General features: G+C 54.3%; 102 protein-coding genes and 1 non-coding gene across 103 annotated transcripts; 55 read left to right on the forward strand and 48 right to left on the reverse strand.

The window, feature by feature from the left end:
* Positions 1 to 48: 48 nt before the first annotated feature.
* On the reverse strand, positions 49 to 1,552 carry DL89DRAFT_266646 (uncharacterized protein; the record flags this gene model as incomplete). Its single annotated transcript, XM_040887159.1, is given in 8 exon segments — positions 49 to 138; positions 189 to 267; positions 310 to 412; positions 451 to 694; positions 720 to 743; positions 763 to 861; positions 885 to 1,357; positions 1,396 to 1,552. Coding segments are annotated over 8 exon segments (1,269 nt in total), but the record flags the coding sequence as incomplete, so codon positions are not given.
* Positions 1,553 to 2,284: 732 nt separating this feature from the next.
* On the forward strand, positions 2,285 to 2,887 carry DL89DRAFT_292111 (uncharacterized protein; the record flags this gene model as incomplete). Its single annotated transcript, XM_040890259.1, has 1 exon — positions 2,285 to 2,887. The coding sequence occupies one exon, from the start codon at positions 2,285 to 2,287 to the stop codon at positions 2,885 to 2,887; it is 603 nt and encodes a 200-aa protein (XP_040744007.1).
* A 569-nt stretch (positions 2,888 to 3,456) lies between these two features.
* On the reverse strand, positions 3,457 to 3,606 carry DL89DRAFT_216494 (GATA-domain-containing protein; the record flags this gene model as incomplete). Its single annotated transcript, XM_040884315.1, has 1 exon — positions 3,457 to 3,606. A coding segment is annotated over one exon (150 nt), but the record flags the coding sequence as incomplete, so codon positions are not given.
* A 427-nt stretch (positions 3,607 to 4,033) lies between these two features.
* DL89DRAFT_321929 (glucocorticoid receptor-like (DNA-binding domain)) lies at positions 4,034 to 5,510 on the reverse strand (the record flags this gene model as incomplete). Its single annotated transcript, XM_040891310.1, has 2 exons — positions 4,149 to 5,510; positions 4,034 to 4,070 (listed from the first exon to the last, which is right to left on the reverse strand). Exons 1-2 carry the CDS (start codon positions 5,225 to 5,227, stop codon positions 4,034 to 4,036), a joined length of 1,116 nt encoding a protein of 371 aa, XP_040744009.1. The 5' UTR covers positions 5,228 to 5,510.
* Positions 5,511 to 8,697: 3,187 nt separating this feature from the next.
* DL89DRAFT_266650 (glucocorticoid receptor-like (DNA-binding domain)) lies at positions 8,698 to 10,117 on the forward strand. Its single transcript, XM_040887160.1, has one exon. It carries the CDS (start codon positions 8,981 to 8,983, stop codon positions 10,085 to 10,087), a length of 1,107 nt encoding a protein of 368 aa, XP_040744010.1. The 5' UTR covers positions 8,698 to 8,980; the 3' UTR covers positions 10,088 to 10,117.
* Positions 10,118 to 10,404: 287 nt separating this feature from the next.
* DL89DRAFT_234217 (NADH dehydrogenase) lies at positions 10,405 to 11,951 on the reverse strand (the record flags this gene model as incomplete). Its single annotated transcript, XM_040884942.1, has 1 exon — positions 10,405 to 11,951. The coding sequence occupies exon 1, from the start codon at positions 11,920 to 11,922 to the stop codon at positions 10,405 to 10,407; it is 1,518 nt and encodes a 505-aa protein (XP_040744011.1). The 5' UTR covers positions 11,923 to 11,951.
* Positions 11,952 to 12,499: 548 nt separating this feature from the next.
* DL89DRAFT_266652 (uncharacterized protein) lies at positions 12,500 to 13,279 on the reverse strand. Its single transcript, XM_040887161.1, has one exon. The coding sequence runs from the start codon at positions 13,022 to 13,024 to the stop codon at positions 12,701 to 12,703; it is 324 nt and encodes a 107-aa protein (XP_040744012.1). The 5' UTR covers positions 13,025 to 13,279; the 3' UTR covers positions 12,500 to 12,700.
* Positions 13,280 to 13,730: 451 nt separating this feature from the next.
* DL89DRAFT_321934 (uncharacterized protein) lies at positions 13,731 to 14,541 on the forward strand (the record flags this gene model as incomplete). Its single annotated transcript, XM_040891311.1, has 1 exon — positions 13,731 to 14,541. The coding sequence occupies exon 1, from the start codon at positions 13,813 to 13,815 to the stop codon at positions 14,539 to 14,541; it is 729 nt and encodes a 242-aa protein (XP_040744013.1). The 5' UTR covers positions 13,731 to 13,812.
* Positions 14,542 to 14,614: 73 nt separating this feature from the next.
* Positions 14,615 to 15,080, forward strand: DL89DRAFT_134304 (uncharacterized protein). The gene has a single exon (XM_040883343.1). It carries the CDS (start codon positions 14,668 to 14,670, stop codon positions 14,935 to 14,937), a length of 270 nt encoding a protein of 89 aa, XP_040744014.1. The 5' UTR covers positions 14,615 to 14,667; the 3' UTR covers positions 14,938 to 15,080.
* Positions 15,081 to 15,280: 200 nt separating this feature from the next.
* Positions 15,281 to 16,167, forward strand: DL89DRAFT_266653 (uncharacterized protein). Its single transcript, XM_040887162.1, has one exon. The coding sequence runs from the start codon at positions 15,333 to 15,335 to the stop codon at positions 16,155 to 16,157; it is 825 nt and encodes a 274-aa protein (XP_040744015.1). The 5' UTR covers positions 15,281 to 15,332; the 3' UTR covers positions 16,158 to 16,167.
* A 437-nt stretch (positions 16,168 to 16,604) lies between these two features.
* On the forward strand, positions 16,605 to 17,354 carry DL89DRAFT_266654 (uncharacterized protein; the record flags this gene model as incomplete). Its single annotated transcript, XM_040887163.1, has 1 exon — positions 16,605 to 17,354. A coding segment is annotated over exon 1 (429 nt), but the record flags the coding sequence as incomplete, so codon positions are not given.
* A 7,579-nt stretch (positions 17,355 to 24,933) lies between these two features.
* Positions 24,934 to 25,995, forward strand: DL89DRAFT_222448 (uncharacterized protein; the record flags this gene model as incomplete). Its single annotated transcript, XM_040884584.1, has 1 exon — positions 24,934 to 25,995. The coding sequence occupies one exon, from the start codon at positions 24,934 to 24,936 to the stop codon at positions 25,993 to 25,995; it is 1,062 nt and encodes a 353-aa protein (XP_040744017.1).
* A 5-nt stretch (positions 25,996 to 26,000) lies between these two features.
* DL89DRAFT_266655 (FAD/NAD(P)-binding domain-containing protein) lies at positions 26,001 to 27,550 on the reverse strand. Its single transcript, XM_040887164.1, has one exon. The coding sequence runs from the start codon at positions 27,479 to 27,481 to the stop codon at positions 26,069 to 26,071; it is 1,413 nt and encodes a 470-aa protein (XP_040744018.1). The 5' UTR covers positions 27,482 to 27,550; the 3' UTR covers positions 26,001 to 26,068.
* A 3,120-nt stretch (positions 27,551 to 30,670) lies between these two features.
* DL89DRAFT_266666 (uncharacterized protein) lies at positions 30,671 to 31,557 on the reverse strand. The gene has a single exon (XM_040887165.1). The coding sequence runs from the start codon at positions 31,503 to 31,505 to the stop codon at positions 30,681 to 30,683; it is 825 nt and encodes a 274-aa protein (XP_040744019.1). The 5' UTR covers positions 31,506 to 31,557; the 3' UTR covers positions 30,671 to 30,680.
* A 199-nt stretch (positions 31,558 to 31,756) lies between these two features.
* On the reverse strand, positions 31,757 to 32,223 carry DL89DRAFT_134330 (uncharacterized protein). The gene has a single exon (XM_040883344.1). It carries the CDS (start codon positions 32,168 to 32,170, stop codon positions 31,901 to 31,903), a length of 270 nt encoding a protein of 89 aa, XP_040744020.1. The 5' UTR covers positions 32,171 to 32,223; the 3' UTR covers positions 31,757 to 31,900.
* Positions 32,224 to 32,296: 73 nt separating this feature from the next.
* DL89DRAFT_292124 (uncharacterized protein) lies at positions 32,297 to 33,025 on the reverse strand (the record flags this gene model as incomplete). Its single annotated transcript, XM_040890260.1, has 1 exon — positions 32,297 to 33,025. The coding sequence occupies one exon, from the start codon at positions 33,023 to 33,025 to the stop codon at positions 32,297 to 32,299; it is 729 nt and encodes a 242-aa protein (XP_040744021.1).
* Positions 33,026 to 33,458: 433 nt separating this feature from the next.
* DL89DRAFT_266667 (CoA-transferase family III) lies at positions 33,459 to 34,932 on the reverse strand. The gene has a single exon (XM_040887166.1). It carries the CDS (start codon positions 34,842 to 34,844, stop codon positions 33,516 to 33,518), a length of 1,329 nt encoding a protein of 442 aa, XP_040744022.1. The 5' UTR covers positions 34,845 to 34,932; the 3' UTR covers positions 33,459 to 33,515.
* A 740-nt stretch (positions 34,933 to 35,672) lies between these two features.
* On the forward strand, positions 35,673 to 37,138 carry DL89DRAFT_134340 (uncharacterized protein). Its single transcript, XM_040883345.1, has one exon. The coding sequence runs from the start codon at positions 35,771 to 35,773 to the stop codon at positions 36,671 to 36,673; it is 903 nt and encodes a 300-aa protein (XP_040744023.1). The 5' UTR covers positions 35,673 to 35,770; the 3' UTR covers positions 36,674 to 37,138.
* Position 37,139: 1 nt separating this feature from the next.
* DL89DRAFT_134344 (uncharacterized protein) lies at positions 37,140 to 38,911 on the forward strand. The gene has a single exon (XM_040883346.1). The coding sequence runs from the start codon at positions 37,378 to 37,380 to the stop codon at positions 38,800 to 38,802; it is 1,425 nt and encodes a 474-aa protein (XP_040744024.1). The 5' UTR covers positions 37,140 to 37,377; the 3' UTR covers positions 38,803 to 38,911.
* DL89DRAFT_266668 (Phosphoribosylaminoimidazole carboxylase) lies at positions 38,821 to 40,664 on the reverse strand. Its single transcript, XM_040887167.1, has one exon. It carries the CDS (start codon positions 40,625 to 40,627, stop codon positions 38,876 to 38,878), a length of 1,752 nt encoding a protein of 583 aa, XP_040744025.1. The 5' UTR covers positions 40,628 to 40,664; the 3' UTR covers positions 38,821 to 38,875.
* Positions 40,665 to 40,929: 265 nt separating this feature from the next.
* On the forward strand, positions 40,930 to 43,053 carry DL89DRAFT_256664 (uncharacterized protein; the record flags this gene model as incomplete). Its single annotated transcript, XM_040885464.1, has 1 exon — positions 40,930 to 43,053. One exon carries the CDS (start codon positions 40,930 to 40,932, stop codon positions 43,051 to 43,053), a length of 2,124 nt encoding a protein of 707 aa, XP_040744026.1.
* A 293-nt stretch (positions 43,054 to 43,346) lies between these two features.
* On the forward strand, positions 43,347 to 43,419 carry DL89DRAFT_t62. Its single transcript has one exon. It is a non-coding gene; the product is annotated as a tRNA-Met (tRNA).
* Positions 43,420 to 43,675: 256 nt separating this feature from the next.
* DL89DRAFT_266669 (uncharacterized protein) lies at positions 43,676 to 44,475 on the reverse strand (the record flags this gene model as incomplete). The annotated part of the gene is made up of 1 exon (XM_040887168.1): positions 43,676 to 44,475. A coding segment is annotated over exon 1 (278 nt), but the record flags the coding sequence as incomplete, so codon positions are not given.
* An 874-nt stretch (positions 44,476 to 45,349) lies between these two features.
* DL89DRAFT_266670 (uncharacterized protein) lies at positions 45,350 to 45,794 on the reverse strand (the record flags this gene model as incomplete). The annotated part of the gene is made up of 1 exon (XM_040887169.1): positions 45,350 to 45,794. A coding segment is annotated over exon 1 (253 nt), but the record flags the coding sequence as incomplete, so codon positions are not given.
* Positions 45,795 to 48,126: 2,332 nt separating this feature from the next.
* Positions 48,127 to 50,864, reverse strand: DL89DRAFT_134364 (calcium ATPase). Its single transcript, XM_040883347.1, has 2 exons — positions 50,721 to 50,864; positions 48,127 to 50,610 (listed from the first exon to the last, which is right to left on the reverse strand). Exon 2 carries the CDS (start codon positions 50,592 to 50,594, stop codon positions 48,225 to 48,227), a length of 2,370 nt encoding a protein of 789 aa, XP_040744029.1. The 5' UTR covers positions 50,595 to 50,610; positions 50,721 to 50,864; the 3' UTR covers positions 48,127 to 48,224.
* Positions 50,865 to 51,929: 1,065 nt separating this feature from the next.
* Positions 51,930 to 52,947, forward strand: DL89DRAFT_321945 (S-adenosyl-L-methionine-dependent methyltransferase; the record flags this gene model as incomplete). Its single annotated transcript, XM_040891312.1, has 1 exon — positions 51,930 to 52,947. Exon 1 carries the CDS (start codon positions 52,087 to 52,089, stop codon positions 52,945 to 52,947), a length of 861 nt encoding a protein of 286 aa, XP_040744030.1. The 5' UTR covers positions 51,930 to 52,086.
* A 15-nt stretch (positions 52,948 to 52,962) lies between these two features.
* On the reverse strand, positions 52,963 to 54,314 carry DL89DRAFT_266671 (HlyIII-domain-containing protein; the record flags this gene model as incomplete). The annotated part of the gene is made up of 2 exons (XM_040887170.1): positions 52,963 to 53,921; positions 53,944 to 54,314. Coding segments are annotated over 2 exons (1,272 nt in total), but the record flags the coding sequence as incomplete, so codon positions are not given.
* Positions 54,315 to 55,311: 997 nt separating this feature from the next.
* DL89DRAFT_266672 (HlyIII-domain-containing protein) lies at positions 55,312 to 56,401 on the reverse strand. The gene is made up of 4 exons (XM_040887171.1): positions 55,951 to 56,401; positions 55,758 to 55,913; positions 55,448 to 55,732; positions 55,312 to 55,409 (listed from the first exon to the last, which is right to left on the reverse strand). The coding sequence occupies exons 1-4, from the start codon at positions 56,323 to 56,325 to the stop codon at positions 55,380 to 55,382; spliced, it is 846 nt and encodes a 281-aa protein (XP_040744032.1). The 5' UTR covers positions 56,326 to 56,401; the 3' UTR covers positions 55,312 to 55,379.
* A 1,101-nt stretch (positions 56,402 to 57,502) lies between these two features.
* Positions 57,503 to 58,502, forward strand: DL89DRAFT_266673 (S-adenosyl-L-methionine-dependent methyltransferase). The gene has a single exon (XM_040887172.1). It carries the CDS (start codon positions 57,528 to 57,530, stop codon positions 58,410 to 58,412), a length of 885 nt encoding a protein of 294 aa, XP_040744033.1. The 5' UTR covers positions 57,503 to 57,527; the 3' UTR covers positions 58,413 to 58,502.
* A 49-nt stretch (positions 58,503 to 58,551) lies between these two features.
* On the forward strand, positions 58,552 to 59,731 carry DL89DRAFT_134433 (S-adenosyl-L-methionine-dependent methyltransferase). Its single transcript, XM_040883348.1, has 2 exons — positions 58,552 to 58,669; positions 58,808 to 59,731. Exon 2 carries the CDS (start codon positions 58,829 to 58,831, stop codon positions 59,645 to 59,647), a length of 819 nt encoding a protein of 272 aa, XP_040744034.1. The 5' UTR covers positions 58,552 to 58,669; positions 58,808 to 58,828; the 3' UTR covers positions 59,648 to 59,731.
* Positions 59,732 to 60,036: 305 nt separating this feature from the next.
* Positions 60,037 to 62,606, forward strand: DL89DRAFT_245417 (putative O-methyltransferase; the record flags this gene model as incomplete). The annotated part of the gene is made up of 2 exons (XM_040885089.1): positions 60,037 to 60,963; positions 62,454 to 62,606. Exons 1-2 carry the CDS (start codon positions 60,529 to 60,531, stop codon positions 62,604 to 62,606), a joined length of 588 nt encoding a protein of 195 aa, XP_040744035.1. The 5' UTR covers positions 60,037 to 60,528.
* Positions 62,607 to 62,682: 76 nt separating this feature from the next.
* DL89DRAFT_266675 (uncharacterized protein) lies at positions 62,683 to 63,243 on the forward strand. Its single transcript, XM_040887173.1, has one exon. The coding sequence runs from the start codon at positions 62,713 to 62,715 to the stop codon at positions 62,941 to 62,943; it is 231 nt and encodes a 76-aa protein (XP_040744036.1). The 5' UTR covers positions 62,683 to 62,712; the 3' UTR covers positions 62,944 to 63,243.
* Positions 63,218 to 64,106, forward strand: DL89DRAFT_134578 (PRAI-domain-containing protein). The gene has a single exon (XM_040883349.1). It carries the CDS (start codon positions 63,244 to 63,246, stop codon positions 63,991 to 63,993), a length of 750 nt encoding a protein of 249 aa, XP_040744037.1. The 5' UTR covers positions 63,218 to 63,243; the 3' UTR covers positions 63,994 to 64,106.
* Positions 63,994 to 65,365, reverse strand: DL89DRAFT_266676 (HlyIII-domain-containing protein). The gene is made up of 2 exons (XM_040887174.1): positions 65,085 to 65,365; positions 63,994 to 65,059 (listed from the first exon to the last, which is right to left on the reverse strand). The coding sequence occupies exons 1-2, from the start codon at positions 65,131 to 65,133 to the stop codon at positions 64,077 to 64,079; spliced, it is 1,032 nt and encodes a 343-aa protein (XP_040744038.1). The 5' UTR covers positions 65,134 to 65,365; the 3' UTR covers positions 63,994 to 64,076.
* A 725-nt stretch (positions 65,366 to 66,090) lies between these two features.
* Positions 66,091 to 66,552, forward strand: DL89DRAFT_274604 (30S ribosomal protein S8; the record flags this gene model as incomplete). The annotated part of the gene is made up of 1 exon (XM_040889206.1): positions 66,091 to 66,552. One exon carries the CDS (start codon positions 66,091 to 66,093, stop codon positions 66,550 to 66,552), a length of 462 nt encoding a protein of 153 aa, XP_040744039.1.
* Positions 66,553 to 66,800: 248 nt separating this feature from the next.
* On the forward strand, positions 66,801 to 67,937 carry DL89DRAFT_266677 (putative hemolysin-III channel protein Izh2). The gene is made up of 2 exons (XM_040887175.1): positions 66,801 to 67,211; positions 67,249 to 67,937. The coding sequence occupies exons 1-2, from the start codon at positions 66,842 to 66,844 to the stop codon at positions 67,794 to 67,796; spliced, it is 918 nt and encodes a 305-aa protein (XP_040744040.1). The 5' UTR covers positions 66,801 to 66,841; the 3' UTR covers positions 67,797 to 67,937.
* On the forward strand, positions 67,918 to 72,328 carry DL89DRAFT_266678 (uncharacterized protein). The gene is made up of 21 exons (XM_040887176.1): positions 67,918 to 68,188; positions 68,228 to 68,458; positions 68,480 to 68,482; positions 68,525 to 68,548; positions 68,576 to 68,584; positions 68,612 to 68,734; positions 68,756 to 68,825; positions 68,847 to 68,947; positions 68,984 to 69,025; positions 69,056 to 69,089; positions 69,123 to 69,207; positions 69,238 to 69,266; positions 69,303 to 69,354; positions 69,382 to 69,413; positions 69,444 to 69,496; positions 69,518 to 69,598; positions 69,623 to 69,660; positions 69,697 to 69,940; positions 69,965 to 69,979; positions 70,016 to 72,028; positions 72,069 to 72,328. The coding sequence occupies exons 1-21, from the start codon at positions 67,961 to 67,963 to the stop codon at positions 72,306 to 72,308; spliced, it is 3,747 nt and encodes a 1,248-aa protein (XP_040744041.1). The 5' UTR covers positions 67,918 to 67,960; the 3' UTR covers positions 72,309 to 72,328.
* A 189-nt stretch (positions 72,329 to 72,517) lies between these two features.
* DL89DRAFT_266679 (general substrate transporter) lies at positions 72,518 to 74,047 on the reverse strand. The gene has a single exon (XM_040887177.1). The coding sequence runs from the start codon at positions 73,965 to 73,967 to the stop codon at positions 72,531 to 72,533; it is 1,437 nt and encodes a 478-aa protein (XP_040744042.1). The 5' UTR covers positions 73,968 to 74,047; the 3' UTR covers positions 72,518 to 72,530.
* Positions 74,048 to 74,761: 714 nt separating this feature from the next.
* On the reverse strand, positions 74,762 to 76,144 carry DL89DRAFT_203410 (general substrate transporter; the record flags this gene model as incomplete). The annotated part of the gene is made up of 1 exon (XM_040884027.1): positions 74,762 to 76,144. A coding segment is annotated over one exon (1,383 nt), but the record flags the coding sequence as incomplete, so codon positions are not given.
* A 1,847-nt stretch (positions 76,145 to 77,991) lies between these two features.
* DL89DRAFT_134621 (uncharacterized protein) lies at positions 77,992 to 79,003 on the forward strand. Its single transcript, XM_040883352.1, has one exon. It carries the CDS (start codon positions 78,389 to 78,391, stop codon positions 78,908 to 78,910), a length of 522 nt encoding a protein of 173 aa, XP_040744044.1. The 5' UTR covers positions 77,992 to 78,388; the 3' UTR covers positions 78,911 to 79,003.
* DL89DRAFT_266680 (proteasome subunit beta type-6) lies at positions 78,755 to 79,855 on the reverse strand. The gene has a single exon (XM_040887178.1). The coding sequence runs from the start codon at positions 79,733 to 79,735 to the stop codon at positions 79,097 to 79,099; it is 639 nt and encodes a 212-aa protein (XP_040744045.1). The 5' UTR covers positions 79,736 to 79,855; the 3' UTR covers positions 78,755 to 79,096.
* A 128-nt stretch (positions 79,856 to 79,983) lies between these two features.
* DL89DRAFT_134613 (uncharacterized protein) lies at positions 79,984 to 82,314 on the forward strand. The gene has a single exon (XM_040883350.1). The coding sequence runs from the start codon at positions 80,103 to 80,105 to the stop codon at positions 82,176 to 82,178; it is 2,076 nt and encodes a 691-aa protein (XP_040744046.1). The 5' UTR covers positions 79,984 to 80,102; the 3' UTR covers positions 82,179 to 82,314.
* DL89DRAFT_134614 (uncharacterized protein) lies at positions 82,315 to 83,387 on the forward strand. Its single transcript, XM_040883351.1, has one exon. It carries the CDS (start codon positions 82,450 to 82,452, stop codon positions 83,260 to 83,262), a length of 813 nt encoding a protein of 270 aa, XP_040744047.1. The 5' UTR covers positions 82,315 to 82,449; the 3' UTR covers positions 83,263 to 83,387.
* DL89DRAFT_292143 (S-adenosyl-L-methionine-dependent methyltransferase) lies at positions 83,323 to 83,974 on the reverse strand (the record flags this gene model as incomplete). Its single annotated transcript, XM_040890261.1, has 2 exons — positions 83,323 to 83,533; positions 83,571 to 83,974. The coding sequence occupies 2 exons, from the start codon at positions 83,972 to 83,974 to the stop codon at positions 83,323 to 83,325; spliced, it is 615 nt and encodes a 204-aa protein (XP_040744048.1).
* Positions 83,975 to 84,785: 811 nt separating this feature from the next.
* Positions 84,786 to 86,022, reverse strand: DL89DRAFT_321958 (uncharacterized protein; the record flags this gene model as incomplete). The annotated part of the gene is made up of 4 exons (XM_040891313.1): positions 84,786 to 85,370; positions 85,479 to 85,585; positions 85,701 to 85,748; positions 85,774 to 86,022. The coding sequence occupies 4 exons, from the start codon at positions 86,020 to 86,022 to the stop codon at positions 85,157 to 85,159; spliced, it is 618 nt and encodes a 205-aa protein (XP_040744049.1). The 3' UTR covers positions 84,786 to 85,156.
* A 369-nt stretch (positions 86,023 to 86,391) lies between these two features.
* On the reverse strand, positions 86,392 to 89,092 carry DL89DRAFT_266682 (uncharacterized protein). Its single transcript, XM_040887179.1, has 6 exons — positions 88,169 to 89,092; positions 87,426 to 88,107; positions 87,177 to 87,403; positions 86,753 to 87,092; positions 86,525 to 86,730; positions 86,392 to 86,480 (listed from the first exon to the last, which is right to left on the reverse strand). Exons 1-6 carry the CDS (start codon positions 88,637 to 88,639, stop codon positions 86,427 to 86,429), a joined length of 1,980 nt encoding a protein of 659 aa, XP_040744050.1. The 5' UTR covers positions 88,640 to 89,092; the 3' UTR covers positions 86,392 to 86,426.
* A 199-nt stretch (positions 89,093 to 89,291) lies between these two features.
* On the forward strand, positions 89,292 to 90,421 carry DL89DRAFT_266684 (glyco protein endopeptidase). Its single transcript, XM_040887180.1, has one exon. It carries the CDS (start codon positions 89,321 to 89,323, stop codon positions 90,377 to 90,379), a length of 1,059 nt encoding a protein of 352 aa, XP_040744051.1. The 5' UTR covers positions 89,292 to 89,320; the 3' UTR covers positions 90,380 to 90,421.
* Positions 90,422 to 90,629: 208 nt separating this feature from the next.
* On the reverse strand, positions 90,630 to 94,347 carry DL89DRAFT_292147 (uncharacterized protein; the record flags this gene model as incomplete). Its single annotated transcript, XM_040890262.1, has 11 exons — positions 90,630 to 90,801; positions 90,845 to 90,955; positions 91,048 to 91,338; positions 91,370 to 91,824; positions 91,866 to 92,027; positions 92,065 to 92,125; positions 92,160 to 92,435; positions 92,479 to 92,576; positions 92,758 to 92,868; positions 92,907 to 93,674; positions 93,736 to 94,347. The coding sequence occupies 11 exons, from the start codon at positions 94,345 to 94,347 to the stop codon at positions 90,630 to 90,632; spliced, it is 3,117 nt and encodes a 1,038-aa protein (XP_040744052.1).
* Positions 94,348 to 94,638: 291 nt separating this feature from the next.
* On the forward strand, positions 94,639 to 99,375 carry DL89DRAFT_292148 (uncharacterized protein; the record flags this gene model as incomplete). The annotated part of the gene is made up of 10 exons (XM_040890263.1): positions 94,639 to 94,645; positions 95,096 to 95,540; positions 95,618 to 96,751; positions 96,804 to 97,214; positions 97,319 to 97,774; positions 97,804 to 97,830; positions 97,901 to 98,615; positions 98,644 to 98,970; positions 99,002 to 99,090; positions 99,162 to 99,375. The coding sequence occupies 10 exons, from the start codon at positions 94,639 to 94,641 to the stop codon at positions 99,373 to 99,375; spliced, it is 3,825 nt and encodes a 1,274-aa protein (XP_040744053.1).
* A 5,906-nt stretch (positions 99,376 to 105,281) lies between these two features.
* DL89DRAFT_321962 (uncharacterized protein) lies at positions 105,282 to 107,674 on the reverse strand (the record flags this gene model as incomplete). Its single annotated transcript, XM_040891314.1, has 1 exon — positions 105,282 to 107,674. One exon carries the CDS (start codon positions 107,672 to 107,674, stop codon positions 105,335 to 105,337), a length of 2,340 nt encoding a protein of 779 aa, XP_040744054.1. The 3' UTR covers positions 105,282 to 105,334.
* Positions 107,675 to 107,925: 251 nt separating this feature from the next.
* On the forward strand, positions 107,926 to 110,036 carry DL89DRAFT_266688 (amidase signature enzyme). The gene has a single exon (XM_040887181.1). The coding sequence runs from the start codon at positions 108,102 to 108,104 to the stop codon at positions 109,716 to 109,718; it is 1,617 nt and encodes a 538-aa protein (XP_040744055.1). The 5' UTR covers positions 107,926 to 108,101; the 3' UTR covers positions 109,719 to 110,036.
* A 916-nt stretch (positions 110,037 to 110,952) lies between these two features.
* On the forward strand, positions 110,953 to 112,115 carry DL89DRAFT_321964 (uncharacterized protein). Its single transcript, XM_040891315.1, has one exon. The coding sequence runs from the start codon at positions 110,958 to 110,960 to the stop codon at positions 112,092 to 112,094; it is 1,137 nt and encodes a 378-aa protein (XP_040744056.1). The 5' UTR covers positions 110,953 to 110,957; the 3' UTR covers positions 112,095 to 112,115.
* Positions 112,116 to 113,129: 1,014 nt separating this feature from the next.
* DL89DRAFT_321965 (uncharacterized protein) lies at positions 113,130 to 113,668 on the forward strand (the record flags this gene model as incomplete). Its single annotated transcript, XM_040891316.1, has 1 exon — positions 113,130 to 113,668. Exon 1 carries the CDS (start codon positions 113,222 to 113,224, stop codon positions 113,666 to 113,668), a length of 447 nt encoding a protein of 148 aa, XP_040744057.1. The 5' UTR covers positions 113,130 to 113,221.
* Positions 113,669 to 114,024: 356 nt separating this feature from the next.
* Positions 114,025 to 115,486, forward strand: DL89DRAFT_321966 (uncharacterized protein; the record flags this gene model as incomplete). The annotated part of the gene is made up of 5 exons (XM_040891317.1): positions 114,025 to 114,103; positions 114,169 to 114,279; positions 114,323 to 114,529; positions 115,271 to 115,382; positions 115,440 to 115,486. The coding sequence occupies exons 1-5, from the start codon at positions 114,071 to 114,073 to the stop codon at positions 115,484 to 115,486; spliced, it is 510 nt and encodes a 169-aa protein (XP_040744058.1). The 5' UTR covers positions 114,025 to 114,070.
* A 1,106-nt stretch (positions 115,487 to 116,592) lies between these two features.
* On the forward strand, positions 116,593 to 116,859 carry DL89DRAFT_292154 (uncharacterized protein; the record flags this gene model as incomplete). Its single annotated transcript, XM_040890264.1, has 2 exons — positions 116,593 to 116,657; positions 116,691 to 116,859. 2 exons carry the CDS (start codon positions 116,593 to 116,595, stop codon positions 116,857 to 116,859), a joined length of 234 nt encoding a protein of 77 aa, XP_040744059.1.
* A 215-nt stretch (positions 116,860 to 117,074) lies between these two features.
* Positions 117,075 to 117,986, reverse strand: DL89DRAFT_266690 (uncharacterized protein). Its single transcript, XM_040887182.1, has one exon. The coding sequence runs from the start codon at positions 117,772 to 117,774 to the stop codon at positions 117,172 to 117,174; it is 603 nt and encodes a 200-aa protein (XP_040744060.1). The 5' UTR covers positions 117,775 to 117,986; the 3' UTR covers positions 117,075 to 117,171.
* A 762-nt stretch (positions 117,987 to 118,748) lies between these two features.
* Positions 118,749 to 124,953, reverse strand: DL89DRAFT_266691 (uncharacterized protein). The gene is made up of 19 exons (XM_040887183.1): positions 124,813 to 124,953; positions 124,487 to 124,757; positions 124,216 to 124,458; positions 124,038 to 124,166; positions 123,950 to 124,015; positions 123,333 to 123,921; positions 123,174 to 123,286; positions 122,962 to 123,132; positions 122,540 to 122,890; positions 121,904 to 122,478; positions 121,563 to 121,869; positions 121,085 to 121,525; positions 120,847 to 121,011; positions 120,805 to 120,825; positions 120,315 to 120,783; positions 120,232 to 120,290; positions 120,083 to 120,207; positions 119,582 to 120,061; positions 118,749 to 119,553 (listed from the first exon to the last, which is right to left on the reverse strand). The coding sequence occupies exons 1-19, from the start codon at positions 124,899 to 124,901 to the stop codon at positions 119,022 to 119,024; spliced, it is 5,196 nt and encodes a 1,731-aa protein (XP_040744061.1). The 5' UTR covers positions 124,902 to 124,953; the 3' UTR covers positions 118,749 to 119,021.
* A 268-nt stretch (positions 124,954 to 125,221) lies between these two features.
* On the forward strand, positions 125,222 to 126,338 carry DL89DRAFT_266692 (ribosomal protein L18e). The gene is made up of 2 exons (XM_040887184.1): positions 125,222 to 125,681; positions 125,712 to 126,338. Exons 1-2 carry the CDS (start codon positions 125,655 to 125,657, stop codon positions 126,267 to 126,269), a joined length of 585 nt encoding a protein of 194 aa, XP_040744062.1. The 5' UTR covers positions 125,222 to 125,654; the 3' UTR covers positions 126,270 to 126,338.
* A 190-nt stretch (positions 126,339 to 126,528) lies between these two features.
* Positions 126,529 to 128,208, reverse strand: DL89DRAFT_134724 (uncharacterized protein). The gene has a single exon (XM_040883354.1). The coding sequence runs from the start codon at positions 127,905 to 127,907 to the stop codon at positions 126,759 to 126,761; it is 1,149 nt and encodes a 382-aa protein (XP_040744063.1). The 5' UTR covers positions 127,908 to 128,208; the 3' UTR covers positions 126,529 to 126,758.
* A 272-nt stretch (positions 128,209 to 128,480) lies between these two features.
* DL89DRAFT_266693 (WD40 repeat-like protein) lies at positions 128,481 to 129,581 on the reverse strand. Its single transcript, XM_040887185.1, has 3 exons — positions 129,329 to 129,581; positions 128,921 to 129,300; positions 128,481 to 128,802 (listed from the first exon to the last, which is right to left on the reverse strand). The coding sequence occupies exons 1-3, from the start codon at positions 129,549 to 129,551 to the stop codon at positions 128,539 to 128,541; spliced, it is 867 nt and encodes a 288-aa protein (XP_040744064.1). The 5' UTR covers positions 129,552 to 129,581; the 3' UTR covers positions 128,481 to 128,538.
* Positions 129,582 to 130,064: 483 nt separating this feature from the next.
* On the reverse strand, positions 130,065 to 131,007 carry DL89DRAFT_266694 (uncharacterized protein). The gene is made up of 4 exons (XM_040887186.1): positions 130,813 to 131,007; positions 130,599 to 130,763; positions 130,285 to 130,519; positions 130,065 to 130,262 (listed from the first exon to the last, which is right to left on the reverse strand). Exons 1-4 carry the CDS (start codon positions 130,922 to 130,924, stop codon positions 130,079 to 130,081), a joined length of 696 nt encoding a protein of 231 aa, XP_040744065.1. The 5' UTR covers positions 130,925 to 131,007; the 3' UTR covers positions 130,065 to 130,078.
* A 1,059-nt stretch (positions 131,008 to 132,066) lies between these two features.
* Positions 132,067 to 134,035, forward strand: DL89DRAFT_256701 (uncharacterized protein; the record flags this gene model as incomplete). The annotated part of the gene is made up of 3 exons (XM_040885465.1): positions 132,067 to 132,190; positions 132,329 to 132,591; positions 132,620 to 134,035. The coding sequence occupies 3 exons, from the start codon at positions 132,067 to 132,069 to the stop codon at positions 134,033 to 134,035; spliced, it is 1,803 nt and encodes a 600-aa protein (XP_040744066.1).
* Positions 134,036 to 135,597: 1,562 nt separating this feature from the next.
* Positions 135,598 to 138,224, forward strand: DL89DRAFT_292161 (uncharacterized protein; the record flags this gene model as incomplete). The annotated part of the gene is made up of 4 exons (XM_040890265.1): positions 135,598 to 135,992; positions 137,457 to 137,548; positions 137,675 to 137,828; positions 138,002 to 138,224. The coding sequence occupies 4 exons, from the start codon at positions 135,598 to 135,600 to the stop codon at positions 138,222 to 138,224; spliced, it is 864 nt and encodes a 287-aa protein (XP_040744067.1).
* A 1,814-nt stretch (positions 138,225 to 140,038) lies between these two features.
* Positions 140,039 to 142,514, forward strand: DL89DRAFT_266697 (uncharacterized protein). Its single transcript, XM_040887187.1, has 7 exons — positions 140,039 to 140,300; positions 140,341 to 140,922; positions 140,945 to 141,379; positions 141,408 to 141,844; positions 141,867 to 142,183; positions 142,215 to 142,269; positions 142,304 to 142,514. Exons 1-7 carry the CDS (start codon positions 140,104 to 140,106, stop codon positions 142,504 to 142,506), a joined length of 2,226 nt encoding a protein of 741 aa, XP_040744068.1. The 5' UTR covers positions 140,039 to 140,103; the 3' UTR covers positions 142,507 to 142,514.
* Positions 142,515 to 144,060: 1,546 nt separating this feature from the next.
* On the forward strand, positions 144,061 to 151,699 carry DL89DRAFT_266698 (uncharacterized protein). The gene is given in 8 exon segments (XM_040887188.1): positions 144,061 to 144,570; positions 144,955 to 145,607; positions 145,627 to 145,716; positions 145,814 to 145,887; positions 147,196 to 147,486; positions 148,099 to 148,369; positions 149,443 to 149,562; positions 150,522 to 151,699. 8 exon segments carry the CDS (start codon positions 144,540 to 144,542, stop codon positions 151,614 to 151,616), a joined length of 2,625 nt encoding a protein of 874 aa, XP_040744069.1. The 5' UTR covers positions 144,061 to 144,539; the 3' UTR covers positions 151,617 to 151,699.
* On the reverse strand, positions 151,688 to 153,512 carry DL89DRAFT_266705 (trypsin-like serine protease). Its single transcript, XM_040887189.1, is given in 6 exon segments — positions 151,688 to 151,804; positions 152,386 to 152,414; positions 152,558 to 152,807; positions 152,830 to 152,917; positions 152,937 to 153,065; positions 153,118 to 153,512. The coding sequence occupies 6 exon segments, from the start codon at positions 153,343 to 153,345 to the stop codon at positions 151,719 to 151,721; spliced, it is 810 nt and encodes a 269-aa protein (XP_040744070.1). The 5' UTR covers positions 153,346 to 153,512; the 3' UTR covers positions 151,688 to 151,718.
* A 774-nt stretch (positions 153,513 to 154,286) lies between these two features.
* Positions 154,287 to 156,986, reverse strand: DL89DRAFT_266707 (galactose oxidase). The gene is made up of 5 exons (XM_040887190.1): positions 155,892 to 156,986; positions 155,703 to 155,845; positions 155,448 to 155,668; positions 154,906 to 155,383; positions 154,287 to 154,841 (listed from the first exon to the last, which is right to left on the reverse strand). The coding sequence occupies exons 1-5, from the start codon at positions 156,573 to 156,575 to the stop codon at positions 154,565 to 154,567; spliced, it is 1,803 nt and encodes a 600-aa protein (XP_040744071.1). The 5' UTR covers positions 156,576 to 156,986; the 3' UTR covers positions 154,287 to 154,564.
* Positions 156,987 to 157,054: 68 nt separating this feature from the next.
* On the reverse strand, positions 157,055 to 157,928 carry DL89DRAFT_277977 (UbiE/COQ5 methyltransferase; the record flags this gene model as incomplete). The annotated part of the gene is made up of 3 exons (XM_040889482.1): positions 157,055 to 157,530; positions 157,558 to 157,838; positions 157,870 to 157,928. The coding sequence occupies 3 exons, from the start codon at positions 157,926 to 157,928 to the stop codon at positions 157,055 to 157,057; spliced, it is 816 nt and encodes a 271-aa protein (XP_040744072.1).
* Positions 157,929 to 158,155: 227 nt separating this feature from the next.
* Positions 158,156 to 159,805, reverse strand: DL89DRAFT_274613 (phosphoribosyl pyrophosphokinase; the record flags this gene model as incomplete). The annotated part of the gene is made up of 4 exons (XM_040889207.1): positions 158,156 to 158,338; positions 158,388 to 158,542; positions 158,676 to 158,847; positions 159,155 to 159,805. 4 exons carry the CDS (start codon positions 159,803 to 159,805, stop codon positions 158,156 to 158,158), a joined length of 1,161 nt encoding a protein of 386 aa, XP_040744073.1.
* Positions 159,806 to 160,320: 515 nt separating this feature from the next.
* Positions 160,321 to 161,044, reverse strand: DL89DRAFT_134906 (uncharacterized protein). The gene has a single exon (XM_040883355.1). It carries the CDS (start codon positions 160,852 to 160,854, stop codon positions 160,414 to 160,416), a length of 441 nt encoding a protein of 146 aa, XP_040744074.1. The 5' UTR covers positions 160,855 to 161,044; the 3' UTR covers positions 160,321 to 160,413.
* Positions 161,045 to 161,549: 505 nt separating this feature from the next.
* DL89DRAFT_222537 (uncharacterized protein) lies at positions 161,550 to 162,147 on the forward strand (the record flags this gene model as incomplete). The annotated part of the gene is made up of 2 exons (XM_040884589.1): positions 161,550 to 161,591; positions 161,683 to 162,147. 2 exons carry the CDS (start codon positions 161,550 to 161,552, stop codon positions 162,145 to 162,147), a joined length of 507 nt encoding a protein of 168 aa, XP_040744075.1.
* Positions 162,148 to 162,851: 704 nt separating this feature from the next.
* DL89DRAFT_206813 (Pkinase-domain-containing protein) lies at positions 162,852 to 163,962 on the forward strand (the record flags this gene model as incomplete). Its single annotated transcript, XM_040884102.1, has 2 exons — positions 162,852 to 163,063; positions 163,089 to 163,962. Coding segments are annotated over 2 exons (1,086 nt in total), but the record flags the coding sequence as incomplete, so codon positions are not given.
* Positions 163,963 to 166,288: 2,326 nt separating this feature from the next.
* Positions 166,289 to 167,012, forward strand: DL89DRAFT_266711 (uncharacterized protein). Its single transcript, XM_040887191.1, has one exon. The coding sequence runs from the start codon at positions 166,346 to 166,348 to the stop codon at positions 166,799 to 166,801; it is 456 nt and encodes a 151-aa protein (XP_040744077.1). The 5' UTR covers positions 166,289 to 166,345; the 3' UTR covers positions 166,802 to 167,012.
* Positions 167,013 to 167,448: 436 nt separating this feature from the next.
* Positions 167,449 to 167,955, forward strand: DL89DRAFT_266712 (uncharacterized protein). The gene has a single exon (XM_040887192.1). The coding sequence runs from the start codon at positions 167,458 to 167,460 to the stop codon at positions 167,908 to 167,910; it is 453 nt and encodes a 150-aa protein (XP_040744078.1). The 5' UTR covers positions 167,449 to 167,457; the 3' UTR covers positions 167,911 to 167,955.
* A 285-nt stretch (positions 167,956 to 168,240) lies between these two features.
* DL89DRAFT_266713 (uncharacterized protein) lies at positions 168,241 to 168,786 on the forward strand. Its single transcript, XM_040887193.1, has one exon. It carries the CDS (start codon positions 168,254 to 168,256, stop codon positions 168,698 to 168,700), a length of 447 nt encoding a protein of 148 aa, XP_040744079.1. The 5' UTR covers positions 168,241 to 168,253; the 3' UTR covers positions 168,701 to 168,786.
* Positions 168,787 to 169,037: 251 nt separating this feature from the next.
* Positions 169,038 to 169,608, forward strand: DL89DRAFT_266714 (uncharacterized protein). Its single transcript, XM_040887194.1, has one exon. It carries the CDS (start codon positions 169,049 to 169,051, stop codon positions 169,493 to 169,495), a length of 447 nt encoding a protein of 148 aa, XP_040744080.1. The 5' UTR covers positions 169,038 to 169,048; the 3' UTR covers positions 169,496 to 169,608.
* Positions 169,609 to 170,183: 575 nt separating this feature from the next.
* DL89DRAFT_266715 (uncharacterized protein) lies at positions 170,184 to 170,884 on the forward strand. The gene has a single exon (XM_040887195.1). It carries the CDS (start codon positions 170,259 to 170,261, stop codon positions 170,844 to 170,846), a length of 588 nt encoding a protein of 195 aa, XP_040744081.1. The 5' UTR covers positions 170,184 to 170,258; the 3' UTR covers positions 170,847 to 170,884.
* A 1,070-nt stretch (positions 170,885 to 171,954) lies between these two features.
* On the forward strand, positions 171,955 to 172,430 carry DL89DRAFT_266716 (uncharacterized protein). The gene has a single exon (XM_040887196.1). It carries the CDS (start codon positions 172,011 to 172,013, stop codon positions 172,350 to 172,352), a length of 342 nt encoding a protein of 113 aa, XP_040744082.1. The 5' UTR covers positions 171,955 to 172,010; the 3' UTR covers positions 172,353 to 172,430.
* A 1-nt stretch (position 172,431) lies between these two features.
* On the reverse strand, positions 172,432 to 174,062 carry DL89DRAFT_266717 (uncharacterized protein). Its single transcript, XM_040887197.1, has one exon. The coding sequence runs from the start codon at positions 174,025 to 174,027 to the stop codon at positions 172,591 to 172,593; it is 1,437 nt and encodes a 478-aa protein (XP_040744083.1). The 5' UTR covers positions 174,028 to 174,062; the 3' UTR covers positions 172,432 to 172,590.
* A 1,684-nt stretch (positions 174,063 to 175,746) lies between these two features.
* DL89DRAFT_266718 (uncharacterized protein) lies at positions 175,747 to 176,268 on the forward strand. Its single transcript, XM_040887198.1, has one exon. The coding sequence runs from the start codon at positions 175,777 to 175,779 to the stop codon at positions 176,197 to 176,199; it is 423 nt and encodes a 140-aa protein (XP_040744084.1). The 5' UTR covers positions 175,747 to 175,776; the 3' UTR covers positions 176,200 to 176,268.
* Positions 176,269 to 176,300: 32 nt separating this feature from the next.
* DL89DRAFT_266719 (uncharacterized protein) lies at positions 176,301 to 176,862 on the forward strand (the record flags this gene model as incomplete). The annotated part of the gene is made up of 1 exon (XM_040887199.1): positions 176,301 to 176,862. The coding sequence occupies exon 1, from the start codon at positions 176,506 to 176,508 to the stop codon at positions 176,860 to 176,862; it is 357 nt and encodes a 118-aa protein (XP_040744085.1). The 5' UTR covers positions 176,301 to 176,505.
* A 299-nt stretch (positions 176,863 to 177,161) lies between these two features.
* On the forward strand, positions 177,162 to 177,677 carry DL89DRAFT_292172 (uncharacterized protein; the record flags this gene model as incomplete). Its single annotated transcript, XM_040890266.1, has 1 exon — positions 177,162 to 177,677. One exon carries the CDS (start codon positions 177,162 to 177,164, stop codon positions 177,675 to 177,677), a length of 516 nt encoding a protein of 171 aa, XP_040744086.1.
* A 40-nt stretch (positions 177,678 to 177,717) lies between these two features.
* DL89DRAFT_135342 (uncharacterized protein) lies at positions 177,718 to 180,540 on the reverse strand. The gene is made up of 2 exons (XM_040883356.1): positions 179,740 to 180,540; positions 177,718 to 179,360 (listed from the first exon to the last, which is right to left on the reverse strand). Exons 1-2 carry the CDS (start codon positions 180,208 to 180,210, stop codon positions 177,759 to 177,761), a joined length of 2,073 nt encoding a protein of 690 aa, XP_040744087.1. The 5' UTR covers positions 180,211 to 180,540; the 3' UTR covers positions 177,718 to 177,758.
* Positions 180,541 to 181,036: 496 nt separating this feature from the next.
* Positions 181,037 to 181,886, forward strand: DL89DRAFT_266720 (uncharacterized protein). Its single transcript, XM_040887200.1, has one exon. The coding sequence runs from the start codon at positions 181,167 to 181,169 to the stop codon at positions 181,557 to 181,559; it is 393 nt and encodes a 130-aa protein (XP_040744088.1). The 5' UTR covers positions 181,037 to 181,166; the 3' UTR covers positions 181,560 to 181,886.
* Positions 181,661 to 183,040, reverse strand: DL89DRAFT_256722 (uncharacterized protein; the record flags this gene model as incomplete). The annotated part of the gene is made up of 1 exon (XM_040885466.1): positions 181,661 to 183,040. The coding sequence occupies one exon, from the start codon at positions 183,038 to 183,040 to the stop codon at positions 181,661 to 181,663; it is 1,380 nt and encodes a 459-aa protein (XP_040744089.1).
* A 1,871-nt stretch (positions 183,041 to 184,911) lies between these two features.
* DL89DRAFT_256723 (uncharacterized protein) lies at positions 184,912 to 185,514 on the reverse strand (the record flags this gene model as incomplete). Its single annotated transcript, XM_040885467.1, has 1 exon — positions 184,912 to 185,514. The coding sequence occupies one exon, from the start codon at positions 185,512 to 185,514 to the stop codon at positions 184,912 to 184,914; it is 603 nt and encodes a 200-aa protein (XP_040744090.1).
* Positions 185,515 to 185,895: 381 nt separating this feature from the next.
* Positions 185,896 to 186,426, reverse strand: DL89DRAFT_292175 (uncharacterized protein; the record flags this gene model as incomplete). Its single annotated transcript, XM_040890267.1, has 1 exon — positions 185,896 to 186,426. The coding sequence occupies one exon, from the start codon at positions 186,424 to 186,426 to the stop codon at positions 185,896 to 185,898; it is 531 nt and encodes a 176-aa protein (XP_040744091.1).
* Positions 186,427 to 186,758: 332 nt separating this feature from the next.
* On the reverse strand, positions 186,759 to 187,400 carry DL89DRAFT_256725 (uncharacterized protein; the record flags this gene model as incomplete). Its single annotated transcript, XM_040885468.1, has 1 exon — positions 186,759 to 187,400. One exon carries the CDS (start codon positions 187,398 to 187,400, stop codon positions 186,759 to 186,761), a length of 642 nt encoding a protein of 213 aa, XP_040744092.1.
* Positions 187,401 to 188,335: 935 nt separating this feature from the next.
* On the forward strand, positions 188,336 to 189,003 carry DL89DRAFT_135374 (uncharacterized protein). Its single transcript, XM_040883357.1, has one exon. It carries the CDS (start codon positions 188,376 to 188,378, stop codon positions 188,946 to 188,948), a length of 573 nt encoding a protein of 190 aa, XP_040744093.1. The 5' UTR covers positions 188,336 to 188,375; the 3' UTR covers positions 188,949 to 189,003.
* A 35-nt stretch (positions 189,004 to 189,038) lies between these two features.
* Positions 189,039 to 190,881, forward strand: DL89DRAFT_277980 (uncharacterized protein; the record flags this gene model as incomplete). Its single annotated transcript, XM_040889484.1, is given in 5 exon segments — positions 189,039 to 189,887; positions 189,919 to 190,214; positions 190,234 to 190,257; positions 190,283 to 190,406; positions 190,432 to 190,881. 5 exon segments carry the CDS (start codon positions 189,513 to 189,515, stop codon positions 190,879 to 190,881), a joined length of 1,269 nt encoding a protein of 422 aa, XP_040744094.1. The 5' UTR covers positions 189,039 to 189,512.
* A 996-nt stretch (positions 190,882 to 191,877) lies between these two features.
* On the forward strand, positions 191,878 to 193,095 carry DL89DRAFT_135399 (uncharacterized protein). The gene has a single exon (XM_040883359.1). The coding sequence runs from the start codon at positions 191,980 to 191,982 to the stop codon at positions 192,967 to 192,969; it is 990 nt and encodes a 329-aa protein (XP_040744095.1). The 5' UTR covers positions 191,878 to 191,979; the 3' UTR covers positions 192,970 to 193,095.
* DL89DRAFT_135379 (uncharacterized protein) lies at positions 193,063 to 193,864 on the forward strand. The gene has a single exon (XM_040883358.1). It carries the CDS (start codon positions 193,221 to 193,223, stop codon positions 193,704 to 193,706), a length of 486 nt encoding a protein of 161 aa, XP_040744096.1. The 5' UTR covers positions 193,063 to 193,220; the 3' UTR covers positions 193,707 to 193,864.
* A 3,469-nt stretch (positions 193,865 to 197,333) lies between these two features.
* DL89DRAFT_292180 (uncharacterized protein) lies at positions 197,334 to 204,661 on the reverse strand (the record flags this gene model as incomplete). The annotated part of the gene is made up of 8 exons (XM_040890268.1): positions 197,334 to 201,531; positions 201,557 to 201,945; positions 201,986 to 202,723; positions 202,755 to 202,811; positions 202,849 to 202,882; positions 203,589 to 203,662; positions 203,803 to 204,052; positions 204,192 to 204,661. 8 exons carry the CDS (start codon positions 204,659 to 204,661, stop codon positions 197,334 to 197,336), a joined length of 6,210 nt encoding a protein of 2,069 aa, XP_040744097.1.
* A 347-nt stretch (positions 204,662 to 205,008) lies between these two features.
* DL89DRAFT_266725 (S-adenosyl-L-methionine-dependent methyltransferase) lies at positions 205,009 to 206,130 on the reverse strand. The gene is made up of 3 exons (XM_040887201.1): positions 205,744 to 206,130; positions 205,370 to 205,721; positions 205,009 to 205,347 (listed from the first exon to the last, which is right to left on the reverse strand). The coding sequence occupies exons 1-3, from the start codon at positions 206,121 to 206,123 to the stop codon at positions 205,033 to 205,035; spliced, it is 1,047 nt and encodes a 348-aa protein (XP_040744098.1). The 5' UTR covers positions 206,124 to 206,130; the 3' UTR covers positions 205,009 to 205,032.
* A 247-nt stretch (positions 206,131 to 206,377) lies between these two features.
* Positions 206,378 to 207,740, reverse strand: DL89DRAFT_277981 (mitochondrial malate dehydrogenase; the record flags this gene model as incomplete). Its single annotated transcript, XM_040889485.1, has 3 exons — positions 206,378 to 206,958; positions 207,147 to 207,595; positions 207,720 to 207,740. 3 exons carry the CDS (start codon positions 207,738 to 207,740, stop codon positions 206,439 to 206,441), a joined length of 990 nt encoding a protein of 329 aa, XP_040744099.1. The 3' UTR covers positions 206,378 to 206,438.
* Positions 207,741 to 208,040: 300 nt separating this feature from the next.
* On the reverse strand, positions 208,041 to 209,038 carry DL89DRAFT_135497 (uncharacterized protein). Its single transcript, XM_040883361.1, has one exon. The coding sequence runs from the start codon at positions 208,735 to 208,737 to the stop codon at positions 208,222 to 208,224; it is 516 nt and encodes a 171-aa protein (XP_040744100.1). The 5' UTR covers positions 208,738 to 209,038; the 3' UTR covers positions 208,041 to 208,221.
* Positions 209,039 to 210,122, reverse strand: DL89DRAFT_135506 (uncharacterized protein). The gene is made up of 2 exons (XM_040883363.1): positions 210,001 to 210,122; positions 209,039 to 209,890 (listed from the first exon to the last, which is right to left on the reverse strand). The coding sequence occupies exons 1-2, from the start codon at positions 210,056 to 210,058 to the stop codon at positions 209,340 to 209,342; spliced, it is 609 nt and encodes a 202-aa protein (XP_040744101.1). The 5' UTR covers positions 210,059 to 210,122; the 3' UTR covers positions 209,039 to 209,339.
* A 212-nt stretch (positions 210,123 to 210,334) lies between these two features.
* On the reverse strand, positions 210,335 to 212,236 carry DL89DRAFT_292183 (uncharacterized protein; the record flags this gene model as incomplete). Its single annotated transcript, XM_040890269.1, has 3 exons — positions 210,335 to 211,297; positions 211,345 to 211,896; positions 211,940 to 212,236. The coding sequence occupies 3 exons, from the start codon at positions 212,234 to 212,236 to the stop codon at positions 210,335 to 210,337; spliced, it is 1,812 nt and encodes a 603-aa protein (XP_040744102.1).
* Positions 212,237 to 213,203: 967 nt separating this feature from the next.
* DL89DRAFT_266727 (uncharacterized protein) lies at positions 213,204 to 214,588 on the forward strand. The gene is made up of 5 exons (XM_040887202.1): positions 213,204 to 213,470; positions 213,765 to 213,823; positions 213,919 to 213,996; positions 214,107 to 214,231; positions 214,328 to 214,588. Exons 1-5 carry the CDS (start codon positions 213,363 to 213,365, stop codon positions 214,417 to 214,419), a joined length of 462 nt encoding a protein of 153 aa, XP_040744103.1. The 5' UTR covers positions 213,204 to 213,362; the 3' UTR covers positions 214,420 to 214,588.
* A 379-nt stretch (positions 214,589 to 214,967) lies between these two features.
* Positions 214,968 to 216,806, reverse strand: DL89DRAFT_266728 (cyclopropane-fatty-acyl-phospholipid synthase; the record flags this gene model as incomplete). Its single annotated transcript, XM_040887203.1, has 2 exons — positions 214,968 to 215,734; positions 216,174 to 216,806. Coding segments are annotated over 2 exons (1,400 nt in total), but the record flags the coding sequence as incomplete, so codon positions are not given.
* A 4,317-nt stretch (positions 216,807 to 221,123) lies between these two features.
* On the forward strand, positions 221,124 to 223,426 carry DL89DRAFT_266732 (cyclopropane-fatty-acyl-phospholipid synthase). Its single transcript, XM_040887204.1, has 4 exons — positions 221,124 to 222,159; positions 222,599 to 222,787; positions 222,825 to 223,174; positions 223,196 to 223,426. The coding sequence occupies exons 1-4, from the start codon at positions 221,410 to 221,412 to the stop codon at positions 223,404 to 223,406; spliced, it is 1,500 nt and encodes a 499-aa protein (XP_040744105.1). The 5' UTR covers positions 221,124 to 221,409; the 3' UTR covers positions 223,407 to 223,426.
* Positions 223,427 to 224,592: 1,166 nt separating this feature from the next.
* On the forward strand, positions 224,593 to 229,634 carry DL89DRAFT_266736 (ARM repeat-containing protein; the record flags this gene model as incomplete). Its single annotated transcript, XM_040887205.1, is given in 12 exon segments — positions 224,593 to 224,976; positions 225,008 to 225,316; positions 225,375 to 225,456; positions 225,476 to 225,549; positions 225,608 to 225,913; positions 225,936 to 226,319; positions 226,348 to 226,634; positions 226,764 to 227,959; positions 227,979 to 228,583; positions 228,685 to 229,051; positions 229,161 to 229,290; positions 229,329 to 229,634. Coding segments are annotated over 12 exon segments (4,387 nt in total), but the record flags the coding sequence as incomplete, so codon positions are not given.
* A 1,428-nt stretch (positions 229,635 to 231,062) lies between these two features.
* Positions 231,063 to 231,866, forward strand: DL89DRAFT_256740 (uncharacterized protein; the record flags this gene model as incomplete). The annotated part of the gene is made up of 1 exon (XM_040885469.1): positions 231,063 to 231,866. One exon carries the CDS (start codon positions 231,063 to 231,065, stop codon positions 231,864 to 231,866), a length of 804 nt encoding a protein of 267 aa, XP_040744107.1.
* Between the last annotated feature and the right edge of the window lie 2,346 nt (positions 231,867 to 234,212).

The following is a 234,212-nucleotide window of genomic DNA, read 5'->3' on the forward strand; positions in this document are numbered from 1 at the left end:
CCCAGCCAAAGTCTTTTTCTCTTTCAAGCTCTCCAGAATCGGGATAACAAGCGTTATGCCCTCAAACGAGTACACGGCGGTGCCCACAAGCAGTGGGAACCGCACCGGATTGTAATGCATGATGGGCGCCGAACCATTCTGCGCGATTGACACACGTCGAAGCCAAGCAAGTAGCCCAGGCTGATAACGATCAGGATGTTGGCAACCATGGCAACCGGCGCAAAGTACCTGATCTGCCGGATCATCGCCAACGGTACAAACAACCAGCTGAATTAGCACCCAGAAATTGTGCCCAGTGTCGCCTGGCACCCTGTCAGCGTGTTAAACACGTTGCGCCAGTTTTGCGCGACGAAAATGGTGTACGCGCAGCACCCGCCAATTTGCGCCAGCACAATCGATGCGGTTACCGCTACTGCATTGTGCGCCCATACAGCTTCAGTCCGATTTCACTGTAGCTGCCGCCAACCTTCAGATACACCTCGGCCAGCAGGAGAATGCAGTGCCAGGCGTACGCTGCGACGCATATCATCAGCACACACGACGTCAGCAATCCGCCATTGTAGAATGCACGGGGAAGAACCAGAACGCCGGTACCGACAAACGCCTTCATGAGCAAAAAGAACGCCTTCTTGTTTGACGCCGATGACTGCAGGCTGCTGGCTGTCCGTCGCAGCGGTGTGCGCTCATCCCCTGCCTTCGTCCGCTGCTGCTGCCACAACCCGGCTGTCGAGGTACTCTTCGTCCTCGTCACTGAGGTAGTACCGCCGGCAAATGGCCATACAGAGCAATAAAGTCGATGAAACTCTCGGTCAACAGCCCCGGCGGCGCGAGTCCTTGGCGGCCAGCGCGCTCCTGCATGAACTGGCGCGGAACCCACCAGGCACGTTGATCTGATCACGGGTGTATCCCAGATTCCACTCCGAGTCGGAGTCCCATCCCGAAAACGACCGACGTCTGCTGACCGAGTCTCTGCGAGCATCCTCCGCCAGGGGCGCCTCACTATTGCTTTGCTGTTGTTGCTGCTGCTTCTGCCAGCGGTAAATTTGGTGCGTAATGTCGCCCGACGGCAGCGTAGGGTCAACCACCTCGCGGTTTGTGTCGTCAATGTCGTCGTTGTCGTCGTCATAGTACTCGTTGGTGTCACCTGCGTACCCGCTGTAGTCGTTGATACTGGTGTAACCAATCGACCCGGCGCGCATGTTCGACGACACCGAATCACGCTGCTTGCTGCTGGCAGGACGCGTGACCAGGTGCCGCTTCAGGCGCCGCGCAATTTCCGCCTTCTCCAGCTTCTTCCGGTGAATGTTGACGAGACGAGTCGCTGTCGTCGGCGTCGGCGACATTGCGCAGAACGCGGCTCATGGGCGACGTTGTAGTGTGGGACCGCGGCTGGACGATAGCAGAAGCTCAGTGGCCGCGAGAGACTCCCAGATATGCTGGCAGGCCGGCGGTCAGTGGGCACAGGTATTGAGGTGGCGGGTTTGTTTGCATTACATTGCAGGTGGGGATTGTTGGTGGGCTTTGCATTCAGGGGCAGCTTGACGTGCCGTCGCTGGTGCTCACCATGATAAGCAGGTATATTGTTCAAAGGAGTGCAGGCAATGAATAGAGATAAAAGAAGCGGAGGGACGAGGAAGGAAAAGGAGAATGGGGTGGCTCCATTGAGAGATGAACGCCTTGTTTTTATCCTCGGCAGAGGATATTTTCTCACAGCAATGTTTTTGCTCGATCAGGTGGTGCTCGCGCTGCTATCTGCCCGGCACTGCACGGCGCAGCCTTGACCCTGGGCGCGGGAAACCGCTCCCGATTAGATCCTGGCTAATCGGCGTGCTCTCACACTGGCATATCAAAAGCTGTCGTGGGAATGGTCTGAAAACTGCTCCTGGCCGGCAGCGCAGGCGGCTGGCGCACCCAAGCCTGCTGCTGCGGCTCGCGAAAAACAGCATGCCCTCATTTGGCAGCCCAAAGGGGGAAGAGGGCGTCACATGCTCAAACAGCAGGAGGTGTTTCGGCAGGCAGAGTGAGCGGCAAAGGGGTGAGCGGCAGCAAATCCTGGGTTGCGGGCTTATCTTCTTATCAACAGCCAGAGCCCAGGCGCGTGCACAGCGATTTGCCGTGCCGTCTATTTACTCTGGCTGCCCAATCGAGGACAGCCGGAGAATAAGCCCCCTGGTTAAAAGGACGCCGTCATTTCCCCCTTTCATTTTCCTCCTTCCCCGCAGCACACAGCGACTAGAGCATTCTTTAACCAACTCCTTCCTAACTCTATTATATACACACACACATGGCGGACTACGACGAAAGCTCATACTGGGACCAGTACGACTCGGCCGATTATGTTGAGAATATGATGGTCGTACAAGACCCCTACACGAAACCCAGCAGATACCGAGACACTCTACCCAACAGCGCCTATAGTGCATCCGAAAGCTCCGGCAACAGCAGCTACTGGTCAAAGTACACCGAGTCCCGGAATACCGGTGCTCAGGACACGCCACAGGAACCCACCGGCCAGGAGATGCGACGAGTGCTGGTGCTGCCGGACCGACTGGCCGCCATGTCGCTAGCTGACAAAGACGAGTCCACTGACCCCCAACCCACAGCACTGGAAGATTCCTTGAAGTCCACAGAACCCACACTGCTTGCAAAGGCAGCATCAGTATCAGCACCAGCACCAGCACCAGCATCGGCAGCGGCAACAATAGTGGAGGTACTATCATCGCCGCTGCGTGTCCCGCAGCTGAGCGATGGCGAAGATAGCGAGGAGATTGAGCCGATAGACTCGCCGTCAGGCCCGTGCTTCCAGGGCGTTAATCCTCTGGCACTTGCCGCTCGCCTTGGCTTCCTCAAGTCGCAGCTGGACCAAGCGGAGGAGCTCTTGGCATAAAGATAAATATCATTTGTGAATTGTGAATACGGAAAAAATTATTTTCAATGAAATGGGGGAAGAAAAAAACAAGTGAAAAATGAGGCAGTAAAATTTTTTTACAAGGTGTTGTTGTTGATGCTGGCCAGGCGCTCGCACTCGCGCTCAACGTCGGCTCTGCCAAACGAGGTTGGGAACCGTTTTGTTAGAGCAATCTCGGCCGTGGCCACGGTCGCCAGCGAGTCCAGCAGGCTAAATGTGGGCTCACAGAACCTTTTGGTTGGCTCCAGCGGTGGGCTGAGCTCGGCTGCCTTCATCAGGTACTCCATTCCCAACGAAGCCTGGATGCCGCCGCAGTTCATTCCCTCGTCACTGCGAATCACCACCACCGCCATCTGGGGCGACGATGGCACTGACGAATAATTTGACGATACGTCCTCCTCGGACATGGCACTGGCTGTCCGGTAGGATGGCACCAGTGCTGGCACAGGCGGCATCTGGCGCCCGTGCATCATCAGGATGGCCTTGGCGGCCTTCTCGGTTTGCTTGCGCTGCTCCTTGGCCTGCTTCTTGTTGCCCACGCCCGGAGTCCGTCGCCGTCTCTTGATGACCGTGCGCTTCATTGAGATGGGCCGCACGACGTTGTGAAGTTTGAAATACAGTCCGCAGGCGTTGCAGATTACGTTGCCCTCAGTGTCTCGCCTCCACAGCGGTGTTGTGTCGACACCACAGTTGAAGCACACAATATGGTCTTTGGCAGGTTCAGACATGACTAATACTGGAGCTGGAAGAGAGGTTGGAATATTGGAGTATCGAGGAGCTTGAAAAAGATAATAATACAAAAAACAAGGCGTGGAGATAATAAAAAAAAGCTGTGTGAAGGAGGAAGATAAAAGATGAATCGAACGACCTTAAATAATCTCGCAAAAACTGACGACGACGACATCGACGCCAGGCCGCAGTGCCAACCTTGGCATCATTGTGTTGTGGCCGAATGGGGGATTTTTGAGAACGACAAAGATTATTTTTATAAAAAAGAAACGCGTGACATGGGCTCGCAGTGAATGTTGCAGCCAGCCAGCAATTTCCAGTTCGTCAAAGACCCTTGTTTTTCTCACTCGCCGCCGCTCATTCTGGCACCACCACACCACCACCACCACCACCCACTCACCCATCAGGAGCGGCAGCAGCGGCTGCACTGCCACTCGCCAATCACTCTTTCGGAAATCAACCGCTCGCACCTAGTTTATTATTCAAAGCGTGTTCAAAAAGGGCGGTGGACCTTGCCAGAAGCTGCCGGAGGCGTTCGCACTCTCTTTGCAGCTCGTCCTTGTAGCTCTCTGCTTGCTGCTTTGACTCCAGAGACGCAACACTGGCCAGGCTGTCCAGCATCACCGAGTCGCCGTCGTCGTCCTGCGTCTGGCTGGTGGCACTGCTGGTGCTGGTGGCACTGCTGGTGCTGGTGGCACTAATGCTGCTCTTGCTGCTACTGGAAGAATCCGAAGCCAGCTCGACCGCCATCGCCAGGCTCTCGAGCCCACACAGCGTCGGTGACTCACACACTGTCGCATCGCTGTCGATGCTGGGCGACCGCTCGATGCGGCTGTGCTGCGGCGTTGTGCGGTTGCGGCGCTTGATGACCGCCCGCTTCATCGTCACAGGCCGGATCTTGTTGTGCAGCTTGTAGTACAGCCCGCACGCATTGCAGATAACGTTGCCGTCGGGGTCGCGGCGCCAGAGCGGCGTGTAGTCGACCCCGCAGTTGTAGCACGTCGGCGTCAGGCCCTGCTGCATCTGCTGCTTGGGCGACACCCGCTTGCGCTTGACCGCGTGTCCGTCCTGGCTCAGCTGCTTCTGGTTGTAGGCTGGACAGCCAGCGCACGACGAGCTGCCGCCTGTGCCGTCGCATTGGCCGTTGCCAGGGCACGTGCCGGCGGACTCGGTCTCAGTCGACGACGACTGCGATGGCGAGCAGCAGCCGCCAGAACACGACGAGCCGTCGCGATTGGCAGGCGGTGACGAGCGCTTCTTGATGGTCTTCTTGAGCGGATGCATGGTGTTGTACGCCTTCAGGTAGAGCCCGCACCGGTTGCACAGGTGTGCGCCTGTCGCCGGATCCCGCCGCCAGAGCGGCGTTGTCGTGGTCTTGCAGTTCATGCACGAGATGGGGCCGGCTGGCTGGCGGGCCACCCGCGGAGTGCTGGTGGGCTTGATGGTGCGGACAGCCGGCAGTGGTGCCGTGTTGGCCAGGGGTGCTGTTGCCGCCACAGGTACTGCTGCTGCCACACCGCCAGTCTGCTGCCGCTCGAGCTGCTGCTCAGGCTGTGTCGGGATAAGAAGCGAGGAAATGGAGAATGACATGGTTATTATTGTTTTTTTGCTACTATGTACAGGCGAAGAGTGTGGAAATTGATGCGGTGGAGGAATGGAAAAGCGCAGGTGAGGAGAAATCTGATGATGCGCTACGAGATTCTTCCACCCCAGCTATTTATGCCTCGCACTTGGCATCATCTTTTCCTTCACAGTGGGTTTATCTGACGAAAAGATAAAGAGCGCGGCGACTCAATCGGATAAGCCAGCCCCCGTCCCCCAAATCGCACCATCCTGCTCGGCTTTTCCAGGGCTTGGCTGATGATGATAATCTCGCTCGGAAATGCCGAGCACTCGTCGCACGCAGTAAAATAGATGACTTATTTTTCGCAATCTGATGAGAGCATGTTCCAGAATGATTTTCCGCTGCTCATTCTCGTCCTGTGCCTCAGACTGCACTAGAAAAAGTACCGCTTTTGGCCAATTCTGGCGGCCAATTCGAATACCCGATGCAGCAGCGCCTTAAACCAGCACCGGCTGCTCCTGTTTCACGCTGATTCCGGATTAGCTGCAGACTTTGGACGATGGAGAGTGCGCCCAATGCCGACTTGGGTTGGCGGCGACTGTAAACTCGCAATACTTGCATTTATATGCTTTTGCCAGCTTTACACAGTGGATATCAAATTGCAGCAGTTGATTAGGGTGATTTTGTGGACCAGCATAGACAAGAGTTTAGTATAAGGAACATACATTTTACTTGGTACCGTAGAGGGGATAAGCACATAGCGAGATGAAGAACCGTGCTGGGGTTATGATTAGGATTCAGCTGGACCACATTATGAGCAGTTTTACCTTCACTGTACCAGTATTCCAATCGCTCAGTTTGGGTGTTCAGAGAATTTCTTTAGCATTCTGCCGCAAAACTATAGAGGTTACTGAGGGTATGCCAATAATGGTAGAGTAGATTTGGCGCTATTTCCTGCAATCCACATGGCAGGACAATACTCTTGCCTGCATGTACTTTATCTATTTGGCAGTTCTGTGTTGACATTCGGGCAATCCCATTCCCTTCGCCACCATGTGCAGATTCAAATCCCCATCTATATAAACATTGTGAGCTGGAGCGGCCCCACCCTCTCTTTTCCTCCTCAGTATTTTCTAGTCACATTCATTCTATATTGGTCATAAACTACTGGACTCTCCTAAGGTCAACATATACTTGCCGGACTCAGCGCGGATACACTGAAAGTGCTGCTATATAAATAACCACTGCCTCCTTACGTTTGCCTGTTCCTCATTCACGCCTCTATACTGCATTTAACCATTCCATTAGTCAGTTTTCTGAATATATGCCACGCATTTTGAAGAAATTAAGCTAACTTTGGCGTTCCAGGAGGTGGTAAGATTGAAGTATGAGCTTTTCTGTCATATCATTCTCAAGATTTTGGACAAGGAGGTCAAAACCTATCCCTCTTCCCTAAAGGAATCACTCAACCGCCCTGCTAATCGAGAAAATGCTCTAAATGTTTTCAAGAAGATTGGAAAACAGCTATGTGCCTTTCTCCATGGTACGGAGATGGTCGTGGTAGAGGAGGAGGTGCAAGAGATTACCAAGATGTCCAAGAATATAATTGACTGATAAAGTGAATATCAAGAAAACCTTTGAGAGCAAGAGGGTAGTGGAGATGATAGAGATGGTAAGTATGGCCATCCTGGGAATAGAGCTGACCGGACTAGCTAGTAGTGGCATACCTTTTTCATTTGAGCATTTTCTAGCACTCAACTCTGGTCCTAGCTGCAAGCCGCAAGCCAAAGCTCATGGGTAGGCACAGAATATCTTTGGTGAAGCTACAGTATGAGCCCCAGACTTTGTTTTACTGGCATAGCTGCCTTATAAGGACGTACAAACACGCCGTTCAGTTAAACTAAGAATATTCCTAGTGATGTTATTTAGCTAGTCAGACAAATGTGAATACAAACACTATCGAGAATATTCGCAGTATCCAGAAAGGAGCCAACATGTTTACATTTGCAGACTATTTTGTAGCCCCTTGAATAAACATTATGCCACCATCGGTGTTGTCCTGGGTGCTTTGAGACTTGGTGAGCAGTAATAAATTTACATAGCACTACAAAACGTACATATCGCTCATGCATGCTTCTTTCAAACATTACTCGCCACAAAATTATCAACACAGCATATGCTTATTTCAGGAAATCCAACAATGCCGTACGAGGACGACCAGCTAACCAGGAAACTCAGGAGGATGGAGCATTTGATGTACGAGATAAGCTATGGCAACTACGAATTGCGGGAATGGGGCCAGAAATATTATGATAGCAAGTTGGCACAAAGCAAGCACCTCAACCACCACGGAACCAATGCCTATTTGGAGACAAATCTAAACAAGACCGGTGAACTGCAGCAGGAGGTCAGCCACGCTAATAGGATGCTCTTGGAAAAGAAGCACATGGTTGATGGCATGATCTGCGAGTTGGACAGGCTGGTCGCATCGGACCCGCATAATATTCGAGGCACGCATGAGGACGTATGGTCGAAGGATGCGAGAGATAGGGCGACTAAGTCTATTGAACTGTGATGTGTACCTCTACGCCAGGTGTAGCGTCGTGTATGTCTGGGTATGGTGGGCGGAACACCGGTGATTCCGACGTTTTATCCTTCAAGTGGGCTTTCCCTACGCTATTCGCTGGAGCATAGGTAAACCACAATGATATGAAGCGAATTCCTTCTACTTATATGCCAAGCAGTGGATGATGTAACTTTCGCCTAGCGCACAACAATAGAACACAGAATGGCTGTGATCTGTGGAAACAGATGTGGTTTCGGATCGCTAGAAAACGGCAAGGTTGTTCATTGACTCTTGGGCAAGTCTTTAAAGAGAGCATGGTTGAACGCTTTTGGATGACATAAAACTCACTATATCTGTTATGCCTAGGCCGGCATATCGCAAGCACACTGTAGCCAGCGGGCTCCAATGCGTCTCATCTCGATATCCTTTGTCCTCTGCTTCATTATTAAATCAGCTCTGCAGGAAGCGAACTGCTTGTCCATAGGACTTTCCTTCATCATGGACTTTCCGGGCCCTGGTGGTTAACAGTTGTCACACAGCATGTGCAAAGCCACTTCCAGCAATAGTACGAACAGATAAAAAAACAGAGGAGAAACGTATGTACTGTGCTCTTCAAGAACGTTCTCCATTCCCTGTGGGTAGAACCAGCAAGCTCAAGTCGGCATTGGGCGCACTCTCCATCGTCCAAAGTCTGCAGCTAATCCGGAATCAGCGTGAACAGGAGCAACCGGTGCTGGTTTAAGGCGCTGCTGCATCGGGTATTCGAATTGGCCGCCAGAATTGGCCAAAAGCGGTACTTTTTCTAGTGCAGTCTGAGGCACAGGACGAGAATGAGCAGCGGAAAATCATTCTGGAACATGCTCTCATCAGATTGCGAAAAATAAGTCATCTATTTTACTGCGTGCGACGAGTGCTCGGCATTTCCGAGCGAGATTATCATCATCAGCCAAGCCCTGGAAAAGCCGAGCAGGATGGTGCGATTTGGGGGACGGGGGCTGGCTTATCCGATTGAGTCGCCGCGCTCTTTATCTTTTCGTCAGATAAACCCACTGTGAAGGAAAAGATGATGCCAAGTGCGAGGCATAAATAGCTGGGGTGGAAGAATCTCGTAGCGCATCATCAGATTTCTCCTCACCTGCGCTTTTCCATTCCTCCACCGCATCAATTTCCACACTCTTCGCCTGTACATAGTAGCAAAAAAACAATAATAACCATGTCATTCTCCATTTCCTCGCTTCTTATCCCGACACAGCCTGAGCAGCAGCTCGAGCGGCAGCAGACTGGCGGTGTGGCAGCAGCAGTACCTGTGGCGGCAACAGCACCCCTGGCCAACACGGCACCACTGCCGGCTGTCCGCACCATCAAGCCCACCAGCACTCCGCGGGTGGCCCGCCAGCCAGCCGGCCCCATCTCGTGCATGAACTGCAAGACCACGACAACGCCGCTCTGGCGGCGGGATCCGGCGACAGGCGCACACCTGTGCAACCGGTGCGGGCTCTACCTGAAGGCGTACAACACCATGCATCCGCTCAAGAAGACCATCAAGAAGCGCTCGTCACCGCCTGCCAATCGCGACGGCTCGTCGTGTTCTGGCGGCTGCTGCTCGCCATCGCAGTCGTCGTCGACTGAGACCGAGTCCGCCGGCACGTGCCCTGGCAACGGCCAATGCGACGGCACAGGCGGCAGCTCGTCGTGCGCTGGCTGTCCAGCCTACAACCAGAAGCAGCTGAGCCAGGACGGACACGCGGTCAAGCGCAAGCGGGTGTCGCCCAAGCAGCAGATGCAGCAGGGCCTGACGCCGACGTGCTACAACTGCGGGGTCGACTACACGCCGCTCTGGCGCCGCGACCCCGACGGCAACGTTATCTGCAATGCGTGCGGGCTGTACTACAAGCTGCACAACAAGATCCGGCCTGTGACGATGAAGCGGGCGGTCATCAAGCGCCGCAACCGCACAACGCCGCAGCACAGCCGCATCGAGCGGTCGCCCAGCATCGACAGCGATGCGACAGTGTGTGAGTCACCGACGCTGTGTGGGCTCGAGAGCCTGGCGATGGCGGTCGAGCTGGCTTCGGATTCTTCCAGTAGCAGCAAGAGCAGCATTAGTGCCACCAGCACCAGCAGTGCCACCAGCACCAGCAGTGCCACCAGCCAGACGCAGGACGACGACGGCGACTCGGTGATGCTGGACAGCCTGGCCAGTGTTGCGTCTCTGGAGTCAAAGCAGCAAGCAGAGAGCTACAAGGACGAGCTGCAAAGAGAGTGCGAACGCCTCCGGCAGCTTCTGGCAAGGTCCACCGCCCTTTTGAACACGCTTTGAATAATAAACTAGGTGCGAGCGGTTGATTTCCGAAAGAGTGATTGGCGAGTGGCAGTGCAGCCGCTGCTGCCGCTCCTGATGGGTGAGTGGGTGGTGGTGGTGGTGGTGTGGTGGTGCCAGAATGAGCGGCGGCGAGTGAGAAAAACAAGGGTCTTTGATGAACCGGTGGATATGTAGGCTCTCAGCAAGTATCACGCCAACCAGAAATTTCTTTTTCATGCTTGGGCTATACATCAGCCGCGTGGTGTACACATATCAGGGTCATATATACTTTTCTTATCTAGACTAATTGAAGACAATGTTCAACAACACGAGATTCACTCGCGGCTAAGATCTCTTCCGTACATCCACCTGCTGGCCCAGTCAATGGCAACACGTGTCCTGTTCCTAAGCGACAGCAGCTCACTGAGGTAGGCCGACTTCCAGAACCAGAAGGTGGCCACTCCACCAGCAGTAATGTTGCGGTTGAAGAAGGGGAGGTCAGCAATAGCCTTCTCGCTTCCGATGTAAGCCAGCGATCCCTGCGACGAATACTTGAACGGACGAGTCTTTGCGTTCATCTGCAAAAACAGATCGGTGATGAGGTCATCATTCGACAGATGGTTGAACTTACGCGCCAACCACTTGCCCTGCTGCGAGGCGACCTGGGCCAGCGGAGCATATGACGAAACAGCACAGTCGCCGAGCGCCCAAATGTCCTTAGCACCCTTGACTCGCAAGTACTCGTCAACCAAGAGACCACGTCCGTTGGTCTGGACCTCTGGGAACTTCTGGCGAATCTTGTTGGTGATAGGCTGCGCCTTGATTCCCGTAGCCCACACCAGCAGTCCGTAAGGGATTTCCGACCTCGTGCCGTCCGGGTTCTGTACAATGAACGTCTTTTCCTTAACCTCCTTGACCATGGTACGTGTCAGGATCGAGATGTTGTTCTCCTTGAACGTGTCTTGGGTGAACGTAATCAGCTTCTTGTCAAACGCCGGCAGCACATTGGGCATAGCCTCAACAAGTGTAATCCGCACGCGATCCACCAGCTCTGGGTACCACTTGGAAAGATCGTCCTCCATAAAGTCGTGCAGCTCTCCAGCGTACTCAATGCCCGTTGGCCCGCCACCCACGACGACCATGTGCAGCAAACGGTCGCGCTCGGCTTCGGTAACATCATCGAACGACGCCTTCTCGACAGTGTCCATAAGACGACGACGGATCTGGCGCGCATCGGCCATCTCCTTCAGGAAACAGGCATGCTCCTCGACACCTGGAGTGCCGAATGTGTTGACAGTGCCACCAACACCTACGACCAGGTAGTCGTAGTTGAGCTTGAACGGCTCTTCGTCCACCTTGCCCTTGCCAGTCAGGATCGCGTCCGAGTTGGTATGGCGCTCGAGCACCAGCTGCTTGGCATCAACATCGATATCAACGCACGCAGCCTCCAGGAACTTGACCTCGCGCTCCTTGTGCCTCGTCAGCAGACGCACGGGCTCCATGATCGAGCGGTTCTCAATAGTGCCGACAGTGCAGCTGGGCAGCAGCGGTGTGAACAAAAAGTAGTTGCGCGGAGATACAACAACGACATTAAAGTTGGTTGTATCGAGGTTTTTGAGCAGAGTTGTGCTGCCCCACCCTGTACCCAAGAGAACCAGAGTCTTCTTTGACGGGTCAAACGGCATTTGGTCGCTCGGGTTGCGGGTCGTGTACATGCTCCAGCCCATAAATCCTGCCGTGCCGAGTCCGACGGCGTATACTGCGCGCTTGATCTGGCGCAGCCGGGATGTGCGCGGCTTGGCCTGCTTGTTCAGCGTAGACATGGCTTGGCGCTGAGCAAAGGTTGTCGCCATGCGACTAAGACGAACACTTGTCCTCGCAAACATGATTATCTAAAAAAAAAAAAAAAGGGCAAGAGGGAGTTCTGCGGATCTAAAATAAGAACCAAAGAAATGAAGCAATGTGGAGACAAGAAACAAAGGTCCAGAGTGCCTGGACCTTGACGCCGCGTCTATTCTTTATACTCTGAAGAAAAAACAGTCAAAGCGAGCCGCGGAAGGGCGCAGACAGCATGGAGCGTGGCACCCAGCCTGGACTTTATCTGTGACTCGCCTGCAATGGTGGAAAAATATTTTTTGGGGGTAGAGTGGGCGCACTGACGGGCTCCGGACACTCTGACTGGCTAGCCTAATCTCCGAAAGCAACCATGCCCTGCCTCGCTCCCCCTGCCCGCCACTCCCTCTTTGGCCGGACAACGGAACTGCATCGTTGCTCGCAGCCTCCGAGGGAGAATATGCACGTCGTCTGGGCTCTGCAGAGCCGGGTGGTTTTCATCCTTTTGCCGTCGGAATCTTTTGTAGCCCTTTTCCCTGATCCCTGGGCATTTTTTAGCGTAGAGTTTGGTTTTATTAAGCGACACCAGCCATAAATTTCCCGCGCCATAGATAAAAATTCCCCACTGCCTTTCACATGAGCTAATCCCACTATTCCGTGAAACTCCGGCCACACTGCCTGGAGCTGGCGGTTGAGCGGTACGAGCTCACAAAGGAAATCTTTTGGTTCGGCCAAATTGTAGCCAATCGTCGGGGGCACCGGTTGGGAAAGAGGATTTGCAGTGGCAAAGAGGAAAAATCAGCAGCATTTGAGCTTTGTGACGTGATTGTTGTCGTCCACATAGACCGTCAGCCGGTAGTGCTGCCGGTGGTTGTATTCGTCCTGTTCGTCCGGGTGCAGGATTCGGTATGGCGATGGCAGGTTGCGCTCGTATGCCTTTCGCGTTTGCGGTATGTCGTCCTCGCGCTCGTCTACCACCCAATTTTCGTGCAGATACCGGTTCATTAGCCGAGGCGACCAGTAGAACCGCCGGCATTCGTCGCCACGGATTTGTCCAGCAACACCAGCAATATCGCAAAGAGCAAGAATGGCAGTGAGAGATAAGAGAAGCGAATTAGTCATTGCAACGATTTTTTGTAGGTTGATGAGAAAAGTATACGGACAGTTCAACAAGAGTCCTCACAATTCAACCTCACCGAGCCTGGATTTATACATGGCCGTTGTTGTTAATAATAGACATCTTGCACACTATAGCATGCTATTTTTCGAGGCATATCTCTCAATATCGCAATGCAGGAAGGCAGTAATGCATTGGTTCGTGTACCTAGAGCATCTTGCGATGGTGCAACTGCGCCGAAAGCGATCGAGCCGAGCCGACCCTGATTGATGTTTGCATATGAAGTCAATGAGTGCTAGGGTAGAGGACATTAGTAGCCTAGAGGCAGCAACCCAAAGCAAAACGTAGTTGCATTGCAAGGTCTTCACTGGAGATATCTGTGCGCTTGCAGCTTGCTGAGCTGCCTGGCTGCAGGAGTAGTAGAAAAGTGGGGTTATGGAACTTCAATGATGGCCATTCAGCTGGCTGCCTCATTAAATCGCTCGACATTGTCGACCACCAGACAAACAGCCTGGCCACTGCAGCTGCTGCGAGGGGTAGTTGCACCAGCTGTTGTTGCGAACTTGACTGCTGCTTCTACCGCCGCTGCTGCTGCTTCTGCTGCTGCAAGCGATCTTGGACGAAGCATATCAAAGTCGTCGCCAGGCACGTCGATGGTATAAAACACAGGTGAGATCCAGCAGTTCCAGCAGTTCTCCTCAAGCTACCTACCAGCATACAGCTCTTTCTCTTGCCGCTAATCAATCCCAATCCTTCGCCACCCTCCGTCTAAGCGTAATCTTACTCCTCAATCATGCGTACTGCCGCCTCGTTCCTTGCCATTGCCTCTGCTACCGCCTTTGCCCAGGAGATCGGTGCCACCGACGGCCCCAGCATCGTCTCGGGCTCCAACGCCATCTCAGCTCCAAACGTCAACAACGGCTGGCAGGCCGAGGGCTCCTTCTTCTCGGGTGCCGATGGCGGCCACGGCAGTCTGTTCAACAACATCGTCGGCAGCTCGTTCTCAACCGTGAACAGCAACAGCCTGTCCAAAGGTAACATCATCAACAACCCATCGTTCACCTCGGTTTCCGGCAACGACGGGTGGACCGCCAACGGCGATTCCAACCAGCTCGGCCCCGTCGGGAACTTCTTCGGCCATGGATTTGTCCGCCGCAGCGGCGACGTCGTCTTTGCCAGCAACCACCACCAGCTGAACCGTGCTCCAGGCTTTGTCCACCCTGCCTTTGTCCACCCAGCCATCGTTGGTGCGGTGTACAGGCGCAGCAACGACGTCGTGTTCGCCAACAACCATCACCAGGCTACCGTTGCTCCAGGAGTTGCCGCTCTGGGAGTTGCCGCTCCGGGACTTGCTGTTCCTCAGTTTGTCCAGCCGGTTTTTGGGACTGCTGCCCCGCAGTTCATCCAGCCTGTGGTCCAGCCAGCTTTTCAGCCTGTGGTCCAGCCGGCTTTCCAGGCTGCCCCAGTCGTTGCTGCCGAGCAGAACGGCCAGAAGGCAACCGTCATCCAGAACCAGGCGTAGCTCCTATTCTCATCACTAATATCTGGCCGTGCTGAGCACGAGCCCATTGCACTTGATGCTCTTCCAATATATCCTGCATTCATATCACCAATCACGCAATGCAAGCCAATGCTGCCTACGTCATAAATGTCGACACACGCTATTGTCATCATCCTGACCAACAATTCACGAGCTGAGCAATGGCGCAACAGCAGTAGTCAGACCCCCGCCTCTCCTCGATTACGTGCAGTTGGCTCGGCTTCATTTCAGAAACCGCACCGCATTGACAAAGAGACGGTCCTAGCCCAAAGAACAAATGCTGCGCACGCTAGCGACGGGGAGCGGTGTGGTTTGTTTGCGGCGTGGTTGTTCGCGGTGTGGCGATATCTGGCAGATAATGGCCACGACAAAGCCTAGCAATTGTCACAGAAACAAGCGGACCAGCCCTCGCCAAGTAGACATCAATTGGCAGAGACACAGCAACAGCCTTGTTGGTTGACCAACAGTAATGCAGACCATTTGCGTGACCGGCGAAACAAGGGAGCTGTAGGAGAATGGCTCCTACCGGCAATTGTGCTAACGCAAACTTTGAATCCCTACATCACAACCAGCTCTAAAGGACAGTCTAAAGGACAGTCTAAAGGACAGTCTAAAGGACAGTCTAAAGGACAGGCCCGCCTAGTCCCGGATCTCTGGTATAAAACCAGACCAGTCGCAGCCGGAGCCAGCCACCGCTACAAGCTACTGATCTCTACCAGCTCTTACTCCTCACGACTAATCCCTCGTCAACCACAGACTACAAATCTCCAACCATGCGTACCGCCACCACCTTCATTGCCATCGCCTCTGCCTCGGCGATCGGCCAGGAGATTGGCTCCACCGACGGCCCCAGCATTGTCTCAGCCCCCAACGCCATCTCAGCTCCGAATGTCAACAACGGCTGGCAGGCTGACGGCTCGTTCTTCTCTGGCGGATCCGGCCAGGGCGGCAATGCTTTCACCAACATTTTCGGATCGTCTTTCTCGACCGTGAATAGCAATGATGTATCCAAGGGCAACATCGTCAACAACCCATCGCAGTCCCATGTCAAGGGTAACGACGGCTGGACTGCAAACGGCGATTCGAACCTGCTTGGACCCGTCCAGAACACATTCAGCGCTGCTGGGTTTGTCCGTCGCAACAGCGATGTCGTGTTTGCTGACAATGCCCATCAGGTGAATGTTGCACCGCAATTCGCCCACCCTGAGTTCGTCTCTGGCGGCTTTGCGCCAATCGGCGTTTCTGGCTTCGTGACTCCTGGCTTCGTTAACAACGGTGTTGTCAGCAGCGTCTTCAAGCGCAACGGTGATATCGTGTTTGCTAATGACCACCACCAGGCCAGTACTGTTGTTGGCACTGCCTTTGGCATTGCTGCTCCGCAGTTTGTCCAGCCCGTGTTTGCTCCAGCCTTTGTCCAGCCCGTGTTCACTCCTCAGTTTGTCCACCCAGTTGTCGCCGAGTCCATTGCTGCCCCAGTTACAGCTTCTGCTGTTGTCCCGGAGGTTGTTGCTCCCGTCACTGCAGCTCCTGTTGCCAGTGTTCCTGTTGCTGCTGAGCAGAACGGACAGAAGGCCACTGTCATCCAGAACCAGGCCTGAGTCAAATACGAATACTGTTATCATATAGTTGAGCTACATTAGCTGATAATTAGATATAGCTTGTATCCCAACCCAAATACATCACATTCCATGTATTGCGCACTCAACGCTATGCAATCGTCTATATATTGGTATATGTGGCACACTGAAATGGGAAATACATGTCATTGTTGTCGCATTGTTGACGTCTACGACTGTCTAGTTGTTCCGAGCATGCACTTGGTACCAACGTTATTATTGTTCGAGTAGGACTGGTTCCACAATGTTGGCTCTTCCATCTATTCTGCCAGTGGTGGTTTATTGTGCGTTTTGTAAATGACATTTTTGTCCACAGTTTTCTTCGAATATTTGTTTTTAATTTCGCAGAAATGCTGGCACCACAAGCCACGGAGCAGAGTATAAAGGCAGCCTGTCTCTCCAAAGCATCATGGATCCAGCAATTATCCTTCAACCGAGAATCTGCTGCTCTATCATATGAAGCTGTTTGTACTAGCACTTGCCACCCCTGTTTTCTGCCAGCAACACGGGGTTTCAATTGGAGCGCGCGTCACCGATGAATCGCTTGGAATTTCATCTCCAGACATTAACAGCGGATTTGGGAGTATTGGGTCAGTACTCGCTTCCGGCGGCGTGCCTGAAGGGTTCGTTCAAGGTTTATCTGGCGAATTCCAGCTCCAAGACGGCCTGGCTCCATTCCCCGGGGCCCTGGGTGGCGATACTGGATTCGGCAAGAGAGCCGGCCTAGTTGTACCTGGGCATGTTGAGATCGGGCCTGGTGGCCAGCGGATCCCCCAGTTCACCAACATGTTCTTTGCAAGTCACGAGCATGTCGCCCATCTTGGGGTCCAGCCTCCGTCGCTTGGCCTAGCTCCACCCCACCTGGCACGTCGAGCCAGAGTGTTCCGTTGAGGATACCGGGTAGCTGAGAATAGGTCCTCCTTCACACCTTGGTCGGAGTTGAAAGCATATCTGGTGATGGTACTGTTAAGGTAGCCATGGGGGAGGGTCCTATACTGTGAAGTCACTGGCTTTTAACTTGTGATTTCCCAAAGAATAATACCCCTCCTTGTGCTGAAGCCGTAAATTGATCAGCAGCTGAGTACCAGAGAATAGACGACCCTTTCGGACACACCAGAAACACTTGCCCTGAATGCAGTGAGTCAGGGCTTTTTCTTTCATAACATTCATTTCGCGTGTGTTTTTCTAGTTTTCATTATTCGCATTTTAATTTCTCCACTATATGAAACCCTCCAAAATGAGTGGCTCACGGCGACACGTCAATTTAGTAGCCGAAGAGGACACCGCTGGTACGTGGCAAAGCGGCAAGGTGGCTATCGACCCAGCGCTTCTCAAGCCGCTTGAGCAACTCGAGTCCAGCAAGGCCACGGAGCGCACACACGGGATACAGCAGATAGCCGAGATACTCGCCGAGGAGTCGCAGCGAGAACAGAGCACAATCATGGACACGCTCAGTGAAGAGGTCTGTGAGCATATTGTATCGTGGACCGCGCGTATCCTAATCAAGGAGTCGCAGGTGTTCATCAATAGGCACGGCCAAGACGGCCTTGACTTGTCGCTGGCGGGCCAGCGCATGGCCAGCAGGATCCAGTCGCAGTACTCAGGCCATGTGCGGCATATCTGGATTGCCATGATTCCGCATGTATCGGGCAGGCTGGCGAAATTCATGGCGAAGCATATCACGCAGGCATTTGCGGACGATCCGTCACTGGTGCCGGTGCTGGGACTGGACTATGGCAAGGTGTTAAGGGCGTGGGTGGCGCATCCGCCGCATCTGCGTGGCTGCGGGGATAAATTGGTCCTGGCAGTGGTTGGTCTGTGTATTCGGTTCCTGAGAAGGTTTGATAGTGTGGCAGAGTCGCAGGACTCGGCAGCCTCGGCAGCAGCAGTGGTGCCCGGGGATGTCGAGTATGCGGCAACTCTGTCAGCAGTGGTGAGCAGCGCGAACCCGGCGCGAATGGCCAAGCTTCGGGAACCGGTGATGGGGTTTTGTGCCGAGTTCCTGTGCTATTATGAGCGCGAGAACCCGTGCCATATGCATATCATCGATACAGTCAACGCGGTGCTAATTGCCCTGCCGGACGATCAAGCGATTGGGGATTCCGAGCTCTCCATGAAGCTACTGTCGCCATGTCTGCATCTGTGGTCGACGCGGTCCACACATACAAAACACTCGGTGCTGCGGTGCATCCGGATCCTAACCAGGCTCATATACTGCAACCTGGCGGACAGCGACGACGGCTGGGCGCTGCTAGAGATGGCATTGAAGACATTGACGACGGGGTCGTGGGACAAGTTCCGGTTCATGTCGCTTCCTCGCGCGCTTCTTTCGTTGTGGCCGATGGTACATTGTAAATCGCGACCGGGGCGCTCGGTGATGGAGTACTTGCACACGACACTGGATCCATTCCAGTACGGGTTCTTCGACACAGTGGGATTTTTGGCAGTCAAATTGCTGGACCGTGCCGACCGGTCGCAGGACAGCCAGGGGTCGCTTAGGCGGCGGAAGCGCATGCGCACCGGCCATACGTCGCTGTCGCGGCTCCTAGCCACCCTTGGGTCGGCCGAGGACAGCGGCATTGCGAATGCTCGCGGAGCCGCACAGGTGGTGTGGTTTATCATCTATATGTATCCGGAAAGCATGACGAAAAGGCGTTACCAGGAGTGCTACGGCGCACTGGTTGGGGTTCTTGCTGGCGATAAGAAGCAGCCGAGCGAGCTGGTCGAGTGGGTTCTGGGGGCGATCCGTGCCCTGGACTCATTGGACACACAGCCAAAGCCGCAGTGCAATAGCCTGATGGTCTGGAGGCATGCATTGGCTGGCATTGAGGCGGAGCTGTGCGGAGTTGCAGGACTGGTTCTCGATATGTTGTGTCGGGGCGCAGTGGCTGACGGGCTGCAGAGCTGGGAGCAGGCGGCCAGCGCTTTGCATGTATGCGGGCAGATTCGAGACCCAGATTACGTGCAGCTTGCAGTTATACTTGCGCCGCGGCTTGCTGTGCTGCAGGAGCTAGCGGCCAGTGACGAGGCGATCGGCGGTGCTGTCAGCAGAGCCATCATGGGTCTTTGCGACAGGGCAGTGCAGTTGCATTGGCCTGGTAATTTGTTCGTCAAGGTGGTGGGGCGGGCTCTGGGGCTAGGGGGACTTTGCTGTCGGCGGTCAGTGGAGTATGCATCGGATATGGCAGTTCCTGCGGCGGCATGGGGGTTCGAGCTGCAGTTCGACCAGGCCCTTGATGTTTTGGATGCGGTTACAGCCGATCAAGCAGCGACATCGCGGCTTGTTGATCGCATATTAGCTAGTGGCGACCAAAACACATGCGAGAAATATCTTGGTGGCAGAAGGACCTGCCAAACGCCGCTGTCTGCTGAGCAGTGGTGGCTGGTAGCGCGCAATTTGCTCGAAGCCATGACCAAGGCAGTTGCGGACGAGACGGTTCAGGCGATCCCCTGCATAGCCCATGTCGTGTGGCAGGCGGTGGAGTTCATAGCAGCGGCACTCAATCCTGGCAACATCGACGCAACACCCTCGGAATCCCGGGCTAAGCGGCTTGCAGATGAATATGCGCAGCTGCTAAAGTCACTTGCAGGCTCGGAAATGCATCTTGATCTGGTGTGCCAGGCACTCAGTCTCACGCACGGCTGGACGCAAGGTGTGCATAAGCACCAGCCAATGCTAGCTGGAGTGCTTCAGTCACTGTTTTCATCTGCGAACTCACAGACGCTATGTAATATCTCTGTCGGTGGCCAGTTGGGGGCAGTGGCAGGTGCACAGAGTACGGAAAATAGCTATGGCGAGTCATCGGAAACCTTGACCATTGACCCGACTCAGCGGTCGCTCAGTCGGCGCGGGAAAAGCCAGACAGGGCATTTGTGCGAGACGCGCATGCGATGCTTCTCCTGTGATTTGCATCCGGAGCCGTGGCGCTGGCTGGCGTCGGTTGTCAGCGTGGTGCACATGTCTGGAGAATGCATTGGGCTGGCAACAGCGCTTGAGGAAGCAATCACAGGCCTGGACGACACATCGTTCCTTGTAGCGTGCGAATTTATATCCGACTGCGTTATACGCGCCGGTGCAGCCTCGGGGCCAGCCGGACAGAAACTGGTGGACCGGGCACTCGGGCTCCTCGACAGCGACGCATTGGAAATGCCCACAATGCACGCGGTGCTTGTTACAGTCGCCCGTGTGGTGCGGTGTTTTGCCCAGGAGCATAAGGCGGTGGACAACGACTTGGCGCGGTTCATTGCGTGGTTGGCGGTGGAGGCCAAGAATGGGCGAGTCGACGTGTGTGTGGAAACGGCGTTTATTCGGCTGATTGCCGGGCCGTGGAGCCGCAACGAGCATGGCTTGGGCAGAGCACTGTCAGCCTTGGAGGGTTCCGGCGTCGATGTGCTGACGGACTGCGTGCAGATGTCGCCCGGGTTTGGTGCGCGCTTGGCGGCTGAGGCTGAGCTCGCTGGGCACCGGCTGCGGCTCAAATTCATCACAAAGGATGGTGCCGTGGTGTATGAAATGGCAGGCACCTCGGGTAGCATCAGCAACCTAGTGACACGCGACCTGGGCCTGGCGATGCTGGTGGCAAAGTCGCAGTGTGTTGTTCCTGGAGCACTGGTGATTTTGCTTAAGCAGCTCACAGCGGACATGCATGTGGTGTCGAGTCTCTGCCATCGGCTATTGGCGTATATTGCGGAGACTGTCAGCGGTACTGATGTGGTGACGATGTGTTCCCGGTATGTCCCTGAGCTACTGCGGATAGACAGAGACGTGTTTGGCACTTTGCCAGCGGGGCTCACTAGCGGCGACCCGGAGTTTGGCGACCGGGTGGTGGCAGAGTTGGCAGTGGATCGTATGGTGGAGGGTGATATTGCGAGGGCCGGGGAGTTGGTCAGTGATCTGGCTCCAGGGCTCCGCAACTACTGTCTCGAGCGTCTGTTTGCACATGCCTTGGTGATATCGGCGGCGGATGTGGACCGGTATGCGAAGATCCGCGAGGAACTGCTGGTTCCGAAGTTCACGTCTCTTGTTCTCGAGGATCTTTTAACCGATCGGTCATCCGACCTGGTGTTCCAGTTGCTGCGGTTGGTCTCGATCAAACAGCTTGACATTGGCCAGCTTACGTCTGCTGGCCGGATTTGCGCTGGGCTTGCAGAGACCCAATATGCCAAAGTCAACATGCCGCAGTGGAGTGTCTACTATGGCCGTGCGCCGGTTATTGGTGCGATTGAGCATATTGCGCGGGCTCATGGCGCGGGCTCGGTCCACGAGTACCTGACTGGCGCCCGCGTGTGCGAGTTAATCACACGGCTTCACTTGCAGCTCGCGCAGACACGAGTGGGGTACGATCGGCAGCGACTCCTGGCAGCGGTCCTTTTGCTCATTGACATGGTATCGAGTGAGGTAGCAGGCAGCGATGTGGTGCAGATTTCGGCGGCGCGTCTACTTGTCAATGCGTGGAGTGGAGCTGAGCATGTGCAGATTGCATGTGCATGCCTGCTGCTCGATCGCTGTCCGCGCGACAGGTTCAGCCAGTGTGCGGTGGATCTACTGGCAGGCATGGCTGATTCGCTGCTGCGGCAAACCAAGCACAGTTTGTGTTTTGCGGAGGTATTCGCGGCTGTCATCGACGCGGTGGCCAGGGCTTACCCGAGCGAATCCGGGGGTCCATGGCTAATGCTCGGGTCAGCTCTGGACCAGATCGCTGAAATGGTCAGCCACCGGCCAGGGTTTGTTGTCACTGTTGCGGCAGTCAGGGAGTCTGATGATCGCATGGGCCTGGCCGACATAGCCGAGTGCGCGACGCGGTACCTAAGGCTCGAATGTTATGCTGGTGCGTGTGCGGAGATCCTGGTTGAATGCACTGAGCGGCTGCTGCAGCTGACAGTACCGGAGGATTCGCCGGGGGCTACCTCGCTAGGTAAGCTTGATCTGGCGGTATCTGCCGTTGTGAAGCTCACAGAGGTGAAGCAGGCAGTCGACAGGCACATTGCTGGGTTTGTCGGCGACCAGATCGCGAGGGAGCGAGTGCTGGCGCCGCTAATGCAGAGTGGGCTGCTGCTGGAGGTGTTTGAGCAGCAAGCAGGCAGTCAGGCTCAAGGTAGCTGCGATGATGTCGGCGATGACTTGCCATGGCTGGTGTGCCGGACATTCCGGCAGGCGACAGACCTTGAGGTTGTATGCCAGGCCATCAATGCAGCGGTGCATATGGACGACCCAACCGACAAGCTCGGAGACAGCGACCAGCAGATCTTCTCGAGCCTGCACCTGATGCGGTCGATACCACGGCAGCCGCAGGCATTGCGGTTCGCGACTCAGTTCGACGATGCACATCTGCTGTCGCTGTGTCCGGAAAGAGCCACGCCCAGCCAGGCGCTATGCCAGCTCACATGCTCGTTGGCGTCGCGGCCCGAGTGCACTGGTGAAGAGTACCCATTGGGACTGCTCTCGGTTGACCCGAGTGTGGCTGGCCCGCTGCTGCCGCGGGTGCTGAACCGGGTGCTGCGGGCAGGCCAGGCAATGCGCAGCGAGGTGGCTGGGTTCCTTCTGGACCTGGCGCACAACTGGCGTGAGGAGTCGCCGCAGCTGGCGCGGGAGATCGTGGCGCGGATGCTGCAGGTGCGGCGGTTGGACGCCAAATACACGGATATCCGCGAGTTTCTGCAACTGGTGCCCTTGCCTCTGTTTGAGCTGGCTGCACTGGCGTCCCGACTGGATATGCCTGAGACAGCAGTGTTTCTTTTGGAATGCGACTTGACGTGCTCGGATGAAGCGAGACCGCGGCTCGATGAGCTGACAAGCGATGCGCGTGCGCTTCTGATGACATCGTATCAGCGGCTAGGCAATCAGGCGGCGGCGCGGCTGCTGACCAGCGTGGCAACCACCAGCGATGTGATGCGGCGGTGCTGGAATCAGGCCGATTGGCGCACTTTGCTGATGTACCAGGAGGCCGCCGGTAGCGACAACAATGGGCTGGAGATCGGTAGCACATTGGTGCAGCTGGGCATGCTGACTGCGGTAGCGCCGGAGAGCCATGGCGACGCGGCGTTTGCATCGGCGTGGCGGCTAGCCAAATGGGAGGTTCCTGGAGCGCCTGTTTGTCCGGCGGGCACCAGTTCGGTGTTGCTGGGCGGCCAGCTGAGCACCGAGCAGACGCTGTTTAATATCTTGAGTCTGCGGGCCCACGGACAGACAGCGGCAGCGGAGCGGGCGGCCCGCCAGCTGCTGGTGCGGGAGGATAGCACCGGTGAGCGGCGGGTGGGCAAGGCTATCGGCTTACTGATGCCGCTGATCACCAACAAAGCCCTCGAGAACCGTGATCTCCTGGTGACCGCCAGGATCGTCCGGTCAGTGCTGGACCGTGTGGGCACCGATCGGCCTGGCAGGGATCAGGAAACGCTGTATCTGCTGAACCTGGCGCTGCACGAGATCTCGGTCTGCGATGCCATGGCCCAAACCCAGGCGCTCGATGTACCGGCAGTGTTTGCTCAATACAAGGCGGCTGCGCTGCAGGCTTGCAATGTGTCGCGCCGGGCCCACAACTGGCAGACGGCCATGAACCACGTGTTCCGCTTGAAATCTCTGGCGCCAACAGAGGACCTTGAGCTGCGCTTGTGGGAGGCTGAAGTTCTGTGGGAGGCTGGCAGCCGCACGTTGGCCATCGAAATGCTGACGCAGCACCGCCGAGAGATCACAGCCGGGGACCGCATGCTGTTGGCGCGCGTCACGCTGACTATCGGCGAGTGGATGGACTGCCAGCGCATCGAGCGGCCGGCGGTGCTGTGGGAGGAGCACTTCAAAACGGCCGCTGCGCTCCTGCACTCGGCACAGCCCACAGCGTGGACCAGCAAGGCTCTGCATGTCCTGGCAACCTTTGCCGAGCGCCAGTGCGAGGAGCTGCTGGGCTCTATGGACGACGAGGCGGCCATCACCGTGCGCATGCAGAAGCACAGCGAGCTGCGCGCGTGTGAGCTGGCCATCCGTGAGTCTCATGGCTCGGAGCAGGCGCGGCTCCGGGGCATTCTCCGCCGGCTCGAGGCCCAGGTGGCCGAAGATGAAGCCGAGGTCCTGGACATGCGGTCGCAGATCTCGGGCTTTCTGCGGATTGCTGTGTGGGCCTTTGCGCGCTGCCTTGAGAGCTCCGGGTCGTTCGACAGCAGCGTCTACCCACTGGTCTCACTCCTAATGACCCATGCGTCTGCGCCCGAAATGGCCGAGACTCTGGCCCAGCAGACCGTGGACCGGATTGCCAGCGCCAAGTTCCTGCCGCTGGCCCACCAGCTGTGTGCCCGGCTGAGCACTGACGAGACCCCGTTCCATCTGGTGCTGAGGCGTCTGGTGTACCGCATGGCCGTCGAATACCCGTATCACATCATCGGCCATCTGTTTGCCCTGCGCAACGCCAACCGCACATCGAGCGCTGCCTCGAGCAAGCGCAGGGAGCGCACAGAGACCGATGACATGGAGGAGAAACGGTGCAAGGCTGCCCAGGGCATTCTGCTGCAACTAAAGTCCACTGATGCCGAGCTGCGCAGCATCGTCGATGCCATCGACCAGATGTGCGAGGTCTATATTGAGCTAGCTGTCAGCGCTGTTCCCGAAAAGTACCGGAGCTCGAAGCTGGTCAACAAGATTATCGGGTTTGGCAGCAAGATGCGCATTTCGCGGCTTCTGCATGATCTGCCGCAAAACATCCCCGTGTTCACTGCCCGGCCCACGATCGGCGTGCCCGGCGACTACACCTGCGTGCCATTCATCTCATCCATGTCTGAGGGGTACTCGCTGGCCGGTGGCATCAATCTGCCCAAGATTTTGCGGCTTTTGGGCTCCGATGGGCAGCGGTACAAGCAGCTGGTCAAGGGCAAAGATGATATGCGCCAGGATGCAGTTATTGAGCAGCTGTTCCAGGTCATCAACAGCTTCATGGCGCCTGCAGACCGGCTTCATATTCGCACCTACATGGTAGTGCCGCTGACCAAGCGCTGTGGTGTGCTGCAGTGGGTCGACAGCACCATGCCCTTTGGCGAGTGGTTCCGCGAGAACGAGTCTAAATACCGCCCTGACGCGCCCACCACCATGCAAATGCGCGCCGCCGTGCATAATGTCCACAAACAAAAGGACGTGACGCCAAAGCAGAAGCTCGACATCTTTTCCCGCGTGTGCGCCCAGGCCCCGCCCATCTTCCGCTTTTTCTTCTACAGCATGTTCTACGATGCCCAGACGTGGTTCGAGCGCCGTGACGTGTATATCCGGTCGGCAGCAGTTTCCTCAATGGCCGGCTGGGCGTTGGGCATCGGCGATAGGCATCTGCAGAACATCCTTGTGGACACCCGCACTGCTGAGCTGGTGCATATCGACCTGGGAATTGCCTTTGATCTGGGCAGATTGCTACCGGTGCCCGAATTGGTGCCATTCCGTCTGACCCGCGAAATGCAAGACGGCATGGGTATGTTTGGCCTGGAGGCCACATTCAAGGAGAGCTGCCGTGTCGCCCTAGACAAGATGCGCGAGAACGCCCGGGTGGTCATCACTATTCTGAATGTGCTCAAGGTGGATCCACTCTACATGTGGTCGTTGATCCCGCTGCGCCGCGACAAGATCGAACGGACCGCCAGCATCAACAGCACGAGGATGTCGTCGCAGCCCAATGCCGCCCTGCCGATGAATGCTGAAGACAATAAGGAGGCAAGCCGGTCCATCCTGCATGTGGGCAAGCGACTCAATGCCAATATTAGCGTTGAGGGGCAGGTTAATGAGCTTATCCAGCAGGCTACTGATCCGAACTCTTTATCCAGGATGTTTGAGGGCTGGAGTGCTTGGTACTAAGACTGTGCTAGCTCAAATGGAAATACATATTCATGACAGCATGGGTACAAAAAACTAGAGGAGATATTCAATTTTAATCTACGCTCACGGTTCTGCCAAACAGCGCCCGCCGAACCCAATCCGTAGCCACCGACATGCTGCTGCGAACCGAGAACAGCTCCCACAGGCAGTACCCCTTCCACATCACTGAGGTCAATGGCCCACCAACCGTAATGTGCTGGTTGAAGAACGGCAGCTCAGCAATCGCCTTCTCCCCACCAATATACGCCAGCGAGCCATTAGACACGTACTTGAACGGCTGTGCTCTTTCCTCCATCTGACAAAACGTGTCAGTGACCGACCTGTCCCTTGCCATCATGTTCAGCGACCTTGACAGCCACTTGCCTTGCTGCGAGGCGACCTGGGCCAGCGGTGCATTCTCCGTCACCGTGCAGTCGCCCAATGCCCAGATATCCTGGGCGCCCTTGACTCTCAGATACTGATCAATTACCAGTCCGCGGTGGTTGGTCTGCGCATCTGGTAGCTTTTCGCGCAATGTGTGCGCAAACTGCCTAGCGCGGATTCCCGCTGCCCACACCAGCGTCCCATACGGCAGCTCCTCGCTGGTGCCATCAGGGTTCTGCACGACCACCACCTTGTCCTTGACCTCCTTGACCATGGTGCTGGTGCGCAAATCGATGTTGTTCTTCTCAAAGATCGCTTTCGTGTACTCGCTCAGTCTCTTGTCGAACGACGACAAAACATTGGGCAAGGCCTCGATTAGCGTGATCCGGAACTTGCTGGCCAATTCGGGCACCCACCGTTTCATATCCTCAACCATGAAGTCATGCAGTTCGCCAGCATACTCTACGCCCGTGGGCCCGCCGCCCACCACAACCATGTGAAGGAGCCTGCTGCGCTCTGACTCGGTTATATTGTCGAACGAGGCATTCTCAATGGCATCTTTGAGCCGCCGCTTGATCTTGCTGGCGTCGGTCATCTCCTTCAAAAAGCACGCATACTCTTCGACACCCGGTGTACCAAACGTGTTGTATGTGCCGCCAACCCCTACCACCAGGTAGTCGTAGGAAATCTTAGTCTTTAGGTTGTCGGAGCCGGATGAAACCGCCTGTGAGGTGCGCTCGAGCACCAACTGCTTTTTGGCGACATTGACGTCTGTGCACTCGGCCTCGTAGAACTTCACATTGCGCTTGCCGACGATGTGTCTGATGGGCTCCATGATCGAGCGGTTCTCGGTAGTCCCGACTGTGCAGCTGGGGAGCAGGGGCGTGAACAGAAAGTAGTTGCGCGGCGATACCACCACAACGTTGAATTTCTTCGCGTCGATGTTCTTCAGGATCGTGGCCGATCCCCAGCCTGTGCCCAACAGAACCAGTGTTTTCTTCTGCGGCTCTGTGCGTGGGACGATGGTGGACATTGGACGGGCCCGGAAATAAATGGCGCGCTGCGTAGGGGCCAAGAGTGTAGAACGAAATCTGGGAAGCATATTGGGTGATTTTGTGTGTGCTTGTATTGACGATATTCAGGAATATAAAAACTATGTAGTAATGAGTACTGAGCTTTAATAGGCAAAATGTGAGGGTGAGTTGGCCCTGCCCTTTTATATACCAGGTTTGTCCTCTCACAGTCGGTATGGAGAATATCAACAATTGCATGGTAGCATTTTGGCGTGGTGACGGGTAAGACGGATTATTCCGGGGCGGGGCGGGCTAACGTGTGGGTTACATTGGCTGCGCCAAACAGAGGGAATTTTCGTAAGCATGAAATTCAGGCCAATGGCAGCGGAATGTTTCTCCATCAGCCTCCGCAGTTGTGGAATCGATAAAATTCCGAGTCTGACCGATGTCCCCCCTAAGCCATCCATTTGCTGCAGCCTTGCATGCGCTTATGCGGTTTGCCCTGAGTTGAAGTCGCACGCACAGAGTGGTAGTGGTCCAATTGACTTTGTTATTGCGCTGCTTTTCTTTGGATGACGATATATTATCCGTTTGGCACATACGGATATATGGATGTCGCTATGGATAATATCGGGTTGAATAATTTGCGCCATGGCGCTGGTATATGCCGTCAATTGGACCCATGGCCACCGAGTCCCACGCCAAAACAATTATTTTTTTCGTTTTCTTTTTTGTTAAACATATCTGCTTTTCTGGTGGACTCGGTGGATTGCAGCCTGTGACAGCAAGAGTTGTTTTATTCCTGTATGTGAGATAATGCGCCGCACACAAGACAGCTGCATAAACCCCTTCCGGCGCATTTGAAAATATGCGAGATATCATTTGTGACTGTTTTTCTTTTTTATTTCCTCACTCACGAAAATTCCCCGGATTCCTGAGCATGTGTCAACTGGAAGACGTACTGACAACAGCAGAATGCAAATAAAGGCAGCAACACCTGAAAAGAATATTTGGACCATTGCATTTGGAGAAGAGTATTGTGAGGCACCTTATTGTACTCATGTGCATACTAGAATTGCTCTGCTCGCGATGCGAGCTCAGCTGCTAGTCAGCATGGGTTGACACGTCTATAAGGGCATCACGGCGAACCGGTCATTTGAACGTGTCGGATGGTTGTTGATGCAATGGCGGTCATGGAAATCTCCCATCTTGATGGCCTGCTCAGCGTAGGCGCTTCAGCGCTGGCTCGCTGCTGCTGGCAGCAGAATCGCCTGCTGCTGTACGCCTCTTGCGCGGGTTCTTTGTTGCAGGGGTGGTGCCAGAAGCATCGGCAGCAATGGCCGTAGAACGACAGAACAGTTCAGGAATACTGCCTGAATCACAGAGTGACTGGAAAATGATTCTGAAGTTTAGAACTGCTGCGAGATCGCGGTTCGAGAGCCAAGACGAATAGGCTCGCCTGTATTGTGTCATGTCCCACATACATGACTCGCTTGTACAGCAGAGAAGGCCATGCCACTTCACAGTTGGGTTCTTCGATCTCTGGTAGGGCCGCGGGTTGGGAACATGCCGGAATGTCTGCTGCAGTAGCCTCTGTTGCACCTGATGGCATCTTCGCTGCTTCGCGTGCAGCCTTCTTGGCCAATTTTTTGCCCTTTTCTGCTGCTTTCCTTGCCTCTGTTGCTGTTCTCTTTGCTGTGTTGATCTCTGTAACCTGCTCGCGTGTTTTCGAAATAAACACCTGCTTGAGTATTTGCTTGTCTAAGCGCACATGGCCTGGGATCCATGATGTCCGCAGAGGCAAGCATTGGGGGGGAGACTTGCCAAGCTGCTCATTCTCGATAAGCTGGCATAGACGAATGTATGCACGCAGATGCTTAAGTGGATTTACCTTGGCATCATAGTATCGGCTGTCTTTGGCGAATCTGTACTTGGCATCATAGGCATTAAGGACTGGTGCCAGCTTTTTGTAGATTGCAAGCATCGGTGGGGTGAGCACACTGAGATCAGGGTGTCTAGAGGCAACTGCCTGGCGGAGCTTCTGTGCAGGTGTATAAATACACACTTGACATGCATTATTGAACTCAGCCTTGGACACATTGCCTATTGTACTGTGCAGTGTGTTTTTGCGGCTGCGAATATCAATCAGTTTGGCCAGAATACGCTGTAGGCAAGTGCCATAGAACAACACAATGTTGTTCTTGTATGCTGTCATCAGCTCGGTATCCACGTATGTTGCTACCTGATTCATGTTGTGTACGCCATGTAGCTCGATATCACCATTATGTATTAGATAATCATAAATATGGTATCTAATTACATCACCGAAATCTGCGCTCGACAGTTTTGACTTGTCCTTCCGGTTGACGAAGTCCTCGGCAGATATGGTCATCTTTGCCTTCAGGTTGTGATAAATAAATAAATAAATGGAACGAAAAAAACCCTTTTTCACAAATGTTGCTGGATCAAAAGCATCATCGTCAGCTAGTTGATGGAGTAATATCCATCGTGCAAGCATGTATGTATGCTCTTTGATGATATTGACGCTGTGTACAAACTGCTCTAGGCGGGGCAACATAGAATCACAGAAACCAGTACTACCAAGTGATATCTTTATGACAGTAGTGCTGCAGGTAATATTCATTTGAGAAATTCAATAGGCAAAACAAGAAGAGAAACGATGCTGTTCAGTTTTGCTGTATTGCAGATGCATAGCATTAAGAACTTTATATTAAAAATGATCTGGCTTGCATGGTTCTTGGGGCCTTTAGCACTGATACAGTCTCTTGAATCAGTCTATACAGACTGGATCCATTGTGGCCCAAATACTACTGCTTACGCATGTTCATAAGACAAATTAATTTATGAGATTAATCCACAAATATTGCATGACCACTAGAAGAGCTATATGGCCTTATTCAATAGGTGCTCATGAATGAATATCCTAAGGGTGTTGCGCAGCCGGTGATGACCACCATGATGACACCATGGAAGTTATCAGGCCGACCGACAATGAGAGCAGCTCTTGCGCTGAACCAATGGAGATATCTAGTGAAGACCTGTGACCACTACAATAACAGCTTGTCACGTTGGTTTCAAGATCAAAAAAGAGTTTAAAGAGCAATTTATCCAAACTCGCTTGGAGGTTTAAAAGTTTTATTTTTTTAATCAATTATGAAGGTTCTAGCAGACGGTCGGACACTTTTTGGGTTATAAAATCTTATATGTAGGTAGGTAAAGATTAGCGGAATGTAGCTCAACTATATGATAGCAGTATTCGTATTTGACTCAGGCCTGGTTCTGGATGACAGTGGCCTTCTGTCCGTTCTGCTCAGCAGCAACAGGAACACTGGCAACAGGAGCTGCAGTGACGGGAGCAACAACCTCCGGGACAACAGCAGAAGCTGTAACTGGGGCAGCAATGGACTCGGCGACAACTGGGTGGACAAACTGAGGAGTGAACACGGGCTGGACAAAGGCTGGAGCAAACACGGGCTGGACAAACTGCGGAGCAGCAATGCCAAAGGCAGTGCCAACAACAGTACTGGCCTGGTGGTGGTCATTAGCAAACACGATATCACCGTTGCGCTTGAAGACGCTGCTGACAACACCGTTGTTAACGAAGCCAGGAGTCACGAAGCCAGAAACGCCGATTGGCGCAAAGCCGCCAGAGACGAACTCAGGGTGGGCGAATTGCGGTGCAACATTCACCTGATGGGCATTGTCAGCAAACACGACATCGCTGTTGCGACGGACAAACCCAGCAGCGCTGAATGTGTTCTGGACGGGTCCAAGCAGGTTCGAATCGCCGTTTGCAGTCCAGCCGTCGTTACCCTTGACATGGGACTGCGATGGGTTGTTGACGATGTTGCCCTTGGATACATCATTGCTATTCACGGTCGAGAAAGACGATCCGAAAATGTTGGTGAAAGCATTGCCGCCCTGGCCGGATCCGCCAGAGAAGAACGAGCCGTCAGCCTGCCAGCCGTTGTTGACATTCGGAGCTGAGATGGCGTTGGGGGCTGAGACAATGCTGGGGCCGTCGGTGGAGCCAATCTCCTGGCCGATCGCCGAGGCAGAGGCGATGGCAATGAAGGTGGTGGCGGTACGCATGGTTGGAGATTTGTAGTCTGTGGTTGACGAGGGATTAGTCGTGAGGAGTAAGAGCTGGTAGAGATCAGTAGCTTGTAGCGGTGGCTGGCTCCGGCTGCGACTGGTCTGGTTTTATACCAGAGATCCGGGACTAGGCGGGCCTGTCCTTTAGACTGTCCTTTAGACTGTCCTTTAGACTGTCCTTTAGACTGTCCTTTAGAGCTGGTTGTGATGTAGGGATTCAAAGTTTGCGTTAGCACAATTGCCGGTAGGAGCCATTCTCCTACAGCTCCCTTGTTTCGCCGGTCACGCAAATGGTCTGCATTACTGTTGGTCAACCAACAAGGCTGTTGCTGTGTCTCTGCCAATTGATGTCTACTTGGCGAGGGCTGGTCCGCTTGTTTCTGTGACAATTGCTAGGCTTTGTCGTGGCCATTATCTGCCAGATATCGCCACACCGCGAACAACCACGCCGCAAACAAACCACACCGCTCCCCGTCGCTAGCGTGCGCAGCATTTGTTCTTTGGGCTAGGACCGTCTCTTTGTCAATGCGGTGCGGTTTCTGAAATGAAGCCGAGCCAAATGCACGTAATCGGGGAGAGGCGGGGGTCTGACTACTGCTGTTGCGCCATTGCTCAGCTCGTGAATTGTTGGTCAGGATGATGACAATAGCGTGTGTCGACATTTATGACGTAGGCAGCATTGGCTTGCATTGCGTGATTGGTGATATGAATGCAGGATATATTGGAAGAGCATCAAGTGCAATGGGCTCGTGCTCAGCACGGCCAGATATTAGTGATGAGAATAGGAGCTACGCCTGGTTCTGGATGACGGTTGCCTTCTGGCCGTTCTGCTCGGCAGCAACGACTGGGGCAGCCTGGAAAGCCGGCTGGACCACAGGCTGAAAAGCTGGCTGGACCACAGGCTGGATGAACTGCGGGGCAGCAGTCCCAAAGACCGGCTGGACAAACTGAGGAACAGCAAGTCCCGGAGCGGCAACTCCCAGAGCGGCAACTCCTGGAGCAACGGTAGCCTGGTGATGGTTGTTGGCGAACACGACGTCGTTGCTGCGCCTGTACACCGCACCAACGATAGCTGGGTGGACAAAGGCAGGGTGGACAAAGCCTGGAGCACGGTTCAGCTGGTGGTGGTTGCTGGCAAAGACGACGTCGCCGCTGCGGCGGACAAATCCATGGCCGAAGAAGTTCCCGACGGGGCCGAGCTGGTTGGAATCGCCGTTGGCGGTCCACCCGTCGTTGCCGGAAACCGAGGTGAACGATGGGTTGTTGATGATGTTACCTTTGGACAGGCTGTTGCTGTTCACGGTTGAGAACGAGCTGCCGACGATGTTGTTGAACAGACTGCCGTGGCCGCCATCGGCACCCGAGAAGAAGGAGCCCTCGGCCTGCCAGCCGTTGTTGACGTTTGGAGCTGAGATGGCGTTGGAGCCCGAGACGATGCTGGGGCCGTCGGTGGCACCGATCTCCTGGGCAAAGGCGGTAGCAGAGGCAATGGCAAGGAACGAGGCGGCAGTACGCATGATTGAGGAGTAAGATTACGCTTAGACGGAGGGTGGCGAAGGATTGGGATTGATTAGCGGCAAGAGAAAGAGCTGTATGCTGGTAGGTAGCTTGAGGAGAACTGCTGGAACTGCTGGATCTCACCTGTGTTTTATACCATCGACGTGCCTGGCGACGACTTTGATATGCTTCGTCCAAGATCGCTTGCAGCAGCAGAAGCAGCAGCAGCGGCGGTAGAAGCAGCAGTCAAGTTCGCAACAACAGCTGGTGCAACTACCCCTCGCAGCAGCTGCAGTGGCCAGGCTGTTTGTCTGGTGGTCGACAATGTCGAGTGATTTAATGAGGCAGCCAGCTGAATGGCCATCATTGAAGCTCCATACCCCCACTTTTCTACTACTCCTGCAGCCAGGCAGCTCTGCAAGCTGCAAGCGCACAGATATCTCCAGTGAAGACCTTGCAATGCAACCACGTTTTGCTTTGGCCTATTTATTCCAGAATTTTTAATTGACTTCAAATATTGTAGTCGTACAAAATTGCGCCGCCAGAACGGGCCACGCTCTCGATCTGGTCATCAGAGTAGTTTAACACACTGCGCATGACATCCTCCGTATGTTGCCCAAGCATAGGTGGCGGTAGACGCACGCCAACCTCTGAGGTGGAGTACTCGACAGCAGGGCCGACCAGCTTGAGAATGCCTGCAAATGGATGCTCGACTTCTTTGACAACCTGCCGTGCAACTAGCTGCGGGTGCTCAAATGTCTGCTTAATTGTGTTGACAGGCCCGAACGGCATGCCGCTTCCCTCCAGCCGAGAAACCAGATCGTCAGTCTTCCAGTCGCTCAGCGCCTCAGTGATCAGGGCAACGAGCTCATCGCGGTTCTGCACGCGATCTGCGTTGGTCGCATACTTTGGGTTTTCAAGCAGATCCGGTCGGCTGATGGCGTCGGTGAAGATCTTGTACTGCTTGTCGTTGCCAGCTCCAATGCAGATGCTGCCGTCTTTGGTCGGGAACACCTGGTAGGGGACGATCGACGGGTGGCTGCTGCCGAGTCGGCTGCTCTCCTTGCCTCCTACCAAGTAACTTGAGGCAATGTTGGCCAGGACCGTAGCCTGTGTCTGCATCAGCGACACGTCCAGGTGCTGGCCGACATTAGACTTTACTCGCGACAGCAGAGCAGCTAGGATTGCGCTGTGGGCGTAGATGCCTGTGGTCACATCGGTGACAGCCACGCCAACCTTGACCGGTGGCCCGTTGGCCTCGCCAGTAATGTGCATGAGACCAGCCTCGGCCTCGATGATGGTATCATATCCTGGCTTGTTTGCATAAGGCCCCGACGAGCCATATCCTGTGATTGATGCGTAGATGAGCTTCGGGTTGACCTTTTTCAGGTCCTCATAGCCGAGCCCGTACTCGGCCAGTTTTCCGGGAACGTAGTTCTCAACAAAAACATCGGATTCCTTGGCCAGATCCAGAATGACCTGCCGCCCTTGTTGGACCTTAATGTCAATGGCAATTGAGTGTTTGTTGCGGTTGGCACACAAATAATACGCACTCTCGCCCTTGAACAGGGGTGGCTGGCGGTACAAGCCACCCTTGGATGTCACACCCTCAATGGCCCCAACCTGCTTTTCATACAGCTTGAATGGAGGACCCCAGGCACGAGTGTCGTCGCCGCGCGCTGGGTGCTCGACCTTGATGACCTCTGCGCCGAGATCCCCGAGGAGCATCGTGCAGAAGGGTCCGGCGAGGACGCGCGTCATGTCAAGGACACGAATTCCTGTCAGTGGACCGACTGATTTAGTTGCATGAGTGGCCAGCAGACGCTTCGGGAGTGTCATGGTGACCGGATGGTTCCTCGCAGCGCCGAACAGCTGATGTACGAATGGCATACTTGAAATAACCGTAGATGGGATATCAACATTGAGGAGAGGTTGGTCAGATGCATCCTCTGACCGGTCGACCTCTATATAAACCCACTGTTCTGTACATGTCACCCGCAATCCTGCTCCCAGGGGTCATAGCTCTTGACAATGAATTCTGCTCTGCCACAACCACTCTTGCTGGAGCCCAATAAGGCCAGATGGTAGAGTATAGCGTGAGAAGCAGGACATTGCTTTGGCAGAATGCCGAGGCGTGCCATGCTAGACAATAGCGCCCATGCGTCTTCACACGCAATGTATATCGCCAGGGCCAGTGCTACCCACATACCCAAACTGCCTATCTGCTGATTTGCTCACCACCAGAATTTCTTAAGGGCTAGGTGTTGGTCCGCTGGCTCTCAGACCCAAAACACTCGCTGGTATCTACGGTCAAAAGGTAAATTGCGGTATTCATATGAGCAACAATATTGCAGTGGCAGCTGTAGCTAGATGTTTGTCTGTTGCGCTGCTCTGGTGGCGCTGTTGACGTTATTTTCCAACCAGTTTCCTTGTTCTCTCAACAAATATGGACAAGGAATTGCTACAGCCACAGCACATCCATCTCCCTCCCTCCCTTTCTTGTTATCCATTTTTGCCAAACGAAGGCGAGATGAATATCCTTTTGTTTACGATAGTAATGGCTACGTAGCAGAATATACAGCCAACCGAGCTGAGGCAGAGAATTCATTAGTCTTGTCTATCTGTCAGTCGCCTTTCTCTTCTTCTTGTCCCCTCTCCCTTTACTCTGTTCCTTTCCCTCATATACCTTCGCGCCCATCCCCTATACAGCCTCTTGCCCTATACCCTATACTGTAATCACCGACCACAAACCTAGCACTCTAACTATGCGTATCTATCAAGCTATCACAGTTTTTGCTGTAGCTGCCTCGGCATTCCCTACACAGCTTCTTGCTGTCCGTGAGGGCCCCAGTGGGGATACAAATTCGCCAGCAGCTCCGCATGTGGCTCAGCCTGAGCAGCTGCCGCTTCAAGATCGCCCTCCTACTCAAGACCGCCTAACAGACAGCGACCGCCCCCCTATTGTAGTGGAGAACGGATCCCCTGTTCAGGATTACCCGCCAGCTGGTTTTAACGAACATCGCGACGGATCGCAGCACCACCCAACTGATAGCAGCAGCAGTGGCCAAAATCCGGGTCGCCCTGCTACCCAGGACCACCCAGCTGAAGGCGACCGCCGTCCTGTTGTAATCGAGGACCGCCCTCCTGTTCAGAATCAGCAGCCAGCTGCTTTTGATGAACACACTGCTCCCCAGGGCCGTCCAGCAGAGAGCAACAGCGCTAGACCGGTCTCGGACCATCCGCCAGTGGTTGTTAATGAGCATCACGATACGCCACAGGATCACCCTGCGGCAGAACCTCCCCGCAGCTCTGGCCATCAATCTTCTCGGCCTCCAGCTCGTCAACACTTTGAGAAGATCGAGCACCCTGGCGGCAACCCGAACAGCATCGAGAAGACGTCGCAGGACATTATCAACGACGATCAGCACGGGGTCCACTCAAATATTATCCACCATGTTGTCACTAGCAACAGTATCGTCAACGGTAAGCCCACAAATGTCAATATCCACGGCACTACCGGTGTTGCTAATAACGGCAAGAACAACGTTGTTCTACCAAATGGGTTTTGGAACCAGTTCAACCCTGGCCAGCCTGGGGCTGGGCTCCCTGGCACCAACTTTATCCCTGCTGGTCTGGGAGTTAACAGCCGTCCTCCTAGCGACCATTAGTACTAGCCTTTAGTGATTCTTGAAACAGAGGTTGTTTTCTCTATATGGCCTTGGTGCGATGTCGCGTTATTTTTATTTTTGGCTGCATTTATGTTCGGCGATCGCTTTTTGGTCTGATCCAAGCGGTCCGAATGGTTTGGCCAATGGGGAAAGCTGGGCAAAATCGGATCGCTGTAGCTACCAATGCACGATTTTTGTACACTTCTTACATGTAACGCACGAAGATCCCGGGCTATGGATGAAGAATTCGCGTGCATCTCCCTCCTAACACTGACAAACCAGGCCAGCTAAATTGATGGGGAGAGGGAAAGAAGTGGTGAGAATTGGAACGTCGTTCTTATTGCACGCTTTTTGGCTCCATGGCCAGTGTAGCAGGAATTACACCATCGCTGTACACACGAATGCAAGACAGACAGACAGCAGCTGCCGGTACTCTTCGCATGAAACAAAAGGTGCTTCTTTCTTGTTTTGCTTTCTTTTCTCCCAACTACTCTTTTTCACACCTACTCGTTTTAAAGTAACATATTATCCTGCTGGTCTGGACATCATACGACAAATAAACATACTCAGGCAGTAGCTTTCTCCCCTCTTTCCTCTTCACCTCCGTCCTCTCCCCTCTCCCTCCTTCCCTCACTACCTACACACTTGTATCCTCTCCCTCTCACCTCACATTCCTCCTTTCATCCGCGTTATACTATTATTCAATGGCAGGCTCTGGTCGTGTTCAAGCAGACGACAATTTTGATATTGATGACTGGTACGACGCGTCACGTCGTAGCCGAGGCGTTTCTATGATGCCGGCGAGCAACCCGCAGCTCGTCAATTATCAGAACATGCACGTAGCCAACCCCATGCCGCCCCAGAGCCGCTCAAACCAGCAGCAACAGCAGAGACACCCACCACAGAGCAACGGGTATAATGTGGATTCGTATTATCATGGCAGCCACAACGGTCCGCCAGCCAGTGCCCAGCAGTCGGCGGGCTATTATGGTGGCTACGGCGATAATGACAACAATGATATCAGTTACTCGAGTGGCCATTATGAGCCAGTCCACTATCCTGGCGACCGTGGGCCGCCACGCATGCAGCAGCAGCAGCAGCAGCAGCAGTATGGCCGGGGGCCCGCACCGCAGGCTCCTACATACCAGCAGATTGCGTCAACTCATGGAAACTACCAGAATGGGGTATATCCACTTGGAGTGGCTCCACCGATGAACAACGGGTCCCGTCCATCAACTGGTCGCTCAAACATGAGCATGGGACACACTGCCCCTGACCCAGGAATGGAGTCACGCCCCCAGACCGCGCGGTCAGACAAGAGCACAACACCGCTGAACCCAAATGCAGTCGTCCTCTCCAACCTACCCAAGGGTGTCAAAGCATCAAGCGAGACTAGATACTCTCCCCCACCCCCGATCAGCACTGCCAATACCAGCTCGACGCTACACTCAAGGCATGGCAATGTCAGCTCGCCATACTCGCCCGTGGCACCCAAGTATGGAGCATCCCCTTCAACCGAATACCTATCCACTGTCAAGAGCCAGCAGCCGCTTCTTAACAGCAGCCACTCACATGGCCACAGCGATATGACTACGGTCGACCTGTCAAATGTCAGGTCTGGTGGCGGCTACCAGCCCCCAGAACGTCCGATCACCTCGTCCACGACTCGTTACAATGCGTCACAGCTCGCAAGAGGAAAATCCGTTAATGACCGCTATGAGCAGCGCAAAGCTGGCGGTGACTCGGGCGTGGGCGAGTGCTGTGAATGCTGCTGTGGGGGGTGTATGCGCTGCGCATGCTGCTCCGTCTGCTGCTGCCTCGGCCCGATCATCACTTGGATATTAGTTATTCTTGTCCTGGTTGGCATTGCGCTGGCGCTGTACTTCAACTGGGACAAGATCATCGGCGCGGTCAAAAACAAGGGAGCGGCAGCCGCTGCCTCTGTTGCATCCACTGCTGCGACTCCATCAGCTGTGCCTGTCTCTACTGCTGCCCCGCCTGCCGCCCCGCCTGCCGCTGCTACTAATGCTGCTGCTGCTGCTGCGGCTGCCGCCGCCTCTGCTGCAGGACTCCCACCTGAGGCTGTAGCTGCCGAAGCAGCAATCGCCGCTGCTGCCACCCCTGCTTAAAGACATTATCGTAGTTTTGTGTTAGTTACACTGTTATTTTTAGGACACTCGTAAAATGCAACACGTCGTATCTTTAGTAGTCCTTCCATCCAGTGACATCAAGGCGAGCAATCTTCTTCTCGACGCCAACCCGCATGTCGTCCATGTAGTTCTGCATCGCGTCCAGATATGTCGGGCACGAGGCACCCAGGATGCGCACAGCCAAAAGTCCAGCGTTGTCAGAGTTGTTGATGGCGACAGTAGCCACAGGCACGCCGCGCGGCATCTGGACAATCGAGTGGAGGGAATCGACGCCGTCCAGGCAGCGGCCCTTGACTGGGACGCCGATAACAGGAAGAGGCGTCAGAGCAGCGACCATGCCCGGCAGATGCGCAGCACCGCCAGCGCCAGCGATGATAGCCTTGAGACCACGCGTGTGGGCAGACCTAGCATACTCAAACATGCGGTCAGGTGTGCGGTGTGCAGAAACGATGGTCAGCTCGAACGGAACGCCAAACTGCTCAAGGATGTGTGCGGCAGGGCGCATGGTGGGCAGATCCGAGTCAGAACCCATGATGATACCCACCAGCGGGCTCATGTGCTTGACATCCTTCTTCTCCTCGTCGTTAACCGAGCCGTCGGTAGTCTGCTCCTGCGACTTACGGTAAGCCAGCCGCTCACGCTCCTCATCCGAGGCATTGGAGAGCTTTCCGACAATCAGATCAGTGCGGCGACGAAGCTGAAGGGCAGAGTCAGCAACCACCGTGACGTGGCCCATCTTGCGTGCTGGCTTGGCACCAGCCTTGCCATACAGATGAACAGTAGCACCAGGCACCTCAAGGCTAGCCAGACACGGGTCCAGCACGCTCTGCATGCCATTCTGGCCGCCCAGCACGTTAATCATGGCCGCGTTCGGGACCTTGAGCTCCGTGCTGCCAAGTGGCAGGTCCAGAACAGCACGCAGATGGTTCTCGAACTGCGAAGTATGGCAGGCTTCGATCGTATAGTGGCCAGAGTTGTGCGGACGAGGAGCGATCTCGTTCACCAGCACGGTGCGGCCGTCCTCATGAAGGAACATCTCGACGCCAAAGATACCAGCGCTGCCGCTTGGCAGGCATGAAACGGTATCAGTGGCGACCTTCATCGCAATCTGCCGGATGTCGCCGTCAATCTGAGCGGGGGCATAGACCAGCTCGCAGATGTTGTCACGCTGAATGGTCTCGACCACAGGGTAGGTCGCAACCTGTCCGCTGGGACGACGGACAACCATGACTGCCAGCTCCTTGGTGAAAGGGACAAACTTTTCGGCGTAGAGCATCTTCTCGCCCAGCGTCTTGAACCCGCTGGCCGCATCATCTTTGCTCTTGACAACGTAGTTCCCACGGCCATCGTACGCACCAAGACGGCACTTGAGCACAAATGGATAGCCAAACTTTTCACCGGCAGCAACAACCTCGTCAAGCGAATCACACCCGACAAACTCGGGAAGGGCCAGACTCTGCTCAGCCAGATACACCTTCTGCAGGTACTTGTCCTGGATCAGTCGCACGGTGCTGGAAGACGGGCGGACCTGTGCCAGGCCAAGGCTCTCGATCTTGGCAAGCTCGTCGCAGTTGACGTGCTCGATCTCCACCGTCAGGACATCGCAGCCATCAGCCAGCTTCTTGATCGCCTCCGAGGACGTGAACGGCTCGTCAATGTGCTTGTCCGAGTTGCTGATCTGCTTGGCAGGCGAGAGAGCGGTCGGGTCAAGCACCCGCACCTCGACATTCATGCGGCCAGCCGCCTCGATGAACATGCGTCCGAGCTGGCCTCCGCCAAGGATACCGATAACCTGCTTGTCCATTATGAAAAAGTTTCAAGGGGAAGGTGAGTGTGGGGGGGGGGAATAGCGCTTTTCGAGCAACGATGGTTTTCTCGGAAAAGAAAAGGTTGCAGTTCCTGGCGATTGCCAGCAATGGTCCCAACCGCGGTTGCGGATTAGGTTGTGATTATGCCGAGATAACGTGAAAGTCGCAGATTAGTAGATCCAGGCGATTAGCTCACTAATCCAAGATGTGCATGGACAGCCGTGCTTTACCAGGCACGGGTCTGGACTGTCGGAGGCCGAGAGTTGCAGCTCTCCAGCAATGATGCTACTCTTACGCCATGTTCCTGCAGGACCATGTCTGGGTGCCTTTGGAGCTTGCCCAGATCAGTGAACTATGGAATATGACCTATCTCTTCTGTGTTTCTCCAGCTATCTTTGCTATTATTCTTATGATCCTATATCCAGTACCATGGCATAGTCCAACTTTCAGATCCAAACCAGATATATACGTGCTCTCACATCTTCGCATGGTAATGCTAGCACTACAGCACCAGGATACATACCTTCTCGGTAGCGATCCCGCTCTTGTCGGCAAAAGTTCCATCCTAGTATACAAAATCGTATTTTATTCAGTGCTGGGCTTTTACATTATATTCACAGTGGTGACCTTCTCGCTGTACATCTGGAGAGCAAGGCGATCACAAGAGCGCTCGTTAAGGGAGCGGTCAGTGTTTCTGCTCACGTTGCAGGTGGTTGGTGGGTTCATATTCGGCTGTTGCACCCTATGCCATAACGCTATACCACTATTCCCGTGCTTTCTCGACTTTTGGCTATTGTACACTGGATACAATATCTGGCTATATGCATTTGGGCTTCGCGCTTTGCGGTTTTACATTCAGGCGCGCTCACATACTGCGATTGGGCACGAGGTACGGGATAACCCTATTCGGCCAGGCAATTTACACCAGTATCTGGACCGGTTGCGTGAGATAGGCGGGCAGAGATATTTACAGTCGTCCTACAACCTCAACAAGTCACAGCCAACAATCAGTCCGACAGATGGACAGCGCAAACACTCTCTCGCAATGTCGCTTCAAAGCGTTCACAACCTGCATAGGCATCGGCCATCAGTCCCTGATACAGTTGACACAAATAATTCGACCAGCCTAGCCGCTATTGTCATCGAGCCTGCGGAAATCGAACAGAGGAGCAGCAGTCATGGATCTCACAGTGGGCGTGTATCGATATCTTCTCGACTCTGCTGTAACAGCAAAGAGTTATCCCTTCGACAGAAGAATGCTAACCGAAGTCGCGTTTTAACCGTGCTAGCCCGTGGCATCATGTCAAACCGAGTAGTGGGGAAAATACTCCTGATATTATTGGTGCTTCTGGCGATTGGTCTCTTGTTCGGAAATATCTTTTCGCCTTTACTGACTATCCGTCCGATGCACTACAATTGCGTTAGAGCATGGGTGATGTTGCCTTTAGCCATCTTTTCTGGCATTTACTACTTCATTGCTTGCCCTATTCTCCTTGCGCTTATCTGGCGATACCACGATGCATATGGAATTAGAAACTCCCTTATCATCTGCGTTGTGACTGGGATGTTACAATATCCTATTGTCATTGTCTGGGAATTTGCGATTCAGCCGATCAACCACTACATCACCCCTTTATTCTTCACATGGGCTCAGATGTTTATCATCTACATACAGTCGATTGTCGTACCACTGGTTGAGTCGTTTTATATTGCCTACCGAGAACGCAGGAGGTCGAGCATGAATGACGCAGACCAGTTTATTGACGAGTTCCGACGTCCAAGCCGGCTGCCCATCACGGCTAGACGGCAATCGGGAACAACCAGAGAGGGTTTTTATGCAGCTCTACAGGATCCGGAAGAGCACGAGAGACTCAAACAGTTTGCAGTGCGTTGTTTTTGCAGCGAGCTGATGTCCTTCCTCGACGCTTACGCGGCACTCAAAGCCAACATCCATCTTGACCTCAAAACCCATTCAACGCCCGAGCAGAACACGAACTTGAGGCCGATATCTGGCTCGGTTATATCGTCGTTTGATACCCTGCAGCCTCCGACGACGACTCCAAATCTACATGTCACGTGTTCTATATCAGGAACTGGTCGCAGCCATGCATCCCAAGATGTTGTTGCTCCATTTTTGTTCGACGACACACGGAGATCGGAATCGCCCGAATCAAGGCTGACCAGGCCGTCATCGTTTGGGATTGGACTTACTGATATTACTACTGGCATCGTGCAAACCATGGCCAAGGCATTTCCGCGACTAGTCATTGACGACTCGACCACCATTTCTGAGAGAATCCGCGAGCCTGTTTCTGCCATTCTGACCACATTCATACTTCCCGAATCATCGCTGGCGATAAACACGTCTAGCCAAGTCATCAGAGTTGCACAGGACTACTTGGATGGGGCACAATCACGATGAGCTGCTTTGACAAGCTGAAGGATGACGTTCTTGATATGCTCTACTCAAACGTGTATCTCCGCTACAAAAATAAATGACCTGAAGTAGCTTTAAACTAAAAATTTCTCAATGAATGATCATGTAGATGTATGCATTTTATCCTTCGATGGAAGAGGCAGACCATACCAGCAACCACAAACCACATTTATGTGGTTCCATGTTCCACATCGCTTTATACAATTTTTTTCTGAAGGAACTCGAAATCGTGATCGGATCAGTCGAACAACTGGTCGTTTGGAAATCACATGGAATGCGTCCGATTGGCTCAGTTGGCAGAGCGTGAGTCTCATAATCTCAAGGTCGTGAGTTCGAGCCTCACATCGGGCAGTGTCTTTTGCTCCTGCGGGGCTTCTCTTTTTGGATATACAGGCGCTTTTTTGCACGCTGGGCGAGGCAATGTCAGTCGAATCAGGTGGTGGCAAGCCGGGCGCCAGCAAGAGCCCCGCTACAGCCTACACTATGGAGGTAACGTCTAGCCCTTGATGAGCTGCACAAACGGCCGCATTGAAAATACCTCCGTGCAACTTGTCTATTTTCTTTTCTCTCTTTTCTTCAGTATTAAATATCACACCTTTTAAAACCTCCTACATATCTAACTAACACAACACCATTTTTTTTTTGACTTTTTTTTAGTATATTCAATGGTTGGTGTTTGGCTTATCCGCGTCCCCTTGCAGTCTACGTGTCACAGATGCCATACCAGCTTCACTGTCCGCTGCTACAACTGCAGATCAAAAACGCTAAATTCTGCCTTTTCCAATTGCTCTAGCTAGCCTTTAACAGGAACTGCTGTCAGTAGCGCTGGGACCCTTTCCTTTGGATTATTCGGTGTATTCAGCTCAGTCACACCACACAGTCTCGTATACCCTCTGGTAGTCAACTCAAAAACACCCATCAATCGATCTACAAATATCGATCGGTAAGCAGATAGCTGCCACCAATCGCTCAGCGATCTCGGCCCCTTACCCTCTGTAGGAGAGCGACTGATGCCTTCCAGGTGCGGCGTGTTTCCAGGCTGATCCTTCCTATCAGTATCATCATCAGCAATGCGCATCAAAATACCAAGCCCAAGTAATTCATGCCTTTGCCGCTGGCCATTGGATTCACTGCCATGCTGCTGACGCCCATAGGGTCGTACCCGCTGTTCTATACCTACCTACCAGCAATTGCTGTCAGAAAAGATGAGCGGATGGGGACGGGGGAAGCAGGTGGTATTGAGGTGTGACCAAGTCAGCTTGATAATAAGGCGCGTGCAGCACAGATGACAGGCCAAATTATTTCTATTTCTGAAGGGGGCAAGAGGGGTGTGGATTTGCAACAGAAGCACAGCGACTGAATATGCAGCATAGCGGATGACGTGTAGGTTCTCGTCACTATAGAGGTTGGCTGGTTTGATACCATGGAGCTTTTTATAGCCAAATGTAAGAGACGAGATAAAGGTGTGTTATTGTGTGTTTTGGCGGTACGCAAGGCTACATGTCCAATCTAACTAAGCCTAAGGTTATCGTTCACAACGAGAAGAGAAACTGGGTGCTAACCAATCACGATATGTGGTGTATCAAAGCCCAATCGTAAGTGGCCGTAGGTGTCCTGGTGGCTGTCCTTTTCACTTGCGCTCTCCGACGACCAGTTGCAGTCGTTGCAGCGCCACACAGAGCGCACATACAGGCGGAGTTTCGTCTTGAGGATTGCCATATCACGAATATTCCTTGCAAATGCCTGTATAGAACAGAAAACCCAGTATAGATAACTGTTGGGGTAGAGTGAAATGAGGGAATAAGTTAGCAAAAGAGTGTCGGGGGTTGAAATAGCCGTGGAAAGAAGGAAGCTTGGGGCAATTTAAGGCTTTTCGCTAGCGGAGGTCAACCAAAAACAATACTATGCGCTAGTTGACAAGACGGGAGGAGCAGGGGGAAGAAGAATTCGAGAGGTCAGGACATGAGCTATTTGAGGGGGTTTTTTTGGGGAGGGTAGGTGACGGGGGAATTGCACATGCATCTGGTGAACATCTAACCTGCTTTGTCACTGAGGGCCAGTGCAGCAATGTCAGACAAGGATGTCAGAGAAATGATAGGGGGGATATTGAGGCACATGCGAAAATCAAAGCGCCTAATGTGCTCAGAACCATGGTTGCACAGGAACGGGAGGGAGGGAGGGATGCACATTGCACGAGTCTGCATACTTCCTAGTGTTCTTTTTTTTTCTACAAATACTTGTTCGCATAAACTGGTTTCCTGTGATTCGCAGATTGCACCAATTTTATTTCCCAGCGCTATATCCTGAAAACCACACCCGCATGTTGTCTTATGTCCTAGTAGGAACCTGTGGGCTGGGTATACATGTATACCACAGCACACGGGGAAGGCATCTTTATTCATGTGTTGCGGTGGCAGGCATTGTGCCAAAATGTTCATGCCATCCCCGTTTATAGCAGAGGAAAAACTGAACAGATTCTCATGGCTGTCACACTTACATCTAGCTTGGGGAGGCGAAATAGGCCGGCCAAACCTTGTTCCTTCGCCTGAACACGAATAGGAGGCGGAAATGGTGGGAGGCCACCACATATGCAAGACATGCCGCTTGCATTAACCAGATGACAAGGGATTAACCACTTTAAGCATCCTCTTTTGCGCCATGCATATGGGCAATGAGAGGTGAGGGATACTGGCCTGTTTTTTTCTCCCTCAGTACGCAGGAAACTCCCGACCCAGTAAAAAGCTAATTTATTCAGTTGATATTTTGCTTAGGGTGTAGGGGGCCTGGGGGTTTTCTCGAGTTCCTGGTCGACCAGGTCGGCAAAGGACATCTTGTTTGGCGGCATGGCGCTGGTGGACATGCCAATGCCGACGCTGCTGGCCACCATCGAGGGGACCATGGCAGCAGCCAATACATTTTTGGTCGGCTGATCGCTGCCACGGCGTCCATGCTGCTTCCGCGGCTCTCGCGCCAGCCGGGGGCTAGTAGCAGAATCAACCTCGGCGCTGGCCTGATTCACTGCAGAGTCAGGTGGCGTGGGCTGCACAGCATGTCTGGAGCGGCCTGGGGTGCGGCCTGGGGTGCGGGCAGTGTCGCGGGGCTTCTGGAAGCGCTTGGACAGCTCAGAGCCGAACTTGAACACTGAGGTCTTTTGCATGCCCTTGGAATCGGCCAGGGGGCTGTACTGGTCGTACTCGTCGTCCGAGCCCTTGCCGTGGCGCTGGTTGCCATTGTCGCCAATCAGCTTGCTCTGGACAGTTTTGCGCTGGCGGCTGCCACTCAAGATTGGCGGGGGTCTTGTAGATGTCTTGAGGAATGAACGGCATCATCCACCAGATAAGCTGGTCGGGAACCAGTCGCAGCACTAGGCCGACAGGCAGCGCAACGAATCCGCCGACAATTGAAAAGGCCCAGTACTTTGCGCTAAGCGCAGTGGTCTGGAAGGCGGCGCCACCCCACTGGATGATGATGACCTGGCCGACGACGGATATGAGCACAATGGACAAAAAGAACATGTTCTTTTGCATGCCCTTGAAACAATTGACCTCATTGTGCAGCACACGGCAGTTGAACTCGTTGAAGATTTGCATCCAGGCAAACGTGTTGAAGACCAGAGTGCGCAGAACCAGCATGTCGTAGCTGCTTTCGACAGTGTGCAGGTGGAAGATGTCGTCGGCGGCATATAGAGTCAGGAAGCACACAACGACCTGGAAGATGGACTGGCCAATGATGTTCTTCCACATGGTGAAGGTAATCAAGGGCGAGCCCTGTTTCTCGGGGTACCGGTCCAGCAGCTCCTCGCTGGGCGGGTCGGTGGCCAGGGCAAGGGCGGCAAAGGTGTCCATGATCAGATTGATCCACAGCAGCTGGACAGCAGTGAAGACCGACTTTTGCTCCTTGTCGACAATGGACGACACAAAGGCAATGAGCACGGCAGTGACGTTGACGGTGATTTGGAACTGCAGGAACTTTTTGACCGAGTCGTTGACAGCACGGCCCCACATGCAGGCGCGCACAATGGACTTGAAGTTGTCATCCATGACAACGATTGACGAGGCCTCCTTGGCAACCTCTGTTCCGGCAATGCCCATCGAGAAGCCGACATTCGCAGCCTTCAGGGCAGGGCCGTCGTTGGTTCCGTCGCCAGTGACCGAGACCACCTCGCCGTGTGTGCGCAGCCACTCGACCAGCATGCGCTTATCCTCGGGCGACGAGCGCGCCAGAACCTGTAGGCGCGGAACAATGACGTCCATCTGCTCGGGGCTCAGACGGCGGAATTTGGGGCCCTCCAGGACGATTCCGCCCATGCCCGGCGTGTAAATGCCGCATTGCGTGGCGATGGCACGGGCAGTCAGCACGTTGTCGCCGGTAACCATGCGGACGATAATGCCGGCGTTCTGGCAGCGCCTGACGGCATCAGTGACCCCGTCGCGCAATGGGTCCTCAATGGCGAAGATGCCCAGGCAGACCAGACCGGCCGAGTCGCGCAGCTCGCTGTCGTTTTCCATTTGCACCAGCCGGGCCTCGTCAAAGCTCTCAAAGTCGCGGTAGGCCACGCCGATGGTGCGCAGGGCGCGCGACGCGTAGTGGGCAACGGTGCGGCGGAGGTCGCGCAGAGTCTCGTCGTCCAGAGGCAGCGCCGGGATCGCCGGGTTATGGGCAAAGTCCGGCGGGAAGTTCAGGGCATATGCGTCGTCGTTGACGTCGGTGGTGTCCGAGCCGATGTTCTGCGAGCCCGTGTAGTGGGCAGATAGCAGGTACGACGAGTCGCCGGTGGCCAGCGCGGGCATGTTCGGGCTGCTCGAATCGTCGTCTTCGGTAGCGTCGACGCGCAGAAGCGGGACCGGCTCGCCGGCCGGCCCGCGCACCTCAAGATTGTCCTCGTCGCTGTCGTTCTCGAGGTTGATTTGCGGGATGCTGGGCATGGCAACAGAGGCGAAGGCGGGGGCGTCCTCATCATCGCCGCTGTAGTTGCTCATCGAGGGGTTCGAGCTGGCCTGCTGGTTCATGATTTCCTCACGGTCCTGCCTCTGGAAGGCGCCGTCAACATCAACCACCCAGCGGCAGTTCTCCAGCACCATCTCGGGAGCACCCTTGACGTACAGGCGCCAGATGGACTTGCCGTCCTCGCGGACGGCGGATCTTGACAAGCGTGCTCATGGACTTGCGCTCGGAGCTGAACGGCCACACCTGCACGCTGCGCTCAACATCGTCCTTCCCGCAGCTGCGTGTAGCTGGGGGCACCCAGAATCTCTGGACCACGACAGCATGGCGGTCTCGGTCTTTGACCCGGTGAACTTGTCGGCGCTAGAAACCTGCGCATTGGCCTCGCTGCTCTCCTCGTTGCTAGCCAGCGCTCCCTTTTTGCCAGTGCGGCCAAGGATGCGCCGCCACAGGGGGGACTTGGCGTTGCTGGCAGCAACATGGGAGGCTGGGGCGGACGAGGAGTCGTCGGCTGGAATGAAGGCAGTCGAGCAGACGGCGATTGCGTCGTGGCAGAGGCTCATGATCGCATGCGGAGCCTCCTCGGCCAGCTCGGCAGTGGGGATGATCAGGTCCTCGTCGTCACTGAAGTCGCTGAGGTCCGAGATGCCCGAGACACTGGGCGAGGCATCCGACAATGGCGTCATGGCGCTTGATGACGAGAACCCCGACGAGCCCATGCGGCCCAGACGGCGGCGCTGGTGGCGCTGGCGACGGTCGCGCAGGCGGCGCTGGCGGCGGGTCTCGGTTTCAAGCAGTGTGGGAAGCACGGCCTTGTCGGGAGCAACCGCACGGCCAGTCATGTCGGTGACCAGCCCGTCCGAGGGCGGCTGTCTGGCGCGACGGCGCTGCATGGCCGAGGTGCCCGGCGGGTACGAGCTGAACTGGTACTGGTCGCCGATGCAGCCCGAGACGACAGTCATGCGGTTTTGCGTCAATGTGCCGGTTTTGTCGGAGCAGATGGTGGTGGCATTGCCCATGGTCTCGCAGGAGGCAAGCACGCGCACCAGGCAGTTGTCCTTGAGCATGCGGGTGGTCGCCACAGCCAGCGATAGCGTCACGGCCAGCGGCAGGCCCTCGGGCACCGCCACCACGATGATGGTGACGGCAGTAATGACGATGCGCACAACGTTGTCGACGACCTTGGTGGCCTCATGCGACACCTCATGGCGACCGAACTGCACAAAGTACTTGATGATAAGCACGATGAACATCAGCAGACCGGCGGCGCCGCCCAGCTTGGCAATGAGCTCGGCCAGATCGTTGAGCTTGGCCTGCAACGGCGTGGGCTCGTTCTCCTTGCGCAGCGACATCAGCGTGCGGCCGTAGAATGACTTTTCGCCCACCCCCACAATCACGCAGCGCCCGACGCCCTCCAGCACGCGGCTGCCCGAGATCAAAAACGGGTCGGCGTTCTTGCTGGACGCCTTGGGCTTTGGCTTCTCGGGGGCAGGCGCACCGCTGGCGACCGTGGCCTTGTGGGTCAGGTCGTTTTCGCCATCGGTCGACTCGTCGGCATCTACGCCCGACTGGCCCTCGGTCTCGATCTCCATGCTCTCGCCCTTGCTGCGCAGGGCTGCCGACCGCTGGTCGCGGCGCTTGGCGCGCAGCTCCGTCCGCCTTCTCTGGCGCTCCTTGCGCCTATCGGCGTTGGCCTGGTCGGCCTCCTCCAGACAGCGCTTCCTTAGCGCATCGCTCTCGCCCGTGACTGAGCTCTCGTCGCACTTGAGATTGGATGCCGATACGACGACTCCGTCGGCGCACAGAATGTCTCCGGGCTCAATGTGCAGAATGTCGCCGACCATGATGCAGTTGGTCGAGACCAGGCGCTCCTGTGCGCCGCGTGTCACCCGCACCCGCCGGTCGTTCTTTTTGGCGTTGAGGCGGCGGAACTGCTTCTCCTTCTGGAAGTCGTTTATCGACGCCACCAGTGTCACCACCGAAATCGCCACAATAATTGCAAACCCCTCAACCCAGTGCACGTCTTCGCTGTCCTCCGGGTCCGGGTTCGGTCTGACGTCTTGGTAGATGCCGATGCCCAGGGACACGATCGCCGCGACCACCAGAAGAATCAGCATTTTGTCGTGCAGCGCATCCCACACCAGGCCCAGGAACGACCGCGACTTGACCGGCGGCAGAATGTTGACCCCGAATTTCGCCACTCGCTCATAGTACAATTTCATGTCGCTTTCGAATTCGCCCAGCCACGTCAGTGACTCGTCGTCCTGCTCCCGCGCCAGCTCGTTGGCAATTTCCGCCGCCCGCGTTGGCGTCTTTTCCAGTGCGCTGAGTGACTCGCCGGGGCGCAACGGGACGATGCCGGTTTCAGAGTCGACGTTGAGCTGCTGCAGGAGCGCTGCGGTGCCGCCCAGTTTCCGGAACCCCTCCAGGTCCTTGTCCGCTACCAGCTCGGCCAGCCGGTCGGGGCTTAGGCTGCCGTCAACGTCCACTGAGTGCCCGTCGCTTGTGCTGATTTTATCGCTGCTTTGTGACGGAGTTGCAGCGACCGACTCCGTGACTGCTGGTTTTCCATTTGCGCTCATAGCTTGTGTTTATCAGCTATTTGATTGGTAGTTGTCGATCCTTTTAGTGTGCGCTTTGGTTCCTGCTGCATGACTTTTTTTTTCCGTGCTGTTTGCTAGTGCCACAAGGGCCGAGTCACTACTTACATGTATCAAAAGGAAAAAGGGGAGCCGGACTACTAGCAGATGCTAAAGTAAGCGGTTTCCAGCAGTCTGGATAGCTTATAGATAGAAGAACGGGGCGTGTATGTGTAGCGCTTAAAAGTGCAGGGAATCGATTAACAAATGCACGACGCTTGCTGGTACAGTAGACGTATTTGATAACACAGCAAGTATATAAAAAAATAGGAGGGATTAAAAAGGCAAAAAAGGGTAAGAGTTAAATACAAAAACGGGTGCTTGGCAGGACAAAGAGGGCAGTAGTAGTGCTATGGCGATTTAAATAATCTCATCATCCCGGACGCCCAGGAAAAAAAAAGACCGCCTGGCTGCCAGAGGCGGTTGGCCGCCTAGCAAAGCCAACTTGAGGGTACATCCAAAACAACCAGTGAGAAAAACGAGGAGCCAAAATGAGCAGAAGAAAGGAACGATCTAGTCCCGAACCTTCTACCAAAGAAGTTCTCCTCAGAAACAGGTACCATCAAACGCCGCTAATGTTGACACAAGCGAGCCCGCTAATCACATACTGGAGCTCTGGAATGTGATCTTGCCCCAACAGCATAGTTCTCAACTCATGTGGGCAAAAGAGAAAATTAAAAAGAACCTCGCCAGCCAAAGAGAAGCTGGCATACTTGTCACTGTGACTCCCCCCGATGTTCCCAGTCTTCCAGCACAGGCTGCGCATATATTATGAGGGCCGAGAGGCACCATAGGTTACCAGAACGTTTTCCAACATCGCTTTCCACACACCTGAAACAAGGGGCCGATGCACGCAAAAACACGCCAGAGGAACACGCGACGCTCCAGGGAGCCTTCTTTGACAAGCGCGAATGTTCCCACGAACAGAGGATCGTCCCGCAGAGAACCATGAAGGGCGTGCGGTTGAATAGAACATAGCTGGCGTGAGTAGGCGGATGTGTCCTCAGTTGACATGTGTTGCAATTGACGCGATTGTTGGGGTTGGCCAATGCAAGGGTGGCAGTGATCAGATCTCGGAATTTGGATTTTATCACCGAGGGAAAACCAATATCCGTTTCATGCGCTTAGGCTTTTTGCGGGGTATCTAGCTGGTCCCGAGCCCCGATATATGCATTGCTAGCCCGATGATGCAATAGTAGAAGCAGCGCTTATGCTAACACTGATAAGTAGGACGCTGGTGGTGCTGATGTCAGCGCCTGATACCACTACTGCCCACGTTCTAGATGGGTCATATAGCCAAATACTCGTTACACACGAGTGCGAGGAGAGCTGCGGCCACAGCACTATAAAGGGTCTCAGGAGATCGCCCTCTTTGCTCCAGCCCAGCACTCATCTTTTGCTTTCCCACTACCATCCATCTCCGAGAATTCAAACAATGTCTGCTTTTGCCACCAAAGGATTCAACGCCAACCGCTACCTGAGCCTTCGCCCGACGTACAACAGCAATCTATTGGCCTGGCTGAACAACTACCACGCCGGGCCCAAGGCCAGGGCGGCCGATATTGCCTGCGGGCCAGGAATCTTCACCACCGATCTGGCGCGCGAATTCGACAGCGTCATTGGCGTCGATCTGTCCCCGAGCATGATTGCGTCGGCCCAGGAGAGCGCTCACGCGCGCGACATCACCAATGTCGAATACAAGGTCGGCACCGGTGAATCGCTCCCGATCGAGAGCAACTCAGTCGACCTGCTAACGGTCATGGAGGGCGTGCACTGGTTCAAATTCGACACATTCCTGGACGAGGCTCTGCGCGTGCTGAAGCCCGGCGGCACCATGGCCCTGGTCGGGTACAAATACCCAGAGGTGGTTGGCGACACGACGCGCAGTTTCGTCAACAGGCTGGCGTTCGACGAGCAGTATCTGCTAAAGTACTGGGACGACGGATATAAGCTTGTCGAGGGCGGGTACCAGCCTCTGGTTGCGCCTGTCAAGGCCTCTGCATTTGAAAATGTCCGGTATGTTGGATACCCAGAGGTCTGGAAGCAGCGCATCCCGGAGATCGAGGTACTGCCAGAAGCGTGGATTGACCAGCGCCAGTCCACATTGGAGGAGCTCGCCGGCTACTTCAAAACATGGTCGGGGTACAAGGCATGGATGGACGATCCACCCGGGCGAGCCAGATGTTCGTCGACAAGTACTTTGAACAGCACATGGAATCAGCTGAACAAGACCCTGACCGACACCGTCGCCATCGACTACCCGCAGTTTGCGATCGTTGCACGCAAACCGCTTTAGACAAAAAAAAAAGAGGAACCCTAGATATTTTATTGCAATAGTATTACAGACTCAAACTAGACAAATGGCGAAACTACGACACATTGTGTGTCCACATCAGCGCTTGGATAACACCAACGTAGTGGATTAGTGCTGCTAGCACGACAAACGTGTGGAAGATCTGGTGCGAGCTCAGGAACACGTCGTGTTTGCCTGGCCGGTACCGCTCGGGGATCTTGAACGAATACATCAGCGTGCCGGCAACATACAGTGCGCCCATGCCGACCACATACCACAGCGCCATGCCACGCACCGACACGTAGTATCCGTTCAGAATGGTGCCGTGGATGATCGGAATGAGGCCCGATATGGCAATGCCCATGAAAATAACTGGCCGCCATGCCTGCCGCCTCGGGTCCTCGACCTTGCCAACAATCGATGTGATGACCCCGGCCACAGCCAGACCCAGAATCATCACCATGTACCCGATCAGGATGGGCCGCGAGTGGAAGAACCCGTAGTAGAGCAGAGGCACAAATGAGCCAGCGATCAGAATCAGGATCCCAATAAAATCGCACCGCAGTGAGTGGAAGTGGCGCGATTTCGAATGGCACGCAAAGGTATGGAACGCCACTGACGCGCTCAGGCAGAACATGACAGCAAACAGATACACATACACGACTATGTAGTCGATGTATCCTACGCCAGGCGCACCGGCTGGTCGTCTGCGGGCGACTGTTGGCAGAATCAACGGGCCCGTTACCAAAGCCAAGCAAACAAATATGATGGCACCAACCAGGTGCGTATGGATATTGCCAAGCTCGGAATGCAAATATCCCCACGACCTGAGGCATTCTTTTGTCGAAAAGCTCAGCGGGCGATACGAGGACATGATAAAATCCTCGACCATGTATGCTGGAATCTGGAATGCAGTCATGAGCTGCCTGCCTGCAGTCTTCCCCTCCGCGCCCTCGCTCTGCACGACCAGCTCGGCACTTGTTCATAGACTCCGGCCACATTCTGGTCTTTTCCTTCCGACCCCGCCTTGTAGTTTTCCATATCGGTGATCGTCGACGATCGAGAATGTCTCGTGCAGTGGCCGCGGAGTCTGCCATCTGGTGCTTCTCGTCTGCAACATGCCGTAGACCGGTTGCCGCAGCCACCTCTTCGATCTCGTCGTCCGCAGCGCTGCCGCCCCACCGCCACGGCGCCATTGTGCTGATGCCCCCTAGGCTTATGCGAGGAATGTAGTTTCCAATGCTGCTAATTGCCAGTCGTCCAGACAGCCCGCCGAGTCCGGCCGGAACCATCCACGAGCGCGCCCGCCGCAGAGCCTCGCCGTGCCATGTGCTATGGTCGGCATGCGTGCTTGCCCAGTCCGCCAATATCTGATGCCAGAAATGAGTCTGAGCGCGCAAAACTCCCCGATATTGTGTTTCGCCGCCCACGCTGCAATGTAGATGCGTAATTAAAGTCCATGGGGTCCACTATGGTAAAGAAAGAGCTGTAACCGAATGCCGCGCTGCCTGCTTTTTGCCCAGACAGGAAGGTGCACAGTACCAAGAAAATAAAAGTAACAGGAATACGGAGTAAGAAAAAGGAGGATTTCGCTGCAAAAGAAGGGAAGAAGGAAGACGTGAAGCAGCGTGTGGAGCTAGACACTCCAGCTGTCAATGCTCGCAAAGCTGTTACAGTGGGAAGGCTAGGGAGCCAGAAGGCGTCTTTGATTGCACAAAAGACAAGCCTGAATCTCACAGACCACTCATAAACCGCTTTCTACTGTTGCCTTCAGAAAGCAGACCATACAAGTCTCCAGAACCAAGAGCGTTTGTTTCCTGTGTTCAAAATCCACCAGCTCTCTTGGATGCACTAGCAAAGATACGCTTGTAATGAATGAATATGCAATCACGATCTAGCGAAGAAAAGAGAATGAAGGACAGCCCCGTGGCTAGAGAAAGGCTAAAAAGGACAAAGAATGGCAAGCTCGAACAAAAAGACAAGGTGAGCAGTAAGGCTTTTAAAAAAAAGTAATTAGCAGGCAGCAGCATGTTTGTTCACCATTTTCTATTCGCCTTGTTCTACAGAGAATTGCATGGCAAACCGCACACCTTGTCAATGAGGCGATTGCAGCAGGCGGCTCATAGGCCAGCGCTGCTGCCGTTTAAGGCAATTGCATCGGACCGGATGATCCGCCTCTTGGCGTTTTACCCGCCGCGATTGACAGCGACGATTCTCAAGAGGCGTCTTGTATGCAGCTGGGCGATGAAAAGCACACCACATTTCCACACATAGCTAGCGTACCCCTCTGCCGTCATACGATTGCCGTCCTCCTGTTACTCAGCAGGCAGGTGAGGGGCTTCTAGCAGTTCTTTTGACGCGCCGTTGGTCCTCTGTATCCTATTGCAGGGGCAAATTCTGACTCGGGCCATGGCAAATTTATTTGATCAACCTATCTAGGCACTAAGGCAGCTACCCGACCCCGCCTGTGTGCGTCCATCTGAGAACCTTCAACGATACCCACATAGTGGATGGTGGCAGCGATGACCGACATCACATGGAATATCTGATGTGAGCCGAACCAAAAATCAAACTTGCCCGGGAACCACCGCTCCGGCACCCGGGACGCGTAGATTGCAGTGCCACCAATGTAAAAGAATGCCATCCAGAACATGCAGGGGATATTGACCGCGTTCCACATGTACTCGGCGCCAAACATCCACCAGGTGTGGAACACAGGCACCAGCTTTTCGAACCCAAGCAGGATAAACGCCACTGAGCGCCATGCACGGAACTCCTTGGCGCTGAACTTGGGCGTAACAACCAAGCATCACACACATCACACACAGACAGACCAGTAGCGTCAGGTGCATTGTCCGGATCTGCGGCTCGCAGTAAAACATGTAGAATATTTTTACCGATATTGACCCGACAAAGTTTGACAAAATCCCGAGCATATCGCACTTGTTATAGATGCGGACTGGTGTGCTCTGAATGGCACTGGAATGTGTGAAATATTGTGGATACAGCAAAGCATGTGGTCGCTGTCAGCAGATATCCGTAGACTGCTATACGCTCGCCTTTGCCGATTGTGTCAAACTCGGAAAATACCGTCTGCGGTGCAGAGTAGATAAAATACACAAACAGCAGTGCTCCGAGCATGTGGGTGAAGATGTTGCCGGTCTCGTTGTGGACATGGCACAGGGACTCGACACATTTGGCGTGCGAGCCTGTGGGTTTGCGGTATCCGGTGCGGATGTACTCATTATCGCGCAACCACGCTGGTAGGTCGTCCCACCCTATTGTCTTCGGACTCTGTCGGGACCTGGGCCCTGCAGGCCGTGGAGCCAGCTTGGTCTTGTCGGTCCCAGCAAAGCTGTAGTGCAATGCCTTTTGCAACATGGAAAAGGAAACACAGTAGGCCAGAAATGCTAAGAGTGTAAAGAATGATGGGAGGGATGTAAGGAGTTGAAAATGCTTGGGAACATACCAGGAAGGGCTGGGCGGATTTAACAAGATATATATAAAGGAAAGACACGCCTCAAAACTGCGAAAACAACCACGGAATAGCCACCACGGATGAGCGCATTTGTTGTTGGGCAGCTAGTACCTATACAAGGCGCAATTTATGAGCTGGCATTTGTTTTGAAGAATACCATCTAGGTGTTCAGGACACACACCAGCTCCTCGCAACCTGAAGGTGGTCCTTCTTGACCCTGGGTTTTAGCGCTTTCGGATTACAGCACTATCTCGAGTCCACCCAGGTGTGCCTGCAAGGTGGGAATATTCCTTCACTCCATTTCTGTTTTTCGCTCATGAATTCCTTTAGACGTGCTACTAACCTGCGATAGCTAGAAAAGCTGCCTTTTTATTAGGGAGGGTGGCTATGCTAAGCGTGAAGCGAGATTATATGTGCAGATATTGGCATCCGAAATGGCAGATAAATAGGGTGCTCTCAAGCAATGGTACTACAAATAGGATTGGCAGGTGCCGACAACTCTGCGCATACAGGCTGGAATCTTGCAACCAGGGGCAACTAGCCATGCCTATCATAGTTGAAATTACGTCTTTGCCGTTATAGCTACTGCTGGATACTGAGGTGCTGGGTTGGAAATTTATGCATTCCATTAGTAACACCAATTACAACTGCAAACCCCAAGTATATTGCGCATACTTCAACAATGACGGTTGCAGCGGCATAACAATGTGCTACCGTGAGATCTGCATTGTTTTTCTGTTTGAGGCAGTGCCACCGCCTTCAATCGAATACACAGTTTTGCATGCGCCTCGCGCACATCGGTCAGACTCTAGCGAACTTGCACTCGTTGCTGCATCTGTGCTAGGACTAATCTAGTATGATCCCAGCGATCGGTAATTAGCCCTGGAACAACGTTTTCCCCCATCTCAGTAGCCATGTCACCATCCTTGCTACAGTCTTGGCTTATGACTCGCTTTTGCGGCAGATTGTATACCCATCCTGCGGCAGGCTTGCATACTGCTTGGATAAGCACAGGTGTGCTAGAATTCGTATAAAAGGCGGCGAGCCATGGCCATCCTTGTTTGCTATCAACATCAAGCTCAGACATTTTAGTTTTCACTTACCAATGGCGACATACAGCAGCAAGACATTCAATTCGTCAAACTACGATAGCAATCGCCCCCGCTACCGCGATTCGCTAGCTGACACGATCATCGAGTACCACAGGGCGCAAGGCCCAAATAACCACACTGGCCTCGCCGTCGATGTCGCCACTGGAACTGGCATCTTCGCACGCCAGCTCCAGGGCAAATTTTCGCGTGTAGTTGGGTCGGACATCTCCGCTACCATGCTGCAAAGCGCTCGTGAGGCGAATTCCAACCAAATCCCGATTGAATTTGTCGAGTCCCCGGCTGAGGCACTGCCGTTCCTCAACTCCGGAACTGTTGATGTCATGACTGTTGCCACAGGCGCACACTGGTTCGATATGGAGAGGTTTGTCGCCGAGGCGGAGCGGGTGCTGAGGCCAAATGGGACCCTGGCAATATTTGGATACACGGGATTCGGCCACTTTGTTGACTACCCGCAGTGTGATGCGATATTCAGGGACTTTGGCATTGGACCAACCAAGCTTGGCCCGTTCTGGGACCGCGGTCGCGAAAGACTGGTTGATAACTACCGCGAGTACGTTCCGATTCTGAGTAAGAACAAGTGGCAGGATGTACAACGCATAGTATACCCAGGCACCAGCATGGAAGGGGATAGCCAGCGGTTCACTGTCGGTACCAAGCCAGTCGTCATGCACTTTGAGGTTACTTGGCGCACGCTCGAGGATTTCTTGTCCACATGGTCTGGACCAGTGAACTATCACAAAAAGTACCCATCGCGGCCCAATATTACTGAGCAAGTCATGCGCGAGCTGATGGACGCTGCCGGAGTATCCGACAGGGACGCCAAGGTCAATATCCAGTGGGAGGAGGTGCTCCTCGTTGGGCGTCGCCCCTCGGTGTAGCTCCAACACCGAGCTCAGCAATGGCCTATTGAGTAAAAGCACAGGATTATGTCGTTATTCTTTAAACAGGAAAATTGCGAAGCAGATCTTTGGAGATCCCCGTAGCCATGCGATTCAAGCTCGGAAAGTCCTTTCTATCGCTCGTGAGAACGCCCGTCTCTGCAGCTATCTGATGATTTCCTCTGGCAGGTCATTCACGCCAATCCGCAGACCGCAAGTGCTGGATCAGGGGAGGAGCAGGGCTATGGCATGCGCACATGCATTCCGTTGCTGCAGAGGGACAGGGCACTGCTCGAGTCGGAAATATCTTGGCAAAAGAGGCCTGTGCTCGCTTTCGCTTATAAAGCCACCCGTGCCCGCTTGCTTTCAGCTGTTCGTCACTCCACTTTTCTTACTACTACTCTACGTTTCCTACCATGGCCTCATCATACAGAAATCTGCACACGCCAACTCGCGAGGAGCTTAACGACGCGTCCCCTGAGCAGCTCCGCGCGTACTATGCGACTAACGCCTCCATCAACCCTAATCTCTCTGTCGCGTCCATTCCGCCCACTGTCAATGGAGTGCGCGAGCGTACAGCTGCGAAGGTTGGTCGGATGGCTGGCATGGCCATTGCTGACTATCAAGGCATGCTCCACGGGTTCCTTGTTGGTCTGGTCAATGCGAAGCGCATCCTGGAGATCGGTACCTTCACCGGTACTTCGGCCATCTACTTTGCTACTGCACTGAAGCGTAACGGGGTCAAAGGTGGTGTCGACGAGACTGGCCACAAGCCTGTGGTGTGCCTGGATATCAGTGAGGAATTTGCCGAGATTGCCCGCAGCAACTTTAGAGAGGCTGGACTAGAGGACTACATTGAAGTCATCGTTGGCGATGCCCGTGAGAACCTGGCCAAGCTGAGCAACATCACTTTTGATGTCGCGTTCCTTGATGCGGACAAGGTGTCGTACAAGTACTACTACGACACAATCATTGACAAGGGACTGCTGAACAAGTCAGGGCTGTTCATTGTTGACAACACCGCGTTCTCCAGCGTCACTACATACCTTGATGTCCCTGTGCCTGTCGCTGCAGATGCCAAGCCGCTGGATGTCAAGTTCGACATTGACTTCAACCACAGAGAGACTACTGTCGCTCTCCACGAGTTCAACGAGTATGTTCGCCACGACCCACGGACCGAAGCAGTTATGCTGCCGCTGTATACGGGTGTCACCCTCCTGCGCTTCATTAACTAGGACGCCATAGTAGTTTGTGCGGGTTCGAAATAAAACAGCTTGTAAAAGAATGATGCCATGACAGTGGAAAAAGGGCAGGACGTTTAACATTCCACCGATTGTGGAAAATGGCTGGTCCATGTTGAGAGGGACGGTGGCAAAAGCCTGCAATAACTTGAACAATGAAGGCGTGGGAAGCCAGCTCGAGCAAGGGGCAGCACATGCATATAGTGCTTTGCGAACAATCGACATGTCCGCCTTTCAGCTTGTGCAAGGGGAATTCCCATTGCCAACGGTGCTACACAATCTCTGTCCAAGTGCACCGGCTGGAAATGCCTGTCTATTTCTCCTATGCGCTGCATGTTGCAATGTTGGCTGGCTACAGACAGCTAGACCATCAGAATCCCTTTGCATGACTTACGAAAGAATGGTTGGAGATGTGCACCAAGTATCACTTTTGTTATGTCAAGACACAGGCCCATGTACAATCCCTATTGCTGGATATATCCAAGCGGGCATGGTGTAGTGTTTGCTACATACAATAGGTGTCGGAGTATTGTGCGCTGTGCGGACATATTCTCACAAAATATTCCAAGGGGCGTTGCCTCACACGAACGGGTCTGTATACCTACCATTATTCTGAGTATAAATATGGACATGAGTGTCCAAAAATCCCTATCGCTGTCCCTATCCACAGCATTGCTTCAATCCAAGATTCCTTCAGCACAAATGGCCTTGTACCTTCCTGATCCCCCACCCGCAGCGAGCTCGAGTCTTTCTCTCCGGAAGAGCTCCGTAACTACTACGCCCTCAAGGTGTCCAACAACGACACGCTCACTGGCAGGTCGATTCCTCCTTCTGTAGATGCTGTTCACAGGCGTACCATCGAAAAGTACGGGCGAATGATGGCCTATATGTCGGTTGAGGATTACCAGGGTATCCTTCAGGGATTTCTGGTGGGTCTTGTCGGCGCCAAGCGTATTCTCGAAATCGGCACCTTCACCGGCACATCGGCTATTTTCTTTGCCCATGCACTGAAGCGGAACGGCGTCAAGGGTGGTGCCGACGAAACTGGCCACAAGCCCATCATCACCCTCGATATCAGCGAAGAGTTTGCTGAAACCTCCCGTCAGAACTTTATCGAGGCTGGTGTCGAGGACTACATCGAGGTGCTTGTCGGCGATGCAAATGAGATCATCAAGTCGCTGACGGATATCACATTTGACATTGCTTTTGTTGACGCCGACAAGATTTCGTACCGCAACTACTACGAGACCATAGTCAACAATGACATGCTCAACAAGAATGGCCTCTTCATCTTTGACAACACTGCGTTTGTGAAAGTCATCAGGTATATCAACGAGCCAGCTCCGGTGGCTGCAGACTCCAAGCCATTGAACATACCGTTCAACGAGCCCATGATCAGTGATACTGACGCGATTGCCCTGCACGAGTTCAATGAGCACATCCGCAAGGACCCTCGTGTGGAGGCGGTTATGTTGCCGCTATATACCGGTATCACGCTTATGCGCTTTGTCAACTAAAGTTTATGCCGTTGAATACATTCTTGAGGACTATTTGGAAGGATGGTTCTTGACATCCACATGGCTGATATGGAATACGATGCTGCACGCACGGTGGAGAATCGCACACCAATGGCAATGTATGGATGTGGCGTCCTCTGGCCAAGCCACGGCCATTGTCTGGGTAATGTATAGTGCACAGGTTCTTTTATAGTACCAGTATACGACTACACTATACGTCACTGTGCTTGTAAGGAGCATACCTTAGCAGATGAAAAGTCAAATGGTTGTAAGGGCGTATCCGCTTTGACAGTACCAAAATCAAGTACACAGGCCCCCTCCCCAAGACATTTGATGGCAGTCATGTCTGTTGGCATCTCCGAGGTGAAAAGAGCAAAAATTAGTGGCGTACAACACAATGTAAAAGCTTTGCCCTGGAACGCTGTGCCTTGTACACTCTCATGGACTATGTCCAGAAACCATTGTTGGGAAAGAAGACACGCCACTGGAGCAATATTTCGCACAAGTGGTGGAATTTTCCCACTGCTTGCTTGAATAAAAAGCCGACAAGAAGACAGCCAGGTCTGTATGTCTACATTCTCTGCCTTCCATTATTATCCACTAAAGTAGCGGTACAGCCATGGTATTCACTCTCTCAGACTCTCCGACCCACGACGAGCTGAACACGTACTCGATCGAAAAACTTCGTGCCTACTATGCACTAAAGGCTTCCACCAATGATACTCTTCCCGTCGAGCCTATTCCTCCTAATATCGACGCGGTACGTAGACGCGCTGTCGATAATCTTGGTGAAAATGTTGCCGTAATGGCGATTGAGGATTACCAAGGTATCCTTCAGGGATTTCTAGTGGGTCTGGTCGGCGCCAAGCGCATTCTGGAAATCGGCACGTTCATTGGAACGTCGGCTATCTTCTACGCTAATGCACTGAAGCGGAACGGCGTCAAGGGTGGTGTCGACGAAACCGGCCACAAGCCGATTATTTCATTGGACATCAGCGAGGAGTTTGCGGAAATTCGCACGCAAGAACTTTATGGAGGCTGGTGTCGAGGACTATATCGAAGTTATTGTCGGCGATGCTGATGATATCCTAAAGTCACTGTCTGGCTCCACATTCGACCTCATTTTCGTCGATGCCGATAAGCCCTCGTACCGTAAATACTACGACACACTCCTCGGCAATAACATGCTCAACAAGAGCGGGCTCTACATCTTCGACAACACGGCATTTGATAGGGTGATTCGGTTCGTTGAAGCGCCGGTCCCGGTGCCCAGAGATGCCAAGCCGCTGGACGTACCAACCGACGAAAGATTAATCAGCACAAAAACTGCGATCATGCTGCATGAGTTCAATGAGTACATTCGCAAGGACCCACGCGTCGAGGTCGTTATGCTGCCACTGTATACCGGAATTACTCTTGTGCGCCTTTTGCATTAAGTCGCTCTATATTTGAGAGTGGGTGTCTTTCTCAGCCATTCTATTAGTGAATAAATCACATTGCCTCAACTATATTCGTTGTTCGGCTATTGCTGACTATCAAGGCATGCTCCACAGGTTCCTTGTCGGTCTGGTTGATGCGAAGCGCATTCTGGAGATCGGCGATGCCCGCGAGAACGTGGTCAAGCTGAGCAACATCACTGTTGATGTAGCGTTCCTTGATGTGGACAAGATGTCGTACAAATACCACCACGATGCGATCCTGGAGAGGAGCATGTTGAATAAGTCTGGCTTGTTTATTGCTGATGATACAGCATTCACTAGTGTCACCACATAGGCATTCCAGCACCAGTTTCTGAGTATGCCAGGCCGGTTGGTGTCAAGTTTAACATCTGTATGCATAGTCTGGAGAACAGTTTTCGCACTACATGGGCTCAGCGAGTATGCTCACAAAGACCCGCGGACTAAACCGGTTATGCTGCCACAATTCACCGGTATCGCATTTATCCGGCAGATTGCCTAGGTGGCTCCCATATGCTAGGACTGCCGTTGCAAATGTTTACAGACGAGCGCCTGCTAGCCAATCTGTCGTACAAGATTCTTTATATCCTTTTCTGTAGCAATCTCCTTGTCAAACATGCCGTCGAAACCACTTGTCAAGATATGCGGTGTGCGGACAGTCGAGGCAGCAGTGACGGCGGCGGAGGCAGGGGCGGATATTATCGGCATGATTTTTGCCCCTTCCCCGCGTCTTATTGATGTCTCGACTGGACAAGCCATTGCACGGGCAGTCAAGCAAGCATCTGGCGATTCAGCTGACATCGTCCACGTCAAGCACATCCACGATGGCATCTGCGAGAACGCGACAGCGGCCGAGTTTTTCACCACGAGCGGGGCCAAGATCCTAAAGTCCCGCAAGGGGCCGCTGTTGGCGGGTGTGTTCCAGAACCAGCCCTTGGAGCATATCCTTGCGGTGGTCGAGCAGGTGCCTCTGGACTTGGTGCAGCTGCACGGCACCGAGCCGATCGATCTGGCCAGGGAGATCCCAGTGCCAGTGATCAAGGTGTTCCATGTCGACGATACATTCTCGGTGGAGGATTCCGATTTGTTCAAGACGTTCCGGCACTCGGTTGTGCTGCTAGACACTAAGGTTGCGGGCACCACTCAGCAGGGCGGGCGGGGAGTGAGCTTTGACTGGACAATCGCACGCCGGCTGGCGGACAGCGGGCTGCCGTTCATAATGGCTGGCGGTCTAACACCAGACAATGTGAGGGAGGCGGTGGATGTGGGCAGACCATGGGGAGTTGATGTGTCGAGTGGCACTGAGACGAACAAGGCCAAAGACCCAGCCAAAATTACAGCGTTTGTCGCCAATGCCAAACAATGAGCTACGGGGGTATATTAGAATTAGTGAGTAAGGAAAGGATTTATAGAGTGTGTATAGTACACATGGGTGTGGATTGGGGGTGTCTAGCTGAAGGCCTGGGCGCTGTGGTGCCACTTGAAGGCCTGCACGATACCGTAAAAGTGCGTCAGGGCTGCAAAGAACACCAGCATGTGGAAGAGCTGGTGCGAGTTCCCAATGATGTCGAACTTCCCCGGGAACCAGCGCTCAGGGATGTTGAAGGCGTACAGCAGCGTGCCTGCAACGTACAGGGCGAACATGCCCATGGTGTAGTAAAAGCCCATCGACTTTGCTGACATGGCCACGCCGTGGGCAATGACATGGTGGGTGACGGGGAAGGCGCCCGACAGCGAGATGGAGAAGAACACGACAGGACGCAGCCAGCGCAGGCTGGGCTTCTGCAGATGCGGCGAGACGCTGATCACGATGCCGACAAGGAACAGCGTGAAGCTCATGGCCATGTATGTCCACATCATGCCGCGGGACTCGTAGTAGCCGTAGTAGAGGCCGGGCAGGAGCGAGCCGAGGATCAGGAACAGGATCCCGACAAAGTCGCACTTGAGCCAGGCAACGTGGTGCGAGTGTGAGTGGCACGAAAACAGGTGGAACATGGACGACAGCAGGAAGCACACGCAGGCGCTCAGCAGGTAGCCGTAGAAGACTACGTAGTCGCCCCACGACGACCGGCCCGGCGACAGTCCCTGCGGCAGCAGGTTGTAGTTTGTGCTGATGATCAGGCCGATGAAGAACACCAGCGCGAAAAAGTGCGTCAGGACATTGCCGGTCTCGTTGTGCAGGTACGTGAGCGAGTGGAAGCACATGCGGTACGAGTATGTGAGATGCCGATACCCGGACAGAATGTAGGTGTCGCGCAGAAAGGCCGGCGTCTCGTCGATGGTGGTTGTGTACTTGGGGTGGGCGGGGCCCATAAACGGCTTGTACTGGACCGCGGGCATCTCGTACTCGGTGACCTGGGTGTCGTCGTCGCTGCCAACAGCACTAGCAGCGAGCTTTTGTGCCGAGGCACGGCGGTGGCGGAGATGCGGTGCTTGCTGTGTGGCGGGGCCACGCACATTTCCCGGTGGGCGACTCGGAAGTCGACTTTCCCGATGCTGCAGCCATACTTTTTTGTGGAATAGTGCACTAGAAATTGTTGATGTGGGCGACCCAAGGAGCTCCTTCAAGAAATACTCATGGACCGAGAAGGTGGGCGGGTGTGGAAGTATATAAATAGAACCGTGTAGCTTTAGAGTTGGTGTAGAGTTGCTAATCTCGGACCGGCCCTGCGTCTGCTTCTTGGTTACGATAGAAATATACACGAGAGAAAAAGGTTGTAGAGTACAGATGGAGAAAGAGATAAAAATTTTGGGCAGAAGAGGGAAGACGAGCGCTCAGCCGCCACCTTGTCGACCTTTTGATTTCGCAAATTTCACAAGCCATCGCACATAGAGCAGCAGCAGGCAAAGAAAACGGGATGAGAAAGAATTTCCACATTTTCCGCTTCGTTTGGGGGTACGAGGGCAGATCTGCAGCACGGCCAACTTCTGTGATCCAACCGCCTTATTTTCGCTTTTGCCAGTGGTCGCTGGAATCGTGTTTGAACCACCGATCGAGGGTAAACAGCTTTGCGAAGGTATACGGACACAGACGAACAGTCACAGAATGCAATTGTTGACAACAACAGACGAAGCGGTACAGGATTGAATGCCCGTATGACCTGGACCTGCAGCGTAGGCGGCTGCCGGCCGAAATATGCAGCGTCGTCTGGAAAAAAACAAAACCGTACCCACTGGCTCGGGACTCGCAGCGAGCAGCCTGGCGTGATCAGAATCCCAAAAAAGGTGGAAACGGAATTTTGGAGGATACTCAGCTAAAAGCTGTGCTTGCCATCTCCGCAACAGAAACGAACCGGTGGCAGTCCGGCTCGTCGGAACCATGGCTCGAGCCGATATCGACTGGCTCTCTTCGATAAGCGCCCAATTTTTTATTTTTGCATTGCTTGCAAAATTCGGAATTTGCTCCTTTCGCCTTTTGCTTACCTGCACTTTCTCACAGAGCATTCCTTCTAAACCTCACAAAATGGTCGGCGTCCACGATATCTGCGCACGCGTACAGAACGGATTCCGCGCCCGGCTTGGCCGCATAGCTATCCCCGAGACAAAACTGAACCTAGCTGTGTCTCGAGTTCTCTACAGCCAGGGTTTTGTCGGATCGGTGACGCGTGGCACGCACCTGGGCCCCGACGCCGAATACACACCGACGACAAACCTGAACGTGGCTGAGCGGCGCCTGTGGCTGTCGCTAAAGTACTACCAGGATCACCCGGTCCTGCGCAACATGAACTGCATTTCGAAGCCATCGCGGCGGATCAGCTGCAACGCGTTCCAGCTGAGGACACTGGCGGCCGGGCAGTCGTGGAGCATCGTCAAGGGCGTGATCCCCGGTGAGATCATGATCGTGTCGACGGCGCGCGGGATCATGGAGGTCCAGGAGGCGGTCAAGCTGGGGCTGGGAGGCACGCTTTTGGCTCGTGCAAAGTAGCTGCGTCACTGCGTTTGCAATAAATAACGAAGTATGCGCTTTCATGTGCCAGTATCAGCCTATATGAGGCCAAATGTTGAGGACGACGCTGGCAGCTGTGGCCATCATTGGACCGACGCCCTTGTGAAAACGAAACCTCCAGCGCATAGAGCCAACGGATTTTTCAACCTATTGATCATGCAACTGAAAAATGTTGCGGATTTATAGCCACCACGACCGCCTCACTTCTAGAATGGTATACTTGCTAACTCTCCTCTGCAGTTTCGATTTCCCCTCATTTTTGCCCGCTATGGTTCTCTCCAGACGCGCGTCGCCAGCAGACCCCATTGCTTTGCAGACAGAGCGGCTACTGGATGACAGCAACGCCAATGCCAAGGCACACCAGCCCAAGCGCATTCTTGTCTGGGACGAGCTGCCAGCGTGGATGCGCGACAACCACTATATCCGGACCGGGTACCGCGCGCCGACGAATTCCTTCCAAAAGTGCTTCCAGTCGGTCTTTTACCTGCACAACGAGACCGGCAACATCACGACGCACCTGCTGGGCGCGCTCGGGTTCCTGGGGCTCTGCTACACGGTGACGCAGAACGTGTTTCCGCAGTTCGAGACCGTGGACTGGCAGGACATTGTCACAATGTACGTGTTTCTACTGGGGAGCTGTTGGGTGCATGGGTCTGTCGGCCACATTCCATACAGTGTCGTGCCATTCGCATGGCGTGCAGAGAATGTACAACAAGTGCGATTACGTCGGCATCGTGTTCCTCATCGTCGGCTCGTGCGTGCCCATGTTCTGCTACACATTCTACTGCAACCCGTACCTAAAGCTCTTCTACCTGGGCCTGATCTCCACGCTAGGCGCCATCACCATCGCCATGGTAGTCACGCCCAAATTCGGCACGTCCGAGTACCGGCCTCTGCGGGCGGTGACGTTTGTGCTGCTGGGCCTATCGGGGGTGCTGCCGGCCATGCACGCGCTCATCAAGTTTGGCTGGGAGTATGTGCTCAACGCGGTGCAGGTCCCGTACATGCTGGCGATGGGCGGGTTCTACATTGTCGGGGCGACGCTGTACGGCACGCGTATCCCCGAGCGGTGGTTCCCTGGAAAGTGCGACTATTGGCTGCACTCGCACCAGATATTCCACGTGTTCGTCGTCATAGCTGCGGTCTTCCACTACGTCGGGGTTGTCAGGGCGCTTAGGTGGACGCATACCGAGGGACGTGGCCTGTGCGAAATCGCCCCATGAAGGAAATCAGCGGTGCGTGATGCTAGGGATCTAGCATTTCATTAGCGCTGCCCCTATTCCCTTCCTGGGCAGTTCCTAAAAATGCGGGTTCATTTTCTCACCTCTCTTGTTCTTGCATACTCTGCGCCTTTTATATTTAAATACCTTTAAACGAATTTCCCGCCATGGCTATGCCCTTTGTGCCTCCCCTGAATTACACTCGGGTGAAGGATAATCGGCCACACCGGTTCGCATACGATTTCGGGTCGGTAGACCCAGGAATGTTTGCCCCTGCGCCCGACCACAACCGGCCCAAGCGGGCTCCACGCCGCACAGTCTCATATACAATACCGCTGCCAGACGACCCGACAACTTCTGTGCAATCAGATGACCTGTACGGGCATGTGCTCGGTGTCAATGCTCTGGCCCTGTCATTTGCAAACCCCAGCCAGCGGGAAACTGGCGGCGTGCTGTTCTCTGGCGGCCGCGACGGCGTGGTGAAAGCATGGTCACTGGACTTCCCCCTGCGCGAAACGCCTGCTGCCAATGGCCTGTCATCATGGTCAATAGACAGGCACAGGTTGAAGCACGCTGCAAAACCAAGGTCGTCGCTAAAGACATCCCGAATCCTGCACTCGGACTGGATTAACGATTTGGTCGTGGCCAACAACGGGAACACCATCGTCACAGCCTCGTCAGACCAGACCGTGCGTGCGTGGTCGCCATACGACGACAACGCCCGGCCGCAGACGATTGGTTCCCATCTGGATTACGTAAAGGCGCTGGCGTATGCGCCGCAGCGCCAGATGGTCATTAGCGGCGGTCTTGATCGCAAGATCAAGCTCTGGGACCTGTCGATGGCTGGCAGCGGTCCCGTGTACCCTGTCAGCGAATTTGGCGATGCCTCTGAATCCTCAAGTGTCTATACTCTGGCGTGCAATGCCGCCGGCTCCCTGGTCGTGTCGGGGTCTCCAGAGAAGCCGGTTCGCGTGTGGGATACGCGCATGGGCAAGCAGGTGACGATGCTGTCGGGCCACACCGACCACATCCGTGCCGTCATGCTCTCTGCAGACTCGGAACTCGTGCTTTCGGGATCATCGGACACCACAGTGAAGCTATGGAGTATGCGCATGCGTCGGTGCCTGTCGACGTTCTCGCAGCACAACGACTCGGTATGGTCGCTTTATTCGAGCCATCCGCGTTTCCAGACATTCTACTCTGCGAGCCGCGATGGTCTGGTTGCCAAAACTGTCGGTGCCGGGCTTTTCGACGACCAACAGCACCACCAGAGTTTATCAGCAGCGCCACAGTCGCGTGGCGGCTCGCTTGACGACGCCACGTCGCTAGCTGGGTATGCAAACTCGGGCGTCGTCTGTGTGGCCGTAGCGAAGGAGCCGCAAGGTGTGGTGAAGCTGGTTGCTGCCGATGACTCGTTCATTTGGACAGCCACAAAGGGCACAAGGCTCAACCGCTGGCGCGACGTCACCGTGCGTGGGTCACGGGGCATTACGCCTGGCGATCCGCCAGCCCGTGGCGCCCTTGCGCCAATCGCGCGTGCGAACGGCGAGTCGGGCTCCGAGTCCGATGAGGCGAGCGAGCTGACCAGACGGTCGGTCATCGGCACCTGGCAGGCGTTCAGTCCGCCCAGGATGGGCGACAGCCCGCTAGCACTGCATCCCAACCACCATGGGCGGCACCGGCGCACACATACAGCAGACCCAGTGGAATTCACGGCCGCTGAGCAGGGCAATGCAGAGTCTCGAGGCCAAGCAGCCGTGTCGCCAGTACTCAAGGCTATCCATGCAGAATGGGTCAAGCGCGGTGTGCTAAAGGAGTCTGACGGCGAGGACCAGTACTACGACGCGAATTCTCATGGCAGCGAGTCGTCAGGCAGCCTGGGGGCTGCGCGTGGTTCCCACAGCCGCTCGCAGTCCATGGGCACCATGCAGCATCCAACATCAATCACTTCAGTTCTAGCCTCGCACTCGGCCACACCCATGGCCATCCCGGGCCGCTCCAAGGCCGAAAGTCGGCGCAAGGACACCGCCAGGCAGAACGAGTACGAGATGCTGTCAGTGCCCGAGTCGCCGTTGCCAGACTCGTCGTTTATGAAAGCTGAGGTGCATAAGGCTGTCGGCTCTCCCAGACAACTGCCGCAGGTGGCAGTGACCGATGATGGGGAAGAAGAGGCCGAAGCTGTGCCAGTGCGGGGAAAACCCGACGAAACCATCTATGGCAAGCACGGCTTGCACCGGCACAAGATTCTAGACAACAAGCGCCAGGTTTTGGCGCAGGACACGCGTGGCCGTGTATCGCTCTGGGACTTGCTTCTGTGCTGTCGTATCTACGAGTTCCCCGAGACCGAGGAGCAGGCCAAGGCGAGCCACATGTTCCCTGGTATCTGTGGTCGCGACTTTGAGTCAATTCAGATGGCCATCTCGACCGAGCCCGAGTCAGTTAATACCTGGTGCCATGTCGACACCAAAATTGGTGCTCTGACTGTGCGCCTTGACGAGAGCCGCGTATGGAACGCCGAAGTTCACGTAGACGAGGTAGATGGTGTTACCGACGACACACTCCGGGCTATGGGGGACCATGAGCGCGTCAATATCGGAAATTGGATGCTGAAGCGCTTGTTCTTGCCATACGTCCGCAGCCGTAGCAAGCGCGGTCCGTTGTCACGCCATGATGCCACGCTGCTCAACAGATGGGTCACCCAGGTGCCAACCGGCGCTGTGGTGTCAGCTGTGCAGAATGAGCCACCCAGAAGCGCACCTCCTGAGCCAGTTAGCTTGCAGGCAGCAAAGGCGCCGGGGTCGATGAGCCCGCAGCTGTCTCAGATGGCAACCCTGGCGTCGGTGGATGAGGAGCTGGAGCACCAGCAGATGCTGAAGAGCCGGCCAAAAGCGTCAATTGCGTCACAGTTGCTAGCAACCACCAAACAGATTGGTATCCAGAGCGCCCAAAACGACAGTTTGCTGGTTGTGCCAAACAAAGTGCCATTGGCGGGGCAGGCAAGCCGGCAGTCTGTTTCCTATGAGGCTGATGGTGATGACGAAGACGACTGCACAGCGACATTGGCTAATGGTGGATCGGCAAAAAGCGATGGGGCATGGAGCGCTGGCCAGCTGCCGAACGGACCAGCGGCAGGCAGAGCCAGGACCACGCCAAAGCTGTTCTCCCAGTCAACGTATTTGGGATCACCCGGCCACCAGCATACACCGTCCATCGATACTGCTGCTGCTCCTAATACTACAGGTTCTGCGACCCCAACAGCACCAGCTCAAGCCCAACAGCAACAACAGCAACAGCAAGCGAAGGCAGACGACTCCGAGTCCAATGCGAGCAACGGGTCTTCTGGCAAGTTTATGGAGCGACTCCGGTCGATGCGAGTGCGGCGGCAAAAGAGCTCGCCGTCATCCCACAGCGGCCAGGCCAACCCTACCAGTGCGAGCAACAGCCCAAGTGCAGCACCAGCAACAGTGGCAGCGCCTGCTTCCCAGCAACCAGCTCAGCCGGCCCCACCGTCCCCGCCGGCCCAGCAGCCCCCCCAGATGCATACTAACGGCAGCAGCCCAACGCAGCCCAAAGTGCGTGAGAAGGACGAGTTTGCAGAGTGGGCGGGGCCGCGGTACCCAACCGAGACCGAGCGCTCGCTGGCGCTCTTGCAGCATCCGCCAGCACCCTGGGACCAGCTGTATTCGCCAACCATCTGCCCGCGCCTGCCTCTGCCGCACAACGTCGTGATCCACTTGAGCCAGGAGCATTTTGAGGCCTCGGAGCCCTACCCGATCTACCGCAATACCATCGAGCTGATGGCGCACCCCGAGCACAACGACACGTCCCTCTCGCTGTTCCGGCTCGCTGACGACCCGGTTCTGTCGCTCGAGCTGTGCATGCCGGCATGGCTGACAGACTTTTTGCTATTCAACCGACTGCCAGCAGGCCATCAGGAACCAGCAAAGCTGTCGTTTATTCTGGCGCCGTCGCCAACCACTACGCTGGCACCGTTCCCGAACCCCAATGCGCGACTCGTGGCAAACCGCAATCTGCGAGCACGCAAACTGGCCATGTATGTGGTGGACAAGCTGGCGCTGCCGCTGATGCAGCAACCAGCACCCAACTACATCAACGCGGTTGATTCGTGCGTGCGCGCATACCAGGGCACAGGCACGCACGTGGACCCGCGCACGGCTGGCTCTGGCAACCCGTATATAGACCTGTTTGTTGCTGCAGGGGAGACCATCAGCGAGGTAGGAGCGTGTCGCGCTGGATGACCTAGTTGGATGGCAGGATATTATGCGGAGGAAGAAGATGCAGGAGCCTGTGGAGGCAGTTGAGGAATACATTGGGCGGCCCGAGATGTACCTGGATCTGGCGTGCAAGGGGAAGACGGTTGCGCCCAGATTCACACTGGCGACCATCAAGGCCCACCTGTGGAAGTCAAGCAACGATATCATGGTGCACTACTCGTGGGCCGAGTTTGTCAAGAACCGGGTGGCCAAGGCGCAGAGTCTGCCGGCCGTAAAGTAAAATATGTTCTTTCGTACAGCCACCGATGCTTTTTTGTAAGTGTATCCAGACATTTCCTGATATACATAGCTGGTCGAGTGCATGCTGCATAGTGGCTAAAGTGCAATGTGCTCCTGAGGGCATTGCTTTACATGTGTATAAGAGGCACAATGCCTCCAGCATGCGAAAGCATAACAGGAACTGTATTTGAAATGTTGATATTGAAATGAAGCTAGTAGAGCTCTAAGCCATGGAGTCAGTCGCATCTAAGAGGTCATCGTCTGCCATTTGCCCCGCCAGATCAGCCTTCTCCTCTACTGCGCTGAGCCGCCACTTCTTGCCCACCACAAAGTGAATCCCACACGAGTGCAGTCTGACTGTGTCTTCGATACGACGGTCCTTGGTCTCGGGTACAAACAGATAGACAAAGAGGGCTGCTCCCAGATTGAAACCCATGAAGAAGAAAAACGTGTAGTTTTTCCACCAGTTATTTGCCGCAGGGAAGAACACACCGATTCCAAATGTGAACAGGTAGCCAATACCAGTACCGACGGCCGACATGGCAGTCATAGCATACATTGGAGTCATTTCTGAGGCGGCCGCCCACGGAATCGGTCCGACGCCTAGGTTGAAGAAGGCGTTGAACAGAAACACCATGACGACGACGAGCCCAGTGAGGTTCTTGACTGATCCCAGAACCAGCATCGATGCAAATATAGCCATGGTCAGGTGCGAGAATATAAGCAGGATTCGTCGACCAATAAATGCAGCCAGCAGCATTCCGAAGAAAGTAAACACCAAGGCAGCGACAGAAATGAGGAATGCAAGAATCTGTGCTAGTGTCGGCATGTTTGCCGGATTTGCCTTGGTCGACTTGTTGATGATTTGGGTCGAGTAGAAAATGACAGCATTGATGCCACATAGCTGCTGGAAGAACATGAGCGCAGATACACACATTAGTTGGTGGCGGAGGTTGTCGGGGGTCTGGCCGCGCAGGACCTGCATGACGTTGACATCGGTAGTGCGCTGGCGGTTCAGTTGATCTGACTCGATAATGTCGTTAAACTCATGCTCAATATTTGCACCCTTGCGGAGTCGCGTCAACGCCGCATGAGCCTCATCCCTGCGGTCGTGCTTGATGAGCCATTTGGGCGATTCAGGGGCAAATGGGAACAACACAAAGTTGATCAGGCCTAGGACGCCTGTCAGCGACATGAGGACGCGCCAGCGCGGTGGGCGTGTCAGACCGAGGGCGCAGGCATTGTCAACCATGATTCCGAAATTAGTTGCAAATTGCAACGTGCCGCTGAGGATATTCCGGCCACGCGGCGTCGAGATATCGGACACATACACAGCCAGCGCATTGTTGGCAGCACCTGCCGCCACACCAACCAAAAGACGTCCAATGATGAACTGCGGGATTTTGGTAGCCAGGGATAGGAGCAGCGCGCCGCCAACATTCAGCAACGCAAACCATGTCATCGTGAACTTGTAGCCTCTCTTGTCGATGATCGGGTTGGAGAGGACTGCGCCGATAATGGCGCCAATACCGAATGTACCGACAACAAGACCCCAGACGACAGGTGATCGGGTGTAGAAGCATGACGGGAACACGCCGTAGTATTTTCGGCCGGTGACGCAGTTCTGGAGCAGATCACCGGGGATGTTCACCGATCCCATGTTCCAACCGAAATTGAAACTGCCAATGGCTGCAAGGAACGTGCAGTATGACTGATACCAGGTCACACCCACTGTACGCGAGTCCCTGGACATGCGGAGATACTAGTAGATTGTGATAATTTACAAACAGATAGCAAGGAGAAAGGAAGGTGTAGAGCAGTTTACAGAGTGTGGAGGTTTTTTGCAAAAGTTTTACTCGAGAGTAGGTGTGTCAGGGGAAGCAGTCGGCATTAAATACAAATATCCAAAGGGCTGTGGAGAGAGGGCGAGCCAGCATGCACTTTCAGAGGGAAGGCTCATTAGAACATCATGTGTCAAGGCCTGGATCTCGATTACGCATGTGGGTGTGCAATAATAGTATAATACGGAGATTTTTTCAGGGAACCAGCTCTCGAACCAGGACTGAACGGGTAAATTTGGTTGAGACATCAATTGACTGCATACAGAACAAATGCGATCGAGGGAGTGGGGTCATACAGCCAGCAGCCATGTGGTCCAACCTGCGGAAGTTTTAGAATATTATAAATTCAAGAGAAGTCTATTGGGCTAAGAATGGATGAGGGTTGGTAAGAGAGAAGCGCAAAGTAATGTGGTTTGTTTTGTACTAGTGAGGAGTGTGGTTTGTGTGTTTTGGATGTGGACGATTTGATTTAGGCCTGAACACCAGCAGCCATGTAGGTCTCGTCGCCCCCAGCGGCCTCAGCACGAGCCAACTCGTCCTTCTCGCTGGCGGCGCTAACCTGCCACTTCTTGCCGACAACAAAGTGGATACCACACGAATGAATACGGACCGTGTCCTCAATACGGCGATCCTTGGTCTCCGGGACGAACAGGAAGACGAAGCAGACTGCGACAAAGTTCCAGAACATAAAGAAGAAGAATGTCCAGTTGCCCCAGGATGCCTGCATGGGCGGGAAGATGACACCGATGACGAAGGTGAACAGGTAGCCGATACCAGTGCCGATGGCAGACATGGCGGTCATGGCGTACATCGGAGTCACCTCCGAGGCTGTCGCCCACGGGATGGGGCCGACACCGAGGTTGAAGAAGGCGTTGAATAGGAACACCATTGTCACAACCAGCCCAGTAATGTCCTTGACTGAGCCAGCAACCATGAGAGCCGAGAAAACGCCCATGGTGGCGTGCGAGAACATGAGCAAGGTGCGGCGGCCAAAATAGGCGCACAGGATCATGCCAATGAAGGTAAAGATCACAGCAACAATCGAGATGACAGTGGTGAGGATCTGGGCCAGAGTGGGGATGTCGGCGGGGTTGTCGTGGGTCGAGTTGTTGATGATCTGGGTCGAGTAGAAAATGACAGCGTTGATACCACACAGCTGCTGGAGGAACATCAGCGCAGACACACAGAGCAGCTGGTGGCGGAGGTTGTCGGGGGTCTGGCCACGCAGGACCTGCATGACGTTGACATCGGCGGTGCGCTCACGGTTTTCCTTGTCAGTCTGGATAATGTCGTTCAGCTCCTGCTCAATGTCGGCACCAGCACGGAACTTTTGCAGCGCCTCGCGCGCCTCGTCGATGCGGCCATTCTTGACCAGCCACTTGGGCGACTCGGGGGCGAACGGGAACAGCGCAAAGTTGATCAGGCCAAAGACGCCGGTGAGAGCGAACAGGATTCTCCAGCGAGGGGGAGGGGCGAGACCCAGGGCGCAGGCGTTGTCAAGCATAATACCAAAGTTACAGGCAAACTGCAGCGCACCGCTGAGAATGGTACGGCTGCGCGGGGTCGCCATGTCCGAAACATAGGTAGCCATGGCATTGTTGGCGGCACCAGCGGCAATACCGACGACAAGACGGCCGATAATGAACTGTGGGATCTTGGTGGTTAGCGACAGCAGCAGGGCACCGACGACGTTGAGCAGAGCGAACCAGCACAGGACAAACTTGTAGCCCTTGCGGTTGATGACCGGGTTGGAGATGACAGCGCCGATGATGGCACCGAGGGCGAAGCAGCCGACAATGATACCCCAGATAGTTCCGGACTTGACGTAGATGCAAGACGGGAACACGCCGTAGTACTTGCGGCCGGTGACGCAGTTTTGCAGGACATCGCCCGGGATGTTCACCGAACCGTTGTTCCAACCAAAGTTGAAACTACCCAGCGCGGCCAGGACGGTACAGAAGACTTGGTACTTTGTAACTCCGAGTGTGCGTGAGTCGACAGACATGATGGATGGTAGCTGAGCCCGATTAAAGGAACAGCAAATAAAGTAGAAAAGTACAGTGAAATACTAGTAGTATAGCGATTCAAAGCGATAGTTGCTTCAAATACGAATGGAGGATGTGGATTGGTAGTGTCCGATACAGTATCAAGGGAAATAAGAGAAATGAATTAGAATAATATGTTTGGCTTTGTTTGGTGAGATGGTAGAAATATTCGCCCCGCTGCTGCCGCCGGGTTGCCTTTTATACGTCTGCTGCCGGACGGACCAGCCTTGATCGCATAGAAGGAGGAGGGTAGGTGGCCGAAGCGAGATCCATCCTGCCCGAATGTCGAAACAGGCCAGAATTGGTGGGTCTTGGCCATGGCTACCGGCCCTCCTTCCTGCTGTCCGGGGGGGGGGGCGCTCAAAAGGTGCGTAGCCGGCACCCTTGCCGTCCCATCCCGAGTTCTCTGTACGCCGGCAGTTCAGTTGCCGGTAAAGAAACAACATCACCTTTTCTTTCCCTTCGCGCTGCCAAAGGAAAAAAAATCCCACCTGCGGACATGCCCGGTTTCCTTTTCGCTCATCTCCTTGTACAAGTGGATCAGTCCATATTGCGTCGTACAGAGAGCCAAATAGGAAAAGCACGTATTCTGGCCAATTGCCCCGCAGCTGATTTGGTAAGGGCTAATGCAGCACCATTGCATGTCACTGGTCGAGAAAGCCCCCAGCTGCAGCATCCCTCCGAGAATAGCCCCGACGCCTGGCAACCAAAGCACGTCTGTCTGCTGTATTCCATGCAGCCATCCATTTGAACAAAACAAGACGGTCTGGATTCCTGGTGGGGAGGGCAGGTGGGGATCGCTGACATGGCGACATGGACGAAAGGTGTGCAGCCATGATCTTGCAGCAGCTGCTATCCTAGTGACCAGAAACCCGCCCGCACAACGCTTTCGGCAGCCAGGGCATGGGTTGACCGGATGGCTACGGCATCACATATTCAGCCTGTTTGTCCGCATCCGTGGTGCACGCGGAACCAGCTGGTGGAATTGGGCAGCAGAGCGGGAATGTGATACCTTGGCTTCCGACGGGGTTATTTCTGGCAGCTATTTGCTGGGCAGCAAGTCACCTCTACAGGTAGCCTTAACACGGTGAAAAGCAAGGGTGTGTTAGTGGCGGTGGGCTGGATAATTTAGAACGGGAAGGCATTGTCTGTCTGTAAAATCGACGGATATCCGGTGAAAACCGTGGTAGTGGGGGAGAGCAGCGGGTCCAGCGTGGCCGGAATCACAAGTCACACCAACCGGCATATTTGTCCACGCTCAACCGAAGCTGGCTTTTATGAGAAAGTGCTCCGGCTGACATCGACAGCCATTTGTTAATTCAGCTACCTCCCAGCCAGCCAGAGCTGATTCGAGAGTACAATGCTGTCAGCATTGCTGCCTTTTACAAGAGTATGAGATGGTGGTAGCAGGCCAGAATGCACTGCAGTCACACATCCCAGAATATCGAAGCAACTAACCATCTCTCCTATTAGTGTATGCAGTGTATGGTATATGTTGGCGGTGGCTTTGGTGCAGGTGCAAAATCTTGGTCGCGCACGTCCACTGGGTGCAGTGTAAACCTGGGCCAAGCTAGATGTGGAGTGATTGGGATGTGCACGTCCCCTCCATCTGCAGCGGACTAGATCCACAGGTCCTCACTGAGCAAGCCCTTGCGGAAAACTGGAGGCAGTGGAGTATCTCTCCACTCCTCGAGTCTCTGTGATCCGCTGCAGCGATTCGCAGTGGGATGTCCTTGAGAATCTAGCACCTCAGTAGGTGTCCATAACACGTCTACTGGTGTAAAGATAGCTTGTTTAGGCCGCTGTAGCTCTTCAGCCACACCTCCATCCTCTTGCTGGTATGCCCCGCTCAGAGTGTTGTAGGTGCTTCGTATATTCTAGACGGTCGGACAGGGTATTAATGGACAACGCCGCCACCAGTCTTGCAGTGGTACCGTTAGCTTCTAGGAGGGAAATTCCCGCTTAGTGGACGCTGGCTGCTTTTTGGGGGCATGGATATGCCCGCTTCGGCTCCGTATGGCCACATGTGGCCGACAGCATACTGGCGATAAACTCATGTTTGGGCTGGAGTTCGTCTATGAAACCGGCAGTCTGCTTTTTCCGCCTGCCTCGTCCCCCAAAAGATCGCAGTGTGCAAGATGTAACGGGATTTTTGTAATGCTGACTCGGGCCAGGAACCGAATAGTGGGCGGCTCATGCACTGTGGATTTCTTGGCTGCCCAGCATCATCTACTCTGGGCATACCTGCTGACTGTGTAGTGTTTCCTCAAATGGGACTAGTTGTCATCGTCGACTGTTGTCCGAATCTGCGCCAGGCGGACTCTGGTTATAGAACGACAGTTGGCAAGCGTCACGTCAAGCGGCTCCATGATCTTCTGCCAGCAGCCGTTGCCGTTCAGTCGTCTCATAGGCCCAGTAGATGCCGAAGGGTGCAGCCGATGCCTGTGTTTCCCGCCACACGGCCTGATTGTCCCTACCCTCAGCACAAGATCATGGCGCTACAGCGGAACACGGTGCTACTGGATGCGCGATGGTGTGGCTACGGAGAAGATGCAAGGTCCGCGACCAGATCGCCTCACACAGAAACAGCAGCGAGCCTGGGCCAACGGCTGCTGCTGTTCAGACATGTCGCGTTGTCCGCACCTGGCTCAGGCACTTTGAGCAACGAGCAGCCTCGTGCATATTGCCCCTCTCGCAGCAGATCAGCTGCCGTATAGCAGACCCAGCGCATACGTGACTGTTCCTCTGGTGCGACATGCCATATATTGCGGAGATGTAGCAGACAAGATGTGGCTATATTTGAAAAGGAAACCAGGCGGTGGGTGCGCTATCTCGCTACATCCCAGGCCGCAGACTCGAAGGTAAAATGGCTCGGGGGTAGCCAGACAGCCCAAAAAGCAGTCTTATCCGACATACTGCTCGGGCAGCTGATCGCCAGGCACAAACTGCCGCTCCACACCATCCTTGGTAATGACCGCCAGACGCACAACGCCACCAGATGAGCCATCGCGGGTCATAGCGAGCGACACCGAGTTCTTGACAAATTCAATGCACTCATCCCGGCTCAGATCCGGGCGGAACACCTTGTCGCAGTAGCCGTAAATGTACGTCGACCCAGAGCCGCCGATCGCAAACGGCTCGCGGTGCAGCGACCCACCGAGCGGGATGTTGTACACCGAGGCGCCGTCACGCTCATCCCAGCCGGCAACAATGATGCCTGCTGATAGGTTGTTCTTGTTCTGGTAGCAGATCTCCTGGAACAGCGACGCAGCGACCTTGACTGTCGGTGCCTCACCATGCTGCGCCGTGTACATTTGCATGTGGTACTGGACAATGTCCGCCACCGCCTGCGTGTCGGCAGCCGAGCCAGAGCGGCAGCAGTAGATCCGGTCGTGGATCTTTGTGAGTTTGTCTGTGACGCGGTTCGCAATGTACGCGCCTGTCGTTGTACGCGAATCAGCTCCGACCACGACGCCGCCATCGAACTGGACCGCCATAATGGTGGTTCCCAAATTGACCTCTCCGGGCTTGAGCGCAGACATATTTTAAAAAGAGCAGCAAGAGCGAGTGTGGAGCAGATATATGGAGCACAGGAGAACAAAAAAAACGAGAGAAAAGACAAGAACTGAAATTGAAAAAATGTGCTTGCGTGGAGCCTGAATCGCTAGCATGGAAAAATAGCAGGCTGGAGGATGACGCGGCTTCTATGCTTTTTGTCCTAGCATGGACCGCTCCACAGCTGCACCAGCAATTGCTAGCCAATCGCCACACGTGACAAATCTCATCGCCCTCCTTCCAGCTTTTTGCTCGCTCGACTGGGAATTTACGGTACGCTAGCCTCAGCTCTGCTTTTTTCCTTCGCCTCTTCACCCTCTCATTTGAACTTCCCCCACACTCAATTCACACAAAATGGACGCGCAGGAGCCGGACGCCTTCTGCACCTGCTCGGCCTTTGCGAACCACTCGGACGACCACACGCCAACATGCTTGCTCTACACACCGATATCAGCGATGGATATCCCAGTTGGCTCGCGTCGCAGCATCAACAGCAATGGCAGTGGCACAGGCTCTGTGGCAACCTTTGGCCGCAGCAACAACGGAGGCACACGGCCGCCCAGCTACACCGGCTACGGCGCCTATGTGCACAACTACCCAGCGCCGTCAAACGTGTCGTCAGTGGCAGCCTCATATGCCTCTACATCCTCCATATTTGACTCTGCAGCAGCAACCGAGACCGAGTCAATGTATTCATATCCGCACAAGCGGTCAGTGTCAGTGTGCTCGGTATCGTCAACAGCATCAACATTCCACATTCTTCCGACAGAGTTGTTTCGGGCGGTGTTTGCATACTTGGGCATCGAGGATCTGAAATCAGTTGTCCTGGTTTCGCGCCAGTGGCGCTCAGCGGCCAACCCGCTGCTCTGGCGCACAATGCTGTTCCCGCTCGACAAGCGTAGGCTGGCGGCGATGAAGCTGGTTCTCAGCCACTATGGCCACCACGTGAGGCGCGTGCTCATTGCACCACCCATGCTCGAGAGTCAGTACACACCTCATCAGGCGGGCATGTCGTCGCGGCGCATGAGCACATCGAGTCAGCATGGCTGGTCGTTATCTCGGCCAATGTCTCGATCTGGATCAGTGTCATCAGGTGTGCCGCAGCCAACACCGCAATTTCTCCATTCACTGGGGCACGGGTCGGCTCCGACAGATGAGGGGTCTTTGGCGAATACTCCGATGCTTCCTCCAATAGTCGGCACCCCCGAGCCAGCCGTCTATAGTTCTGTGACGCCAGCATCAAGCAGCGCAGCGGTGTCGACGTCGACTTCCAGAAACGGTGTTGGCGGATTTGCTAACAGTGTTTCATCCTCATCGCGATCTGCAACTCAACAGCAGCAGCCCACCCCTTTGTCGAGCTTTCGGCAGCAGCAACAGCAACCACCATATCGCCCGGATATTTTCGATTTGGCAGGCGCTGCAGCTTCTTCTGGAAGGCGCATGTCCCGTGGAAGTTCTGTGACGTCTCCATCGCCATCCCTGCTACCTGCCTACGCGGTGCCGATTCCTGGCACGCCTGGACCTGGAAATGCGCTTAGCGAGGCACTCCCGCCGCCAATAGCTTGGAGCAGCAGCAACGGTGGGGGCGGATCGACAGGACCGTTGGGTTCCAGCAGTGCAGCGAACGGACTGTCGCGATCTGGTAGCGCCAGTCATGCGTTTGGCTCGTTTATCCACCACTCGACTTCTGTGATGCACCACGAGGTGTCCGACGGCACCGTGACCCGTATGCACCAGTTTATGGAGCGGTACTGTCCCAACATCCTCGAAGCCGTCGTGCGCAACCCGACAGGGATCGCCAGCCATACCCGGCGAGCCAACATCCTCTGCCGGCTGTTCCAGACCTACCCGCGGCTAGAAAAGTTGGATCTCAGCGACTTTATCATGTGGGACTCGCAGCCACTGCACATGGCTGCTGGGTGTCTGCAGTACTTGACCAGCCTCGATGTCACGAACCGTGTCGAGCTCAGCGACACCGATCTGCTGCCTATTATCGAAAACTGTCCACGGCTCCGCGAGCTGCGGATCCGGGCTACCAACGCATCTGATACAACGATCCATGCCGTCATTGGGCATCTTTCGCAGACGCTGCAGGTGCTCAATGTTGGTGGGTGTCCAGTCAGCTCGCCGGCGATGACTGAGCTGGTGACCAAATGCACGCATCTGCGTATCCTGCAGACCTGGAGCTGCCTGCGACTCGATGACACATTCCTGCAGGCGCTAAATCCTGAGATTTTGCAGAGCCTGCAGGTCTTGGACATGATGGACGTGCAAAAGTTCTCGATTGACGCGGTGGGCAGGACGTTCCGAGACCAAAAGTGGCCCTATCTAAAGTACCTGCGCATCAAGGCCAAGTGCACCCGTGAGTACTTTGCCGGCATCCCTGAGCGAGCCGTGCTCAAGCTCAACTCGACCACCATCCTCGACTGAGTTTTCCCCGCTGTAAACAACTGAACAAAAAGATGCACTCGTTTTATTAAACGGCTCGGTCCAGCTACGAGCCTGCATTTTAAACCCAAACACTGATGAGAACGGCCTGGCGAGGGCTGTTTACTGCCCAGAGCCTGCAGCAGCCCTTGCTCAAAGCGCAAGCCCCAGGGGACAGCTAGACGTGGCCCCTATCTCTTCTTGTCGGCCTGCTCTCTTGCATTTGTGTACATTTCTTAAGAAAATTGCATACTTGTTTACTTTATTTCTACCAATGCATGGCAAAAGGCAGAATCGCCGCCACCAAGCACAACAGCGTGCAGCCTTCAGCGTCTTTGTCGACCCAGAAGCATTGCCCGCAGCCTCAACACAAACCCCAAACCGCACGGTGTTGCAGCAGGCAAGCGTGAGCAACAAAAAGGTGTTGAAGCTCTCACCTATGTCGCAGGTAGCTGCGGAAAAGGAAAACTTTGACCTGGTCCGCAAGCACCTGGCCCAGCCATACAAGCCTGGAGCCACTGCCAAAGCAGCACAGAGAAAGCCGCTCATCGCCAAACCGGCACAGAACAAGCAGAGCACAGCTGGTGACGCAAAGGCATCAAAGGAGGATCCTTTCAAAACGCCAACACGCAAGCCGCAGCACAGCTTGCTTCTGGCTGCACCGCCCAATGCTAAACTAGAGAAGAAGAAGGAGACACTGAGCTCGCCAACACCAACCGACAACGTCACCGGGACTGTGCGGTTCCGGCAAGTGAACAAGCCTGCCATTGATGACTTGGTACAGCTCCTGGGCGATGTGGGGCTGAATAGCAAAGCGATGAACTCCGTTGTGGATCTGTCGCCTGTGCCAAAGAGGACTGCGGGCAGATCATTGCTGCAGCTCACACTTCCGCCGCCACGGCTGCCGCGTGCAATGACTAGCGAGCCAGCAGCCAGGGTACTGTTTGCTGAGTCGTTGGCAAGAGCACAGGATCATGTTGTAGTGCAAAAGAATGCGGTGGCCAAAAGCGGTTCTCGCAAGGCAAAGAATGTGCATGCTGTGGTCGGCATGTCTACACCGCCAGACATGAGGCAGGCCATCCGCTAGTGTTAATTGTTGTTATAGTAACTGAGTAAATGGATCTAGAAGCCCACACAGGATAGGAATCTACTTGCGGCGCCAGACTGAAATGATTTCCTTGCCGACGCGGTCGTCGTGAGTCTTGCACTGTGGGTCAACATGCACCAAGTCAAAGTTAGCGTCAAGCACCTTGTGGTAGTCGTCTTCGGTGGCAATGAACGGAGGTCCGCCATTCGGATTATCGTCCTTGGAAATCGGGTACATGAGCACGATCAGCTCACCGCCCAGAAGACATAACCTCGGCATAGCGCTTGCCCCAGTCTGCGCGCATCGACGGATGGATAGCACAGAAGAACGTGTAGTCATACGCAACCTGGTACTTGTCGGCGGGTGGGGTGAATTTGAAAAAATCAATGACTTGGAAATCCGCCAGGTCCTTTGAAATTCCTTTCTCCTCGCGCAGCTTGTCGGCCGTGGCCACAGCGGTTGCGTCAAGGTCGGCGCCAGTCATGTGCAGCTGCGGCGAGGCTAGGAACATGGCGTCATAGCCACGGCCGCACCCGGGCACCAGGCCCTGGCCGGATGGCAGCTGCCACTTCTTGTCTTGAATCAGTTCGCGCAGGGCCGGGGAGATATCGCCCTTGTCCCAAGGCGTGCGCTTGTCGTTCCAGCAATTGTGCCAGATCTGGTTGTACTCATCCGAGTTTACCGTTGCTTGTCCAGCCAGTGAAGAGTTCATTGTCGTTTGCAAAATATAGTCGATTCGAGGTGCTGTGGCAGGAAAGAGAGAGGGGTGAGATAAGGGGGCTCCTGTTGTCCGCTGTTGCTGTAATTTCCCCTGAAACTCAGGGGCGGCGCACAGGCTTTAAATATTGAAATTGCAACGACCTCATACGATGCACTCGTGGTTGTGGGTATGGAATGTTGGGAGAATTTTGTCATTTCTAATCAAGCTGACGAAATTAGCCGAGTGTTTGTTGCGAAGCCAGAACCTGAGGTGGTCTCCGCGTAGTGACGTGGACAGTGCCAGAAAAAATGGCCCGTGTGTGACTGTGCTCTTTGCTGCGGAACTCTAAGAACCGTCTGCTCCATGCCAACGAATGACAGCGGCTTCTTTTAACCGAAAAGCTGCGAGTAGTCACTTCCGAGTTTGGCCCGAAGCAGTTTGTGGCAGATAGTGCATTGGTGTAGTTGGCTGGGCGCTTTCGATTTGTGTATGCGAATGCAGAGCAGCTCTACCATCCGTATTACTACCAAAAGCAAACCCCTCCAATTTCCTGATATCCATGTGTATAGGACTAGGCGACGTTGTCAGGTTCCTAGAACCTCATATACATACCGCCTATGTCTGCAAAGTAAGGTGTTTCAAATGATAAATAGAAATTCTTTTTGCCACCTTTTCGATAGCTGTGATTCATGCATCTCATCGATAGTGCATTGCATATTGTAAGCAAGCAGAAAATCCAAGTAGGGGTGCTGCCTAGCAACCTTGACTTCGAGACTCAGGCAATGCCCTGGCAGAAACGGGCAAGACTGAAAAGAAGTGGATTGTTTGACATGGTCAATATATTAAAAGGCACTGCCTGGGTGGGGCGCTACTGGGAAAGAGGTCAAAGGCGCCAGAATCGTATGGCCGAGTGGTTCGGGGCAGCAGTGCAATCCAGCCACATCTGTCAGTCACGAGTCCAGGCACGGGGGGTGGGGCCAAACAAGAGGGCGTTTCACAGCACCTCAAGATCCCCTCCATGCATCAAAAGTCCGTACACGCCTTTCAGCTCCACCACTCATTGCCACCAGGGGCCGGCTGACAAATATCAGGTGTATCACGCATTGTCGGTATTTTATATGCCGAGGGCAACCGGGCCGGCAAGGGCTTCATAAGCGCTTCCAGATGCAGATGAGCTCGTTGCCCTCATGCCCATCAAGGCACTTGCAGTTGGGGTCGACACGGACCAGCATAAAGTATTTTTTCAAATACCGCTCGCACTCGGCCATAGGTGACGACGTATGGCGGCGGGCTGCCGCGCTGGATCAGCGGTGCAAGCAAAACAATCAGCATACCCTGCGGACTGACCAGGCGCGCATAGGCTTCAGCCCACTTCTGGCGCTGCGACGGATGGATGGCAGAAAACAAGCTACATACTTGAAACAAAAGAGCGATTAGCGCAAAAAGCAGGAATTTTTTATAAAAATAACAGCTGCATATACTGCCATGTTCGCTAACGCCCCTTGGAAAAACTCACCCGTATTCAAACGCAATTGTGAACCGCAGCGTTGTTGTGTAGTTGAGGAAATCCTCAGTAATAAAAGAGGCCTTTGCCTTCAGCTTGGTTTCATTTGCGGCCAGCTGCTACAATAAATAACAAACATATGTTTAGGTGGCATATTGGCTTCCTGCTCCGCATCTCCCATGTATGTGCAAATTGTGGTTGCTTCAAGATGGCCCCTTCTTGCTGCAAACTCACCTTTCGTGCAGCAGCAATGGCGCCCTGGCAGATATCGACGCCGGTGCACTCGATGCCGCGGCCAGCCATATACAGGACGTCGTGGCCGCGGCCGCAGCCCAGCAACCAGACAGCGGCCCTTGGGAATCAGCCAGCCGTGCTCCTCCAGGAGCTCGCGCAGGGCCAGGCATGGCGCGCCCTGATCCCACAGCATGCCGTCGTTGGCCCAATAGTCCTCCCATCTCTGCACACAGCCGTCGACAGTCAGCGGCATCGAGCTGATATTGGTCATGGTGATTGTGCTTGCGGCAGTCTGGCCGGCCTCATCAATAGAAATAACCATATGGAATAATGGAAAAAGGGGGATGGGTGGAAGAAGTGAGGCGCAGGAAGGTGGCCAGGGTAAAAAACCGTAGGTGGGTGATTGGCTTGTAAATAGGGAGAAAGAGAGCACGCAGGAAAAGGAAGGGAGGGGCGGGAGACCAAGGACGTATGCTGTTCTTGTGCCTTGGCTGTTTGGGCAATCCGCTTGCATCTAAAAAAATAAACAGACCCACGTTTGCAGATATCAAAGCTCTTCGGCGATTAGAAGAAAGAGGAAAAAGTTGCCAATCCTGTTTCCGCACTCTACAGTTTTGCTGGCACTCGCACATGATGCTTTTTGGGGGTGCTAATGCGACAGGATAATTGCGACATCTAGATACAAGATATTATCAGCTCAGCGCAGAAAGTCAAATCTGGAAAAAGTTAGTGCAGGGCGAAATGCAGCAGTGCCTTGACCTTGATCGTGTTCGTTTTGTCCTCCATTGCGCTGCGCACGAATCTCCGGATGGGCAGCATTGAACTTGGCCTACGGCGGCCTTGCCGATCGGCCACAGCTTGCTGTTTTTGGCCAGCGGCGACACCAGCGTATAGAATGTCTGCAGGTCCGGGCGCACCTCGCGCATCTCCACCTGAATGATATTCCAGGCGGCATTCACATCGCCCTTGCGTACACAGGCCTCGATCACCGCATGGTAGTGGTTGCGGTTCAATGGTGAACCGTGTCTGGCTCGCCAGGATGTTCCACACACGACGCACGTCGTCGGTGGAGGCCTGGGGATTGAAGCCGGTCGTGTCAAGCCACACCGACGCCAGCGCGCCAAACGTCCGCAAGGTCAGATCTGCATGGTCCAAAAGATATATGGCCAGGTCCTCGACGGCGCCCGGCATCGCGGCGCGGTTCAGGCCATCCAGCATCGCCATATACACCGACCAAGCGCTTTCCATCGGCACATCGCGCAGAATACGCTCGATAATCAGTACCGCCGTGTCTAGCTGGTAGCGCATTGTAAGGCGCAGCGACATCATGGCCTGCAAGGCATGCAGATCTGGCATGAGCCCGTGACGCAGCATTTCTTTCCGCAGTAGGCGCTCAGGCACCGGTGGCCTGCAGCGAAAGCGCAGCCCGGAACAAATACGACAGGAGATCGGGCGCCATGCGTTGGTCAGGTGGACTTTGGTCAGGCGCAGGACCAGCGCAGCGCGGCTGGCAGGCGCCGGGGCGCCCAGCGACGTCAGCATAGGTGACTCGGGGCCCAGAGCAGCGCTCAGCAGAAGCGTGCCGACAGCTGGCGCACACTCGGTAAGCGCAATCTCCTTGAAAGCCTTGGTCAGGATGGCGAAGCGGTCGGATTCGTTCTCCCACATGCGACGCGACAGCACGTGGACAAACCTCGCGGTTTCTTCAGGGCATCATCATGGCACTATGCGCAAGGAACTGGCGCAGTAGCGGTGGCCGGCGCTGGAACGCGCGCACAGAGAATCTCATGGCCTCATCCTGCGCTTTCGAGTCCATTGCGCGGAAATGCGCAGCCACCCAGGCCACACCCAGCACCGGGGTTTCGCGGTACAGTCCGGTTCGCCATAGCCATGGCTGTGAACTGCGAGAGCCGGCCAGACACTGAGCATAGAAGGGCGGTTGCAGGCGTGGCCAGCCCCGAATTGGCCTTCGGAGAGCCGTCGTGCGAATCTCTTCGGCCAGGTGCGCCTTGAATTGCGCGCGCGTCATCGGCATATGTGCTGTCTCCAGGTCGTTCCGGGCCAGGTGCTCCAGGGCCAGGACTACGAGATCGGCAGCATCGGCGTCCAGCAGCGCAAGCAGACTGCGCGCCAGGCGCTGCGAGTCACCACGCTCACCATCGACGGGCTTTGCCGGCATATCGGCCAACGTATACAGGAGCTTGCGCGCCTGTCCCATACGGCCAAGACGCACAAACGCCAAAACATAGCGCACAGCCAACTGCAGCCCATCGGCTTGCCACTCGCTGGCCCGCGGCTCATGCACCAGCGCCGTCTGAGTCGCCGGCGGCAGCTCCTGGGGGCCACTAGCGAACCGCACCAGCACGTGCGGCAAAAAATCCATCAGCTCGCCAGGCATTTCGCGCTTCTCGGCCATGCGCACCAGGCGCACAAATTCCAGATCCGTCACGGTTCGGCCATTATAGTACCGGAACACCGCCATGCGCCAGCAGATTGTACCGGTACTCGCGGTCCGACAGCGGGCTCGTGGGCATATTGCCGTGTTCCACATCGTGAATCTCCTGCAGCTTCTCTGCGTCACCCGCATACAAAGCCTCAAAGCCAAGAAGACGCACGACAGCCCATCTCGGCACAATCCCCATGTACCCCTTTGGCAGCAGGTCGGCGGCTGCAAACAGCGCCAGATTCGGCTGGCCCACGATCAGAAAGTACTGCATGACCAGAGTCTTGAACTGCGACATGGCCAGGACCTTGCGGTGGATCTGGGGGCGCTGCCGCAGAGCCTTGATGATCAGATAAAAGTCGCGAAAATACTTTTGCCGCTCTGCAGTCCCCAGTCCGTACAGCATGCGCACGTATAGCTGCAAAAGCCCCATATAGTATATGTAGCTCAGTGTTGGTTTCTGGAACGCAAACTCGCCGCGGAACCCGCGCTCCATTGGCTCCCGGTACTCCTGCTCGCGGAACGGCACAAACACCTTCACCACACCAAACACCCGTTTGATATTAAGGGCTTCCTCCGGCCCCACCACCCCTGATACATGCGCGTTACCGTTGCCTGTATGCCAGCGTGTGCTTTCAAGAACTCGAGGCTGCGTTGCTCGTACTCTGCTTCCAGGCTTAATGGGTGACTGCCCATGTTTGGAGGAACGTAGCGCGCAAATGCTTCTTCTGCAAGACGCTTTTTCTCTGCCTGGGTTTTGCGGTCCTGCCGGTCGACTTCTATCAAGGGATTGTGCACTGTGGACGTGATGCTCTGCAGATCGAAGGTAGGCAGCGGCCGCGGTTTTGGCGGTTTGTGTTTGAGTAATACGCAGCATGTGGTGTGGATCATGGATCGTTGGCTGGTACCGTGGGCGGCGCGCGCCAGGGACGCCGATTTGGAACAGAGCATTTGTAAGAAAAAAAAGTAATGGTCTAAAACAAGAGAAGAAACAGAATGCTGGATAAGGTAAATGCTGACGACAAAAAAGTACGAGCTTTTTCTGAAAAAAGGTTAATCGGTAATCATGGACCATATCTAAACCCCTCGGCTTGCGGCACTAAAAGAATATGTTGCATTTTTGTTTCAGGTGGAGACTTCAGAGCAGCTTCTTTCCCATCAACTTTCTTGCAAAACAATGTCTTCGCCTAGAACAATCATTGCCCTGGGCCTGGAGGGGTCGGCCAACAAGCTCGGCGTCGGTATCGTCAAGCACACCTATCCGTCCGGAATCACCGCCTCGGAGCTAGCGCCCCAATACGAGGAACTGGCGAACATCCGCGACACATACAATCCGCCAGCAGGCCACGGCTTCCAGCCGCGCGATGTTGCAGCCCACCACCGCGCATTGATCCTTCCGCTCCTAGACAAGGCGCTAGCGCAAGCCAAGCTGCAGCCGCAGGACATCGACTGCATTTGCTTCACCAAGGGCCCGGGAATGGGCGCGCCACTGCAGTCGGTGGCCCTGGTGGCCCGCACGCTATCACAGCTGTGGAACAAGCCCTTGGTAGGGACCAACCACTGCGTGGGGCATATTGAAATGGGCAGGGCGATTACGGGCGCGCAGAATCCCGTTGTCCTGTATGTCTCTGGCGGCAACACCCAGGTGATTGCATATTCGCAGCAGACGTACAGGATCTTCGGCGAGACCCTGGACATTGCCATTGGCAACTGCCTTGATCGGTTTGCGCGTGTCCTCAAGCTGCCGAATGACCCGAGTCCCGGCTACAATATCGAGCAGTACGCAAAGAAGGGCTCAAAGTACATCCCGCTGCCATATACGGTCAAGGGCATGGACGTGTCGTTCTCGGGCATCCTGTCGTTTATTGAGCAGCTGGCGAAGACGCAAAAGGACAAGTACTCGGCCGAAGATCTCTGCTATTCCTTGCAGGAGACCATGTTTGCCATGCTAGTGGAGATCACGGAGCGCGCGATGGCGCATATTAACAGCAGTGAGGTTTTGGTTGTGGGCGGCGTCGGCTGCAATGTGCGGCTGCAGGAGATGATGGGCGAGATGGCTAAGGAGCGTGGCGGCAATGTGTTTGCCACAGATATGCGGTACTGTATTGACAACGGCATTATGATTGCGCAGGCCGGCGCTTTGGCGTTTGCGCGCGGGGAGACCACCAAGATGCAGGATACGTGGATTACGCAGAGGTTCCGCACCGACCAGGTCCATGTAGCCTGGCGAGACTAAAAAGGGGTTTATTTTAAGAAAAATAATATTTATGGCCCATTCTGCAAGTGACGTCTGCTTCTGTCAGACCGGCGCTCAGACGATCTTTCATTGCCAGAGACACTGGGAGAGCGCACGCGAGATATCTTTCTGCTTCTGCTTCTGCCTCTATCCAGACCGACGCTCAGGCGATCTGTCATCGTCCGAGATGCTTGGCGAGCGCACGCGAGATATCTTTCTGCTCCTGCTTCTGTTTCTGTCAGACCGACCCTCAGGCGATCTGTGATCGATCCGAGACACTGGGAGAGCGCACGCGGTAGGTCCTTCTCCGGGGACTCGGCTGGCGGGGCGGTGGCGAGTACGACGGCGAGCGCACACGGGGCTTCTCCGGCATGAAATCGGCGGCGCGTGGGCGACGCGCTGGCGAACGCGACGGGCTGCGGCTAGGCCGACGAATACGAGCTCCGTGAGCTCCTCGAACTGTACGACGACGACGAGCTGTATGAACCCGACGACTCAGAACCAGAATCAGAACCAGAATCCAAGTCCGACTCTGACGATGACGATGTGCTCTCCTTGCGCCATACTCGCCAGCCGCTCGCGCATCTCCTCGGTGATCGCGCCCAGTCCAATACTGGTGTAATAATTAATGGCAAACCTGATCTCTGCCCGGCCCTCAGTTCGGAAACATGCCCAGCAGGCCATGCAGGCGCTCGCCCAGCTTCTCCAGACCCAGCTCCTCAGCCATATCCTGCAGCAGGATCTTGACGAAAATACGCGACGACGACGTGGTTGTTTGCTCAGTCAACGTCACACACTCCAGGACACTACTGGGCAATGCCTCGGTCACCAAAAGGTGGGCAAAGAAATGCGCGATATTGCGCAAGTGGCCGGTCTCATAGCGATGTGCATCTCCGTAGCATTGCTCGAAGGACTGCAGGAACCCGGTCCGCCACTTGTGGTCCAGCTTGCACAGGCCGCTCGCCCACCAAGCCGAAAAACGCCTTGTACGTGCGCTCCTGCGAGCAGGCTTCCACCACCATATTGCAGAGCTCCTGCTCCTCCCCCGCCCGCACCGTCAGCTTCAGCAGCTTGTGTGCAGCTTCGTCGTAGCTCAGACTCGACATCATCGCCAGATAGATTGTGCGCCGCAGATTCACCCGCTCGGTCTCTGTCAGATCGTGGATCTTCACCGGCTCTCCATTGCCGTCCGCTGCCCCTTCCGACTCAGACTCCTCGGACTCCTCGGACTCCTCTGATTCGGAGCCAGACTCCGATCCGCTGCCTTCGTCGCTCGAGTCCTCGCCCAGGATCTCCCGGCGGATATCAGCATACTTTTGCTCGTTCTCGGCGAAATCCTTGTCATTCTGAAACACATTCAGCTCATCCTCGGCATCCAGCTCATCGTCGTCCAACGCTACCTCATGCACAATCTGCTCCTCCTCATCGACCAGATCCAGGCCGGGCTCCAGGCCTTAAATCCATCGCGCCTGGTCTGAAACAGAACCTCAATCATGAACTGCACGCGCCTGTCGATTTCGGCCTCATGCAAAATGCTTCTCAGCGTATCAAACACGGCGCTGAGCACGCGCGGCGCCGACTCCTGCAGAAACGCACCGACAGCATTGACGAACCCGACCGCAATCTCGACGCTATCGTCGGTCGGTGTCTCCAGAAGCAGCGGCGATAATCTGGAATGCCAGGACCTCATGCGCCACGCGCTGCACCGTCAGGTGGGCCAGAAACAGAACCGACGCCTGGCACTTGCTCTTGTCGTCGCGGATTAAACGCCCGCCGGAACTGCAGCACCAGTCGGGTCACCAGGAGCTCGCCCACTACGGGCAGCTTCGTATTGATGACTGCCAAAAGGCAGGCGTAGACCGGCGTGAACGCTGGCGAGAGGCCCTGGGCACGCATCAATGACCGGCACAGGAGGCCGCGGCCGCGGATCAGGTTCGCCTGGAATAGCTGCACCGCGATTTCGCGCATATTGGAAGTGTTGACTTTGTTAACCGGCCCGTTGATCTGCTTCTTCAGCGTCTCCCAGCTCGCCCGCTGCAAGACCGACGCGTTGTTGCTCTGCGCAAGAAGCTGTCCGCTTGAGCGCCGGCGGAATGTACCGGCCAGTACTCGATGCCGGGTTTAGTGCTGGTGGCAGCTCCAGTGGCGATGACTGCGTGCTGGAGGCGCTGGAGTCCTGGCGCCGCCGCGCGTGACGCTCATCCGAGCTCGCATCGCTATCCGACATTATGTAGAATTGTAAAGCAAAAATGAAACACTTAGAGGAGAAAATGTGCCGCTCCTCAGCAACCAATATTTTTTATTTTAAAAAATCCCTCCACCGAGCCGAGCCGAACCACTGGGTTAGCTCAGCTTGGCGCAATCACTCGTCCTTCGACTTCGCCCAGACAGCCCGTGCGCTGGTAGTCCTCCAGATACGACCCAAGGCGCGACTTGGAGGCGACTGCCAGCGGCTCGTCGGTGGGCACCATCGGCAGCCACCTGTTAGCCTAGCGCCCTCAGCAGCTTGCGGAACTGCTCATCGTACGCTGCCAGCATCGCTGTGCCCGCCAGCTCCTAGGAACGTCACCACCAGCGCCGGTGAGATCGCACGCGGCGGCAGATTCACCATGCGCGCCATCCATGTCCACCCGAGCTCCAGCAACATTGTGCTAGGCGTTTGTACCAGCGCTGCAAACAATGCCACCATCCCAATCATCCGCCCCTCATATGCTGCCGCCGGCTCCACGCCATCGTCGCGCTCCTTGTACCCGGCGCTGCGCAGGAACTCCTCGCGGCCCAGAGCTGGCGAAAAATACTGCGGCACCACATACGGGCACTTTTTCACCAGCCGCACAAACAGCATATCCAACACCCCCGGCACCTTATTTATGACTGCTGCTGCCATCGCTGCCAGCGGATACGCCGCCGACATCTTTGCCGACACCTCGGCCTCCGCCTGCTTGACTATCGCCTTGGCCACCAGATTCTGCATCCAGTCTGAGGCCCCGCGCTGCTCCGCCTCTGCAATGATGTCTAGCAGCTTTCCCGAGACCTGCCGCACGCCTACCATTGTGCTCGTCAGCTGCCCGACGCTGCGGATGATCAGACCCTTCTGCTTGAAGCACCACGCCTTCAGCTCCCGGTCATTGCTGATGCGTGGTTTCATCTGCTCCTGCACGATCCGGTAGAACCCGCGGTACTTGTCCGCCCACGCCAGCGCTGCCGGCGACACCGCCGCCTCACGCGCCTTTTTCGCCTCCTCTCTCTGTTTTATCTCGCGCTCCCGCTGCACGCGCTCCTCGGCCTCCTGCCGCTCTCTTTGCATCCTGCTCCTGCTTCTCCTGCTCCCTCTTTGCCCTTTCAATGGCCTCTACTTTCTCGCGCTCGGCCCGCTCAATGGCCTCCAGCCGCTCGCGTTCTGCGCGCTCGCGCTCCTCGACCTCTCTGCGTGCCTTCTCCTCAGCCTCCCGGATCACGCGCAGCTTCTCTTCATCTTCGTCAATGAACTTTTGCTCCAGCTCCTCCCGCATCCGGTGTATCTCTGCCAGGGTCCACTGTACCTCACCGTCCACTGCCTCAGTCTCTGGCGCCTTGGCCGGCCGCACTGTCAGCTGTGCCAGCAGATCCATGGTCTCGTCGACCTCCTGTCTGATCGGCTTGGCAAATTTCTCCACTGCCTGTAGGCGCGCCTTGTCGTTTTGCTGCTTGTCGATGCGACGCGATTTGACGCGCGGCACTGTATCAGAGATTGGCTGCGCGTGCGTCGGGAAGGCCGTACCGGGTGTGCGTGGACTGAATAACCGCCAGGTGGGCGTGTCGGGGAGCGTGCGTTTGCGGTCGATTGTCGGAGTGGCGGTTGTGGAAATGTTGCGTGCTAGCGCTGTGGGGCGTTTGCGGGTATCTGCGAGCCGCTGGTATTCCGCCACCAGCCCCGTTGAAGCGGGTACATTGTCGTCGATGAAATTTACAAGTATGCCGTACCTCATTTTATTCAAGAAGGTAATTATGGAAAGCAGGAAAGTAGCAGGCTATGAATGGGAGGCTGGAGCGAGAAGAGAACATGTAGTCAAGTGGTGCTGGAGTTCTAACTTTTGGGAACACTGCCTGATCCCTTGATCAGGAGTATAATTTTAGGAAACCGGCGAAACGCATATACCCTGGAGTGCCACATTTGACTCGCGATCGCTGTTGCTCTGGTGGCCACCAGCGAGTGTGGCATACAGCCCGCATGCGCATATATATAAGCACACCCCATTATCCCCTTTCATTAGCTCTTCATGTCTAGTTTCCGGTCTCATTGCCTAAACCTACTAGGATTCACATTTTTCACCACATACCCTGATTTCTCGCGTCCTGCCAGTCACCCAGGATGCCGGTAGTTCCTACGTAGTCGCACTAGCAGGCTTTACTTGTCGGGGAGGGGAGAGGGTGATCTGAAACCCATTCGACTGATGAGCAATACTCTTAATATTTTCATTTGTGATATTTCATGCCGATCACTCGCCGGGGTTTCAAACTATCAACCAGACATCTAATCGCATGTCCGACAACAGCACCATCAGAAGCACATAAAGCCATTATCCCACCCTGTCAGCTAACTGGTAGCGCTGATATCAAACAAAACTCTAATCATTTTAATTCATTGTTTTCCTTGACCATGTCCCAGCGAGGATCCCGAGGCTGCCCCACCGGCCGCTTCCCCCGACATCCAATCCACCCACTCATTCTCTACAGATACCGAGGCCCTCACCTCCTTCGGCGAGCCCCTGCATGTCAGCATTTCGCGTGGTACCGAGCGCTTCAAGTCCATCCAGCGCCAGCTTTCCAAGCAGCTGACGGTTCCCGACGAAGAACAGGCCGCCGGTGCCTTTGATCTCAGCGAGTGGCTGACCAGCAAGAAGCAGAAAGAAGTGGACCATCTATTTGCCAACCGGGTTGGCCTAGTCTTCAATGACCTCGACATATTCGGGGACAATATCGCTAACCGCCACATTGCCTCGCTGATCACCCCCTTCTACAAGCTGGCCAAATCCAGCATCCGTGGCTTTGGCCTCCTAAATCTGCTTTCGCGCGATCGCGAACACAAGCACATCATCCACAACATGTGCGGCCTGGTCGAGGACGGCGAGATGCTGCTTAGTCCTGGGCCGTCCGGGCTCTGGCTGCTCGACCCTGCTGCGTGTCCTGGGCAACTTGCGCAAGGGCTACAAGAAAATCACTGGCTCAGTCTCCTACGGTGGTTTGGACCCGCACGAGGTCGCTAAATCCTATCCGCGGCGAAGTCGCCTATAACCAGGAGGACGATGTCCATTTCCCCACCTTGACTGTGCGCAAGACCCTGGAGTTCGCCATCAAGTGCAAGACGCCCAGCAAGAAAATGCTCGCTAAGCCCGAAAGCTACCAGGACGAATTCCTGGACGCTCTTCTTGACATGTACGGGCTCAAGCCCTGTGCCGACACCATTGTCGGTAACGCTTTCCTGCGCGGCGTATCTGGCGGTGAGCGCAAGCGCGTCTCTATTGCTGAGCAAATCGCTTCTGGTGCCTCTGTCAATGTCTGGGACGGCTCTACGCGTGGCCTCGACTCCAGCTCCGCCCTCGACTATATCCGCTCGCTGCGCATTGGCTCCGATCTGCTTCACAAATCCACTGTCGTCACCATCTACCAGGCATCCGAGAACATCTACAACCTCTTTGACAAAGTCATGGTCATCGATGAGGGCCGCCAGCTGTACTTTGGCCCAGCCGACAAGGCTGTCCAGTACTTTGAGTCCATTGGCATAAAGAAGCCGCCGCGCCAAACCACCTCGGACTTTTTGACTGGCGTCACGCAGACCAACGAGCGCAAGCTGATGCCAGGCTTTGAGAACAAGGCGCCAACCACTGCCGAGGACTTTGAGCACCTCTGGCTGGCCTCCAAGGAGCGTGCCGAGCTACAGTCGCAGATCAGCGCGTTTGAGCAGCGCCTGGAGGAAGATGACCGCGGCAACGAGATCAGGCAGCTCGCTAACCGGATCAAGATGGGCACAGAGAAAAGCAAGATGCGCAAAAGGTCCCCTTACACCACCACGTTCATCTACCAGCTCAACCACTGCATGCGTCGCGAGTGGGGCATCTTCCTGGGCAACCGCGCGGCCATCTACTTTAAGCTCATCTACAACGTTGCCTTCGCCATCATCATCGGCACCCTGTTTATCCGCCTGCCGCAGTCCACCGCTGGCGCCTTCTCCCGTGGCGGCGCGCTTTTCTTTTCCCTTCTGTTCACCACCCTGACTGCTCAGTCCGAGATCCCCAAGGCCGTTTCTGGCCGCGAAGTCGTCTACAAGCACAAGGCTCTGGCCATGTACCATCCCGGCGCTTTATCACTTGCCCAGACCCTAGTTGACTTGCCGTTTGCGACATTCCAGGTCCTCATTTTTCGGCACAATTGTTTACTGGGCCAGTGCCATGGAACGCACTGGCGGGCACTACCTGGCTGCAATAGTGACTTTGCTTATTGGCAGCCTCTGCCTGACTGCGTTTTTCCGGCTGATCGGTAATGTTGCGCCATATGTGGACTTTGGCCATACCATGTCTGGCATCGCGTTGCTCTACATGACCTTGTACGTCGGCTACCTGATCCCGCCTACCAAGATGCACCGCTACATGGTCTGGGCGTACTGGGCAAACCCACTCGCCTACAGCTTCAAGGCTTTGCTCTCAAACGAATTCAAAGACCGCATGATGCGATGCTCTGACCGCGACCTGATCCCGAACGGCCCCGGCTTCACCAATATTGCCAACCAAGTGTGCGCCCTCAAGGGCTCAATCCCTGGCCAGCGCTATGTTAGTGGCAGACGCTACATCGAGGATGCGTACGATTTCCATGCCTAAGGACCAGTGGAAAAACTTTGTGGCCGTGATCGCTTTCTGGCTATTGTTCGTGGTTGCTATTGCCTGTGTCATGGAGTGGGTCGAGTACGGCAACACCGGCTTACTCGATCAACGTTTACAAGCGGTATCCACCTAGGGTCGACGCTCTCCAGGATGTCAACGAAAGGGTCGCACTGGCCGCCACGGAATTCGGCGATGTTGATTCAGAACTCGGCCCGACCGACGACCAACTCCTCAAGGGCACCACCTACACTTGGAAACACGTCAGCTACACTGTGCCGGTTAGTGGTGGTGAGCGCATGCTTCTGGACGACGTTTCTGGATATGTCAAACCCGGCACAATGACTGCACTGATGGGCTCATCTGGTGCTGGTAAGACCACGCTTCTGGACGCGCTGTCCCAGCGCAAGACCATTGGCAAGCTGGAGGGCGACCTGCTCATGAACGGTGCCCCGCAACCAGGCAGCTTCCGCCGCATCACCGGCTACGCCGAGCAGCTTGACGTGCACAACCCACATGCAACCGTGCGAGAGGCCCTGCGGTTCTCCGCACAGCTGCGTCAGCCCGGAGCGATACGCCCGAAGAGGACCGGCTCCAGTATGTTGAGCATGTTATCCACCTCCTGGGCCTGAGCAATATCGCTGACTGCATGATCGGCGAGCCCGAGAGCTGGCGAGGGCATTTCTCTCGAGGAGCGCAAGCGCCTGACCATCGGTATTGAGCTCGTGGCTAGGCCCAAGATCCTGTTCCTCGACGAGCCCACCTCGGGTCTTGATGCCCAGGCCTCGTACACGATCGTGCAGTTCCTGCGCCGCCTGGCTGCCGAGGGCCAGACCATCCTCTGCACCATCCACCAGCCATCTGCGACTCTCTTTGAGCAGTTCGACCGCCTTCTCCTGCTGATGCGCGGCGGCCATACCGTGTATTTCGGCGATATTGGGCCGGACGCCCATACTCTGATCAACTACTTTGAAAAGAATGGTGCGCCCAGGTGCCCGCCATCGGCCAACCCTGCCGAGTACATTCTGGATGCTGCCGGCAGCGGTGGCGAGGCCATAAAGTGGCCGCAAGTCTGGAATGCGTCGCCCGAGCGCAAGGCTGCAATCGAAGAGATCGACCACATCAACAATGTCAGGCAGAACGCCCCTGGCTTCAATGACATTGCCGAGGCCGACAACAGCAAGTATGCGCGCACGATACCCTACCAGATCCAGCTGGTGACCTGCCGCATGTTCCGCTCGAACTGGCGCGACCTCAAATACAACCTGGTGCGCTTCGCCCTGCAGGCACTCAGTGCCTTGACGCTCGGTTTCTCGTTCATCCGGACCGGCAACGGCGTGCAGGACACTCAAAACAAGGTGTTCGCGCTCTTCGACAGCGCTGTGCTCTCCGTGCTGGTAATTCAATCAGGTGCAGCCGCAGTTCCTGCGCCAACGCCAGTACTATGGCCGTGAGTCCTCCTCGAACCAGTACGGCTGGGAGGCCTTTTCCTTCGCCATCATCTTCTCTGAGTGGCCGTTCGCCATGGTCGCCAACACACTCTTCTTTGTGTGCTTCTACTGGCTGGTCGGCCTCAACTCCAGCGGCCAGCGCACCATCTATTTCTACCTCATGTACCAGCTGCTTGGCATTTTCTCGCTCACCATCGGCCAGGCTATTGCCGCGTTCAGCCCCAATGACGTCATTGCCTCGATGATCAACCCGATCTTCACCGCCATGATGACTTTGACCTGCGGCGTTACCCTTGCCACACTCAGCCATGCCTAAGTTCTACCGCAGCTGGTTGTACCGTCTCTCGCCATACCTGTACTTCATCGAGGGCACGATTTCCAACGACATCTACAACACGCCCATCAGGTGCCGCGGCGGTGGAGTTCTTCCACTTCATTCCTCCTAGCGGTATGACATGTCGATGGATATGCTGGCAGATTTGTCAGCTCCTTCCGCGGCTACATTGATAACCCAGGCGACACATCCAGATGCTCGTTCTGCCCATACAGAAACGGCCAGCAGTACTACAGCCAGAGCTCGTGGAGATATCACAACCGCTGGCGTAACTTCCTCATTCTGCTTGGCTTCACCTGTTTCAACATCGTCTTCACCGTATTCATGGTTCGCATTTACAAGGTCAACAAACGTTAACTTTTTAATACACGTCAGCTAGTAGCTGACAAGTACAATATATCTTGTAATACATATATACACCTTCGTTTATTTCCATGTCAATGATCAAGATGTGGTAGAGTTTTTGACTACAAGCATGCTATTTTTGAGGGAACAGTGGTCGATATGCAACCTTGAAGCCTGTTTCCTCTCATTCAGCGATCGTAGAAATCATGCCCAAACGCTCGGACAGTGATCATACATCTCCACTTCGCTCGAGCAGGTGTACCCACACCCGAGGCACATCCACTGCGCTGCAGAACAGACGAGCCTGCTCGACTTTCCAGATTGGTTGCGGTGGGAAGAGCACATGGTTAAACGATTCAGCACTTGATTTTTTAGGAAGTAGAACAAGGTGTAGTTGGTTGAGGACCAGCCTGCAAAAAATGCTTGTGGTTTCGTAAAAAGGATGGAAGGAGGGAATGCGAATGCAAAAAATGTGCAAAATTGGGTGATGATGGAAGAAAAAATTTTGCATGCTGACCCAAGCAAGCGGGTTTATATATGCGAGTCACAGCTGGTATCAGTTGGAAGCCAGGAGGCGTTGCTTTTGTTCCCAAAAATCTTGGGCCCTCAAGCCACGAGTTTCAGTACTACTCGTTTTAAAAAAGAAAGAAAGAAAGAAAGAAATGGGCCCAAGAATGCTGTCCGGTGGTTGAGTGCCAGCACCACGCGTCATGATAAACAATATTTTTATCTACACATGAAGCGAATTGTTTAAAGTAGTCCACCACACGCATTGAAAAGCCATGTTTGGCAGATCACCATGGCCTTTGCAGACTTCTCCTTTGCTCATTCTAAAAAAAACATCAACTTGACACACACGAGTTTTCTGTCCAGTGAACGCGCTCCTCGTGCCTTCACAGACATTTTTATATCATGATCTGCCATGAAAGCAATAACTGGATTGGGCACGGCAAGTGATTTTTTCTCCAGGTACTCAATGACCATTGTTTTCAGCACCAATAAGGGCATATCAACCGACAGAATGCGCCTCCGGTTATGCATGCTGAAGAGCTGCATATGTTCACTGTGCAGCTCCAAGGGAGCGATCCAAGGGTCATTGTGGACTTTGAGATCGCCCATTGCCCATTGTCGGCTACAGTACCGCCGGTTAGGATACTTTTTTATATTTCGGTATACACGCAGTGCTCTACTTTCATTCTTCCCAAAGTATTTTTACTTTGTCCATCATTGCAGCTACGGTACTGCGCCAGTTTGGCCAAAAATGGTATTCAAAGTAGACCGATGATGAAATGTTTGATTCGGTATAAGCCATGTCATCGTTTACTTGATACCAGAATGGGAAAAGCACGTATTTAATATTTATGTCAATTTGTGAATTTATTTGCTTTCACCACACATAGTAAAACGATAACGCTGATATATTTTGTATCCCTGGCCATCACTGGCGTGAGCAGTGCTGCAGAAAGGAGTAATCACCATGTCCAGTGTCTGTACCATGACCAACTATTCCTTCTGGATAAGTGGACAGCCGCCTCACAAATACCAGAATCCAAAGCAGTTTAGCGGGGTATAACTCGTATTAATCAAGAGTGGACGAAAGGTATGGTGTTGAAAACGGAAGAGGTGGTAGCTTACACCGCCTTTTATATACCATCATTACAGTAGAATATGGATGTATCTTGTTGTATAGATGTAAGGATTTGTTTTAATACCTAACCACCCATGTGTTGTCGACTGATGAGAGCTCATAAATAATTGTAGGTATAACAGGGCCATTTTTATTGCCATAGCTCTCATGAGAGCAATATGAAGAACTTCCAATGTTCGCCATTAATACCATTGGCAGCTGAATCGCATATACCCATGTTCCAAATAGATATGGCTACAAATCCACGCATAACGATGTTGTAGCTACAATAAGCATTCAATAACCATTGTGGGGTAAGTCTGGAAATAGTCTACTTGATCATTTGACAAAAGTAAATACGGTCATCTAAAGAATGACATTGTTTTCCAGTCAAATAATGGAGAATGAATATAAAGCAAATGTACTCATCGCAGGCTAGATGTTTAGAAGTGTCCCGTTATATAAGAGCTAGTCGGCACACTCCTCATATTCATTACAGGTTTCGCCGCAATCCCGAGCATACCCAATTTTTTAGTGCTTACATAACCTATTCTCCTGACATCCTTATGATGCTAGTTAGATAGCATTAGGATAACATCAGGCGTAAGTTTGGGCATGTCAAGATGCTCGGGTTTGTAGTCCTAACTGCTTGATTCTATATCGCTTGGATGCTGGGAATTTTGAGGCGTAATAGCCTTTCGTTTTTAAGGCTTACGCTTGTTTCGAATCCCTACAGCATCTGTCAAGTTGGACATGTTGGGACAGTTAATAGGAATGTCATTGTCGGTGCAAGCCTTTGCTTACGCACGCAGGAATGGCACAATCGACAAAGTGACAAATAACCAATGACCACATTACATTCCGCAGGGTATTGCTGCTGATACTTCAGGCACAACTACGATAACGAAGAAGGCCACACAAGAGACATGCTGCAACAGGCCCTCGAGACAAGAGATGAGCAAGACTACCATTACACTAACAACCATCAGACAAAGCTCAAATGATTGGTTCGCCATGACACTTTTATTAGCTTGTCAAATTATGTTGACTAACAGCCGACCTTCGCATCACGGCCGGAGTAATTTTAGTGCGTATATAAGATAGCTTTATTTATTGACAATTTACAATTTATGACATGCCAGAAAGCAAGCTACAGAAGCCACAAATCATGCCGTGTGGTGTTTGTGTGCTGATTCATCTCTTCCTGGCTATGGACCAGATGACCACATATATCGCATTCGTACACAGGGAACTCGTAGTGTCTCTCTGGAGAAACTCAAACCGATATGACAGTGACGAAGTAATTGTTCTTGCTGTTTAACAACTGCATATTTAGGCTGCAATAAAGGTATGATTAAGAAGTGATGTAGCGAAGTAGAGTCCAAAATGTTTAGGACTTGTATATCTTATCCAGCGTTTGCCGATGGGTGGGATGCTCTACTATAATGTGTAATGATGGAATATGAAGGAAGTGGTGTTTTTTGAGTTGGAATGCGCAGGAGTGGATGGGAGTGAAGGAGAGACGATGACAAAGGGGAACCGTTTATATATGTGAGTTTTAGGAATGAGACCTCGACAAATATGGACAGATGCAATGCGAGGCGCTGAGAGTGTGGGGATGAGCAGCGGAGCATAGAAAAGTGGAAGAGATCGGTAAGGGGCTGAGCCTGGTCCACCAAATGGAAGAAAAAAGAGGCTTGTTTAATAACCTGCATGTGGCTAAGCACCACAAATTGAATATCATCGGACAGCAAAACTGAATTTGCGTTAATTATTTGTTAACCTTCAGAGAATACGGTAGTTATGAGCTTTATGGAATGAATAAATGGAAATTTCGCTGAGGAGAAAAAAGGAGGATGGGCCGTTCCGGCCACAAAGTTTATATAGGTGGGATTTGGATCTGCACATGGTGGCGAAGGCATGGGTTGCCGAATGTCAACATATTTACATTCCTGCACAAGCGCGCACATCGCACCTTGACTCACAATACATGCCATTTAGTCAATGTATGACTGTAGCCACGGATAAATATGAATTCTACTACCGACTGCCCGGTGTCATAATCCACATGTATTTAATGCTGGATATCAGCTCATTAGTCGACAATAGTGACTTCATATTTGCAGGAATATTATAGCATGTGCTTGATGCTATTTATATACACACAATTATTTGTCAAACTATAAAACGAAAAAGTAGCTCGCGTCACGATAAGCGGCTTGGACCTTTCCCTATTCAGCGATCGTAATAGTCATGGCCAAACGCACGACAGTGCTCTACCATCTCCGTCTCGGTTGCGCAGGTGTACAAGCAGCCGTAACATATCCACTGTGCAGCGGAAGCAGACAGGCCTACAGAGCGCCCTAGAAGCAATGATGAAAACCAGTATTGCGCATTACACAAAAGTCCTCGTAGTTGTAAGTGTGCAGGAAAGAAATGGATGAACTGTGGAAGACAAATAGTAATTGAAGCCGTGGATAGTGAGAGTTGGGCTCAGCACGGGCAGACAGTTGCTTATATAGTTTCAGAGTGCCGTTGGCTAATTGTGCTGGGCTGGCTGTATTGTCACTATGGTCGATGGCTTGTCATTAAACGTCACTGTCCCCAGATAGGGTGCATCGACCAGTAGGAGGTGTGCGGGTTTGCCAAGCATGCATACTGTGATGCAATTGTTTTTCGGGAACAATCATGTTTGATTCTCTGGCATATGTGTTCCATCCTACTGCTGTGTTTATAAATATGGCACGTAGCGCCAATATTGCTTTTGTGATTTTTAACTTCATATAGAATTTCAAAACTAAAAAAGAAAAGGGGAAAAAGAAAAACTAAAAATGCCTGCGCACTGCCCTTTTTGAAGATTTCGCTGCTGTGCGATATCTGGGTGCATCAGCGAAACCAGGGCAACAAGCTGTGGTTGTAGTGGTCACAGGGTCCTGCTAGATATCTCCATTGGTTCACCGTGAGAGCTGCTTTTGTTGTCGGTTGACTTGACAATTGGCATGGCGTCATCATGATGGTCATCATCGACCGCACAACAGTACTAAAAGCCAAGCACATGCAGATGGCAGTACCTCTACTTGATTGGCTTTTGACAATCGGAAGATGAATCAGTGCTTCCCACATGTTTCCGAGACCACAGCTACTGAGAATCTGGAGAGGGAAAGTCCAAGCATTGATTTAACTACCACACTAGTCCATGACAAGAAATATATACCCAGCTAATGTCAACACGCACATTTGTAGACGCCCTATTCCTACTCTTAGACTAGGTTCCCGAATACAGCATAGTGAGCCAATATATTAGCATTTAAACGCCATACTCATTATTCCCAGCAGTATAGCAACGCTCAAGTATATAGAGATCATTATTGCAGTAATAATCGCAATGAAGTCAACAGAACTGTACTACAGAGCAGCCAAACCGAAAACATACTATCTGATTATAGTATAATTGATGTATATGTTAGTATACGGGTACTACCAAATGCTGTTGCCATGGATTGAGCTGATATTCGAAGTAGAAGGTAAAATCCACAGCCTTTTATTTTGACAAGCTCTAGAACATCACTAGCCCCAGACAACTTCAAAAAAGGTACTGCTATACTCCCCAACCCACGCATACAATGTTCAAATGTTTGCAGGCAGTTGTTAGCAAGGTAAAAACCTAAGCTCGGTGATGTGATCGTGGTGCATCAGCAGCCCAATACATCGCAGTACGCATAGTTCCTCTCGCTTGCGCAGTGATAAAAGCACATCAATGAATCCTGATAAGGTCTCTTCGGATCTATCTGTAGGGCTTCATTTCATACATTGATATTCAATACTACTAGATCTACTACTAGTTAGATTCCTTAGTTCGCTGGTTAATTGGATGAATTACGGGTACTGCTATATCAAGTTTTGGTTAACTGGATTCAGGAAGGTTGGAATGCTACACTTCTTCCCAGCCGCTATGACACGTTATCAGTGATTGCATAAGCATATCCATGGGCATCAGCTATTGTATATCCACATGCACTGCACTTGCATTCAAGTATATCATAAAGTCGGTTTAGGAGACATGCTGGATGGATAAGCGAAGAATAACGGTGTGTGCTGCTAGAGATGCGCATATTTTATTGTTGAACTGACAACTAATAAACAAGAAAAGGAATGCGGTGCAAATGCCTGTGCAGTTCGACATGCGTTATATACCGTCCTTCGCACTACCAAACATCGCTTCTGTTTCTGAGCACCGACCAATTGTTCTAATGTGTATACAAAAAACCACATTGCACCAGTGCATGAATAGGGATAATGACAAATATTATACTCAAGGTCTACTAGATTCATACAAGAACTAATCTACTTGAAGTTGATATCGTCTGACTCAAAGCGAGCACCAGCCTTATTGCCCTTGAATGCGGACGATGGATTGGACAGGATTCGCTCAATCTCTTCGGCTAAGGCCGAACGAACTGCAGTCTTGGCAAAAGTACCAAAGAATGAGCTGGAGGTATCGCCAGCTGCCAGCTGAACATCCTCAGCACTGTCGTCGCCATCGCCGTCGCCGCCCAGATTCCTGGCCTTGGAAATCAGACGACGTGCAACCGATGCCTCCTCAGGGAACACTTTGACCTTGACGTTCTTCAGCAGATCCGCCGTGAAAGCGCCCTTCTTGTACACAGCACCCTTCAAAACACCATCCTTGATGGTCTCAGCATCCGGGTCAGTGCCACTCGCAACGACCTTGATGTCGACTGGCGATTCCTCTTGGGCTTTGTCCACAGAGTCAAAGAGACCCGCTGCCACTGCCTTATGCCGCACGCTATTGATGAGCCTCTGTGAGTAGAATTCGGCAAGCTTCGTGGCAATGTCGGTGCGTGCCTCGAAACCCATCTGCGCGCTTGCCTCGATGGCTCGCGTGAAACTGCCCAGCTCGTCAACAAGTCCGTTCTGTAGAGCCTGGACACCAGTAAACACCCGGCCACGGGCGACATCCTCGACCTGGTCGCTGCTGTATCCACGGCCCTTGGCAACGCGGCTCTTAAAGTCGTCGTAGATGATGTCGATGGTGCGGCGGTAGCGCTCGAGTGCCGCGCCTTCTGGCTCGCGGAAAATCGAATCAGACTTGTTGTCAACAGTGTATAGCTCCTCGACATTGGTGCCAATAAACTCCAGCAGCTTCTTAGTTACCACTGGCCGCATTGATGCAACGCCAATGCTGCCAGTGATTGTTCCTGGGCTGGCAAAAATGCGCTTGCACGACGTCGAAGCGTAGTAGGCTCCAGATGCAGAGACGTTGCCGTAGGATGCAACCACAGGCTTGCCAAACTTGTCCTGCACATAGTCGACATAGGCGCCAATAGTGTCGCTGGCAATCACATCGCCGCCGCCCGAGTCGATACGCAGGACGATAGCCGAGACTGTCGGGTCCTTGGCAGCGTCAAGTAGAGACTGGCAAACGGCCTTGGCACCGCGCGGACCAAACCGCTCGATTCCGCCCAGTAAGTAGACCACGCCGACAGTCACAGGCTGGTCTGATTCCAGGAGCTTCAGGGCCGAGGCCATCGCAGCCTTGTCGCTGGATATCAGCATGCTCTTTGCGAGTTCCTTTGTCGACCCGCTTTCATCATAGGCGCCGCCACTCATCTCATTGGTCTCAATCTCAAGACGCCGCGCATCCGCATAGGTGTTGATTAGAGTAAGCTTACGTGGACCAACAATGGAAGCCACGTCGTACGTGTAGCCTAGCGCCGAGACCAGACCCGACCCCAGGGCATCGGGGGCGATAATCGGGCCCTCTTCCATGGCCTTGCGGACAATGTCCTGAGCCTTAATGTGCGTGTCCTTGCACTGGCTCAGAATGCTCGAGCCACGCGATGTCGCAATGTCGTCGATAATGGTGTCATTGAGCGAGTTTAGCAAGTCCATCATGTTTTCGCGGTGCTTCTCGGGCATTGACGACTGGGAATAAGGGGCCACCACGCTCTTATATTCCTTGCGCGCCTCGACGTGCATCTTGAGCCCAATCTTGTCCAGCAGGTCTTTGAAGTACATCTGTGTGCCCGACAGACCCGTCAGCGGCAGCTGGCCAGTGGGCTGGACGATGATGTCGCTAAATGCCGACGCCAGGTAGTAGGTGAGCTGGTCGTCAAACGAGTCAGTATAAAAGTACGTGCGGCCGCTGCCTGCCCCCAGCTGCTGCTCCTTCTTGGCTCTAAACTGCTCAAGCGCCTGGCGCAGCTCCTGGACTTGGGCAACGCCTAGCCCAGTGCCGGTAGAGTTTGTCTGCTCGTTGGAGTCTGGGGCTGGTCCCAGCTTGACCACCAGCCCCTTGATGCGTGGGTCGTCCGCGGCCATCTCCAGGGCCATCAGCGCCCGCAGCATGCTCATTTCGTCGTTCTTTCCAGAGAGTTTGCGGAGGAACCGGCTGAGCCAGCTCAGCTCGAATGACATGGGCTCAGGGGCTTCGATAATGGAGCCCTCATGGATGCGCCAGGCAAGCATTGTGCCGTCGATGATTGGTGCACGATCCAGCCGGTTGCGCTGCCGTTGCTGTCGCCTGTAAACAAAGTATGCAAGACCAGCCGCAAACAACGTCGTTTTCTTGTACCTCCACATAATGCGTGCTGAGCGCTTCAGCAGGCCTGCCTTTGTTGAATTCGGCGAGCTGGCTTGTTGTTGTTGTTGTTCCTGATTCATAATTCTCTAAATTCAATAGAAGAAATGGGGTTGACGAAGAACGGGTAGTGTTGTGACGATGCAAGTTTACAACAGTCTTGGCAGTTTAAGCCTGCATACATTATTGCAACACCAGCTGCCCTGAAATGAGCCGCCCAAGCCGAGCCGTAATAATGAGGATATTTTGACAACGCCCATTTATCAGAATGCGCCTACATTCTGGTTTCCCTTTTCCGCATATATTTTTGTTGTCTTCTTCCAAACGCGGAATAGTGCGAGCACCATGGCAATGGGGAGGGTCAGCATGCCTGCTGCCGCGCTTGATTTCTGCTTAAAAGCACCGTTCTTGGAACGTGGCAGTCGACCACATCAAGTTTTTTTTCCACAGCCTGCAGCACATCCTTCATCTCACTACCTCAACTTTCGACAGCTAATATATCTCTAAACCATGACTGTGCTACTTGATGTTGCGGACATCATGCTCAAGCCAGTGCACTGGCTCGTCTTCTACCCAACGCAGAAGGCGCTCCAGTTTGGCATATACCGTGCCAACAATATCGGCGCCAAAAAGAAGCACGCCAAAACATTGGCAAAGGATCCGCGCTCGTCGCTGGATATCTACAACCCGATTCTGCAGCACTCGGCCACCGAGCTGGCACGCATGATTCGCACCGGTGAGGTCACGTCGAGGCAGGTTGTCGCAGCCTATATTGAGCGAATCAAACAGGTCAACCCTCTGGTCAACGGGCTGGTTGCAGACAGATTTGACAAGGCCATCGAGGATGCCGAGGCTGTTGACAAGCTGGTTGCCACTGGTGACTTGTCAGCCTTCGATTCGCAACCGTTCCTGGGTGTGCCAATCACCATCAAGGAGTCCATTGCTGTCGAAGGACTTCCAAACACATATGGCCTTTCCTGGCGTCAGAAGCGAGAGCCTGTGTCCTGTGTCACATCCAAGCCTGTCCAAAACATAATCGATGCCGGCTTCATCATCCTTGGCGTGACCAATACCCCGACGCTCTCCACGACTGTCGAGAGCGACAACGCCATTTATGGCCGCACCCTGAACCCATACAACTTTTCTCTGACGCCCGGCGGCAGCTCGAGCGGCGAGGGTGCACTTCTTGGATCCGGTGCTTCACCGGTCGGAATCGCCACCGATATTGGTGGCAGCATTCCGATCCCGTCGCTTTTCTGCGGAGTCTTTGGACACCGGCCTACTGCCGGAATGATTCCACATGACCCGACAACGTACCCCGAGCTGCAGTCTGACAACGCCCGAAGCTGCTTCACCAAGGGTGTCATGTGCCGCTATGCTGAAGATATTGCGCCGACTTTGTCGATTCTTGCATCTCAGGAAATAGGAGATCCGTCAACAGTTGATTTCAGCGAGCTCAGCGTTATTATTATGCCAGAGGGACTCGGTAACAGCCTTGTGACTCCTAGAGTCAGCAAAGAGCTGCGCGATGCAGTTGTCCGCGCTGGAAAATTCCTTGGCGGCAGCAAGGTCAAGAGAATCAAGCCATTTGTTAACCCCCTAACTACCGCCTTCAAATTCCTGCCAGTTATCCGCGATGGTGAGGTACCGGTCCCTGTCACCTTGGCTGGTGAAGATCAGCCACCAGTCAGTACTTCCCGTGAGGCCCTTCGTATTTTGGGTGGCAAGTCACAGTATTCGCCTGGACCGCTCATGTTCGCCGTTTCAGGGAAGCTGTTGGGCGGCAAATACGCGGATGTCACCGAATACTGGGCCAAACTGAAGCAACAGCTCGATGAGCTGCTCGGCGAGAACGGTATTCTTATTATGCCGCCGCAGCCTAAGCCGGCACAGCGCCATGGATGGAGTCTAACCCACACCGTGTGGGTTGGCTACACTGCCATTTTCAATGCCCTTGGCTACCCTGTCACTCACGCCCCAATGGGCCTGAACAAGAAGGGAATTCCTATTGGTGTAATGGTGGTTGCGCGCAAGAACCAGGATATCCGTACCATTGCAGCAGCGGTGAAGCTCCAAGAAGGTTTTGGCGGCTGGGTGCCGCCTACAAGACTAGGTGTGCCGGTGTAAGCAGCAAGCGTCTGCTTGGGGACGTGCCATTGTTCGACAATTCCATTGTAAAGATGCTGTAATCAATTGGTATTTAATGCAGTACTAGCAACCACCTTCAATATGCAGCATGCAGTGTTTGGCCCACATAGAGGTGAGCCCACATTCCAAGAGGCTATACTCCACGTGCCGATCTGTTTAGCCATTGGCTGCAAGACGAGACACCAGTGCTGATCTGGACCTGACCGATTAGCCGCTGATTAGCATCTTTTTATAGACTAAAAATGAGCCAGCCGGTCTGATCCCAATGATCACCATGATACATGTTGGCCAGCGAGCCAATAAACTTTAGTTGCCCTGATGAAGGCTATCACCTAGCCTGACTACGCACTGGGCTTAGCTAGTTGATGCAACAGCCAAGCGGCTGCTGAGCCAATGTTTACGACACCCAATTCAAACCACAGGCGACACCATGCCTTGCAAAGCAGCAGTGTTTTGTAATACTCTGCACGTTTGATTGCGTTTCAGGGGAGAACAACACCACATATTTCCATTTGGGCTGACGATTGTCGTTACTAAATTTTCTGTTGTTGACGTAAAAACCTTTGCGATCTGCCACGTTCAAATACAAGTGCGAGTGTAAGAAACGGACTCCTTAGGATCGCAGCCAACATCTATATTTTTCGCCTTTAGGGATAGCATGGGATTGGCCCTCCCTCAGTGCATGCGGTTTTTATAAGCACTGTCGAAGGCTCGCATGACCCCGACGTCCATGAACATGTCCACTGATAAAGCTTTGCTGCTTTTGTAGACTTCTCTGGACAATGAGTGTGCGGCTCCAGCATATATGCCTTGGCTTACATCACCCTGGTCAGGTCCAACTGGGTAACAGCCCTTCCTTCGGTTCTATTGCCCTTCTATACAAAAATTCTGCCTATTGGTGTGGTTGGCAATCGCCCATGAGCCAGAAAATTGTTATCAAGGAACAAATTGCACTGAGCAATTTGTAATCTACCCATTCAGCTCCCCAAACCTGATTGACGGACGATCGGACCATACGTCGAGCAGGAATTCACAAGCTTTTACATGGATTTTGGACGGAGTTCAAAGTAGCTTCAGGCGAAATCCAGCTTGGGCGTCACCTTTGGACCCACCCTGTCTGCTTCACCTGGTGCCAGCACTGCTTCACCTGGCGCCAGCACTGTTTGCTTACAGTTACCCCTCATTTTTATTATAGTATTATTTTTCACCTATTGCATCATGAACAATCCTCAGCATGTCTTTGAAAAGCGGGCGCCGTATTACATGGATAAGGAGATGATAGAGAACCAGACCAGGCCATTCATCCCGCGCGATCCTGTTGGCCTGTCCGACCGCATCATCTTTGGTATTGGTCTCGCGCTGTACTCGTTGGCTGGGCTAATGACGCTGTATGCATGGCTAAATCGCAGCTATCCCCCGCTACGTGCCAAAAATCTTCCGCTGGCGACTATGATGTGGGTCGGAGCATTCGGATGGTTCATTGGCTCGGTGGTTAGCAATGGGCTTGTTGAGATTGAGGGGGTGTGGCGACACTGCATTCTCCCAGCGGTTTGGATCCGCATCGGGTTTGGATACACATTTACGTGCTCAAGCCTGTTCCGGGTTTACCTGCTGGACCGCATCTTTGTTCAGCGGCGTTCGGCACACGGCGTGCGGTTCCATCTGCCTATATTTCTGTTTATCCTTGTGGTTCTTTTGTTCTGCATCATCAGCACCGTACTTCCCAACTACATGACCGTCATTTATCTTGACAAGTTCAAGTCCTGTCACTATGTCGCCCCATACCGCTTCGTGTGTCTGGGCATCGTTGCCTCGCTATGGTCGGTTGTTGCCGTTCTGGTGTGGCGCATTCGCAATATCCATACTGCATTCAACGAACGGTTCGAGACTGTTGCCATTGCTGCCATGGCTTTGTCGACAGACATAGAGATGATTGTTGTGCACATTGTGTACCTGCACTACGCACAGAGCCGTGCCGTCAGGTCAATGGCAGTCATGTTTGATTTGACCATGGGATGCACCGCAAGCTTTATTCTGCTAGTGTATCCAGTCTACCAGTGCATCTTCCACCGCGAAGAGTACCTCCAAAAGTGGCTACTCAAGCTGTCTCTTGACGGATTGCACAAGGAGTACTTGGATGAGACGCATCACGTAACAAACACCACAGACTACGCCGAGGTCCGTGAACAGTCAACAACACGTTTGACCAGCGGGAATACCGAAAAGACTTGTGCTCAGGCCGGAAACGGCGACACTATTGGCATGGGCCAGGTTGCTTATAGGGAATATGCGCAGCCGCCGTTCAATCCGTTCCCTCATCCAGACGAAGGAGGGGGCTCGCGTATCATTCTGTAGTTAGTGAATGGCGTTTCCAATAAACTATGACTAGAATCAATTATCGGCCAGCTGGTGTCGAGCCGCCGCTGGTTCCGCATGCACCATTTGTCCACAGTCCAAGCTGCCTCGGTGGCATCTTGAATACAACTCAGAATTGAGCATTACACTGGGGTGCCTAGACGGCGGAGAATGTAGTTACACAAACTATATTCCTCCATCGTTACATCCAGGGATTTGCCTTAAAAGACTAAATCGAACACAAACAGTAACCCCTCAGCTATACTTGGGACAGCGGTGGTATACTAGCGGCTAAACAAACATTTCGAATCGCCTCCGAGATCGTGTTGCAGAGATTTGCCGGACATTTATGAGCACTGCTCTCGATATGCAGATCGGGTTACTGGTGCATCCGTGTTCATAGCCGTGATTAGACTGCATGGAGTTCTAATCACGGCTGAGCGGACATTGTCCAGAAGAACTAGGTGCTTGGACCTCTGTGAACGGATAGGTTCAAATGGTTACTACGGAGGTGAATATAAACAGACTTACCACAGTCGATATCTCTAAAGTATTCTCTCTAGCCAACGATATTCCCTTGCACTGGCCTGGACAGACACAAGTGACCAAGAGGCACCATTTGATCTATGCAAACAATTCGCAGATAAGCTCCGAAATAAAGGGTTTGGCATATTAGCCGCAGGCCAGCACTGGGAGCATGAATCAGACGACCACCGGGTCCATTGGCAAAACTGCATGAATTATTGCGATCGTTGCGATGTCCTTTCGATGCGGTTGTGTTATTTCTCCGGGTTGAGCCTGGCCAGTGATCGGGGATGGCATGAACACAAGCCAATGCGGTACTTTCTCCACTGGCTACTCCTCCCCAAAATAAACCCGCCTTTGTGCTATAGCAACAAGCTTGCAAAGCTGCCATACGCCCCTGTGCCCAGGTGCGTTGTGGAACAAACATGTAAGAGCGAAGCTAGGCATGGATGACAAAGGGGCAAGAGTGATAGCAAGCACCCCTTTCTACAACCCTTGCCGCCTCAGAGTATAAAAAGTATCCTGCCGTCGCCCAGGGCTCATTGCGCCCTATTCAGCTTACGCACCATTGAATTTTTCTCTATATACCTGTCCATTGTCATATGCACAGTAGTTGGACAATGAACCACAATTACTCTATACCCCAGTACCTGCTTGAGCGCGGCGACAATGCGCGCGAGTACCGCCGAAGACGCTCTAGCTTCTCGCGGAGCAGCATCTCCTCAGACTCACCACCACCCACGTCCTCGGGCCAGCCAAAGGACCTGCTTCTCACGCTAGATGATGAGCGGTCGCTGCCCACCGCGGACGAGCTGCAGTCTTTTGACATCGAGTCATTCTCAATGTCCTCGCATCCGTCTAACGGCAGCATGCCAAACAAAAGGAGCACTGTGATGAGCAGCACGCCATCCATGTACTACAGCACGCCGACCGAGGTCAGCAAGCTGATCTCTCCTGAGGAGTTCATTCGTGTGCAGCGGCCCCGCAACGCATCGATTACCGCCGGCCAGCGGTTCGGCATCGCCAAGCCAAAAATCATTAATTTCTAGACTCGACCTTCCAAACCTGTATTCTAATTCCAAACCTTCGACAGAAAATGATGTTTCTGAATACCTTCTTAAATGGTGTCTTGCTCCGTGTTCTCGGGTATTTGTTGTTTTAGGTTAGAGCAAATAGCACACATATATCTCCACTAGCCTAAGGCAAAGGTGAATCAGCTAAACCCAGAGGAAAAGAAACATAGCAGCAGGTGGAGATGTGCGGGGAAAAGAATTGCTTTCAAACTGCTCCACATTATCGTCTCTGACTACAGCATGTTTGGACCTGCTTTTGCCGCAGGTGCGGAGGAGTGCGGTATATAAACGCTGTCTGGTGCAGCCAAAAAGAGGGTATACCTGCCGAGTGGTTTCCGTGCCTCCTTAATATCCTCACAGCACCTCAATTCTACTACAATGGATTGCATTCCGTCGTCATCATATATCTCGGTCCCTTACCGTTCAATTTCCGAGACTTCACCGAGCCAGGTAAGCCTGGGGACGCGTCTACGTAGATCGCTAGTGTCGAGATGGTCTTCGGTCGGTTCACCCACGCGCGTGCGGCGACCATCTGGATGCGAATCAGGAGATTTAGTGGGCCCACGCCAGGTGCCCACCTCGAAGCAGTCTGTCAGAACCCTCAAACTGTGCCGGGCCGCACACCACAAGGAAGAATTGCACGGACTGCCGGCTCTTAACACACTCGGAATCAGCAGCCCGTTTGAGATTCCCCAATTCACAGATTACAAGACCCCCGAGAGTATGCGGTCAGCAAACACGTATGTTGGCAGCATCCGCATTGTAGATGTTATTGGCACAGTGTCAGTTGCACATCTCTCGGCGACATCTGGGTACCGCCTGGCCAAACCTCGGCTTGTAAAGGCGCAGGCTATCTATTTATAAACACGCATACACATGTATGCGCACCTCTTCTTGAGCTCCGTTTTCTAATGCGTGGCGCTGTCAGCAATTTGAACCCATCGCTTTTAGTTGCCGTCGTCGCAAAAAAATGTTGAGAGAACAACCGCCATGGATTGTCTGGGAAAGGGCCAATATGTACTAAAGCGGATGCTCTTGAATCAAATATTTTGTTCACGGCAAAAGAAGTGATTCTAGGAACAACAAGGGGTGACTAAAGTTAGTAGCTGGGGAGCAGAGGCGGGCCAGCCCGAAAACTCGAGCCGAAGCACGCGGTGTTTATGCTTCTCTCACCCCCGAATTGATACTGGGCGGCATTTGTTTCCGTTTCATCACCATTATATTTGAGTCTACACATGCGACAGGCAAGAGAAGGTTGTTTGCCTCAGTGTGGGTGGCCAGGACAGAGCCCCAGTGTTGTTTGCATGCTTCTCTCGGTAACTGCTCTCTTCGCGTATGCAGATGCTCTTTTCTCCCTTCCTCAGGAGCCATATAAAGGGTGTGGGTACGCCGCCCTTCCTTGCCTTTCCCCTGAAGAGCCGACCAATAACCTATCCTACATACCACCCCTCCTTGCCCTCCCTATTTCCTACCCTCTCATTTCTATCCGTGTAGTTGATCTTCCGCTGGTACAGCATGCCGTCTGTAATCGACAGTTCTTGCCCAGAATTCCTCGTGTCACGCGGGTTGACCGTCCAGTCCGACAGATACCGGCGCAGCGACAGCACCCGGCGCCTCCGCACCTTCAACCAAACGATTAGCCGCAGGCGGCCAGCGCTCCCGTCGTTCGAGAACCCCAGCGAGCCCCACCGTCCAGAGCTAAAAATAAGCCAGCGAATAGCCTCTACCACGCCTCCTCTGGCCGAAGTCATTGATGAGCTCCTGAAGATCCTCAATGGCGATGGGTCCAAGTGAGAAGAAAACGGTGCTAAATAACTGTTCCACAAAACCTCATTACAAGTAATAATACATTCCTTTAGCAGACTGGTCTCGCTACGTCTCCCGCAGGCTTGCTTTTCTGCCAGGGCATGCTGCGCAAGATCCGCCGAATGCCTAACTGAACGAGGTTGGGTTACCTTTTTATCGAAAATCCCCTGCGGGTGGGCGTGAAATGGTTGCACCTGTGAAACAATCACGATCCCGCCTCTGGGCGTAGGGGCAAAGAACAAAACCAAGATGGGCGAGTGCTCGACAGCAAGAAGAGGCCAGGGTTCCTTTCGCCTGACCAAGCGATCTCGTGTTAAGCGTGGGTCCAAGCCAAAGCAGCAGGGCCTGTTACAGTAGCACCAACGGCCGACAATTTTTTTCGAGTAATAACTTTTGTTTTGGTTTTCGGCTTGCCGCGTCCGCAGGCGGGGCTCCAAAGATTGCAGCTGCCTACTGCTAAGCAGCCAGCAGAAGGGAATCCCAGAGCATCTCGCTCGTTGCTCCGGCTAAAGAGTATACCGTCTACTTTACCCCTCTTTCGCTGAAAATAGTGCCCCTGGCAGGATAAGAAAAGTAGCTCTGTGGCCAGGACCCGTCTTTGTAAATCTTGTATGCACAAGGCGTTTAGCCTAGACGCAGGACGTGTGCGAATAGTAGCGCGCAGGATGGAGTGCTATCACCGCGACAAAAATAAATAGCACCGTGGCGTGCGTCCGGCGCTCAATTTGGTCTAACGCTGGGTGCGAGCGATCGAGAATGACGCACGTATTCTGCAGTGGCAGGTCCAACAAAGAACCTTTATATGGAAAGGAAGACGCTGGCTGACTGGACACAATGCGGCATCCAGTCCAAAAATAGACCCGTCCAAGCAGCCCACAAGCGGGTTGGCAAAATTTTCTCTAATTCTGGCCTGCGCTGCAGGCTTAGGTGCCAGGCATGTCAGCGGGTGCTTGTATAAAAGCAACCGGCGCAGGGCCAAGGTTACCTAGAGGGCAGCTTTTTGTTTGGAACACATACCACCCTCTTCTCCCCCTTTTTATCTTGCAACATCTAGTCTTACCTCCTGCTACACAACTATTAATTTCCTTTACATAATGAACATGAGCGCAGCCATCCCCGATTACATTCTGAGCTCCGGCCTGGTTGCTCAGCGGACACGGTGCCGTGTGCTTTCGCGGCACACAAGCACGAGGTCCCATATGACCGCCTCCACAGTTGGCTCGGACCAAGAAATCGACGTGCCGTTGCCAGAGGCAGTGGAGGATTCCGAGATCAAGTCGGTCCTGCGCTTCGTCACTTCGGCGCAGAGCGCGTGGCCCCAGGATCTGCGGTTCGATGTTCCTCGGATCATCAATTTTTGAGCACCGCTTTTTCGCACACCCACCATCCTAATTAGCCTGATACGCTCCTGCCGGGGGGTTAGACCAGCGGGTCCTTCTGCCCAGAAAAAAGCAAGCCCGTCCAAAATCGCATTCCTGTACAGTACTTCTTCACTTGAACCTTATCACAATATACACATTTCATTCATTTGCCCATTCTCCCAGCTTAACAACCCAGCGCGTCTGCACCAGCGACAAAATATAAAAACAAGTTTATTTTTAACAAAGGAGGAAATAAGACATGGCAGACGGTTTTGTCCGCCGTATTACAGATAACAACAGACCAATTTGTGTTCATGGCTGCGACATGTGCAGAGACAATGGCGGGAACTGAACAAGTCTCGGCGCAGCCCGCTGTGTGGCGAACTCTGCAGCAATGTCAATGGCCTGGGCGCCGTTGTGGATAACACAATCCTTGCCAACGTACTCAACGTGGGCATCAGAGAAGCGCGGGTTTATCGATGCGCGCGATGGCGTAGGGGAGGCGGGCGGAGTTGCCATTGCCCGGACCTTGCACGACATTGGCCGCCCGACGCCAGCCGATCCGGGCAGCAGCAGCTTCAGCGGAATTGGCACAGAGGCCCGTGACTTGTTGCGCCGCATCGCCATCGTCATTGACCCCATTGTGCTTGGCCGCTGTGCTGTTTCGTCTGGCGTCGGGATCCGCTGGAACGTCATTGATGTGGGCGATGTCATGTAGGTTGGGCTGGTCGGCTGCGAGTGATCAGGCTGGTACGGCTTGGTCGCCTCAAACATGCGCTGCATCAGCATGAGGCTGCGCCGCCGCCGCCTGAGCCGCGATGTCTGCGCAGACATGCCCTGCAGAAGAACCAGATCCCGATATATCTCGGACTCAGGCACCCGATATTCGTAATCGTCAACAAGGCTGTCAGTCATTGTTGCATGTGTAGCAAATTAAAAATATAGCGTTGTACCAACGAAGACCTAGATGGTAGAGCAGGAGAGAAGGGGTGTGAGGATTGAGCAGTGGAGATGGACGAGAGGACAAGGCGGGGAATTTTGTTGCTGAGAAATAAGAAAAAGTACAGAAATAGTAGTGGTTTGCGATATGAAAGTTAATTAGGAGAGTGGGCTGGGGCTGTTGTACAGAGGACGGTTTTAGCAAGGGGCGGGTTGGGCGCGGGACAGCCTATTTATCCCCCAGGGCAGACCGCTGACTTTTTTTTTTTTTTCTCTCGCTGGCCAGGTTCTCGAGCAAACACAAAAAAGCAGCTGCGCTTGGGGTTTCCGTGGCTGGGCTGCTCCGCTCGCCCACCCTCAGCAGGCATCCAGGGCTAGGAATTGGTTGGAGTTGGGATTGCGGAATAAGGCAATCGAGTCGCATTTGGATTTGCGAGGTCGGTCCATCTCTTTCGCGCTCCTCATTTCCTTTGCATCGAATGGTTGCACACAACATGAACGATATCAGAGTAGCAGCAGCGAACATGCGCCGGTGTTTATTTGGATACACGAGATGGCAGCCAGCTGGAGGTAAATTAGATGGCATGCATGGCACGCCACCCCTCGCTCCTTTGACAACAACGACGAGCGAGCAAGTCATATGGTGCGCGTCGGTGGGCGCTTTATTTTCTTATTTTCGGGCAGAGAGAAGAGATGGGAAAAATGTTGGTGCAGTTGGGGGAGCGAACGCTTGTTCGCCTGGTGCGAGTGGCAAAGCCACCCTCAATGTAGCCCGATATGTCGAGACTACATACCCCATTGTTGTTGTGGTGTCGCGGGCTCTGGGCGATTGTCTGCAACAGAGCATTTTTAGAGAAATATCCGTTCCACCGTGGCAGACGTGACCCTTCCGCCGGGCACATACTTGGTGGCTATTGTCAGGCTGACGGCAGGCCAAACCGCATTGCGTCGCAAGAAATTAATTGGGTGCTGCATTAATTGCCTGGGTCATGGACCGCTGTTGCCGGCAAAAGGCAGACAAAAGAAAGGGAATGTGGTTCCCATGTGCCTGTGATGTCTACATTCCCTCATACCCTGTCCGCGTGCAGCACACCGGGGAATGCAGCATGTGCCTTGCCATATCCGACAAGCCAAACGGACTTGTATTCTAAAAATAAAGCCAAAATGCGACTATCGAGATTGTGAGCGCAAACAGCCTGTCGGGTTCCCCCCGAGCCGGGATATCACTCTGGGACGATGATGATATTTTTGCGTGCATGCCGGGCTGGCTTCACGGGCGGCTGTTTTTGCTGCTGCTGTGGTGGGGCGACACCAGGTGCGGGCTTGGGCTCAGTTTTCTCGGCTGATTCTTCTTGTCTGGTCGCTGCGTGTGCCGTCTGGTCGCTCACCTGGTCCGGTGCAGGATTTCCGGCATCGCTCGCTGGCAGCTGATCAGGCAGCGGTGCAGGAAATTCAGGCACAGCACCCTCGGTGAACAGCGGCTCCTGACCAGTCTCGGCAGCCTGGGCATTGTTGGCAAGAGTCACCTGCTCAGTATTGTCGGCAGCAGATGGGAAAATGTGCGCCTTGAGCTGCGGACTGACCTTGTCCAGACGGTCCCATGACGCAGTCCACAATGGGCTTGACTCGCGGTCCGTGCCGAATAGCCCCATTGTGTCGAGAACAAGCACACAGTTCTTGATATTCTCTTCCGCCAGCTCCGCCAGCACCCCCAGGTGTCCACGCCGCGGTCCGGGCTGTGTCCGTCGCAGATGCCTGAGTGGTCGAATCGCCGCGCGGCGACAGCCTCGAGCTCGCCAGGTTGCTGGTGTGGATATATGTGCCCAGAACACCGACCAATCGCAGCCATACCTGGTCAAGCGGCAGCACTGCTGCTTCACTGCCAGTGCCTTGGTCGACAGCATGCTCTGCGGTACTGCGCGGTGACCCTGGGGCTGCCCCCTCAGTACCCGCAAGCTGCTGTAGACCAGCAGCGTTGTGCAAAAAGTACATTGCCAGCATGGAAATGCAGCGGGCGTGCGTGTCCTCCATCGCCTGGTCCGCTAGCAGATCCGGCCGGAGCAGCGTGTCCATGAGCGGAAGCAGGATGCGGTGGAACGTCGCGGCAGCCCAGGCAGCATCTGGGTCGGAATGCGCCGAGATGGCCCGCTGGACATTGGTGCATGCCAGATGGCGGATGTCGCGGTGTGCTGTGCACGCATACGCAGCCATTGAGTTCATAGCAGCAATCCACATGGCCATTGGGGTCATTTTGCCCGGCGTCCTGCCAAGCGGCAGCACCGACGCATGCGATGTGACCGAATGCTCGCCAAAAGCGTGCTGGTGGGATGCAGACGCCATATGCGGCGAAGCTGCCATACTGGGCGACATTGCTGCATTGGTGGTCTTTGGCTGCGTCCTCGCAGTCTCCTGCATGTCGTACAGCAGCGCCACAAGCTTCATCGCAACATCGGCTGCCGAAAGCTGCTGGGATGTCTCGCCTGATGGCTTAGCTGCCATGGACGAAATCAGCTCACGATCGGCAGGCATAAACGCAGACAGGATGTCCAGCACATCAGCAAAGTACACTGATAGCTCGACAGCCCCGCTTCTGATCAGAATCACAATCTCAACCAGCACTGACAGCGCCTGGCGGTTGATATCCGAGGTGCTGCTATTGGTGCGCGCAACGCGCTTGATTAGCTGCCGCACAATCTCCCAGCTCGTCGAGCCTGCAATTAGGGCATGCCCATCAGTATCAACGAGCTTCGCAATACCAGTCACCAGCTCTGGTACGACGCTGTCGAATGTCGCGTCCTGGGCATCGCGCAGCAGCCCGATACACCGGAGAATGCGCTCAACAACATCCATCAGTGGCGTCCCGTTGGCCTCCTGCTTGGTGCTCAGATCGAGTGCACTGATGGCCATACGCAGAAGCCCGCTGACAAGCCGCTCCAGCGCAAAATGGTATAACGTGTCGGATGCCTCAAGCGTGCGCTGCAGTGGCTGCTCGATGCACGACCAGACAAGTGGCGCCCGCGCAGGCGACTTTTCGACCAAAGCGACAACTGCCTCAAAGAAGAACACCGAAGCTGGCGAGTAGTTTATCTCGATCTCGTCCGCCACGGCGCCACCGGTTGGGTCATTGCGCCCAGGCGACCCCGCAGCTGCTGGCTTCTCTCCACCAGACTTGGCCGTGTCATCGATGGGCGTGCCTGGTGGCGTGGGCAGCGGCTGCGGGAATAAATCAGGACATGGCCGACAGCAGGGCCGGCAGCGACGATTCGGGAATCCGTGAAAAGTCGACAAGCCTATCGACCGCAGTGGCCTGGACTGCGAGCTTGCTGCGGCGGACCAGCTCAACCAGCACCTCGGGCTGCTCGCGCCAACGCCACCGGAGCTCGCGACGCGGGCCCATGGTCTGCGCCTGGTCATTGGGTCCCGCACCGCCCAAGAACGATGTCAAGGCCGAGAACAGACCGCCTGTAGGCTGCGCTGCCTGGTGCGCACCGGCTCTGCTGGACTGCCTCGCGCGCATGCGCTCCTTGGCAGCATCCCTGGCCAGTACTGTAGAGATGCGCGGAACCCACATATTGCCGACAAGCAGGTCGCCAATGCCAAGCAGATCGTGCGGCAGCAGATCAGCATCGATGACTATGCGCTCAATCTCCAAGATATCTGCCCACCCTTGCTCGCCAATCTCGGTCGGCCACAGCGCCGCAAACTCAAACAGCGATACCAGCGCGATCTGGCCACGGATAGTCCTTGCCAAATTCTAGAGCGACATGCGTCAGCTGCCAATCCTTATCCTCTTGCTCGCGCAGCCTGGCCACCTGCTCCGAGCCAGCAAACCCTTCAGCAATGGTACCGATGGCTGATGCTGGCGACTCAGGATCGACAATGGCAAAGCGACCATTGGCCTGGGTCAGCACCTGCGGTGCCATCAGATCGCTATGCAATGAGGGATCGAGGAGACCGGTCAGCTGCGCCATCAGTCGCAGAGACTCGTCGACGCAGGCGCCTAGCCTGTAGTGCGCGGCGCTGGCCACCAAAGCATGTAATCCCGACAAGGCGAGGCGCAGTGTGTGGTCGCTGGAGAAGTGTGACAGAATGCGAGCCAAGGCACGCAGCAGTCCGCGGCCAGGTAGCTGCAAGCACACCGCGGTCGTACTGGGCCGTGCGGCCACGCGTAGTCACCCACGGCCCCACAGTCGAGTCATCCGAGGATATTTCACGCCACGCATAGTCAAAGCCGGCCTCGCCCTCGTGCTCTTCGGGGAAGATGATCTCGCGGTCGCGGATCGCATTGTAGACGTCGGTCAGGAACCCGGTGCGGAAATCCTGCCCATCGTTGACACCGCGCAGGTTCCGCGCAAAGTCCTCGAAGCGCATGCGGTTCTTGACCTTCACCGAGTGCTGGTCGACGTTGAGCATAATCACAGCGTACGACAGAATAAATCCCGCGTCCTTGTTGGCCACGTCTGCTGGGTCGCTGGCTGAGTATGCTGCAGCAAACGTCTCCATGATCCGCTCGATCTGCTGCGACTCGCCAGGCAGTCTGAATGTGCCCAGCATGCTGCGCAGAGCCTCGTCGAGCCGGCGACCTGAAAAGTCAAACAATTGGATGTATGACTGCAACACCTCCAGGTTCGATGGCTTGGCCAGGAACTCGCCCAGCAGCTTCTTGTCAAGCGTCGGCGTCTCCCGCAAGGAATCGTGCCAGCTGCTGCGACAACTCGGTGCTGTTATCGGGCGGCAGAACGCCGACCTTTTGCAGGTATGCGATCCCGTCCTTGGGCTTCTCGTTGAAAAGCTGCGCAGCGCGCGTCATGGTTTCCTTGTGCTTCTTGCGGTCCTGCAGCTGCGCCATGCTCAGCGGAATGTCAGCTGCAGATTCGTAGCATGCGGTCTGCTCGCGGTAAGCACCCTGGATATCCGCTGGTTTGCCGCAGCCTTCATCAGCACCAGCAGGAAGGCCAAGCAGCTGCGCCCACTTTCCATGCGGCGGCTTAACACCAGCCCGATTGGCGATACGGATCAGGAAGAACAGCATGATATCCAAGAACGCCTCGTCCTCAGAGTCATCGGGGCTCTCGGGCCAAGGAACAGCGCGCTGGGTGAACAAAGGAGATCAAAAAGTCAAACATATTGCCGCGCTGCATATCGCAGTCATAATTGACCCACAGGTCCGGTAATCAGCGACTCGTCTCCAGTCAGTAGATGATGCAGGCCCTCGAGCAGCTGGCGACGCGTCTCGTGCATCGCAATGCGGCCACGGACACCCTTGCGCAGCGAGGTCTCCTTGTAGAGCTCGACTTCCTGGTCAAAAGACAGCGGATATTCGTTCTCAAGCAACTGGCGACATTGGAGGCAAGGCCTGGCGCTGGTGGCTGCACTTCAGGTGCGCTGAATGTGCTAACTGAGCTGCGACGATGTGTCTTCTCAGTATGTGGCTGTTTAGATGCTGTCTCCGAGATCCCCAGGCCGACATCGTCCTCGCGTTTGCTCTCTGCCATGACACGCGCCTTGGACTGTCCGCCGCTGTGGTCCAGCACCAAGCTTGGGCGTAGCACGGCCAGATCCAGGAGTCGCTGTCCCACCATTCCGCAAATTCGCCCGGCTGCCTTGGCGCTCAATCACTGGTGGCGACATGATGCGGACCAAATGTCTGGCACAAAAACAGTTCCAGATGCCCTTGGTATCGCGTCTATGCGAAGCAAACAGCAGAAAAAGCACACGCAGCGCCGGTGCAATCAATACTGACTGGTCGCGCTGGAGGACAAGCAGCAAATAGTGGCTCAGGTCGCCCAGAGTCAGCTCACGCAGCGTCGCAAAGGTTGCCATGGCTCCCCCAGCCGTCTGGAATGCCACCTGCAGCGTATTGAGCGCCAGCAGCCGCATCGAGTCTGTGTACTGCAGATCGCGTGGGTTCACAAGCGTGACTAGCACACGGTACAGTTCGCGGATCGCTGGCAGCGAGAAGCTGGTAAGCGCGAGCTCTTCAGCGGCAGCTGTCAGATCAGGCGCAGAGTCAGCACGCACGACCGGATCCTCAGCGCTTTCGCTTCCGTTTTCATCTTCGTTCTCAGGTTCATGGATCGACACAGGAGCCGATGTCGCTGGTGGGTTGGAGGGGCCTGTCGACTCGCTGCTTCGTGCGGTCTGTGTTGACCAGCATAGCTGACGCGGAGGGCATGATCATGGCCAAATCCTCAGCCTCAGTACGGCTCTCCTCGCCCTTTGCCCTCCTGCTCATTAACATCGCCCAGCATAGTGTTGAGCTTGCCAAATACAAACGTAACCAGCGTAAATAGCGTTGATTCGGCAGCCTTGCGCAGCATCTCACTGAGGCGCATCTGGCAGCTCATGCTCAGCACCGTCTCCATGATCTCGCACACAACGACGTCAGTCAGATGGTGGCCGCCAGGACTCAGGCACAACGGCACTGAGCACATTCAGGATCTGCATCAATACAGCCTCGTCAGATGCTGCATCGGTTGCCTCGAACCGACACTGCGTTACCGCACGAGCTAGCTCCAGGAACACGGGCGCTGCTGCCGAGCGGCCAAAGTCAATGATCCCGTGGGCCAGAAACCGCTGCACGCTGACCAGAGTGCAGCGCGTAATTGGCCCGGTTGTCTCTGCGTCGCGAATCACCAGCAGGAACGGATCGAGCAACTGCTGCGGGTCCATGGTGCGCGGATCCGACACTGCCATTGATTGCCTCGCGCAAGAGCAGGAACGACTCGAGCATCATGATCCGGCTAACTGCATATGCATCGTCTTCGCTGTCGTCGTCCCTGGCTCCAAATGCCGCCATGCCAATGCTTGCGCCAGCCTTGCCGAAGCTGCGTCGGCTGTTAAATTCGTCCATGTACTGCTTGATTTTGGCGCTGGTCCATACTGTGCTGTCCGTGCCCGGGGCAGAGGGTGGTTCTAGCTTTGACTTGTGTAGGGCCTGGTGGAGCCCGGGCCAGCGGCTGCCGCCGACCCATCAGGGCGCCGATACCATCACGCTCAACCACTTCAGCCCACAGCGCATTCTTGCGTAGCTCCCGCACAACCGTGTCTATTTCGGCCTCAACCAGCAGCCGCCAGGCATCTGTCGACAATGCAGCAGTCATCCTTCAGTATGAGAGAAATATATGGAAAATAGTGTATGGTAGTGGAATTAGGACTAGAAAACAAGTGGTGATGCTGCCTAGCTGGAAAACGAGTCGGGTCTGCTGCCAGCAGCAGGGCGTCTGCGAGATGCATGTGTCGTGAGTTAATGGCGTGGCCCAATCATGTGCGACCGCTGATATCTGGGTTGCGAAAAATTATATCATCTGATCTAAAACGCTGGCAGTCCTGTGGGATTCAACCTCGGCTTTTTCCACACGCCCAGCGTAGAGCGCTTGACGAAACTTTCTTTCCAAAAAATCCCAACTTTAGTTTATCGGATTCAAAATGGTAAAATATCGATGGATGCGGCGCGTTGGCGTTCTGAGGCATGAAGGCTGTGTCTGCGGGCTGAGATGGCATGCGTTTTAGCGGACCGATGGATACGGGCGATCTGGCAGAGGACAGAGCGCAGAAATAATTTCTGCAGAGCCCATCGGGTGAAATTGACAGAGAGCTGAATTTCGTGCTAGAGTTCGGGACCAGTGGGCGCCAATTGGGAGCGCGCTGCCATTTCACTCACTCGTTCCCAGCTGCAAACACCCCCACGTTCTGACCACCTACGGCCAGAAACTGGGCGCTTTGTTTCAGAGGGGCATTTCGCGGAACGACGCAGAATCTCGCCCTGCACAACCCAGCCTTTGCCTCACGAGCAGCAACACAGAAAGCCTAGCCTGCCTTTGAGCGGGAGAGATGGAAACAGAGCCCGCTTTATGATGGAACGCACCACAACTAACTCTGATGTGTCTGAACGACCACTGCCGTCCTTTTAGGGTATCGACATCGCCAAGAAGCACCAGCGGAACAAGAACCGTTCCGCTCCCGTGAGCGACAACGTCTACCTGCTGCTGCTGGTGAAGCTGTACCGCTACCTGGCTCGCCGCACTGACTCGAACTTCAACAAGGTCGTCCTGAAGCGCCTGTATATGTCGCGCATCAACCGCCCGCCCATGTCGCTGTCGCGCCTGGTGTCGCTGTCGAAGAACTCGGCTGCCCAGACCGTTGTCGTTGTCGGCACCATCACCGACGATGTCCGCCTGGAGGTTGTCCCCAAGATGTCGGTCGCTGCCCTGCACGTCACCAAGACTGCCCGTGCCCGCATCCTGAACGCCGGCGGTGAGATCCTTACCCTCGACCAGCTTGCTCTGCGCGCCCCGACTGGCTCCAACTGCCTGCTGCTCCGCGGCGAGCGCAACGCCCGTGAGGCCGTCAAGCACTTCGGCCGTGCCCCTGGTGTCCCTGACTCCAACACCAAGCCGTACGTCCGCTCCAAGGGCCGCAAGTTCGAGCGCGCTCGTGGTCGCCGTGCCAGCCGTGGCTTCAAGGTCTAAATTTCTCTCTCGGATCGCTCCTTTACTTTTTCTTTGTTCTCGAGCAAAAACAACGAGTGAACATTTTAATGTGTTCTGCAAATGTCCGCCCGTGGACTGAACATACATGGGTTTGCTGACTGGGTTGGGCTACATCAAATGTGCTAGTATTAGGATGGCATATATTGGATGGTAATGGAGCGAATTGAAACGACTTGAAAACTAACATTTCACCTACTTCTGGGTGATGCTGCCATAGGGCAGAGTCATGAATGGCGAGGCTGTACAGGGCCTGGACGCGTGCCCTGCTTTGAGATGCTGGTAGCCTTGCGCAAGGCGCTGACACGCGACAGCACGGGCGGCATTGCAGCCGGCACCTGCGTGGATGCCTTCACCTGGTCCGATACCACGCCCTCCTCTTCGATCATCTCGCCAGCGTGGTGCTGGTTCATACGGCGCAGACCCAAGAATGATGGCCGCTTTGGCGGGAAGTATCTGGACGAGTTGTTGCTACGGCCGATCATCGCCAACGGTGTTGCTGCTGCTGTTGCTGCTGCTGGCGCCAGAGTTGGTGGGAGCCGCCATGACCGGCGAGTCCAGCAGCTGACTCGCCTGACTCGCTGTCAATATCGTCGCCAAGGGTCTCGAACAGCTCCGAGGCCACCAATAGCTCCGGGCTGGGCGTCCGGGACCGGTGAATCGGGATTCTCGGGGATCCGCATGTGCCTTTTGCTGAGAGCGCCGCGGATCTTGGCCTTGGCTGTGTGCAGCGTGGTTGGCCAGCAGACCAGAGTGCTTCCGGGCAGTACGCGGGGGCACCGGCGACTCGCCAGCAGCAATCGCTGGGTGATCGCCAGCATGGAGGCGGGACCCCGAGATTGTCTTGCAGAAGCTGACAGAGCGGCGCAGGATGCCAAGCCCAGCGCGTCTCACCAGCTCATGCAGACGCGTCGACGACTTCTCATTTGCGTGGTCGCTGGTCGTGTGCTGCGAGAACAAGCTGCAGCTATCCTCCCACCCTGACTTTGGCTTGCGCTCAGTGTTCTGGAACTTTAGGCTTCTTATCAGATTCCACGGTGATGCCGGGTGTGCCTTACGCTGCCTCTCGACATCGTCGGCGTTCGGGAACCCCGGGTGCGCAGTGGCAGTCATGGGCCTTGCGATGTTGGCAGAGTGCCACAGCGATTCCTCGTAGATGTCGTAGATCTTGTGCTGGTCGAGCAGCGAGCGAGAGGCGCGGCTGATCCGCCGCGGCTGTTGTATATTAGGAACATCATACAAGTAGCGGGACGCCCGCTTGGCGTGCTCCTGCAGGGGTGCTGGCAAGGCAGCGCCGGTTGATGCGGTCGAAAACGGGATGTGCATGGAGCCACGGTATGCGGCCTTGCTGCCAGGCAGTCCGCGCACGACGTTGGCCCAACCGGGCGCTTTCAGAAGCTCAGCCGACCCGTCCGATATGACAGTACTGGTTCCAGCAGAGTTGTCAGCCTCTGAGGATCCTGGCGACGATGTCGATGACTCAAATGACCTCTGCTGGTGGTAGTACGCGAGCGGCAACTCGTCGAGCGCCAGCACGCAGCTGAGCAGACCAGGAATGTTCCCGGGGTGCATTTGCTGCGACATTGCATTCTTGGTGTGTGTGGGGCGCATTGCAGGCATAGGCTCGTTTGCGTTGCTGAAAAGCAGGGCCGGGAGAGGAGGTTGTCGACTTGCTGATTCGCTTGTACTGGCTGCTACGCAAGCGTACTGGTGGTGAGGTGGGCCGAACAGCAGCTGCAGGACGAGACACGGATTCGGGGAACCGCCTTGGAGGAGAGGGGAAGGCAAAGAGATCAGGGGACGTGAGGGTAGGCATGTCTGGCTGCTCGTCCATATTCAGAGGGTTTGAGATGGAGGACCTATTTATTCCAGGAGAGATGTGCGAAACCAAAGCGTTGCGGAAGTATAGAGCTCCGGGTGATGTCGTCGTGAGTGAGGGTGCGCAATGCAAATGCTGATGATGCAGTGAGAAGAGATGTTGAAATGTGGGCACAGGCTGATATCCCAGAGTGAAAATAGAGAATGGGAGGGGAAGGAGATAGGAGCCAGCTGGAGACCGTGTGGGCGAGAGATTCTTGGAGGGTCCATTTTCTTCTGCAGGGTTGCAAACGTTGCTATATTACGTGGAGTATGCGGCTCGCCATACTTTTGCGCAATTTTTCGGCAACGTTTGGCCCAGCAACTCCCAAACATGTCCACAACAGTAATATTGGATGGCAATCCTAATTCAAAGATCCTATGTAAAAACCAATTACTTGGTCCGCGGCTTGACGTCCTCCTCGGCAATGGAGTGCAGGAAAATTGTGCTCTTGGTGGTGCCGTCGTTGTGCTGGAAGCCCTTGGACCAGTCGTACCCGGTGGCGTAGGCCAGGATTTTGCCGTCGCCACTGATAGTCGTCGACAGCACCGGCCCGCCCAGGTTGGTGAACGACTTGAGCTTTTGCCTGGCATCCTTGTCCCAGAACACGATCGACCCGTCGGAGCCAGCCGTGCAGAAGGTACCGGTCACGGGGTGCTGCGACATGGAGTTCACAGCGTGCACGCCAGGTGGCCATCGGGTCATCGGTCGTCCGATGGCATTTGAACGAGAAGTTCTTGTCCTTGAGCTTGTCGTCAATGTACTGCACGCCTACACGCCCCTCAATCGAGCCTACAGCGAACCCGTCCTTCTTTACAAAGCACGACAGGCTGCGCGTCTGCCACTTGAGTGGCGAGTCCAGGGTTTTGAACGGTTGCGTCGGGTTGTTCAGGTCAAACACGTGCACCTTGCGGTCCGCTGTGCCCACAACCATCAGTGGATGCAGCGAGTCCATGGCATAGATACGCTCGTTCAGCGTCACCACGCCCAGCGGGCTCGGCTGCCGCAGGTCCCAGTACTTGACTGTCTTATCCCAGCTACCTGTCGCCACAATCGGTGATGCGTTGTCTCCCTCCACAAACCGGATGCACCGGATCGTGTCGTCGTGCTGCGCAATTTGCACCGCCTGTCCCGTCGCCACGTCTAGCATGCGCCCTGCCTTGTCAGCGCCACCAGATGCGACCTTTGTTCCGATCGCGGCTCCATGCACAGCACAGCGCCGGTGCCTCGTGCGAGTACGCTGCTTTGCCTGTTGACGTCCCGTTGTTCTGGATGTCCCATACGCGCACCTGGTTGTCCCACGACGACCCAGCAAGCAGATATGAGTTCGGGCTGAACGCTATCTCGCTGACCGTGTCTGTCGGCGGCTGGCTGATTTCCGCATCCTTCGGGGGTTGTCTGAACATCATTCCAATGATTTACTCTCCGTTGGCTAGATTTTTGGGTTCCTTAAATGCCAAATGAGCTTTTTGCTTACGCGTCACCTCCTGTTTCCAGTAGAGTTGTCTAGAGCCTCAGCTGTGGCACAATTAATAAAAGAGCAGCTACCGAATTGAACAAGCGAATTGCTCGGAATAAAAAATTACAGTTTTTGGCAGTGAGTAGGGCAAAGGCGAAGGGCTGAGTGGGACAATACGTGGTCCAAAATTTGCTTTTTCAAAGTCTGCACACAGGCCTGCGTGATTGATTAACTTGGCGATCAGCCATTGCCACCTTTTGTCTTGAGGTGATGGAGTATGTGTTTATTGATGAGGTCTAGCACGAAACTACTATATGGTGTTTTTTTACAAAGGGCTTTTAGTACAAGATGGTTTATGATTTTTTTTCAGGGGTTTTGCTTGTGTTTTCTGCTTCGGGCTTTGCGAGCGAGCGAGAGCGCGAGAGAGCGAGGAAAGAGGGAATGTGCCAGCCCCATCATCAGCGGCTGCAGTGTCTACTGGACAACACCAACAGGCATTTCGGCCGTGTGGAACGACTCGGCAATGCTCCTGGCGCTATCATCATCAACTGCGCCAAACTCATCATCAGCAAACTCGTCGTCATCAAACTGCTGCGCGTACGCTGCCGCCGCAGCATCGTTGATTTCCCAAACAAGACTGCTGGCAGCAGGACCAAAACTCTATCAGCGAGTCTGCGTACAGCTTGCGAGTTTCACTCAGCATCTGCGTGATGCCCGCATTCTTCTGCAGGCACCCGACTATGCACTGAAGGGTGTTGAAATACAGCTCGCCGTCCTGGGGCAGTGCTCTGCGCAGCGTATCAAATGGCTCTAGGCCAAGTCCGCATTCCTGCATGATGTTGGTCTCGAATCTGGCAAAGTTGACAAACAGCTGGATACCAGGGTACACTGGCTCAAGCTGCCCGAGACACGCGTCTAGGCCATCCACCGTGTCATCATTGGCCAATGTCGTCAAACTGCAGCGCAGAAATCAGCTTTCCCAGGTCCTGGCCACCGAGATTGAAGGGCGTAAGGCGGCGCAAAAAATAGTATGTACCGCACAGGTTGGCGAGACCGACAGCGTAAGTGTGGTCCTTTACGGCCTGGTTCCAAGCGCGTTCCAGGGTAGTGCGCTCGGGCGTGGCAGGCAGCTTGGAAATATCCAACGTCTGCTTGAGTGCTGGAACAAAGGCCTGGGCGGTGAGACGCAGGCGCGTAGGCGATTCCACTAGACAGGGCCAGGAGGTGGCCGAATGCATCGGGCGCACTGGTCGCGCCCCAGAGTGCCTGGTCGGCCCAGATAAGTGACTTGTACGCTTGATACAGCGGAGTGAGGACCATGGTTGGTAGTGCTAGTGCTAGTGCTATATGCTAATGAGGTTGACTAGTAAGTGAGGGAAGGGGATAGTGGTAAAGAAAGGCGGAGAGTGATAGTCGAGTTTGGCACTCATTAACAAGGCTTTATACAGTGTTCCATGCCCCCTCATCCTTGCGTGGCCAAAGCAGCTAATGTTTTGCATTTGGCACAGCCGGTGCAAATCAATGCATCCTCACAAATGTGTGCGAAAGAGCAGCACAAGCAGCGAATGGTCATACTGGATGATTGTGTCGGGAGGGAACTGCGCAACACATGACCCGCCAGCGGCAAACAACAATCTGCAGCTGCAGACTACGGCGAAATCCCACCGGTAAATTCCTGGTCAGCGTGCTGACAGCTGCCCTTGCTTTTCTGTAAAAGACGGCTGTAGTGATGGGGTACATGTGTAGCCTCTTACCTGCGCCGCAGCATGTATACGCAGCCCAGACCTGGCCTTCAAACCGCAGCTGACACCGGAGCACCACTACTTGGAAGTAGGCAAGCTACTTGGCGGCCTGCCATCATTCGCAAGCCACTGCCAGGCACGGCTGTGAACGAACAAGTCACGGGAGGAGGTGGTTCAGAAAACACATTGTGTCATCGACTCGGCTCAGAACGAACCGACACTTTAGCTCGTATTAAGAAAACTCTGTCGCTTCGGACTTTGCAACCACAGCGTCGCGATATCCATCCCTCCTCCTCAATTACTTCGCATTTGCCTGAATTTTTCACTTTTTTCCCATTGCCACCAGTTGTCCACGTACCGTCGCCACACTGCATCGCGTGTTGTTTATTTAGTTTTGTTTTCAAGGGTCGTGCTGCTTCTTCCCCTTGTTTTTCTTTTTACTTGGCAAAAGGCAAAGAGAAACAACACGCAATTTGAACCTTCAAGAACAACTCCGTCGGAAACAAAAGGCCTGCACGGTTGAAGTAGTGGCATTGCTGATCTAGCCTGGTCCCTACGTCATACTAGTTCTGTATAATAAACACCACAACACCCTCTGCACAAAGGTAGTCCCAGTGCGGTATTGCCTTGGACTTTCGCCTACTCTTCTCGAGAAGCATTTCGCTAACGAGAAACGCAGTCGGGACATCGCCCTTTCAACACCCACCACCCAGGATCTTCATGTCATCCATGTCATCCATGGATGTCGATGCCAGTATTTCCAGAGCAATGAACACTGTTCTGACAGAGACTGAGCGAAAGCAGTTAGCTCAGGAGGAGTCTAAAAATGAGTTTTCACAACAAGGTAATTTTCCCGAGAAATCCAGATGATTAGCGGTGAGGTGGTTGTGCATGCTGCATTAGCACATAGCGGTGCGCTTGTGTATTTTCTTGGGCATCCCTGTATCTGAATTGCTAACATCTTTCCCACTTTAATCTGTAGATGCTATCATGGAGCCGACGACAGTGGCATTTGTAAATCAGTACCTTGAGGCGGGTGGCGCGCCGTTCAACATCATGCACCTGCTAATGTCGAGCTACGAGGGGCTGGCAGCTATGGCGAACATGGTCGCGCACGATATTCTCGGGACATATGGCGCCGATGAAAAGACGGCAATTCTCGAGACGCTGAACAGCAAGATCGTCGAGAGCTTTGACTATCAGTCGGCAGATCGGGAATTCGAGTCGTCGCATCCAGCTGCCCGAGTACATTGGTTCGATGCTTCCGCACCAGTTCTGGCGAAAGACAATCTACCGGCTCAGCGAGCGATACCCAAAGAGCACGATGCTCAGTGCGTCGATACAGTATATTGCCGACCAGGGCTATCAGGCAGAGATGACATCGCTCAACTCCGCATCGCTTCACACCCACGTGTTTTACTCGCTGCTGGCTGAATGCTTCGAGAAGGTGGCACCCGCAGATGACGACATAATCAAGGAACGCCTACGTGAACTGGTCAAACTGGTGTGTCGGCGCGAGCAGACATATGTGGTTGCGCAGTACGTGCTGCGGAATGTACGGCGGCGGGCTGGTGTTGGTGCCGCAGCACTGGCTCGCATCGAGGATGAGCTGGAGGCCGAGATGCTGGAATCATACGGCAGGACCGCAGCTGGTGATCAATATCCGCCTGCTGCTCGAGGGTTTGTGGTGGGCGGCAACGACTCGGTGGCAAACGCAGTGGCATCGATCATCCAGAGCGGACATGCAGCGCCTGGTGACGTAGTCTCGTTGTACAAGCAGTTCCACGCGGCACATACCAACAGGGCCGGGGATGCAGCATCGATACCACCAGTGCATATACTCCGCAACGACCGCGTGATGCTACCCATCATTGAGCAGGTGTTTGGCCATTTGTGGCACAGCACGCAGTTCAATGAGCGCACCGATCTGATGGATAAATACATCTGGCTCATCGCATACGGCACGCTGTGCACTGGCGACGGCACCCGTGCGGACGAGGAAGACGGTACCACCATCAGTCAGCTCGTGGACCAGCTCAAGGAGATCCGTACTGGACTGCCGATCAGCCCCCCGCAGACGCTGCTAAACAAAGTAGTGCGCAAGGTGCTCGAGTGGATTTCGGTACCTATTCTGGCACGGATCGTGCTCCTGTGGGTGCGCGGTGTCATTAGCTACAGCGATTTCTCTTTCTACCAGCTGTACTATCGCACCTCAGAAGCGCCGGTTCCACTGCTTCTGCTCGAGGAGATTGCATACCGGCACCCACTGCAGAAGCCGCAGGTGTTTGCTGCATATTGCGAGAGCTTTGAGTCGAAGGTGCCTGGCTTCCCAGCCGAGAAGCAGATCAAGCTGCAGAAGGCGGTGATTAACCGCATGGCGGTGCTGGTGCAGCTGGACTACTCGGCGCCTGTGCTGCGGTACTTTGACAACAACTCCGAGTACATGGACGAGAGTATCGTGGTGTATTTCATCCAGCGCACGTTGCAGCAGTTTGAGCCGCCGTACCCGTCTGAATTCGCCAAGCCTATGACCAAGCTGATCGTGCGCGCCTGGAACGGTGTCAAGGTTGCCGCCGAGAAGGAAAAGGCCCATGTGCGGGTGTTCCTGGCTGCAATGGCGGGCACAGACGGTGTGGCCCGCCGGTTGCTGCAGTCGCTGCCAGAGCCCGTGTCGCCTGTCGCTGAGTAGTAACCTATTGGAATAACAGACATAGCAAAAGTTGGCATTAAATGTGGCATTGCTCGTAAGATGCAAAAGAGATTGGCAGGTAGTGACGGGCGCACGGCGTGCATGAAGCCATGCGCTGTCGTCCCTGGTGGTGCAACTAGCTCGAAGGCAGGCGGTCCGCCAGACAGGCTTCCCTTTATTTTGTTTGTATAGCGGATCGGCGCATGCTGCATCACGTACTGCTGTCGCTGCCAATCTGCGCATTGTTCGAGCAAATACAAGAATGCCACTTCTCCCAAACGACATACCGGTTCCATGCATAGGAACGGCAGATGTGTAGAAACCAAGAGCATGTGCCCCACTCCCAGTATCGGTCCAAGCCGGTTGCTGCTGGGCACCTTTGGTTCGCACCTTTGGACAGTACAGAGCACAGCCCTTGCCTGGAGGACTATATCCGCTCCACCATCCCCACCAGAGCCCTAGCAGCGGGACACTACCGCATTAGCCCATGCGGCCACCCTGCGGTGGGCGCATGGTGAGGAGCCTTGCCAGCTGTGCGACGCTTTGTGTACTCCGCACCCAAAGACTGGGCGTGATGAGCTGAGGTTGGTCCAACAAATAGGCAATTTATGCGAAATACACACGGACCCTCATTGGATTGGGATCTGCCTGGCAAGCCCGGAGTGCGCGAAGCTTATTCCCCGGTCCCAGGCTCCGCGTTTGTAAGCAGGTGTGGCCCGGCCACGCTTTAGCCGTGGAGTAAAGGATCGAATCATGGGCATGGCTCCCGGACACTACGGATAATAACCCTGAATCGTTTCTTGTTTGCCCAGACACGAGACTGACCCGTTTTGTACCTGCTGCCCAGTAGAACACCCTATAGAACACAGTGGTGTGCTGCCAGCCCCGACGCACAGCTGTGGTTCTGCTTGGCGGCTTGTGGATATGCTCTTGTGCTGGCTCAGAGAATCGATGGCGCTGCATGATGCTCAGTCAGGACGGAGTGCCTATAAATATCCACCTTGTGCAACCGCAGCCTACGGCAAAAAATATCACGCTAACAGGACATTCTTACCTGCCAATATCAAGCACCTCGGCGCATTAATGTCCAAGCGAATACGCGAACCAGTCTAGCGAGAGCAGACAGAAAACCGGCCTCCACGTGTCTCATGATCCACCGCTGCTTTTTATTCCGTCCTCTTGTGCGCGGTGGGCAGAGGACCAGAGGTCAGTGTGCATTTGCATGCATGCCATTTTCGGTGCTCTTTATTGCGGTCTTCTCTCGAAAACTGGGCCAGGCTCTGCTGTGGTTTGCACGAAAGAAAAGGCACGGAGAGGAGCCTGCCTGTGCGTGTGCGGGTTTAGTCGCAAGGGAGCAAATTCTCCTTTTTGTGCATGTCCGTCGCGTGTGTTTAAAAGGGACAAGGACTGGCGCTCAGACAAAATCGGCTCTGAGCTTGTATATCGCTTTTCTTTTTCCTTTTGTTGTCTTTTTTCAAACTGCGCAATTCTCCTTGCCCATCCCTTTACTTTCATATACAGCAATTATTAGTACCCTTCTTATATAGCTTTCCTTCCTGATAATGGAGTCTCTCCAGGCTATCCCAGACACCACAACCACCATGCTGTCCCGGCAGGGCCTGAACGCCCAGTTCCGGCGGCGCTCCATCCCACGCAATCTCTACCAGAGACGGCACCGGGACTCCAATGCGAGCGACGCCACCATGGTGCCGCCAGACAGCTTCTGGTGTTCGCCATCGCCCCCCTCTGGGCGTCTGCGTGCTATCTCTGATAGCTGCGTGTCAGCACCGTTCCCGCACACTGGCGCCTACGCTGGCGGGTTTGGCTCAGCATCTGTGCCGAGCTCACCGGTTTCGGCCAAGAGCCTGCATGAAATGTACTCGACAAAATTCGCCGACGCCTCGATTGAGGAAGAGGAGGACGACGATGTTGTGGTCATTCACAATGGAGTCAGACGGTTGACCTTGAGCTCCGAGGGATACTTGCTGCAAGGCAAGCCCAGGCTTGTCAACATCTGAGTGCATATCCACCGCCATACATCCCTTCACTCTGCGTCCTTTGCCTTCCTGTAATTTACCACTGTCATCTAAATATGTTTAATGCATTCTATTCACCGTTTTTCAACCGGTAATGTTTTTCTGCAACTGGGTTAATTCCGCAGGCAGTGTCTTTTACTGATCTACAGCCAAGAATAGCATGAGCAGTAGATGCCACCGCAGGCCAGACTGCAGCGGACATTGGCTCTTGGGCTGATGGCCATCAACCGCTCCAATCACGCTGAATGATATCACTCTCGTACAACGCATACGTCAACCGCCCACCTCATGGCACCACGCGTGTTGGAGACTGGTCTCTGTATATTGGTAGCGCGGAGTAGTGGGGATGGGGTTGCGCTCATCTGAAAAGAAGGCGAAGAAAATACCATTCCCAATGCCTCTCCCACCGGACTGGCTGTTCTGCGGGAAATAGTCTCTCAGGTGGAGCATGATGGCCAAGACACAATTTTTTGGCTGCCGCCCAGAGTGTTTGGTCAAGACCTAGCTGGAACAGCAGTTAAGAGAAAGGAGGGGCGATCCGCCAAGTTGACGAGAGCATGGTGGCGGCCTCCATGCAAACCACTCCTATTCAGACAAATCAACCTTGCACATACGAAATAGTCGGTGCATGTCCCCACCTCCCTACTTTCCTTTGCTCTTTGGGGGACGCACATCACTTCTCCCCAAACACGCACGACATAAACCCACCCGGCCAAATGTAGGGATACATGGTGCAGGATACCTGGTCCAATATGTATTCCAACTGCAGCACCTAAAACAGGTTCACAAAGGATCCCTGGTCAACGGAGGAAATACTTCCAATGGCCCGCTTTAGCACCAGCAATAGATTCATGAATAACAAACGGAAACCACAGGCAGACTTTGCAGATGTGTATAAGGGATGCAATAATTATTGCCTGCCCGTGTGATCTTTATTAACCTGTTTTGTTTCATATAGAGGCAATTCACTCGGAGGTCACGGTGGTTCGGTCTGCTCTTTCATTCCAGAGCTGAGACTTGCAGGGAGCCTGGTACCGGGACTTCAGGTGACGCAGTCAGGTATATTAACTGGCAGTCATCTGCCCCTCAGGCTGTTTGCAGTTGTTTTAATCAAAAGAAAAGAGAAAGGCCGTCGTCAGCTGCTGTCTGGCGATCCAATATTCCTGGGCCTGACTTGGCCATGGGCTGTCTTTATTCTGTACTCACAAATCTGTCTGACCTGCTGGATATGCTGTCTTAAAAAGCCACTTTCGTGGCCAACAGCCTCCACCCTCATCCTCCTTCCGATCTTAACGAAACCAGCTGAGCCATTCTTTGCAACTCTTCAAAACACTAGCTACATAGTGAACTTTGTTTGGATTCTATCGGCTGTCATTCTTTCGCAGCAGCAACAGCAACACCAACAGCAACAGCAACACCAACACCAACAGCAACACCAACAGCAACAGCAACACCAACAGCAACAGCAACACCAGCAGTAATCACAAAACAATGTACAATCCTTACCCAAAGTCCCCCACGTCATCAATAGTCAGACTACCGAGCGAACCACTACACAAAGAGAAACTCTCCCGGCGACATAACCGGCTGGAAACCTCACAAGGCCGATCAACGCAGAGCACCGGGTTCAACTTCCTGCCTGCACAGCACCCAAATCCTTCCGTGTGCCCATCGATATATCCGCAGCGGACAACCGCAGTCCCCTCGCATAAGCGGCTGCCCGAAGCACGTGCCGAGCACCAGCGGCGGCACAGAGAGTCCCGCCCACACATCCGAAAGACCGCCAACGTTCAGCCGACACAGGCAGTAGCCAATGGACGGAAAAACTATTCCCGAGCCCCCCAGAGTCTCCCCGTGGAGGGGCCGGCTAGGTACCGGACAAAAGAATCGGATGCCAGGAGACAAAATTAGCGAGCCTGCTACTATCAAGAGCTTCGGTGTCGCGGCGCAGTAGTACAGACGGCGAGGCTACTGTCGTCGGATCGGATGACAGCGACGAAGACGATGCCAGAATTGTGAAGATCCAGCGCGCTGCCAAAATCTGGATGTGTGTGCCGCGTCAGCTCTCGGTCGTGCGCAAAAACGAGAACGCATACGCGGTTTCGGTTGTTTGCGTCGGCAAGCACGGATTCGTTGTCCAGCCGTCTCGCTAATTTGTTATTAATTTCTGTTCGTTACATTTTGATTACAAGTTATTAGCTGAATCTCGCTGATAACAAATTTTTCTGCTGGCTACGGCAATCTTCTAGCCGTGTGGCGGTCTGGAAAAGCCAATCTCTTGGCAGCCGAAATAGGCAGGTGGAAGGGAAGAGAAGGGGAAGCAGTGGTCCGGGTGGCTGATAGTTCTCGCTCCGCTCCCTCCCCCAACGTCCTGGGGCACTATCAGGCATGAAAAGTTCCAGCACATGCAGCTGCCAGCAATTAGTAGCCTAATAAAAGTGAAAAGCGTGTGGGCAAATACAAGGCATGGCCAAAAATAGAGCAAGCTGGATATGTCTGCACTGGTTCATATGCGAAGGCGCGGCCACCGCAAAGTGGTGGTGTCAATGCGAGGACATGTGGAGGTTGGCACCCATGTGTCAAACGCATGGCAGCTGCTGACAAGAAATAGTCCAGTTGTCCTGGGCATTGTGCTGGGTTTCCCAGCTCAGCGGGACCGAGAATGGGGGAGACGACTGGGCTTTTGTTGCGGAATACAAAACAAAAACTGAACACTGTTGCTGGGCCAGCATCGGCGCCAAGATAGGCCAAGAGCTTGGTGACACCGGTCCCAGTGTGCGTGTTTGGATCGGGACTGGAAGATTCGCAAGCCATATCATTCATCAAGCAATTCAAAAGGACTCCAGCTTGGCAGTTCCAGAGCAGTAAGTTCCACGAGGACCTCCGGCACAGGAAATTAGGCTGGTCCGAGAAAGGGCAGAACGCCGTAGTCCGCCGGAAAATGTGAAAACACCCGGCGAATACAACTGCCGAATTGGCGGCAATAAACTGCGGTCCATTATCGCCCTCCTGATTGCTGCGATCTCACGCAGCATGCATGCCAGGGCGGCTGCTGATTTATTGGGGAGGGGCGCGGTTTTCAGCATCCACTCCTCTTACAGCGAAGGTCTTGGCCAGGCTTTTTGTCAGCCAGAAATCTGTGCATCCCCACCCTTTTTCCGCAGCGCGCTGATATCTTTATGATTATAAATAGGCGGGTCGACTGACAGTCCCCCTCGCTCTCTTCATTCTTTGAACATCATAAATACCAACCACAAATTCCCCTTGCCTTTTTCCAGGAACCTTCATCCCTTCTCAGAACACCATCTTTATCTGCTATTTTTATTTTAATCTTTTGTCAGCAATGTCGAACCAGTACAGCGATATCCCAGACTTCATCCTATCGTCTGGTCTGGCCGCTCAGCGGTCACGGGTGTCGCGCATCGGATCGCGCGGGTCCTCGGTCTCCCCGCGCTCCAGCATAGATATGAACGGCGAACCCGCCAGCCCCCGCACAATCGAGCAGGAGGATGGCGATGAAGTCGATGATGACTGCGAAGGCCGTTGAGATCAAGTCGGTCCTCGGCCATGTCCCATTTGCCCAGAACGCGTGGCCGCGCGAGGTGCGCTTCGATATGCCGCGCCTGGTCAATCTCTGAGCTAAAAAAACACATCAGGCCACTCAGCACCGCCCTGTTTTTAGCGGCCTTAGCACATGCGCAATATTTTTCCATACCCTGTAAAAGTAACCTTATTGTTGTAAATATTTAATTGATATCCCCACACATCCTATGTATCGCAGATGAGACTGAACGCACATCACGATGTACTCATCGAAGCATTGCGAAGCTGGAGAAGCCTGATCAGCCGCCCGTGATCAAAATTAGCGACTGCAGCGGCCAAGCCACCTGCTATTTGCCAGCCTGCGTGCTTTATGCTTTTGCAGAATTCTGCGGACGCCGGCAATAGCATTTTTCCTCTTTGCATTGTTTTAGATTATCGATTTTTTATTTTATGCATTTCACGCCTGTCCACGCAACCGCGCACTGAACCATGAGCGAGGCCACGGTCACAGAGCTTGCTGTTCGCATGCTGAACACGCTGAAGAACATCTCACCGAAAGCTCGTCAAGCCAGGGAGCAAATACTCATTGACTGGTTTATCTATTGCAGCAGCCAGAGGTATCCCCGGTCACAGTGGTATTGCAACCTGCCGCGTCTGCAAGAGTACGGGGAACGTGTTGTTGACATGTTGCTGGACAAAAACTATTCGGACGCAGCCATTATTAAGAAGGGAGCTCAGACGGCGCTTGAACGTGCTATTCTTGACCTGGCAAACACCTGAACCTGGTGCAGATAACGATTTGAAAAAGAAAATGTATGAGGCAGCATATGGGCGGATCCGCGAGCACCTCTGGGGGCGGATAGAGAAGGAGTTTAAAAGCAGGCATGGGGACGACTCTGGCAGATACGACCGTGTGTCTAGCAGTGCCGCGCCGCCACCGAAGGCACAGACAATGATGAGTGGAGACGCGAGGCGCCAGGGCGTCGAGCAGGCGCGGCGGAAGCCACGGGAAATTGATCTTGGCTGCAACCAGATAGTCGACGAGCACATAACCAGCCCCGACGGCATTACAGCTGACTTTGATTCTGGTCCCATGGGTGTGTCGTGGCGCACATACGCTCAGGAAACCAACACATACCTCAACTGTCTGCTTCTCCGGAGGTCATCGTTTGGCAGCATCCAGATGCGCGCGTGGCACAATCTGTCACTGTGCATGTGGACAGATGCAAATGCGCTGCGCAAGACGCTGGTGCTCGGGTCCCTGAGTCTGCAGCAGAAGCGGCTGTCGGCTTCCAGTGTCTCACAAACGTGCATTGCTGTGCAGCTCGAGAAAGCAGATGCTGGGATCAGGCAATCCGCGGACTCGGCGGCCACTGACGGATAGCGGCTCAGAACTACTCAGGAACCGCAGCATCTTGCAATGTCCGTGGAACGCACTGGCGATTTTGTTCTACCACAAGTACCATGTGCGCAAAGAGCCACCGCCAGACTTTTCCAGCGACTCGTGGATGGACGAGCCGGTGTTTTCGCAGGACAAGTCTGGGTTCGACGACAGCCTGAGAAAGCATTGCGCCAGCGAATACAACGAATTCAAGCGGGTGATACAGACTGGAAAGCAGTCATTCAAACGGATGACAACCAAGACATTTCATGAAGTCAACCATCAGCTCAACCAGTCCAGACTCTTCCGAAGCACCGTGACCTCGCTACAGAACCTGGTCATGTCGAAACGGTATCTACAGAATGGCCTAATGGAAAAAATCCTGTCTACTGAACTCGGGATTTCGGCCCAGCGAGGCATTTGTGATTCCACGGCAGCAGCTAGTAGTGCCCGACGAACTCACGGAACAGATCTTTCCCTTTGCTGATGGAGTTGCTGACTTTCCCGGATGGGAGGCACCAGGCGATGTGGCAGACAAGGAGCGGCACTTGGCAGCGCTCAATTTCTGCAATTTGCTTAAAGCCCTGCGCACTGCGCTGTTGCAGGACATGGCGCTGCTGAGTTACAATCCGTTCTACCATCGCATGGTGCGTGGGATCAGCATTATGCTGACCCCGCCGTTCCAGGACTACAGGTTCGTTACGCTCACCCAAGACACGCTGGAGCATTCATGGGGCAAGGACTTCCAGGCGCTAATCAAGGAAACGCCGCGTGCGCACGAGCTCGGCTTTGTTGTCCCCGACAACGCATATTCAGCGCCAAGCGTCGATGTTGGCCAGCCGCAGCCAGGTGGCTAAGCGTGTCCGGTCAGGTAGCGACTCTACTTCGGGTCACAGCTCAGTGAACAAGCGGCAGCGTTCATCAACGGTAGTCCCAGACGATGCAGCCCAAAGCACGCAGCCCGCAGAGTGCCAAGGGGTTGGCGATATCGCAAAGGTGTTTGCTGAAACTGGCGTATCACAGAGAGGCTATGCCGATACTCCAGCCAGCAGCAACGGCAGCAGTACTGCGACCGAGTCCGATTCCAGCTCATTTGAGTCCGTCACGCAGCAGCTGACCTGGCTGATCGAGAACATCCGTGCGTCGCCTGTCGCCAGCAACAAGTCAGTGCTGCGGAAGCTAATCCGCGTGTGCAAGCGGCAAGGCATCATTAACCAAGCTGCACCAAGTACATACTGAGAGAGAGCAGCAGATACTGCATATGATCCAGGCCAGTAGCCAAGCCTCGCAGCGGCATCTGCTGGATAGGGTCGGTGCTTTTGACGACCGGTGACGACATCCAGAGCAAACTTAAAAAGAACATGGACGAAATGTCGGCGACGATGGAGCGGGTGTGCAGCATCATGCGGTCGATGAACGAGTCGGACGGCTGGGTTTCAACAACTATGCAGCAGATCACTGCGAAGCTCAGAGAGGCATTTCAAAGCACAATGGAAATAAATGGCTGCTGAAACCATGGGCGCTAGAGTGTGGCATGTTTTACTTTGACATCTCCCCATGGTTCTTTCTGGCATGGGTCCTCATGATTCTGTGCACACCACCTCTTGTTCTGGATCATAGCACATGCGACCTCACCGGGTACAGACAGGAGAGGCCAGGGCTGATTCCACTACATAGATACCAGATATCAGCTGCTATATGGGGCAAATATTCCCGAACACTAAAGCAGGAGCGACGAACTTGCTCCTGTTCCCCCCCCCAAGTAAGCTGGTAACGGCCCCTTTACATGTGGTCGCCACTGAGCTTGTTCTGATTGACAGCGCTGCCACTGCAGCAGCATTCCTTTTGGGAAACACAAAGGAGATAGCGTGCACCCAAACCACCATCATCACCACTGCGCTCTTGCTGTGACAGTTATGCGTCGCCCCCCTCTTTGTAATTGCTCTTCTCTCTGCATGGATAAGCAACAGCCGTGGACAATAGCGTCAGCGCTGGAGCACGACTTGGCTGTCCGCTGTCTCCGGATTTTCGTTCCGCTCCTCTGCTCCCAATGGTGTGTTCAGAAAAATAAAACTTGGCATGAGCAGGCTGGTACTAGCCGAACGCGTGCCTTTTGCTACTGGCGAGCGCATGAAAACGAAGGAACTAGCCGACAATGCTCAGCTGAGATGCAGCAGTGGACAAAAATAATCACACCTTGGCTAATATTGCCCGTGTTGAACAAACAGGAGAGCGCAAACTGGTAGACTAGCACGATCCTAGAACCAGACAAGGAGGAGATGCTCTAGCTCCTATTGGGCGTGCCGGTTCTTTTAGGAAACTGCAGGTGGGCAGCTGGATAGACATCTACAGAGATCTGGGTGAAGGGAATTCCACGCGCTGAAGGCCGCAACAGACTGGTCGACGAACGCACAGCTCAGGGCAACCAGTGGTTTAATTCATTGCAGTTACTGATTAATGCCTTTGTCCAGCTGTGCAACCAAGGAACAAGAAAAACGAGCCACTACGGCCGAAAGAACCAAATGAGTATAGTCAGCTGGTTACACACATCCGCCTCCGGTGCCCAAGCTCGTGGGCGATTCTAGAGGCGAAGACGGACAGAGCGGGAGCCGAGCGGGAGGAAGATGGCAGGTAGGGCATGACGCCGATGGCTGCCAACGGCCCACGGGTTCGAAAAGGTGGTGTGGGCAAATCACCCACTGGTGCACAGCCGCCCTTTTTGGCCCGTAGACGTGCGCTTCTGAGGATCGTCGATCCCCCGATATGATGGTGGCAGGCATGTCACAATCGCCAGTCGGTTGCAGTCGCAGAAAATGGAACAGGACGCTGGCGTGTGGCTCTCAGGCAGGGTAGGTGACCCACCCCCTCCAATCCTTTTTCTCTCGACCGATACTGATTTGGCTGGCATAAACTTTTGCGTATTCTACTCAGGACCCTTTTTGCAAGCGCCTGTGTGATTTTTTGCTTCTAGCAGTGAACTGCTGCTGGCGAGCATGTGGAATAGGCTTAAATAGCACCCCGACCTGCGGGCATCCTGCGGCGCGTTCTTCTCTCCTGCTTCTCCCTGTATTTCTAGCTGTATTCACTTAGCAAACATATTCCCTGGTACTTTTCCAAGTATTGATACATCTCACATCTTGCCAATTCGCTCTGACACTTTTGAAAAGCCACCGTACTTTTTCACCAATTATTATTTTATTTGGTCGATTTTACACCTTGCTCTAATTTCATTACCGTGGTCTGCAACGCCCAGCCCTGCGACTGCTATATATACCGCAGAGAGCAGCCGTGGTCAAACGGGTTTCTAGGATTTTTTCCTCTCGCCAAGTTTTTATTTTCTCGTTATCGATTGTTTTTCACCTTCTTCCCCTTGCTCAAATCCATTCTATTTTTGTTTCCGCCTTCAGGTTTCCTTCTCACTCCGGCATCATATTTCTCAGTAATTCACTCCCACCTCTCTTTTATATCACCGACAGCCTTCGAGGGACACCCCCCATTGCCACTTTTGTTCAATCAGCTATATACACCATATATACATACATACATGGGTAGCATGGCTCTATATTCAAAACAAGGTAAGATTCTTGCTGTGCACTTGATACACCGCCCGTGTGTGCAGCACATGTGCAGTGAGAATGACTGCAGACGCCCTGCGACTGTCACCCGCTTACTCTCGGCCAAGGGCAGAAATGAACGTGTTCTGTTTCATTTCATTTGCAGAGGCTCAGACCGGAGACGTGGTGCTGGAGCGCCACCCTAGTTAGACTATGGTGACGGACAGCGCCTTGTTTTCTTATTGCCCTACATTCTGTTGCCGGCAGAGATGGACAGGGGAGGGCTGGGTGGGCTTAGACGCTGTAGCAGGCCTACTCGTCTACAGAACGCCGCAATGCGATTGTGCGGCCTTGCACTATTTGTTTCTAAAAACAAAGCCCGTCCGGGCATTTGCTAAGCTGTAGACCTTAAAGACTCGCAGGAGCTCTATAATAACTGCGGGTTTATTTCGAAGAAGACCCGCTCCATCTACGCGTGGCGCGCGGCACTCTGGGTTCGCTACTGCAAGCAGCGCAACCAGGACTATGCCGTGACCGAAGAGCGGCTGATTCAGTATCTGGACTGGTTGTTTGAGATCGACTTGGTCAACAAGATCAATACAAAGAAGAGCTATGTGCCAGACATTCTGCGTGACCATCTGGGCAGCGTGGTGTGTCTGTGGCGGATCCAGACAGGCAACGATCCTGATCTCGTATCGCCAAAGGAGGGTACGCGGTTTCAGGCCAAGTGGGACGAGATCCTGCGCAGCTACCCGCGCCGCCACGAGCGATTCCAGTCGCGCTCATATTTGCTGGACGGTCGGGGTGGAGACTCGAACGCCGGGACGCCGGGCGTGAGCCTGGCAATGTCTCCACATCAGGCGTCTGTGCCACCACATACTGACGCACCCGACTACAGATACCAGCAGCACGGCAGCTATCAGTACAAGCGATATCCCACGTACGAAAGCAGCCAGTCGCGGGCGCCGCTACCGCTGCCGCAGACATCGCAGCAGCAGCAGCAGCAGCAGCAGCAGCAATTGTCACCGAGCCCCCCTCACCTTGGCGCTGGACGAGCGGTGCGAGATGGACTGGCAGCTGCAGTGGCTTCACAGCGGGACGTGGTCGGCGCTGACTGCGCGCGCACTCTTCACTGTTGCCATCTCGACATGGGTAGATGTGGTTGAGGTGCTGGGGCATGCGGCTGGCAGACGTGGGCTTTGCTTCGAGCACGATGGCACCGCGGCTGCCGTCCTCGGTGCTCAGGGTATCCCTGCTGACGAAGCCCCAAAGGCGCGCGCACGCCCAGACATGGCCAGCCGCCAGTCAACAAGCCCCCCGGGGCTCGCTATCAGGTAAGTCTGCGAGTTCTAAAAGTGTGGATCACACCCAATATGCCTGCCCCAAAGCTCACTCTGGCTACACGCAGTCATCCTCTGCCTAATGCCGCTAGAAGTAGTCAGTCTGCGTGTGACGGACATAGCAATGGGCGCTATTGTCCTGAAAATCGAGCAGGAGGCGCTCATGCTGCGGTGTTGCTAGGCGTCGTCTAGTAAGCCTGGCGTTGTTCAGACAATTGGCATTGTGCATTGACGCCATTATTTTTTGCTGGCCATGGCTTGGCAGCCGGGTGTGGGCGACACTCGACAGCCCCAAGCCGTTGCCACTCCCACACCCAAGCCCTCCTGCCTTTGTTCACAGTCACTGTCGCAACCCCCCTACATCCTGACACACTGCATGTCTTAATTTGTTCGTCTTGCATATTGTTACATCGCCCTGCCTGCTGCGTCGGTCCTTTTTTAAATTGCTGCATTCGGATGCGAGTTTGTGCCCTTTTGAATGCGCTCATCTCTGCAGCTCCAGCATCCATCCTATCCCGCCCATGTCACGCCGTCACACCTTTTGCCGTCCAGCATGCAACTGTGCTGGCATTCCTTCCTCCACCTCCCCCGCATCACGCGGAACAGCCTCCCTCTTTTTCTGGAATCTGCTGGCCAAGACGGCCTTTGCCTATGTGTTTGTTTTTAGTACAAACACCACAACCGCTCTTTTGTGTCGCCGGGTAGGAAAAATTCCCTGTCTCGAATGTGATCCTGTATTTCCCCGCTTTCAACACCTTTGTGACATATCCTGGACTCCTGTCACTTCTAGGTTCGCCATAGCCTGGAGGAAGAGGGAAGAGGAGATCCTGAGCCCCAAATGGGCCCATTTACCTGAGTCAGCAAGGTCAGCACCTATTTTCCCACACACCTTGAAATTGGTGACGCTTATAGCGCTACCTTGTCGATTTCGACAGAACACTCTATGCCAGGATCCGCGGAGTTCCGCAGCACTGAACCCGATCCCCATCCCTCTTTAAGACTCCAGTGCTGCTGTATTTGGCGACCTCCCGTGTGTGCCATGGGCGCGGACCGTTTTTGCAGAGATCATTTACATATACCGCTGGCGAGCAGTGGTCTCGGTGCATTCCCCTGCCATTGGAACATTCGCGTCAAGGAGTGGTGCCCCTCTAGCCACTAGCCCAAAGAGTGGGGTATTTGATAAGCCGAGTTTCACATGCGGGCGTACTCGGTACACGGGTCACAGGCATTATTTGCGTCATCTACTAATATCGCGCGACTTTCCTCCCCCGCTCGCTTTGGGGCTCATCCGAGCTGTGTAGTTCAGCGTCATTCGCGCCCGCAACCCCCTGATCTGTGCGTGGAATGCGCTGGCAGCGCTCCTGTTCCACCGGTGGCACATTGCTGGATCGCCGCCGCCGACGTTTGCGGACTCGATGTGGCACGGCACTCTGGTGATTGCCCCGCGATCGCGTACACCGTCGCCGTCAAGTGATAGGCGTAACAGCGTTCTGTCCGATGTGACGATGGAGCCGTCGGTGGCGGGATTTGCAACGATCGGCGAGAGGCTCGATTTCGTGCACAGCCTGCTGCCCGACGAGCGCCTGCCCATGGAAAGGTAACGTGTTGTCGTTTTGCTGGCAAGTGAAATCTCCATCTGCAATCACAGATGGGCGCAGTGTGAGCCACCCATGTTTCTGCCCCAACTGCGTGCTTTGTGGTTTATGTGTGCTGGGGATACAGGCGAGCCCAATTGCGGAATTGCGGGCCCAATTGCAGCGTGGGGTGTGCAGGCTAGGTCTCTCGCAATCACCCAGCCAGACGCAGTCTCGCACCGGGCTGTTAGGAGTAGCTTCTGGGAAATTAATGATCCCCCACCACCATCACCATCGCCGTGTCCTTTCGGTGATTGTTCACTCAGGGGTCACTGAGGCGGCAGCCACATGTGCTCAATCGCTGGTACAACACAGCGTAAAATGGCGATTTGCAGTTCATGCTGTGGTACAGTCAGGCGCCATTTCCGGACTGAGCTGTCGCAGCGCTGCTCCCTGTCTCTGATGCTTGATTTGGCCTGCGTATCTGTCCCTGGGTCAGAAATTCCGTGCGGCGGGCTGCACCATGGGCTATCCACAAATCCGCTCCTTCATCCTCATCCTCACTATCATTATCATTATCATTATCATTGATTATTCCGACAATCCTATCCCTACTTCGCCTCCAAAACAAATAGGGTGGTCAGACAGCGCGGCCTCCAGTGTGCTCGGGAGTCGAGCTTCCACGGATCGGGCGCGGGGCCAGCGCTCATGCAGCGCAATGACGCGCGCTTTGGTCGGCCCAGCTCTGCATATGGAGGAGCGGGCGACGGATGCCTGGCGCCACTGGTCGAGGGCGAGGCTGCCGATCGCCTCTACGCCCTGTCGACGGCCAACAGCGGGTACTACGAGCCACACCACACCATTCAGCGGCACAAGGTTATTCCGCCCGAGTCACTGCAGCAGACGGTAAGTTGCTTCCTTTGATGTCGATCGCCTCAAGCCATGGCTGGATCCGTGTGCATTGACCTGGCAAAGCAATGGAGACGGCATATGGTGGCGGAGGGGCAGCCCATGCAGATCATTGCGTATGCTGGAGGCAGACATGTCACACACAGGATTTCAGCCTGCCCATGCACAGAAACATCCGGCGCATGCATGCGTGTTGCTTTCACCAATTGATGGGCAATCACATACCCAACCGTCCTTTATATGTGCCTGTGGGTGCACTCTCTGGCTGACATGGGAAACTCTGCCTGAATTATCGCCGCTGGTCCTGATGGACAGAACGGAAGCTGCCGCATTTCTTTGGGGTGGGTATCCAGGCCCTGCCCGGAATTCTGCCTCGCGAAATCCGGTGCAAGGAGTGCGTCTGCTATTCCTACCCGCCTGTGCATTTATGTGCGTTGATGCCGCAGCGTGCGTTGCTGGTGCATTCCGTGCTGGCAGATTTAGTTGTGCTAGCACCTCTTCTTTTTCCGCCCACGTAGTCCCATTGGATGCATGCCCGGACTTGGCATCGTCGTGCTAGTGCATAATTCGTATTTTTATCCAGCTCTCCTTACCACCAGGGATTGTCCTTCTGCTTTGCTGCGACATGTTCAGGTTGCCGGGTCACTTTCTCCAGCAGCAGTAGCAGTAGCAGCAGCAGCAGCAGCAGCCTGGGCATGGTCCCGCTTTCGTGCATGTTCTATTTTTTGACGACTGTGACGATCCAGCTGCCATTAGATCCGCCCTCCGCCTGGCCTTGTCGTCCTGCTTCTGTGGGCCACGGAATCCGTGCGTGCTCTGTAATGCGTCACCAGACATGCCGTTGTGTCCAGCGGGGCATGTCCATCCTTTTTCTTTTTGTGCCGGACGCCAATTTGTTTCGTGGTGCGGTTGGAAAGGAGCGGAGGCGCAAAATGGAACAGAAATCATGCCCCTAATTGCCATCCTGTTAGTCAGCAGACGGCTGGTCGTTCCCATTAGCGGGCATGAGCTGCTTTTGCCCAAGAGACACCCCCCAGGCTAACCTATATTTCGCTGTATTCCGCCTGTAGATCTTTCCTTGGGTCTCAACGATGCAGAGTACGGTGCCGGCGAACACGGCTGTTGACGAGCGGCGCAACATCAGCCGTTTTCTAGACTTCCTCCACGATCTGCGGATTGTCTTGTTGCAGGTAGGTCATTGGTACATTGGTTGGGCGCAGTGTGGTTGGAGCTCTGCGAGCCACTTGCTTTTTTTATCAGGGATATGCCGGGGTCCACCGTTACTTGCCTGCGGGCTCTACTGCACCCAGCTGTCCGTTTGCCGCCCAGTGAATGTCCGATTGCTCTCCAAGCGATATGGAACGTTCGGCCATGAACAACGTTTTTCCTTCCCACCCTTGGCCAGATACGCAAAATTCACAACCCGCGTACATGCCTGTGATGTGCGCTTGCATTGCTTTCGTGATTTGTTGCTGAGCGGATGTTATTCCTCCCACATCGGCCCGTTTCTATTTTTATCGCACATATGTGAGCATATCTTGGTGGACACAGCAGATAATTGTGCGGATCCTCCGTGTCTCTTGCCCCCTCTCCCCCTGGCACAATGTGTCTGCTTCGTGATGCCTTGGAGCAAATCTGCCTATTCCGACAATACCAGCCTTGTTGCTGGTATGCAGCAGTTCTCTACCTGGAAATGTCTGGAAGTGAACAGGCATTTGGCACTCGTCTTATTTCTTTTTCCAGCCAACCAAGCTGCATGTCTCGGCGCATTATCAGCGAGTGATGGGCCAGGCACACCTGCTTACTCGAATTGCCAAATCGACTCCATTTGGTGACAGGAAATTGCATGCCCTGCTCCATGGATTTGCAGAGAGGAATTCCCTGGAGATGTTTGGTGGAGTCGGCCACTTTCCTTTCGTTGTCTTTGGTTTAGTCTTCCACATTTGTTCAGTTTTGCACATCCCTTTTGCAGAAACAGGGAGCGTCAAAAGATGGGGATGAGTGATGAGCGTCACTTTGCGAATACAGGAGCGCAGAGGCTGGGACTATCATTATTTCGCTTCTAATTTTCGCGCTGCAGAGTACTGTCGACTGCGATTCACTGGCATGCATGCCACTAAACCCCCTTTTCATCTCTGTGACACTGTAGGACATGGCAGTTCTCAAATGCTGTGCTGCGCAGCTGCCGCGCGGAATGGAGATGTCGAGCATCGTGGGCAATCCTATATTCTGCAGCCCCGAGTTCAACGCGTTCTGTGCGACCATGAAGGTGGAGGCGGCCGACGAACTCCGGGTTCTCCAACACGATCTTGAGGCGACGATTAACACCATGGCATCGCGCCGCAGCGACAATTACGGAAAGCAGCTGGGGGACGGTGGAATCATGTTGCCGTCAATCAGCAAGCTACATGTGCACGACGATGCAATGGCGGGCGGGTCGCCCCATGGATCATACTCTCCCACGACCTCGCCCTCGCCGCCCGTGAACCAGCGCGACATGGCACGCAATTCGATCTCGTACGTGGACAGCCCGCGCATGTCGGACACCGGATATGTACAGAGCTCATTCCGCGCGCCCGCTGGCAGGATGGACGACATGGGCGTGTCCCACAGCATGCCCAGTCGCGTGATGGAGCACTGGGGCAACAGCAGCAATGGCAACAGCAGTTTGATGCCCAAGCGGCGGCGGGACTATGGCGGCGGCCCTGTGGTTCTGACACCGCCCTCGATGGCAGCTGCCAATCCCAATAGTCCGCGCGGCGGGTTCTCGTCTCCGCCTGGGCAGGCTGCCACCCTGCATCACTCGCACCATCACCCATATCACCCGTCGCAGCGGACTCCGCGGTCGCCGCAGGTAGGTGGCAATGGCAGCGCTGCCCGTCCCAATCTGTCCGGAAATCCGTTGCCACCAATTTCGCAGTTTGTGCAGCCGGGCTCGACACCGATGCTATCGCCGCCAGCGACCAGCGGAATGCTGTTGTCGCACGTCCCCCAGTCGCAGCATCAGCATCAGCAAGAGCCTTCTCCCAACTCGCGCTATGCTGATGGACCGGCTGCGGCAAACGAGGGTGTGCACCATGTTGACACCAACCAGATATGCTATCTGCGCGAGGAGAATGCACAGCTGCGCTCGCGTCTTCAGCGTCTGGAGCAAACGGTCATGCAAAAGCAGGCCGAGATGCAGGACTGGATGAACCGCGTCGAGCAGTATATCATGCGCCCCAACGAGCCCCGCACGGCATAACTCTGAGCAAAACCAATTCGTTCGCTTTTTTCAACTGATGAGAATAAGTTAGTATTCAAACAAGTAAATGGGTTGGAAGATGGCAGAGCTGAGAGAAGCTGGCTAGAAGAGTGTTGCGGCAACTGTGATGCCGATGATGACAAGGAGACTTGAGGACAGAGAGTGCTTGGAAAAATGCGAGGCAGCACCTACAATTGCAAGAGACAGTGCAACATCAGTACAACGATGTGGATATTCAAGATATAATCTACATGTGGTGGAGGGCAAAGGATGGGCAGTTGCAAGACGAGAAAGAGAATCTGCCCGGTCCGCTCTTTTGTGCCCACCCCTAGCGCTGCCACGATAGCGAGAGCAGGCAAGGGGAAAACGCGGTGCTGTAAGACATCACAGAGCATGTATTGCCAGTATCGTCTCATCCGCCCCTCCAATCTCAGCTGCACGCGCTAGACACCAGGCAGCCCAGGCTCTGAAGACCTATTGGCGACAACAGTGTCTGGCGTATTGGCCACAGCCGCCCATGTCGCACTGCTGGCAGCCGGAACCACACGTGTGACGTTGTAAACGATCATGCTTTCCAAAGGCATACCAACCGGAGCGCTGCTGGACCGCATCACTGTCGTTGGACTCGCGGACACAGCAGTTGAAATGTCAGCGCCGGTGACGATGGACTTACCGGTTGCAGATGCAGCCGCAGTCCCACTTGCAACACTCGAAGCGCCATTGCTGCTGCCCCTAGAAGTTGTATAACTGTTGTATGTGGTTCCCGTACCTGAGCTGTTGAATTGGGATTCGTCAAACCTAGCAGACGGGTAATGGCAATGTGAAGAAAGGTCAGTGGTCAATGCACGCAAAAAGAAACAAATCTACTGGGCTTTGCGCCTATCTGCAGTTATTGGCTGATGCAACTTACCCGATAACCTTGCCTGACGAGTCGATTGGACCTTGTGGTTGTTTGGATATACGACAGGAAGGCATTGGCGTGAGTAAACAAGCTGACCATGCCGGCGCCGCCGCAGTTCACCGTGATCGAGGCACCTGGGCCGGCGGTTCCGAAGCTAGTGATTCCAAGCAGCATGTTCTTGCCATTGACCTGGCGGATCAGCGGGCCGCCACTGTCGCCGGGACAGGTATCGGTGCCAGTATCGCCAGCGACACAAATGCGTTTCCCGTTATTGCCGTTGAACTGCGTATCTTTCTTCCCGCACTGGGCAACGGACTGGAGTAGTCAAAGGGCCCTCTTTCAAGTCCTTCGAGGCTGATTTCCCGGTCGGCGACGTGAACCCCCAGCCAAGCGCGGTAACCTGGATGCCATCGTCCAACGCTGGCCGTGTCGATATCGATGGGCTGGACCGAGTCCGACCAGGTGATGTTGGTAGAGAGCTGCAGCATCGCGATGTCGTTGACCATCGAGTTGTCGTTGTACTGCGGGTGCACCACGACCTTGGCCACCTGCGTACGCCTTGGACGGATCCAGGTTGTAGTTGTATTGGCCGACGTATACGGTTATGTCGTTGGCCTTGGCGGTCTTGATGCAGTGGGCGGCAGTCAGAATCCATTGCTGTCCGATGATCGACCCGCCGCAGAAGGTCTTCTCGGCGCCGTTATGCATGTATACCACGAACGGATACTCGCCTTTGCTGGCGGTTCGGCCACCCATGATGCGCGGTTGCAGACGGCTGGCGTGCGCCAATGCGCTCAGAACGAGCAGGGAGAGAGGAAGCCACAGCATTTGTTGGCTAGTTGGGCTAGTCTTGGCAGAGGGTGTGTGGAGAGAGATGGACGAAAAGAAGTGAGCAGATTGCGTGTTTGAGCTCTTCCTCCCCTAGACGATAATATACAAGGTGGATATATAGGCAGCTGGATTGGTACGAGAAAAAGACTAAAAGGAATCCGCGGGTTCTTTCTGGAGGAAGGACCCGCATCCCTTTGGGCAGTCCTCAGCGCTATTTAAACCGCTTCCCAGGGCATTGCGTTTCTTTCTGTGCGCGTTTTTCGGCGGCAAACGTATAAGCCCAGTCTTGCAAGGCCACTGTGGCAGGTAATGGATGTTTGGAGGCGGTGGGGACGCAGCTTCAAGCACCAACCTATGAGCAAAGCAATTCGGGCATCTCTCAGTGTCCCAGCAAAGAGGAATGGGGGAGGAAATCTTTCCAAAGAAGGAAATGTGAGAGACGATTCTATAACCCCCTGTCCATCCTATCCCGCAAAGAACGGAAAGATGGCTGGACAAACACCATTCGCCTTAAAAACAGGCGGCGGAGATCGACGGTGGTTAAGCGTGACTTTTGCGCCAAGACAAGGAGGATATTAAAGGCATTGTTGAGCCAAATGAAGTGTTTTCCACCTCATGTAGCGGCATCAACAAATAACGGTGAAGAAATAATAAACATCATGCAGAAATGGAAAAAATGCTGGATATGCGTGCTTTCGCAAGCCGTAGCTTGAGCATTGCTCCTCCAGAGCATGTCCAGTACCAAGGCCCAAACTCTTTTTAGACGGAAATGCCAAGCCTTTTGCGGCAAGAAAAAAGAAGATTATATATAGACGGATATTTTTAGAGGCGGCCGTCATTCTTCTCAACCGCACAGTCAGCCTGTTGCGCGCCCGCTGCGGCTGTCCCTGACATCGACATGTCAGCCGAATCAGGTTACAGCAAGCCAGGCACCAACGAGAGCCCCACTGCAGACTACACTATGGAGGTAGCGTCCAGCCTCTGACAAGTTGCACAGACGGCCGTATTGAAAACACCCTTGCGCAACTCGTCTATTCCCTTTTCTCTCTTCAGTATTAAATATAGCTTTTAAAATCCCCACACATTTAGCAAACACAAGCCGAACAAATATTTTAGGTGGGCACGCCATAGGGGAGGACAGCGACTGAGGGATAAAAAAAGAGCGAGTATTGCACAAAAAAGGAAAAAAAGCGTTGAATAAGAAAGTAGTGGCTGCTCAGGAACTGGAGTTGTTGGCAATGGTAAAGGAACTGGTAGCCTGTTTCGTGTCACCGTCCGAGGTACTGCTTGCAGGCCCAGCACCCTTGGCAGGCAGGTCGCTCTTCTCAGCCTCCTTGATTGCGTCTCTGAGCCAGGCCGGGATAGGCTTCCCGGACAGCAGGATCTGGTTAATGGCCTCGGCATGACGATACTCGTCCTCGAAGCGCCTGTGCTCCGGGCCGTACATATTGAAAGCCGTCTGCTGGTCGATAATCGACGACAGCCTCCGCATGCTCTCGGCGCCCAGCGAGGGGCGGCCAAAAGTCGGCCGCAGTCATGGTTGGCGAAAGCACTGACGATACGGACTCGGCCGGCTTGTTCGTCAGCGACTTGCTCCGGGCCAAAAGGCCGCTATCGGTCGCCACGCTCTCGCTGGTAGTCATCGGAGTGCCGGTCACTATAGGCGAGGGCTCGCCCAGCCCCGCCATATCGTTTGGCAGCATCCGGGGGCTCTCGCTAGTCATGATCGGCGGCAGGAACGACGCCACGCTGCTCTCAACCGACGGGTTGGCGTGCGGCGTCGGCATGTAGTTGTGGGCGACGACGTCGCGGCGGAACTTGTCCGGGTCGGCGTACGCGTCACTGTAGTCGGCACCGATGGGCTGCCTGACAATTGTGTCCGGCGACAGGTCCGCGGGCGTCCCGACATCCTGGTAGGCGCTGTCGCGCTGGTAGTAGCTGGCAGCGGTCTCGCCCTTGATCTCGGCCGAGTGCGCGCTGTCGGAGTCGGCATTGCTACCACGGCGCTTGCGTCCAGAGAAAAACCCCAGGTTGCCTTTGCGGCGGTTCCAGCGGTAAAACACCACCGATGCGATAATAATGGCGATCAGGCCGAGCACCGACGAGATAGGTCGCGGCAATAATAACGACCTTGGAGGACACGCCACTGGAGCCCGAGTCGGCCGAATTGTCTGTTGCCGACGTCACACTCCACTGCCAGCTCTTCAGATCCAACTGGTACATGTCGTTGTCCTGGCCTCTGGGCACAATCCCGCCAAACACATACATCTTGTTATCGTAGATGGCTGCTGCATGGCCGCCGCGTGGCGCCGGACCATTCCTTATAGTCGGCATCGGAGATGGGCGCCTGCGACCACACAAACGAGCCACCCTCGGCCTTGAGCATCCACACTTTGCGGTCTGTTGGGGCATCCTTGACGCTGGGCAGGCCGCCAAACACATACATGGTGTCGTCGGAGCACACGGCCGAATGCAGGACGCGCTCGGACGGCTCGCCCTGCGACGTGTCGATATTCGGCAAGTAATTCCCAGCCGCCCGACACCGAAAACACCTTGACGTCATTGTAGCTGTTGATGTTCTGGTCGGCGCCGCCAAACAGAACAACCACATTGGGCTTGCTCAGATAGCACAATGTGTGGTATTTGCGCGCTGGCCCGTTGCTCGCGTACGTCCATGACATGGACGACGGCGTCAGAATGTCCAGGTTATTGGCAATCGTGGGCGGCGAGTCCGCCTCGTTCTTGTCGTTCAGGGGCACGCCGCCGTGCATGTAGAATTTGCTGCCCACCGTCGCGAATGCCGCGCCGAACCGCGTCACCGGCAGCTGCCCGTGCATGGTCGGCGCGCTCCAGCTCGCATGCACGCTGTCCAGAAGACTGACCGATGTCGCCTCTTTGCCCACGACTCCGTATTGCGCATTGTACACCCAGATGTTGTCTGGTGACGACCCGCAGCCCGGCAATACCGGTCCGATGCTCGGCGTATTGTCCGTCTTCGGCCCTTGCCATTTGCTGCTGGAAAGGTCGAATATCTGCAGATTCGTCAGGCCCTTGGCTGCAGAGTCCAGGGGGTCCCGGTCGGCCGAAGTGGTCCCGCCGTACGACATCAGCAGCGGCGTGCCCTGCTTGTCCGTGAAGGGCACCAGGCATGCGAAGGTCCGCCAGGGCTCGGTCAGTGTGGGCGCGCTGTCGAGGATTCCTTCGCGAGGAGAAAACCGCCGTGTCATTATTGGTATTATAAAAATAATGCAGTTATAACATGGGTGGAAAATAATAGCGAGCAGAGGAGGGATGGGCTAGAAGAGTGTCCGCTTCTATTTCTGGTACTGAGCTGCGAGTTGGCACTGGAAATAGCACGAATCATTCATCCACCATTGGGGGAGGCTCACCAGAACATCTGACACCCGACCAGCCTCTCCCTTTGTTTTCTGAGGACCGGTGCTCTGAGGAGGGATTTCCATCCACATCTCGTTGCGGCCAGAGGCAAAAACAATGCTTTTTGGGCTGCACTACTGCAGAGCTTAATGTGCAGGCTGAATATTGCAATTCCCCCATTAAGTCATAGGCAAATGTTGCAGCAAGAGGCAGCGCATCATCTGGCCTTCCCAGCGGTATATTGGCAACAGGAGAACAAGTCAAGGTCATGCGGGCAATACAGCATTACACACCGTCTATTGATTTATTGTTGGGCAGCACCGCCCGCGCTTCAAAACTTGTACCCTGTGTGGATGGCCACTGTGCCAAAAGTCAGGTTCTCGTACCCCTTGCCAATGGTGGTGAATCCGGCATCGCGGATCATCTGTGCAAACTCCTTCTGCGGCGGGAACTTGCGGATGCTCTCGACCAGATACTCGTACGACCCGCGGTCATTGGCAATCAGCTCGCCCAGCCGCGGAATAACATGGAACGAGTGAAAGTCATACAGGCTCGCCAGCACCGGGTTCTCCACGCGCGAAAACTCCAAGCACATGAACCGGCCCCCGGGCTTCAGCACCCGGAACGCCTCCCGCACCACCCGGTCCGGGTGCGTGCAGTTGCGGATGCCGAAGGCAATCGTGTACACGTCGAAGGACGCGTCGTCAATGAACTCCAGGTTCTCCGCATTGCCCACCGTGAACCCAATCCGCCCCTCCCGCATCCACTTGCTTGCCGCAAACCGCTTCTCAGCCCTCGCCCAAGCATCTCCGGGTTAATGTCCACCATATGCACCGACCCGCTGCCCTGGTTCTCCTTGGTCCTGGAACTCCAGGAACCGCTGCGCTATGTCGCCCGTGCCCCCGGCCACGTCCAGCAGCTTGGCATCTGGCGACGGCGACATCTTCCGGATCAAATGGTCCTTCCACAGCCGGTGGATCCCCATGCTCATGGCGTCGTTCATGATGTCGTAGTTTGAGGCCACGTTGGAGAACACCCCGCGCACCAGCGACTCCTTCTGCGCCTCCGGCACCGTCTTAAACCCAAAGTGCGTGGTGGTTTCATCAGGCGTTGTCCTGCTGCACAATGCGTGTGGTGCTCAGCGACCGCTGGATCAGGCGCTGGCTGGCGCGGCGGGCGCTGGAAACGGCTATGCGAGAATTCATGGGCTTTCCTTTGCTAAAGAGTCAGGCTCTAATAATTCGAGATTCGAAAACAAATAAAGAAGAAAAACGGACAGCCGAACAGGTAGAAAAAAAAAAAGCTGATACCTTCACTGAAACGCATGGGGCGTGCTGGAGTTAGAGTGCGGGAGGCTGACCGAAATCAGCTATCAGCTAGATGGAGGGGGCTGGTGATATTTTTTTGATTCCCTGATCTTTCCCCTTGGCTTTTACCACGGGTTGCGGTTGAACAGGTACGAGATGCTCTCGCCGTTGTGGTTGCGGCGGATGGCCTCGGCCAGCACCGGGGCAACGTCGATCTGCACCAGCTTGGACGACGCCGACGTCAGCTCGTCGGGGATGGGGAAGGTGTTGGTGACAATGACCTTCTGCACATAGGGGCAGATCTCGACCTCGCCCAGCGACGTGCCGCTGAACAGCCCGTGGGCAGCCACAATGTACACAGGCACGTGCCCCGCAGTTGACCATCAGATGCTCAGCCGCCGTCAGGAACGACGACGGGTGGTCGATCATGTCGTCCAGCAGCAGCACCAGCTTGTCGCGCACGTCGCCCACCAGCGTGATCCGCGCATTGCGCTTCTTATGCCATGACGTCACTGCCATCGGCGGCCGCACCGGCGGATCGGCCTGCAGGTGCGTCCCCGACACAATGCGGTGCAGATTCGCTGCGCTGCCGCCGGTGTTCCGCCGCACCGGCCCTTCCACCGCCATGGCCAGCGGATTGCGGACGCTTCTTGTGCTGCTCGGCAATGCCCGCCGTGGCCTGTGCGATTGCCTGCGCGTTGCGCGAAACCGACACGTCCGCCGGATCCGCCAGCTCCTCCAGCGGCGTATTGACCATCTCCATCAGCTGGCCCTCGTCGAACTCGTCGTCGTCGTCATCGTCCGATCGGTTCAGCACCTCAGGAGATTTCAAAGCCCGACTGCGGGCTGGCAGTCTCTGCCAGATCAAGCTCCTCGGGCTCTGCAGCCGCGTCGACCGATAGCGTCGGGCTCATCTGGAACGACGCCTTGCGCACGCCCTCGGCGATCTGATCCACGCCGTCTCCCGACGAGGTCTCCGGGATCGTGCGGATGTCCAGATCAACCTCCGAGCCCTGCCGGTCCAGGTCGCGCAGCGGCGACGACTGAGCCGGGACGATCCCGCTGACGGCCTCGGCAAACATGCCTGGCCCGCGCGGCATCTGCGGCAGCGTGTGCAGGGCTACCGTCGACGGCGTACGCGAGAACGGCCGCGTGCTGGGCGCATTGTCCGTGTGGATCAGCGCAAACGCCGAGCCGAGCCGGTCCGCCAGCGCCGTGACGCGCTTCGCCCCACCCGCATTCTTGGCCACCACCACCAGGTCGGTCTTGTCCACGCTGTTCTCGTCGTCGCCGCGCAGCACATTGTCCACCAGCCACCGCCCGATCGTCGGCTCCGAGAACAAGTTGTCCACGGGGATCGTGAAAAACCCAGACATCTGGCTTGCATGCAGATCCATCGTGATGATGTGGTCTGCCCCTGCCACCGTCAGCATGTTTGCCACCAGCTTGCCCGAGATCGCCCCGCGTCTCTTCTTCTTCTTGCTCTGCTTCGAGTACGGAAAGTACGGAACCACCACCGTGATCTTGCGCGCGCTCGCCAGCTTCGCCGCGCTCACCATGATCAGCACCTCCATCAGGTGGTCGTTGGTTGACATCGAGCCGCTCTGCAGAATATACACGTCCTTCTGCCGCACCGAGCACCCCAGATCCACCGTCGTCTCGCGGTTCGTGTACCGCCGCAGACTCACTGGCGCCAGCTCCATCCCGAGGTGCGCTGCCACCCGCTCCGCCAGCACCAGGTGCGACGTTCCCGCAAACAGCTTGGCGTTGCGCATCTGCTCCTTGAGGCTCTTGAGACGGTCCAAGTTTATTGCTGTGTCCGTTGGTAGTGGAGGACTGATTCTACAGGCTCTTCTGTGAATTCACAAGAAAAAGAGCCAACAAACAGGTAAGGTATCTGAACAGGGGAAAAGCTCAAAAATTGCAAATTGCCTCAATTCAAACAATAAATAGAAAGCACGCTCTAGATACCAGGGGGGATAAACAGGAGTACAAGGGAAGGAGAAAGAGATACAGCGACGAGATACGGGCGAAAGCAAAGGGGGCAAGAGCGATCACCCATGAAAATTTTTTTTACACTTTTCCTGATCCCGACGCCCCACTCCACCGACAGGTGACTTTTTTCTTTTTCGTCCTGCGACAGGGTGACAGAAACCGGCTCTTTCCCCGTGTTGACAAGACACACCAGCGTGAACATGCTTTCTTATCACCGTTCGGCCCTGGCCATGTGGGGCTGATGCCTGGGTATCCCGAAATCGCCTGTTTTGTGGCTAGAATAGTGCCTGTTCGTATTCAGAAACTGCTCAAATTTTCTTCTCAATCCGCCTTGACAACGTGTACTGTCCCGCCAGGTACGTCGGCAGCGCCAGCACAATAGCGTACGTTAGCGTCGGGAATAGCTTGACGCCCACCCAGTAGGCCACTGCCTAGGCCCCATGTACGCCGCCACCAGCCCCAGGAACACCGCTGATCCAACCGGCTCCTTGCTCAGATTGTTCGCATTCACGCCCAGCCTCGCCCACACGCCCAGCAGCAGCAGCAGCGGCGCTCCTGTCAGCCCCGCAAACGCCAGCGATACCACAGTATTGGGCATCTTCTGCGGCTGTGCAAACTGGTGGTGGATCTCGGGCTGGGCACCATACACGACCCTATGATCTGCCGTGCGCTTGCCGCCCACCTTGACATTGCCCAGCGGATAGAACAGCCCACCGTGCTCGAACGACCCCAGGACCAGCGCAATCTTGTACTCGCCCGGCGACCCGTCCAGGTGTGTGCGGAAGAGCTTCCGGCTGATGTCCATCTTGTAGCTGCCGGTCTTGGACATTTTCGCCGGGAACGCAAACTCGTCGCCCGTGGTGCTGTGCTGGAAGCTGACGAACGCCTGGTCGAGCTCCACCGGCTTCTTGGCCGTATCCAGCGCGTCAAACGTGATCGTCAGCGGCGTGGTTGCCTGCAGTGTCGGCACCTGAGCGAACTGCTTCGGGTACTGGAGCGTCTGGTCCAGGAGCTTGTCGCCCGTGCGCTCGGTCACCTTTACCTTGACGTTCTTTGTCGTCAGGTCGGCCGAGCCCGAGCCCAGCAGTGTGGCCAGGACGCCCAGTCCAGGCGAAAAATGCACCCTTGCTGAATCTCATTGCTGCAAATGGAGGTTTGGAGGAAAAAAGTACAGCTGTGCTCAGTCCAGGCGTCTGGCTAGCTCCTCTTATGTCCCAGCGGGCTTTGGCGTGCATGCTTTTTCGCTGGACCGCCGTGATTGGCCCCAGCATTTTTCGCGCTCTTTTTGCATTTTGGCATTTTACAAACTCAGTCCACGCTCTGTCAAATTCAGCAAGAAATCAGCTTTTCCCCCCTCTTCCATCCCTCATCATTTCACTCGCTGCCTCTCTTTCCACGTTCAAAATCAAACCTCAAATTAGGATGCTGAAGAAGCTCGTGTTTCTGTTCGCCATGCTGGCGATGGTCAATGCTGTGACCCTGCGCAAGTGGATTGCGTCGCATGAGAAGACCTGCTACTTTGCCATGGTCGACACTCCGGGCAAGAAGATCAACTTTTACTTTGCGGTAAGTTTCCTGTAGCAGCACCCACCTCCAGGCAGCAGCAGCAGCAAAACTGGAAAAGCGCATTTCCTAATCTCCAAATGCCACAAAGTAGGTGCAGCTGGGCGGCAACTTTGACATTGACTTTGAGGTCGAGGGCCCGAACAACCGCGCAATCTACTCTGGCGAGGCCGAGCGGCAGGGCGACTTTACGTTCACGGCGACGCAGAGCGGCGAGTATGCATTCTGCTTCAAGAACGGCCTGGCGACGTTTGCCGACAAGCTGGTGGAGTTTGACATTTCGGTGGAGGACGAGGCGCGGCCGGACGACATTTCGAAGCGCGTGGGCCGCGACGAGGTCGCCAACAGCATCGTGTCGATTGCCAGCGAGCTGCAGCAGATCACAAAGTTCATGAAGTACTTTAGGACCCGCGAGAACCGCAACTTCGCCACGGTCGCTTCGACTGAGTCGCGGGTGTGGTGGTTCTCGGCGCTCGAGAGCCTGTGCGTGGTTGTGGTTGCGGTGATCCAGGTCTACGCCATCCAGGCGCTGTTCACTGCCAAGCGGTCGCGGCTGTAAGAATGAGAGCCTGTTCCTGAGGGCCGTAGTCTCTGAATAAACAATTATCTAGTGCAGTCACTTGCATTGACTGGTATCGGGGAACGGCGCTGCTGCTGCTTTTCCACAATCACAGCATTCCGGCAAATCACCGCATCCCGTGCTGTGTTGCCTTAACCGGCACACGCGCCTAAACCGCGTCGCAGATTCTGGTGTCATGCTGGGGGAAAAATTTTAGGGAGGGGACCGGTAAACAAAGCCGTGATGCAAAACAGCCCAGGTCCTCTCGTTTCCACTTTGTAAACTTGCTGTTTGCTTCTGCTTCCTGATGTTTTTGTATTAACCACGCATTCCCTGTCTAATAGCCTTTCCCCCGTTCGCATTTCAAACTCACAAAACTCCTCACCTATTTTACCAGCGCAAAATAACCTTATTTCTATCCTCTCTCGTTTGTCGTTTTCCCCCTTAAACTTATTACACTATTTTAAAGCATTCTAGACCATATGAGCTCCCAGGTCATGCCTATTTCACAGGAATCCATCTCGCAGGAGGCTGCTGACGACATGGACGACCTCAACCAGCTGTTCCAGGACCAGCTTCTTGTAAGCCAGGTGCCGTCGAGCGTGTGGGGCGTCCTCCTATCCCTGACCCCTGAGGTTTACGACACAGTCTTGCTGGAGCGCACCAAGCTACAGCCCTTGGAGGACGGTGGCCCGGGTAGCTTTGGATACCATATTGGGCGGCATAAGACATGTGACGTGCGCATCCAGAACCCGCACATCAGCAACCACCACTGCCTGATCTACCGCGTGTCTTCATCGCCACCGCGGGTGTACCTGGAGGACACGAGCACGAACGGGACGTTTGTGAACGGGCGGCGTGTGGGCAAGAGCAAGCCGGTGGAGCTGCGGGACGGGGATGAGATCCAGCTGGTGCGGTTCCAGGCGAGCAAGGGGATGAAGTTCTTTCCACGACCGGTTTTTCGTGTTCCAGAACCTGGCAGTGCACCGGACGGAGCCGTGTTTGTTCAAGCAGAGCTACCTGCTGGCGGACCACCTGGGCAAGGGAGCGTTTGCAGAGGTCAAGGTGGCAATCAACCGGGTGACGGGGCAGCGGTATGCGGCCAAGATCATCGACCGAAACAAGATCACAAAGATCGAGAAGCGGCGCAAAATGGACAAGAACTTCCAGATCGAGACGTCGATTCTGTCCCGGGTGCGGCACCCGGCGATTGTGCAGGTGCATGGGGTGTTCCGCGAGCACGACAAGCTGTACCTGGTGCTGGACCTGGCGGCGGACGGCGAGCTGTTCGACGAGATTGTGCGGCGGGAGTTCCTGGGGGAGCGCGAGACGCGGCGGGTGCTGCTGCAGCTGCTGCTGGCGATCCGGCACCTGAACCGGCTGGGGGTGGTACACCGCGACATCAAACTGGAGAACATCCTGCTGGCAGACAAGGAGCAGCTGCGCATCAAGCTGGCAGACTTTGGGCTGGCCAAGATAGTGGGCGAGCAGACATTCATGAAGACCGTGTGCGGCACGCCGATGTACGTGGCCCCCGAAGTTCTGAAGGTGCGCACGCAGGGTGAGTACGACCGCCAGGTGGACATGTGGAGCCTGGGCGTGGTGCTGTACATCTGCCTATGCGGCTTCCCGCCGTTCTCCGACGAGCTGTCGCCGCCGCCCATGCGCGACCAGATCATCGCCGGCATGTACGCATTCCCTGCGCCGTACTGGGACAGCGTGTCGCCCGGCGCCATGGACCTGGTGCGCCGTATGCTGGCCGTCGACCCTAAGAAGCGCATCACCGTCGACGCAGCCCTGGCCCACCCGTGGCTGGGCGCGCGCCGCCGCGGCAACGTCTGGATACTGCATGGCGACGACTTTGTGGTCCTGGACCCGGACGCCGACGACAGCCAGATGACGCAGAGCGTTACCGTCGAGTCGTCGCAGCAGCCGTGGTCGTGTGCCAATTCGCTGCACAGCGCCGAGTCGCAGGATCTGCCGCCCAGCCCGCTGTCGCCGGGCGCTGCCAACACCGGCCGACCCGGGTCGGACTCCAGCGGGTGCATGGCAGCTTCGCGCGGACAAAAGCGCAAGATGGGCTCGCTCCTGCGCTCGCACTCGGACCTGGACGTCCAGACGACCACCAAGCGGTCGATGCATTTCCGCAGAATGTCGTCTGATGCCACAAATAGCCAGCCAGTCTTCAACATGTCGCTGGAGAAAAGCTGCACCAGGGCCATTGGCCCACTGGCGACTAAGGTGCCGCTTCTGATGGTGTACCCGCAGCCGCTGCCGCGGCCTGGTGCCCGCGAAGATGTGCCCAAGATGTGCTCATTTGATGCAGAAGCCAGAGCGGAGAATGCGGCAAAAAAGAAAGTCATTTGAAGAGGATCTTTGCGTGTTATGATGAAATTTTTACGTTATTTTCATTCACTGAGCATGTGGCTCGTACATGGAGCATGGGACGATTGTTTGCAAAATGGACGATGATAAATGGTGATAAAATAAGGTTAGGTAGTATACAGGAGCATTGACAAGAAGCTAGTAGTAATTTTTGGGAGGATTCAAAACCGAATAAGGCGCGCGCGGAAGCACCTCATCCGTTTGCGCTCCAGCACATGGAACACCTCGTCGTCCTCGTCCTCGGATACATCGTCGATCTCCGGGATAGAGCTCAGCGACAGCCTCGGCGGCGTGCCCAGCCCCTCGACCAAAAACCCCGAAGCCACCGGCGAAGTCGGCGGCGTCATCAGCATCACCGGCACAAACATTTTGCTCTGGTTCACCGGGCAGAACTCGCCCATGGCCGGCGAGCTATGCTGTATGTCAAATGTATTGCGTCTTGCAGGCTCAGCAGCCATGGCCGGCCGGTGTGTATTGGACGCGTCGCTTTTGCGCCGCCGCCGGTCGTTGCGTGCGATTAGTCCGCGCGCCAAAACGTAATCGGACGGAATCGGGTATGCTGGCATAAGCGAGGCCATTAGTATTAAAAAGGAGGAATAGAGAGGGGTATGCCTAGAATAAGAAAAAAGCGTATTGTGAATTTGGAAAGGAATAAAGTGCGAATATTTATACCCCTTCCCTTCACACATGGCATATCGATATGCTAAAAAAACTTTCCAACCCCCCGCTGTTACCCGAAAGTTACCCGGGGCATGGAATTCACAGTTGAGTTGCTTTTCTCCCATGTATGCGAAGGCTGGGCGCGAGAGACAAACAAGGTCGTGTTCCAACTCATGCGCTTCCCATGATCAAGTGGGCATTTTTTGGGTGCCCTCTTCCCCCGCCAAACAAAAACACTACTGCTTGATTCCACCACCCCCTTCTATTTTCCATCGCTTGACGCAAAAATAATGCTTTCCGCAGGCGTTAATATTGCAGGTTGCGCACTATACGCTGCGCTATGTGTGGAGTAAAATGCCTGAATGGGCTGCAAAAATTTAGGGATATACGCTGAACGATGAGCTTTTTTTTTTTTTTTTCATGAGGCTTGTTGTTTTCCTCCTTCATGTCAGCTGCCTGACTTGCCAATGAGAGGTGGTTCACCTCATATCGCTCGACGTCTCTCCCCTCCTGCCTACTGCCTGCTCCCTTTTTTTTGCAAATTCGCATGTATCAGTCCTGCAGCCCACACCCAGCCTTGGCGAAGTTGCAAGGGAAATATCGCATTCGCCATGCCCAGAAAGAAATGCAATACTAACCTATTATTAGGCTGCCTAGACAACCCTTGCCCATGACGACAGTACCCTGGGCAGCTTTTTTTTTTTTTTCAAACACCGCCTTTCCGGTCAGCAAAAAGAAACGCGTGCATATGGCGCGAAGGATTGGCCGCTAGAACCCCTTGGCGCTTTCTTTGGGGCCTCTTTTGACAGCACAAACATATGGCCTAATCCAAATATGCGGACTGCTTTTCATAAGCCATCTTCTGCCTTAACCAGATAAAAAGCTTGGTGTTTGCGAAATTTATTCAAACGCGTTCGCAAAGTGGGGTGTCCCCTGGGCAGAAGCATGGCACTTCTGAGACGAGGCGCAAGCTTTTTTTTTTTTTAGTTATTGTTGCAACGAGTACAAGCGAAGAATCTCGGCTTTCGTCGGTTTCGGTCATGCCAAACCTCGGTCTATTTCGCCGCCTGCTATTTTTGCAGTGGGCTGCAAGGTCACCGGGGGAGTCTGGGTCATGTACTAGAGTCACCTGCCAATTAGCAGTCATTGCATCATGCGTCCCTCCAGTCGGTCTGTGGCGGGCTGGCAGGGAGGGGAGGGATGGAAGGCTCTGCACCACATGGCGACCACGCGCCCAGCTTTATTTGCACTGCTGGTTTTCAAAGAGGGGACGATTTTTGTTGGTGGTCGCGCGGTTTCCGTCGCGGGCTCTTGCAACATAGGGCGTATTGCACAATGTCTTGCAAAAGTCATGTACTTATTTTACGGCTTTATTTGCTACTGGATACGCGTGAAGATTTCGAGACCCACCCTACTGCCTTCTGCTCCACCTGACCAAAACCCGACCAAAAGAGCCTATATACAAGAAAGCTGCTATTTCCTGCAACTGCGGCTATACCGCACTTGCCTGTCTTTTTTAATCCCCTGGCACCAAGAAGTAGCATTTGAATCCGTTAGGCATTGTCCTGAACACTCTTTGCGACTAAATAAATTCGACAGTGTGTTGTGATTGTCTTCCTACTCAGCTCCTGGGTGGCTTAGCATCTAGCAATCATGGCACTCCCACTTGGAACTCCGCAACAGCCGCAGTATTGCTGCAGTACATGGGTGGGTTGGTGACACGGCTCTGCGCAGGAAACGCGTACTGGGTTAGCAAATGTAGTTCCGCGTGAAGCCTAACTTGGGGAAGGGGAAATTGGCATTGCGCAGCCGATTGGCGACAATGGGTTGATCGAGGCAACCGCGTTTAAGGTTCGGTTTTCAATTAGTACATATGTGGACACATTAATATTAGCCATGCACTTCATATGCACGCCATGCCAATCTGCCCAACGGCTCGGAGATACCAGATGCTCAACCCTCATCCAGAGATTCAGATCCGGAACTGGATCCTTTCTAACTTGATCTGGCAAGCAGTAGGTTCCGTGATTAGTTACTCTTGATCATAGAGTTTGGGCCATGCCCTCATCATGATCAAGAATTCCTTCATCGTATATCGTGAATGCACATCATTGGGTATCTAAAAAGAGAATATCTGTGTAGAACTAGCAAATACTTTTAGGACGATCAAAGAGGCAGTGCAGAGGCGTATGTTGCAGTGGAGCCTTGCAAGGTGCTGTTTGTTTTTGTACCAAGCTTTTGTTTTCATTAATTGTATTGATAGACATGGGACCAGCAGAGCTTACCTTTACCAAAGCGCAGCTTGAAAAGGCCCGCTCCAAACGCATTACGAACATAACAGTCACCTTGGTGGTCCTTGGTTTGCTTATCATCCTTTCCTTGGCTGTGTTTGCGCTTGGGCTAACATTTGTAGTCGTAGGTGTAACTTGGGGATTGTTTGATGAAGGTGATGATTCGAGCAAGACGAATGTGTATGAGTCGAATATGCTCAAAGCTGGTATCCCCCTCCTTATCCTCGGGTTTCTTTTCGCAATACTGTTTTCGGTTTGGACACGAAGGTGCGTTGTGTTCCGCCGGAAGCTCCGTGCACTTGATACTCCACCAGAGTTCATTCTATCGAAGGAGGCTAAGAGGATCTTGCTGACAGAAGGCAGCACAGCAGAGAACTACACTGTCGTGGTAATTCCAGATACTGCACCTGCGGATAGCACACATTGAAGGTCTCCTTGATGACAAATACACAACAAATAAATGTCAGTTCTCCCCACTCCCAAATTTGCCCTTGTTTGGATAGTGGACGTACTTGTCTATTATAAAGGAAGAATTGGCTATAAACTGGTCTATAACAGCGTAGATCACCGATGCGCCTCACTCTTGGCATTATATAAATACCTTTCTAGATGCACACCCAGCATACCTCTGGAGATAGCTCACAGCTCCCTCTCAAGACTACTGCACAGGAAAGGGGTGTGTAGATATAAATGCGTCTTGGAAAAATCGCAAAGCAGGAAAATGTATCTTCTAGCAGACACTTTTTATATCCTTAATTTTTTTGACAGCGATGGAGCCAACAGTCCTCACCTTTACCAAGGCACAGCTTGAGAAGGCTCGCTCCAAACGCATTACCCTAGCAACAGTGGCCATGGTTTTTCTTAGCTTTTCTATCATTTTATCTGTAGCTTGCATTGCAACCGGGATTCTCTTTGAGCTCATAACTGGAGGCAGGACAGAACGTAGACCTGATGATATCGCTTTGGACAATAGAACTGAGAAGACTATCAAGGCCGGCTATGCATTGCTAGTTGTTGGATTTGTAGCAGTTATAGCTTTCTCTGTCTTGGTGAGAATGCGTGTTGTGTTCCGCCGGAAGCTCCGCGCTCTTGATACTCCACCAGAGTTCATTCTCGCGAAAGAAGCCAGGAAGCGCTTAAAGGCGCAGGGTATCATCACCAAAAACTTTGTTGTCATTGTGGCTCTAGATGATGCACCTACGGCGGATACCTCCTAACTTGTCTCTTATTATACATGTCGTAGCAATTATGTCAACTCTCACTCTTTCTCACATGCTAATTTAGTTCAACGATATACGCTAGCTTTTATTAGTAAGCAATAGTACCTGTATAAACTTGCCTTCATCATCAGTGATGATCAACCTAGCTTTGTCTTGGCACTATAAAAATATCTGAACACATGCGTTCTTGCGCATGTTTCTAGAAGGAATTCACAAGGACCAGCCGGGTATTATGTGTAAGGAGTGGGCTGATGATGATAAATAAGAACCAAGGGTTGCGTCCCTTTTGCGACTATATGTCTCCTGCCAGACAGTTTCTTATATTCAAACTCCCCTCTTATTATGATGGTTAGCGAGCCCATAGTCCTTACTTTCACCCAGTCGCAGCTTGAAGGTGCCCGTGCTAAGCGGATTAAAGCAAAAAAAAAGTATCGAGGCACCCTCTGCTTCACAATTTTAGCATTTTTATTCGGAATAGTTGGTGGAGGTCTTATTGGTTCGACTGCTGGTCGGAAGCGCCGTGGCTCTGATTTGACCGAGACGGATGCTCAGAATGAGATAGTCCGTAGAGCTGGCGTTGGGATTCTTGTCACTGGATCCATTATCTTTTTCTTCATAGTGCTGAAAGTGATAGGAACCATGATGTACATCAAAAAGCTCCGTGCAACTGATGCACCCCCGGAGCTGTTTCTCTCTGGTGAAGCCAAGAAGCGTCTGAAAAGAAGTGGGAACTATCCGAGCAAATACAAGATCGTTGTTGTTCCTGATGACACGCCTACTGACAGCTCCTAGTACCGCTTGCTTCAGTATCTACGGCTCCTGACCGTAAACAGCCTTTCTACAACATCCCTGGTGTATAACTGGTATCTACTTCTTTTTTCTGTGCCCTTGTTCGAAATTTGCAAAGAGCAGTGTATTAGGTAATCACTGGGTACTTAAAAGTACCATCCAACTGGTACTGGGTATTAAGATCCTTAAGAACAATGAATGGAACTGGAAATGCACTGCTTCTCGTCGCTTGCCCAAAAACAAAAAAGCCATTTTGGCAATAGCCAGATAGCCCACCTCGCTGTTGCAAACCACCTAGCATGCATGCACTCGCTGCCAACTGTCAGCCATTCTATTTTCAGCAGATTGAGGCCAAACAGCCCAGTGACTTGTCTCGGGCCAGATTCGCTTTTCGCGCTTTTCACACACCGCAGCCGTTTTGTCATCCTCTGCCTCTGAAAGGAAAAAATCAGTCAATCCGTGCACGTTATTCCTTCTAGAAGCACGGCAACTCGTATTTACCGATTTTCCTTGAATTTTCGCCCATAGACGAATATTTGGGGATTGCAACGTCTGGCTTAAGCGCTGATCGTCCCTCCTACCGTGATTTTTTCTAGCTCCAGCGCTCGCAGTGTTGCCGCAGCAGGTGGTTGGGAGGCTGTATTTAACGGCTGTGCGCCTTTCTGCATCGCCCATTCCATCTTCAAGCAACACCCTTCCCAACGTCGTTTCGTTCCCTTCCTTCGTTTCCTTCGCCTATCACCAGCAGCTATTCTTCTACTTAACAATGGCTACCTATGTTCAGCCTGGCAGCACGCCGTACTTTACTCAGGAGCAGATCGATGAGATGCGCGCTGAGCAGCACAAGAACGCCAAAAAGAGGCTGGCATATGGGCTTACCACCTCTATTATCGGCTTTCTTGTCAGTGTCGGTTTTCTAGGATACTATCTTTCGCAGTATTTCGGGACTCGGGGGCGCATTTACTATAGGGGACGATACAGCTACCGGTACAACGAAACCTACTTCACTACGCGTGCAGGTATTTCTGGTGCAGCTGCAGGTATTGGCCTTATTTGCATCATCTGCGTCATTGTCTCGTACAAAAAGACCATGCGGATTCTAAATGACCCGAGTGCACCTTGGCTGCAGGCTGTCCAAAACCCCAACACCAGTACCACTCATTTCGCTACCAAGCCCGAGTTCCAGAACCAGCCGTACCCTCAGCCGAACCAGCCGTACCCTCAGCCGAACCAGTCGTACCCTCAGCCGGATCAGCAGTACGCGTACCCCGCTCCGCAGGTGCAGCAGGGCCAGGAGCAGTATACTCCGCCGAACCATCCGCCTCCAGCGCAGATGAAAATGCCCAATGCCTAATTTCGTGTTTATAACAATCGTTAATAAAGAAAGTCGCGACTTTCATTCTATTATTGTAACCTAATCTTTTAGTTAAGAGCCAGGCAGCTCTCTCAACATACATGTAGCCACCAATACATCCCTCTGCAGCCGCTCTAGTGCCCTTGGCAATAGCTAATTCCAAACTACTGTAGATGCTGTACTGTTAGTGAGAGGGTATACACAGCATTGTGCATGAATCCACTTTGACCTGAATACCTGGCTTTGTATCTATCCACACAATTAGGTAAGCCAGCAGCCATCCAATTGAACACACCCCTGCTAAAAATAGCCCAGCGGGGACTAGCTGTCGGTCATCCAGTTTGGAGGCGCCGAAACAAATCAGTACCTCTGAAGACCGAACATTCGAATGATCTGCAGGTCATAACCATTCCTAAAAAATAAAGGACGACCTTTAAGCATGGCTTGCAATGGAGAAGCTGGTATTGGGGCAACGACACAGTAAAAAAAATCTACGCGCTCATTCTGTCACAATCCACTGATGGATGTAGACACGTACTGGGCACTCGCAGCAGGAGCGATCCGGACAACTTGTGGCTGCATCTTCCCTAGACAGCAACGTGAATGACAACAAAGTATTGTACCGTAGAGATATGAGCGTTTCTAGAGCTCGAAAGAGGGTTGGGTTGAAGATACTTGAGATACTGGCCAAAAATGAAATAGCAAAAGAAGAAGGAATCGATATGCTACGAGGCAATCGACTCAACAAAATATGAAACCATCGGTGGTCCAAGAATAAATCTATCACAAAACTGCTCCTGCTTTTGTGCCAACTGAGCACAAATATCAGCCATAGTCCTTGCTCGCCATTTATCGCTACTACGATGACGATATTCTAGCTGCTTGCTAGCAGCTATATTGTTTGATAGCGCAAGATCCAATAAGTCTAGAAAGTAGGTCACTTGGTATTGGCAAATACTGATTTCTTCTATTTTTGTCTGCGTTACGTAATGGCGGACATGCGTATACGACTCGCCCGCCCATCAAAGAACACAACATAGAATTAGCTGGAGGGTATAAAGTGAGAGTGCAGCCCAGGTCGGACTCTGGTGCACACCAACATAATAATATTGTGAACTTTTTTATTTTGAATAGTCATAGTCAATTATCTCATATCTAGATATAATGGCACACGCTAACGTACTATACACTACTGATTATGGTGTTGGTAGACCACCGCCTACCATTATCCAGGTACCACCCAAAAAGTACAGAAAATATCTCTTCTTCAGCATGTTCTCTCTTGGTATTTCAATTGTCAACTTGGGCGTAATGGGCTACCTCATCCACAGGTTCTTACAAGTGAAGAATGATAAAAGACAAATTACGTACGCCCTTAAAGAAGACGAAGAACGAAATAAACCTTCATACTATGCAGGCTGTATTGCTCTACTTGCAGTCTTCACTTCTATTAGCCTGATTATGTCAATCACTTTTCTTGTCAAGCACAGGAGAGTTTCCCGTTGATATTCCATTCTGTGCCAATAAATATTCGTCGTTTGATAGAACCTTATTAGAACCGTTAGTATGGTATTTGTTAGCCTTGAGGGAGTGTTCACAAGAATGTATGAAAATTGGAACTAAAAAGTGAGTGAGGAAAGGAAAAGGGGAGCCAGCTGGCCTATTTGAGTCCGATTCTGAGCGTGCCCGATCTGGTTAATAGCGAGATAGGAGTGGCTTGGGATTTTGACTTCAAATAGTTCTTCTAGTAGACGAGATCAGCAAAGCGTCTCCAAAAGTTGTTACTGTGGATGCTCTCAAGCACTGCTGGCGTGTCAGTAATTGAGACATACACATCCTTGCTTGGTGGGCGAGTAGGCAGGATAGTGACCATACTGGCTAGTCGAGCGGGGCGACTAGTAATAAAGTCTGCAGCTCCATATCCAAAATCTATATCGTAGAGTCCAAACCGAGACTGGTTTGATATAGTTGTACGTAGCCCATACATTTTTGCCCTGGTAATTGGGCCCATGTATAGGGCTGAGTGCTGGTTGATCATATCAATATAGGCTCTTATCTGTGGGGCCTGTACCCGGTTAATGGCGTGTCTGATTTTAATTGCAGCCTCAGCCAGCGTCTCGAACGTCGTTGCCTGGATGATTCTCTCGACTGGATTTGTCACCATAGACATGTACTGAGCATTTCCAATATAACCCATATCAGATATTCCGAGATGGCGGCGGCAATCGCATGCGATAGTAGTCAAATGGAGGTGTGCCATATCGCCAGACTTGCTTGGCTGGTCGATAAGTCCAGTCGTATTGGCAAACTGTGCCTGAGACACTGTCTTGGCGATCAATGCGCTCAGGGCATCGTTAATTGAAAGCCGGGGACCATCCAAGGTGCATTTCTGTACACCATCTCGCAAATACTCAAGCTTGTCATGGCCGATCCGGTAGAGGCAGCCTTGGTGGTCAGCATTTGGCCTTCTGGAATGAATTACTTTGTTGCGCTCCATTGGGGAAAGCAATGTCAAGGCTATTGCTGCTGGCGGAAGGTCCGTAATACTAACCCGGAGGAGATTATCGACTTCAGCTCGCGCGTCGGTAGGGTCACCGACAAGAACTGCACGATCAAAGCAGACAGCTATCTCAGGCGCAGATACTCCAGTCATCAAAGCTCGCGTTTCATCAGCCCAGCGATTTACGAAACTGTAGAACCCAGTACCGTCTGTGACACCATGGCAGCTACTGATGAATATGGCCACCCCAGATGACTCTCGAAACCTGACGATGTGGACATGCAGCATCTTTATCTGGCCAGTTGCTTGGTCAGGAACTGGGGTCATGCTGGTAGTCATCAACCCAGCAGGCCAGGTGCGTGGGTTGTAGCTGGAGGATTTGATGTCCGAAAAGAGGATATCCGAGGTTGACTCGAGGTAGTTTGGCATATTCAGGTCGTCCTTGTCAATGACAATTGCGAGTCCTCTGTCCGCGCGCTGTCTAAGGTATCCAAGATATACCGGGAACTTCTCCAATGCCTTGTAGAATGCCTCTCTGAGTACGCTGGTGTTCAGGAAGTCAGCATTTCTGGCAGTATTCTCGTAGAACAAAATAATGTCAGAGTTGACGACAGAAATACTCGCATCGACGTAGGTTAAGGGAATAACCTGTGAGGTGATCAAATTCATGAACTGTGACATTATAGCGCAATGAAGGATGAAGAAGGATGAAGAAGGATGATAAAAGGTGAGAATGATGGACCTCTAGCGGGCTGGAGGCATAGGTGCCTTTTATTGGCACCTGCCTCTAACATAATTGCAGTGGCATGCGAGCTTCCAAACAATGCAGTTTCTGCATCTTGGGGAACAATCGCTGGAGGGGAGGGGGGAGAGTGCGTGTGGCTGAGATTTTGAGGGAGGCAACTGTGGGATGGTTCAACGAGCCCTAGCCCCAGGTTCCATATGTACTGGTGGGTACGCAAAGTGATGTACAGATACGCTCCTACGCCACAATAGGTCAAACCGAATACACGTATGTCTTGGCTTAAGGAGGCCAGCCAGCCTTCCTTTTCCTAGCTCAATTGTATATTGTCAACTTTCTGAAAGAGTGCTCACGGGAATATATGTGGAACCAGATGCCTTCTTTTTAGCAGTGCTTATAATGGATCACAAATAAATAAGAGAATAAACAGTGCATGTCCAATTGACATTAGTCAAGATATTTAGGAAATTTATCAGGTGGTGTATTCTCCTAGTAGTACAACGACGCATGTGCTGATAAAACCAATATTAAAAGTTCACAAAAATATATTGGAAAACCAGTAGAAATCTCTGCTGCTAGGTGCTGGCGAGGAGTATTTAAGCAAATACCAAGTGCATACGGAGCCCTTAGCTAAGCTGCGCATGACCCTAGATAAAGCTGCACCAATCTCAGTAAGCCGCCTTGGGTACGATGGAACAATCCTAGTGGCATGGCATATATCTGATGAAAGGTCGGCGACCAATTGACTAACCACAGTTTATTTCAGATTTAGTGAACGTAGCGTGTTGTGCTACATAATCATTCGGCCTAAGAATTAGTTCAGTTTATTAATCCAGTTGAACAGTACTATGTACGGTTCCTGTCATGACGACAAGGACGGGGTGGCCTGGATTCAGGATAGGAGCTGGTAACCAGGTATCGCTAAGACGTGTGCAGGTACTCTGGAGGTGGAGTTAGATATACTAAAGTGAGCAAGTAGTTGGGAAAGGTTGTCAAGACGAGGGATCTCGACATGCCGCCGAAGGTGCCGGAAGTATATAGTTGTCTGCAGATGGTGTCAAGGTAATCGTGAATATGCTGTTATTACTATCTACAAGGACCATATACGCTAACATAAATAGAAATCATGTCCGAACCGGTTATCCTTGGTTCCTGGCTCAGCTGACGATGACTCGAGACCCGACCTGTCTTGATCCATGACTGTTTGTGGTTGCTTGGTTATATTTCAACAGCAACCCAGCCAGGAAAGTGTGCAATAGTAAGTAGATATCTGTGATGTCTATCACTGATACGTGAGGCACATAGATGTTTGACACCAATGTTGTAACTAGTACTTACATCTTACCTCACCATTACTTGTAGTTATTTATTAGTAGCCCAACTAATTCGTCGCACAAACTCTACACTCGTTGTGGATATGCTCCCTTCATTCTTGCATTTACAACATTGCCAAGGTATATACAGTCAGAGTTAGATAGGCCATGGTGGCTTTGGGATGGATCTAGATATCAGAGCTTCCGGATTTCTCAAGCTGCATAAAATTCTAAAAATAGATGTCATTCTGCTAAAATGAGAGCTGGCCTCTTTGATTTGTGCTATTTTTACTGACATGCGTAGGTGATTCCTTCGCATCCAAATATCTCCACACTCAAAAGGGTGACGATTGGTAAACCCAGGGTTTTTATAAAATGGACTGTGACCCACACCATACCCCTGTGGCAGACAGGTATCCCAAGCAAGTATCCGTATACTACTTTGCCATTATTTATTTCCTCAGCATGTCGCATCTTAACACACCAATTTCCCACAACGTTGTACCCATCAGCCCGCAGGCAATCGTTTTCCAAGCACCAAAGCAAAAGGACAAGAGGCCCCTCTACATTGCACTCTTTTTCCTCGCTGCTGCACTAGTCACTTTGGGTCTGATGGGCTACTTTATTAGCCGGATGCTTGAAGCAGATAGGACAGGCACATACATAACTGGATGGGGTCACCACATTTTTAGCAACAGCAGATCGTACTACGAGGCACGTGTGGGCATAAATGCATCGGTCGCTGGAATTTGTCTGATATTAGCAATAATCTATCTCGTAAAGTACAAAAGATCCTAGTTCGTGTTTCAGTCCAACAGCATGTAAATTCATAGCATCAGGTTTTGCCAATACATTCCTTAGCAGCATCTTCTCAATGGCCAGAATTTATTATACATGAATTCCAGGAAGCCGCCCTTTGTGGGGGCTGTATTCATTCGGAATCCTTATACCTAGCAACGGCAAGTCTGCCAAGATCTTGACAGACTTTTTGTGCGCAATCTACTATTGCGTTCCATCGTCGCGGCTGTCCATATAAAAGTAGACGATGCGCTGGACTCGTCCTAGCTCCAAGTAAACTATCCACATCATTCCAAGCTATAGACAATGTCGTTCACCAATATTATTAAACCTACCTCTGTGAGCTACTCCGACGAAAGCCTTAAAGAGCCAGCACTCAAGCGGAACAACCCCGCAGTCATTGCCGCCTTCTCAGTAATGGCTGTTGCCTCTCTGGTTGGCGTTGGCTTCATGGCGCATTACCTAGTGCAAATTTCACACTTTCAGCATGATATACTCGAAAACAAGACGAATCCTACTAAGGCAGCAAAAATTATATTCGGGGTAGATATTTTCTCGTTTATCAAACGCGCCATGCTGCTTGGAATATTTTGTGTGCCAGCATTCATTATTTCAGTGGCTGCACTTGTAGTAATGGCTGTGCCCAGATGGCGCAACCGGTGAATGTTCCTGTGACAATAAATGTGTATATTCAAAAAAAAAAAGAAAAGAAAAGCGTATGGCAGTATAGCCCTGTGCTAATGATAGACATGTGCTACTGCGATAGTCACCCTGGTACAGGTGCTATTATAAGGTACATGGGTCAGCTTCAGGAGCTATTTTCCGGTGAGTCGGGGGCGACACCCCGCACGTACTAGTATGTATGTGCACTACTTAGCCGACAGTCTGCCGCTGGTACCTCAGTCTTCTTTTTCCAGTTGTTCTTTCCTCCGTACTTGCGCTATTGAAAACTCTACACAACAATGGTTGGATACCCACCCGTAGTCCCTGCCCCTAGTCAGGGTCCATCCTCTTATGCTGCCTCCGGGCCCCCAGCCGTGGGTGCGCGCAAGACGATCCTGCGAAAAAAGCGCTACGACATCTCGATCTGGCTGCAGACAGGCCTCACAACGCTGTACCTTGTTCTCCTTATATACTATTTTGTGCACCTGCGGCACCTGGCCGGTATGCAGCCGGCGATTTGGCGCGCTGGGCTCCTATTCCTGCTTTTGCTGGTAGACATCAGCGTGATTTGGCTGACTGTGCGCAGCAGACGGATGGCGTGCAAATCCGAGCCAGGAGCGCAACAGAGAGAAACAAACCAGGGTGTGCCGCTGGCGGGAATTGGTAGCAATAACCCGTTTTCATTTCACCAGAATCCAACTACTTTGGCCGATTCGCTGCGTCCGCCGCAGCCCGCTGAACTGGATCTGCAGCATTCGCCAGGGCGCAGTGGGCAGCTGGCGAGGTCGCATCTGAACACGCCGATTACTGGGTAGACCAAGAGGATATAAGCCCTTTTTTTCTCGAAAAGCACAAGCATCTAAGATTATATAACGTTAGCACTGATATGAGGTAAATTAATAAGCCGAGCGGTTGGTGTGGTGGATGGGCGACGTCGGGCCGTTGCTATACTGGTGGCGCTGGTGCTCGGGCTGGCTGTGGTACCACTGGGGTTCGCTGGTCTCAACTGCAGACGGGTGCTGCGGCTGATACTGCTGCGGCGGCACTTGCTGCTGATGCTGCTGCTGGTTGTAGTGATGGCCACTGTAGTGGCCGTGGCTGAGCGACGCCTGCTGCGGAGGCGGAGGCGGAGGCGGAGGCGGAGCCTGCTGGGCCTGGTGTGGGGGTGGGGCAGTGTACTGCTGGTGCAACGGCGGTGAGCGGTACCCGCTTGAGCGGCCGTACATCTGGTGCTGCCTGGAGGTCGGATTCGGAAGCTGCAGCTGCAGACCGCGGGGTGGCGGCGAGCGGCTATAGGGCTGCTGGAATTGGGCCTGCGAGTGTCTGCCGCTGTTCGGCAGCATGTCGGCCGCGTGAGATGGGCGGCTGTTACTGGAGGGTGCTGGGTACCCGTGGTTCATGATTCCGTTGGCCTCAGCGGGCGGGGCATTGGCAGAGGGGGCAATGGGTGCAGGCGACGACTGGTGACCAAAGTAGCGGTCATTGCCGCTGCTGTCGTTACTCACTGGGGTTTCAAACTGGTTCAGGCTCTGGATGCTCGGCAGTGACACAACCTTTGTGTTGGTAGACTCACCATACGATGTCTGCGCGTGGCTATTCGCTGGGCCCTGTCCGATGGGATAGAATGGAATATGCTTCTTCTGCTGCTGCGGTTGAACGGGCTGAGCTGGAGACGCAGCCGGATTCAGCTGGGTCGCCGGCCTCTCCTGGTCTTTTTCCTGCTGCTTCGGGCTGTTCTGGCTGCGAAGTGACCGCTCAACCTTGATCATCCACGAATGCACATCCACCTGGTGCTGCTCCAAAGCGAGCTCCAGCTTGCGCAGCTTGAGCTTCAGCTCCGAGTTTTCCATGCGCAGGTCGTTCACCGACCGCATCACATCCTCCGAGCTGCTGCTATCGGGAACCTCGCCGGCACCGTCGTCGGCACTATGTGGCTGCCGCCGTGCAGGGCCACTGCCGCTGGCAATAGCATCATAGACACGGCGTGTGCGCTTAGCCAAACGAGCAGCCACAGCATCAGCATCATACTCGACATGCGTGCGAGATTGTTTGCGGGGGCGCTTGCGCTCGTTGTCGTTGGCATTGGCCACCTCGATATCCTGGGTGATCCGGCGCGGCTCGTACCTTACTTCGAGACGCGGGGCGGTTGGCTTGAAGCGCTCAGACGAGGTCGTCACGAGCCTATTCCTGCGCGAGGAGACCCACTTGACTGACTCGGTGATCAGCCCATTGAGCTGGTTAATCTCGTCGCTGGCCTGTGTGCGCACGGTTTCGCGGTATGCTGCGAATTCGGGCGAGCTGAAGACGCTGTGCGAGAACACAGCATGCTTGTGGACATGGTCGCTCAGGGCTGGGACCTCGAGCAGGACAGCAATGTCCTGCAGCAGAACAGTGCGCAGCTCACGCAGGAGGCGTAGGAACCGGGTGACTGAGCGCTGCTGGTCATTGTTGTCCCCCAGGAACAATGCTGGTAGGACGCCTCCAACCCACGGGAAGATCTACCGGAACAAGCGCAAACATAAAAGGCTGTTTAGCTGGCGCAATTGGCAATACCAAACAATGAAAGTGCTCCATGCAGAATAGACGAGCAGCCCCGCCGCATGCCTGTCCCCCAACCAAATGCTGCAAAGGATAAAAGTGCCGAGGCATAAACGACGGGCACAGAGCAAAATATATGCGATATGGCCGATAGGCACAACAAAGGGGATATGTCGTGATGCGGTAAGCATGACACAACCGCTGGCGTGCAGGTAGCCAATTGCCGGCGCGACATGTATCGAACAATTGCCGCAGCGGCATTTGCAGATATTGCAATCTGCGAACAGAACATACGCAGCAACACATCGGGCATATACTCCAGGGTCCCGGCTACTTTACCTTTTTTTGCAAAGGAACAGGCGGGACGATGCCGAACCGTCCTGGCGTCTTGATTTCGCCCTCTGCCGGGAAGCCAGCGTTGATGCGGACCAGGGCGCTCAGAACATCAGGCAGGAGTGTGCCGGCATCAACGGCATCAACGCAGTCCAGGCACTTGACGCCGGCAACGGTGGGCTTGATGAGCGTGAGGGCGTCGGCAAAGAAATAGCCAACTCCGCTCATTGCCTTTGTGCCCGAAAGCCTACATGGTGTTGTTTTACACGGGGTCAATCGGCAATATGCTTGCTTACAACATGACAGGGTCGTAGTACCAGACACGGCTGGTGGTTGGCTGGGCCTGGGGTATGAGTGAGAGGCATTTTCGTGAAGAAACCCGCTGGCATCCGGTTTAATAAAAAAATCCCAGCACCTTTTGACGGAAAGTATTTGGGCAACGGGGAGGGAGCGATAAAGGTGGGCAATCGTCTTCATTATTGGCCCTTGTTATTTGACGCCCATTGCGACACTAGGAGAACATGGGAGCGGCGGAGATCGGCAAATGCTGTATAGTTGACGAGAATAGCACATCCAGCAAATCGCCCACGTATAGCCCAGAGATAAAGCAGCCGAGTTCCGAATGTTCCAGTGAATGTCTTTCCGTCACAAACATGCACATACACGCAGACGGAGAGACAGACAGAAAGACGGCTAGGCAGATGCGGGCTGGCAAGCACACCAATGGTCCTCACAGTCAGTAAGGCGACTGGGCCAGCGATAAATAACCGAGTGACTAAAAGGGTGACACCAATATTGATACACCGCCTTTGCCCGGCAGCACAACCACGGGATCCCAGTTGGGCTCTCTTACAGGCAGTATCCACAACGGCAGCGAAAAAAAACAGGAGCTTGCATTTGTCCCCGGGCCAGCAAAAAAGTTGGGGAGCGCTAGCGCTGACAACACATCATATCTCAGTTGATGTGCTAAGAGATTTGCACAACCAAAAAACAGCTCTCCCCGCTGCCCAACCGCGATCCGCCATCAGCGTTTTTCGTTTTGCCAGGCGGACCAATATCAAAATATACAATCCGATGCACAAATATATGCTTCATATTCGCGCATGGGGCAGAGCAGATTGCACGCCAGGGTTGGACTTACCTCTCGGGCGTAATATAGGAAAGCACCTCCTGGAACAGCGTGTTGACGACTGACACAGAGTCCGGGGCCAGTCCTGGAAACACTCTGATAGACTGCCAGTCCTCTGTGCTGAAATCAGGGATCTCCTCGTTCAGTACGTGCCAGCGCCTGAACAGTGCAACAGCCAGAGCGCTCCACGAGCACTGCAGCGGATTGGCATGGCGCAGAGCGACTCCCTACAAATCGACGCACAGCGAGAGCACCAGGAAGGAAGATCTGAGCAAGTGATGTTGTGACGCCAAAGGTATTCAAAATGCAAGCAGCCAGCAATGAGAGGGCCGGCGCTCAGAAAGGCAACGCCTTCTTGGGCGTTTCGCAAAGGACGCTTCTGCTGCCCCGCACTTGTAACGGGCAGGAAAAGCAACGGTCGTGGTTGATATTTGGGTATTCCAGGGGACCTGCCCAGAGTTCCACAGGAGGGTTGTCAGAAACCCAGCGAGCATGTGTTTTTGCCAAAAGAAATGCGATCGACCTGTCCAACTTCCCTTTTTCACTCAGAGAGAGCAGGGGAAGTCGATATGTACCGATTGCCGGCCAGTCAAACAGCATTACAAATTCCTTAGCCACTCGTCAAAATAAAAGTGCGGCGAGAAAGATGGAGATTGGCGAATATGCACACAACGTGTTTTGGCATATTCGCCTATAGGCAAATCCCGCACCGCGCATAGCACTGAAGGCGTATTAGGAGAAAAAGCAGAGGACATGCAGAGCAAGGGTGGGAACTGGGGCAAAGGAACAAACAGAGCGTCATAATAGCTCGCACTTTACCTTGTGCTTAGTGGTGGTACTGTTGCTGTCCCGCACGCTAGAGTCGCGGATGTGGATGCTGATAGATTTTGGCTGCTGTGCAACGCTGGCTGACTGGCCCTCAGCCGATAGCACTGGTTTAGCCGGTGCGCCCTCGGCCCCAGTGACTGAGGATGCGGCCGGCCCATCCTCGATCGCAATATCTCCCAGCGCCAGAGTCGCCCGCATGTCGGACCCCAACCACGCCGCCAGGCCAAGCGAGTGGTGCGCACGCACCTGATCTTGCAGGTACGAGTCGACATTAACAAACTGGGCATGTAGCACGATGTCCTCAGCAAGCGTCAGCAAATGGCCCTCAGGCTCAGCGTTCTCCTGGCTCCACTCGGGGAGCTGCTCGGGGACCTCGCCCTCCAGGGGGGCCGGTGGTGTCATGGGAGTTGGAACCTGGCCAGCGATCGCGCTATCCAGAAGCATGGGGTCGTTTTGGGGCGATGCGCTGCCTTTCATGCGGAGATCGCCGTCGCGCGGATCCGAGCCCGGCGAGTCCACGCTGTCGGAAGGCGTCATGCTCATACGTGGCGTTGTGCGTGTATCCTGGTGCGCCGACGATTCCTGGTGGGCATAGTCCACGGTCCGCGTGCGCACCGGGTTCGGGGCATAGCCATTGTAGTGCCGGTCGCCGGCATGCGTTCTCTCAACATACTGGAGCGCTTGGTTGTAGGCGCGCGAGCTATTGGCAGGGGGCCGCGACTGCCTGTATGACTGCTGCGAGCCATTGTACTGGTACGACGACTGCGAGGACTGTGATGGCTGGTACGGGCTGTCGCCGCCGTGGTGCATGGACGACGACCCGCGCCGCCCGTCAGCCATGTCTCTGCTGTAGCCGTTTCTCGGCATGCCGTTCATCTCTGGGGGGGCGGCGCCGTTGCGGTAGGCGCCGTAGATGGGCTCGCTGCGTCGCGACCGGCCCTCGCGCGGGAACCGCTGCACAATCTCGTTCCACTTTGACGAGAACACGCGGCCGGTGCGCGGGTCCGGCAGGTCTGGTCGGTTGCCGGTCTGGATGCGCCAGTAGCACAGCACGCCCTGCAGCTGGTTGCGCAGCACCTGCTGGATATGCGTTGAGCCCTGGCGGATGCGCTCGGCAGCGCCCGAATTGACCATCCACTCGACGTACGACGCCAGCCGCTCTTCGGTGACCATGTCGTCGCCGCTATATTTGCTATTGCAGAAATGTATCCACAGAGCAATGCGCGACGAGTAGCAGCCCTTGGTGCTGTGCGACACCAGGGTGCAGTTCTCGAGGATCTCCTTTGCCTTTTGCAATTCTACAGTATGTGTAAACATGGGGATAGAGGTGTGAGCGCCAAAGCGATGCATGATAGGCGAATGTCAATGCTTGAGTATGAACGACGGAAAAAGAAAAAAAGAAGAGGCATCAAGCGCGCTTTTCTTTTTCTAAAAATACAAAAGCGGTATATGCCCAACGCAATAGTACCACGACGCATAGGAGTTGTCAAAAGTGCAAATTTCGACGGCTCCCACACAGAAAGTGTACAACAATGACTAGCAAGTGAATTTGGGGGAGGGGAAGCAGGAGGGATAGTAGAGTCAATGGAGGCGGTGGAGCTCTATATGGCCATCGACAAGTGCATAGGCTAGTTGGTCATGGGTAAGGGCATTGCTGTCCAGATAATATGGCGAGTGAAAATATTGACAAGCCACACACTGTGGACAACAATAGCTGTTCCCCAAAGTATGATTTTTCAACACGGCATTCATGGAATGCTCGAAACTCGGCTATACGCGATATCATTGCCTGATATGGCTACGTAGGGTGGAAATCTCGTATGCGAGTGCTGCCCGTCGAGAGACAGGGGCGGTCGCCATCGGCTAATAAACAAAACAATCAGGCAGACGTGCAACAACAAGAAGCGAAGACAAAAAATAAGGAACATGTGCCTCGGATTAAGGAGGTTCTTCAGCATACCACGGCGCCAGTTGCCGCGATTGTTCCACAAAGTGAGGGACAGCAATTTAAGGACGTCAGATATACCACGCAGTAATATAGAGTGTCTAGACTGGGCCCTGTTTCCCACAGGCAACAGAAAGGTGGACCTGGCATCCGCTTCGTTGCAAACAAAAAACACTCCACAAGAGATAAAAGGCTAGAGTTTGTTTTCTGCAAGTGTCCCGGCATCTCGGGCGCACCTCCCGCTGACGTGCGGGGAGTGATGCCTACCTTTCTCGCTGTATGCCATACGAAAAGATTTGTGACTGGAAAAAAACACTAATGATACAACAGATTAAAAAAGGAGTAGAAAAGTATATCCGTATTCAAAGCTTTTTTGCAAAATGGTGAGTGTCAAAAAAGAGGAAAGGTGAGAAAGGAGGTGCAAAAGAAGGAAGAATCGCGGCGACTCATATTCGCCTCAAAAACTGGTGGAATATTTAAGCTAGCAGCATATTCGTCCCTCCACTTAGCCAAGAGAGAAAAAAAGAAGTGATCAAAATATTTTTTGGGGGGTGGGCCCACTCACCCGCTAAAGGCAGGGTCGCAGGACCCACCCCTAGTATATTCCTGTCCATTAGTACTCGTGGGGAGAGAGAGGGGGTCGCAAATAAAGTAGCGGTCCCCTTCATATGAAAAAGAGGGCTGTTTGCCAATGCCTTGTCCTTTTATTTTATTTCCTTCGTGGTAGATATTGGAGCAAGAGAGTGGAAGTCTTTTCAGTGGACATCCGCTAAGAATATTGCAGCGAACGCCAAAAGCCAGGGAATGGGAGGCAAAGCTAAAAATATAACCCGAGATTAGGATATTGCTTCTTTCCACTCGGGGTTTTCAAGCTCCACAGCTACGACATCAGCAACGGCATCAGCAGCGGCATCAGAAACGGCGGCAGCAGCAGAGTGAGCCCTACTGGAATATCTCGTTTTGCAGAATTCTTGCTCTAAACCCGTACCAAGGCTGTTGAGTTCCTACCTACCCCAACTCGCTGGCTGATAACAGCGGGCATTTAGCTCAGCGTCAAATGGCAGCGATTGTACATATTGAGAGCCACTCAACAAACACCAAATGCACGTATTGCAAGCGCCAGCCAAGTGGGCAGGGGAAAAGCATGTATCCATAGCATTTTTTTCTCATATTGGCCACATGACCACACATATGCAACATATATAGCAATTTTTCTCTCGCTACTAATATACTCGGAGGAGAAAAAAAAGAAAAAAGTAACGAGGAGGAATAGTGTCTAAATCAGCGGCTTCTCCAAGTGACCGCGGGCGCCGTTGCTGTTGTTGTTGTTGTCGCCGGCAGAGCTCCCCGGGTGGACAGGTGGGGGGCCCGCCGGAGGCATATAAAATCCGCCTTGCTGCTGCTGGCCAGGCGCCTGCGAGTACATTGGCGGCGGCTGCTGGTAGTTCTGGTACACGGGCTGAGCATAGCCGACCGGCTGCTGAATAACGACGACCTCGGCGTAGTCTGACTGGGGGTTCATGCCCGCCATGATCATGTGCGGCGGCGTGTTCGGATTGGTCAGCCACGCCAGCGCCCGCTTGCGGTTGCGGAAGGTGAAGAAGATGCAGAGCAGGTCGATTACCAGCAAGGCAATCAGCAGGCCGATGTACCATGAGAACCAGTTGCTGTTGTAGTACACGAGGTTAGAGCTGTCCGTGCGCCGCCGGTTGTCGCGGTCCCGCCAGATGTAGTACCCGAGGAGCGCGGCAAACACGCCCGTGAACGCGATTTGCAGGCCCAGCGAGATATTGTAGCGACGCTTGATCGCGCGGATGCGCTCCTGGCGTACCTGTTCGACGGTCGCGGCGTCGTAGTTGGGGGGCTGCGGCGGATACATTTGGGAGAGGGTGTGAGGGTATATAGACAGGAAAATAAAAAGGGTATGCGAATGCAGAGGAGACAAAAGAGGGAGTAAAATATAATTTTCTTGGTTTTTGAGAAGAGGGGAGGACGAAAGAAACCTCAGCAGTAGTCGTGTATGCGTGCCAAGTGTCACTCAGTGCACTTTGGCAGAGGGTCTGGCTCGCACGAATATTCTACTGCGCTGTGATTGGCAGGCAACGCCCACGCCAAAGAGGGCCTAAATATAACGCTTCTAGCAGCGATAAAGGAGACTGCTCTTTTTGTGTGTGTAGGCAGGTCTATTAATGAACCCCTACAAAGACACAGCCTGCACATCCCTGCCACATGCGCTCCCACAGACCAGCATCTCATCACCCTACATCCTCAGCAGCAGCACCAGCAGCACCGTGTACGCTGACAGACACATGACCCCCGACAGCAGCACGGTGCCCCCGCTGGTTACAAAGTACGGCGCTTGCGCATGCGTATCCTTGGAAATCAACCTCCGGCGGCGGTACAGCCCGATGCCCAGGAACCCGAGCCCCAGCACCAGAAACACCATGCCCACCGGGAAAAACGACAGCCCAAACACCCGCAACACCACCAGCGCAGCCCCGAACAGCCCGATAGACGTGCGCCAGTACGCCCCGTCAAAGGTGCGCTCGCGCGCCCGCACCTCCAGCAGCTCCGCCGCCGTCCACGTCTGTGCCGGCTGCTCCTCGTCGCTGCCCGATTCTGAGGGCGTTCTGGATGTCGGAGTGCTGGAAATGCTACGTGTGTGCACGGTCTTGCCCGATACTGTGGCGGTGGGCGAGTCGGCGGTAGCCGGTGCTATGGCGGTGAATGTGGAGTAGTCGGCGGGCTTGTCTGGGGTCGCAGCGGGGATATTTGGAGACTCGGCGCTCATTTGTGCAATTAGGGTATTTGTGTCAAAATAAAAGCTATGCAAAGAGTAAAGATAAAGAGGCAGTAGTGGGCGAGGAAAGAGGCGCTTGGGGAAGGGGAATAGGTTCCGCCGACAAAAAAATCCTCTCTAATCACAAGGCGCTTCTACGAAGAAGCAGACTGTCTAAAGAGTGGAGAAAGCATTTGAAATCCAGCGCGCAGCTCCCTTGCAGGCCTTGTTCCTACGGACCCAGAGCACCGGTTAGGGAGATGTAGGATGAAGAGGGTTTAGCGTGCTTTTAGAAAAAGAAAATTACAGTTAACATGAGAAAAAAGAATCCAGTACCGCCAGGCTTAGGGCAGCTCTCTGTGCCTCCGTGGCGGGTGGTGGGGATGGCGCGGGACGCGCCTGTCCCTGCGCCAAGCAGGCGCCGGCCTAGCGACCTCCCTCTCCTCCGTCGTCTGGCTACTCTCACTGGTCCTCCTAGCCGGCCTGCCCGCCGCCCTGCCGCGGCTCGAAATCCACGGCCTCTGCAGCTGCCTGACCCTCCTCAGCTCCCGCTCCTCCCGCTCTCTCTGTGCACTGGCCATAAACACGCTCCACTTGATCTTGTTCTTCTCGCGCCTTCGCCTCGGGTCCATCGCGTCCTGATCGGTGGTCTCGGGCGAGCGGATCCAGTCCAGCGTCACCTTGTAGTAGTATACTGTCACAAATACCGAAAAGGCCACAACCACAAAAAACATCGACAGCATGATCATCACCCAGCTCTTCGACCACACCTTGTACGTGGTGTTGGGGGCACTCGTCAGCCGGAAACTGTGCAGGACCAGGAGCGCTATCAGGGCCAACAGTATGAATAGCTCGAATGCCAGCCAGCGCAAGCGGTTGCGCCGCGTCTGCTTCAGCGCCTGCTCTTTGACTGGCGACAGGACATGTGCGTCCTTGACCACTGGGCGTGCGGCCACCGTGGCTTTTGATGCATCGCTGTCTGGCATTTTTTTTTACATGTATCTGGTGGAACCCAGAAAGAAAAGAGAGATATGAGATGGAAGAAAAGAAGGGAAAAAAAGAAAAAGGTGTTTTGAAAAAAGCGATGGCAGAGCTGAAATAGACAGACAGCGAACAAATGCGCCTGCCTGCAAATTATGTATCTGCGAAAGTTTGGGGTGAGAGGAAGCAGCAAGAGTACTGCATGGGCAGCAGATGGACGCTTCTGCACATCCCCTCAGCTTCTATCGACTGAAGAGGCGCTTTATGACCAGGGGGAAGATCCTTCGTTCTTGGCATGCCTGGGCCCGGGTCCAACCTTGCTGCTCCCAGCAGTCACGGTATGCGTGCCAGGCTACGCTTTTCTCCCCCCTGCTGGTTTCCCACCCTATTACACAGCTACTGACAGAACAATGGAGTGCTGGCACACCAGCCGCTGCTATTCTACCCAATGGCCGTTCAGATGGCAAGTGGATTACGATGTATTTTGCAAACAGCTGCAGCACGGGGGGACGTATGCTTAGCTATGGGTGCAAAGATGCGTGCTGCGGCTATCCGTCCGCTTAAGAATAAGGGGGAGCATTTTCTTCTCAAGACAATGGAAAATACAGACTGGTGTTTCAGCGAGACAAAGCGGTGGGGATAATCGGAGAACCGCTTACTATGCGGTCCGCAGAGACTATCAGGATCCTTGGATTTTTTTATGTGTTGGTTGTTTGACAAGAAGGCAGATTAATAGAGAATTGGAGAGAATAGGCATGGCGTAAACAGAGTATTTTAGTCTAATGAAAAAAAAAAACAAAGTTTAGCGGAGCCGGTTTTTCTTTTAAAGGTTGTTCGGTTGCACTCGCCACATAGTCGTCGATGTAATGGCTCCTTTGTCGATACACCGGTCCGTCCCCCAAATTGCCAGTTTGTTTATTTCGTAAACCGGAAAAAAAAAGCGCATTATTTCCGAAATTGGCAAATAAATTAGGTGGACTATGTGTGCACCAGTATTTAAACAGACCTGTACGACGTGGTCCAAGCGGGAATATCGAACTTGCATCCTCCTTAAGAATCCTCCAGCCATGAGCGTACTCTCTCTCGAGCCCCTTGAACACTTCCACACGCAGTCGAACGAAACCCTGACGGCAGCCAGACGCAGTTCGTTCGCAAAGATCTCGCTCGACTCGCACACGCTGACGGCCATCGACACGCAGGTCACTGCAATCGACATCAGCAAGCACCGGATCGTGCATTTGCAGCGGTTCCGACACGTTCTGCAGCTGGTGGTGCTTTGCAGCTCAGTCTGCTGGATATCTCTGGCGTTGGTGTTTTTGCTCATGATCGTGCGTGAAATCGGCGACCCAGACCGTAAGGGCGCGCAGAGGCAGATGCGCATTTACGGAGCAGTAGTAGGAGCACTGACCATGGCATGGGCATGTGTCATTGGCCTGTGCTTGTGGCGGTTCCGGAGGTACCAGGCGTGGCTTAACGACGAAAACACTAGGGCTGAGTGGATCATTGCCGGCAAGCAGACTCGGTGTCGCATGTCAGGTGAAACCATCCAATAATGCCTCCCATTACAGGTTGTAAAAACTGCGGACATGATGCTTGTAATTTTGTTTTATCTTTTGTGTTTTTTTTTCTTGCTGATACACGTTGGTTTTATATAATAATGAGCGCAGAGGCGAAGAAGCGTCTGAGCAATCCGCAGCCCGATCCCAGCGACACTAAGACGAAGAAAGCGCGCGGCGCGGAGACTGCAACATGCCCGATATGCAACAAGTGGTTTGCCAATGCCAGGGTGCTCCAGGCGCACGCCAACATGTGTCTGGACTTTGTCGAGCTGGAGGAGAAAAAGGCGCAGCGCATGAGCAAGATACAGTCACCGGGAAAGATCAAGTCACCGGGAAAGACGCTGTCGCCAGGCAGAATGAAGTCGCCAGTTCAACAAGGCTCTCCAGCACGGCAAAAACAGCCGGAAGCGAAGGCGTCTGTCTCCAGAAGCCTGAATGCCAGACTGCGGATGGCCATGGACAGAAAACCAAGGCCCAACGAGCCTCTTCCAAAGCCCAAGCTAGAGGAGCAGCCCCCGGAACCAGAGGAGCCCGAGGAGCCACCCAGCGACAGCATAGATGCGCTGCTCAGCGAGATCGAGCAAACCTGAGCTGGCGCCCGAAACCAGCACCGAGACCAGATACACGTACTTGGCGCAGGAAGACGGCATCTGGCCCACCAGCCGCACGCCGAAGCCGCCCCCCTCGTACAAACGCATGCCTCACACGCCATTCACAGTGGATGCGTTCAAGTACGGGCGCATCGCAGACTGCACGGGCTACTTCCTGACGCACTTCCACTCGGACCACTACGGCGGGCTGACGCGCTCGTTCGCCGGGCACGTGTACTGCTCGCGCATCACGGCGAATCTGGTGAGGCACCGGCTGGGGGTGGGGGAGCGTCACGTGCACGCCCTCCCCATGCACAGGCGCTGCCTGGTCCACGGCGTCTACGTGACTTTGCTCGACGCAATGCACTGCCCAGGGCGCCGCCCTGATACTGTTCGAGGTGCCCGGCGAAACGGTCAGGCGCATTGTGCATACCGGCGATTTCCGCGCAGCGCCGCTGCACGTGCGGCAGATAGCGCGGGTGTTTGCAACCGACCTCGGCCGCCCGGTGACCCCCGGGATGCTTGGCGGGGAGGAGGCGGGCAGGCCATCTGCAGACTACGTGTATCTGGACACGACGTACCTGGAGCCGCGGTACATGTTTCCGCCGCAGAGCGCAGTGGTGGCAGCGGTGGGCGAGCTCTGCTGCCGGATCCACCAGCACACCCGGCTGTCTGCGTGACTTGCGCAGGCCGGCTCTACGTATCACGCAGTGGTTCCGCCCGCACCAGCAGCAGCAGCCCCCGCGCACACCTGTTTGCCGTGGGCACATATACGATTGGCAAGGAGAAGCTGCTGGTGGAGATTGCGCGGCGCCTAAACTCGCAGATCTACGCAGCACAGGACAAGCGCGCATTGCTCAAAGTGTCTGGGCAGCCCGGGGCTGGAGCGGATGCTGGTGGACCGGCCTGGGGAAGCACTGGTGCATGCGGTGTCGATGCAGAGCGTCAACATGAAGGGCATGGCGGAGTATCTGGAGAAGAACTCCGGGATTCGACCGCATTGTCGCGTTCCGGCCCACTGGCTGGACGCATCGCCGGGCCCACTGGTCGCCCAACCAGCGCACCGCCGCAGATGCCCCCGCAGGGCACGCCAGCTGCATTGCAGCCCGCCGACGAGACTGGAGTTCAGCGTGGAGAGCCTGGCGCCGCACGGGTCGTCGGACCGCGTCACGGTCTTCCCGGTGCCGTACTCGGAGCACTCGTCGTTCTCGGAGCTGGCGCAGTTTGTGTGTGGAGTGGATGCGCAGCACGTGATTCCAACCGTCATCTCCTCGTCCGACAGCAACCGGGCGGCGCTGGCATGGCTATCGCACTGGGGCAGCAGGGGGTTAGAATAATCTTATTTTTTTTGCGGCAAGTATCAATGAAAACTCTCCTCCTCTTCGCGCACGGCGAACAGCGGCGTGGACCGGCGTGGCGAGCTCGCGGCTGGCCTGACGCAAACATCTGCTCGATCAGCTGCGACGCGTCGACCGAAGGGGCGGTGGAGATGCGCCGGGCGCCCGGCGTGGTCTCAAGTGTAGCCGATGGCGGCGGCGCCAGGGCGTCGGCCAGCGACGGGCGACGGCCGCCCGTCGGGTCGGTCGAGTAGGCGCGGTGGGCGATGCGGACCGGAGCCGGCTCGTATGGCATGTGCATGCGCAACGCTCCCCACTCGGCAATGCCGCCGGTGCCGGTGAACCGCGGCTCCATTGAGTAGCCGTCGAGCATCTGGCTGACCATCTCAACCGGCTTCTCCTTCTCTTCCTCCTCCTCCTCCTGCTCGGAATCGGGACCCAGCCGACCCGTGGTCGACTGAACTCGTCGGCTTCCCACGGGCACACGTCGGCGTTCTGCTTCGCCTCCTTGCGCTGCTTCCGCCGCCTAGTCATCAGCCGCTCCTCCTCGCGCCGCTGGGCGTCCGGCTGCGCCTGCAGGTCCTTGACAGCGCCCTTGAGCGACTTGAGCAGCCCCACCATCTCCGTGCGCTGCTCGGTCTCCAGGAACCACGACTGCGCCTCGTCATTCGACAGCGACAGGCGCGGCTCGCGTGGCTGCGTCAGCTCCACCACCCACTTGTGGGCCGGGAACGCGTCGCTGACACATACGATCGACCCGGGGTTGAGCCGCACGTGCTGCAGCGCCGTTGCTGCCGGAGCGCTGCTCTTGAACAGGTACAGCACGTTGCCGGCGAAAATGGCGAACCGCCGGTGCCACTGCCGCCGCTTGAACAGCGACCGCCGCGCCGCATCACCTGCAATATACACGTTCAGCCAGAGCGCCTGCCGCGACGCCGGAGTGATTGCCCGCACCGTCACAGTCGGACCACTGCTGGTCAAGGGGCCGCGCCAGCGTGCCATCCCATTCCGGCAGCAGCGCCGTGGGCTTGGACACGCGCTTCAGCGCCGACTGCGACCCGCCGGTCGACGACGTTACTGTCGACAAGGCTACCGACGATGGCTTGCGCGGCAGGTCGCGCTCGGCGTACGGAAGCGCTGCCGAACAGCCCCTGGAACTGCGACGACTCTGGCACCTCGGTAACCAGAATCCGCCGCCGCGACTCCGCCGACGTCCCCGACAGCAGCGACGCGCGTGACGACGCCCGCCCGCGCACCACCTCCTCGGCGCTCTCCACCGACCGCCCGCTCTCCGCCGACCGCCGCCGCTCGTGGCCCAGCCGCCCGGGCGCCTGCAGCCGGGTGATGGCCGCCGTCAGCTGGTCCAGGTGCTCGTTCAGGTCGCCATACGGTGTGCGGCCCGCTTCGCCCGATGCTTGCGATACGATGCTGTGCTGGTCCGCCTCGCGTCGGCTCACCTGCCGCCGCTCCACTATGCCCGCCAGCGCTGCCTCCAGCTCTGCCAGCCCCGACACCGGCGCCAGCAGCGCCTGCGGAACCCCTGCTGACGAGCGGGAAAGCTGCCGCAGCTCCTGCTGCGCTGCCGCCCGCGTCGCCGGCCCGCCGCCGCGCCCCAGCAGGCTGTATGTGTCGTCGAATGCCTGCCGCCGCACCGCCATGCGCTCGCTGCCGCCCGGCACGCCCTTCTCCTCCAGCAGCCGCTGCAGCTGCCGCTGGTGCTGCAGCGAGTCCCACGTCGTGTTCGGCGATGCCGTCGATGTCGACTGGATTGACGCCCGCGCCGAGATGCTCAGCCCCGTCGGCGGATATAGGAATGTGTTGCGTGGCGTTGCCATGGCACTCAGCGATGCTGTGTCCTGCGTGTCCCCGTGCTTGCTAATGTTGTGCGTATACGCTGCCTCAGTGTTGTGCATGCTGGTCCCGCCACTCATTGTGCTAACGGGTGGTGCCGACTATGTGTGGGTTTCTACAGAGGTTGCTATGGTATTAGTAGGAAATTGTCGAGCGAGAAACAGAAAATATGGATGCACGCCGTGCAGCGGGTTTTTCCGTTCCTGCTATTTGCTTTTATTTTGGGGAGGGGTTTAGAAAGCCAGGATCCAGAACAGAGGGAGACCTGCATCGCTGCTGCAGCCGAGTGATTTATCGCAAACTGCCTGCTTCTGTCGCCCATGCGACTCAGCAATGCCAATAACACGTATATAAACAGAACCCGCCCTTTTCAAACAGCACACTGCCACACGCCAAGGGCCGGGGTCCACCCCTGGGCTGCACAGGGGGGATGAATCGAGTTTGCTTTTGGGAGCGACCTGGTAAATTGGTTGCGGGGTCCCCTCAAAATGCCCCGCTCATTGCTGACCTCACCACCCCCTGGCTCTCACAAGCCCTGTCGCCAGCCATCACGTCCATGTCACACACAAACCGCTAAGGTTGCCGATGGGGGCGGAGCAGGAGCAGGAGCTGGCGGGCTGTGTCTCCCACTGGTAATGTGCCTCCAAGGTCAGTCCCAGCGCACAGAAATAGGCCCCGAAGGTACCACAAAATGGAATAAAAACACTCGGCCCCTGCCCAAAAAGGGTGCGCGCAATATGCAGACACAAATCTTGTCGGAGAGTAGAGCAGATCTACCAGAGCTCCTCGCTCCTCACTACACCCCTCCCCTTTCCCTCACTGCTCTGGATATTGGGAGAACGGATCATTTTTCGCTCATTTTCCACCTCCCCAAAAAAACACCATTGATGGTCGGTAGATATCGGTCTGAGCAGGTGTGCGGTGGAGCGACAAACATAGCCAAAACAGTGCCATTTTCGGTCTACGCTCATTAATCAGCTCACAGAAGACTGTCCCACCCTCACAGTCGATTTGGGAGCTGCAGCTAAATATACACCCCGTTCGGTCCATCGAAAAAGAAAGGAAAACATTGAGAGCAATAACGCCCGCAATAGACTGCAGGAATGCGATTTTCAACCTCCAGCTGCACAGGAGAACTCGAACATTCGCCTGCATATCGAATGCTATTTGTGAGCGCCCCGAGCCTGTGCGGGCTAAAGGGTGCATGGGTGGGGGGAGCAAGGACAAGTACAGCGCCGTGGAGCGTCACAAATCTCGCTTTGTAGATTATTCATATGCGACTGCAACCATCAGCTTAATTTTCGCGAATGAGTGGGAGCCGGCACGGAACGCTGATTGACAGGGTAAACAAAACTCCACTCTTGGACTGAGACCGGAGGGACCACCTCCGCAATCAGACTTGCCCCCCATGAATCCATGGGCTGCAAGAAAATTTTTTTGCGCACTCTCAGATAACACATACAATCCATGAGGGTGCCAGACCGAGCAGACGCTGATCTGTACATGGGAATGGAAAAACGTACCTTATGAGTAATACTGATGGCTGGTATCCGAATACAGCGCCGTCTAGGTTGATCAGCCGACACGTATATTTCGAGTTTCTGAGACTGTCCTCCTGACACGCTGCGAGTGAAAAAACGAGAAAGCGACTATAGAAGACAAAAATATAGATACAGAATGAATATTTGCAATATGGCCCGTCCTGTCGAAAAACAGAGTTTGCAGAGTGGAATAAAAAGTAGCGAGGCAGGAAAGGGGCAGGAGAGAGAGGGAGATCCTCCAGCAGCCGCTGAGGGGGTTGCTCTGTGGATTATAAGGAGCCGGAACGCCAGCTGGGCGACACGACCAAATAAAATCTGCAATTGAAGAGTGGGAGGCTCACAAAAGTATACCGAAATTTTTCTGTTGTCGATCACAAAGCAAAATTGCCTTGTGTTCCTTTTCCACACCGCCCCTCTTCTTGCGTCAATTAGTTAACGGGCTCGATCCACGAAGCTTTTTTGTTTGGGCAGGCAGTAGAGAACGAAAGAAAAAGCCTCCACAAATGACTGAACAGAAAAAGGGATCCAGAGGGTAGTAGGCAGCAGGGGCACACAAATCATCTCCAACAAGACCCTTTTTGCTCTTGGGCCCAGGCTCATGGCAAATAGACTCGGCCGATTCTGCTTCCAAGCCCTCGGGCGGGCACCCTCCATCGCTCTTTAATAGCGAGGCGTTTGGCATCCACAGGACTGGCGGAGAAGGAGACGAATAAAAAAACAAAAGCCTCATTCGCGCAGCCCGCTTTCCAAATCTCTCTGGGCTGCTCAAAAGACTGGCTGGCCCAATTTTGCAGCCAGCATTATTACACCCGCAATATTATATCGCCATTGTCAGGAGGAGGAGGTGCGCGAATGGCGTGCATGCCTCGGACGGCTGCAGCGGCTTTTGCCTGTGTATTCTTCCCCCGCCTGACAACAACAGGAACAAATAAAATGCAAAAAAAGAATCCGAAGGTACAGCGCAGCCACCCGGACAAATTGTAGCAGCACCTCACTGGTGCGGCTGGGAGGAAGAGGAAAAGGTAAATAAAAGGTCGGGCATACTCGCCCTTTCCCTCAGGAAGATGCTCGGCTCTACTGCCCACCCCTGCCAGTGTCTTTCTGTAAATGCCTGGGTGACGAGTCTCCCAATGTACCATGCAGCCATAACATGTCGGCCAATGCCAGCAAACTTACCTTGACCAAAAATAGATGTGTATATCACGACTGGTGTGCCCTTGCTCGGAAGTGCGTGGTGGCCAGCTATAATGTATATGGAGATGAGCAAGCGGTGAGCAAGAAATCAAAAGGCTAGAAAAGAAAAAATGCGTGGCAAAACTGTGCTACGGGAAACACTCGATGAAAGAAAAAAGAAGCAGGCCTGAAGCTAGTTGCTCGGGCAGACGCGTCTTTGCCCTTATAAACATTGGTGCAAGCCGAGTGCCAGACCGCGACACCATGCGCTTTATGCAAATGGGGGAGCCAGCAAAGGCTCCAAAAAGCAATTTGCACATAAAGGAATCCTTGAATCCACCAGCGGCTTTCCAGTGTCTATATTTGCTATTCGCCGAGTGGGAAACACTCACCACCGACACTTTTGCAACCACGAAGCGCCTCCGCGCTTGTACAATTGCAGCCAAAATCCGTACCTTACAAGGAAATCACGTAAAAACGAATGCGCCTTTGGTCACGCTGGGTTTGCTGAGGAACAACGGGAGAGGTCGTTCTAATTATCGCGAAAAGTGAACACAGAACCGAGCGCTCAGTGGAGCCAGGAATCGGAACAAGAGATCGGCCAGGAGCAGGCTGTTAGATACTGCCTCCAGCAAAAAGAACAAAAAATAAAAGCGTGCTGCCGTGTAAGCCTTCAAAATGCGATGATTGCGAAACAGAAGCTTGTACACATATATGCCAATTAATGAACAAACCGCAATATGTAGAGAAGAGGAAAGACAGAAGAGCAAGCGGCAAGAGCACGAACCCCGCAGCGTACTTTAAGTGCCGTGGGTGGTAGCGTACAATTGCACGCCATTTCGATATCATTCTATCTCTTGCTTTCTGGCCAGCGAGTCCTTCACAATAAATGGTATCTATTATTGGAATAAGGATCCCTCCTTTCTCACACACGCTCATGTGCAGCAATGGCTGTGCAAGCACGGGGCCACGCAAGAAAAAGGAGCGCAGCGCACATCACCCCCGCCATCCCCTCTATGCGCGGCCACGGCGTCCCCATTGGAGCCCTCCCTCTGGACCTCCTGCTTCAGGTACACGTACGAAATCCGCAATACACACCATCCAAAACGAGAACCCAGATGCAGGAGGATCACTAAGCCCAATCTGGCAGATCCGCGCCATCGCTGCCCGGATCAGGTATGCAATCCACCGAAGCGAGATACATCTCGCTCGGAAGTTGTAAGCTCCATGTTGGCACTTTTACCATATGTCGGCCTATGCGGAAAATCCACAAAAGCTCGTACATCGCATACAACCACGTTTGTCCTGATGGTGAACAGGTTGCATGTCCTGTCCATTGTTTACAGATTGCACTGCCAACATGGTCTCAATTTAATATCCCAACAACACATTCGTCCGGTATGTCGCTCGGCACCCCTCCCCCACAGTTCGGCGATCCGCCTGGATATTCCCATCTCCATAGCCTAGTGCCGCCAAGCGTGGTTCCACAAGGCTATCGCGACAAATCGGCATACCCGCACCCGCTTTCAATACATCCACAAAGATATGTTCCTGGAAAAGCACCAAGCAATCCTATCCACACTAGTGTATGGAGTAGATCGTCTTTGAGGATGTTCACTGTCGATGCGAGGAGAAAGGAAAACAAGGGGCATTTAAGCGGACCTCAGAGAAGGGCACCGAAAGAAATCTATGCATGTGCGCAATTAACTTTGCAGCAAGCGTGGAAAGCATCTGGTGGACAGAAAAATAGGGAACGCATTGACTTTCTTTGTAGCAAAGATAAAGAAAAAAAGCGAGCCTATCGGGCAATGTGCTCACATCTGGAGAGGGCGACATGTGCACATAGTATAGTGGGCCATTCGCTGGTCAAGCATCCACAGCTCTCGCCTATTCGGCATCGACGGTCATGGCAGTCACAACAATCTCAGCACTGGCCTCTGCCTCCAGACTCGCCTTTGCTTCCTCCTCAGCCCTGGCCCTGGCCAAGCGCTCCTCCTTGCACCTACATAGCGGCTTCAGCAGCTCGTCGAGTATGGCCATCGTCTTCCCGCCGTTTTCGATTCCATGCATGGTAGCTAGGTTGCCGTCGAGGGCGTTCGGGGCAGCCGCTCCAACCAGATGCACAAACTGGCAGGCAGCGTTGAACTTTGCATGGCGGGGTCCCTCGCCTCTGGTGTGCACAATGGTTCTTCCGTGGATCTGGAACTCGCACACAGAGCGATTGACAAAGTCGGTTGTATCCTCGTTGGCCAGGGGTACCCAGGTGAATGCGCTGCAGCCCCATGCCTGGCAAATGAGCTGGCTCTGGATCACTGGGTTCAGCGTCAGCTTGCCAGAGTCCACAAACCGGTCCAGGAATGGCTCGATCAGACGCTCATACAGCGCTTGTGCAGTGCCACAGTCCATACCCGAGTCGACATACACAGCACCCAGCAGCGACTCGAGCAGATCGCCCAGTACCTTGGGTGCCGGCACCAGGTTCCAGCACTCGGGCGGCAGGTTCTGGTACACGTCTGTGCTGTCAACCATAGGGCAACTGCTGTCTTCAGCCGCAGCATCTGCGACGGTCTGCCGTACAGCCCAGAACCGCTCCTCGTAGTCTGCAATGGCAGCATTGACTGTCTGCGACTGGTTCCGCAAAAACCTGTGCAGGCCATTGCACACCAGGATCAGTCCCAGAACGTCGTTGCTGACAGCGACGTGCTTGACCAGTGTGATGCGGTGCGGGACCAACTCGGGCTTGTAGTTGTAGTAGCGCTTGGTCACAAAGTAGTCCAAAACAGCGTCGCCCAGGTACTCCAGCCGCTGGTAGCTGGCAGAGTTAAGATCCATCATGCTGCAGTGCGTCAGGGCTTCGACCAACACTGCGCGGTCTTGGAACCTGTACCCGAGGGTGTGCTCAGCCATGGCTTCCCATCCAGCTGGTGCCTTGGTCAAACTGCTGAGCAGCCCCGAGATACCGTCGTCAACACTGCCATCGGGTGCCGAACAATTGACATCGGTCGTATCGAGCATAATCTCTCCTAGCTGGTGAGTCAGCGGTTCAATATCATTGGTACCACTAGGCAGCAGCAGCAATGACTGCTTCAGCGATGCTATGTACTCCAACTGGTGCATATGCAGTGCAGCAAGACGTCGCTTCTTCTCGCGCTGGCCTGCATGCCAGACCTTGCCAAACTGCTGCCACTCAGTCCATCTGCTGTCAGTAACATTCAGAGAGCATGCAGCAGCTAGCGCGCCTTCAATCCCGCCATCCAGCACCGCAGCGCCTAGCAGCGACTCGATGATATCAGCGACAGTCTTTTCCGACAACGGCCGCTCAGTGATAATGTCGCGAGTTTGCTTACGCGGCGCCGTGTGTGGCTTATTCTCGGAACTGGCCTTGCCAGTGCTCGTGACAGCGTCAGGATCTTCGACTTTCTCTTGCGGATCAGCGGCTACAGCCTTCCGCAGTACCCTGTTGTTCTCAACAGCCGGTGTGCATATCCACTTGGTCGAGATGTCGTGCAGTCGCTTCCATCCCTGGCCCGGTAGCCGCCATTCGCGCTTCGAAAATGCAAGCGATATAATGCTCTCAGCCAGCGACATGCGAGTGGCCAGATGGAACAGATGCGAGTTGCTAACAAGGTGCTCGCGACGCGACGTCAGCAGCCCCTCGTGGTCGGCCGGATGTTCAACAAACAGCATCGTCGACGTGATAAACTTGAGTATCGAGTCGCCCAGTGTCTCTAGCCGCTGGTAGTCGCAATCCATCGATGAGCTGGACGCTGTGATTGCACACCGCACTGTCTCGGTCTCGGCACTCAGCGACAGCCTCTGCCTGACGCCAAATGCTACTAGGACTTGCTCGAGTCGTGTCAGGAATGATGACAGCAAGGTGAGGTTCAGCACATCGGTGAGACCCAGTGGCTCACGCGCACAGCAGAACGGTGTTGTGTAGATGCCATCTGGATAGGTTTCAAGGCCAGGTCCCTCAGATACGGTCACTGGCGGGGAATGGAACTGCACGGGCGCCAGGTAGTTGTTGGAGAAATCGACCGGTTTGACCATCAATAGCGGAACGCCGGCTGCGCCCTCGTCCTCCTTGGGCAGCATGTAGCGCACGCGCTTGTTGCGGGACCACTCATTCATGGTTTTGATCCGCCGACGAGTCGATGCCTTTGGCGTGCCAGCCAAAGCCGCTGACGATGTCGGGGTACCACTGGTGTCAGTGCTCATATTCACGGATACTGCAGATGGCGGCGGGCATGGCGTCGAAGTGAGCTCCTTAGGTGGCATCACTAAAGTTGCCTTATGCTCATATACAACAGTCATTTGCGGGTCCTGCTGCTTGGCTTCGATGGCCATATCAATATCATCCAGCACCGAAGTCATTGCATGGTACTGCGGCAAATTGGTGTTGACATCGGCGTCATGGCACACCTTGGTGACGACCTTGAGGTTACCAGAGTCCAACGCGTCCATAACCAGCTGGCCAACCAGCTGCCTATAGTCAAACCCTTCCCTGTACACGGCCTTGCGGTCCTTGAAGCATGTGCGGGCGAACTCAAAATCGACGCTGTTGCAGTCTGTGGTGAGCGGGGCCAGCAAGATGCCAACCTCATTTGTCTCCCACACGTAGCCATGCCTGAGCGTACGGATCATAACCTTTGATGTAAACGACGCCAGGTCATCGATCTGCGCATTGTCGAGCTCCCGCGACCACATATACCTTGGCACAATATATTCCGGCGACAGATCTGTGCTGTCGTTATACTGCGCAATGTACAGCGGCACAGCGATGTCATCCGGCAGCGGGTTGGCAGTGGCGAGCATGATCGATGTGGGTACCTCAGCCTTTGGGTGCTGCAGAGAAATCCAGTAGAAATGCCAGAGCGATGGATTACTGGCTGGCGTATTGCCGTCCACGTCCATGGCATCCCGGTCTGCCGAGGCAGGTGCAGCCCGCTTAAATGCCTCTGGGGTAGCGATTGCATAGTTGTTGACGGCCGAGCGTGAACCCTTGGTTTGGCCTTTCGGCAGAGGTCCGGTCTTCTTGCCAATCGTTGCCGACAAGTTTGGCTTCACTTCGACGACAGGCAGCAGGCTATCATCAATGGCTCCAACTTGATGCAGCTTCTTGGCGGCGCGATACGAGGCGACCTGCTTGGCCAGCTTTTTGGTCGGCATTGCCGGCCCGTTGATGCGCCGCAGCGCTGCATTGGCTGGCAGTGTCAGTGAGCAGCGGAACAGCGTCCTGGGTGGGGTCTTCTTGCGCTTCTTGCCGGCCACGACCGAACTGGACTTAGGCCCTGCCAGCGATCCCTCTTCTTCCACCTCTTCCAGTTCTTCGGTGATCGTATAGGCGGGCTCGAGCGCATCGTACTGATTCTGTGGGAGTGTCTGAACATACCGGTATATAATCTGGATCGCCGACAGGTACGTGATCTTGGCACCAGATGCTAGTACAGTGAATACCCGGCCAGAGCGGTCGCGGCTCTCGATCCACAGCTCCTTCTCATCGTCTTCAGGGTTGTCTGCCGAAAACTCGCGCAGGGTATGGCGTTGCAGAAACTGCCAGTATTCTGGCCCCGAACGTCCAATGCGCACCACCTTTGTGCTCTCGCTGTCGCTCTCAAGCTCCATATCTGGGTCATCGCCAGGCTTTGCGGTGATCGGTGTTGGTGACGCGCGGCGGGACATATGGCTGTTGCACCAGTCCTTCAAGAACCCTTCCATCTCAACCAGCCTCTCGTAGTCCATGCGCGTGCCCATGTGCTTGTGTATGGCGCTCTTATTTATATCCTCATCCATACCAGGCACCATTACATAAAACTGCGATCCGGCCTTACGCGCGCGCCCACGGGATTGGATCAGGGATGTCACGGTCTGTGGGATCTCAAATCGGACTACCAAATTGCATGGCTGCACATCGACGCCCTCTTCGGCGACCTGCGTGGCGAATATAAGGTTGACCTTTCCCTGGGCAAAGTCCGCCAGCGTCGTCTGATTGGCAACCCGTATGGCACCCTGTCGCAGCGGGCGAACTGCCTTGCCGCCGCCGCGCGCAGCACCCAGCAAGCGCATCAGCAGTGATGAAGCAGAACTCAGAAATCTGCGACACGATGTACACGAGCGCAACTGCGGTAAGACGCCGGTTGACAAACACGATTCCACGCAGCTCGTTGGCACGGTCGCGCCATGACATCAGAATATCCAGCAGCGCGTTGACCTGCGGCGATAGAAGGTGGCGCACATCGCTCCATGGACCTGCGCGAATCCACCGTGTCCTGGCTTTCCCGTCACCTGAACCGTCCAGCGCCTTGAGCCGCTTGGCAGCCTTTTCGATGTTTGCGTCATTGTCCAGCAATTCAAGTCGCTGCAGGATCATGGTGCGCGCAACCTCCATACCGCCAAACTCACGGTCGATGGCTAGCGCGCTCTGCAACTCCACTACCTCCTGGCGACGCGGACCCAGGCTCTCCTGTGCAGTCAGCGTCTTGTGGTGCAGACTCTGAATCTGGCTATCGCATGCGGAGGATCCGGCACCCCGGCTGAACTGTACCAGTGACTGCTCCTGCCGCCTCAGGAACCGATGTCTGCCGCAGCCCCTCAGTCAGAACGCTGTTGTGCCACTTTTGGATCTCATGGTGCCACATTAGATCGACACCCATGGGTCCAAGAAGCTGCAGCAGATAGGGCGCATTCTCGAACCTGTCTGCCAGCTTTGCATTCTGGCCGCACGCCTTGAAGAGCACTGCTGTCAGCTCAGTCTCGGGGAACTCGGGCGGCAACGGGTACTCCCAGCATATGCTTTCTGCTTTGGAAACAATGTCCTTACAAAGCGACAAATCCACTGTACACAGGTCTGCATTGATCAAGGCCTGCAGTCGAGCCACCGAGGTGCGTACATCCTCCCGCGAGTTGAGCGGCGACGCCGTCATGCCAAAAACATGCGGGCGCTTGCTAGGCTCTGCCAGCCGGTAGAACTCGCTCATGATGAGCGCATATGGGTGGTTGCCGCGGGTATGGTGGCACTCGTCAATCACCAGCAAGTCGATATCCTCGAGGCTGATGTATCCGTGGCGCAGGGCATTCAAGAAAATCTGGTGGGTCATGACCTGAACAGTGCTCTTCGCCCAATGCGCCTTCCACCCGCTCTTGCCCCATGCCTCAATGCCTGCCGACCCGACAAATTTCTCGACCCGGTGCTGGGTATTGTCGCTGATGACCCGCGCCTGCTGCTGCACCAGTGCAACAGTGTTGTTGAGAAACACCCGCATTTTCTCTGGCGACCGCTGTGCAAACCACTCAATAAGCATTACTGACACCTAGCGTCTTGCCGGCACCCGTCTCAAGTACGATCATTGTATTATTCTCCAGTGCCTGCCTGAAAAGCGCCATCTGGATACTGCCGCGGCACCAGACTGCCCGACAGCCGCACGGTGTCTGGGTTGCTTGCCTTGGGACTCGGCTGTTGACACTGGCTTTGTCATGTGCGCGCTTTACTTGCTGTTGCTGGATTTTTATGTAGTTTTATGTTCAGTCGGACAGAATGAGCAGTGTGAATTTGGAGCTGGGCTGAGTGCGTTGAATAAAGGTGCTTCCAAAAAATGAAAGCGAAGAAGAGAAGGGGGTTCGCCAAGGTGGGGAGTCCATAGGCCGACAATACATATCGTAAACAATAACCTTGCTGCAGCCGCCGGGCTGCCTAAATGTGGCAGTGCCATGACCACGACTTTCCCTGACAAGCCAGCCCTAGAAAGAGCCTGAAGAAAAATTCCTAGAGTTCGCTTGACTGGACACTTGGTGCTCAATACACGCCGCGACATCAGGGAACCACACGTATCAACAGTAATACTAATAGTTGGAAATGATATTATTTAAATCGATGCTATGGTCACAACTGGCTAGGAACGCTCAGCAGCAGCCAGGCTTACCTGAGCACTTTGAGGGTTACCTTCTCCAGGGTCGCGGACTCTGACGAGTCTTGCTTGGGTTTGCAGCACCCTGACGACTCTTGCTTAGGCTTGCAGCATCCTGACGAGTCCTGCTTAGGAGGCAGCACCCAGACGGCCTGTTGGCTTGCAACACCCTGACGACTCTTGCTTAGGAGGACAGCATCCTGACGAGTCCTGCTTAGGAGGACAGCATCCTGACGACTCTTGCTTAGGCTTGCAGCAGCTAGCTGTCAGCGCACTCTCCATCAGCGATTCGGTGGATGTTGTCTTCAGCTCCTTCGCCATCATCAGCAGCCGATGCCCTCGATAGCAAAGAACGGCGACAGCCAGGACTTGGCCAGAATCTCAGCGGTATTGGCACTGACTTTCACTGGCACACTCCGTTGCAAAGACATTGTCGACATCCAAGCTCGTACTTGATCCTCGTGGCCAGCGACTGTACCCAGATAAGTGGCCGTCTGGCCGCGAGCAATCTCCTTCTGGTCATTCTCGGCGACCTTGAACAGACGGTAGGTGATTGAGTAGAACTTGATGTCCTTGACCAGTGCCTTGAGCTCAGCGTCGTGTACCTCAATGTGCGAGATTGCCAGAATGCGTGGCCGCGCAAACCCAATGGTCTGGGCGATGCTCTCGAATTCCTTTGTGTACAGAGCACCAGGCCAGACACTCGCCGAGCAGCACATCATGTGTGCGGATTGCTTCAGGGAATCTCGGCATCGGCATAGACATCTGAAAAGTACAGCTCACCGCCATCACGCAGCGAGTCGTACACACCTTGCTAGCACACGGGGCTTGTCTAGGCGACAGGTTAATGACGCAGTTGGAAATGCAGATATCGATCGACTTCTCAGGGACGCCAGCCTCGCGCAGCATCTCAATGTAGCCGGTCAGGAACTTCAGGTTGGGTGCATACCCGAGGGTCCTTGCAAACTCGCCAATGTTTTCGCGGGCCGTGGCAAGCTGCTCGTCAGTCATGTCAACGCCGATCACCGAGCCCTCGGGACCAACCAGTGCCGCCGCGGCGTAGCAGTCACGGCCGCTGCCGGATCCCAGGTCGAGCACTGACTTTCCGGTGATTCCAAGGGGGATAGGGTTGCCGCAGCCGTAGAACTTGTCGGTAACGGCACTGGGGATCTTACGGATCGCATCGAGAACAATCGGATGCGGAGCAGAGCCCGTGGTGCAGGCGCTGGTCTTCAGGTCCTTTGACGACTCGAGGACCTTGCCGTAGTAGTCCTTAACCGAGGTGTAGACAGTATCAGAGTTCGAAGCCATTGTTGTGATGTATCTTTCTGGAATAGAGCAAAGAGAATGTGTTTTTGAAGCGACCAAGGGGACGTGGCTGTTGCTGAGCTCTCGCTTTTAAATGCTCAGACTGTCTGCCATGGATTGCTCCATCGCAGATTAGTCAGGCCCGTCGATTTCATTGGCCCTACGACCCTTTTGGAGAATACAGCATCACCAGCCAAGCACTGAAATTGCCCGAGAATGCGAGTCTGGAAATATTGGGCTTGCCGGTTCCACTGATTCTCAGCATACCGGTGTGCTAGATGATTCAATCGCCAGTGGCATATGTCGCATGGAGCAAAGAAACAACCTGGTGGTATTGCGAGAGAGGAGTATAGAGATTTTATCTGTTGAAATATTTAAGCCGAACCACAGCATGCAGGCTTCACTGACGAGCAGCTGCTGGTGGCTGAGCGTGCCTTGTCCATGAGGGACTCGATCGACGAGGTTTCGATTGGACCGCCGCTCTCACCGGCAGGTCCACTGACGGTAAAGTACTTGCTCAGCCACGAGTGTTCCAGCAACGCAGCAGTATTTCCGCTAACCTTTACGGGCACGCCTTGCTTGAATACATTGTCGACATCCAGCCTGTACTCGCACTCATTGCCCTGGATCTGCCCGTTGTATGTGGCGGTCTGGCCGCGATCCAGTTCGTTCTCATCAGCCTGCAACACCTTGAAGCAGCCTGTAGGTAACCGAATAGTAATTGATACCCTTGGTCTTAGCCAAGAGCTCAGAATCGTATATCTGAAGGTGGGAGACTGCTAGAATGCGTGGGCATGCAAAGCCAATATCGCGCACAATCTTCTCAAACTCCTTGACATACAGTGCTCCAGCAAGGCCCTCGCCTAGCAGAGAATCGTCGGTACGCACGGCGATAGGAATTTCGCAATCAGCGTACAGGTCTGAGAAGTGCAGCTCACCGCCATCACGCAGCGAGTCATACACACCTTGCAGAACGCGAGGCTTGTCTGGTGACAGGTTGATGACGCAGTTTGAGATACAGATGTCAACGGACTTCTCGGGAACACCGGCCTCGCGCAACTTTCTCGATATAGCCCGTCAGGAACTTGAGCTTGGGCATATATCCGAGAACCTCACTGTACTTTTCGATGTTCTCACGAGCGACTGAGAGCTGCTCATCGGTCATGTCAACGCCGGTCACCGAGCCCTCGGGACCAACTAGAGAGGCGGCAACATAACAGTCGCGACCACTGCCAGAGCCCAGATCAAGCAGAGACTTCCCAGCAATACCCAGCGGGATCGGATTGCCGCAGCCGTAGAATTTGCCAAGGACGTCCTGAGGGATCTTGCGGAGGGTGTCCAGGACGAGCGGGTGGGGCGCAGATGCAAGCGAACAGGCGTTTGTCTTGAGATCCGAAGAGGTCTCGAGCGTTTTGCCATAGTACTCTTTGACGGAGGTATGAACTGAATCGCTGGTAGAAGTCATTTTTAGAGTAGAAGATATCGACAGAGGAGAAGGGATGCTGGAAATGTGGCACGCCAATGCTAAAGCACGCTCTGCCCACGCGGAGACGCCGGGATAGGGGCCGGTGAGCATACCCTAACTAGGTTGCCCGAACTTTGGAATTTGTCAGCTCGGCATGCACCTCGGCCAATTTACAGCCGTGTCCCACTGCTGCTGCACAGACCGCATTCCATGGGACTGGACCGCTACCATAGCGCAGCATCCTCCCGGCTAATGAGAGTTGAACCTTTTGTATTTTAACATAAATGGCACGGGGAAAACCACGATCAGAACTGCTTACTGCTTGCCGTTGACAAACTGCTCACCCTTGGTCTGGGTCTTGAGCAGCTCGGGGATGGCGGCCTTGACGAGCTCCTTCTCGTACTCGGAGATGTTCTCAGGCAGGGGCAGGACCTCCTTGACACCGTTCTTGTCAAGCTTGACGTAGGTCGAGAAGTACTCAATGCCCTCCTTCTTGAACAGGTCGTTCTTGACGAACGCCCACTCGAGGACCTCCTCACCGGCATCGGCGCGCAGCAGCGAGTCGGCGAAGCGAGCGCCAGCGAAGGCCATCGACAGGGTAGCCGAGCCCAGACCGTCCTTGGCCTTGACGACCTCGTCACCGCCAAACTGCACGCGGTGGGTCAGGGCAGCACGCTCCTCCTCGGTGAGCTTCAGACCCTCGACCTGCGAGAACAGCGGGATGATGGTGATGCCGGCATGGCCGCCAACGACGGGCACATCGACGACCTTGTCGAGCTTGGCGCCAATGAAGCGCGAGGCACGGACCAGATCGAGGCTGGTGACGCCGAAGATGCTACAATAGGGAATCACGTGCAAATCACGATCAGCTAATCAGTTTCTGGATTCCGATAACGGTGACACATGCATAGGCAGCGCCTCGAATGCGAACAAGCGCTCGACACGCCAAAACAGGGAGGCGAGGGCACAATGCGCTGCTTATTCTAAGCGAGCGTGAAACTTACCGCTTGGGGTCGTAGACACCGGCCTTCTTGAAGACCTTCGGTGGCAATAGGCACGGTCGAGTTGACGGGGTTGGAGATGATGAGGAGCTTGGCCTTGGGGCAGACCTCGGCGCAGGCCTGGGCCAGATCGCGCACAATACCAGCGTTGGTGTTGAACAGGTCGTCGCGGGTCATGCCGGGCTTGCGGGGCACACCGGCCGGAATGACAACGAGCTCAGCGCCCTGCAGAGCCTTCTTCAGGCCGTCCTTGTCCTTAGCGGTGTAGCCAGCGACGTTCGACAGGGTGTTGATGTGGCCGATGTCGGCAGCAACTCCCGGCGTGTTCACGATATCGTACAGGCCGAGCTCAGTCACGCGCGGGTTGGTCTTGAGCAGCAGCGACAGGGGCTGGCCGATGCCGCCGGCGGCGCCGAGAACGGCAACCTTGGAGCGCAGAGGAATGGCAGTCGAGAAGGAGCGGGCGGCAACCTTGATCGCGGAACGGAGTGGCAAACATTTTTTAGTGAATTCGAACGAGCAAGTAGAAGGATGGAGAAGCAGACAAGAAGAAGAGCTGCGCCCGCGCTGCGCTGCCCGAGGACTGCTTTTAAACCAGCCCGGGCTCGCTGGCCATCGTAGGCGCCGGCCGCACACACCTCCCCAAAACGCAGCCCGCATCAGGGCTTGATAAGTGGGATAATTCCTATTGGCCATTAACATCCTGGCTCCCCTTGTCCCAGCCGGATAGTGCATGGGCTCATGCTAGTCAAAATGCAGTTCAGCTATAGCGCGCAGGTGCCAGCAAAAGCCCCCGCTGCCAGCTGCTGGGCAATTCGCGCAGACAGGAGCGTGAAAGCTGCGGGCTCTGCGCAATCCCACGTCTAGCCCCGGCATTGCGTCAGACAGGCCATTTCTAACGGCTATTCATTTGAGCACCAGCCGCGCCCTTGCACACCAGGTTCAGCGGCATGCTCCAGGCATAGCGGCTGCTGCAGACTCGCCTGTCTGACTGCCGCCTGCCCGGCTGACCGGTGATTACAGAGCCCACGAAGCACCTTCTAAAAGGAGAAAAATGACGGTTCCAGTCCTCAGATGTCGGTCACGATCGACAGAGCCTAGGAAAAACTCGGAATTGGGATCTCGCAAGGTGGATTGCGGAATTTATTCAACAACAGTTTGACAGTTACCGCGCCGGCTCCTTGCTTGCAGGCTTTCGCCTGGCTGTTGCGGGCCACGCGCGCCTGCTCCAGCTCATTGGCCTCGCTCCACGACTCCATTGTCAGCTCCGCCTCGCCCTTGGCGATGCTCACCAGGCGGGCCACGGTGATGACGCCAGACAGCTCGGTCTGCGTCATCATCTTTGCGCCAGTAGCGTGCGCCTGCTTGCGCGACTCCGCATATTCTTCCGAGATCTTTTCAGAAACGGCCTGCGGGACACGGAATTCCAGATTGCGAGCATTCGCCAGATACTGCCGGATCTGGTCCCGGTGCAGCGGATCAAGCACCACAGGGGGCTCGTCCTGTGTCTTGGCCAGCAGAGAGCATAACTCAGAGCTCAAATACACGTCACAGTCATTGTGCAGGATAGATTTGCCCGCAGACAGCACCAGAACTCGAACATTGGTGTCCATCGGCACCGGCTGGTACGGGTACTGGAAGCTGACAGACTGGTCCTATGATCACTGTCTGCAGTGCATGTAGATTCTTGACGCCGCGCTCGCCCAATGTACCTTCGTCGAGACAAGTCTCGTCGCAGATGATCTCAGTGCCCGCCGGCAGCTGCAAAACTCCAGAGTGCAGATCTCCAGACTCGGCACTGGGCACAAACACCGCGCCATTCAGCAGCTTCAGATCAAACGGCAGCTCGACAACCCGCGGCAGAAGCTGCTCGAGCGCATCGGCGATGCGACGGGTGGAGGAATTGCGCAAAGCAAACCGGCCCGAGCCCTCGCTTGCCTGTGACGGGAACCCAATCAGATTCAGCGAGTATTTACCGACTTTGGCGCCTTGTACATTGGCGGTACAAGACAGTAGGTGCAGCAGCAGGAACTGCGCCGCCAGCTGATCGCCACCAAGGACCGCCGTCAAGTGCGACAGTGCCAGGTCACGCCCTTGCTCAAACTCCTTCGCTGAGAGCTCCACCGACTCTGTATCCAGCCCCTCGGTATGGAAGATCGCATGGATGCACGGCCACTCGCCTTGGTCATCTTCGCTCTTCGAGTTGAACCCAGGCTCATAAACGCCCACCACATCCACTAGATGCGATGCCCGGGGCGCATGTGCTGGCGCATAAAACTTCACCAGCGCTGCAACATGTGGCTCTCCTTTGAGCGGATACTTTTCGCCAACAGACTTGAGTCCCACCAACGCTCAGCATCTGCATCGCATCATCGACTCCACTGCGCTGCCCTGGAACAGAGACGCAGTATGCGACCTCCTTCTCGGTAAATACATTGTGCGGCGACGAATAGTCGATCTCCCAGCCCTCCTCCAGCTCGTGGTTTCGGTCAGTGTAATGGGAGAATTTGTGCATCTTTTCGCCATCCTTGGATACCTGTGCCAGCTGATAGGTGAAGCTCCTCTCCGTAGCCCGGATCCTGGACCATACACTGGAACCGTACAAGCGTCTGCTGGCTTCACATTGCTCCATGATCCACTCACTAACGGGATCTGGTCCCAGACTTTCATGGGTTTTGAACATGTCCTGGAAGTCCGCCTGGACCACCTTTCCAATCTCTGCAGCAGCTGTGTGCCCACTACCATCGACGCTAGCCTTGTGGCTCTCTAAAGAGGTTTGAAGTGATCAGCTTTTTGCGTGCGCATTCCACTCCTGAAGGAAATTGTTGCAGGTCTGACACATTGCCCCGCCTGTCAGCTGGCAACCTCCCGCTTACCAAAGAGCCTGTTGATCACGTCGAGTGGGGAGTCAATATACTCGCGAATGTCTGTCATTTGTTCACAGGTTGGAGTAGCTTGGAAAAAGGAGCAAGTGGAATCAAAATAGGCCCGACAAGCCTGCAGGACTGAAACAGCCTATCCTCTGTGCCTCAGTCGGCATGACGAAAAACCACGTCAACAAAGAATTAGTGTGGGATCAAAGAAAGCTGGAAGCGATCAAGAAACGCGACACTGCTTGTGTTTCTGAAAGGCTTCATCTTGGGGGAAAAGCTGAGGATAGAGATGGAAGGAACAAAAGTAAAAAAAAAGGATAGAACTGCATATGAATCTCTACTCCTCGTCAGAGCTATCGTCGTCGTTGCGGCGACCACCAGCCTGCTGGCCGCGCAGCTGCGCCATCTGGGCGGCGATTGAGTCGTCCTCTGGCTCCGAGATGTCGTCCTCAACAGGGGCCTCAGCCGGAAGCGTCGCCCGGTCAGCAACCTCCATGCGGATCTCCTGCAGCACATCACAACCATAGTACGAGTCGCTCTTGACCAGCAGCTGGAACGTGTATGTGCCCGGCTGCGGGGGTGCCTGGAACTGCACAGACACAACACGCTCGGTAGCCAGGTTGGCAACGCGGATAGGAGGAACCACCAGCTTGCCGCTCTGGAAGTTGGCAAAGCTCACCCACCACTGCGACTCCTTGCGGCCGGCAAAGTAAGGGCAGTATACCTCGGGCGCAGTCTCCTTGCTCTCGTTCTTGGACATCCTTGACACAAAGTTCTCGATCGCCGCCGTATCCTCGTCAGCAATCTCCTCGATGTCGGCGCCCTGGAAGCGCGACACAGCCTTGGTGCGGGCGTTTGTGACCTTGATCTTGGCGATAAGCGTTACAATCGACAGCGGCGTGATGACCTGGTCGCCGATCACAGTGAGCAGAGCACGCGCAATCTCGACCTTGGGGATGACCTTGGCGTACTGGATCGCCTCCTCGAACTGCTTGTCACCGAGCACATTCAGGGCCTCGCGCTGCTTCTCGGCAGGCAGGCGCAGCAGCTGGTTGATTCCGTATACGTTCTTCTCCTTGTAGATTTTGGGCTGGTTCTCGTTCGTGATGCCAGGCAGCTGCATCAGCGGCGCGTCGTACATGTACAGGCCCTGAACAAGCATCTGCGAAATGCTCATCAGCTGCGTCGAGCAGTTGTACCAGTTGTGGCCAGTCGAGATCTGGAGCAGGCCGCGGTGCACAAGGTTCAGTGCCGTGATCACAATCTGCTGCTGCTGGTCGGCAAGCTCGGCATCGTCGATCTGAACACGGAAAAAGTGCGCATGCAGCAGAACTGTTGGCCTTCCACGGCATCCTTGCTCGTGAATTTCTTGGACGGCGTGAAGATCTCCAGAGCATGGCGGCGAGACACGCGCTGCACATTTTCGGAAATCTCCTTCAGAGTCTTGTCCTCGGACTCGCGGTACTTTAAGTCGTCCTCAGTGAACTCGGTGGCAGCGGTCAGCAGCTCAATCAGGTTGCGCTGGGTGATATGCTCGCGGATGTTCTTGAAGAACAGGCCCATGGTCGGGTTCAGGATACGGTCCTTCTGGTAGCGCGTCGAGTTGTACCACCAGCGGCCAACGTAGAATGGCATCACAAAGCCAAACATGAGCCCGTATAGAAGCAGCACAAACGGCGATGTGTGTGCCTCAACCAGGAGCTTGGGCAGCGCAATGCCCATCGACTGCACCTGCATGCCGTCAGGGTTGCCGTACTTGTTGTAGTTCTCCAGCGCCTCAGGGTCCGTCAGCGTCTTGTACGCGCGGTTAATCTCTGCCATCTTTTCGCCAGCCAGCTCCTTGTTCTCCTCGCTGACCTTGTCCGGATGCCACTTCATCGACAGCTGGCGGAACGCCCGCTTGATAGTCGCCGAAGTCCTCGGTGCTGTCGATTCCGAGAACCTTGAACGGGTCCCAGTACTCTGCCTCTGCCACTTCGGTTGTCTTCACCTTGTACGAGAGCAAAAAGATCAGCGCCCAGCCGACAACCAGCAGAACGGCCCGGATCTTGGGCATCGACGACTTGTTCTTGACTTTGCGCGTGCGCACTTTGGGCGTCTTTGGCTTCATAGTCTCGCCCGAGCCCTTGTTGCCTACCAACAGGTAGAGCGTTGTGGGCACCACAGTCAGACTAAGCACCGTCAGCGCATAGTAGAAGAATGTGACGCCCGATTCGTCGTACGTGTACTTTGCACCCATGCCTCTGGAATTGCGAGCAACGATGCAATCAGTTTAGTAAAAGAAAAAAAGGAGGTTTGCGAATAAAGTAGGAAAGAGCGAGCTGCGAGTCCTCTGCTCTGTTTTGCGTGGTGGTGGTGGTCCTCTTTCCTCCCTGTTTGTGTGCGGCTTGGGAACAAGAAGCAGCTCTCTTTGTGGCTCAGAGAGTATTAATGACCAGAATAGCGTAGACTGCAGAGGTTGTATGCGTGCAACGGCTACTGAATGCAGAGAAATAAAAAGGAGGGAAAACCAGTGAGTTGGAGGAGAGAAGAAGGTTTGCAAGCGAATATCACAGAGAATGTATGCCTGCTGCTTCGCGAAGCCAGGTCTACGCCAAGCTAGTAAAAGCCTCTGTGGCTGTTGATGCTTTAGCCCAATCCGCCCATTTGGCCTGCAATGCAGCGGGTCGCTGTAGTGCTGGCACTGCCCAGGAGCGATGCGGTGCGAAAAGTCGCTGGCCAGCACCCATTGGCTATGGCTGCAATAAATTAATTACTATGCCGGCTGGTGATTACCAGATGAAGATATCTGATTTACCCGGACTAGGTCTGTCTGTGCGCAGCTGCAGTGCATGAAATGCAATGTCTCAGAAAATACAGGCGGCTTGAACCGAGACGCAGCCGAAAAAGGCACATGCTCCGGGTCTGGCTGATGCGCTGGACATGCTGCCCAGGCTACACATGATCAAGGCCATATGCAAAACTCTGTCTGCCTGAAAGGAGGCGAGCAACAGGCCAATGTGTCTCTGCAAAAACCCAGCTGTGCTCGCATGGACGCATTGCCTCTGAGTGCGATCAATGTCTTTCCGTGTTCGCGTGAGCTAAACCAATTCCGTCGCTGCCTCTATACCCCACGTTTTCTTTGCTTGAGTCCCATCTGCAGCTCGTTTAAGAGGCACTTTCCAAGACGTCTGGCAGGTTGCTTTTCCCTCTACTATTTTCCAGCTCCCTATTTCGCACTTTACAAAAACAAAAGCACAAGCTATCTCCGCTGGCCCCAAAAGCTCTTTAGTATTCTTGTTTATTAAGCAGTTTCGACATCTGGCCACAGAACCAGCTCTGAGCTCGATCTATACTCTCGACTATCAGCTGTGAATGTGCATAGCATGCCACCAACATGTCCGCCTAGCAACGCTCATCCGTCCCGCTCAAAAAGCGTATGTCGACTGTACTGCCGCTATTGCCACAACAACGTGTGCAGCAGAGGCATGAGGGTAAGTATTTCTTTAGTGATACACGTGTGTTTGCGACTAATCAAAGACCATGGTGAACTGCGCATTTCATACCATTCTCCCACCCATGCAGACACCTTGCACACTTTCTTCCTGTCTGATCACGTTGCTGCGGTTTCAGAATTCATATTGTGTCCCGCATAGTAACATTTTCCCGATCAAACCGTAATAATGGCCCGGAACATGCCTCTCGCATTACTCACATGGGGTTAAATGCTATTAGAAATGGCAGTTATTGGGCTTCTGGGTACTAGAGTTGCTGATTACAATATGTAGGCGCTGCTGCTTGCCGACAACAGAATCGAGCTGTTCTCGACGGACATGCCGCCAATGCTGTAAGTAGTCCAGTCTACAATTGTGCTGCTTATATATTGTAATATCGCAACAAAAATGCTCGTAACTGACCACATTCTTCGTCCTGTTTTATTAGGCGCATTCAGCTGGTGGGCATGGATTACACAACACGGTCATGCAGGTGCAAAATACGAAACGTGGCCTGCCTAGGGTGGTAAGTAAATCTGGTCACACGCTCCTTGCCTGCGCCAAAAACTGTGCTTTCAGGGCAGCCACATGCTCTCATGTCTGCTTGAAACTCATTGCTATTGTCCAGCTACGTAGTGGAAATGAGATTGGGTATCACATAACCCAGCCCTGCTCCGAGTGCTTGAAGGCGTGCAACAACGGGCATTTTTGGATGTTCCTGACGGAGAGCGTGTATCCAGTCGACCTGAAGGACCAGAAAAGTAAGTTTTGCAAAACAGACACTGCATTTGGGATCTCGCCACCCAAGCTGAAATCGTGATACGATTATACGCTTTTCCTGCCTATGCATCCTGTAGACAGCGCCTTGATGATGTGGGCAAACATCCCTCAGGAATACGACCTTGACGAGTGTGTGGCATATGGATGTCGCGACACAATCTGCAGGTGAATCTCAGAGCCGCCCCCAAGCTATGTCCGCCCTGCCTGCATTTTGAAAACCGGCACTATCCTCTTTCTGTACACGTACTTTCGCCTCTGACAATCAAAATGCACGCACACAACCGGACCGCCTTCTCTCTTCCCTTTTCCGTTAAATTGGTTCCATATATGGACAAGGGGTTTGCTGTGAATATATGTCTGTTCAAACAAGCATTCAAGGGTTGAATGGCCATATAGGCTTTGTATGATGCTGCGCCGCGGATCCGTAGCAATAGTTTCCCATTTGACATTTTAGGCAGGTCGATAATGCAGATCATTGCCGGACATGCAGCAGCAGTGCAATAAACTGCAGACAGAGCAGCATAGGCAGCGCAAATGTGTAGTGCCGCATGGTCTGCATAGAGCAGCTGAATGCTTTAACAAAAGGTAATACATTGAAATGAGAGCCAAACTGAAATTTGCGATGAAGATAGCTGGACAGAGGTTGAAGTAATTACAGAGGATCTCAACACAAAGTGAGCGATGCTCCATCACAACAGACGGTAGTCGCTGAGATCCTCGTTGTAGGTGCGTGTGAACACAAGCTGTGTGCAGCCAAGCGTGCGTGTTGCAAATGCGCCCTCACAGTACGCAAAATAGTACTCCCATTTGCGCCGGAACACGTCGTTATAGCTGGCAGTTTGTTCCGCAGACTGCATATCACTCTTCTCGCTGTCGATCTTGGCAAGCTCTATGCATTTGTCAGCTGACTCACTTGCGTCCAAGGTGTTTAGATCGCGCTCCTGCAGGATCAGCTGGGGGTTCTTGGGAGCAACCTCGGACAGGACCTTGTCGTATCCATGCAGGAACCGCTCGCGCCACGCACGCAGTGTGCGTGCATAGTGGTCCGGGAAGTTGGCTGCACTCTCCAGCATCAGAGACCCCTTGCTGCCTTTGGTTGCCGCCGACACCAGCGCCGACACGCTCGGGCAGTGGCCACCTGGGAAGATGTGCTTGTTGATGAAGTCGACGCTGTGCTTGTACGCCTCGTACCGCTCCTCGTTCATTGTGCTTGCCTGCAGCACCATCACGCCGTGGTGTGCGCTCAGAAGCCGGCTGCACTGCTCAAAGTACACCGGCAGGTAGTCAAACCCGACATGCTCCACCATCTCCAGCGAGATGATCTTGTCGAACTGGTACTCGGCCGGGTCGAGGTTGCGGTAGTCGATCAGCTTGATCTCGATGCGGTCGCTCATGCCAGCCTGCGCGATGCGCTGCTCGGCAATTTCCTTCTGCTCGGTGCTCAGTGTGATTCCGAGAACGCGGCACCCAGTCCGCTCGACTGCCTAGTAATGTGTGGGAAATGTGCAGTGTGTTAGTGGTATGTCTATGCTGTCAGTGTGGCATGTGCATGTGTATGTACTCTCTGCCGTCGCCATTTTGGCTCAACCTGCAGGTCGGAGGTGGGGGTGTCCTTGCTGTCGCTAGCCCAGTCGACAGAAGTCCAGTCAACAGCAGCCCAGTCGACAGAAGTCCAGTTGATAGCAGCCCAGCTGATAGCAGCCCAGTTGATAGCAGCCCAGTTGACAGAAGCCCAGTCGGTGCCAACCCAAACGGCACCGAACAATTGGCCAGCACATGTGTGCGAGGGGAGGCGCTGGGGTAACAAAATAAACATACGCAAAGCCTCCCGCCATAAAAAAGAGAGAGGAAAAAGCATAACCACGTCGCCAAGAGCGCTGGCGACAAACACAATAAGCACAATAGCCGGTTTCCGGAACCTACCCGCATGGAAAGCGAGCCCCAGCCGCACCCGAGGTCGAGCACGTAGTCGGTGGGCCGCAAGTGCGCCTTGTCGATGAGCATATCCAGCTTGCGGATCTGCGCCGCCTCCAGCGTGTCGTCGGGCCCAGCCCAAATCCCACACGAGTACGTCATGGTGGCATCGAGGAACATCTCAAACATCTCGTTGCCCAGATCGTAGTGCGCGCTGATGTTGCTGGTGCTGTTGAGCAGCGAGTTGCCGAAGCGCGTGTTGGCCAGATACATCAGCGAGGTGACGATGGGCGAGGCGTTGGACGAGTCAAGCACATCGCGGTTGTAGATGTAGAAGCGCACAAAATCGACCAGGCTGTTGACAGTGATTTCGCCAGCCATGTACGCCTCAGCAAAGCCCAGGTCCTGCACCAGCATCAGGCGCACCCAGAACTGCTCACTGAGGACAGTGATGACGACGTGTGGGCCATGGTCGGAGGAGTTGCCAAAGGTCGTGGACTCGTCACCTTCAACGATGGTCAGCGAGCCGACATTAGCTCCACTGAGGGCCTGAGCAATCTGCTCTTTGACAGCAGGGATAAGATATGACCACGACGATCCAAACATCATGCGGCTCAGCTTGTTGAAGCCAGCCTCGATGGTGTCAAGCACCATGTCCGTGAGGCGGTAGCCAGTAGTGGTATGGGCAATGCTAGACAGAGTGTTGTAAATGGCGGTCATTATAAGAGAATGCAATCCAAAGAGGACAGAAGTATAATTGAGGGAAGAGGGGATGTGTGTAGTCGTGAAGGATAAGGGGTAGGGCGTAGTATCCTGAAAAGATATGAGTAAAGGGCCGGTTACACGAGTAGGGTGTTTTGTCGGTTGATGGAAGTAGGAATGTGGAATGCGGGATCTGTGGCGAGAGGCAACCACTAGATATTTATACTACTTGCTACCAGTTCAGCTGCCACATACCCTCGGTGGTTGTAGATTCAGAATGGCGAAACCAAAGTTTGTTATCGACCTGGTCTGCTGTGCACTCTCCATCCTGAAGGCTCGAGGCTTGACAGGCAAATAGTAAGCATCCAGTGGTGGACGGGACAGCTTGCGGGTTATTGTCGTGGTATGAATGCCTAATTGTTATCGAGTGACTCAAATGCGCACCTCAACCAAATGTGCAGAAAATTGCTATTATTCAACTTTGCATGTATTGTAGTCCGGGCCTGCCAACATTTTCCACAAGCATTTCTAAACGGGGAGACTGAATGGGCAAGAAGGAAAGCAGTGTCCTAGGTGTATGTTCCTGAAGGGTTGAGGTGGAGTGTCCAATCCAGGTACATCTTGTGATAGTATTCTAATGCCACTGAGTGCCACCGAGTACCCTCAAGAAGCCTCGAATAGCATATGATTAGACTGCACTGTCGCTCATCTGACACCAGCTACCATGCTAGCCTTGAGGTATTAAAACTGGCAGTGGTATCACACCTATCATTTGCACTGAAAATGCCCGGCAGTATCCAGCGCATTTTCTCAGGCAAAATAGAGAAATTTCTCATATATACGAAGGCTTGCAAAGTGGCACCGCCTAGCAAAAGACCAAAACGCATTGCGGCGGAATCAGTCCAAAAATGGAACGTCAATTATCTTGTAGCTAGCCACCCGCAAACTGCCGCCGGGCCAATGTTTGCCGTAAAATGACTGGCAGGTAAAGCTATTTCGTTTTGATAACGCCTACGCCGCAGCTTTGGCCACCATGTTTCTACTAGTGTTGGCGGAGTGGGTCGAGCTGGTGGTAGCTCAGGCCAGTCTTATCCCAAAGGCGCAGGACAATATATGTAATTTAGCCATGAGTTGTTTACTAAATGAGCTAATTTTATCTTCCATGGGGATTGGAATTTGGAAGGAAAAATACGCCGTTACCCACCCTGCTTTCTGGCCCGCTGCGTTTGTAGAGCAGAATCGCTGCTAGGGTTTGGTATCACTTGCAACCCGCCAATGTTTTGTCAGGCTATGATGTTGTATTCGGTGTGGCAGCTGTGTTCATTGAGTCCATCCGAAAGCGGTTTATCCTAGGCATGGAAAACAACCGGAATGAATAAAGCAGAGCATCCATATTTTTGAAAACTGCAGCATTCAGCAGGCATCAATCCTCAGTACAGCTGCATGCTTGTGTGGCTGGGCTGTCCAGCCTCGCTACGTCTACAAAGCGCAGTGTCCACCTACTGGAAGCGTACGATAGTGCGGCGATTGTCAAGGTGTGCACTGGCTAGCCATGTTGCTGGGTACTGTTACACATTTTTCAACCGACAACTTTTATGCAGCACACAGCGCTTGTGTTTTCATTTTTATGATGGATGGACATGGAACAATTGAGGAATTTGGTAGACAATGTATATGGTATTTTGTAGGCGTTACATTGCAAAAACGTGATTCTCGAATAATGCCTCAGCTGGTGGTTCAAGAAGAACAATCAGCCAGCGCCATCGAAGCACAGGCACACAACATCTGCGCGATATATATATGGGTGCATCAATGACGCGTTGATGGTTTGCCACAATGCCAGATTTCTGGAAGGTACACCTGGAAGTCGGTCGCAAACCAGCTGCGCCCTCGCTAGAATGCGTTGTGCTATGAAGTGGCATTAAAGGCTTTTGTTTGCAATGAACCTTGGCTTTGTTTCATTGCCATGAACCAGTGGCTTCCGGGAAGATGTATAGCCCCGCCATTTCGTGGGTGCTGCATACTGCCACAGCATAATCCTGATAAAAGCTCATTTCAGCCCACCTTCCAGCCTGCGGGCAAGTGATATACAATGATCACTAGCTGCAATGTTATGTGGCGAATAAATAGTGGCATCCTAGCTGAATTTGGAAAGTCCATACAAGTACCACAAACCGAGCATGATCATAGAGCGCTGCATGCATTCAATCTAGAATAGCGGTGGCTCCAGTGTTTGCCATCCTGCCTGCACCGATGAGAAGCACAGATTGGCAAAGCTCCTACAGCAGCAACAATGAAAATCGATAGCATTCATTTGACAGGTACGTTTTTTGCTATAGCTGTCTAGCCCAGGTGCTTGTACTCGGACACCTGTGTTGATATCAACAAGCCTTGAGCACTTCAGCCATATGGCTCAGCTGGTTTGCCACATAAACACAAGGTTTTACTCGAAAGGTTGATTGTTGCTGAAGATATAGATGGAGCGCAGGATTGCTGTTAGTGGCAAGAGGTGTGGGGTGGGCGCAAAGATACTGGGCCATCTAGTTTCTGCCCAAATGGCATTGTAGCCAATTGTGCATCATCTTCTGGAGTGCACCGAGCACACCAATATACGAAATATTTTCTTGAACTGACACAATAGCAATGAAGTGGCGACAGAAATACCTTCCTGGGGCGTATCTGAATGAGTGTGGAGTCAGTATGTGTGGATGTATCTTGTAGGAAGAACCCAGTGGCTCCCCCTCATAGTCAATTTTTGCTGCAATACTGACTCGAATTGAGTGAACCATCATGGAAAAGTGCAAGAGGCAAAACAAATTTGCTTGGAAGGTTGTTTACTTCGTGTTGGCAAACATGCACTATTTCGATTTTTTCTGGTCAGCAAGAGAAGAGTGGCCAGATCTGTTCTCTTGCCTCTGACTGATGCATCTCAGAGGATCGGCGCACATTTATAGCATGCATGATGCGTGCTGGTTTGTTCGAGTTGTTCAACATCGCGGAGCAAGGCATTCCCGGCAAGAATGTAGCCATATGTGCTGAATACGTATGTTGCAGCATGCAGCAGAGTCCTGTCTTTGAGGATCAGCTTCCATTGTTAGAAACCAAGGTGGAAGAGGGAGTAGAAATTGCGAACTGCTTTGCCTCACACCAATGTTGAAAGTTGCAGCAGGATGCATGGTCAGATACTTGCCGAAGAGCCCGACATGCAGCAACTGCCGAAGAGTTCTTCGCACGGGTTCGGAATGCGGAACAGCTACCACCTAGCATGCTCATTGGGTGGGCCCGTATATACAAGCTTAGCCGGCACGCAGTGGCCGGGATGTAGAGCGCATGTGCATTGATTCAAAGGCTCGCACAGAACTCTTCGGTTCGTATTACTACACCACATGATGATATGTGTCTGTTGCCGAACAGAATTGGCACGGGTATGAGAACCAACATGCAGACGGCTAGAGGGGAGAAACATGACATACGGTTAAGGGTCTGTATCTTGCCCTGAGCCCGATGTCCGTGCCAGATATGATGTCGTTTTGTTGGCAGCTTCGGCATCGCCGATTGCCAACAAGTGGCTGCGCTTTATGAAACTGCAATCCGTTGTACATATATGAACCCGTTGGCTGAGGTCCTGCATATTTGCACGTTGATGGGATATAGAAGGAGATCAGCTTCTGAAGAGCCACCCGATCCATAGTCCCAACACCAGCAGGGATACACATACACCAGTGCAGAGCAGGGTGGCGTTCTGAGCGCAAATATTCAAAGTGCTCAATGAGGCAAAATGGCGGGATCGGCTCTGTACATCCAGCGGGATGCGGAACGTCTAGAGATTGTGTTCGCCACCTTTGTTCAACAGGAGGAGCAAGAGCAATAAGAAAATGCGCAAAACCTTGTAGCGCAATTGAAGACACTCGCATACTTTTTCAAAGTACTATGTGCAGCTGCTGTGCAAATCCTACATACCACTCGCATACCCCATCCAATCCGAATTGCTCTCAGCCTCCTACGTTCTGGCAGCCCAGGTGTCCACGTTGCAGCTGCATCTCCCAAGCCGAAGAAGAGATTGTGCCAACCGAGAAACCTCTGGGTGGCAGGGGGGTTATGCAGCCCTGAAACGACTGGCTGGGCACCTCACAGCTGCACAATTGTGCCGAGAGTATTTTTGGTACTTTCCATTTTGCTTTCTATGCCCATATTGCCTGCCACTCTGCTCTCTGCCCGGCTCCCACACACGTTACCAAACCCTGTTTTGTGTACCAAGGGAATATGCACCGGCACTCTCCCGACTTCTTGTTGCACTGCCAGGCTAAAACAGGCGACGGCTAGAGGAGAAGGATTTCAGCATGGATTATAAGAATGGCGCTTCTCGGCACTGGCATCTCTGTTCTCTACACCCATTCCCAGACTCCCTGTCGCAACCCTCCTCAGAGCCTAGGGCACACCCACCATTTCATTATTTTTGTGCGCCTTCTGGTTGCTTCATCTGCGTTGTTCGTTTACACTTTTTACACAAAGTCTCTTTCCTTAACCGATACTACTTCATGCAATGGATGCCCTCTTCTCCTTTGACCAGCAAGCATTGCCGGCCTCTGCTGAGGGAAAGTGCCTGCTGGACTCCATGAAGAGGTCCACAGGTTCATTCATGAAAGCCACCATTCTCTGTACTATCGACTCTGGGCTCAGCAAACTGAGTCGCTCGATGCTCAGCACATCATGGACCTACCTCATTCCTGCTGTCAAAAGCCAGATCTCCCAAGTATTACGTGGTGCCACCATCGGTTCGCTGACCATTGTCGAAGGTGACGAGTCCACGACCTTTGGCAACTCCTCCGACCATGGCCCACACGTCGTCATCACTGTCCTCAGTGAGCAGTTCTGGGTGCGCCTGATGCTGGTGCAGGACCTGGGCTTTGCTGAGGCGTACATGGCTGGCGAAATCACTGTCAACAGCCTGGTCGATTTTGTGCGCTTCTACATCTACAACCGCGATGTGCTTGACTCGTCCAACGCCTCGCCCATCGTCACCTCGCTGATGTATCTGGCCAACACGCGCTTCGGCAACTCGCTGCTCAACAGCACCAGCAACATCAGCGCGCACTACGATCTGGGCAACGAGATGTTTGAGATGTTCCTCGATGCCACCATGACGTACTCGTGTGGGATTTGGGCTGGGCCCGACGACACGCTGGAGGCGGCGCAGATCCGCAAGCTGGATATGCTCATCGACAAGGCGCACTTGCGGCCCACCGACTACGTGCTCGACCTCGGGTGCGGCTGGGGCTCGCTTTCCATGCGGGTAGGTTCCGGAAACCGGCTATTGTGCTTATTGTGTTTGTCGCCAGCGCTCTTGGCGACGTGGTTATGCTTTTTCCTCTCTCTTTTTTATGGCGGGAGGCTTTGCGTATGTTTATTTTGTTACCCCAGCGCCTCCCCTCGCACACATGTGCTGGCCAATTGTTCGGTGCCGTTTGGGTTGGCACCGACTGGGCTTCTGTCAACTGGGCTGCTATCAACTGGGCTGCTATCAGCTGGGCTGCTATCAACTGGACTTCTGTCGACTGGGCTGCTGTTGACTGGACTTCTGTCGACTGGGCTAGCGACAGCAAGGACACCCCCACCTCCGACCTGCAGGTTGAGCCAAAATGGCGACGGCAGAGAGTACATACACATGCACATGCCACACTGACAGCATAGACATACCACTAACACACTGCACATTTCCCACACATTACTAGGCAGTCGAGCGGACTGGGTGCCGCGTTCTCGGAATCACACTGAGCACCGAGCAGAAGGAAATTGCCGAGCAGCGCATCGCGCAGGCTGGCATGAGCGACCGCATCGAGATCAAGCTGATCGACTACCGCAACCTCGACCCGGCCGAGTACCAGTTCGACAAGATCATCTCGCTGGAGATGGTGGAGCATGTCGGGATTTGACTACCTGCCGGTGTACTTTGAGCAGTGCAGCCGGCTTCTGAGCGCACACCACGGCGTGATGGTGCTGCAGGCAAGCACAATGAACGAGGAGCGGTACGAGGCGTACAAGCACAGCGTCGACTTCATCAACAAGCACATCTTCCCAGGTGGCCACTGCCCGAGCGTGTCGGCGCTGGTGTCGGCGGCAACCAAAGGCAGCAAGGGGTCTCTGATGCTGGAGAGTGCAGCCAACTTCCCGGACCACTATGCACGCACACTGCGTGCGTGGCGCGAGCGGTTCCTGCATGGATACGACAAGGTCCTGTCCGAGGTTGCTCCCAAGAACCCCCAGCTGATCCTGCAGGAGCGCGATCTAAACACCTTGGACGCAAGTGAGTCAGCTGACAATGCATAGAGCTTGCCAAGATCGACAGCGAGAAGAGTGATATGCAGTCTGCGGAACAAACCTGCCAGCTATAACGACGTGTTCCGGCGCAAATGGGAGTACTATTTTGCGTACTGTGAGGGCGCATTTGCAACTCGTACCATTGGGTGCACACAGCTTGTGTTCACGCGTACATATAACGAACACCTTTCCGATTTGCATTTGCTGCGCCAGTGGCATTAGCTGTATTTTTCTGACATCAGTAATTAATCTTTTATGAATTTTTAAGCAAACGCGTACTTTTTCCCCCTTGATGACGACTACCGCTTACGTATGTTTCACGAGCCTGGCGAAACCCACTTGCGATTACGCAACTGCTCTCTGCAGGCTGTTAAACCGGCCGCCCTCAGTTTTCATATAAAGCATAGGAGGCGAAAAGCGACTCCCTTCTCTTGTTCCTACACCTAAAACACTCATATCTCGTTATCTCGTTATCTCTTGCTACAGTTTTTTCCTCTGCATTCTATTATTCAAGCTGCTCATTTGACAGACCATACACCAGTATTAAGCATGTCTAGCGCATCGTCCGATCTAGGTTCGTACCTGCCCCCTGAAGCCGGAACACCAGGAGACACTGGCTGAGCATAAACACGGCACTGTTCAATGGATAGCTAATGCTGGCTTCATGCAATTGTAGAGCTGCTGGAGAGCCTTGAGCTGCGGTTTGCACTAGGCCAATTCCGATGACGGCTTGCAGAAGCTGGTCACCACGCTACTGGTGCCGCTACTTGAGAAACTCGACACTGCCGGCGGACCAGTGCGTGCCAAGGTAAGGATTCCGGTTGATGGTAGGAGAAGCATTCGCAGATAAGTGACCTGGCTGGTAGCTCAATAGACGTGGTTTGTAGGTTATTGCACTGTTAGGCCAGATTAACAAGAAGCTACGCGGCCACCCGCAGGTGGCGATCCCAACAGACGCCCTTTTCCAGAGCACGTTCGGCGGCAGCAGCAGTTCAGGCGTACTCCCAGAGCTTCAAGCTTATGTATGTGACGACGGCTGTGGAGCGTGCACTTACCAAAGGACCTGCTGGACAAACTGCCGCTCCTTCTGGCTGGCATGGGTAGCTGGCAAGCCGCACCCAAGAAAATAGTCACATCAGCGCTGATGACGGTCGTTCAGCGCAGCACGGATATCTCCGATGAGTCATTGCGCAAGCTAGACTTTTCGCAATCGGCCGATCAGGCTAAAGCATTGCTGGCGGTGGCCGCCGATCTGTTCCTGTTCACACCAGCGTCGGGGGATGGCTTGGCGGCTGGGCTGAGCCCGCAGGCGCAGAGCACGCTGACCAACGACGGGAAGGCTGCGTGGGTGGGGGACAGGGAGCAGATGCGGCAGCTGAAGATGAATTTCCTGAGAATCGTTGGCTTCTGAGCTTGCATTCCCGTCTGTATGCGCCCAGGAGGTCCACGAAATGCGGTTTCTGGCGCTGACATGCGCTGGGTGCGATGCATACTTCCCTGATGTGGTGACGCGCAGCGACGATGCCCTGAAGCGGCTCAGGCCGCTGGACACAGAGTCCGGGTCGCTTGTGTCTGCAATGCTATCTATATTCCTCGGGAGCGTACCCGAGACAGCACCAGACGTGCGACGGACGCCGGTCTCGGCCCCGATCAGACTTAAGGTTCTTACCATTCTCTGCCGGTCTACCAAGGCAGCAGCAACGTTCCCGGACTGGATCCGTGTGGTCTTCGAGAGCTTGTTTGGGGCTGGAACAACTAGCAGGCTGAGACGCCAGGGAGTGGCGTTTATGCAGTGGGTGATCCGTATGGCTCCGCAGGCACAGGATTGACAGGTCAGTGCCGATTCTTATGCAGGGCATCCGTAAGATCCTGAACGAAGAAGCGACAGCGAGCTTGAATGCGCGACTAGACGACGATATTATAAGAGGGCTGGCGTATGTCTCTTGGGGATCGCTTGGCAAGCGTGTGCCAAAGTCGTTCTCTGGCGACCTGTCGCATCTGAAGACCATGTTTGAGGCATTCGACCGCGAGTCTCCGAATGTACGGCTGAGCATCCAGGAGGCCTTGCTGGCCATGCTTCCTGCATACGAGTCATCGGGGACGTCAGACCAGATGCAGAGCGAGCTTATCTTGTTCCTGACCTGCACAGCTCAACAACGAAGTGCGTCAGGCACGGTACTGTGCGCTGAGGTACGCAATTGCTGCGTTCCCATTTGCCAATGTATCCGCGCGGTGGATCTGCCTGCTCGCCTTGGCAGATTCCGAGCGCGAAGTTAGGGCCTCTGGCCAAGTCGGGGCTGGCGATTCCTCCAGGAATGCTGGCCCGCGACCAGAACCTGCTGCCTGACACCACAGGCGCGATTAGGTTCATCTATCGAGCGCATTTCTGAGGTCACCCGTCTGCCAGCCGAGTCTGCCGCCAGTCGGCAAGGTGCAGCGCACCCAAGTGTATATGGCGGTCTGATTGAGTTTGGCCGGTCGCTGCTACTAGCCAAGGGCATGGCGCAGCTCAAGGCTGAGGACCCGGCAGTAGTCTTGGATATCCTAGATACCGAGGCTGTCAACGACGGCGGTGAACTGGCCACGGAGCTCCAGCGCAACAGCATGAGCAGGGCGCTGGCAGGACTTGCTGATGGCAACTCATCAAGCTCCGGTCTGGCCAGCTGGACGGGAGTCTTGAGCTTCGCGCTAACCAGCCAGCATCTGCTCGAGGCAGGCGTCCTGCCACGGTCTCTGGTCTGCCTGGTCGAGCTTCCTGTCGCTCGGCCCACCAGACGCCGCCCTGGCGTTCTTCGACCAGCGCCAGGTATTCCTTGGTCTTCTCAGCTCACGCCAGCAGACTACACAGCAGTATGCGGCGCAGCTGTTGGCGGCCATCTATGCCGCAAGGCTGTTTGCCACAGACAGCGGCCATACGCTGGACTGCGAGTTCTGGAATACCGACGTGGCGCGCCAGCTTGAGGAGCTGCTTTCGGTACTAAAGGAGCCAGCGCACCCAAACTTGGTTGATAAGAAACGCGGCGCAATCCTTGCTCTGGGATATATCGGGAATGGGCTCTGCGCCGCTCGCTTGACGCTCAGCAAGACATGGGCAGATCTCGGGATCTCCCATGTAGGTAGTATACTCGATACGGCGTATGACGCAGTGCTGCATGAGACCCAGGCCGCCTAGTAAGACGACGGGCACGCATGCAATGATCACCGGAGCATTGTGCGTCGCGATCGGCGAGCTGAGCAAAACAGGAGACGCCCGGGCGCCAGCCGCCATGGACGCTGTGGCCGACATTGGGAAGCAGTCAACCAAGGACGGGAAGGTGCAGGATGCAGCGTACAGAGCCCTGGCCAACATTGCTCTTGGCAACGTGGCTCAGGGAACGAGACTGATCTCGTTCTTGCAGCAGTCGGCGGCGGCAGTAAACAAGAAACAGCTGGATGCGCATTTCCGGATCGGTGAGGCATTGGACCATGGCACTGGGGCGGTTCCAGTGTTCGCTGGTGCGGCTGCATTGGATCCTGCCGTTTGCACCGGAGCAGGTGTATGGACGAGGATATGCTCAGTGCCAACACTGAGGGCATAAGACTTGCTGTTTGAGCTGGTTACTGGAAAGATGGTCCGGTCGCCGAGCCCACAGGACCGCCAGGCGGTGGCGGTCTGGACGCTGTCGCTGGTGCAGTTCTGCCCGAGCCTGCCACAGCTCAAGCCCTGGCTCTCCCGGCTCCACACATGCCTTTGCTCGCTGCTGACAGACCGCGACGAATTCACCCAGGAGGCGGCGTCAAAGACCCTGGGCCTGGTGTACGACATGGGGGATGCCGGACTGAAGGAGGACCTGGTTTATTCGCTGATGGCACTGTTTGGCGGCAGCGGGAAGAAGGCCGGCTCAGCCAACGCGCACACAGCACTGCAGCAGCAGATCCAGGCCGACCAGCCATTGCTTGAAGAGCAGACGCTGGGCCAGACGCCCGACGGGCACGCAATCAACACCACGTACTCGTCGATTCTGTCGCTGGCGTCGGACATGCAGAACCCAGCGCTGGTGTACCAGTTCATGCAGCTGGCATCGCACACAGCCGTGTGGAACAGTCGGCGCGGTGCTGCATACGGGTTTGCGTCGGTCATTGAGCGAGCGCGCGAGTCGATGAAGCCGCACATGGCGCTGATTATCCCCAAGCTCTACCGCTACACCTTCGACCCGAGCCCGCAGACCCGCACCGCCATGACCAGCATCTGGCGGGCGCTGCTGGGGCCAGGCTCAGAGGATGCCAATATGGACGATGGCTCGTCGCGTGCGCGCAATGGCGTCAGCGTCATTGAGCAGTCGTGGGGCCCGATCATTGAAGAGTGTCTGGCCAGCATGGGCCAGCGCGAATGGCGTGTGCGAGAGAGCGGCTGTGCGGCCCTGGCAGGCACGCTGCCGGGTGCTGACCCGGAGCTCGTCGTCCCGTACCTGGAGCGCATCTGGCGCATGGCCTTCCGCTCGCTCGATGATATCAAGGGCAGCGTGCGGGAGGCGGGCTTGAAGACCTGCCAGGCGCTAGCCAATGCCACAGTCACGTGGTGCACCCCTCGTGTGCCGCGCGAGTCTGAGCGCGACCGCCGCGCCCACGCGGTGCTGGAGATCGTGGTGCCGTTCCTAGTCGACAAGGGCGTGATGTCGGATGCTGAGGATGTCAGGACGTTCAGCCTGATGCTGCTCCTGAAGCTCTGCAAGTCCAGCGGGTACTACCTGACTTGCTTCGCTGCACACATCGCCGAGCGGCTCCTCGAGTCCCTTGTCGAATATGGAGCCGCAGTCTGCCAACTACCTGACATTCCATGCCGAATCGCACAACATCTCGCAGGACCAGCTCGAGAGCGCCCGTCTCAGCGCCGTCAAAGCATCGCCGATCATGCAGGGAGTCGAGCTAGCCCTTGAGCAGCTCAATGACGAAAGCATGAGCGAGTTTGTGCCCCGACTGCAGACCCTGGTGAGACGCGGTGTCGGGCTGCCGACGCGGGCCGGCTGCGCACGCACACTCGTCACGCTGTGTGTGAAGCGGCCGGACCTGGTACGTCCGCACGCTGCGGCGTTGGCCAAGGCAGTCAGCGGCTCGCTGACCGAAAGCTCGGCTATCCAGCGCCAGGCATGGGCGGCAGCACTCGGATACATGGCGCCAATGGTGACGCCCAATATGCTGCGCAACCTTCTCAAGCACCTGCAGAAGGTGTATTTCGACAAGTACGAAAGCGATGTGCGCGGGGTTGCCGGGCTTGTTCTTGAGCAGCTGGCGCAGAAGGCGCCTGAGCGTCTGCGCGAGCACACCAGCGGGCCGGGCTCGGTTTCGTTTGTGCTGTTTGGCTCGCATGACCCGCAGGAGTCCATTCGCGAGTGCTTCCGCAGTGCCTGGCAAGAATATACGTTTGGATCGGGCGGGCCGGTTCGTTGAGAAGCACCTGCGGGACCTTCTGGAGCTGCCTGTTCAGGAAGTTGCTGGCGACAGCTGGCCGAGGCGGATCCAGGGCGCCGAATGCAATTGCCGACATTGCTGCAACGCTAGAGCGCAACTACAGGGACACTCTTACCGATACTGCCAGGGCATCGGCGCTCGGCTGCGTGCGCACGCTGCTAGAGCTGTGTGTGCCGGCACTTCTCAGTGCTGCCCAGGGCCGCGTGTGGCCCGGCAAGGAGCACGTCCTAGGATGTCTGGTCAAGGTGTGCACAGCCAGCGCGCCGCTGCTCTCCCAGCAGGCCGAGTCCGACGGGCTCCAGCAGGTGCCCAACGAAGTATTTGCTGTGCTGGCAAAGGACATGGCGCGCGGCGAAACCTCCTACCGTCGCGCCGTAGTAACCCACTACTGCACGTTCATCGAAAAGAACCCTCTAGACGTCTACCACGAGATCTCCACCGCCCTGCTTGGCCTCATCGCCAAGAGCAGCGAGTCGCTGGACAAGAAGCAGTCCGGCCAACGCAATGGACGTCGACGATGACGACGAGGAGCTACGCCAGAAGCCGCAGCGCCTTGCTCTTATTGCCTCGGCAATCAAGGCGCTCGCCATGTCTCTGCCGCACACCCGCGCGCTTGGGAACAGCGAGGTTGTGGATATGGCAAATCTGCTAGCGCACTGTTGCTGAGACCGGCGTGTGGAATACCCGCGTGGCCAGCCTCGAAGGCGCTGGCGTCGCTGTTTGCGCATTTCACGCAAGCCGTCTATGCCGAAACGCGCTCCAGCGCCTTACAGGCCGCCGGTATGCAGAGAATATTGCGGGCGGTGCGCGCGTGTGCGGCGGAGGGCAAATATGTCGCCGTGCGCACTGCGGCATTTGACGCCCTGGATGCCGTGCATATGGCAGCGGAGGGTGCTGCCGGGCATGAAGATGTGACTGGCATGTGCCGCGAGGTCTTGGAGCTGCTGCTGCAGGACCCGGTGCCAAGCATCGCCGACCGCGCCAAGGACACCGAAGCCACAAGTGGGGAGCATAGCCCAAAATCATTGTTTGCTCTACAAAACCAGTTGTTGAATAGAATCCTCTCCAATCTCCTCGCAGCTATGGTGCTGGTGTGCCGGTTCCCTCCACAGGACTCCAAAGTGCTCGCGCTGCCTTTCAGCTATCTGGACAACTTGCTCTGCGGACTTTGCGCACTGCTCACATGAGCAGCGTCACAATCTCTGTAGATCGCGTCCATCCAGTGGAGCTTGCCACGCCTCCCTGTAAAGTGCATCTGCGACTTCTGACTGCATCAACGGTGGACACACGTGGAACTCCGAGGGGGCGCCGGCTGCTTTAAAGCACCTGCGCTTTGAATGCACAAGAAGGGTTCTGTGCGCACGCGCTATTCCCGGCTCTTGTCCACTGGACGCCTCAGTCCTCCTCAGCCCTTTATAAAGCAGCAAAAGGTCCGCACACGTCAAGCTTTTCTTTCTGCATTCCTTGTTTCCACTCTGCCTTCCACAAGATACGTTTATTTTTGCATTTTAAGCCTGCCGTACCGCTTGTCCCCTCCTCCTTGTATTCTACCGCGATGCTGGCAATTAAGAAGCAACTGAGCGTGCGATTAGACAGCAAGCCCTCGGCTCTGCATCTTTCTGAGGCAAATGTGTCGTGGTCGGAGACTCTAGGCGGGCTGGTGGTTCTGGCTTTGCTGGCAGTCTGTCTGGGGTTTGTCCTGTCGACCTTTTTGCTGGCCACCATCGGTATTGGGCAGCTGGAGCTGCGGATTGTCCTACTGTTGAAGGACTGGCAGGTCTCTGGCCCACTGGCCGGAGCAGCGCTTGTATGTGCGGCGCTCATGGTCAGGAGGGCGCGGAGAGACAGGCGCGTGGCCTAGCAAACTTGCGCTGTTGTTATTTCCCCCCTCAGTCTATAATTTTACCTCTCCTTTTTTTTTGCTGTTTCAACACGTCTTTGTTTCTTGATCCAGCAGGCGGGGGGAACAATTGTCTGGAATAGGGTTCAGCCTGAAAGGATGTCATCATCATGCGCTGCATATCTCCCGGCCACAGTGGACGTCACTCTCCCCACTGTTCACAGCCAGAGCGGGGAGAGTATGAGCTAGGAGATTCCTCCTGGCAGACAAGGGGAGAATGACGCCTGGTGTCTGACCGATCGATGCAACCCGATGCGCACCCATCAGACGATCTCCATTTGCACATGGGTGACGTGGCGCTGGCTCGCGATGAGGGAGAGGACGGTAAAGCCCGGTTCTTGATACAACCAGGTGAGGTTAATCGCTGTTCAAAGCAAGCTGCCAGGAAAGTCCGGGCCAGACTTTTTTTTTTTTTTTCATTGCTTTTCTCTCTATTCTGTTTCACCTCTTCCCCTCGCCTGCCTATTTGCTTCTCCCCTCTCCTAATTTCGCCCTCCCCTCCACCTCTCTCTCTAATTATAAACTTATTCATGCGCATTTTCGTTATTCCTATTACCCGCAGCCAGTGGGCGCTGCATTGCCATCCGGCAAATGTGACGCCAACGCGGCTGTCGCGGTGGGCGCAGACCGCGTCGGAGAAGTGGAACAATTGGGCGCACCACCCAAAGGACTCGTGGCGCGGCCGCGTGCACTCGTACGGCGAGCGCATGATGGACAAGATCGACTTTAAGGAGTATTTCATGAAAGAGGTGCCGACCAAGGCCGAAGGCGCGATGATCGGGCAGGTGGACATAATAGCGCCGCGGTTCCTTGACTCTAGCGACATCCTGAAGCAGCTGCGCACGCTGGCCGAGGAGCGCGAGCCGTACCACTCGCGGTGGATGAAGCTGAGCGCGTACTGCTTGCCATTCACGGCGCTGTTCTCGCTGGTCCCGTTTGTGCCAAACTTCCCGATGTTCTACAACATATTCCGCATTTACTCGCACTACAAGGCCAAGCACGGGGCGCACCATCTGGCGCACCTTCTGCATTCGGGCAGTATCGAGGTCGTCAATGACTCGGGCATGGATCAGTGGTACAATGGCGGGGCGGTGAGCCAGCAGGACACGCCGGTGGTCGGCTGCGAGTCGGACGACGGGTACTCGACGTTTGACGGCGGCCTGGACCAGTCGAGTATTGAGAACGGGGTGCCGCTGCTCGAGTCGCCGCCCATGGTCTCGGATGAGGACCTGGCGCAGATGGCCGTGTACTTTGGTCTGCCCATGCTGGAGCCCTCGGTGCGGCGTGCGCGGCACCAGATCATTGCTGCGCTGAGCAAGGAGCGGAGCGAATAGGTGCCTGTTTCGCCCCCGCCCCCCAACCTTGGTGCGTTTGGGCCTACTTGTATACGCGATAAATTAACGCTGCAGCCAAGGCACACTGACATTGGAGTGCCGAAAAGCTCGGTTGCCACCGTGACAACAGCCAAACCATATAAAACAGGCCCGGAACCAGCCGGACTCCTAGTTATCTTTTATCCGCCTTTTCTGTTAGTCTACATATATGCTCACAGCTGCTTATTTAGTATTTGGAAGCTAACAAGGCATACACCGCTGCACATGGTGTCTTAGTGGTTGCATGGAATAAGCACAATGAATGCTGAAGAGAAAAAGTCGAATCTGCATATATACTTCCCAGCATCATATATTTGCAAGCCAAATGTAGTGTGTTCAGATCAACCCACACATGCCAATAATGAGCGCCACGTGTGCTGCGTGTTTCTTTTAGATTCTCTTTAACTGCAAAGGAGGAGGAGTAGTGTCGTTCTCGGATTCAAGGGGCTCAGGTGCCGAGGATATACTGGCGTCTATTGCCATGGTGCAAATCTTCAGAGCGCTGCTTTCGGCCAAGCCTAGTGTCTCTATTTCAGAATGCACCATGCTTTATTGACAAAAGAAACCAGGTTGCCATTCAGAGTGTGTTGGCAAACAAGCAAGGGACAATTGGCAGGATTCTGTGCAAGTGGTGTGCAGCGACCAGACACTTCAAACAGGTTGGTTTAGGCGAGTTTTGACACTGGGAGGCTGTGTAATTGACCTTAGGGCTTTCTGGTGCTTGGATGCAGAAATGGAAACAAACGCAATATATAGGCTGTTGGTTTGTACTGAAATAAACATTGTTAAATATGTGAACAGCGTGTATTTACGGATAATGCGACGCTCGGGTGCAATGCACAGACAAGAATGGCAAACGAAAATGCAAAAGCAGAAGATGTAGAGCGGACCATTCACCATAGAGCATCACGTGTAGAATTGGAGCGGCGTAGTTGACAAGTTGCATTGTGCTCGAAACTTAATTTGGCTTGAAAACATCGCTTTTGGTGCGTAGATTCGAATCTATGAGTTTTACAGAAAAAAACCCCCATTGACGTGTGCGTGTTGGTGTTTGCAGTGCGTGTGGCGCACTGGGTTCCCGGAACCTTAAGCGTACGCAGGCGTCCTGGTCAGCTGCTGTAGACCGAATCAAGGACGAGAATGGGCGGCAAGAACGGCATGAATGCGCAATTGTGCTCTTGCGGCTCTTGGGCAATTTGAGTTTCAATCAGAAAAACGGCAAGGCACAGGAAGACCTGGTGGCTAGCACCACAGAACTAGGGACAAGCAAACCTCACTATGAGTGCTTCTTTGACGTCTCAGCCTGTATCAAGCAAAATTTTCATCGACAATCTGCTCAATGCTGCGTGTGGCGTTCATGAAAAACACACATACATGCACGCACATTCGCACCTAGAAAAAAGGTCCTGTCTGCCCTCACTATACACGCAGCCCTATTGAGCCTCATTGCTCACTATTCCCCTTACAACAAGGAGCTGGCAGCATTATCCACACAGACAGCCTTGTTTCGCTCCTGTGAACATGCTTTGGCTTTTCGCCTGGGTTTGACGGCACGTCCTTCCCAAAAAGGCAAGATTTATGCCCGCAACCAGTGCCCTTGGGTAACGAGCCATTTTCTCTTCGTTCTGTCTCTGATCGCCTGCAGAAAACAACAACAAACCGACAAAGCGTCGCAAAGAAGGATGGCAGTTTAAATATTGTTCACCAAATAAACATATAGAGGTATGTGTACAAGAATCGCGCCTGTTGTTCACTTTTGCACTTTCTTCAAGTGCAGAACCCTGGCTTGTGCGGAATAACGCCAGCTATTTTTTCTTCCAGTTTCCAGTAGCGAAACAAGCTCACCTAAATTACGCACATTGTCCCTGTCTGTGATAAGCCCCATCTCGCAGCACAAGGGGGTGGTGTGGCAGTGATAGAGGAGCTGAGGCCTGCTGTGTCGCTTCATATACGGGTTTAGTTGTTGGCTCGAGAGTTGCGTTTGTTGCATGCTTGTCTGGTGGCTAGCTATGTGAGGGTATTGTGAGCATGTGTTGCATCTGCTCTGACGGCTGCACTGGGGACTTGGCTGTCAGCTTTTCGATTCTCGGAATAAAAATGCAGTTGTTTAATGGGCTGACGAAAGCCTCTCTGGCCCTTGTCACTCGTGAGCGCACATAGCACCCAAGCACAGCGCCATGTCACTAAACCAGGTCACCGCGCAAGTTGCTGATTCCACGTCACCTGGACCGCGCCCGCTCATCCCAGATTAGGGAAGTGGGGAACCAAAAAATTTCAACCGTGCGTGCTGAGCTTGAACACCCCTGC

This window comes from Linderina pennispora (genome assembly GCF_002104995.1).
Source record: "Linderina pennispora strain ATCC 12442 chromosome Unknown DL89scaffold_5, whole genome shotgun sequence".
Classification (NCBI taxonomy): Eukaryota; Fungi; Kickxellomycota; class Kickxellomycetes; order Kickxellales; family Kickxellaceae; genus Linderina; species Linderina pennispora.

Bases quoted from the DNA above. Each gene is read 5' to 3' on its own strand.
- DL89DRAFT_266650 (XM_040887160.1), top strand. From the start codon at position 8,981: ATGTCATTCTCCATTTCCTCGCTTCTTATCCCGACACAGCCTGAGCAG.
- DL89DRAFT_266652 (XM_040887161.1), bottom strand. From the start codon at position 13,024: ATGACTAATTCGCTTCTCTTATCTCTCACTGCCATTCTTGCTCTTTGC.
- DL89DRAFT_134304 (XM_040883343.1), top strand. From the start codon at position 14,668: ATGTCGACACACGCTATTGTCATCATCCTGACCAACAATTCACGAGCT.
- DL89DRAFT_266653 (XM_040887162.1), top strand. From the start codon at position 15,333: ATGCGTACCGCCACCACCTTCATTGCCATCGCCTCTGCCTCGGCGATC.
- DL89DRAFT_266655 (XM_040887164.1), bottom strand. From the start codon at position 27,481: ATGCTTCCCAGATTTCGTTCTACACTCTTGGCCCCTACGCAGCGCGCC.
- DL89DRAFT_266666 (XM_040887165.1), bottom strand. From the start codon at position 31,505: ATGCGTACCGCCACCACCTTCATTGCCATCGCCTCTGCCTCGGCGATC.
- DL89DRAFT_134330 (XM_040883344.1), bottom strand. From the start codon at position 32,170: ATGTCGACACACGCTATTGTCATCATCCTGACCAACAATTCACGAGCT.
- DL89DRAFT_266667 (XM_040887166.1), bottom strand. From the start codon at position 34,844: ATGACACTCCCGAAGCGTCTGCTGGCCACTCATGCAACTAAATCAGTC.
- DL89DRAFT_134340 (XM_040883345.1), top strand. From the start codon at position 35,771: ATGCGTATCTATCAAGCTATCACAGTTTTTGCTGTAGCTGCCTCGGCA.
- DL89DRAFT_134344 (XM_040883346.1), top strand. From the start codon at position 37,378: ATGGCAGGCTCTGGTCGTGTTCAAGCAGACGACAATTTTGATATTGAT.
- DL89DRAFT_266668 (XM_040887167.1), bottom strand. From the start codon at position 40,627: ATGGACAAGCAGGTTATCGGTATCCTTGGCGGAGGCCAGCTCGGACGC.
- DL89DRAFT_134364 (XM_040883347.1), bottom strand. From the start codon at position 50,594: ATGAGCGCAAATGGAAAACCAGCAGTCACGGAGTCGGTCGCTGCAACT.
- DL89DRAFT_266672 (XM_040887171.1), bottom strand. From the start codon at position 56,325: ATGTTGCAAAAGGCATTGCACTACAGCTTTGCTGGGACCGACAAGACC. The intron at 55,914-55,950 runs GTATCCACAATA...AGTGCCATTCAG, and splicing joins CAGCGACCACATGCTTTGCT to AGCACACCAGTCCGCATCTA. The intron at 55,733-55,757 runs GTGATGCTTGGT...GTTACGCCCAAG, and splicing joins TCTGTCTGTGTGTGATGTGT to TTCAGCGCCAAGGAGTTCCG.
- DL89DRAFT_266673 (XM_040887172.1), top strand. From the start codon at position 57,528: ATGGCGACATACAGCAGCAAGACATTCAATTCGTCAAACTACGATAGC.
- DL89DRAFT_134433 (XM_040883348.1), top strand. From the start codon at position 58,829: ATGGCCTCATCATACAGAAATCTGCACACGCCAACTCGCGAGGAGCTT.
- DL89DRAFT_266675 (XM_040887173.1), top strand. From the start codon at position 62,713: ATGCTCCACAGGTTCCTTGTCGGTCTGGTTGATGCGAAGCGCATTCTG.
- DL89DRAFT_134578 (XM_040883349.1), top strand. From the start codon at position 63,244: ATGCCGTCGAAACCACTTGTCAAGATATGCGGTGTGCGGACAGTCGAG.
- DL89DRAFT_266676 (XM_040887174.1), bottom strand. From the start codon at position 65,133: ATGGCTGCAGCATCGGGAAAGTCGACTTCCGAGTCGCCCACCGGGAAA. The intron at 65,060-65,084 runs GTGCGTGGCCCC...CCACACAGCAAG, and splicing joins CGAGTCGCCCACCGGGAAAT to CACCGCATCTCCGCCACCGC.
- DL89DRAFT_266677 (XM_040887175.1), top strand. From the start codon at position 66,842: ATGGTTCTCTCCAGACGCGCGTCGCCAGCAGACCCCATTGCTTTGCAG. The intron at 67,212-67,248 runs GTTGGGTGCATG...CATTCCATACAG, and splicing joins CGTGTTTCTACTGGGGAGCT to TGTCGTGCCATTCGCATGGC.
- DL89DRAFT_266678 (XM_040887176.1), top strand. From the start codon at position 67,961: ATGGCTATGCCCTTTGTGCCTCCCCTGAATTACACTCGGGTGAAGGAT. The intron at 69,355-69,381 runs GTCCGATGAGGC...CGAGCTGACCAG, and splicing joins AACGGCGAGTCGGGCTCCGA to ACGGTCGGTCATCGGCACCT. The intron at 69,661-69,696 runs GTCAGGCAGCCT...TGGTTCCCACAG, and splicing joins AATTCTCATGGCAGCGAGTC to CCGCTCGCAGTCCATGGGCA.
- DL89DRAFT_266679 (XM_040887177.1), bottom strand. From the start codon at position 73,967: ATGGGATCGGTGAACATCCCCGGTGATCTGCTCCAGAACTGCGTCACC.
- DL89DRAFT_134621 (XM_040883352.1), top strand. From the start codon at position 78,389: ATGCACTGTGGATTTCTTGGCTGCCCAGCATCATCTACTCTGGGCATA.
- DL89DRAFT_266680 (XM_040887178.1), bottom strand. From the start codon at position 79,735: ATGTCTGCGCTCAAGCCCGGAGAGGTCAATTTGGGAACCACCATTATG.
- DL89DRAFT_134613 (XM_040883350.1), top strand. From the start codon at position 80,103: ATGGACGCGCAGGAGCCGGACGCCTTCTGCACCTGCTCGGCCTTTGCG.
- DL89DRAFT_134614 (XM_040883351.1), top strand. From the start codon at position 82,450: ATGCATGGCAAAAGGCAGAATCGCCGCCACCAAGCACAACAGCGTGCA.
- DL89DRAFT_266682 (XM_040887179.1), bottom strand. From the start codon at position 88,639: ATGGAGCGCGGGTTCCGCGGCGAGTTTGCGTTCCAGAAACCAACACTG. The intron at 87,093-87,176 runs GTCCACCTGACC...CCGGTGCCTGAG, and splicing joins TGGTCCTGCGCCTGACCAAA to CGCCTACTGCGGAAAGAAAT. The intron at 86,481-86,524 runs GTTCAATGCTGC...AGCGCAATGGAG, and splicing joins GCAAGGCCGCCGTAGGCCAA to GACAAAACGAACACGATCAA.
- DL89DRAFT_266684 (XM_040887180.1), top strand. From the start codon at position 89,321: ATGTCTTCGCCTAGAACAATCATTGCCCTGGGCCTGGAGGGGTCGGCC.
- DL89DRAFT_266688 (XM_040887181.1), top strand. From the start codon at position 108,102: ATGACTGTGCTACTTGATGTTGCGGACATCATGCTCAAGCCAGTGCAC.
- DL89DRAFT_321964 (XM_040891315.1), top strand. From the start codon at position 110,958: ATGAACAATCCTCAGCATGTCTTTGAAAAGCGGGCGCCGTATTACATG.
- DL89DRAFT_266690 (XM_040887182.1), bottom strand. From the start codon at position 117,774: ATGACTGACAGCCTTGTTGACGATTACGAATATCGGGTGCCTGAGTCC.
- DL89DRAFT_266691 (XM_040887183.1), bottom strand. From the start codon at position 124,901: ATGACTGCTGCATTGTCGACAGATGCCTGGCGGCTGCTGGTTGAGGCC. The intron at 123,133-123,173 runs GTGCAGCCACCA...CAATGTCGCCAG, and splicing joins GCACATTCAGCGCACCTGAA to TTGCTTGAGAACGAATATCC. The intron at 119,554-119,581 runs GTCGCCGCGCGG...TCGACCACTCAG, and splicing joins AACCTGGCGAGCTCGAGGCT to GCATCTGCGACGGACACAGC.
- DL89DRAFT_266692 (XM_040887184.1), top strand. From the start codon at position 125,655: ATGGAACGCACCACAACTAACTCTGAT. The intron at 125,682-125,711 runs GTGTCTGAACGA...CCGTCCTTTTAG, and splicing joins GCACCACAACTAACTCTGAT to GGTATCGACATCGCCAAGAA.
- DL89DRAFT_134724 (XM_040883354.1), bottom strand. From the start codon at position 127,907: ATGCCTGCAATGCGCCCCACACACACCAAGAATGCAATGTCGCAGCAA.
- DL89DRAFT_266693 (XM_040887185.1), bottom strand. From the start codon at position 129,551: ATGTTCAGACAACCCCCGAAGGATGCGGAAATCAGCCAGCCGCCGACA. The intron at 129,301-129,328 runs GTCGCATCTGGT...CTGACAAGGCAG, and splicing joins GAGCCGCGATCGGAACAAAG to GGCGCATGCTAGACGTGGCG. The intron at 128,803-128,920 runs GTAGGCGTGCAG...TCCATGTCGCAG, and splicing joins TAGGCTCGATTGAGGGGCGT to CACCCCGTGACCGGTACCTT.
- DL89DRAFT_266694 (XM_040887186.1), bottom strand. From the start codon at position 130,924: ATGGTCCTCACTCCGCTGTATCAAGCGTACAAGTCACTTATCTGGGCC. The intron at 130,764-130,812 runs GTGGAATCGCCT...CCTTTGTTCCAG, and splicing joins CCACCTCCTGGCCCTGTCTA to CACTCAAGCAGACGTTGGAT. The intron at 130,520-130,598 runs GTGGCCAGGACC...TGGATGGCCTAG, and splicing joins CCTTACGCCCTTCAATCTCG to ACGCGTGTCTCGGGCAGCTT.
- DL89DRAFT_266697 (XM_040887187.1), top strand. From the start codon at position 140,104: ATGAGCGAGGCCACGGTCACAGAGCTTGCTGTTCGCATGCTGAACACG. The intron at 140,301-140,340 runs GTTGCTGGACAA...GCCATTATTAAG, and splicing joins GGGGAACGTGTTGTTGACAT to AAGGGAGCTCAGACGGCGCT. The intron at 142,184-142,214 runs GTGTGCAAGCGG...TCATTAACCAAG, and splicing joins TGCTGCGGAAGCTAATCCGC to CTGCACCAAGTACATACTGA.
- DL89DRAFT_266698 (XM_040887188.1), top strand. From the start codon at position 144,540: ATGGGTAGCATGGCTCTATATTCAAAACAAG. The intron at 144,571-144,954 runs GTAAGATTCTTG...GCTAAGCTGTAG, and splicing joins GGCTCTATATTCAAAACAAG to ACCTTAAAGACTCGCAGGAG. The intron at 149,563-150,521 runs GTAGGTCATTGG...GTGACACTGTAG, and splicing joins TGCGGATTGTCTTGTTGCAG to GACATGGCAGTTCTCAAATG.
- DL89DRAFT_266705 (XM_040887189.1), bottom strand. From the start codon at position 153,345: ATGCTGTGGCTTCCTCTCTCCCTGCTCGTTCTGAGCGCATTGGCGCAC. The intron at 152,415-152,557 runs GTCCAATCGACT...CCCGTCTGCTAG, and splicing joins TATATCCAAACAACCACAAG to GTTTGACGAATCCCAATTCA. The intron at 151,805-152,385 runs GTACGGGAACCA...TTGCAATTGTAG, and splicing joins ATCCCAATTCAACAGCTCAG to GTGCTGCCTCGCATTTTTCC.
- DL89DRAFT_266707 (XM_040887190.1), bottom strand. From the start codon at position 156,575: ATGACACGGCGGTTTTCTCCTCGCGAAGGAATCCTCGACAGCGCGCCC. The intron at 155,846-155,891 runs GTGTCGGGCGGC...GACACGTCGCAG, and splicing joins ATGACGTCAAGGTGTTTTCG to GGCGAGCCGTCCGAGCGCGT. The intron at 154,842-154,905 runs GTCAGTGCTTTC...GGGCGCCGAGAG, and splicing joins AAGCCGGCCGAGTCCGTATC to CATGCGGAGGCTGTCGTCGA.
- DL89DRAFT_134906 (XM_040883355.1), bottom strand. From the start codon at position 160,854: ATGTCCAAGACCGGCAGCTACAAGATGGACATCAGCCGGAAGCTCTTC.
- DL89DRAFT_266711 (XM_040887191.1), top strand. From the start codon at position 166,346: ATGCGTCCCTCCAGTCGGTCTGTGGCGGGCTGGCAGGGAGGGGAGGGA.
- DL89DRAFT_266712 (XM_040887192.1), top strand. From the start codon at position 167,458: ATGGGACCAGCAGAGCTTACCTTTACCAAAGCGCAGCTTGAAAAGGCC.
- DL89DRAFT_266713 (XM_040887193.1), top strand. From the start codon at position 168,254: ATGGAGCCAACAGTCCTCACCTTTACCAAGGCACAGCTTGAGAAGGCT.
- DL89DRAFT_266714 (XM_040887194.1), top strand. From the start codon at position 169,049: ATGGTTAGCGAGCCCATAGTCCTTACTTTCACCCAGTCGCAGCTTGAA.
- DL89DRAFT_266715 (XM_040887195.1), top strand. From the start codon at position 170,259: ATGGCTACCTATGTTCAGCCTGGCAGCACGCCGTACTTTACTCAGGAG.
- DL89DRAFT_266716 (XM_040887196.1), top strand. From the start codon at position 172,011: ATGGCACACGCTAACGTACTATACACTACTGATTATGGTGTTGGTAGA.
- DL89DRAFT_266717 (XM_040887197.1), bottom strand. From the start codon at position 174,027: ATGTCACAGTTCATGAATTTGATCACCTCACAGGTTATTCCCTTAACC.
- DL89DRAFT_266718 (XM_040887198.1), top strand. From the start codon at position 175,777: ATGGACTGTGACCCACACCATACCCCTGTGGCAGACAGGTATCCCAAG.
- DL89DRAFT_135342 (XM_040883356.1), bottom strand. From the start codon at position 180,210: ATGAAGACGATTGCCCACCTTTATCGCTCCCTCCCCGTTGCCCAAATA. The intron at 179,361-179,739 runs GTAAAGTAGCCG...TTGTTCCGGTAG, and splicing joins CTGTTCCTTTGCAAAAAAAG to ATCTTCCCGTGGGTTGGAGG.
- DL89DRAFT_266720 (XM_040887200.1), top strand. From the start codon at position 181,167: ATGCAAGCAGCCAGCAATGAGAGGGCCGGCGCTCAGAAAGGCAACGCC.
- DL89DRAFT_135374 (XM_040883357.1), top strand. From the start codon at position 188,376: ATGTGTGCACCAGTATTTAAACAGACCTGTACGACGTGGTCCAAGCGG.
- DL89DRAFT_135399 (XM_040883359.1), top strand. From the start codon at position 191,980: ATGGCTTGCGCGGCAGGTCGCGCTCGGCGTACGGAAGCGCTGCCGAAC.
- DL89DRAFT_135379 (XM_040883358.1), top strand. From the start codon at position 193,221: ATGCCCCGCTCATTGCTGACCTCACCACCCCCTGGCTCTCACAAGCCC.
- DL89DRAFT_266725 (XM_040887201.1), bottom strand. From the start codon at position 206,123: ATGACTTCTACCAGCGATTCAGTTCATACCTCCGTCAAAGAGTACTAT.
- DL89DRAFT_135497 (XM_040883361.1), bottom strand. From the start codon at position 208,737: ATGGACACCAATGTTCGAGTTCTGGTGCTGTCTGCGGGCAAATCTATC.
- DL89DRAFT_135506 (XM_040883363.1), bottom strand. From the start codon at position 210,058: ATGACAGACATTCGCGAGTATATTGACTCCCCACTCGACGTGATCAAC. The intron at 209,891-210,000 runs GTAAGCGGGAGG...AAACCTCTTTAG, and splicing joins CGTGATCAACAGGCTCTTTG to AGAGCCACAAGGCTAGCGTC.
- DL89DRAFT_266727 (XM_040887202.1), top strand. From the start codon at position 213,363: ATGCCACCAACATGTCCGCCTAGCAACGCTCATCCGTCCCGCTCAAAA. The intron at 213,824-213,918 runs GTAAGTAGTCCA...CTGTTTTATTAG, and splicing joins ACGGACATGCCGCCAATGCT to GCGCATTCAGCTGGTGGGCA. The intron at 213,997-214,106 runs GTAAGTAAATCT...CCAGCTACGTAG, and splicing joins AACGTGGCCTGCCTAGGGTG to TGGAAATGAGATTGGGTATC.
- DL89DRAFT_266732 (XM_040887204.1), top strand. From the start codon at position 221,410: ATGGATGCCCTCTTCTCCTTTGACCAGCAAGCATTGCCGGCCTCTGCT. The intron at 222,160-222,598 runs GTAGGTTCCGGA...ACACATTACTAG, and splicing joins GGGGCTCGCTTTCCATGCGG to GCAGTCGAGCGGACTGGGTG. The intron at 222,788-222,824 runs GTCGGGATTTGA...TACTTTGAGCAG, and splicing joins CGCTGGAGATGGTGGAGCAT to TGCAGCCGGCTTCTGAGCGC.